Below are 207877 nucleotides of genomic sequence, written 5' to 3' on the forward strand. Positions count from 1 at the left end.
TTTTAGGCCAATTTGTATTCTGCTATTTATTTTTGGTAAAAAAATATTGATTGGTTTGCGCAAAAGTTATCGCGTCTACAAACTAGGGGAAAGATTTGTCTTTTTTATTTATTTTGCTTTTTTTTCTAGTAATGGCGGCGATCAGCGATTTTTAGCAGGACTGCGACGTTGCGGCCGGCAGGTCGGGCACCTAACTGACACTTTTGGGGGGACCAGTGACATTACTACAGTAATCAGTGCTAAAACAATGCACTGTTACTTTACTAATGACACTGGCAGGGAAGGGGTTAACACCAGGGGCGATCAAAGGGTTAAATGTCTCCCTAGGGGGTGCTTTCTAACTGTGTGTGAAATGAACTTCTGGACTGAACACAGGGACATGTGTTCCTAAATAGGAGTTAATTGCTGACAACAGCGGTCTGCTGTGTTTACAACAACAGACTGCCATTCTGTCTCCATGGGTACCTGGCGGCAATCGCGGCCGCTGGCCCCCGCAGAACGGCTTCCTCTCCGGTGAATGGGTGTGCTCCAGTGGAGCGGCGTACGATTACGTCCTTTCATGGGATCCTGCCAACTTGCCACAGTATATGTACAGTGGCTGGTCGGCATGTGGTTATTTAGGTAGTATTCTGAAAAGTTCAGGTTCTCTTTTTAAATGGGCTCTTAACCACTTGCCGACTGCGCACAGTATATTTACTGCGGCAGTCAGCCCCTCACAGGCAGAGCGGCGTTGGTCTACTTCGCTAGCCTGTGAGGCTCTGGGGAGCGAGCGCGCGCCGCCGGAGGCGCGCTCCCGCTCGGTCACGATGTCCGCCGGTCACTCTGCGATTGTCGGGGGAGAGGGAGAAAGGCAGGCGGCTAGTTTAAACAAGCCGCCTGTCATTCTCCCCTGTGTAGAAAAAAATGATCATACGGTTCTACTATGTAGGACCGTTGATCACTGTTCCTACACCTCAAGTCACAGCCAATCACAGTTAGAATCACGCCCCTAGGGACACACACAGCCCCCTCCCTCTCAAATAAAGTTAACCCCTTCACTGCCAGTGTAATTTTACAGTAACAGTGCATATGTATAGCACTGATTACTGTAGAAATGTCACTGGTAACCCCAAAAGTGTCAAAAATGTCAGTCAAGGGTCTGATCTGTCCGCCGCAGTACCGCAAAAAAAATCGCAGATCGCCGCCATTACTCGTTAAAAAAAAAAAACAACAAAAATGACAAAAATCTTTCCCTTTGTTAGTCAACGCAATAACTTTTGCGCAAACCAATCAAAATACGCTTTTTGCGATTTTTACCAAACATATGTAGCATAAAACAAATTGGCCGAAAATGTTACAAAATTTTGATTTTTACATTTTTTTGGGGGGGAATTTCATATTAAAAAATGAAATGTGAAAAATATTGCTATTTTTGCAAAATTGACACTCTTTTTTTGTTTATAGCGCATGATCAAAAAATTGCACAGGTGATCAAATACCACCAAAAGAAAGCTCTGTTTGTGGGAAAAAAAGGACATCAAATTCGTTTAGGAACAGCGTCGCACGACCGCGCAATTGTCAGTTAAATTCACGCAGTGCCGAATCGCAAAATAGTCCCTGGTCAGGAAGGGGGTAAAATCTTCCGGGGCTTAAGTGGTTAATGCATTATATTCAAATTTGTCCTCCGTGGTGTCCTCAGCTTAAGTGGTTCTTCAGTCTATTTTTAAACTTTATTCTAATAGCATTCTCTCCCCTTCTTTAAATAACAATGGATGAAAAAAAAAAAAATCTAGCTCTAAATACCTTTAATTGTTTCTCTTCACTTCCTGCTTCCCCCTTATAGGTGAATGACGTCAATACTGTACTCCTATTGATTCCTGGAATATTTTCCTCAGCAATCCCAGTCCTTACACTTTTTTTTTTTTTTTTTTGTTAAAGAGTTGGAGGAGGGGAAGGCAAGTTAAAGGAGTGCAGAGAAGAGCTGGAGGAGGGGGCGGAGGACAAGCAGAGATGGGCGGAGACAGGCAAATCACATACGGAGGCAACGTGCATTGTGCAAGCTATGTGTACTGGGCATGCAAACTCACTGAGAATTCCCCGAAAAACTGAGGGCGCTGGCTTCAGCTGCCCTCAGTTAAAGTGACCGCTATGACATTTTTGATCAGTGTGTTTACAAACTACTTTTTACACTTAAAAATGACAGATTTAGAACAACAAATTGGATAAATCGCATTATCGAGGTTTTCACATGCTGCATGTATTTTTTCTACAACTTTTAAAGTCTGACTGGAGTTCCTCTTTAGATGCATTTTTTGCTATATGTCTGCATTGGTGTGCCATTCAGAATGAATGACAATGCATATATACTAGCCTATTTTGTGTGAAGGAATGGGTAAAGGTGAAATATCAGAGGGGAAGGGCAGGAGAATACATTTATGTTGATATATAATGAATATATCTGTGAAGGTTTACATTTATCCAGGTCATGGTATATCTAGTAGTAGTTAATCACATTCAGCTATAAATGCTGGTCCTTATTAAAGCTGAACATCTTCGCCAACAGTCTTAAGTGTTATGAACATGTGTTTACCCCTCTTTCTTCCTGACAGATGGATTGGTGACCCCTTTTTTATTATCTTGACATTTCCCTCCACTTTCCATGATGAGTAAACTACCAGGTGATCTTCAGTCTGATCTGGAACGAAGTCTTCCAGCTATTGCCTCCATCAATTCATCACTAAGCCAAAGCCTGTCGCCTCAGTTTTTTCTACCCCCAGAACAGCGCAGGACCATTTCTGATGTTCGTCGGACATTCTGCCTTTTTGTCACATTTGACCTACTCTTCATTTCTCTTTTGTGGATCATTGAGCTCAATGTGAGTACCAATAACAATGTATCAGTTTTGTAAACTGCTCTGTATCAGGGCTCGACAAAACCCAGGCGCCAGTTCGCAATGGCGACTGAAAATCGCGTCCTTGTGCCTGGGTCACACCGCAGCAGTGGTGGGGCTCCTCCCATAAGGCCCACCCGTGGGTGCGCAGACTAACGTCAGGCTGGCCGATAATTAAAGCCGTGGCTTTGCGACCTGCTGAAGCGGTATACACGCTCCTATGTGCAAACCAGCGCCCTCTGGTGGACTGTGCTGTGATGAGTGCGGCTATCAGTACCACCTTGTCAGTGCTGCCTATCAGTGCATCCTATCAGTGCTCATCAGCGCAGCCTCATCAGTGTCGCCTGCCAGTGCCACCTCATCATTACCCATCAGCGCAGCCTCGCCAGTGCCACTTTTTTTTTTTTTCTATTTTAATTTTTTTTTGTCACTTGCCACCAGGCGTGAGCAATTCTTATTGCCTGACACCCCAGACATGCAGTTCTGGGCAGCGGATTTAAAAAAACTGGCTCCTAACTTTTTTAGCTGGCTCCTAGATTCTAAACAGATTTGTCAAGCCCTGCTCTATACAGTTATAATTGTGTGTGAGTGGACAATGCATTGTTTATATTACATCTTGTCTGTATAAAAGAATATGCTTGTATTAACTACAAGTCCCCTGAACCACTTCTCTGGGGCTGGATGTGAAATCAATAGTAACTTGCTTATCAAACAATAAAATTGATTCATTCTACATTTGACCATTAAATTATTATTTTTTTTTGCAATTCAAACATGCAAAATAACAATTTCTCTAAGGTCGGGAGCAGATGGTGATAACTCATCTGTCACAAAAATAATCCACTATATGGAACTCTCAGATTGCAAACTCCTTTCTGGTGTAGGAATAGGGCTCATTTATCATGTTATATGTGGGGATGGACAGATTATTGCTGTATTCTAGAGCTGTTCAATCTAGAAGTCAGGAGCATTTTTAAAGGAATACTTATTAAAATTCACCACTCATATGTATCAGTAGAATACATGTCCACACTGCAAGATAACTATTTTTGTGCTTTTTAAACGTAATGGTTCTTAGTTTATAACCCTTATACAAAGATCACTGGCTATTAGTAACTCAATCAAAAATCGAATATGTTGCAGCTTATCACCCTTTGCATGTGGTGGCTGCAATAGTTTTTTTTTTTCTTTTTTGTTTTGTTTCTTATTTTTTCACCTGGTGATCAAGCCATTAATGCACCTCTTTTTCTTAGGCCTCATTTACATGGGTATTGCCTGAATGGGATGCACAGGTGTTCCATAGATCTGCGTGCAGGCAGTTCCATTCGTGTTTACTGGCATGCAGCAACTGCATGGACATAGCCCACGATCGCACAATGTTTGGGTTCAGAGAAATGGACCAGCTGCTGTGTCTAAATAGACATGGGTGGGACTGCCTGCATGTGGATGCACAGAATACCTGTGCATCTCCAGTGGGGGTAAAATGGGCCTTAGCCGTATGTATCAGTATGCCTGGGGGAATGAGGCCTTGGGGTGGTTATGCTTAGTCCTCCACTATCTTTGGAGAAGCAACGTAGCAATCCTTATGCCCCGTACACACGTGCAGATTATCTGCAGACTTACCAAAACCATATAATATGAGGTCAAATCTAAACACTTTCAATTTGTATGCAATCCGGCAGGCCCTTGCACTACATAGAAAAGGTAAGTCTGCAGATAATCTGCACGTGTGTATGGGGCATTAGATAGCAGCATTGTTAACCTGGAGACAGGGTGCAGTTGTATGCACTAGTAGAGTTAGATGGACTTAGTTAAATAGATAGGTTGAAAAAAAAACACCAGCCCATCCAGTTCAACCTCTGGTGTTTGTGTATGCTGTTAACCGTACATTTTATACCCCTGTATGTTTTGGACTTAAAGGGTGCCCATCTAATAGTTTTTTTAAACTATCGATGCTCCCTGCTGATACCTTTGCTTGTGGAAGAGAATTCCACATCCTTACTCTTCTGACAGTAAAGAACCCTTTACGCAGTTATTATTATTATTATTATTAAGGATTTCTATAGCGCCAGCAGTTTACGCAGCGCTTTACAATATTAAAGGGAGACAGTGCATGTACAATACAATAAAATACAAGAGGATTAAGAGGGCCCTGCTCAAAAGAGCTTACAATCTAATGGGGTGTTACAAGAGGTTGTAAGAGTAGGGAATGAGCTGATGGCAGATTAGTTGGCGGTGTGATAGGCTTCCCTGAAGAGAGTTTTCAGGGATCGCCTGAAAGCAGCTAGAGTAGGGGATAGCCGTACAGGTTGAGGTAGAGCGTTCCAGAGGATGGGCGAGGCCCTGGAGAAATTCTGGAGACGAGCATGAGAGGAGGAGACAAGGGAGCTTGAGAGTAGGAGGTCTTGAGAGGAGCGGTGAGGACGGTTTGGGTGATATTTGGAGACCAGATTGGTGATGTAGCTCGGGGCAGAGTTGTGAATGGCTTTGTATGTTATGGTTAGTATTTTGATTTTTTCATTCATGATAGACTGAAGAGGGGATAGCCTATGAAGTGGTAGGCCTATTAGAAGGGAGTTGCAATAGTCGAGGCGAGAAATAACAAGGGAGTGAATGAGTAGCTTGGTGGTTTCAGTTGTTAAAAAGGGGCGAATTTTAGAGATGATGCGGAGGTGAAGTCTACAAGCTTTTGACAATGATTGGATTTGGGGCTGAAAGGACAGGTCAGTACACCTAGTACCCTGGCATGAGGGGAGGGATTGATGGTTGCATAACTAATTTTGTCATGGAGGGGGGCACAGGCGGGAGGGAATATTACCAGCTCAGTTTTAGAGAGATTTAGTGGTGTGACATCCATGTTGATATGTCAGTTAGTAAGTTAGCAATGCGAGAGGAGACTGAAGGAGTGAGGTGAGGAGTAGACAGATAGATTTGAGTGTCATTGGCGTATAGATGGTATTGGAAGCCGTGGGCGGTTATCAAGTGACCGAGGGAGCCGGTGTATATAGAGAAGAGGAGGGGTCCAAGAACAGAGCCTTGGGGAACCCCCACAGAAAGGGGCAATGGGGAGGAGGAGGTAGAGTTGTGGGTAACACTGAAGGAGCGCTGTGATTTGTAGGAGAACCAAGATAGAGCAGAATCTTGGAGGCCAAGGGAACGGAGTTTATTAAGAAGGAGCGGGTGGTCAACAGTATCAAAGGCCGCAGAAAGGTCAAGTAATAGAAGTATGGAGTTGTGGCCATTGGTTTTAGCAGTTAGATCGTTTGTGAGTTCTAGTAAGGCAGTTTCTGTAGAGTGCTGCGAAGGAAAGCCAGACTGTAAGGGATCAGGAAGGTTATTTTCACTGAGGTAGAAGCTGAGACGGTTGTAGACTAAGCGTTCTAGAAGTTTAGAAGTGAATGGGAGCAGTGAAATGGGTCTTAAGTTGTTCAGGTTGGTGGGGTCCAGTGAGGGCTTTTTAAGTATGGGAGTGATCTGTGCATGTTTTAGAGGGGAGGGGAAGGCATCACTAGAGAGGGAGAGATTGAAGATGTGAGTAAGGGAGCATAGGATAGAATAAGAGGGTGTCCGTAGTAGTTGTGAGGTAACAGGGAACAGGTGGTTAGGTGGGCATCTGAAAACAGTTTTTTAACCTCTTCAGTAGTAGCCAGTTCAAAGGAGGAGAGTGTTGACTGTGCTGTTAGGCAAGGTATGTTGAGTGGGGAAGATGTACGCACAGTGGAGGTGTCCTCACGTATTGCATCAACCTTGTCTTTGAAGTGATTGGCAATCTCTTGGGCAGTGATTGAGTTAGTGAGTAGAGGGGGTGAGGGACGAAGTAGAGAGTTAAAAGTTGAGAAGAGCCGGCGGGGACTGGATGACAGGGTAGTGATAAGTTTTAAAGTTAAACCGCTTTTCTACTAGTTTTAGTGAGTGGCCCCGTGTCTTGATTTGACTAATGAACTAGAGCCTAGCTTTACTGAACACTTATTAAGCAGTTATAGTAACAGATTTTTTCCTTTTGGGATAAAGGTTTAAACATATGAATGAAAACTGACTTAATATAATGCAATCATCCACAGCACATAACCGTGATACTCAAAAATCATCAGTTAACCTAAATCTCATTATTTCAATGCTGTAATAGTGAAAAATAAATTAAAAACATGTGTGATAAGAAATGTATAGTGCACAATATAAGTCCATATAATATTTAGTTCCCAAAAATGTTCATTTCACAGTTGCCAATCTCCATTAAAGTGCTTAGTACTCAAAACGATTATAAAAGTGCAGAATGCTCCAAGTAATCATGTGCTGTGAAGTGTTCCACACACCCCTCATGTGCCCTTACCAGAATGTATGGACCCTCAGCTGATATGCATGAGGGTCTTAAGCGCTAAATCCTGGTGAGGAGCTGGTGTAATATGATGTCTAATGGTCAGCAATACCATTGCGCATCCTAATCAAAATAGAGGTACAGACAGAGCTCATATAGTGTAGTATTTTTGGTTTATTTGATAAAACAAATGAAAATCACCCTTGCAGTAAGCCAGATAGAAACCACTTTGTATGGATACAACTTCAGTAAGGGCTTGAAGACATCTTTGATAACGCCCTGTGGGAGGGCGAAACGCAACTAAATTTCCAGTCTCTCAGTGACGTCACATGCGGAATCGCGGCGGGCCAGGAGGAAGTTCAAGCCCTTACTGGCGTTGTATCATTAAATCAAAGCAGTTTCTATCTGTATTATCATGTATATCTGCTGGGGATGCATACATTGTGGTGAATAAGGGCACATGAGGGGAATGTGGAACACTTCACAGCACATGATTACATACACATGACCTAAAGGAGTTGTTAAGTCAGAGGGTTTTTTATCTTAATGCATTCTATGCGTTAGGATAAAAAGCCTTCTGTGTGCAGCAGCCACCCCAGCACTCCCTAATAGTTTCCTGAGCCCATTCTATGTCCAGCGATGTCCACGAGTTGCTCGGCCGCCTGGGACTCTCCCTCCTGTTTGGCTGAGACACAGTCGGGGGTCAGTTAGCCAATGAGGAGAGGTGGGTGGGGCCAAACTGCAGCTCCATGTCTGGAGACATAGAGCTGCAGCTCGCCCCATAGTAAGCTGCTTGCTGTGGGGGCACTTGACAGGAGGGAGGGGCCAGGAGCAGCAAAGGTGACCCAAGAAGAGGATCCAGGCTGCTCTGTGCAAAACCAACTGCACAGGGGATGTAAGTATAACATGTTTTTTATTAAAAAAAAAAAAGACTTTACATTTATTTTAAATATTATATGGACTTATATTGTGCACTATATATATGAAAGGAGGTTGTAACGGCGCTACCTTAAAGTGAATAAGTGCTTATTGTATGTGCCAACTTAAGACAAAGTGCCAATAAAAATTGTGTCATAAAAAAACATTTAATTTAAAAATAAATAAAGTGCACTAGTGATTTGTGGTGTGACCAAGTTAGTTGGTTAATAAACTGGGCCCATAAGGTGCAACTCAGTAAAGTGCAAGTGCTGTGCTGCATATGCTAGACGAGTAAGAAATAATGGGTTCCCAATGTGCATTTATTTTATAATAACAATTGGCAGAAAATAAGTTAAATTCATAAGTGAAAAATCGCATAAAACAGTGAACATAAATTCATCCGTGCTGTGCGTGGAATTTGTAATACCACTAAAGTGAAAAAAGTGCTAAATTGAATAAGAGAAAGTGATAAATAAAATTGGGGTTGCAATTTTGTTGTACATCCACTAGATGTCGCCCCTAGATATACGACCTGTACTTAAGGAAAAAGATGGTCGGTTTCTTCCGGGGTTCTCCAGTGGGTCGAACCAGGCTTTTTAGTACCTCAGGTTAGAAGAAAGAAACCCCATGATGTAAAGTATATCTGTAGCGTGGAAGAGAGAGCATAAAGACTCACGTTTGAGGCTGTCTAGGATCAGCGGTGATGGCCGGGAAGCTTCCGCGTTCCACGGCCCAGGCTCCGAAACCGGAAGTGACGTAATGACGTTACGACTCCGCCCTACGCGTTTCGTCATGTGACGTCTGCTGGAGCGGCGTCAACGTAACAAGCTCCCGGCCTTTAAATAGCGTGTCCGTCTCCTGGCAACCAATCGGCCTCCCCCGCCGCCATATTGGTGCGCGCAAACTGAAGCCGGACGGAGGACACATTGGGCCTCCCTGCAATGCCTCTTCAGATGCCGGAGCGGAGGGACAGCTATTTTGGAACATCATTTCCTGACAGCCTATGTCTGATACCGTAGTGAGGTTAAAACATGACATTTATTAAAAATCATTAAAAAAGAGGAAAAAACTGAAAAAATGTCTTAAAAATGAAAAGAAATTTAAAAAATTAATTAAAAATTTCTTTTCATTTTTAAGACATTTTTTCAGTTTTTTCCTCTTTTTTAATGATTTTTAATAAATGTCATGTTTTAACCTCACTACGGTATCAGACATAGGCTGTCAGGAAATGATGTTCCAAAATAGCTGTCCCTCCGCTCCGGCATCTGAAGAGGCATTGCAGGGAGGCCCAATGTGTCCTCCGTCCGGCTTCAGTTTGCGCGCACCAATATGGCGGCGGGGGAGGCCGATTGGTTGCCAGGAGACGGACACGCTATTTAAAGGCCGGGAGCTTGTTACGTTGACGCCGCTCCAGCAGACGTCACATGACGAAACGCGTAGGGCGGAGTCGTAACGTCATTACGTCACTTCCGGTTTCGGAGCCTGGGCCGTGGAACGCGGAAGCTTCCCGGCCATCACCGCTGATCCTAGACAGCCTCAAACGTGAGTCTTTATGCTCTCTCTTCCACGCTACAGATATACTTTACATCATGGGGTTTCTTTCTTCTAACCTGAGGTACTAAAAAGCCTGGTTCGACCCACTGGAGAACCCCGGAAGAAACCGACCATCTTTTTCCTTAAGTACAGGTCGTATATCTAGGGGCGACATCTAGTGGATGTACAACAAAATTGCAACCCCAATTTTATTTATCACTTTCTCTTATTCAATTTAGCACTTTTTTCACTTTAGTGGTATTACAAATTCCACGCACAGCACGGATGAATTTATGTTCACTGTTTTATGCGATTTTTCACTTATGAATTTAACTTATTTTCTGCCAATTGTTATTATAAAATAAATGCACATTGGGAACCCATTATTTCTTACTCGTCTAGCATATGCAGCACAGCACTTGCACTTTACTGAGTTGCACCTTATGGGCCCAGTTTATTAACCAACTAACTTGGTCACACCACAAATCACTAGTGCACTTTATTTATTTTTAAATTAAATGTTTTTTTATGACACAATTTTTATTGGCACTTTGTCTTAAGTTGGCACATACAATAAGCACTTATTCACTTTAAGGTAGCGCCGTTACAACCTCCTTTCATATATATTTCACACTTTAACCCCTTGTGGGTTTGGTTGTTGGCAGCTTACACCTTCACTATTGTCTAAGGTCTACACTCCATAGCGCTGGTCACCCCTACCTTTCTACTATATTGTGCACTAGACCTATCTTATCACACGTTTTTAATTGATTTTTCACTATTACAGCATGAAAAAAATTTGATTAAGATTAATTGATGTATTTTGAGTATCACTGTTACGCACTGTGGATGATTGCATTATGAATTTCGCAAAAAAAAAAAATGGAACTATAGAAGCACCCCTGTCCGTGTTAGCCCCCGTTCACACTGGGGCGACATCGCCTTCCATAGAGAAGCTGCGGACCCGTTCTAATAGGAGCGACACAAGTCGCTCCGACTTAGAAAAGCTTCTTTGGGGCGACTCGGAGCGACCTGCATAGACTTTAATGTTATGAAGTCCGTGCCGGCCGCTCCGAGGTCGCGGGGAGAGCAGCGCGCCGCGACCTATGAGGTCGCCCGGCAAAGTAGCGTCGCCCCAGTGTGAACGGGGCCTTAAAGTGATTGTAAAGTCTTGTTTAAAAAAAAAATAAATAAAATAACAAACATGTTATAATTACCTCCTCTGTGCAGTGGTTTTGCACAGAGCATCCTGGATCCTCCTCTTCTCAGGTCCCTCGTTCCTGCTCCTGGCTCCTCCCTCCTATGGAGTGCCCCCACAACAAGCAGCTTGCTATGGGGGCAGCCAAGCTGCAGCTTCATGTGTCCCTTCAGACACGGAGTTGCCGTTCTGCCCCGCCCCCTCTGTCTCCTGATTGGCTCACTGACTTTGACAGCTGTGGGAGCCAATGGCGCTGCAGCTGTTTCTCAGCCAATCAGGAGGGAGAGTCCCAGGAAGGTCGAGGGGCTCATGGACATCGCTGGACAGAAAGGGGGCACAGGTAAGTATAAGGGTTGCTGGGGGGGCTGCTACACCCAGAAGGCTTTTTATCCCAATGCATAGAATGCATGAAGATTTAAAAAAAACCTTCCTGACTTTACAACTCCCTTTTAAATGGTTTGTATCATCTTTATAATGGCTACTTTTTCTGGACAGCTTAGGTAAACGAAGTGGACCAGATGACCAGGTGAAATTAAAGGAAAAAAGTATTTTAAAAGAAAACTATCGCATGCCAACACATTTTAATCTGCAATATATAACATTCTTGTTTTTGGAATTAGATAGGCTTTAACTACTTTAGCACTTTGGACATGTCTAGAATGTCTATAGCTTGGAGAGGTTAAAACAAGCTGATTGCTGCAGTAGCAGCCTTTAGCTTGTTTCTGTTTTTATCATCCGGGTCAGTGCTATTCTGTAAAAGTGATTTGGGTGGCTGTAGAGCCATCTGATTACTTTTGATTTGACTTGGTAAATGCGCCCCCTACCCCTTCAGTGGTTTCCGAGTTCTCTTGCTCCATGTCAAACTCTGAAACCACAACTGATGCTGTCAAGATTGCGAGTGAGAGAACATTGGGGAACATTCACTCCCAGATCTGTGCTGAGTGTCAACCCGGAAACTCTCAGCTCTAAGCATTTCTGGGCTGGGTATAATCAAGCCAATCGAGCACAGTTCTAGTGTCTCCATAAAAGTACCTATTGCCTGCTCAGTGCTATCATTTAGAGGGTGTATTGGCCCCAAAGTTTAGTGGCCAAGGACACTGCTGGCCATTAGATGTATAAATGCAGCCATGGGTGTTGCTGCCTCTCCCTGATGACAGGGAATGTGCACAATGTTTGCTTCTCTTTTTATTTACTGTGATGAAGGCTAGGTTCACACTCGGGCGGGCGTTTGTCGCTGCGGTGTGTGGGGGTGCCATTAATCCTACAGTTTCTCTGAGCTGGGAACTGCAGTTTCCACGTGGGCCGCATTTGCAGAAAAGGTACAGGGACCTTTTCCGTGTTTTCAAGAGGCACAGCAGCTCCTTTGAATGAATTGGCTGCCGTGCCTGCGCAAAACAAGGCCTTCAGAGCCGCGCAAGTGTGAAACTAGCCTAAAAATAACGTGATTGTGTCAACTACATATTGTTTTTGCATGTTTCAATGTTTAGTGTGTGTTGACAGTTAATTGTTTTCCACAGACTAACAATGGGATTGAGAAGAACCTGGAAAATGAAATTATCTACTACAAGTTCAGCACCTCATTCTTTGACATTTTTGTAAGTTTTTTGATGTTTTTCAGCCAGTAGCCAACATGTTCTAGTTAATTTCTTTATAAACTAATATTCTAGGCCTTTTTTGTTTGGGTATGGCATTGTTCATGTATATTTTCCTAGGTTTGTTCCCTGAGTGCCGGTTCACACTACTCCGACTTGTCAGGCGACTTGGTCACTTGACAAGTCGTGCTCCATTCTATGCAATGGGAACCGTTCTAATAGGAGCGACTCAAGTCGCTCCCACTTAGAAAAAGGTTCCTGCACTACTTTTGGCCGAAGTCGGAGCGACTTGCATTGACTTCCATTATGTGAAGTCAGTGCAAGCCGCGCTGAAGTCGCGGTGCACGGCGACTTGTTCAAGTCGCCCCGAAGTCGTGTCGCCATAGTGTGAACCGACTCTGAAGTTCAGCTTTATTTTTTATTTTCAAAGCTGTAACAGTGCTCTCTGGGGACACCCTGTTTGTCATTCACAAGGAGTAGGTGAAAACAATGGCTGGTCACAAGGAACTTTTTCTACAACTCAACCTCAATTTGACGCTCTGCTTCCTGAAGGCAGGAAAGCTTCAGGGGGTTTCTGACCGAATCTAGATGTACAGGTGCATCTCAAAAAATTTGAATCTCAGTTAAAAGTTAATTTTATTTCAGTAATTCAATTCAAAAAGTAAAACTCCCAAATATTATATAAATTCATCACACACAGTGGTATATTTCAAAATTTTTTTTTTCCTTTTAATTTTGATGATTGTGGCTTACAGCTGGTGAAAACCCAATATTCAGTATCTCAGGAAATTTGAATATTAAGAAAAAGTTTATTATTGTAGACCCATGGTGTCACACTCAGCTAATTAACTCAAACACCTGTAAAGGTTTCTTGAGCCTTTTGAATGGTCTGTCTTAGGGATGCACCGAAATTATAATTCTGGGCCGAAACCGAAAATGACTTTTTCCCCCAAATAGTTTTAAAATAGATAGAAGAGGGGCATACACCAAAAACAGCCAGCGACCTACACCTGTCGCTGCCACCCTGTCACAGTATATGTACTGTGACGGGTTGGCAAGAGGTTAATGTAATTGCCAATGGTATTTGTATTATGCAGCATGAGGGGGTTAATGTATTGCCACTGCTGGTCACTGATGCATTAGTGACCGACCAGTGGCAGTTAATTAACCCCTTTGTGCTGCATTAGTGCAACCAGTATCAGTGTTAATTAACACTGTTTGCACTGATCCTGGTTGCACTAATGTAGCACAAAGGGGTTAATTAACTGCCACTGGTCGGTCACTAATGCATCAGTGACCAGCAGTGGCAATACATTAACCCCCTCATGCTGCATAATACTAATACCAATGGTAAGCTTGCCTCAGCTTCCCCCCCCCCCCCCCTGCCTCAGCGTCCTTACTGTCAGACACTCTGCTTCTCCGTTGTCCTTCATTCAAAAGATGCGCCTCTGGCCCATTTTCAGCCGAAACTTTCGGTGGCCGAAATTTCGGTGCATCCCTAGTCTGTCTCGTTCAGTAGGTTAGACAATCATGGGGAAGACTGCTGACTTAACAGTTGTCCAGAAAACAGTCATTGACACTCTCCACAAGGAGGGTAAATAACAAAAGGTCATTGCTAAAGAAGCTGGCTGTTCAGAGTGCTGTATTCAAGCATGTTAATGGAAAGTTGCCTAGAAGAAAAAAGTGTGGTAGAAAAAGATGCACAAGCAACAGAGATATCCACAGCCTTGTGGGTATTGTAAATCAAAGACCGTTCAAGAATTTGGGGGAGATTCACAAGGACTGGACTACGGCTGGTGTCAGTGCTTCAAGAGCCATCTCACAGATGTATCCATGACATGGGCTACAACTATTGCATTCCTTGTGTCTAGCCACTCCTGAACCAGAGACAACGTCCAAAGCGTCTTACCTGGGCTAGGAGAAAAATGACTGAACTGTTGCTCAGTGGTGCAAAGTCCTCTTTTTGGGTGAAAGTAAATTTTGTATTTCATTTAGAAAACCAAGGTCTCAGTCTGGTGGTGAGGCACATAATTCCTGTTGCATAAGGTCCAGTGTGAAGTTTCCACAGCACTTCAGGCTTCCTTCTGCAGACCAGCTTTATGGAGATGCTGATTTTTCATTTTGCAGCAGGACTTGGCACCTGCACACACTGCCAAAAGTACCAATACCTGGTTTAATGATCATGGTATCACTTTGCTTGATTGGCCAGCAAACCCCGCCTGACCTAAACTCCATAGAGAATCTGTGGGGTATTGTCAAGGGGAAAAGTAGAGACACCAGACCCAACAATGCGGAGGAGCTGAAGGCCTGCTATCAAAGCAGCCTGGGCTTCCATAACTCCTCAGCAGTGCCACTGGTTGATCGCCTCCATGCCACGCCGCAGTGATCCAGTAATTCATGCAAAAGGAGCCCCGACTAAGTATTGAGTGCATACTCCACTGTACATGGACACACTTTTCAGTAAGCCAACATTTCTATATTAAAAATCCTTTTTTTATTTGTTTGTTGGCCTCCTTCTGTAGTATTCAAATTTTCTGAGATACTGAAAAGAAAGACATTCTTAAAAAATATATCCCTTAATGAATCTAATATATGAGTTTCAGTGCCGGTTCACATATATGCGATGACGGAACCCTGCGAATCCACTGCGGGTTCCCGCATCGCATTCAAATCGCAGGCAGTTCCCACTGCCATATGCAAATCGCTAGGGGTGTCAATACAAAACGACACCCCCAGATCAGTTTACATTTCGCAATGCGAACTGTCAGTTTGGACATGAGTCGGATCGCATTGGTGTGAACCACCACGTGATCTGATTCTGCTGCGGGCCTGTGCATGTTGTGTCTGAATCCGATGCAAATTCAGCCATACAATCTGTATGGCTGAATTTGCATCGCACAGACATCGCATGGGATTTTAAGAGCACTGCACTCCGAATCACATGTCTGTCATCGCTATAGCGTGAACCAGGACTTACTTTTAAAATTGAACTACTAAAATAACTTTTTGATGATATTCTAATTTTTTGAGATGCACATGTACCTTGTCACATGCTACCATGTGTCATTTTACCAGATCATATAAGTGCACTTAGCATTGTTTATATCTAATTTGCAAGCACTCCAAAAGACTATAGAGAAAAATGCAATCATTTCTGAAAAAAAAATTGCCTACAGTTTATGGAGATGCGATGCCTGTAACATGCAGGACCGGTATGATTTTATTACTTCTGTGTTTCAATCTTTTAAATAACATCCCCACACTCCTAGGATTTTCTGAATCACAGCATTAGCGAACACATTTTGAGGTAGAACCTTAAGGCAAAAAAACTTCTATTCGTGTATATTTTTCAATCGCACAAATTATAAAGAAAAAAAAAAAAAATCTATTTGTATGCACTAAATGCCTTTGAAAACGTAGTTTATTACCTTGTAAAACTAGCAGGGATATCATTGTGTTGCACGTAGCCTGTGCAGAGGTCAGAGCTGTGACTGGTACTCAGTAGATCCTCCCAATATAGGCTGTCTATAGAAAACTACTGGATGGGTGTGAATACAAGGCCAATCACCATGCACAATGTGAGAGACCAGTCTTTACTACAGGGAGATCCTGCACATGGATGAAATGTTTTACACATTAGACTACTGTACAAATCTGGATGAAATACACAAAACACCACAAGATTCATGTACAAATACACTTCCCTCTTGTATTTAGACAATATTTGCTTTTCCCTTAGTTCTGCTTAAATCATATCCACTTCAATGATGGGATGCCTGTGTTATACAGGCAGCTCATTATTGCGGTGGATGAAAAGCCAACCAACCAGAGACACTTACATGGCAGGCTGACAACATTTCTAATTGGAAGGCAATGGCATAGCATTGTTAGCCTGTAACAAAGTATGCCGTTACTGCCAGGATCTCCAGGTAAGAAACTGTAACAGTTTAAAAAAACAAAACCGGAATGTTGTTTTGTGTGCAGCCTTTCATATTGAACCATGTAGCTGAAATTTGGTTTAACTTGGTAACGTCTGCTTCAAAATGTTTTTTAACTGAACCCATTATATGTTAGGAAGCGGCAGTAAAAAAACAAATAATAATAAAAAAAAAAAATTCTTTAACCACTTGACTCCCGGAAGATTTACCCCCACCTTCATGATCAGGACATTTTTTGCGATACGGCACTGCACTATTTTAACTGACAATTGTGCGGTCATGTGACACTGTAACCAAACAAAATGTATGTAATTTTTTTCCCTACATATAGAGCTTTCTTTTGCAGGTATTTGATCACCACTGTTTTTTTTTTTTATTTCTTGTGCTATAAACCAAATGAAACCTAATTTGAAAATAAAAACAATATGTTTTATTTACTGCTATAAAACCTTTCCAATAAAAAAAAAAAAAAACATAAAAAATCGAATTTGTGTGTGTGTGTGTGTGTGTATATATATATATATATATATATATATATATATATATATATATATATATATATATATATATATATTGTGTGTGTGTATGTATGTATATGTATATATATATATATATATATATATATATATATATATAATGAGAACTACAGGCTCTGGTGAACTCCATGCCCAAAAGGGTTAAGGCAGTGCTGGAAAATAATGGTGGCCACACAAAATATTGACACTTTGGGCCCAATTTGGACATTTTTACTTAAGGGTGTACTCACTTTTGTTGCCAGAGGTTTAGACATTAATGGCTGTGTGTTTAGTCATTTTGAGGGGACACCAAATTTACACTGTTATACAAGCTGTACACTCACTACTTTACATTGTAGCAAAGTGTCATTTCTTCAGTGTGGTCACACAAAAAGATATAATAAAATGTTTACAAAAAGGTGAGGGGTGTACTCACTTTTGTGAGATACTGTGTGTGTGTGTGTGTGTGTATACAATTTTTTTTTTCTTTTTGTTTTATTAGTATTGGCGGCATGCAGAGACTTCTAGCTGGACTGCAATATTGCGAGGATTTTCGGACTCTGACACTTTTTGGCAACCAGTGACACTAATACAGTGATCAGTGCTAAAAAATATGCACTATCACTGTACTAATGACACTGGTTGGGAAGGGGTTAAACATTTAGAGCAATTAAAGTGTTAATTGTGTGCCTAGCCAGTGTTTTGGTGTACTGTGTTAGGTGCTTTTACTAGGGGAAGTAATAGATTTTCTTTCCCCACAGAGCAGGGAATGAAATCCATTACCCCGCTGACAGGATAAGCCTTGTGTGTGTGTGTGTGTGTGTGTGTGTGTATATATATATATATATATATATATATGTATATATATTATGTATGTATGTGTATATATATATATATATATGTATGTATATATATATATATAGATAGATAGATGTATATTTGTGTGTGTATGTATATATATATATATATATATATATATATATATGAGGTCCATAAATATTGGGACATCGACACAATTCTAATCTTTTTGGCTCTATACACCACCACAATAGATTTGAAATGAAACAAACAAGATGTGCTTTAACTGCAGACTTTCAGCATTAACCACTTCCCGCAAAGTGACGTAGGGGTACGTCGGCAGACTTTGTGGTGTTATACCGGGGTGATGCCTCTAGCTAGAGGCATCACCCCGGTACCATTGTTTAGAGCCGGCGGTCCGCTTTCCGGCGGTAACGACCGATGCGGCTCAGGAGCCGCTCGGTCGTTACCCCGGCGAGCGGGAGGGGACTTACCCCCACTGCCTTCCGCGGCTTTGCCGGGTCTCCCGTCCCACCATCCCACCAGTGGTGGACTCTCAGGTTTCTAGGTTAAATAAAGTCATGTTGCTACCAGCTTAATCTCTGGTCCACTATCTTTTTACTGTGGCAGGTGAAATCTTGAGCCCGGTGTTTGCCATAACCTTTGTCTCCCAGACCTTGACGGAATGGGCAAAGCTTTTACATCAGGATTTGGAAGGGGGTAAGCATCCTCCAGAGCTGCCGGACCAGTTGCTACAGGGGTTACAGTATATTTGTGATGCCTCCCTGGACGTGGCCCCTTTAGCCTGCAGGGTGTCGCTGACAGCGGTGACTCTGCACTGCATGATCTGGTTGAAATGCTGGCCTGCGGACCAGGCCTCCAAAAAGGTGCTGACGGATCTCCCCGTACCTTCTCTGGAAGTTCCAAGAGAGCCTGGGTTGGTAAGTCTAAGGCGGGCTCCGCTGGCCCTGCAGAAAAGCGCTCCTCTGCCTAAAGGGACCCCCTCACCCATACATGGGGTGGGGGGACGTCTTTGCTTCTTTCCGGACCCGTGGATTTCTTTCATTCAGGACAAATGGTTCCATGAGTTGGTCCGGTCTGGTTACAAGGTCGAGTCTCGGACCTTGCCCCGGGCAAGGTTCTTTCCTTCGAAATTGCACCTGTCCCCAGATCAGCTTCAGGGCCTTCTCGAGCGGTTCAGGATCTACTGTCACAAGGAGTCATTGTACCAGTTCCAGAGTCTGAACGTTTTCAGGGGTTTTATTCAAACCTATTTACGGTTCCCAGGAAGGATGGCAAGGTCCGTGCAATCTTGAACCTCAAGGCCCTGAACTGCTTTGTGCGGATTTAGAAATTCAGAATGGAGTCTTTTAGCGGGATAGTGGGTAGTCCATTCGCAGGGGGTTTTCTGGCCTCTATCGATATGAAAGACACTTACCTTCATGTCCCAATATATGTCGGGCCTCAGCGTTTTCTTCGCTTTGCTGTAGGCAAGGAGCACTATCAATTTGTGGCGTTACCCTTTGGTCTCGCCTCAGCTCCTCAGGTGTTCACAAAAGTGTTGGCCCCCGTGTTAGCCTTACTCAGGCAGCGGGGTATCTCAATGCTGGGGTACCTGGACCATCTTCTTTTTTCATCTGTTCTGAAGGAAGATCTGGACATCATGGTGCAAACTTCGGAATTTTCAGAAATCAGCCTGGACTCCGTCCAACAAGCTTGACTATCTGGGTCTGACTCTGAATTCAGCCTCAGCCTGGGTGTTTCTTCCAGAAACAAAACTGTTGAAATTGCAGCAGGCCATTCGGCTCCTGTTATCCAACTGCCGGTCTTGCTTGCAAATGCTGGGCCCGATGGTCTCTACCTTCTAAGTGGTTCCATTTGCTCAGTTTCATACCAGACCTCTGCAAAAAATTGTTCTAGCCAATTGGGACAAGAATCTACGGTCCCTGGACAATCAGATCCTGTTGAGCCGGGGTACGAGGGGTTCCCTGGCACTTCGGCAGGGAAAGTCTTTTCTTTCCCTGTACTGGACGGTGGCTTCCACGGACGCCAGCCTGTCCGGGTGGGGAGGTGTCTTGGGCACAGAATCAGCCCAGGGGTCTGGGGAGGAGTCCAGTCTGCCGATCAACATCCTGGAAATTTAGGCAATCAGGCTTTGCCTGTCCCAGTGGATAAATCGTCTACAGGGGTGTCCAGTAAGGATTCAATCGGACAACGCCACATCTGTGGCGTATGTCAATCATCAACGGGTCACTAAAAGTGCCCTAGCGGCCAAAGAAGTGGCTGGCATTCTAAGGTGAAGAGCGCTTTGTTACAGCCCTCTATACTGTGCACCTTGCAAGGGTAAATGTTCCCTTCACCCGGAAGTGTTTCAACAAGTGTGTCTCCAGTGAGGGACCCCTGACGTGGACCTGTTAGCCTCCCATGTCAGCCGGAAGGTTCCGAGGTTTGTGGCAAGGTCTCAAGACACTCTTGCAGACACCGCAGATGCTCTGGTCGTCCCTTGGGGCCAGTATTGCCTAGTTTATGCATTTTCTCCACTTCAGCTTCTGCCGAGACTTCTGCGCAGAATCGAGTAGAAGGGATTACAATAATTTTGGTGGCCCCAGACTGGCCTTGACGGGCTTGGTACGCAGGCCTGGTAAGACTGGTAGCCAATGCCCCTTGGCGGCTTTCTCTCAGAGAAGAGTTGTCTCAAGGGCCGATCTTCCATCCTGCTATACGGTCACTGGCTTTAACAACCTGGCTATTGAAAGCCAGGTATTGAAGGATAGGGGGTTGTCGAATTTGGTGATTCCTACGCTGTTAAAAGCTAGGAAGTCTACCTCTTGGAAGATTTACCATCAAGTTTGGAGGGTGTACATTACTTGGCGTGGGATCTTAATCTGGTACTGTCGGTTCTTCAAAAACTGGCTTCTGAAAATATTCCTGAAATTCCTATGCTTACCTTGTCGCAGAAAGTGGCTTTCTTGGTAGCTATTAATGCAGGGTCTCTGAGCTGGCTGCATTTTCCTGTCGGTTGCCCTACCTAGTGGTTCACACGGACAAAGTGGTGCTACGTCACTGTCAGTCATTCCTTCCTAAGGTTGTTTTGGGATTCCACTTAAATGAAGACGTGTTGCCTTCATTGTTTCCTAAGCCAAAACATCCAAAAGAAATTGCCCTCCCTGGATGTGGTGCGGGCCATCAGGGTGTACATGGCAGCGACTTGAGTCGATTCACAAATCTGATTCCTTGTTTATCCTTACAGATAGTTCTCGTAAGGGGCAGGCTGCATCTGCTGCGACCATTTCCAGATGGATCAGGCAGATGGTGGTGCAGGCCCATTCATATAAGGGTCAGGTTCCTCCTTTCCCTATTTAAGGCGCATTCTACAAGGGTGCTTTGTGCCTCCTGGGCCTTCCGTCATCAGGCGTCAGTGGTCCAGGTTTGCAAAGCAGCCACCTGGTAGTCTGTACATACATTCACCAAGTTTTGCAAGGTGGATGTTTTCGCATCTGCAGATGCTGCGTTTGGCCGCAAAGTTTTGGAGGCCGCTGTGGCAGAAACTTCTGCCTCCCTGAGGGTGTATTTTTCTGGTAGGTGAGCTCCAGTTGTTCCTGGTTGAGTTCCTGGTTTACCTAGTTGGCCCTTTTTTGGGGGAAATATGTTTATCGCTGTGTTTTTTCCCACCCCTCATGCTGACACTGCTTTGGGACATCCCATCGGTCGAAGAAGATAAATAATGGGTTTCATTGACAGACACAGCACCAACCCCTCTATGGAGTTGGGTTATGTTTTTTTTCTGACCCTGCTTGTTACAAAACTTAGACCCTTTAGCAGGAAGTGGGAGTATATTCCCTGGGACTGCACTATATGCGTAGCTAAGCTTTGTTAACCCTTTTCCGCCTAGTGTCCTACTCCTAAGGAGAGCAGCATAACCCATCTGTCAAAGAAGATCTGAAGCTGTGTCCGTCAATGAACATCAGAGAAAAGGATTTTACGGTAAATCAAAAATCTATTTTTTTTTTTTTTTTGTTTAAATAACAAACCTGTTATACTTACCTACTCTGTGCAAGGGTTTTGTGGACCAGTGCCCTAAAAAAGGCTTAACTGATCTTCCTTTACAAGGAGATCGCCTGTTTGGAGCTACCCTGGATGACATCATTAAGAGTCTCACTTGGGAGTAGAGTACCTTTCTTCCTTCTTCCGCAGGCTAGTAAAGGTAAAGAACCTCGTTGCAGAAGTAGCCTGTCTTTCTTGGCTCACAGGAAGTTTTTTTTCGTCCCTCTGGGTCGGCTGACAAGGGTTCAAAGCCTTTCAAGCCTCTTTGGTAGGATCCAAGCGAACTTGGTCTGGCAAGGCTCCTTCTGCTTGAAGGTGCGCCCTCACCCGTGCCTGGGGTGGGGGTAAGTCTTCGCTAATTTCCGGACCTGTGGCCCTCCTTGGTGCAAGATAAGTGGGTCCATGAAGTGATACAGTCCGGCTACAAGATTGAGTTTTGTTCTTACCCTCCAGAGAGGTTATTTCCTTCCAATGTGCATCTGTCCCTGGACCGATTGCATCAGGTCTGGCTAAGCCGAAAATCAAAAGGGTCTCTGATCTGGTGGCTTCGCTCTCCAGTTTTTCGCCAGGGCTTGTGTATCACCAGGGTGAAACAACAAGTGTATTGGCAGCTCTGGAGGTAGCCGGAATTCTTCGGTGGGCAGAATGTTTTTGTTCCGGCCCTCTCCGCTGTACACATTCCAAGGGTGGAAAATTGGCAGGCGGATTATCTCAGTCGGCAGGCGTTGGATCAAGGGGGAGTGCACCCTTCATCCGAAGGTGTTTCATTAGCTGTGTCTCCAGTGGGGCACCCTCGAGGTGGATCTATTGGCGTTTCAGCTCAACAGGAAGGTGCACAGGTTTGTGTCACGGTCACAGGATCCGCTAAAATATGCCACAGACGCGCTGGTGGCCCCCTGGGGCCAGTATTGTCTGAATTACGCTTTCTCTTCTCTCAAGCTTCTGCCAAGACTCTTGTGCAGGATCGAGGCAGAAGGAATTCCAGTCGTTCTAGTGGCCCCGAATTGGCCTCGCCGGTCTTGGTACGCTGACCTGGTGTGGCTGGTCGCCAACACCCCTTGGAGACTAACTCTCGGGAGAATCTGCTGTCCCAGGGACCAATCTTCCATCCTGCTTTGCAGTCGCTGGCTTTTATGGCTTGGCTGTTGAAAGTCAGGTGCTGAAGGATAGAGGCTTGTCTGGGTTAGCGATTTCCACACTACTGAAGGCTAGGAAGTCTAGTTCTAGGAAGATCTACCATCAAAAGTGGAAAGCGTACATTTAGTGGCTTGCTGTTCACCCTTGCTCTTTTTCGGTGTCTCGACCTTCCTTCAATGGGGGGATGAGCAGAAATTGGCCTTGAGTACCATTAAGGGTCAGGTGTCGCCCTTGGCCGTCTTTCAACGACCCTTGGCCACGCACTCTCTGGTGTGTACTTTTATTCAGGAGGTTCGACATTTGACTCCACCGTTGCCGTCTCCACTACCGCCTTGGGATCTCAACTTGGTGCTTTCATCTGTACATAAGCTTCCCTTTGCAAATATTCAGGAGATTCCCCTGCTTACGTTATCCCAGAAGGTGGCCTTTTTGGTGGCTATCACATCTACGCACAGGGTGTCAGAATTGGAGGGGTTGTCTTGTTGTTCCCCCTTATTTCTTGGTCCACAAACATGGGTGGTTCTTCGCCCTTGTCTGTAGTTCCTTCTAAAAGGTGGTCTCTGATTTCCGTCTGAATGAAGACATTGTGTTGCCTTCCCTTTGTCCCTGGACAAAAACATCCTAAGGAAATTGCATTGCATTCCCTGGATGTGATTCGGGCTATTCGGGTGTACCTGGCAGCCACGGAGTCTTTTAGGAAGTCAAACTAACTATTTGTGCTTACGGATGACCCTTCTGCGACCATTCTTAGCTGGATCAGACAGACGGTGACTCAGGCCTATTCGATTAAGGGTCAGGGTCCTCCTTTCCCTGTGAAGGTGCACTCTACACAGGCACTCAGTGCTTCTTGGGCTTTTCATCATCAGGCGTCAGTAAAGCAGGTGTGCAAGGCGGCTACTTGGTTGCCGGTGCACACTTTCACAAAAGTGGATGTATTGGCATCTGCGGATGCCTCTTTAGGCCGCAAGGTTTTGCAGGCTGCTGTTTAGGGGCTTGTTCCCTCTTTGGGGGTCTAATGTTTTTCAGGTGGGATGCAGTTGTTTTGGTTGCGCTCCTGTTAAATGGTTGGCTCCAGTTTAGCCTTGGGATATTTTTCTTGCTGTTTCCACCCCTCGTGTTTGACACTGCTTTAGGACGTCCCAATGGTCAAGAAGATCAGAAGCTGTCCGTCAATGAACAAAAGAGAAAATGGGATTTGCCGTGGGGGAAGAGCATATCAGTTTGTGATGTAACCCTTTGGTCCCGCGTCTGCTCCTCGGGTCTTCACTAAAGTGTTGGCCCTGGTGCTAGCACTTGGACGACCTCCTTCTGTGAGCGTAGTCTCGTATTTCTTGAGGGTTTTTTGGATGGATTCTGAATTTTATGAAGTCTGCTCTGGTTCTGTCTACAAAGCTGGACTGTCTGCCTCTGACTCTGGACTTGGCCTTAGCCAGAGTGCTATAGTTTATCCTTGGGAATTTATTTTCGCTGTTCCCATCCCTCATGTTTAATACTGCTTTGGGACGTCCCAATGGTTAAGAAGATCAGGAGCTGTGTCAGTCAATGAACAAAAGAAAAAAATTGGATTTTTGACTTACCGTAAAATCCATTTCTCTGATGTTCAATGGCAGACACAGCACTCACCCCTCTGTGGAGTTGTAATTCTTCTGACACTACTTGCAACAAACTGAGTACCTATAACAGAGAGAGGGAGTAAACCACCTGGGATTGCCCATAGGCATAGCCAGACTTTTTTTTTCTGCCTTGTGTCCTACTCCTGTAGGGAGCAGTATAACCCAGTCAGGAGCTGTGCCCGTCAGTGAACCTCAGCGAAACATCCTTAAAGTGGAGTTCCACCCTATTTTTATACTTACCTCCATCTTCTCGCTCCGGGTCACCTGAAAAAGAAATGGATAATCGCATATTTTTTTTTTTTTTTACTTACCTCGTAGCGATGAAAATATACTTACCTTACTTCCTTCTTCCTCCTTCCTCGGCCGCGGCCCGTCGTCACTTCCTGGCTCTGCAATGATTCCTGGGAGCTGGACGTCATAGCTCCCAGGAATCATTGCGCCTGCACCGGCCCCGACGTCAGTTCCGGGTCGCGCGCGTCATCCCCTTCTAAACAGCTTCTGGGCATGCCCAGAAGCTGTGGAGGGATGACGCGCGCGACCCGGAAGTGACGTCGGGGCCGGCGCAGAGCATCGTGGGACCAAAGAAGGCGGAAGAAGACGCCGAAGAGGACGCGCTGACTTCAAGCTGCCCACATCTGAGATGGCAGCGCTGGACAAGACGTTTGCAAGGTAAGTATTTGTCCTAACAGGTAAGTGCAACCCGGGACAGATCAGAGGCTAGCCATTGTGGAATGCACTAGCCCTGACTGTCCCGGGGGGTATTAAAAAAAAAAAAAAAAAAAAAATCCAGGGTGGAACTCCGCTTTAAGTCAAAAATCCGATTTTTTTTTTTTTTTTTTTTTACTTGCTTGATTTTAATTTACAGACACAGCACCCACCCCTCTATGGAGTTGTTGCTTCTGTCACTGCTTCGAAGATAACTGTGTACCTGTAGCAGAGAGGGGGGGAGTATACTTCCTGTACTGCCCATTGGCGTAGTCAAGTTCTTTTTCTGCTTAGTGTCCTACTCCTGTAGGGGGCAGTATAACCCAATGGTCCAGAAGATCAGGAGTTGTGTCCGTCAATGAACATCAGAGAAATAGATTTTATGGCAAGTCAAAAATCCTATTATTCCAGATGAAGAAAAAGTTTGGCTTTAATTAGTCAAGTTTGTATAAATTTACTAATGCATCTAACAGTGCCCTCTCCCCAGACTGTCAATGCTGCCTCCACGAATGACTTTGTTGCTCCTCCATGGAAAGAAACCACCCTAAGGCCCCGTTCACAGCTGGGCCATTTTCAGCTTGTAAAATTAATTACCAACTCTGAAGCTCCAGAACGCCCAACAAGCAAAATTCCAATGATTTCAATGGCCCTTGTTCACATATGAGCATTCTGTTGCCTGAAGCAAAATGCCTAAAGTTAAAAAAAAAAAAAAGTACATGAGCTTCTTTTTGGCAGATTACAAGCATTTTTTGCCCCATAGACTTCAATTGAAACGCCTGACTTGAGCAGAAAAACGCTCTTAAAACGCTCAAATAGCAGTTCTCCACCCCTAATTTCTTCTCCCTCTCCTCCCCCTAGTGCTTTCTATTGGCTAAACAAAAATGCCTAAAGCTGTAAAAGTCTTGTAATATACTTCTAAAAAAAAAAAAAAAAAAAAAAAGCTTAAAAATACACACATGTATGAATGGAGCCTTAAACAGGAAAAGTGTTACTGGCGGGATCACTAGGTGAAATCAAAGATGAAAGATAATGTACCTACCACCTTAAGAATCGGTACGTTGCAGTATGTAAATGTTTTTGGGTTTAGATGCACCTTAAATATAGCTGCACCTTCTATTTCAAAATTCTCTGTGCCCTTTTGGATAATTAAAATCAGACCTCAGATGCAGCCAAGTACCCTCTTTCCTACCAAGATTTCATGTCTCGCAGGGGCTAGGGGAAAAAAATAAAAGCAAACGCTGCTTTCCACAGCCAGGCGACTGAGCTGCATCTGAGGTAAAGTTACCGACATTTTAATGTGTTTAATAGAAAATTTTGGGAAGGGTTTTTGTAAAAACCTATAGAAGCAATCATCTTTCAAGTCTAATGTCTACTCTAACATAGTTACATAGTTAGTGAGGTTGAAAAAAGACATCAGTCCATCCAGTTCAACCTATGATGTGTGTGTGTGTTTGCTTTTAACCGTACATTGTATACCCCTGTATGTTGTGGTCTCTAAGGTGACTAACAGTTTTTTGAAACTATCAATGCTCCCTGCTACTCCAAGTTGCTGAAAGCTGGTTTTTGGTTACAACTGGTTGTTATGGTTCTGCTGTGGTATTATGCAGGTTGTAATGGGGTCTGAACAAATGTTCTCCTAAAATCTGGGCTCTAGTCCAAAAGAACACAAATCTTATAATGCTTATAAAGTATGGCTGAGTATAGTTTGAGGAACCTGTGTTTTTCTAAATCTGAAGGTTTAGGCCCCGTGCACACTGGATGTTATTAAAACGTCAGTAGAAAGCTGTAGCTGTAGAAGGAGTTTTTCAGCTTTTTTGCAGTAGCGTTTGTCAGCGTGCTTTAGATTTTTTTTTTTTTTTTTTCCCCCCACAAAAGCTTATGGCTCAACGTTAATAAATGCCGAATAGCCGCGTTTTTAAGCTTTTATCAGAGTTAGAGCGTTTTTACAGCTGAAAAATGCCCCTGCCAATAACTGCTAACAGCCTATGTGTGCATGGACATGCAGCTGTAAAAACGTCCAGTGTGCATGAGGCCTTAAACATAGAAGAGCCATTAAGCAAAATTACATTGTCTTCTCTCTAAACATTTACTCCTTTGCCTTTTCTGGGAAGAGAGGAAAAGGGAAGCACACATACAGCTCTTACAGTGGAAACATAAGTGATGGCACTTATAAACCTGTCTGAGCATATCCCTTGCGGAACTAATAGCTGTGGTTGTCTGCAATAAAATAATAATGTTGACCAAACATTGTGGTTATCAATGATGCATTATCCTTGGCATTCATGTCCAATGTTCATATCTTGGGCATACCAGTGATTCTTGCAGCAGCTCTCATTTTCCTGTAGTGCTAATGTGGTGGACACTTCTTGGCTGTAGCACAGAGGGGTCACTCCCAACTGGTTGTAGGAAGCTCCTGGCTTTACAGCCGGTTCACACTGAGGCGATCCAACTTTGGGGGGCGACCTGTAAAGTCACGTGCACCGCGACTTCGGCGCGACTTGCAGAGACTTCACATAATGGAAGTCTATGCAAGTCGCTCCCAGGTCGCCTCAAAGTAGTTCAGGACCCTTTTTCTAAGTTGGAGCGACTTGTGTCGCTCCTATTAGAATGGGTCCTGTACGACTCAATGGACTGCAACCTACCGCGGCTTGTCAGGCTGACAAGTCGCCTGACAAGTCGCGCTAGTCTGAATGGGCTCTTAGACTCTGACTTTTGTCAGTCACTGGCTCTAGTAGTGATCACATTCTGTGCCTAGTTGGAAACCATGCCATGTCAGTTCACACTCTGTGCCTGGTTGGAAACCATGCCATGTCAGTCAGTGGTCATTTGTTTTTGTTTTTAGTAGTTTCCTCCACCCTGCTGGCTTTCACAGCACACAGTAAGTTGCATGTTTCCAGCCAGCCCGAGTACAGGCTGCAGGCTTGTCATTTTCTTCTGAATGTTTGAAGATTTGTGGGCAGAAGATGCAGTTCTATAAAATGGAGCTAATAGGGGTATGAGGGACTGTTAGACACTGGGGAGTGATTATAATCTAATAATTTTATACTCCCTAAATCGACCTGCATTGGTTAGAAGTTATTTCTATGCCAATTTTTCTTGCATGGTTCCTATTTAGAGAGACAAGTCTCCTTAAAACAGTGCTTGTTTCCCTGACTCCAGGTAGAAGCATGGTAATGTTAATTAGTATCAGCTTAAAATAAGCTCCCCTATAAGTGCAACTGTGATTTTGAGGAGGATCGGGGAGATATTCACTGTTGGCAGTTAACATTCAATGTCCTGGTTTGAATCCCATTGAAATGATGTGGGGGAGTTTAAATGGGTATTTCACGCAGTTAAACCCTCAAACTTTTTATCTATAGGAATGTTGCATAGAGGAGTGGTTAAACATGTCAGGGACTGGTGGGCAGTTATGCAAAACATCTGTGAAAGGTAATTTCTCCCAAAGGAGCTATACTACCTTCTAAAGTAAAGGGTGTATTTACTTTTTACACAAGTCACCATTTCATCTATTGAAATTATGTTTTATTCATTCTAAGATATGTTTAATAAGAGTTTTACAAAAACAACAAACAGACAATATTAGGTTCCAACCGCAACCAGACTGTGCCTTCCAAGTTACATAAGGAATAAACATACCGAGGAGAAATATACAACTTTACCGTTAACCGTTCGATCAGCAGATAAGCGTCAGTAAGCATTAACTTAAAAAAAATAAATTATATGTGCGAAAGAAAATGTCAGCACAGTGTAGTCTAGTCTCCTGGGCTCGAGGACACTAAAGTAAGAGGGCTGGACACCCATCTATGCCACAATTTGTAAAAAAGATGGGGTTGTTGTCGGAGCTCAAAAGTAAGCTTGTACAGAGGTAAGCTATTATTGATTAATTGAAGCTAAGTGTTTTTAGAGCAGGGCTTGACAAATTTGCTTGGAATCTAGGAGCCAGCTAAAAAAGTTAGGAGCCTGTTTTTTTTTTTTTTTTTTAACAACAAAGCTTTATTTTCAATGACGAAAATAACCGATCTTAAATTTACACATAAAGATGAATAGAACCAAACATCATAGGCATTTAACTTGTGTAGAATATGATATGGCAGTGTTTCTCAATTGTTTTTCAGTCAAGGTACCCTTTTAAAAATTCTAGACAATCTTGAGACACCCTTTAAAAATGATGGACAGTCTCAAGGCGCCCCATTCTAAAATGTAAAAACGATTCTAATCGTTTTACATGATGCAACAACATCCACACATGTAGCACACCCAACGTTAGAGGTGATTTATTCTTCCAAAGAAAATACACTTTTGCACACTGATATTGACCAGTTTTCCAATGTTTCTCTTCTCCTTCAATTTCTCTCCATCACTCAGCTAATGTGACCCTAATGCTGATGAAAAGGGGCAGGGGAGGGTCAAACAAGGATGCTATGCAGGTGACTGACATCCTCCAAAAGGTTGTAATTGGTGCACAATGAAAACCTGTGGCTTTGTGTAACTAAAAGGCAGGCTTCATCCAGATTCCCGTTTGTTTACAAATTTTGGGCAATTTTGGGGCATTTTGCCAAGGCACCCTGGTTGAAAAAGGCTGTGATATGGTATATAAATTGTCCCAAATTTTGTTGGACAGCTTGGCCTGCATGTAAATGTGGAATAAAAAGCATGTGAAATAAGCTAAAAAAAATGCTTTTGTATACTGACAACTGTCATAAAAAAAGAGTATTGACAATACAGTAACTGGAATACAATATTTTTCATTGTAGTGGTTTTTATTTACTGACAAAGGAGAACACATTTTTGCAGAAATGCTGAAAAGCTCATATAAAGAAAACAAAAAAGGAGAGGGGATAATGTCCAAATGAATAGTCCCAATATTAAGTGCAGAGATGTGAATCCACGTGCAAAATAACTTTCTTCCAGTGACACCAGGGAAAAGTGTAGGAAGGGGACACCCTTGTGCTCAGGTATAACAAGCAGCTTACCGAAATTCCGTGGCTGCTCAATTTAATGAGACAGCCTCTCCCAGCTAGTAGTAAACCAGTAGGTCAACCGATATCAAGCTCAGGTGCTTCGAAAGACTCCAAAAGCCGAAAGCCGTTTCCGGTGTGTTGTTAAACCGATCACATTAATATGTGGCACACTTGGAACTTCTCATATACTCCATTGAACGTAAAGCCATATGTAGAAAGAAACAGAGGCCCATAGCGTAATCCCGTAAACCAATACCCAGACGCCCAGAAGAAGTCTTTCTTATGACGAAACGTTGGCGATCCCAGACATAAACGTCCACACGCCCCCCAACGAAGCCGGCCGTTTATCCATATGCTGATCTGGAGACTTGCGGGACGCCGCGGTTAGATCCATGACCGGCACATACTACATGCCTGTTTTTGTCTTTTAAATTGTAAGTAGTTTTTTTAATAAATTTACCTATTGGTTTACGGGATTACGCTATGGGCCTCTGTTTCTTTCTACATATGGCTTTACGTTCAATGGAGTATATGAGAAGTTCCAAGTGTGCCACATATTAATGTGATCGGTTTAACAACACACCGGAAACGGCTTTCGGCTTTTGGAGTCTTTCAAAGCACCTGAGCTTGATATCGGTTGACCTACTGGTTTACTACTAGCTGGGAGAGGCTGTCTCATTAAATTGAGCAGCCACGGAATTTCGGTAAGCTGCTTGTTATACCTGAGCACAAGGGTGTCCCCTTCCTACACTTTTCCCTGGTGTCACTGGAAGAAAGTTATTTTGCACGTGGATTCACATCTCTGCACTTAATATTGGGACTATTCATTTGGACATTATCCCCTCTCCTTTTTTGTTTTCTTTATATGAGCTTTTCAGCTATATAATTGTATACTGATTTCAGCGCTGCACTTTTTGGTTTTTATTGTATTTTTTGAATCACTGTTAGTTGATTTTGTGCCAGCTGCTCACTATTGTTCTTAATCATTTGGTTTTCTGTCACATCTAGCGCGGAAATTTTTCTTCTATTTATATTTTTGCAGAAATACCTAAAACTTCCATTCTTAACACATAGTCCAAAAAAGCTAAGCAACTCTATACTAAGGGCTATGACAGCAGTCATCTTACCATCTCAATCAATTTTGCTTTTATTCAGGATTTAATTTTAATATAGTTTTTCCCTGCAAGCATCCATGACAAGGGGTAGAGCAGACGGATCAGCGGAACCAGGGCGCCGGTCGGAAGCGTCACAAAAAGGCAGATGACGATGATGAAAAATAATAAATTATTTTTTTAATATTAAAAAATAAAATAAAATGACAACCACACTCCCTGCACACTTACCTTTTAAGGCATGGGTGTCCAACCTTTTGGCTTCTCTGGGCCACATTAAATGTAGAGAAATTTTCTTGGGCCGCATATAAAATATATACTATAATTAAGGTATATAAGTAATAAAATGCTGCTGCGCCCTTCCCACGCCGCCACGCCCCCGCCGCACTAATTTAACACAACTAGAGGATGATCAAATGAAATGGAATCAGTATACAGAGGTTTACTTCTTCTGAGAGATAATAAAGGAACACTAACCACCATCACCACTTCAGTGATTTAAAGTGGTCATGGAGGTAGGAGTCAGAAACACTGCACATGCTCCCCTTCTCCCCCCCCCCCCTCCTCTCTGAGGCAGCCTCTGCCTACTGTTAGTTGGCAGCTGCTGTGGCCATGCCCCCGACCTGACTTCCTTCCTCCCCAGCAAAAAAAAATTGTCAGGGGGCAGTGGGCCACATTGCCTGGGGTACCGGGCCGCAGGTTGGACATGCCTGTTTTAAGCAAAGGGTGCCAGATGAAGCCTGCAAAAACTTACATCTCTTCTCCTCTTGGGAAGGAGATGGGTGGGCATTGAGAACAGTGTAAACAGCGCCGTTTGACTGCTTGTCAAACTCCCGGCCACCACAACAGGGTGCCAGTTCCCCGTTGTAAGCGTCTCATTGAAGAAGGCGGAAAAGCCGCGGCCTCAATTATCGGACGGCGCGGTAGTTCGTGCACTCGGGGGGGCGAGGAGCGCAAAGGGACCGGACATCTCCTGCAGTGCACCCCAGGCACCAGGTCACAAATTCTAGTCGCAAACCTGGCGCCCGGGGTTTGTCGAACCCTGTTTTAGAGGGACGGGAAGTCCCCTTCTAGCTCAGGAGAAGTCTTTTTGGCATTAAAATACAGTATGCAGAGCAAATGACAGCTCACCAAAAATATCCCATCAACAACTTTTAGGATGCAAAATTTTAGGTACACCCAAGACAGATAAGAATGAATTGACTTCTGACCAGAATGAAAAAACAATTGGGCAGGACCAAAAGCAATACATGAAATCAGCTGCTATCCCGCAATCTCTAAAGCATTCAAGGTAGTGCGTAATCCCATCCTAAACACTTGAGAAGGGGTAAGGTGACTCAATATATTTTTATTTGTATAATTCTATCCCTAGAAGCTGTAACAGAACTTTTATAAGTATCTGTGAATTCAGTCCAGTCTTCATCAGTAGGCTGAATACTCAACTCGGACCAACAGGCCTGTGCAGCCACAAAAATCTAGGATTAGAATCTGCCATTGGAGTAAAGTAGTAGTCATAGATTTAATTTAGTGTTTTCTAAGTCATTTTTCCAATGGGGCCATCCGTAGCGGGAGTGAAAATGAGCCAAATTGCACTCCCAGGGCATGCCAAAGCTGAAAATAAAAATAAAAACAAACAGGAGGGAGGAAGATCAAAATCCTCTCTCTGTTGGACAAAGGACGTAGTACGTAGTATTGCCACTCCTGGGCAGGTATCTGTCTCCGGAATATGTTATGTAAAGTTTTCAAGGAGAAAACTATAGTGGCTTCAGTAATGGTACAGGCATTATGTGGAGAGAGGTGTAGCCAGTAATGCACCTCAGCCAACTGAAAGGTTAAGTAATATAAATAATAATTTGGAAAGGCCAATCCAGCCAGGTGAGATAGTAGCTTTATAATTTCTAGGGCTATTTTGGGAGCACCTGTGCATAGGAAATCAATTTGCTTGACATCTATTGAGATGTTTAATGAGTAAATGATTTGAAAATGCAAAACATCCTTTCTAATTTTCTTCAACTAGTATCAACTTATCTGTATGAACTGTTCAAAGGGAAGAATAATGTTTGTCTGTTAAAATACCTTGAAAAAGTTCTAAATTTCCATTGTGTACTTAGTAAAATGAATATTCTAGATAGATAATCCTGTGGGTTATCTAATAATAATGTATTGTAATTTTGATATAGTTTCCTAAATGTTCTGTGCTCTTTCTCCAGCTTCTAGCAGTGTTCCGGTTTTCTGTCCTCCTCATGGGTTATGCTGTGTTTCGTCTACGCCACTGGTGGGCCATTGCTGTAAGTGTTCAGTCATATTATTGTAGCTAGTATCTACGTATAAATCTAATTCTAATCACCAGTGCAGTACCGCATCATCATATAAATGGTGTAGCGGTGATCAGGGACAGTATGAAAAAATAATTACATTTTTTTTTCTTTTTAACTCTGTGACCAGAGCAATATAGTGTTACCATAGTAACATTGTACTACTCTGGGGAAGTGATGAGGATTTTTTTCTTTTTTTGATTCATTCAGTTTGTTTTGTTGTGATTAGGTGTAATTGGCCAGAGCTAATCGCATGGTACAGATGGGCTGTGATTGTCCCAGTCTGTACCATGTGATCACATTGACCAATCACAGCTAGCAACACAATTTCCTCTTTTTTTTTTTTTTTTATTATTTATTTTTATTTTTCCCCCTACTTGCTGTTAAAATAGAACCTGTTAACCCTTTCCTGTTTGCCACCTGTATACAATTTGTTCTGGCAAATGCCCAGTGCTGGGAAAACATTAATCAATGTTTAACCACCTCAGCTCTGGTAGGTTTTACCCCCTTCCTGACCAGGCCATTTTTTGCGATACGGCACTGCGTTGCTTTAACTGAAAATTACGCTGTCGTGCGACACTGTAAATAAATAAAATTGGTCTTTCTCTTTCGTTCATTGACGGACACAGCTCCTGATTCTTCCTAATCATTGGGTTATACTGCCCCCTACAGGAATAGGACACTAGGCAGGAAAAAGCTTAATTACGCCTACAGGCAGTGCCAGGGGGTATACTATACACCCACACTCGGCTATAGGCACTTTGTTTTTTTTCTGCCTATTTAGGAGTAAGGACCTAGTTCTTTGCTGGGATATCTGGTCCTGGCAATTGTTTTTCTTTTTAAATAGATTTTTTCCTATCTTAGTTATTTTGTTCCTGTGAGAATCTACTATCAACTGCTGGACTGGGCGATGGACTGGATAATCTAGATCCAGAGGGTCCCCCTAGTCTGGCCAGGGAGTGCACACAGGCCTCAGCTCCGTGCTAGGTCGGCAGCGACATAGCCCCACTGGACTCGGGCTGGCCTGCGAGCTAAACGCCTCATGAGGGTGGCTGTTGCAGCGTTCCTCCTGGCTGACAGCCACTCACATTCCGATGGAACGGTGGTCTGTCAGGAGCAGTGCCCACCAATCTGTTCCTGGTATGGTAAGTAGCTTTTCATGGTGCACAACGAGGGGTTGAGCAGGGTTCCCCTGCTATCCTGGGGGTTGGTGAGTAGGGAAGGAATGTCCTCTGGGCTCCCTGCTGTAGTTGTTGGGCTGGGGGAGTGTATGGTTTGGCATGCCAAGTCCGCCTCCACTGAGGTGGGCGGCCCCAGTGAGCCTGATGGTTTGGCATCCATGGGTCCACCCCTCAATCGGCCAGATCCAGCCCCATAATTTCGGCCGCGGCTTTGCGGCGTACTGGTCGGCAGCTATGTGGTGCGGCACCAGTGAGGGTGGCTGAAGCCACTACCCTCCATTTGGGCATCCGCCCTCCCCTTCGCTGCCCCTGGTTAGTTGGCTCCACTGAGGCTCGCAGCTGGGCAGCCGCAGAAATTTAGGCCGCAACTTGTGGCCTACTCGGCCCTACGGCCGAGTCGGCCTCCATTGGGAGGTGGACCCATTGAGCCTGGTTGGGATGAGTGCACTTGCGGCTGGGCCTTCACACAAATTGAGGCTGCAGGTTGTGGCCTACTAGGCCATGCGGCCAGCTTAGCACCTCCCTTGGAAGGGGTGGCGCTGTGGGGGCAGTTTTATTTTTGATGGCAACCATGGTGCCATTATTGTGGAGGGCACCTACCCCTTTTAGCGCTGAGGGACCATCAGGATACCCTGCCTGTGCGTCCGTGTCATGGCAGATGGCCCCTTTTAAGGGGGCTATTTCCTCTCGTGCGGGCCTCTATGGAGGGGCTCGGAGGGGGGACCCCCTTGTTTTTTTGCGGGTTCTAGTAGGTGATCCATTTGTGTACCCTGGGTCGGCGGCCCTCCCCTAATTATATTTTTCCGGGTGACCTTGGTATATAGCGTCCACCACCCTCTCCTGCCTCGTCTGTCCATCAGATCCTGAATCTGTTTCGGCCGCCGCAGATGCGAGTCACCCTACTGGGTCTACGTCCACGCAACCTGAGTACTCAGACAGTGAGGATGTTTCCTCTGCTCCTCTAACTATACATGAAAAGGCGCTGGTGGATACACTGATTGTGTCAGAGCGTGAAATTTTAAACATGGCGGAGATGCTGCGTTGGAGGCGCTGGTCCCTTTTGGCACCACAGATCCTCCACTGTAGCAGGGGTGTTCCCCTTTCCCGCTTACTTTGACAACATTGTCACATAACAGTGGGGTTTTCCAAAATGTACTCTTGTGGTCCCTAAGCATTTTGCTATGTGGTATCCTTATAAGGATTCCCTGATTAAAAAGTGGACAATCCCACCTATAGTGGACTCGCCAGTTTCCAGGTTAAATAAAGGTACCTTCATTCCGGTTGAATCCTTGGCCTTTAAAGATCCGGTTGGTAGAAGAGCGGAGGCTCTGGCTCGCCATATGTTTCACTATGGCTGGTACGGCTTAGGGCGGGACCTGGAGGGGTAGCTGCTTCCCCCTGCCTTTGCGGAGCTGGTGGACCAGTTAATCCAGGGGCTACAGTTTATCTGTGATGCCTCTTTGGATGTGGCTCCTTTGATTTTAGGCTGTCTGTATCAGCAGTGGTACTTCCGCTTCTTATCTGGCTGGCAATGCTAGTCTGCGGACCAGACTTCTAAGAGGGCCTTATATGATCTCCCCTTTGTGGGGAATCGCCTGTTTGAAGCTTTCTTGGATGACATCATTGAGGGACTCACAGGGGGGAACTGAAGGCAAGGAGCCCCGTCATAGGAGGCCTTATTCGTCCCTCAAGGGATAAAAGTCCTTCAGGGTCTCCCCCGGAGGTTCCAAAAGGACCTGGTCTGGCAAGCCACGAGGGGCTCTTCCAGACCTGCGAACAAGGCTTCCTCTGCATGAATGTATGTGGGGTGGGGGGGACGACTTTTTGCTAATTTCCGAATCCATGGACCTCTCTGGTACAGGTCAAGTGGATCCACAAAGTCATTCGGTCCAGCTACAAGATCCAGTGGGCTGATGGTTTCGGCTTCGGAATGTTTTTAGGGGTTTTACTCAAACCTGTTTACAGTTCCCTGCAAGGAAGGCAAGGTACAGAAGTTCTGAATGGAGTCAATTGCAACAATAGTGGCGTCCTTACATATGGGGTATTTTCTCGCTTCTGTCGACATTAAGGGCGCCTACCTTCACATTCCAATATGTGCCTGTCACCAGCGCTTCTTCCGCTTTGCCATGGGCAAGGCGCGTTATCAGTTTGGGGCATTTACCTTTTGGTCTCGCCTCTGCTCCTTGGGTCTTCACAAGTGTTGGCCCCGGTAATAGAATTGTTGCGTCAGCGGGAAGATCGCGGTACTTGGGTTACCTTGGCGATCTTCTGCGAGCAGAGTCTCCCACTGCTCTGATGGACACCTTGGTGATTGCTCTGCGATCTCTGAGGGAGTTTGGTTGGATTCTGAACCTTCAGAAGTCTGCTCTGGTTCTGTCCACAAAACTAGGCTATCTGGGTGGATTCGGCCTCAGCCAGAGTGTTGCTTCCTCTAGAAAAACTCCATAAATTGCAGGAGGGAATTCAGCTTCTTTTGACCAGCAGACGGTCATCCCTCCGGGCTTACATGTGGGTGCTGGGCCTTACGGTGTCTACCTTGGAGGCGGTTCCATTTGAATAGTTCCACACGAGATCTCTGCAAAAAGATTCTTGTGATATGGGACAAGAATCCACAGTCTCTAGAGGGGAATTAGTTCTAAGGCACCTCGAAAGGGAAATCCTTCTCCCCCTGTACTGGGCAGTTGTCACCACGGATGCCAGCCTGTCGGGATGGGGAGGCATCCTCGGCACAGCTCGTGCTCAGGGGGTCTGGACTCGGGAAGAGTCCAGACTGCCAATCACTGTACTGGAATTCTGAGTGATTGGACTTTGTCTGGATCATTGGCCAATTCATTTCAGGGACGTCCGGTACGAGTTCAATCGGACAGTGCCACAACCGTGGCCTATGTCAATCACCATGGGGGCACAAGAAGTGTCCTGGCGGATCGGGAAGTAGCTGGCATTCTGAGGTGGGCAGAACGATCGTTCTAGCCCTCTCTGCTGCACACATTCCATAAAAGGTATAGAGGTTTGTGGCATGGTCTCGGGATGCCATGGCAGATGCATTAGTGGCTCCTTGGCGTCCGTATCTGATTTATGCCTTTCCCCCTCTCAAACTTCTGCCAAGACTCCTGTGCAGGATCGAGGCAGCAAGGGATTACAGGTCTTTCTAGTGGCTCCAGACTGGCCTCGCCAGTCTTAGTACGTTGATCTGGTACGGCTGGTTGCCGATACTCCTTGGAGGCTTCCTCTCAGGAGAGATCTACTGTCCCAAGGACTAATCTTCCATCCTGCTTTACAGTCACTGGTTTTAACCGCTTGTCTGTTGAAAGCCAGGTGCTGCAGGATAGAGGTTTGTCTGAATCGGTGATTCCTACGCTGTTAAAGGTTAAAAATAGTATTTGGAAGACGTATGCTGCCTGGTGTGAGTCTTTTGGGGTTCTCTCTCGCTCCTTTTTGGTGGCTCGGATCTTGGCTCTTCTCCAACGGCGGGTTGAGCAGCGCCTGGCCTTGAGTACCATCAAGGGCCAGGTTTTCGGCCTTGGCGGATTTCTTTCAACATCCATTGGCCACACATTCCTTTGTGCGTACCTTTTATCCAGGGAGCTTGACACTTGGTTCCTCCAGTGCAGTCTCCATTACCGCTGTGGGTCCTCAACTTGGTGTTGTCTTGTCATTCACCTTGCATGTTGGTTTACAGAGCTAAGGTGGTTCTTCATCCCTGTCCGTTGTTCCTTCCAAAGGTCATCTCTGATTTCCATTTGAATGAAGATATTGTGTTGCCTTGCCCATGTCCCAGGCTTAGACATCCTAAGGAAATTGCTCTGCATTCCTGGATGTGGTTCGGGCAATTAGGGTGTACCTGGAAGCTACAGAGTCTTTTAGGAAGTCAGACTCACTATTTGTACTCATGTTTGGACCTCAAAAAGGGTTGGCCGCTTCTGCTGCGACCATTTCCAGATGGATCAGACAGTGATTTAGACCTATTCGATTAGGGGTCAGGTTCCTCCTTTCCCTGTTAATGCGGTAGTATACTCCGCTATTTTACTTTTACCTACAGGTAAGCCTATAATAAGGCTTACCTGTAGGTACAATTAATATGTCCTAAACCTTCATGGTTTAGGAGATTATTCGCCCTGCATGCAGCCACTGACTTCAGCGGCGCATGCGCTCTGAAGGTCCGGCGGACCTTTGGAGCTCCTTGCCGGTCCTTGCCAGAAAGTGAAACTCGCGCGCACATGCTCCACTCACAGCGCCGGAGCTGCAGAACCAGGAAGAGACGCCGAGGCAACATGACAGCTCCCTTAGCATTGTCCAGACGACCGTGTCGGGGCTTCGTTTTAAGGTGAGTATTTCATAATGAGCTAGTATGCGATGCATACTAGCTCATTATGCCTTCGTCCTGCAGGTTTTTTTTTTTTTCTGAGTATACAACCGCTTTAAGGCCCACTTTACTCGGACGCTTTGCCTCCTGGGCCTTCCATCATCGGGCATCAGTGATGCAGGTTTGCAAGGTGGCCATCTGGTCGTCTGTGCATACTTTCACAAAGTTTTAAAAAGTGGATGTGTTGGCATCTGCGGATGCTTCTTTTGGCCGCAAGTTTTTGCAGGCTGCGGTTTAGAGGACCTGGTTCTCTTTGAGGGTGTATTGTTTTTTCAGGTGAGCTCCAGTTGTTTTGATTGAGCTCCATAGCCTTGGGAATTTTTTTCTGCTTTTTTCCCACCCCTTATGTTTGACACTGCTTTGGGACATCCCAATGGTTAAGAATCAGGAGCTTTGTCCATCAATGAACGAAAAAGAAAATTGAATTTTTGACTTGCGGTAAAATACATTTCTCTGATTTTCATTGACGGACACAGCACCCACCTCCTTTTGTGGAGTTGGCTTTCTTCTGACACTGCTTGTAACAAAACTGAGTGCCTATAGCTGAGAGTGGGTGTATACCCCCTGGGACTGCCCAAAGGCATAGTCAAGCTTTTTCCTGCCTAGTGTCACTCTCCTGTAGGGGGCAATATAACCCAATGGTTAAAAATCAGGAGCTGTAACCGTCAGTGAACATCAGAGTAGTGGATTTTATGGTAAGTCAAAAATCCAATTTTTTATTTTATTTTTTTTTCGCTGCAGATAGAGCTTTCTTTTGGTGGTATTTGAATACCTTCCGCTTTTTCATTTTTTTTGTGATTTTAAAACAAAAAAAGAACCACAATTTTTTGAAGAAAAAAAAAATTATATATTTGTTTATAAAACATTTCCAATAAAAAAAAATTTAAAAATCTAATTTTTTTCATTAATTTAGGCCACTATGTATTCTGCTACATATTTCTGGTAAACAAAAATCTATTAAGTGTATATTGATTGTTTTGCGCAAAAGTTATAGCGTCTACAAACTATGGGATACATTTATGGACTTTTAATTTTTGTTTTTACTAGTAATTGCATGATCAGCGATTTTTTTTTTTTTTTTTTTTTTTTTTTTTTTTTTTTTTTTAGCGGGACTGGGACATTGCGGCAGACAAACTGACATTAGGTGACACTTTTTGGGGACCAGTGACACCAATACAGTGATCAGTGCTAAAAAAAAAAAAAATGTATGTATGCAGGCATGTTCTGGTTGACTGACGGATAAGGAGATCAGGAATCTCAGTACCAGCCTACTCCTGTTGAGCATGTAATTTTTAGCCAAAAAATATTTTATTTTTAAATACATTTTTAATATTATGTCATCCCAAGCCAGTCTGTAAAATTATAAGCATTGTTCTTTAACATTTTGAAATCTAAAATATACACACTTGATTATCGAACGAACTGTGCTGATATATCAAAACGCATATTTTGGGGTCCCTGTTCTCAGGAAAAAAAAAAATGTAATTATTGAAAATATTTGGACTATTATGAACTTCAGAACATGTTATTGCATTAAACAAACTACAATTTTTTTTTCAATTTTTGATCTTCTAATAAAAGAAATCTGAGCTGGGTATTTATTAAAAACCAAAAAAATTTTTGCAGGCAAAATAGTCAATAGGTTGTACAGTTAACCCATGCGTACGAAAATGGCTAAACGTATCTAGGTTTCCATTACCCCTGCTCGTAAAAGGGTTAATAAATCTCAGTGGGTCACGTCTAAATTTACACACAATGGGGTTGAGTTACTTAGCCACTTGGGGACTGCCTACCGCGGATATACTGTGTTCTGTCTGTGATGATAGACACATTGCTTAGTGAAAACATTGAACAGTGCACACAGTTAACCCTTTGATTGCCCCTAATTATTAACCCCTTCCCAGCCAGTGTCGTCAGTATAGTGACAGTGCATTATTTTAGCACTGATTACTGTATTCGTGTCACTGGTGATGTCAATTGGTCATTGATAGTTAGCTCTTATGTTACACTGCTAACCCAATGGAGCACAACATACAGGAAAACCCAGACAAAGTCAACAGAGAGGCCAACCAAACAATCCTTGTGGAGGAGCAGTCCCACAGCCAAACAGGCCAAGGCAGGCATACAGAGTCAAGAGATGGACTGAAGTTTAGGGTATGCGGCTGGCAAATTTAGAAGCAATTCCAAGTTGATGCCAGAAGTTACTCTGAAACATGGAATAGCCAGATAGCAGACCACCACCTTTAATCAAGCACAGTCTCAATGCACTGACCTCAGTTTAAAGTTCACCTTTACAGAAAAAAAAATAAATGCACATATTTTTTAAAAACACAAATGTGCATTTTTTTTTTTCCTGCAGAAGCCTGGAAAGCATTGCACCCATGATCGGTAGATCATGGATGCTATGTGGGTTCCTGCTAACCTGTGATCTGGCTTTTAGCCTGTATTTCTATACAGGCTTTCTTTTTGAAAGGTGGAGGACATGTCAGTGGACTACAAGAGCACTCCAGTGGACTACAAGAGCACTCCTCAGCAACCCCGCTGCCCACTGAAACTACAAGTCCATCTGCCATGTTGGACGATGGGACTTGTAGTTTACTCATTCACTAGTTCAATAATACTATGAAACATACACTATCTTGAGGTGGTGTCATGGGTGTACCCATTTGGTAAGGTGTGGCACACTCCAAATTATACTGAAATCACAATTGGACTGAAACAACATGGACTTTATAGGCACAAATAAAATAATTTCATAATTTATTAGAAATGATTAAAAAGTGTTTGTTTAAAACAATACAATACACATACTTAATACATAAACCTATAGCCACCATATGGTGGGTACAATGTATAACACACCGTATCAACACCTAGGAGACCAAACTGCATAGATCCCACACTCAACCCCCCCATTAAAGGAAGGTCAAGACCCAAGCCACAGAGAAAGAGAGCGAGGGGGAACCCTAAGGGACTCACACCACGAAATGTACGTTTTCCATGTAGGATGGTAGATCTTTCTAGAGGTAGACTTCCTGGCTTTCAACAGCGTATAAATCACCGACGCAGACAAACCCCTATCCTTCAGCACCTAACTTTCAACAGAAAATCCTTCAAAGCCAGCGACTGTAAAGCAGGATGGAAGATCGGCCCTTGGGACAGCAGATCCTCCCTAAGAGGTAGTCTCCAAGGGACGTCGGTGACCAGCCGCACAAGGTCGGCTTACCAAGACCAGCGAGGCCAGTTCAGAGCCACTAGAATGACTGGAATCCCTTCTGCCTTGATCCTGCACAGCAGTCTTGGCAGAAGTTTGAGGGGAGGAAAGGCGTAAATCACCAAGACGATACTGGCCTTATGGGGCCACCAGTGCCTATGTGGCGTCTGCCAGAGAATCCTGTGACCGTGTCACAAACCTGCACCTTTCTGTTGAGCCAAGACACCAACAGATCCACCTCGAGGGTTCCCCACCAGAGACACAGCTGATGAAACCCCTCCAGATGACGGAACCATTCCCCCTTGATCCAACGCCTGCCAACTGACATAGTCCGCCTCCAATTTTCCACACCTGGAATGTGTATGGCGGAGAGGGCTAGAACAAAACGTTCTGCCCACCGTAGAATGCTGGCTACCTCCAGAGCCGCCAAGACACTTCTTGTGCCCCCTGTGGCGTTGTCCCGTTGAATTTGCACTGGACACTCCTGAAGACGATCTGTCCAATGATCCAAACACAGTTCTTCCAGTGTCCCGACCCCCTGAGCAGTGTCCTGGCCTATGACGCCTCCCCACCTGAACAGGCTGGGGAAGGAACGCTCTGGCTAGAGCCGAGTCCAGAGTCGGCCCAGTTAGTCTAACTTTGCGGAAGGATTTACAGCAGACTTCTGAAAATTCAGAAGCCAGCCGAAATCCCTCAGAGTCCCTATAGTGATTTCCACATTGTCCACCAACGCAGTAGGGGACTCTGCTCACTCACTATCTTAGAATTCAGGGTGCATGGTCGCAGACCTAGCAGGGTGAGCCACGTCCGCGGCAGCCGAATCAGATTCAGGATCTGAGGAGACAGGTGAGGCAGGAGAAGGTGGGGGGTGCTTTTTGCTAGCCCGCCACCCAAAAACCACCTCCACCCGGGACACAAAGGACTGCGTCAGTGCATAGAGGGTTGGGACCTGGAGGGCTCCGCAGCCTCTGAGAGGGGTGGGAAAACATGCTCCAAGACTCAATAAGTCACAAGGGGGACCCCCTCAAAAAAAGTGAAAAATACTGCTAAGGGACACCCCCACCGCTCTAGCAGCACCACCCAGTTGCCAGTAACAGAGCACCAATCGATCCTACAGCAGAGAGGGAGAGGACCCTACCAGACTTACCACCCCACAGAACAAGCATCGGCAGCACCAGAATAATCTGCACTCCACGTGCAGTGTCCAGGGAGTGAAAAGACCCAGGAGTCAGCACCAGGGGATGAGGAGGGGCTCCCACAGCCGAAATCACTGCCCAGAAAGGCTCCACTGTCATAGCCACTGCTATTTCCAATGCCAGGCTACCTCAAAATGGCAACCAGACTTCACAAACATGGCCGCTGTGCATTACAAGGCAGCACCACAAAGCTCCCAGGGACCCTGGAAGGATCCCTAGGCCTCAGAAACAGGCACAGGCAAGAAGGGGGGGGGCCCTGGCAGGTGCCCCCACCAGGTACAGCCCCCCCTCCCCCCACCATGCCCACAGCTGGTCACTGGCTTTGCACTGCCATTGCCAGTACAGTACCCTGCCCCAGCCCCACCACACACCAAGTTTAGGTGGTGGAGGGCTAGGAGACCCACAGGGACCACCAGACACAGAGGGATGCCTAATGGGGAGGGGAACCCGGGGGTCAGACTGTCCCATGGAGGCGCCCACGTCCACCCCAGAACCCTCCAGGGGGCGAGGGGGGACAGCTACTTATCATACCAGAAACCCGTCAGGCACCGCACCAGACAGAACCTCCTCTCCATCCAAATGGGGGGCTGTCGGCCAGGAGGAACACTGCGGCGCTGGGCAAAAACCAGTCGTATGCGACCTCATGAGGCGTTTAACTTGCAGGGCAGCTCCCGTCTGGTGGGGCTATGCCGCGGCCGACATAGCGTGGAGCTGAGACCTCGCAGTGCTCGCTGGCCAGGCTGGAGTGACTACTGGATTTAGATTATCCAGCCCGCCGCCCAGTCCGGCAGTTGATTGTAGATCTTGTAGGAAAAAATAGAAAAAATCTATCTAAAAGGAAACAAATTGCCAGGACCAAGGATCCCAGCAAGGAACTAGGTCCTTACTCCTGACTAGGCAGAAAAAAAACACCCAAAGCAGAGGGGGATGGGGGGTACTTCCTGGGACTATGGGACCCCTGGCCCCTGGGCAACCATAGGCATAGTCAGTCTTTTTTTCTGCCTAGTGCCCTACTCCCGTAGGGGGCAGTGTAACCCAGTGGTTAAGAAGATCAGGAGCTGTGTCCGTCAATGAAGGAAAGAGAAAATATGTTTTATTACTCAAATTGGTACATTATTTATCAGTGATCATTAACCTGTCATATGCCCAACTTTTTTTGCTAATCAGCAAAATCTTCATTGTTGGTGTATGTTATCTGTGCCCCAAAACAGTTCCTCTTCTTCCATTGTAGCCCAGGAAGGTCAAAAGGTTGGACAACCTTGCTTTTAAAGCATGTTTATTTGGATCAGGTTTAAAGCTGTGCTGCAGCGCATAGAAATGTCCAGAAGGTGGCTCAAAAGAGTGTGTGGCTCCAGCAAGTATAGGCCCACCAAACGCTGCCGGAAAGGGGAAGCAGCTAGCAGTCTGCAACTAATGTTTGGCCATGAGGGGATCAAGGATCATTGCACTTTGGGTTTATTCACACATTCAGCCATGGGTGGTAAGAATAGGCAGTTAAGTCTAAGTTTTTACACTGTACTGCAAACTACAATCCTGTTATAAAATAATGTTGTCTTTCAGATTTCAACCTTGGTGACCAGTGCATTTCTTATTGCTAAAGTCATAATGTCACAGGTGAGTGTACAATGAAGAAAAAAAATGCAATACATTTATATTTTCCTAAGTTTTATGCTGCTAAAGACCCTGCAGGTACAGAAAAATACCTCTTGATCTGCCAGAAATGCACTCAGCTTCCAAGTCCTGTAGTGGGCTGACAACACACAACCTTTTTGTGGACAAAGTGGTGTCAGCTCTCTCAATAGTCTTTTGCTAAACTACTAAACCACCGCTACTCGTAGATTTGTATGACCTAAAATGTGATCATCCTGTAATCCATGATAACAGCCATGAGGGCACTTTGAGATAGCTACTAATGTGTGCAAAAGACACAGGACAGCTCTGAGTTTCTGTCATAATCTCTGATTTTGTTTTCTTTTTTTATGAATTTATCAAACAGATATAACAAAACACTTTTCTCATTTTTTGCTCAATGTACCACTGGAGCAGGAAGCAAATAGGAAAAGTTCCTTGTTTAGACCTACATACACTTCAGTCAGTTTGGGATTCAATTTAGGGATTATGTTGCAAGGTGTCACATTTGTGTCACTATAAAGCAATTGTTACATAACTTTATTAATGTCATTGGTAGGGCTTGTATTTCAGTGAAAGTGACAGTTTCCCTTTAAAATGGTTAAGTCAACACAATAAAAACATCCCATCTCCTCTGAGCCCTGACACCGTAGTCAATTTACGTGCCTATGTCATCCACAGCTCTGCCCTTCTCTGTGCTCTCCTCCCTCCCTCCCTGCCTGTCTGCTCTGTGTCAGTGCCCGCCCCCTCCCCTCCTGCTGCTATTATAACTACATTAAAAACATCCCATTCCCTCTGTAACATAACGTTATGTGACCCTGTGTCTGTGTAATAAAAATATATGGATATGTACCTATATCAGAGCATCTCCCGGCACTCACATGATGGCGTGGCTCTCTCTTCTGCCCATCTTCCCTTATAACCCTACTCCTCATTGTCAGTCCTCAGTTTTGTGCTAGTGTCCTTAGGTGGTGGACCTCTTCTCCTTCACAGGGAAATCCCTCTAAACTTAACTAGTTGTTTTATTTTGCTTTATTATTTTATCTTTTGAGTTATTCAGTCAACTCCTCACTGCCTTCTGATTCCAAAAATAGAAGCAGTGCATCCAGTTTAGTGCAGGTTTCGTAAACCCAAAGAGTCATCTCAGGACCCCATGCTGTGGGGGCAGCCTGTAATGTTGCTGTGCACTGAATCCTGCATGGGTGCTCACCATGCAACTTAGTGCAAAGCATATAGTCAGTTACAGGGTAATATACAGGTCAAGGGCCATGGTCCATCCCTTTTGGAACCCAGTACCTGAAGGCCCCTTTGGGGTATGCCCAACGAGAAGAGTGAAGCGTGGACATATATACAGTTGAACTGATCTGGTTCAGTGTCGTGGACAGGTAAGATGGGGGGTCAATCAATTTTTTTCAATTCACTGCAGTTTAACCTTTTCAAATTTGGCGCTAAAACTCAACCACTCAGAGCTTAGCTTAAGTTGGATGACCAGGTGTAACATCACACCACAGGTCGCGCTATTTACCACCACTTCTGTCTGGAACTCTTTTATGGTTCTCAGGCCCTCCACCATGAGTATTTGTTGTAGAACAGCCTACACCCAGGTTGCTGCTTTCTGGACATATTTACCCTATATTCTGCATTGTACTCCGTGAGTACCCCACATGCATGGGAATACTCTCACATGTAGCAATGGCGGAGACCAGACGCATCTTGCCCTGGAGCAGGAATTGCCTCTAACACCAGTATATGCATCCAATTCTAACTATATTTCAGGCACACAACAAGCAGCCTACCTGACAAAAATGTATTTTTCTGCATCTTTGTTACAATGCCTCAGACAAATAACCACTTAAGGCTCGGTTCACACTATTGCGATGCGGGAAGGCTGCGAATTCGCAGCCTGTTCCCGCATCGCACACGCACCCCCGGCAGTTCACACTGCCATATGCGATCCGCTGGGGGTGTCAATGTAATCTTAACGACACCCCCAGTTTGATCGCATATCGCAGTGCGATCGTGCAGTTCGCACAGGATCGGATCGCACAAGTGTGAACCGCTGTGCGATCCGATCCTGATGCGGCAGCAAAAATGCCTCCTGTGCGTCTTTGCTGCGGGTGCGGTGCGAATTTAGCCATACAAACTGTATGGCTAAACTCGCACCGCACAGCTGATCGCATGTCATGTCGGAGCAGTGCGCTCCGACATGACATGCGAACCCGGCACACGCAGAAGTGTGAACCGGGTCTCAATCTTTGCCCAATAATGCGATACCTTTGCTCCTACTCCCGTTTCTCTGCATGAGTCCGATCTTAATATGCCTGCATGAGACATGGCACACACACAGCAGGGACTGAAGAGGATTTTGAGGCAGTATTAGAGGAAACTGGAATATTTGTGTTCCCCAGATTGCTACTATATTGCAGAGGCAGCGTCACACAACATGCCTTGCTAACATTGAAAAGTTTCTGCTGTCCGCAAAAGCAGTGGCATTGTGCAACCTGATTTTCCTATGTCTCACCATGCCCCCTTGAGTACAAGGAGCCCTGCAAAATCTTTAAAGGCATTCCCTGTTCATGACCAAATAGAATATACAATTTATGATGATTTGGTCACTTCAGAAAAGATGTTCACCCCCCCCCCCCCCCCCCCAAACCCTATCCAATTGAAAAAAGAATTCACATAAAAGTGGTCTGTTCTGCTGTCTCAGTAATATCTAAATGTTCCTTTTGAAGATGTTCCTTCTTTCAAAGATTCTGCACATAGAAAATTTTAGACTTTCTTGAAGGCTCCCTTTACTTTTTCAGGCAAGTCTCACAGCAATTTCAGTATATGAAACTGCAGCTAACTGGACTAGGGCAAGGAACAACCAACATGACCTTGTTTTTCAGGCTTGTGCTTTAATTGAGCATTTACACCAATTGCCTTCTGCTCTGCTTTGTTTTGTGTGGATGCCCTTGATGATGTCGTGAGACAAATTTCCAGAACAGCTCTAATACCTATTTACGTGTGCAGATCCTTGTGGCTAAAAGCCAGGACAACTAAAACTTGTAGAAAGTGCCTTACAAGTGTGGCATTTTCAAGGAAGACATTTGTTTGGAGAGGTATTTTGACCAGTCCATAAATTATTTCACACTAGGGAAAATTTTACTTCATAAAACCTCCCTGTATAGGAGCCTCTTCCTTCCACTGCAATGCCCATCAAGTCTTTCCCCAATGCCCTCTTCCCTCGTTGAAAAGAGTGGGGGATCATCTGTTACAGCTTGCCTTTCTCTGGGTCACAGATGTCCTAGACTTATGGGTTCTGTGATTTCAGAGGGGTTTAATGTGTTCAAAACTCTCTCTAATTTCCCCTTACCATTTTCTTCTCTCAAATCAACCAAATACTGCCCAAGGACAGTCAGACTTGCAGAATTCCCTGAACAATCACTTCCCACAAAGAAGTTGTGTCAATACCTCCACAAGACTTGTTCACGGTACCAAAGCTTAGCAGGGTTGGAGGAATATTTGACCTATTCTGGAGGTAAAATCCAGCAACAAATACCTTCAAATTCCCACATCTTGCATGGAATCCAGAGGGTTGGTAATTGGTACTTTTTGAGACTTGGGAAGTACATGACATCTGTTGATATCGAAGATGGCTGTTTGTATGTTCCCATTTATTCACCTTATCAGCATTTTTTGTGCTTTCCAGTGACAATCACTTCCTATTTGTCACGCTGTCCTATGGCCTATCCTCTCCTCCAAGAGTATCCATATCACCACTTCTTGCACTTTTCAGAACTCGGGGCATTTAGGTCACCGGCTGTCCGGAAAACCCATCTAGGTCAAAGTCTATTTGGACAACCTTTTTCTAAAATACTCATGTACAGTACCTTCCAGCTGTCAGCAAACATCCACAGGACAATTCAGATGATTCAGGCTTGATTGGATTATCAATTTAAAAAAATCTCTTCAGTTTTCTCTTTGCTTGGAATGCTTGAGTATGATCCTGGACACATCCCAAGCAAAGCTTTTCCTTTCAGAAAAGAAAATTATTAGGGAATATGGTCATCTCTGGAAGCTAAGCTCCCTATCAACCTAAAGATCAGAGCAGTCCTAAGGGGTATGCAACACTGGAGATTAGTTTCCTGAGTATTTTGGCGCCAGGCCTCTGTAGGTCAGCTGTGTAAGACTGTTTACCTGCTCCTCCCGTTCATACTTTTTCAAATTCTAAAAGGTGGATGTCCAGTCTAATGTGAATGCAACTTTGAGCCACAAGATTCTTGCAGCGATTCTCTGAAATTGGGTCTGTTGACCTTGTTGTTGTTGGGCCTATTGGCTGCTGCCAAGTTGTTGCCCTTCTCATTCTCAGTCAGAGGCTCTATGAATACTTTGCCTGTGTCCTCTACTGTACTCCAAGATAAAGAATTTACAAAGAAGTAAAATTCCTCTTTTCTCTTTCGTTCATTGACTGACACAGCTCCTGATTCTTCTTAACCATTGGTTATACTGCCCCCTACAGGAGTAGGACACTAGGCAGGAAAAAGCTTGACTACGCCTATGAGTAGTCCCAGGGGGTATACACCCACACTCTATAGGCACACACAGCTATAGGCACTCTTCTGCCTAGTCAGGAGTAAGGACCTAGATCCTTGTTGGGATCTCTGGTCCTGGCAATTTTTCTTTTCTTTTTAAATGGATTTTTTCCTTTCTTTGTTATTTTGGTCCTGTGAGAATCTGTGATCAATTGCCGGACTGGGTGACAGACTAGATAGTCTAGATCTAGAGGACCCCGCCCCCCAGTCTGGCCAGTGAGCATGCGTAGGCCTCAGCTCCACGCTAGTTTGGTCACAACGTAACCCCACTGGATGGGGGCTGGCCTGCAAGTTAAAAGTCTCGCGAGGGCACATACGACCTGGCCTCGGCCTGAGTCGCAGCGTTCCTTCTGACCACCGGCCACCCACATCTCGATGGAGCTGTGGTCTGTCAGGAGCGGTGCCCACCCTGTTCCTGGTATGGTAAGTAGCTGTCCCCCCTCTACCCATGGAGGGTTTTTGGGGTGAACGTGGACCCCTCCCTGGGACAGTGGGACCCCCGAGTTCCCCCTCCCCCAGCTCTCTAAAAATTTGGTGGTTACTGTAGGTCTTCAGGCCCCCCCCCCCCTTTTACGCCGGGACCTGGAGGGGAAATGGCTTTCCCCTGTCTTTGCGGAGCTGGTGGGTCAGTTAATCCAAGGGCTACAGTTTTTCTGTGATGCCTCTTTGGATGTGGCTCTTTTGATTTTAGGCTGTCTGTATCAGCAGTGGTCCTTCGGTGTGTTATCTGGCTGGCAATGCTGGTCTGCGGACCAAACGTCTAAGAGGGCGTTATCTGATCTCCCCTTTGTGGGGGATCGCCTGTTTGGAGCTTCCTTGGATGACATCATTAAGGGTCTCACAGGGGGGAAGAATACTCTACTCTTCTTCCGCAGGCTACCGAGGTCAAGGAGCCCCGTCATAGACCTGGGCCATTCTTCTCGGCTCATAAGGGGCTTTTTTGCATCCCTCAAGGGATAAAAGTCCTACAGGGCTTCCTCTGGAGGTTCCAATAGAGCCTGGTCTGGCAAGCCACAAGGGGCTCTTCCAGACCTGTGGACAAGGCTTCCTCTGCATTAGGAGTGCTCGCACCCGTATCTGGGGTGGAGGGGACGTCTTTTTGCTGATTTCCGGATCCGTGGAATTCTGGTACAGGTCAAGTGGGTCCACAAAGTCATTTGGTCTGGCTACAAGATCGAGTTTGAGTCTTTTCCTCCGGAAAGGTTCTTCCCTTTCAACCTACCCTTGTCCCAGGATCACTTACGGGGTCATTTTGGGGCAGTGCAAGACTTGTTACTTCATGGGGGGATTGTCCCGGTTCCGGCTTCTGAATGTTTTTTCAGGGGTTTTACTCAAAACAGTTCCCTGGAAGTAAGGCAAGGTACGCCCAATTCTGGACCTCAAGGCGCTAAACTTTCTTTTGTGGGTATAGAAGTTCCAAATGGAGTCCATTAGCATGGTAGTGGCATCCCTTCATCTGGGGGATTTTCTCACTTCTATCGACCTCAAGGATGCCTAAATTCACATTCCAATATGTGCCAGTCACCAGTGCTTCCTCCCCTTCGCCGTGGGCGTGGAGCATTATCAGTTTGTGGCGCTTACCTTTGGTTTCCCCACTACTCCTCGAGACTTCACGTAGTGTTGACCCCGGTGCTAGCATTGTTGCATCAGGGAGGGATCGTGGTACTTGGGTACCTGGATGATCTTTTTCTGCGAGCAGAGTCTGACTGTTCTGATGGACACCTTGAATGCAATCTCTGAGGGAGTTTGGTTGGATTCTGAACCTTCGGAAGTCTGCTCTGGTTCCGTCCACAAAACTGGACTATCTGGGTGGATTTGGCCTCAGCCAGAGTGTTGCTTCCTGGAAAAACTCCAGAAATTGCAGGTGGGAATTCAGCTTCTGTTGACCAGCAGACGGTCATCCCTCCGGGCTTGCATGCGTGTGCTTGGCCTGATGGCGTCTACCTTCGAGGCGGTTCCGTTTGCACAGTTCCCCACAAGATCTCTGCAAAAAGAGATTCTGGTGAAATGGGACTAGAATCCACAGTCTCTAGAGGTGGCTTCGTTCTCTGGCACTTCAACAGGAAAATCCTTCTCCCCCTGTACTGGGTGGTCCTCGGCACAGCTTGTGCTCAGGGGGTCTGGACTCGGGAGTCCAGACTGCCGATCAATGTACTGGAACTTCGAGCGATCAAACTTTGTCTGGATCATTGGCCAATTCCTCTTCAGGGGTGTCTGGTATGAATTCAATCAGACAGTGCTTCGGTTGTGGCCTATGTCAATCACCATGGGGGGCTCGAGGGTCCTGGCGGAAGTAGCTGGAATTCTAAGGTGGGCAGAATAATCGTTCCAGCCCTCTCTGCTGTACACATTCCATGGAAGGTACAGAGCTTTGTGGCATGGTCTCAGGATCCTCTAGCCAACGTCGCAGATGCATTAGTGGCTCCTTGGCATCAGTATCGTCTAATTTATGCATTTTCCCCTCTCAAACTTTTGCCAAGACTCCTGTGCAGGATCGAGGCAGCAAGAGATTCCGGTCTTTCTGGTGGCTCCAAATTGGCCTCGCCGGTGTTGGTACGCCGATCTTTTACCGCTGGTCGCTGATGCTCCTTGGAGACTTCCTCTCAGGGAAGATCTGCTGTCTCAGTAACTAATCTTCCATCCTGCTTTACAGTTGCTGATTTTAATGGCCTGTCTGTTGAAAGCCAGGTGCTGAAGGATAGAGGTTTGTCTGAATCGGTGGTTCCTACACTGGTAAAGATTAGAAAATCTACCTCTAAGGGGCGTGGCCGGATGTGAGCGAGGGTAGACGTGCCGGACCGGAGCTCTCTGTTAATCCTGCAACTTACCTCCGTTTTCGGTGTGCGGTGGGGCTGCTCTCCTATACCATCTTGTGGGGGAAGCTCTCAGGTCTCCAGCGATGCCATCCTCGACCCCCAAAACCGGCCCGGCAGCCGCCACAGGACCAGCGCCAGACCCGCTCCGTCAAGAGCCAGGGCTCAGGCTCCGCCTCCGCCATCTTGGCGCCAACGTCTTCACGGAGGAGCGGCGGTACGGGTGCAGGCATGGAGTCACAGAAGCCTACGGACCCCATGCTCTCCGGCACTTTTCAGGGACAGGCTCCGGAGGTAGCTGCGGACCAGCGGGCGATCACAGCCCCCATCCTGGAAGCCATCGATGCTTGTAAAGCGGCGTTGATGGTGCGCATAGATCACCTGGCATTGGAGTGCACGCTCATCCGCCATGACCTGGACAAGTTCAGGGGGAGACTCACTGCTGCAGAGGATCGCATCTCGGAGGTGGAAGACAGCTCACACTCCCATGGCACTCAGCTGGCTGAACTACAGGACATTGTGAAATCCTTGCAACACCGAGCTGACGATGCGGAGGATAGACAGCGCCGGAATAATGTAAGGGTGGTGGGGCTTCCTGAGGGGCTGGAGGGGAAAAAGCCTGCCACATTTGCGGAGCAGTTCTTTAAACAACTGCTCTCTCTGGAGAATTTACCCCCCACGTATGTGGTGGAAAGGGCTCATAGAGTGCCAACTGGGGCCAGGCCCCCTGGAGCCCCCCCCCCCCCCCCCGTCCGTTCCTGGTGAAGTTCCTCAATAACAGGGACAGAGACATGCTCCTCTCGGAGGCGCGGAAGCACCCTGAACTTCGCTTTGAGAATGCACGTGTCATGCTATTCCCCGATTTCTCAGCGGAGACACAACGCCGCAGACGTTCCTTTACTGATGTCAGGAAGCGCCTAAGGGCCAAGGAACTTATCTATAGTATGCAATATCCTAGCAGGCTCAGAGTGCAGTACAAGGGCTCGGTGAAATTCTTTGACACTCCTCAAGAGGCTTCGGACTGGCTGGATAGCTTGTGATGGGTCCTGACTGCCAGTGCTCTCGGCTAGCTGCCCTTTGGATGTGGTCCGTTTTTTTTCTTTTTTGTTTTCCTGTTGTACGCTGCCCCTGTTGATTTTATCCTCCTGTCATACCATTCCTTCTGGATGTCTACGGCTTGTTGATGGTGTAGGGATGTCTACTTTTGGGGTCCCCTATCCTGCGATCTGGAGACTGCTTATTGGAGGAGGGGGGTGTCGTGTTGCCCTCCTTGCACACCGGGTGATCCGGTCTCATCAGAGACTCCATCGGAACTGTAAGAACATCTTCTATACCGGACTGTTGCTCACATTGGAGAACTGACATGTGTCACTGTTTTTTTGGGCAGTTTGGGATTGAAGCCGCATACCAGACTACGTTTTTCATTTTTTTTTTCTTATTTCACGTTTTGGGAAAACTCGTTTTTGTTCAGCTTTCCCTTTTTCTTTGTTTGTTGGGGGGGTTGTTCTGGTATAATGGCATGGGGAGTTCTGCACCAGCACCTGTTTTTGTTTGCTCATGTGTATTTTGAGGGGGTAATTTATGGGTCCCTTTTTTTTTTTTTCATCCTGCCCATAGCCCTTACCTGGGCTCTGTGTAATTTTTTTCTCGATTCCCATGGCTGACAATATAAGACTTCTCTCATGGAATGTGAGGGGCCTGAACAATAAGTTCAAACGCGCCAATGTCTTTCAGTATTTAAAGCTCATTAAGCCACATGTCATCCTCCTGCAGGAGACCCACCTTGATGGGAACATGATTTTAGCTCTCCGTAGGCCGTGGATACAGAGGGCATTTCATGCCACATACTCCACTTATGCTAGAGGGGTCTCCATTCTCATTAGTAAATCTATCCCATGTTCGATCCAGCGGGTGATCTCTGATCCAGGGGGCAGATATGTGGCTGTACTTTTGGATATGTACTCCGTTACCATGCTGTTGGTCGCTGTTTATGTGCCTCCACCTTTTCAGATACAACTGCTATATGATTTAACTGATAAGTTGGCTGAATATATGCATTTACCTGTGTTGTTTATGGGTGACTTTAATGCCATCCTGGATGCTACCTTGGATACTTCCAACCCCAATAGACCGCCCTCGGTGGATCTGCTCACCTGGGCTTCCACGGTGGGCTTGACTGAACTTTGGAGATGGAAGCATCCGCTCTCGAGGGAATACTCTCACCTGTCCACCGCTCATCGTTCCTCTGCTCGCATAGATCTGGCGTTTGGTACTGCCAGGATGCAATCCCTTTTGACTGCCTCGGAATACAGGGCCGGGGGAGTGTCTGATCACAACCCGCTACTCTTGACAGTGAACCTCCAATTGGGGGCTGGGGTGCGGGGTTGGCGCCTGGCTGCGGGCTGGCTCCAACAGGATCAGGTCACTTCCCACCTTGAAAAGTCGATCCAGTCATATTGGACAGAAAATGAGGACTCAGCTGATCAGAGAGTGGTGTGGGAGGCATTTAAGTCAGTGGCGAGGGGAGAGTGTATATCGGCCATTAAATCCGCTTGGAAAGATCACAATGAGGAGGTGAGGATGTTACAGGAGGAGGAGCGGAGACGTGCGGGGGAGAACGCGGCTTTGCCGTCTGATTCCAGCTATGCTGCATTGCTGGAGGCGAGACGCCTTCTCTCTCTTCACGTCTCTGATCTTGCTCATACGGAAGCTAACAATTTACGGGCTTCTATATTCGCACAGGGCGATAAGAATGGCAAGTACCTGGCACTGTTGGTGGCTGACCAGCAGCCGCCGGTTAATATCCCGCTTATCAGGGCCGCTGGGGGTGTGCTCAGGTCGGATCCTCGTGACATTTTGGAGACGTTTACTGACTATTTTGAGGCCCTGTACGCCCCGCTACCGGATAGTGACTCTGTGCACGCGGATGCCCTCCTGGAGGGCGTTGACTTGCCATCCTTGTCGGCGGAGGATAGCGCCCTCATGGATGCTCCGATAACGACTTTAGAGGTGGCAAGAGCCATTGCGGCCTTCCCACCACATAAGGCCCCGGGTCCTGACGGTTTCCCTGCTGACTTTTACAAACAATATTCGGAACATTTAGCGCCTAGACTTAGCTCTCTGTTGCAGCACTGTTTGGAGGTGGAGGAACTTCCTCCCTCCATGATGGATGCCTATATGGTGCTGCTTCAGAAACCGGGTAAGGACCCCCTGGACTGCTCCTCGTACCGCCCTATCGCCCTTTTAAATATGGACCTTAAAATCCTGACGAAGGTCCTGGCCACTCGTTTGGCTGGGGTTATTCACTCGTTGATAGACCCGGATCAAACAGGCTTTATGCCGGGTAAATCTGTGGATACTAACATTAGGAGATTGTTTACCCATCTTCAAATTCCTGGGGAGGTGTCGGGGCAGCGGGTGGTGGTCTCAATCGACTTTGAGAAGGCCTTTGATTCGGTCGACTGGGCCTTTATGCACAAGACGCTGGATCGTATGGGGTTCGGACCCAAATTCAAGACCTTGATCCGACTCCTTTACGCGAGCCCTAGAACAGCCATACGGTTGGGCTATCTAACTTCTCCATATTTCCGGGTGGGGAGGGGGACGAGGCAGGGGTGTCCCCTTTCCCCATTCCTGTTTGCCCTTACCCTTGAACCCATCGCAAACGCACTGCGCAGCTCCCCGGCCGTGGGGTAGATTAAAGTCGGCTCTATTAAAGAATGTCTGGCGTTATATGCCGATGACATGCTGTTGTTCCTGGAGGATCCGGGTCCCTCTTTGAGAGCGGCCCTGTCCATCCTGAACGATTTTGGCAAGTGCTCAGGACTTCGCGTTAACTGGAGTAAGTCCTCCATTTTGCCTCTCGATGACGGTGCTCGACCTGCTGCGGCTGGGGACCTGCCTCTTCGCTGGGTGGATGACTTCACCTACTTGGGGGTCAAGATAACTAGGCGTCCCCAGGATTATTTCTCGTTGAATCTGGCTCCTCTATTGCCTAAACTCCAACAAAATATCCAAGCTTGGAAACGTCTACAACTTTCCTTATTGGGTCGTATTAGTGTCCTTAAGATGAAATTTCTGCCTGTAGTCCTATATTTCCTCCGCAATTCTCCGCTATGGGTACCACTGTCATTTTTCCGGAAATTGGACAGCCTCGTCTGTTCATTCCTCTGGTCGCCCGGGGTTCCCAGGATTGGCCTTCGGGCCCTCCAGGAACCGTGGGGTAATGGAGGCCTGGCACTGCCCGATTGGCGCAAGTATTATTTGGCAGGACAGATGGTGTTTGCGCGGCGCTGGCTGCGGGCGGACGGGGAGGATTCGGCAACAATCCTAGAGGCGGCCCACCTGGGCTCCTTCGAAACCCTTAGGTTGGCGCTGTTTAGGGGTCTGGGCTCAGATCTCCCTTTAACGCTCTCCATGAGAGCTACTGTTAGGGCTTGGGCCCAGTCATTGAAATTGACATGCCCCAGTTATGTTGGATCCTCCCCCTCCGAGTTGTTGTGGATGAACCCTACCTTTCCCCATTTTCGTCGCTTACCTGATTTGATGTTGTTGGCGACACAGGGTATAAAAACCTTGGGTGATATAACAGCGGCGGGGGCTCTCTTACCGTTTGACCGCTTGCGGGAGAAATTCGACCTACCTAGTGGCTTTATATTCCGATACCTCCAATTGCGTCATGCCTTTCAGGCCCAATTTGCCTCATCCTCTGTAGAGCTGTCTCCTTCGGACTTAGAATGCGTGTTGACCTGTGATACCGCACTCAAAACTCTCTCCACTGTGTACAAGGATATGTTCCGACTTACACCCCCTGGCATAGTTAGATGTAGGGAAAAATGGACTGCTGAGGTGCCGGACCTACAGGGGGAGGACTGGGATGATGTATGGACGGAGCCTTTCAAATATTTAGTTGCTGCTAGGGACAAGCTAATACAATTTAAATTCCTCCACAGGATTTACTATACTCCGGCCCTTCTAGCCAGAATCTTCCCGACTTCGTCTGCGGAGTGTTGGCGTTGTTCCGCTTCCCCCGCAGATGCAACTCACATTTTTTGGGACTGTGGCCAAATTCAGCAGTTTTGGACTGCAGTGACTTCCTGTCTCGCCGAGGTGCTGCTGACTCCGATCCCGCGAACCCAGCGAGTCTGTTTACTGGGTTTGGTGGAGGAGGTGGTCCCCTCGGTGGCACACAGGACTTTGCTGAGCATTCTTCTATTCTATGCCAAAAAGGCTATTTTATTGCATTGGAAGAAGGTTTCCCCGCCATCCTTACTGTTCTGGAAAGGCCTAGTGAATGCAATGCTACCCCTCTACAAAGCCACCTATGTCTCACGAGGCTGCCCGAAAAAATTTGACAAGGTTTGGAGGGCGTGGGTGGACTCCTCAGACACTGTGGGCTGAAATGTATATTGTGTAACAGTTATGATGCTGGTGGATTGAACGCTCTATAGAAGTGTACTTATGCTATCTTGTATTCTAGTTTTGTAGTCCTGCAGGAACAGCCAGATACTGGGTCTCTTTAATGCTAAATTGACATGTTTTGATCCCGGGTAGGGGGGAGCTGTGTTGTTGTTACCATCAAGGGCCAGGTTTTCAGCCTTGGCTTTTTCCTTTCAATGTCCATTGGCCACACTTTCTTTGGTGCATACCTTTATCCAGGGAACACAACATTTGGTTCCTCCAGTGCGATCTCCATTACTGCCGTGGGTCCTAAAATTGATGATGTCACTTATCCAGGAATCTCCCTTCGAAAATATTGGCAGGTTCCCCTGCTTACGTTGTCCCAGAAGGTGGCCTTTTTGGTGGCAATTACTTCTGTTTTCGTTCACCTTAGCTGTTGGTTTTTCTGAGCTAAGGTGGTTCTTCGTCCCTGTCCGTTGTTCCTTCTAAAGGTCATCTGATTTTCATTTAAGTGAAGACATTGTGTTGCCTTCCCTATGTCCCAGCCTAAACATCCTAAGGAAATTGCTCTGCATTCCCTGGATGTGGTTTGGGCAATCAGGGTGTACCTGGCCGCTACAGAGTGTTTTAGGAAGTCAGACTCAATATTTGTATTCACGGTTGGACCCCGAAAAGAGTTGACTGTTTCTGCTGCGACCATTTCCAGATGGATCAGACAGACAGTGACTCAGACCTATTAAATTAGGGATCAGGTTCCTCCTTTCCCTGTTAAGGCGCATTCTACTGGGACGCTTAGTGCCTCCTGAGCCTTCCATCATCAGGCATCAGTAATGCAGGTTTTCAAGGTGGCCATCTGGTAGTCTGTGCACACTTTTTTACAAAAATGTTATAAGGTGGATGTGTTGGCGTCTGTGGATGCTTCTTTTGGCAACAGGTTTTTGCAGGCTGCTGTTGAGAGGACCTGGTCCTCTTTTGAGGGTGTATTGTTTTTTCAGTTGAGCTCCAGTTTTTTTGGTTGAGCTCCATGTTACCTTGTTGGCTGTGGTAAGCCCTGGGATTTTTTTTCTGCTGTTTTTTCACCCCCTCATGTTTTACACTGTTTTGTGACGTCCCAGTGGTTAAGACGAATCAGGAGCTGTATCTGCCAATGAATGAAAGAGAAAATGTGGTTTTTGACTTACTAATCCATTTCTCTGATGTTCATTGACGGACACAGCATCCACCTCTTTGTGGTGTTGGCTTTCTTCTGACACTGCTATAGCGGAGTGTGGGTGTATACACCGTGGGACTGCCTATAGGCGTAGTCAAGCTTTTTCCTGCCTAGTGTCCTACTCCTGTAGAGGGCAGTATAACCAATGGTTAAGAATCAGAAGCTGTGTACGTCAGTGAACATCAGAGAAATGGATTTTACAGTAAGTCAAAAATCCCATTTTTTTTTTTTTCTCATTTAAATGCACCTAGGGTAAATACCCTACTTGTTTATGTCCGCCTCCTGTATCCCGCTGTACAGCATCACCCAAACAGAGGGGTCAACCCTTGGAGCTAGTCAATCTCTGGTGTGCCACACAGAACATAGAGAGAGAGGAATGACCACTGTGATCACTTATCAGTGTACTACTGATCCTTCATTGTCCATTGAACAGGTTGGGGTTGTATTTTGCACATAGGCTGTATTGCCATTGCAGTGGAGAATTTACTGTGCTGTCTGGCAGAGTTGTCTGGACCGATGAACAAAACTGCAGATGTTTTGAGAGAGAAAACCAGTTCTGTATGTATGTTTGCCAGAGTTCAGTTTTATAACATTTTCTGCTTTGTATACATTTTTCTGTGCCAAAATTATACCCATCATTCTCCATTGACACTGTTTTATAAGGTTGTTTTCTTTTGGTCCCACTATATTTTTTTCAGAACTCTGAATTGGTGTCTATAATAAATAATAATGTTGGGTAGGCATATATTTGTTTTGGCACATAATGGTAAATCTAGGATTTTTTTTTTTTTTTTTTCTTTGAGTTGTAGATGGAAACTGAAAGCTCTATTGAAGTTTTACACTAAAATAGGAACCCTGAGAGTTGGTTCACACTGGGGCGACACGACTCCTTACTACTTCGGGGGCGACTTGTGCATTACAATGCACCACGACTTCAGAGCGACTTGCAGGGACTTCACATAATGGAAGTCTATGCAAGTCGCTCCGAGGTCGCCCCGAAGTAGTACAGGACCCTTTTTCTAAGTCGGAGCGACTTGTGTCGCTCCTATTAGAACGGGTCCTGTACCGGTCAATGGACCGCGACGGTGCGTGACTTGTCAGGCTGACAAGTCGCGCTAATGTGAACTGGCTCTTAATGTCCATCTAAAAGCTACATTTCAAATGTCTTACTGTTCTTTTCTTGTCTGTATCTATACCCAAAACCTATGTTGAGTTTTGAATAGAATAGGTAAAGGTTTGAAACCCTGTAAAGTTTTACTGCTGTCTAGGGCTCAATTAGAGTGACTGTCCCAGTACAGAAGGTGAGGAGAAATGTGTTTACCTGGGAGGCGGTGAAGGATTGTCTCCAACCGAGCCTCTAACAGGAGTTTTAACACTTCCCCACTCCATGCAAAAGTTTAAAAACAGTTTCTTCTATAGATTCATACAGTAGATAGGATTTTTCAATAATTCATCTAGCCCCCCTTCCAGCAGGAGGTTGTCAGACAGGATGTGTAAAATAGCTGACATGCACATCTTTTCACTGTCGGTAAGGCACACTCCCACTGAACGTAGGCTTTAATGATCACAGAGCTGTAGTCATAACTAAGCGGAAAGTGTGTGAGACCACTTTAGGGATGTTGCTGCTTCCACAGAGAGTAGTGGTCTATATCGGCAGCTTCCTGCCTGGGGTAGAGGATTGTGTACTTGTGCTGGATTTAGTTAAAGAACATAATTTGCATATTTAGCTTTTTGCTGCACATTCGCTATATCTGCCAACTTTAAAACCTAATTTGGGCTGTAAACATTAAAGCAGAACCTTCACCCTGAAAGGGAAGTTCTGCATTAACAGAACTTCTCTTTTGGAGGTTTGTTTTTTATGGGAGGGGGTGGGGGTACCTAGTTTTAGCAGGTACCCACTCCCACTTCCGCTTTGGCGTAGGCATATGGAGTGGAATTTACAGTATTTGCAGCTGCTGACTTTTTCAATTTTTTTTTTTTTTTTTTTTTTAAGACCGAAGATCCTCTTAAAGGAGATCCAACACAGGGTGTAGTAGTTCCTTTGAAGGTATTGGCTAAGATTGAATTCAGAATATTGTGTAGAACTTCATTGTTCTATTATAAGTAATAAAAAAAAAACTTACATTCTTGTTAACAGCTTCCAGTATATAAGGGTTTGGAGAATGTCATTGTGGGTGTGGCCATGAATAGCGAACATGAAACTTTGGAGGGGAGCAGAGTAATGCTTTCCATTTACACATTAAAAAAAATTCTTTCAAATTACAAATTCCATATTCTGGACATTGATTATACATAATGGGCAATTCTACAAATAGGTTTCATTAAAAAGGATTATTCTTTTGGAAAATCCAGATAAGTTAGACACCGTTGACATTTTCTTTGTGTCATGCAATTGGTTTGGCCAGCTTATAATAAAGTGATTTCTGGCTGTGAATGTGTTCAGGCTATACTGATGTATAACATACAACAGTCCAGTATGCAGTGCATCCAGAAAGTAGTCACAGCGCTTTACTTTTTCCACATTTTCTTAGGTTACAGCCTTATTCCAAAATGGATTAAACTCATTATTTTCCTCAAAATTCTACAAACAATACCCCATAATGACAACATGAAAGAAGTTTGCAATCTTTGCCAATTTATTAAAAATGAAAAAAAAAAATTCATTGTTCTGAACTAGATTAACCAGTCAAAAGCATTGTGAAGTTTAGTGTGCTGCCTCATTTATAAATCGTGCATTGTCCTTTTTTCTTTTTTTTTTCTCTTTAGCTTCTATCTAAGGGGGCATTTGGGTACTTGTTGCCCATCATGTCTTTTGTTTTAGCCTGGCTGGAGACATGGTTCCTGGATTTCAAAGTTCTTACGCAAGAGGCCGAGCAGGAGAGATGTAAGTACACATTCACTTGAGGAGAAGGTGTTTGGGGTTCACAGCCTTTTGCCTTTTCCAATGTCCTGCACTCTACTAAGTGTTAAAAGACGGAGTCACAAATTTACATCTGTAAGAATTTGAGTTTATAATAATGTATAACAACTGTACCTCTCAGAGAGAAGTGTGTGTGCCGTTAGTTGCATTTTCGTCCTGTAAAAACTGAAATGTTGGCTCAGTGTCAGGCTGGAAGCCCTGCTTGACGGTTGACCTATCTCTTGCCTGAATTTAAGGCAAATTTCTCTTTTCCAGGCAGAATTTCACTTTTCATAATAAATAGAAGCCTTTTTTGTCTTTTCTGCTCTTGCCATCCCAGTGTGACTATCTCTCACTTACCTAGTCCATGGCAGATTTGACTCTGCATCCTCTCTGTTCAAAATTTAAAAAAAATGCATTCTGAGCCCAGGTTTTTCTGTAGCATCATGTGACCATCCAGTAAACTTTATATCCCATCATGCACTGCCCTACTGCATCACATAATAGGGCATGTTTACTTTCCTGAACCATACCTCCCTTCTTACTATACCAGCTCTTTTTTTAATTCCACTCACTCTTCTGTTAAGGTGGCTATACACTGTGCAATCTCCTGTAGACCTTCCATAAACTATGCAGTGCAAGTGCCTGCCTGATTTGATTTAACTTGAATATGTTGTTCAGGTAGGTCCTCCTGTTCCATAGTTTTGGTAAATTCAAATGCAGATGTTTAGAGTTTGTACAATTTAGATTGCATGGTGTATGGCCAGCTTTATACAAATACATAGGAGGGAGTGGGCCGGAGAAAATCAGCTGTCATTGCTCTTCTAGGCCCCATTCACATGTAGTGTATTGGGAGCACATTTTTTCCACTACATGCATAGGGCAGCTAATTGATTTGAATGGACTTCCCAACACACTATAAATGTGGCAAAGTAGCTCATGGGGCATTTTGATGTGTTTATGATTTGCAAGTTTTTTTTGTTACCACGTATTTTGCCACGTTAGTTGCACTTTTTGCACATGGCAAAATGCATGTTTGATTCCATATTTGGGGCACTGTTAACAATTAATTGCACCAAAAGCAGTTCATCAAAGACTAGTTCATTTTAGGTGTATAAAGGTGGCCAAACACTATACATTCTGATTATACAATCTCCCTTGAAGGGGGGGGGGGTTTCTTTTGATCACATATACATGAGTAGGTTCTGCCACCGTCCCTGTATAAAAGTATTGGGGGTTGCTGGTGCCTCAAGCCAAAAAAGCATGGCAAGTAGATATATATACAAAGAGGTTGAGGTATAAAATTAGAATTTATTACATAATACTGGTAGTAGTAAAATTACAACAAAAAAACACTGGGTGATAAATGTGCTTGGGAGAAGAGCCCAAGTGTGAAGAAAATAAAGAAGATTCGGAAGAATCTGTGACAGTAGTGAATCTGGTGACATGAAACAAGGATTTTTCTCTATATTTCCAGTGGGTGTTCATAGGAAGATATTTTCAGAGAAGAATCCCGAATTGCTGACGCGTTTCGGCTCTATCATGAGCCTTTTTCAAAGCGTTTGGTCACACAGTCTGTGATCTATAATGGTAATATATGAATTATTGAGAATCATCTCAGAAGTAGATGAATAAAATATATCAGTAATAATTTGAAGTACATACATAGGTACAGCCTCTCTTTCTGCGCAGAAGCTCCTATGTCCATTTGCAGTCACAGCGGGAATCATGTGGTGCGTGTGGCCTAGGGTTGTATACAAAAGGAGATACAGGGTGCTTTTATTAGCAGGAAATTACTTTTATTTAGTATGTTGGCAAAGGTTCCTTCACTTACAGTTGGTATAGGCTGGTGGAGTGAGCTTTCTCCACGGTCCTGGGGATTTTTTTCCCCCCTCTCAGCCAGATTCTTTATCTGCAGTATATACAGGTGTGTTTTAATAGTGGTATCTTGTGCAGTGATTATCGTGACTTTTGTAACATAAAGTAATTCTGGTGACATGTTTCCTTTAAGCAGGAGGTGGATACTAAACGTCCACATGCACTTACATTTTGTCTGCTAAAGCATCTGTTCAAGGTAGAGGTATTCCATAGGCTGGCGCAGTGTAGGTCCGTCCTCTCCTCTCTCCATGAGAGAAGTGAGGATAGACGCTCGTTCCCCGGCCTTAAGAAGCCCTTTGCGCATGCGCTCTGTGCACTGCACGTATACGGACTTCCGATGAGCGTGACGTGGCGCCAGTGTCTGCGCCTGCGCCAAGTGAGTGCACGCGCAGGTCGCAAGCCCGTCATTGGAACGCTCCGTGGCCGCCGACACGTAAAGGAGGGGCCATCTTCTCCCATCGGGGAGTTAGTTGGTCCCAGTTAACCCCTGCAGATGCAAGGGTTTGCCGTGCCCGTCATTGGAACGCTCCGTGGCCGCCGACATGTAAAGGAGGGGCCATCTTCTCCCATCGGGGAGTTAGTTGGTCCCAGTTAACCCCTGCAGATTCAAGGGTTTGCCGTGCCGGCTGTGATTGCTTGGGCATTCAGGAAAAAAGAGCAGAAATACGGCATATACCTGTAAATTCTCATAATGCATAAAGCAATTCTAACACAATTCCAAGTGTGTAGTATAGATGCATCATTGCACATAATAATTTCAGAAGATACAAAGAAGAACAAAAACAATAATAATACTTAATAATTAACAGCAGTTATGTATAGAAACCACCACAGGTAACAGTGGATCGTGGAGGAAAATCCCGATTGCTGGACAATGCCAGAAATCGTTCCAGGGTCATGTCTGCCTGATATCAGACTTTTTATTACTGATGTGAGAATAGGGGATTGATCTGCAAACCGCAACATGGTTTTATAGCTATCAGAGCCATTAGTTTATTATTGGGCAGACCGGGAGGACTGGCAGATGCGGGGTCATGAGAGGATATTAAAAAAGTGTAAAGACATGGATAGATAATTAATCTGTTTTGCCCGATGCGAAGCCTTCAAGAAACGGGCGAAAACTCTCGTTTTCATTTAGTCCAGGTGGTTTTGTGGCCCGGAGGCGTCGAATCCACCTAATTTCCATCTGTAGCAGTCTTTTAATTCCAATCCCCCCCTCGGTGAGATATATGAATCCTTTCCAGCGCTATAAAGGTTACCTTGGGCATTCTATTTTTATGATAATGAGCTACATGCCTGCCGAGGGGTACATAGAAGTGGCATAGCTGCATACTGTTAATGTGTTGGTTTACCCGTTTGCCCAGTTCTTGTTTGGTTTTCCCTACGTAGTAGGATCCGCATTGACACCTCATGAGGTATACGACCCCTCTTGTCCTGCAATTTACAAAATGTTGGGGTTTAAAAGACTCCCCGTTAGGGAGTACTGTGTTTATACATCTCTGTATGACACTACATTGTCAGCAACTCCCACACGGAAAAGGTGCCCTTTTCTTTACATGGGTCTTTTTTGCTTTTTTTGTATTCACTGTGAGTGAGTGATTGTTTCATTGATCCTGCTTTCCGAAATGTTACTTGTGGGTTTTCTGATATAAAGGGTTTTACCACGGGGTCCTTTTTAAGGATCAGCCAATGTTTGGCAAGAATCTTTTTTATTTTTTGGTGGTCGTTCGTAAACCTCATGATTATCCGGGTTTTGTTCTCCTGTTCACTGGGTTTTTGTTTGTCCTTATTTTTAAATAGGATCTCATGTCTCTCTTGTTTTTTTACCCTGTTGAACGCTTTTCTCAAAGTCGTTTTTGTGTAGCCCCTTTGCCTTAATCTTGCCGTGAGGAGGTTTGCCTCTTTCTGGAAATCTTGTTCGGTTGTGCAGTGTCACCAGAATTACTTTATGTTACAAAAGTCACAATAATCACTGCACAAGATACCACTATTAAAACACACCTGTATATACTGCAGATAAAGAATCTGGCTGAGAGGGGGGGAAAAAATCCCCAGGACCGTGGAAAAAGCTCACTCCACAGCCTATACCAACTGTAAGTGAAGGAACCTTTGCCAACATACTAAATAAAAGTAATTTCCTGCTAATAAAAGCACCCTGTATCTCCTTTTGTATACAACCCTAGGCCATACATAGAGGCTGTACCTATGTATGTACTTCAAATTATTACTGATATATTTTATTCATCTACTTCTGAGATGATTCTCAATAATTCATATATTACCATTATAGATCACAGACTGTGTGACCAAACGCTTTGAAAAAGGCTCATGATAGAGCCGAAACGCGTCAGCAATTCGGGATTCTTCTCTGAAAATATCTTCCTATGAACACCCACTGGAAATATAGAGAAAAATCCTTGTTTCATGTCACCAGATTCACTACTGTCACAGATTCTTCCGAATCTTCTTTATTTTCTTCACACTTGGGCTCTTCTCCCAAGCACATTTATCACCCAGTGTTTTTTTGTTGTAATTTTACTACTACAGTATTATGTAATAAATTCTAATTTCATACCTCAACCTCTTTTTATATATATCTACTTGCCCGTAAAGTCCCACGCTTTTTTGGCTTGAGGCACCAGCAACCCCCAATACAATCTCCCTTGAATTTATCAAAATTATATAATAAGAGAACACAGCTATCCAATCACTCTGTATCTAATCAGGTACAGTAGGCCCTTGCACTCCAAAATTGGTAGATCTATAGATTCCACAGAATGTATGGTGAGATTTACAAACTTCCAGGGACACACTTCTGTTGTCAATACTAGAGCTCTGCTCCACATAGGCTGTTATGGGATCACTCCGCTCCTGCGCACTCTGCCAAATGAACAATCTAGGCAAGAAGGTGGTAAGTCAATTGATCAACAGAGGAAGACACCTGGCTATGTATTGAGGGAGAATGGTTCTTACTGAGAATGATTGCATTGGAAAAGCATGTACAGTAACTGCAGAGGTAGACAGAATGAATCTCCTGGAGGGGGAGAGCAGGTACAAGGTTTACTTTATTGAGGTCAGCTGGTGAAGTACTTTCGTCATTCCACTAAACGTTTTCCCACCCAAAGGGACAGGTACTAGGAAGTCATGGAGGCGTTTTCTATAAAAAGAAACTGGAGGTAAATCATGCCCTAGAATATTGAAAAAACGTTTTCTTTTCTGCAGCAGAGGCCCATTAACACTTTTGAACGGAAAGGTTTTACTCCCTTAATGACCAGGCAAATTTTTTGCAATTTGGCACTGCGTGAATTTAACTGGTAATCAGCATGCAATGCTGTATCCAAATGAAATTTATTTCCTTTTTTTTCCCCACAAATAGTGCTTTCTTTTGGTGGTATTTGATCACCTCTGTGGTTTTTATTGTTTGTGATATAAAGGAACAAAACTTTTGAGAAAAAATTCAATTTTTCTTTCGTTCACTGACACACAGCTTCAATTCTTCAGACCAGTGGGCTTTATACTGTCTCTCATTATGAGTAGGACAAGGCGGAAAACCTTTTTTGGCTACGCCCCTGCGGCAGTCCCAGCAGGTATACTTTACTTCTGCTGTAGGACCCCAGTATTGGCCTTGTTACGGCAGAAGGCGATTGCGGTACTATGTTACCTGGATGATGTGCTTCTGCATGCAGAGTCTTCCTCGGCTCTAGAAGCCGACTTGGACGTTACGGTGCAAACTCTGCAGGAGTTCGGGTGGACACTGAATTTTCAGAAATCGGCACTGTCTCTGTCCACAAAGCTGGACTACTTGGGTCTGGCCCTGGATTCAGCGTCAGCCCTAGTGTTTCTTCCTCAGGCGAAACTTCTGAAGCTGCAGGATGCTGATTGGCTGCAGTTGTCCAACCATTGATCATCGCTCAGGGCTTGCAGTGCTGAGTCTGTTGGTCTCCACCTTTTGAGGCGATTCCATTTGCGCAGTTTGACACCAGACCTTTGCAAAGGAGATTCTGATCAAATGGAACAAGGATTTGCTGTCACTAGACAATCTGATTCTGTTGAGTCCGTGTTCGACGGAGTCTCTCCTATGGTGGCTCCTCTCCCCGGCCCTACGTCTGGAAAAATCTTTTCTTCCCCTGTATTGGACTATAATTACCACAAATGCCAGTCTGTCTGGGTGGGGAGGTGTCTTGGCAGTGTGTTCAGCCCAAGGTGTCTGGACTCGAGAGGAGTCCATGTTGCTGATCAATTTCCTGGAAATTCGGGCAATCAGTCTTAGAAATTTTGATTTGCCGCCATGAATTGATCGGCATAAAAATTGTTTTGGTGCACAATAGATCTGTAAAGCACTTCCGTGAAAAACAGCTCTCAAAAACCAAGGGGAGAAAAATCAGCTGTTTCCACCTGAATTCCGGGTTGGCCAGTGAATGGGGCGGGGGGGGCGTACGGGCGCTGCAGAAGTGGTCCTGCCTGCTAACAATGCGGTTTAGTGTGCTGTGTATTGGAAGTGACAGTAATCTGCTGATTCTGCAGTTCTTGGGGGGGGGGCGCTAAACCCAGGTGCTGGCATGTGTCAGGGCTGATCCCGCTAACGCTGCATTTTGGGAACACTATACTAAGCTTTTGGGGACGCTAGTATAGTTTTGATCAGATCAAAGATATTGATCTGTTCAGACACTATACTAGTAATGGAGGTGTTTAGTGTGTGTGTGTGTAACTGGCAATCAAAGGGTTAAAATGTATTACTAAAAATGGCACGGTCAATCTGATGCTATCATGTATTATCCCTAACTAACGTTAACCACTTGCCGACCGCCGCACGACTATCTACGTCGGCGGTCAGCCCCTCACAGGCAAACTAACGTAGGGCTACGTTGCTTGCTTGTGAGGGTCTAGGGAGCGAGCGCGCGCCCCCGGGGTCACGGACCCCCCCCGCGCGTGTGACCAGCGGACCCCGATGTCAGCCGGTCACTCAGCGATCGGCGGGGGAGAGGGAGAATGTCAGGCAGCTTGTGTAAACAAACTGCCTGTCATTCTCCTCGCTGCAAAGACACTGATAAAACGGATCTGGTATGTAGATCCGTTGATCAGTGTCCTTACAGCTAGAGCCACAGCCAATCACAGTAGAAACCACGCCCCTAGGGACACACACAGCCCCTCCCTTCCAAATAAAGTTAACCCCTTCACTACCAGTGTATTTTTACAGTAACAGTGCATATGTATAGCACTGATTACTGTAGAAATGTCACTGGTAACCCCAAAAGTGTCAAAAATGTCAGTCAAGGGTCCGATCTGTCCGCCGCAATGTCGCAGTACCGCAAAAAAAATCGCAGATCGCCGCCATTACGCGTTAAAAAAAAAAACAACAAAAATGACAAAAATCTTTCCCTTTGTTAGTAAACGCGATAACTTTTGCGCAAACCAATCAAAATACGCTTTTTGCGATTTTTTTTTTACCAAACATAGGTAGCATAAAACAAATTGGCCGAAAATTTTTAAAAATTTTGATTTTTACATTTTTTTTGGGGGGAATTTCATATAAAAAAATGTGAAAAATATTGCTATTTTTGCAAAATTGACGCTCTTTTTTTGTTTATAGCGCGTGATCAAAAAATCGCACAGGTGATCAAATACCACCAAAAGAAAGCTCTGTTTGTGCGAAAAAAAGGACGTCAAATTCGTTTAGGTACAGCGTCGCACGACCGCGCAATTGTGCGTTAAATTCACGCAGTGCCGAAACGCAAAATACCCCCTGGTCGGAATGGGGGTAAAATCTTCCGGGGCTTAAGTGGTTAACGCTAACCGATGTCACCTGTGAAACTAATACAGTGATCAGAAAACAGATCTGTACACTATAATAGTGACACTGCGACAGGGCAATGAAGGGGTTAACTGGAGTGATCGAGGGTTAAATCTTTTAGGGGATATATGGTGGGTACCCCCAAACCTATCTGGGACTACCTCTAACTACCACTAATTGTCTCTCACACTAACTGAAGTCACAAGTGACATTAATACAGTGATCGGTAAATTATCTGTATACTGTATATAGTGTACACTGTGACAGGGAATGAAAGGGTAACTGGGGGGTGATCAGGGGCTTAAATGTGTGCCTATATGTACTGGTGTATAAAAGATGCGTTTTAATAGACAAATGCAGAACTCTGGCAACTGAAATTTAATGTGGATAAGTGCAAGATAATGCACCTGGGGCGTAAAAACCCAAGGGCAGAATATAGAATATTTGACACAGTCCTGACCTCAGTATCTGAGGAAAGGGATTTAGGAGTAATTATTTCAGAAGACTTAAAGGTGGGAAGACAATGTAATAGAGCAGCGCGAAATGCCAGCAGAATGCTTGGATGTATAGGGAGAGGTATAAGCAGTAGAAAGAGAGAAGTGCTTATGCCGCTGTACAGAACACTGGTGAGACCTCACTTGGAGTATTGTGCGCAGTACTGGAGGCCATATCTCCAGAAGGATATAGATACTCTTCTAGAGAGAGTTCAGAGAAGAGCTACTAAACTAGTACATGGATTGCAGGAAAAAACTTACCAGGAAAGGTTAAAGGACCTTAACATGTATAGCTTGGAAGAAAGAAGAGACAGAGGGGATATGATAGAAACTTTTAAATACATAAAGGGAATCAACTCGGTAAAGGAGGAGAGCATATTTAAAAGAAGAAAAACTACCACAAGAGGACACAGTTTTAAATTAGAGGGGCAAAGGTTTAAAAGTAATATGAGGAAGTATTACTTTACTGAGAGAGTAGTGGATGCATGGAATAACCTTCCTGCAGAAGTGGTAGCTGCAAATACAGTGAAGGAGCTTAAGCATGCATGGGATAGGCATAAGGCTATCCTTCATATAAGATAGGGCCAGGGACTATTCATAGGATTCAGATATATTGGGCAGACTAGATGGGCCAAATGGTTCTTATCTGCCGACACATTCTATGTTTCTATGCAAACTCACAGGATGGGCATGATAAACCGGCATGTAAAGGGTTCATCCACTCCAGTGGGAGGACGAGCAATGGGGATCCGGGGAACTTTCGCTGGTTCCGGCTGTGCTGGCGGCTCCCAGCACTTCCAGGTACGTGGTGTCCCTCAGAGAAGAGCCGCTGACTTCACTTCCGGGTAGAAGGTGGAGTGGGAGGTGCGCGCCTTCAAAGCATGGCCTGAGGAAGAAGCACGCATGCTTCGAACACGTGCACCTCCTACTCCACCTTCTTCCCAGAAGTGAAGTCAGCGGCTCTTCTCTGAGGGACACTGCATACCCTGAAGTGTTGGGAGCCACCAGCACAGCCGGAACCAGCGAAGATTCCTCGGATACCCGCTGCTCGTCCTCCCACAGGAGTGGATGAACCCTTTTACATGTCGGTTTATCATGCCCATCCTGAGAGTTTGCATTTGTCTTATAATAAACCCATCTTTTATAGTGCACTTAGATGGCACTGTTTTCCTTTCTTTTTTGTTGTACATTTTTACAGAGTTCCTTCTAGCTCTCATCAGAGCCTGCAGCCTTCTACAGACAGTATTTCTCCATTGTTCAGCAATGCTTGAACTTTATGGACATTTTAACCAGAACTTACTCCTGCATAGGCCCTCCTTCTCAGCCTATAGAGCGCTTTTGTTTTTGTTGTTTGTCAGTGTAGTGCTTGTCTACTTACAGTTGAGGTTTTCTCTTCTCACGCTGGAACCGAAAAGGGCTCCAGAAGAGAAGATGTCATAATTTCCTGTGCTTGTGTTTACATTACATAGGCACAGGACGTTCTGCAATTGGTCAGAGCCGATCACCAGGTCCAGGCCAAAAATCATTGACCTGGACCTGATGACTGATCAGTTCTGAACTGAATCAGAATGTCGCGGGGGCGCGCGGGTTAACGATGTACAGTTACGTAGGTTCGCACAGCCGAGCCACCTTGCCGCATTGAAACTGCGGCGGGCGGTCGGCAACTGTTTAACCACTTAAGGACCAGGCCTATTTCTGACACTTTTTGTTTACAAGTTAAAATCAGTATTTTTTGCTAGAAAATAACTTAAACCCCCCCCAAACATTATATATATTTTTTAGCAAATACTCTGGAGAATAAAATGGTGGTCGTTGCAATATTTTTTGTTACGCTGTGTTTGCGCATCAGTCTTTTAAACGCAATTTTTTTGGGGAAAAATACATTTCACAGCCTTTAAAAAAAACAAACAAACAGTAAAGTTAGCCCATTTTTTTTTTTCTTGTTTTATTTTACATTTTTTTTTTATTTTTTTTTTTTACATTGTACCTTTTTTTAGAAAAAATGTTGGACCCCTTTTTTCCTATTACAAGGAATGTAAACTTCCCTTGTAATAGAAAAGGGCAGGACAGGTCCTCTTTAATGTGGGATATGGGATCAAAAAGACCTCAGATCTCACATCTATAAAAAGCAAAAAAGAAATAAATAAAAAAGTCATATATTTATTTTTTTTATGATAGGGGGAAAAAAAGGGACCTTTAGGGCCATTGGGAGGAAGCGACATATGACGTCACCATGGCCCTCCAAGGCCACAGTCGAGTGGTGGCCAGCTTGCCCTCACTCGACTTCCCGCTTGGGACGCCATCGGACCGGATTGTTTTCCCGCTACCGACGGCTCCGGTAAGCGGGGAAAACGACCAGGAAGCTGCGGGAGGGGTCACCTCTCCCAACGCCCGTAAAATTAATCCCATGGCGAATCCGCTGCTGGGACAACTTTTTTATCTTAAAGCGGCCCACCCGCCCAGTAAAAAAAACACCAGGGTTATGGCAGCTATCTGCTGCCGTAACCTCAGTATTTAACGTCAGAGTACCGACGTATAACTGCGCCGGGCGGTCAGGAAGTGATGAATGGAATATTGATACAAAGGGAGATATGTTTATATATTTAAAAATAGGTGAACTTAGCCTTTAGGGCTGATAACTTGGAGGAGGCTAACATTTTCAACTGATAAAGCCCTCGGTTTTCTTTCAAGAAGACCTTATAGAACTTTTATCATATGATTTTTCATTGGTTTTTATCAGAACTGATCCCACACAGAAAACAGGATGGCTTTACAGCCTGACATTTCTGCTTTAGGAGAAATTGAATACAAATAAATAATCAAATATCAAATGCTTCATGGGAAGCAATGCTCTATTAATATAGCTTGGCAATGCAGTTAATTAGAGATGCATGTGACTTGTTCTCTTTAAATTTAATTTTTTTTATTTGTACAAACAGGGTATCTGGCTGCCCAGACTGCTGCCCTTCGCCCTCCTCTTCTGTACCCAGGGGCAATCTCTGATGGACAGTTTTATTCCCCACCCGAGTCCTTTGCAGGTGAGAGTATATTCTGTTTTTGAGGTTTTTTTTTGAAAGACTTGGCTGCGGATGTCTTTCCCTCTGGTGATACTGAATCAGGAATGCATTAGACTTGTCTCTTCCACCTAGGGTCAGACAATGAATATGACGATGATGATGATGACGCTGTGGGGAGGAAGGCAGTTACTGCCCAAGAACGGGACTATGTGAGGAGGGGCAAGGAGGCCATGGAAATTGTTGAGCAGATACTCGCTCAGGAAGTCAATTGGAAATATGAAAAGAGCAGTGTAAGTACCCTAGTCATGCCTTTCTTTTTTCACAGTACCTGATCATCTTTAAAGCTGGCCATTGACAGAGTGATTTTCTTTCCTGCAACTTTAGGTAGCCATTGTGTTCACCCCCCACCTCCTGGAAAACAATAGTGATTACTGCTAGCATCTATAACTGCTCCTAGTAATAATCGTATGTAAAATCCAACAGGCTGGTTGTACCCAAGTTCATTGATGGATCAACTTGGGTACGTTCAGCCTGCTCATATGGTTCGAATCCCGGTCCCTGCTGAACCGGTCGAGATTCAAACTGCCTATGGCTGGTTTAACCTGTGCGTGTGTGGTTTGTTTTCTTTTTGCTTCTGTGAATATACTAAGGCTGCTTCATAAAAATTAAGGAACACTAGGGTTTTTACTATTGCAGCCAGTCCAATGCATGTTTTTATTTTGTAGACCTTTAAATAATTAAGAATTCACATTTCTATTTGATTAATATGCAGAAAAATATTCAGATAAAAAAAGCAGAGTATGTGGAAAGATGAGCTTTGCCTCTTGTTTGTGTGGCTGGTGTTCAGTGTGTTGGCATTTAAAGCAAAACCAGTTATTTCCTTGTTTTTGTGGCGCATATAAGTGTGTCATTCTATAATTTCTTTTTCTGTATTGCAGGAAGTTGGAGACACTGTGTATACACTTGACATCCCTTTTCATGGAAAGACTTTTATCTTAAAGGTCAGAGAAACTGCAACATAAAGCTGTTGTTTGTTTGCAAATGAGAACAATATTACAGAGAAGTTCAAGTACAAATGGAAATATAGTATGTGACACTTCCTGTTGGCCTATTTTACTAGCACAAGGCCTCAGCCTGTTCTGCAAAGTCCATATTCAAAAAACTAGCTGATGTGCTGATCGCTCACAATAAAAATGCTTGGTCACTGTGGCACTTCTGCTCTCTGATAATTCCACTGGGTAATGGGAAGAGATCTGTAAGCACACATCAGCCCTAGTGTAATACAGTTTATTTACCATTTTAATACCGGGCACTTTTACTCCCTTCCTGCCCATGCCAATTTTCAGCTTTTAGCGCTGTTGCACTTTGAATGACAATTGCGCGGTCATGCAACACTGTACTTAAACTAAATTTCTCTAGCGCTCATCGACAGACGTAGTCCTCGGTGATACACCACCTTCGGGTTATGTTACCTCCGCAGGAGCAGGACTAGACAGGAAATTAAAAAGCTCTGGCCACACCCTAGGGGCAGTCCCAGAGGGTATATCCTCTCTCTCTCTGCCTCAGCAAATCAGTTATTTTCTGTCTAGTTAGGAGTAAGGACCTAGATACCTTGCTGGGATCTTAGGTCCTGGCAAGAATTTTTTTCTAAAAGGATTTTTGGACAGCTTTTTTTCTCCAGTGTTCCTGTGAGATCTTCAAGCAAGAAAGCTGAACTGGGCGACGGGCTGGATGTTGAGATCCGGTGGTCACCCCAGTTCAGCCTACGAGCGCGTGCAGGCCATAGCTCCGCGCTGGGTCGGCCGCGACAAAGTCCCATTAAAAGGACTGAACCCGCGAGTTAAACGTCTCGCTGAAACGCCAAAGACCATGAGTCACGGCGTCCGTATCGGTCGACAGCCCTCCCGCCCCGGTGGAGAGGGGTACTGTCAGGAGTTGGTGCCCGCCTGGTTCCGGTATGGTGAGTAGTATGTTCCCCCTTTTTCCCTGACGGGTTTTGTGGTGAACGCGGGCCCCTCTCTGTATGGTAAGAAAGAGTTTCTTTCTATCCTATAACATGTCACAAATCCTCCTACTTTGAGTGTGATTTTATGTGTACAAAAAGCCAGGAGGCTTGGTTTGGGAGCTAACAATCTATTGTATACATGTTTTTTAAAAATGTAATCTGTGGCATTCTGGGAATCTTATGGGTTAAGTATAAGCTACCTACCAGTCAGAAGCCATGGACATGTAGACTGCCTTCCAAGTCAGATCTCCAGCTAATAGCAGGCCTCCCGAATGGCCATGCGGTCCGCCAGGGCCGGTACCGCCAACCACGCCATATCCCCATGCAGAGAGAGTGTTGTGTGCCTGCAGCACACCGCTAGTCAGCACAGGCCGCCGCCATTTTTTTTTGCTGGATCGCACGAGCCGCCATTTTGGCGTAGCCTCGTGTCTCCAGCATGGGGGCGGCCATGTTTTAGGTGATTCTACACCTCGTGGAGCTTGGGGGAGGCGCCGGAAGGCGTGCAGAGGGGCGGAGCCGCCTCCTTTCTTCCTGGGCAGCCAGCCAAAAGACTTCCTGTTTGTCTAAGACAGCGCTGTAAGCTGTTGCAGTTCAACTCTGAACATCAAGTGGTGAGCCTGGGGGTCTATCTCTCTCTCTCTCGATCGATAGGGATCCCTAGCAGGTAACACTAAGGGGTTTTTTTTTTTGTGGCGCTGAGGGTCAAAAAAAAAAAAAAAAAAAGTTTTTTCTTTACTTTGAATTATATCATCCAGGAAGTAACTGGAGTTATTATGGACCCTGCCACACATATTCCCCCACCTGTTTCCCTCGAGGGGGCCTCGGGACCCGCCGGTGTACAGAGTATAGAGTCATTTACAGCAATGTTGGAGTCTATGGTGGCTCGGGTGGAGGCGGCCTGTCAGGGACGGGGGTCAAGGAAGCGACCCCCGCCTACCCCTATACTATCTGACACCTCTGACTCTGATTCAGAGATGGTCACTGCAGTTGCAGGTTCCTCTGCAAGGGCTGTTATCCCAGGTAAAGCCCCCTCAGACAGTGAGGAGGACGCTTCTTCTCCTGCTATAATTCAGGAAGAAGCATTGGTGGACGCACTAGTTGTGGCAGTGCAAGAAACCTTAAAACTTGAGGCTTTACCGGCAGAGGCAACTGAAACAGAGAGGCCTTTTGGGACTAATAAGCCCATCAAGACGGCGAAGGCTTTTCCTGTACCTAAATGTTTTGGAAATCAGATTAAAGGAGAATGGGAACATTCTAAACGTACCTTTACTATTTCCAAGCGTATTGCTAGACGCTATCCGTTTGAGGAATCCATCATTAAGAAATGGACGGTACCACCAGTCGTGGATCCGCCTATTTCCAGGCTGAATAAAGCCACGGTTATTCCAGTGGAGGACACTTCGTCCTTTAAGGATCCGGTGGATCGAAAGATAGAAGCGGAGTCCCGCACTATCTTTTCTCTGATAGGGTCAGCATTTAGACCAGTAATTGTTATTGGTCTAGTTTCCCAGACACTTACAGAATGGGCGAAAATGGTACGCCAAGATCTTAGGGGAAAAGATATTCCCCAGGAGACATCTGATTTGATAGAACAGATCATACAAGGGCTACGGTTTATCTGTGACGCAGCCTTGGACACTACTCCCTTGTTAGGGCATGCATCTAAGTTAGCAGTGATCCTCAGACGTGTGCTGTGGTTAAAATGCTGGTCAGCTGACCTAGGTTCCAAAAAGACTTTGACCAATCTCCCTTTCCAGGGGAATCGTCTATTTGGAGCCAACCTAGATGAAATCATTAAGGATGCCACCGGGGGCAAGAGTACTTTTTTGCCACAGGCTGCAAAAGCTAAGGAACCTCGCAACAAGCGAGGACCTTTCTTTACCGCCCATAAAGGGCGCCCGGCTGGTACTTCCGGGAAAGGCAAGACTCCTCCAGGAGGGTTCAAGAAGGGCTGGTCGGACAAGCAGAGGACCAACCCAGCCAAACCCGAAGTAAAGGAGTACACAGCCTGAAGGTGCGCCCCCACCCAATTTCAGGGTGGGGGGACGTTTTCACCGGTATTCAGGACATTAGATCGAGCATCAACCACTACTACCGGTGCGATTCTTCCCTTCCAACATTTAAGTACAGGAAGCGGTAGTTACCGTTCCCTGTATAGATCTTTTCCTTTACCTTTTCCTAAGATTAGTCCCGATACCTCACAGGAATCGGATCTGATTGACCAGATAGGCCAAGTAGCCTCTAGTCGGGTGACTTCGGTCCCTGAGGTTCAACCAGAAAAGATCACCTTTCCTGATAACTATCAGGTATCTGATAAATGTGTGGGAACAGAAAACGACCAGACTTTCTCGGATGGTCGGGGCCAGATAGCTCTAGGGACGCCTGGTTCAGATCCAATCAGCGCCAGTGGTCCTAGAAATTCTAGGCTGGCCTCTTCAAGCCGGCCTGGCCGACTTGGACATGTTAGTCGCAGACGTTCCGTGGGAACTTCGTCTCAGGGAGTGTCTGTAGTCTCAAGGACCTATTTACCTTCGTACTTTACAGTCGCTGGTTTTAATGGCCTGGCCATTGAGACCCAAGTACTGAAGGACAGAGGTTTGTCTACTTCAGTCATTCCTACCCTTATTAAAGCAAGGAAAGCGACTTCCAGCAAAGTCTATTATCACACATGGAAGACTTATATTGCGTGGTGCGAATCTTTAGGATTTCCTCCACGTACCTATTCGGTGTCTCGAATATTGGCCTTTTTGCGACAAGGGGTTGAGCAGAAGCTAGCCTTGAGCACCATCAAGGGTCAAGTTTCAGCATTAGCAATCTTCTTTCAGAAACCTTTAGCTACCAAATCCTTGGTGCGGAATTTCATCCAGGGGGTGCGGCACCTGGCTCCTCCAGTCCGCGCGCCCTTACCGCCCTGGGATCTTAATTTGGTTTTGTCGGTTCTACAGAAACCTCCCTTTGAAAACATCAGGGAGATTCCCTTGCTTACTTTATCCCAGAAGGTGGTCTTCTTGGTGGCTATTACTTCTGCTCGCAGGGTGTCAGAACTGGCTGCATTATCATGCCAGTCCCCATACCTAGTGATTCATAGGGATAAGGTAGTACTTCATCCTAAGCCATCTTTTCTTCCTAAGGTGGTTTCAGATTTTCATCTGAATGAAGATATTGTACTACCTTCCTTGTGTCCTCAGCCCAAGCATCATCGGGAACATGCGTTGCATTCCTTGGATGTGGTTCGGGCAATCAGGGTATACCTGAAAGCTACGGAATCATTCCGTAAGACGGATTCACTTTTTGTGATCACGGATGGCCCCAGAAAGGGTTTGCCTGCATCTGCCGCGACCATTGCCAAATGGATTAGACAAACGGTGGTACAGGCTTATTCTATTAAGGGTCAGAGTCCTCCGTTCCCTGTTAGGGCGCACTCCACTCGAGCGCTCAGTACTTCCTGGGCCTTTCGCCATCAGGCGTCAGTGGTCCAGGTATGTAAGGCGGCCACTTGGTCGTCGGTACATACCTTTACTAAATTCTATAAAATTGATGTGACGGCATCGGCGGATGCCTCATTTGGCCGCAAGGTTTTGCAGGCCGCAATTTGAGGAGACCGGTGGTCTACCTCGAGGGTTTTTTTCTGTTTGAAAATTTTTTTGTTGAGTCTCATCATTAAGGATGAGCATTGTAAACTTCTAGTTGGCACCGGTTGGGCCTTCTAGATTGGGATTTGATTTCCATTTTCCCACCCCTCAGTTGTGATACTGCTCTGGGACGTCCCGAAGGTGGTGTATCACCGAGGACTACGTCTGTCGATGAGCGCTAGAGAAAAATGGATTTTTGTAAAATCTTACCGTAAAATCCTTTTCTCTTAGCTCATCGACAGACGTAGTCCCCGCCCCTCTGTTTTGGAGTTGGGTTGGGTTAAATTCTCTAAGCACTGCTTTTTCACATAACTGATTTGCTGAGGCAGAGAGAGAGAGGATATACCCTCTGGGACTGCCCCTAGGGTGTGGCCAGAGCTTTTTAATTTCCTGTCTAGTCCTGCTCCTGCGGAGGTAACATAACCCGAAGGTGGTGTATCACCGAGGACTACGTCTGTCGATGAGCTAAGAGAAAAGGATTTTACGGTAAGATTTTACAAAAATCCATTTTTTTATAATTTTGTGCACACAAATAGCTTTCTTTTGGTGGTATTTAATCACCACTGGGTTTTTTAATTGTTTGCTAAATAAACAAAAAAAGACAAAAAATGTTGACAAAAAACCCATTTTTACACAGTTATATAGTCTCCAGAGAGAATAAGTTTTTCTTCGTTTCTGTTATAACAATTTACAAATAAATGTTCTTCATAAATTTAGCCCAAAATGTTTTCTGCTACATTTCTTTGGTGAAAATAACCCCAATCAGAGTATATCATTTAGTCTGTGTGCAAGTTATAAAGTCCACAATGGTATGTATCTGAAAATTGATCAACCATGATGTACTGACGGCCTCATCTTATTTCATGAGGCCCTAAAATGCAAGAATAGTAGAAAAAAAAACCAAACCACCCCTTTTTGTAAAGTAGACAGTCCAAGGTATTTAGTAGGAGGCATGGTGTTTTTTTTGAAGTTGTCATTTTTTTGTAATTTTTTGGGGAAATGAAGAAATAAAAAAAAATCACAATTAGTTTTTATTTTTTTACATACTGTCACTGGTGCAGTACAGCGTCCTATAACTGGTTTGGCGGTGTTTAGGACACTGTTGACAGTAGGAAAAAAAAGTTATCGTGTTTTTTTTTTTTTTGGTTTTGTTTTTTTTATACAACGCACTGTAACCAGAGCGATATACCAGATGGCAGAGATAACAGACATGTAATAACTGTACTCTTGGTTCACTTTGTCCTCTGTCTGCCGGGTGAGGGAGGATGAGAGAGATGGCCTGCAACTGTCTGGATTCCCTGGTGACATGGAGGAACGAGTAAGCGAGAGGCAGATGGCGGCCTAAGTTCTGGAAACCAAGCTGAAATGCACGCCGCTGACATGGCGTCAGGTAAAGGCAGTGGGCAGTAACGCATTTCGGAGCATGCACGACTCCTTTGTCAGACCTAAGCCCATGTTTGTTCAGCGGGCTTGGAGGAGAAAGAGGGGCAAATCTGGCTCCAATAATCTGGCTTATTGGATGGTGGAGAAGGGGGAGGGGAAGCTGGCTTGCTCAGTAGTGCCTATGGAACTGTATTGTCAGGAGCACACATACCCTCATGCCATGGCACTGATAATGGGAAAAAAAAAAAAAAATATATAGGGTATGCAGAAATAGAAGACAAGGGCATACGGAAATGAAGGAAAGGGGGAGGGGGCATATTCATATGTAATTGTGGAGGTTTAGTGCCTGAGGATCGTTTTAAAAACACCTGTAAGCGGGCACACACATACGGTTGTACCCTGGCAATCATATTGGAAACGGCTGTAAGCAGGCATACATATACAATCGTACCATGGTAGTGATATGGGTAACATAATAAGCAATTGTTGTGGTAACGTGCATAGTATATATGATAGGTTGTTTTATAGTGCCATTAGGTGTTCCCCGAAACGTTTACGTAGGGCACATATTGTTCTACCCACATAGTATAGGCCACAGGATTTGGATAAGCAGTAAATCACGTATTCGGTGGGGCACGTATTTTGTATGTTTCCCTTTGACTGTGAATTATTTTTGTCTGTGATGGACAAAACTGCATGTGAGGCACAAAGGTTTCCGAAACTGGTACATGCCAACAAAGGAAAATAATTTTAAAGATGAGGATTGGTGCTTGATGACCTTCAATTTACTGGGTGTTATTTTCCCTTTTTATTTTAGGGGCTTTTCTGTAGGCGAATTTGGGTTTTGAGGGTATACTATCTTTCGAATGGGAGTCTTGCAATAGTATGGGGCCAGTGTTTGTTTACTATATGCTCCATGTTTTTATGTTTGTTGTGGAACTGGGTAGTGAAAGGAATGACTTTGGATGCGTTCTTGTTCTCATTTTCGTTAACTGAGGTGTCTCAGTCTAGATATGTAGTGTATGCTTTTTCAAAGTGTGGCAGTGGGTATCCTTTTTCTAGAAATTTTTGTTTGAGTGTTTCGCTCTGACTCTGATAGTCAGATTGTTTTGTTCAATTATGTCTGAGGTGACAGATTTAGCTCTTGGGAATATTGTTGAGCCAGCGAGGATGGTGGCAGCTGTTGTAATGTAAAAAGGAGTTTCCTGCGGTGGGTTTGTTGAAATTTTTGCCGTGGATAAGGCTATTTTCTTGATATAGATCTAAATCCGAAAATGCTAAATGTGTTCTCTTTTACAGAAGTGAAGCTTAGGCTCATATTTTTGCAGTGGGAGACGTGTCTGTCATTGGTGTCTCCATCCCTGATGATGACGACGTCCTCATCGATGTAGCGACAGTAGAAGATCTTGTTGGGCAGAAAGGGGTTGTTCGCCCATATGTATTGTGACTCCCAGGGATCCATGGTCAGATTCGCACATGAGGGGACATAATTTGTACCCATAGATGTGTCATGGGTTTGAAGATAATAGTGATCTTGGAACTGAAAGTAATTATGCGTTAAACAGAATAGCCTAACGTCTAGAATGAACTGAATTTGGTTGGGATGAGTGGATATGTCTTCCATCAAGAAATGTTGTAAGGCCTGAATACCAAAATCGTGAGGGATAGAGGTGTACAAGGATTAAACATCTAGGGAAAGCCAAGAATATGAGGGTTCCCATCGATATGGGCTTAACAGCACGAGTAGATGTATTCCGTCTCTTTTATGTAGAATTGTATATTTACTACAAACGGTTGCAGGAAATGGTCCACGTATTGAGAGAACCCACTGGTAATGCTATAAATGGAGGCTACTATGGGCCTTCCCAGGGGATTTATAGTGCATTTATGTACTTTTGGCAAATGGTAGAAGTATGGTGTGTGATGATATTTTTTGACTAGGAATGACGCTTCACTTTTGGTAATGACGTGATCTGTGATTGCTTGGTTAATCAAGACAGTCGCTTCCTTGGTGAAATCCAATAATAGGTCATTAGTTAGTTTGAGATATGTGTGCGTGTCTTCCAGCATTCTTTTTGCTTTTTTGATATAGTTGCTTCTATCTTGGAGCACAATGCCGCCACCTTTGTCAGCAAGTTTTATAGTAATGGAGTAATTGGTTTGAAGGGCGTTAAGAGCTTGTCTTTCGGGCTGTATAAGGTTGTTTCTGTAATGTTGGTGTTGGCTGCTTTGGCACATCTGCAGTATGTTTGTATAGACCATGCGATGGAAGGGTTCTAGGCATGGCCCTTTGGATTGTGTTGGATAACAGTTAGATGGGGGTTGAAGGGTAGTATGCTGTACTGGGGGGGGGGGAATCAGGTGTTGGGTGAAGAGGAGGGCATCTAGTTCTGGGTCATCTGAATTGAGAAAGGGTCTTGTCCCTTCTTCGATAGAGCTTGTCTAGTATTTCCAGGGCAATTTTTTTGTCTATAATGAAATCGAACATGGGGGTGGCAATATTGGTTTCTGCAGGAGAGGATGGGAGGCCTTTTTTTTTAATGGTTTTATATATTATAAAAGTCTTTGATTGTTAGATGATGGATGAATTCATTTAAATCTTTGGACAGCTGAAAAGCGTTTCGTAGTAAGGTAGGTGTGAACATTAGGCTGTGTGTAAGTATGGCAGTCTCCTGTGGGATAAGTGTGTGGGATGACAGGTTACGGGCTTTCTGGTGTGTTGATTTGGGTTTTCCACCTCTCCCTCTGCACCCTCTCCTGTGGGTTTGGAGGAGGCTTAATCTTAAAAAAGACACCGCAGATGAGTTGTCCTTTGTAGGATTTTCTATTCTTGGAGATGGGTTATTGGTTATGGAAGGAGCGTGGATGATCTTCATGGGTTTGTTGGCAGATGGAAAGGTATGATTTTTAAGTATGTCTTGGTGGGGGTATCTGGTTTCTGATGTGTGGCTGTATGGGGGGTGTGGGGACCCATAATGGGTGATTGTGGTCTAATCTGCTGGGAATGACTAGAATCTGTATGTACGAGATTGTGGTTGAGGTTATGATTTGGAGCGGAGGTATTATTCCATTTGCTATTGGAAGGTCTATAGTTTTGTGGTTGTGTTGTGTTTTTTTTTTTTTTGTTTTTTTGTTATCATGCTGAGCTCTAGCTTAGGCCCCGTTCACACTGGGGCGATCCGACTTCCCCAGGCGACCTCCGAGGTCGCGGTGCGAGCAGACCTCGGGGTCCGAGGTCGCTCCGGGTCGCCCCAAAGAAGCTCCGGACCCTTTTTCTAAGTCGGAGCGACTTGTGTCACTCCTTTTAGAACGGGTCCGCAGCTTCCCTATGGAAGGCGACCTACGGCGACCTGTGAGGCGACCAGGTCGCCTCACAGGTCGCCCCAGTGTGAACGGGGACTAAGACTGGGTGGTTCTTATTTTGTGTGAGGTTATGGTTGGTAGGTGGTTTGGTTTTCACAGGTGGGCGTGGGGACTGGGAGGTGGTTATGACAGAGGGGGTTGATATCTAAGAGTGAGGGTTTTGTAGTGTGATTACTGTGTTTCCAGAAGAAGATTTTATTGTTATAATAGTCATGTAGGTCACATCTGATTTTCCCAACTTGGTTTCAATAAGTTTGTCTTCTAGATATTTGTTTTATTTTCTTTAAAGTAGTGAGCAATCGGTCTGGTAGGTCACCGAATACATGGTCTACTGCTTATCCTGCCCCTGCGGCCTACACTATGTGGGCAGAACACTACATTCCCTACGTAAACGTTTCAGGAAACACCACAGACTCTTTGAAGTCGGCAAAGACCAACACTGTGTCCCCTGACATTTTGCAGAATATCATCATAAATCCAACACAGGCCTAAAAGTATGGGCCATTGAATCTATCGCTGCCAGCTTCTCTGAGGCAGAGATTCCAACGTCTCTGCCAAAGAGAAACATATTGGATATATGCCTTAGATGTACTCTCACCAGGGGGTATGAATGAAGAACTGGAAATCAACACCATACTTTAAAATTGGACACCGCCTCTTACACTAGATCAACTCAGATACCATCCACTCAATCGTCTTCAAATGCATTTACATACCTTCTATTACTACTCCTAACCCAGCATTAGGTGCACTCTGATCACACATATATACGTACTACGATCTCCACATATATGTATATAATACATATCTCCACCATTCTCAACAACCTCATATTCCGTATACCTAAATCTGATCACATTTTGACCCATACTCCTAAATTATATATATTGTTTCATATTCTCTGTATATAATTTTTTCGTTTATATCTCGACATCCCTGAGATTCCATGTATCTTTAACACTCCCACCTACTGTGTCACACTATAAAACGACCTGTCATATATTCTATGCAGGGTACCACAACAATGGCTTATTGTGTTACACATATCACTACCATGGTATGATAGTATATGTATGCCTGCTTACAGTCGTTTCCAATATAATCGCCAGGGTACGACCGTATGTGTGTGCCTGCTTACAGCTGTTTTTAATATGATCCTCAGGCAATACACCTCCACAATTCTATATAAATATGTACGCTCTCCTCCCCCTTTCCTTCATTTCCATATACTATTGTCCCTTTTCTTCTATTTCCGCATACCCTATAATTTTATTTTTATTTATTTATTTTTTTTCCATTATCAGTGCAATGGTATGATCGTATGTGTGCTTCTGACAATACACTCCCATAGCCACTAACGAGCAAGACAGCTACCCTCCCCTCTTCTCCACCATCCAATCAGCTAGCTTTTCCCCTCCTTTTTCTCCTCCCCTTTTCTCTTCTAAGCCCGCTGAACAAACATGGGCTTAGGTCTGACGAAGGAGCCGTGCATGCTCCGAAATGCATTACCGCCCACCGCCTTCACCTGAGGCCATGTCAGCGGTGTGCGTTCCAGCTTGGTTCCAGAACCCAGCCCGCCATCTGCCTCTCTGCTTCCTTGTTACTCCACAGCACCAGGGAATCCAGACAGCTGCAGGACTGCTCTCTCCTTCTCCCTCACGCGGCAGACAGAGCGAACCAAAAGAGGACAGTCATTACATGCCCGTTATCTCTGCCATCTTGTAAGTTTTTTTTAATCCCTTGGACCAAATAATAAATCCTTTTAATACACTTAGAGTGGCCTTTCTTTCCTTATGATCCTATAGAGCTGCTTCTTCTCACACAAGTGCTGCCCTCAGTGCAACCTCTCCACTGCAGCAAAGGACCGGACAGCCTTCCTCACCAGAGCGCCCTCATCTCTCCTCTTCTTCAGCAACAGTTGTATACGTTGGATGGCATAAAAAAACAAAAAACATCCATTGTGTACAATTGTCATGTGACCTGCTCTGATTAGTCACGGCGGTCACACTGTACCGGCAGTGGGCTGGTACTCTGCTCAGTCATCCGCTGTGTCCTGTGGATCCACGATCCATGCTTCCTGAGAGGTCATCACTTGACGTTCACTCAGGATAACAAAACCACTGCTAGTCTATAGGCTAAGTTAACGGTTGCCATGATGCTGCGTTTCGGTGGCGTGACCTCCTTTCTTAAATGACTTGACAAATGAGGTCACGCCTCTGAAACGCACCATTGTGGCAACCGTGACCTGTCTCTCAGGCACACCGGGGATCTGCATCAGCGGCTTCTGGTTTTCCTTGGCTGTCAGCTGACCTATTCGGAGGTGATCTCTTATCCGGATCTTGAAGTGGCCATCCAGGAGGGGATTTTTTGACACACACGTGGTCATCCTTACTATGGAATAATGTGAGTGTATCGAGGGAAGTTTTTAGTGTTGCTCTTAATAAACTGTATTACACTAGGGCGGTTGTGCACTCTTTAATTTTGTGTTGTCAGCCTGTTCTGGCATTTCTCTCCCAGTCCCCCCAGTCCTATCCAAACTATTCTCTGCTCCCATTAGAGCTACAAGGTTGAATCAGCAAAACTCTTGACACTCTTGTCTGAGTAATGTTTACCTACTTTCTGAGGTTGCTTCTCAAATTGGTTACCTCATTCTGGTCCGCCCGATGATCAGTTTTATATGGCTCTGTCTTTTATGCATCACCTTTATTGCAGCTAAATTTTGTGTTTTTGTTCTGGTTGCACCAACCAAATTTGACACTTGGTACCTTGGAATTGTTTCACATGGATGTTGTCACCATTTGATCCTTCAATAAAGCTTTTATGAAACGAAAACATGGAAATATACTAATTGCCCAGTGGAGCCAGTAATTCCCCTCCTTCCCCACCCTCAAAATCCCATTGCTAAAACCCATTCAGTTAATTACCGTATATACTCGAGTATAAGCTGACCCGAATATAAGCCGAGGCACCTAATTTTACCACAAAAAAGTGGGAAAACGTACTAACTCAAGTATAAGCCTAGGGTGGGAAATGCAGCAGCTACTGGACTACCATGAGACCCAAAACAGGGGCTGCGGGCATGGTACAGGAGATGCAGGGCTTTGGGCATGGTACAGGAGATAGCACAGAAGATGACACAGGTGATGGTACGGGCATGGCACAGGTGATGGTACAGGCATGGCACAAGAGATGGTACAGGCATGGCACAGATGGTACAGGAGATGCAGTGCTGCGGGCATGGTACAGGAGAATGTCCTTTACCATGGCCGCAGCACTGCATGAGGAAATGCAGGGGCTGCGGACGAGTCTCACTTACCTGTCGGTGAGGCACCTTACATTTAAAAATGGCGCCGCCCGGCGAAACACGTCACCGCACATGACCCCGATGCTCAGGAAAGCCCGTACACGTTCGGCTATTCCCAGGCAGACGGCGCGCAATTTTTAAAAGGTAAGTGAGACCATGACTCGAGTAAAAGCCGAAAAAAAAAATGCTGAAAAAGTCGGCTTATACTCAAGTATATACGGTAAGTAATTTATTATTGTACAGTGCAATACCAGATTTTACCTGCAGTTAAATCTGCTCTCAGCAGGCTAACTAACAATTTAAAGTAACCAATAAAAATGAGAATGACCCTTTTTCTACTCTGAAATCAATAGAAAATAAAATCTTGCTGCTATTGGGTATTGCATTTACTGCAGTGCATTACTGAAAAAGCCCACGTTTTTCTTTGAATTCCCTTCTATGTGTTGACTCACATTTACCTATTCACATTCTAGTGTCCAGTGTTTGAAACCTCGAATATTTAATACTTTCAGGCTTTCATTCAATGTCCTGCAGAAGTTGTATACCAAGAGGTTATCTTACAACCTGAGAAGATGGTCTTGTGGAACAGGACTGTGGCTGTGTGTCAGGTTAGTATGAATGAATGTCTCAAAATATAATGATCAGAATTGCCTCTTATGCAGAAGGATTTTAGAGGGTCACATAGGACGTTGTGATCTTATTAGAGCAGGGGTGTCCAAACTACGGCTCTCCAGCTGTTGCGGAACTACACGTCCCATGAGGCATTGTAAATCTCTGACATTTACAGACATGACTAGGCATGATGGGAATTGTAGTTCCTGAACAGCTGGATGGCCATAGTTTGGACACCCCTGTATTGGAGAAAACAGATAACCAGGTAGTTTCATATGGCATAGAGTGCTAAAGTATTCTATCATGGAGACTGTTATATGCAATCTATTGTATTTTTTTTCAACATTTATTATTTTCAGCACTAAAATAAACTATTACTTTTTTATTAAAAACAAAAATGTAATATTTAGGTTACCAATTCTTAAATATGGGATGGCTGCAATAGTTTTTTTTTTTTATTTTCGATTGTTTTCTTCCTTTTATCTTCACCTGGGTGTTAAGCCAGTAACCCATCCTGTTTGAGGGTGGCTTCACTCTAGATGGAGGAGCAAAATACACACCTGTTGGACAATAGCATTGACAATTTTGGAAGAGGGTTTGATGCACTAGCAGATTTAGATGGACTTGACAGACAAATTAAAGGCAAATTTCTGCTAACACTTTAAAAACAGTTGTTTTTTATTTATTTACATACAACCTTTATTCAAAAAGAAAAAAAAAAAACCTAACTGTTTAACCACTTCCATACAGAGCAGTTAGACACCCTTCCTGCCCAGACCAATTTTCAGCTTTCAGCACTCTCACACTTTGAATGACAATTGCTCACACTGTAACCAAACAAAATTTTTATCATTTTTTTCACACAAATAGAGCTTTCTTTTGGTGGTATTTGATCACAACTGGGGTTTTTTTTTTTTTTTTTCGTGATATATGCAAAAAAAGAGCAAAAAGTTTGAAAAAAAACCACTTTTTTTTAGTTTCAATTATAAAATTTTGCAAAAAATTAATTTTTCTTCATACATTTGGGCCAAAATGTATACTAAATGTATAACCCAAATTAGTGTATATTATTTAGTCTGTGTGAAAGTTATTGAGTCTAGAAGCTATGGTATCAATTACTGAAAATTGATCACACCAGATGTACTGACTGCCTATCTCCTTTCTTGAGGCCCTGAAATGTCAGGACAGTACAAATACCCCCCAAATGACCCCTTTTTGTAAAGTAGACAGTCCAAGGTATTTAGTAAGAGGCATGGTGGGTTTTTTGAAGTTGTAATTTCTCTATCGCTCATTGACAGACGTAGTCCTCGGTGATACAGCACCTTCGGGTTATGTTGCCTCCACAGGAGTAGGACTAGACAGGAAATAAAATGCTCTGGCCACACCCTAGGGGCAGTCCCAGAGGGTATATCCTCTCTCTCTCTGCCTCAGCAAATCAGTTTTTTTCTGTCTAGTCAGGAGTAAGGACCTAGATACCTTGCTGGGATCTTCGGTCCTGGCAGGATTTTTTTCTTAGAAAATAATTTTTTAAGACAACTTTTTTTCTCCAGTGTTCCTGTGAGATCTTCAAGCAAGAAAGCTGAACTGGGCAACGGGCTGGATGTTGAGATCCAGTGGTCACCCCAGTTCAGCCTACGAGCGCGTGCAGGCCATAGCTCCGCGCTGGGTCGGCCGCGACATAGTCCCACTGGAAGGGGACTGACCCTGCGAGTTAAACGTCTCGCTGAAACGCCAAAGACCATGAGTCACGGCGCCCGTATTGGTCGACAGCCCTCCTACCTCGGTGGAGAGGGGTACTGTCAGGAGTTGGCACCCGCCTGGTTCCGGTATGGTGAGTAGTATGTTCCCCCTTTCCCCTTGACGGGTCTTGTGGTGAACGCGGGCCCCTCTCTGTAATGGTAAGGATGGGTTCCCCTCTATCCTACAACATGTCACAGATCCCCCTAATTGAGTGTGATTTTTGTGTACAAAAAGCCAGGAGGCTTGGTTTGGGAGCTGACAATCTAATTGTAAAGATGTGTAAATGATTGTAGTCAGTGGCAGTACTAGAACTTTACTGTGATAGTATAAGGTATCCTACCTGTCAGTAGCCACAGGGCGATGTCTATACATGTATACTGCATTCCAGATCATTCCTCCAGCTAAGCAGCGGACCGCATACGGCCCGCTAGGGTCCGGTACCTCCGACCACGCTGACCACCATGAGGGTGAAGGGTTGTGAGGCCGAGATCCTTCTGCAGACATGCCGCTATTCTGTGCAGGCCGCCGCCATTGTCTGGTAGATCGCACGAGGCCGCCATTTTGGTGTAGCCTCGTGTCTCCAGCATGGGGGCGGCCATGTTTGAGGTGACTCAAACACCTCATGGAGCCAGGGGGAGGAGCCGGCAGGCGTGTTAAGGGGCGGAGCCGCCTCTTTTACCCAGGAAATAGGGCCAAAGACTTCCTGTCTGTAACAAGACAAGCACTGAGCAAGCTGATGAAAACTTCTGTGCATCAGGGATGAGCCTTGGGGTCTGTCTCTCTCTCTGTGGGGTCCAAAAAGGCAGGTAACACTGAGGGGCGCTGTTGCGACTGGGGGACACACAAAAAAAAAAAAAAAAAAAATTTTTTTTTTTTTTTTTTTTTACTTTGTCATTTTTTTGTCGTTGGCAAGTGTCTTGTATAATCATTGACCCTGCCGCATAGGTATCCCCACCTGATCCCCTCAAGGTGGCCGCAGGACCCTCCAGTACCCCACTTGTTTTTAATGCATTATCGGCAATTTTGGAGTCTTTGGTATCCCGGGTGGAGGTGGCCTGTCAGGGACGGGGGTCAAGTAGCGACCCCCGCCTACCCCTATTGTTTATCAGATACTTCAGATACGGATTCGGAACTGGTCAATGCAGTTGCAGGTCCCTCTTAGGGGGCTGTTGTCTCAGGTAATATCTCCTCAGCAGTGAGGAGCACGTTTCTGCCTCCGCCATAGCACAAGAGTGGTGGATGCACTAGTTGTGTCCATCCGGGAAACCTTTAGTCTTGAGGTTACACCGGCAGAGGTAGCTGAGACTGAGATTCCTTTTTGGTACTTGTTAGCCTACCAAAAGGGCGAAGGATTTTCCTTTACTCAAATGGGGTCGTTTTGAAACGAACCCCTGTTATTTCCAAACGCATGGCTAGGTGCTATCCGTTTGAGGAATTCCTCTTTATAGGATAGACGGTACCACCTGCTGTCTTGCCACAGACTGTTAGGATAAAAAGACCTCGTAACTAACGAGGACCTTCCTTTTCTGCTCATATAGAGTTGTTCGTTCCGCGAGGGCGGGCGATAAGGCGAAACCCTCCAAAGCCCCTTTAGAGGGGTTTCAAAGGGCGCTGGTCGGGTAAACAAAGAGTCCGGCTCAGCCAAGCCTGAAGAATATAGCCTGATGCGCCCCTACCCATCTCTGGGGTGGGGGGGGGATGTCTTCACCGGTTTCTGGAGGACACAGGATCGAGTTTCGATCACTTCCACCGGTGCGATTCTGCCCTTCTAACATTGAACGGTTTCAGGGGTTCTATTCGAACCTATTCACAATGCCCAGGAAAGAGGGCAAGGTACGTCCAAATCTGGACTTGGGAAGAAATAGAGTCCATCCGTACAGTGGTGGCCTCCCTGCATAAAAGAGATTTCCTGGCGTCCATAGACATATAGGATGCCTATCTTTATATCCCCATCATCGCAGGACATCAGCGTTTTTTCGCTTTCCCAAAGATCATCCCTGGTTCCCACCAGGAGACTGAACTATCTGGGCCTAAGGTTGGATACATCCTGGGCAAGAGAGTTTCTCCTTGCTGGGAAACTCCAGAAGGTTCAGTCAACGATTCGGATGTTGCTGTCCGTCAATTGGCTGGGACTGATGGTGGCCTTCTTAGAGGCAGTACCGTATACCCAGTCTCATACCCGAATTCTCCTGAAGGAGATTCTTTTTTAATGGAATCAGAATTCCGATTCCCTGGACAATCGGATCCGGTTGAGCGAGCGGACCAGGAAGTCTCCGATGCTCAACCAGGGGAAGTCATTTCTTCCGATAGTATCCAGATTACCAATGAGGGTATCGGAACTGAGAGCGATCAGATTTTGTCTGATTTACTGGATCGAGCAGCTCTAGAGCAGCCCGATTCGGATCCAATCGCATATGGCCTCTTCATCCAGAGGTTTTTTCCCTAGCTGTCCCTTCATTGGGACATCCCGGATGTGGATCTGTTGGCACCTTGGCCTAACAGGAAGGTGCGGAGGTTTGTAGCTCGCGCCACGATCCTCTAGCGGACGCAGCAGAAACGCTGATCGCCCCGTGGGGGCAGTATCAGCTACAGCATGCCTTCCATCCTCTCAAGTTGCTGCGGGAACTTCTTCGCAGGATAGAGGTGGAGGGAATTCCAGTTATTCTGGAAATTCTGGATTGACCTCGTCAAGCCTGGTACGCCGACTTGGCGAGGCTAGTCGCGGATGCTCCTTGGAGACTTCCTCTCAGGGAGGATTTGCGGTCTCAGGGACCGATCTTCCATCTTGCTTTACAGTCGCTGGCTTAATGGCCTGGCCATTGAGACCCAGGTACTGAAGGACAAGGGAGTGTCAGCTTCAGTTATTCCTACCTCCAGTTAAAGCAAGGAAAGCGACTTCCAGCACATGGAAGTCTTATATTGCATGGTGTGAATCTATTGGATTTCCCCCACAGACCTATTCGGTGACCCGAATTTTGGTCTGTCTGCAACAAGGGGTTGAGCAGAAACTATCCTTGAGCACGATCAAGGGTCAGGTTTTCGGCGTTAGCAATCTTCTTTCAAGAAACCTTTGGCTAATCATTCCTTGGTGCGGAATTTCATCCAGGGGGTGCGACATCTGGCTCCGCCAGTGCGCGCACACTTACCGCCTGGTATCTTAATTTAGTGTGGTCGGTTCTTCAGAAACTTCTCTTTGAAGATATTAGGGAGATTCCCTTGCTTACATTCCCAGAAGGTGGCCTTCTTGGTGGCCATTACTTCTCTACGCAGGGTGTCAGAACTGGCCGCATTATCCTGTCGTTCCCCAGATCTGGTGGTTCATAGGGATAAGGTGGTTCTTCTTCCGAATCCATCCTTCCTTCCTAAAGTGGTTTTCGTAAGACGGACTCACTTTTTGTGATCACGGATAGCCCTTGAAGGGGGTTGCCTGTGTCTGCCGCGACCATATCTACATGGATCAGTCAGACGGTGGTACAGGCTTATTCTATTAAGGGTCGGAATCCTCCGTTCCCTGTTAGGGCGCACTTCACTCGAGCGCTCAGTACTTCCTGGGCCTTTCGCCATCAGGCGTCAGTGGTCCAGGTATGTAAAGCGGCCACCTGGTCGTCGGTACATACCTTTACAAAATTTTATAAAATTGATGTGATGGCATCGGCGGATGCCTCATTTGGCCGCAAGGTTTTGCAGGCCGCAATTTGAGGAGACCGGTGGTCTACCTCGAGGGTTTTTTTTTTTCTGTTTGAAAATTTTTTTGTTGAGTCTCATCATTAAGGATGAGCATTGTAAACTTCTAGTTGGCACCGGTTGGGCCTTCTAGATTGGGATTTGATTTCCATTTTCCCACCCCTCATTTGTGATACTGCTCTGGGACTTCCCGAAGGTGCTGTATCACCGAGGACTACGTCTGTCAATGAGCGATAGAGAAAAATGGATTTTTGTAAAATCTTACCGTAAAATCCTTTTCTCTTAGCTCATTGACAGACGTAGTACCCGCCCCTCTATTTTTTTGAGTTGGGTTGGGTTAAATTCTCTAAAGACTGCTTTTATGACATAACTGATTTGCTGAGGCAGAGAGAGAGAGGATATACCCTCTGGGACTGCCCCTAGGGTGTGGCCAGAGCATTTTATTTCCTGTCTAGTCCTACTCCTGTGGAGGCAACATAACCCGAAGGTGCTGTATCACCGAGGACTACGTCTGTCAATGAGCTAAGAGAAAAGGATTTTACGGTAAGATTTTACAAAAATCCATTTTTTTTCCCACAATTCTTGGGAAAATGAAGAACAAAATTTTTTTTTTCTTTTTTTTTTCCCCACAAAGTTGTCAATTTATAAGCTATTTCTAACACATAGCATGTACACAGCAAAAATTACACCCAAAAATACATTCTGCTACTCCTTCCGAGTATGGCGATACCACATGTGTGAGACTTTTACACAGCCTGGCCACAAAAAGATACTCCACGTCCAAGAAGCACCTTCAGGCGTTCTAGGAGCATAAATACACATAAAACTTTCTTACTACCTATCACACTTTTCAAGGCCCTAGAGCACCAATACAATGGAAAAGTCCACAAAATGACCCCATTTTGGAAAGCAAACACTCCAACGTATATTCTATGAGGCATTATGGGTCGTTTGAACATATCATTTTTTTCCACAGGTTTTTGGAAAATGTGGGAAAAAAATGAAAACTTTTTTTTTTTTACACAAAGTTGTCAATTTATAGGATATTCCTAACACATAGCATGTACACAGCAAAAATGACACCCCAAAACACATTCTGCCACTCCTCCTGAGTATGGCAATACCACATGTGTGAGACTTTTTCACAGCCTAGCCATATAGAGGGGCCCAACATCCAAGGAGCATCATCATGCATCCTAGCCACTTGCCTAGGCCTATTTTTGACATTTGGTGTTTACAAGCTAAAATCAGTTGTTTTGCTAGAAAACTGCTTAGAACCCCCAAACATTATATATTTTTTTTCGCAGAATCTGCTGCCATAACACTGGTATTTAGGTTTAAACGGAGGACGTATATAAACCTTTTTGGACTAAAGCCCCGTACACACGCACAGATCGTCGTCATACAAATGTTCGTCTTTTCTCCCCGGGATGTCGGTGTCTGTTGAAAAGTGCAAAGACAGCACAAGGACAGCACAAGAATTTTGTCCGCAGACTTCAGCTGACTGCAGAAGTGATGTCATGTAATGGTTAACTTTCCCTGTGTTTTTTATTTTCTGAGCATGCCCAGTCTTGCAAATCTGCGGTCTGTCGGCTGATTTCTGTACTGACAGGCGAACAATCGTCCATTCTGGTGTCCGCAGACAAAAATTTTCATGTTTGCAAGAAAGACTCTTGTCCGCGGATTGTGTGCAGACAGCTGTCGGAGGCACCATACTAACACGCGTACAATCGGCAGATCTTTCGTCCGCCGACGTTTGTATGACGACGATCTGTGCGTGTGTACGGGGCTATAGACATGGTGGCTGTATGAAGGGCGACAGGTACTCGGGTACTTTGTTGGGCAGGTGACAGGTACTCTGGTACTGATGAGCAGGTGGCAGGTACTCGGGTACTCCGATAGGCAGGTGACAGGTACTCGGGTACTCTGATGGGCAGGTGACAGGCAGGTGATAGGTGATACTGATACGTGATAGGTACTGATGAGTAGTGATGGGTACTGATGAGCAGGCGGCAAGTACTCGGGTACTTCAGGCGTCAGGTACTCTGATGAGCAGGTGGAAGGTACTCGGGTACTCTGATGGGTAGGTGACAGGTACTCAGGTACTCTGATGACGGGTACTCCGTTGACAGGTACTCAAAGTACCCGAGTATCCGTCATCAGAGTACCCGAGTATCCGTCATCAGAGTACCCGAGTACCCGTCATCAGAGTACCCGAGTACCCGTCATCAGAGTATCCGAGTACCCGTCATCAGAGTACCCGAGTACCTGTCATCAGAGTACCTGGGTACCTGTCATCAGAGTACCCGAGTACCTGTCATCAGAGTACCCGAGTACCTGTCATCAGAGTACCCGGGTACCTGTCATCAGAGTACCCGGGTACCTGTCATCAGAGTACCCGGGTACCTGTCATCAGAGTACCCGGGTACCTGTCATCAGAGTACCCGGGTACCTGTCATCAGAGTACCCGGGTACCTGTCATCAGAGTACCCGGGTACCTGTCATCAGAGTACCCGGGTACCTGTCATCAGAGTACCCGGGTACCTGTCATCAGAGTACCCGGGTACCTGTCATCAGAGTACCCGGGTACCTGTCATCAGAGTACCCGGGTACCTGTCATCAGAGTACCCGGGTACCTGTCATCAGAGTACCCGGGTACCTGTCATCAGAGTACCCGGGTACCTGTCATCAGAGTACCCGGGTACCTGTCATCAGAGTACCCGGGTACCTGTCATCAGAGTACCCGGGTACCTGTCATCAGAGTACCCGGGTACCTGTCATCAGAGTACCCGGGTACCTGTCATCAGAGTACCCGGGTACCTGTCATCAGAGTACCCGGGTACCTGTCATCAGAGTACTCGAGTACCTGTCATCAGAGTACTCGAGTACCTGTCATCAGAGTACTCGAGTACCTGTCATCAGAGTATCCGAGTACCTGTCATCAGAGTATCCGAGTACCTGTCATCAGAGTATCCGAGTACCTGTCATCAGAGTATCCGAGTACCTGTCATCAGAGTATCCGAGTACCTGTCATCAGAGTATCCGAGTACCTGTCATCAGAGTATCCGAGTACCTGTCATCAGAGTATCCGAGTACCCGTCATCAGAGTATCCGAGTACCCGTCATCAGAGTACCCGAGTACCCGTCATCAGAGTACCCGAGTACCCGTCATCAGAGTACCCGAGTACCCGTCATCAGAGTACCCGAGTACCCGTCATCAGAGTACCCGAGTACCCGTCATCAGAGTACCCGAGTACCCGTCATCAGAGTACCCGAGTACCCGTCATCAGAGTACCCGAGTACCTGTCATCAGAGTACCTGATGGGCTGGTGACAGGTACTCGGGTACTTTGATGGGCTAGTGACAGGTGCTCTTTATTGGGGGGGGGGGGCAATCAGTGTGTTTGGGGTGCACTGTACTTGGTAACTAGCTGTTACCACACTCTCTTCCTCACACAGGATCCGTGTGTGAGGAGGAGAACACGGTGACCGCTAGTTACCGTGTTCTCTGTTGACATTTGTGACCGGCTGTGATTGGACACAGCCGGTCACGTGGTAAAGAGCCAATTTCATTGGCTCTTTACCTAGATCGGGGATCGACTCTGTCCGAGGGACAAGCCTTGTTACATAGTTACATAGTTACATAGTAGGTGAGGTTGAATAAAGACAATAGTCCATCCAGTTCAACCTGTGTAGGCATGTGTGGCTGTAATCATCTCCCATACCCCTGAATGTTCTGATCCTTGAGATGTAAGTCTAAGAGTCTTTTGAAAGCCACCATACTACCCGCAGAAACCACCTCTTGTGGTAGAGAATTCCACAATCTTGTTGCCCTAACAGTAAAGAACCCCCCGCGTTGCCTGAGGTTAAAACGCTTCTCCTCTAATCGCATTGTATGCCCTCGAGTCCTCATGCAATCCCTTCGAATGAACAGCTTTTTTTCTAAGCTGGGATCCCCATTAAGATATTTATAAATTGCTATCATGTCCCCCCTCAGACGTCTCTTCTCCAGGGAGAATAAATCGAGCGATTGTAGACGCTCTTCATAGTCAAGGTCCTCCAATCCCCTAATTAGTTTAGTTGCCCTTCTCTGGACTCTCTCCAGCTCCAACACATCCCTCCTGAGGACTGGCGACCAGAACTGGACGGAATACTCCAGATGCGGTCGGACCAGAGTTTTATAAAGTGGAAGGATTATAGTCTTATCTCTGGAATGCATCCCTTTCTTTATGCATGCTAATATTCTGTTGGCTTTGGAAGCTGCCGCTTGACATTGCATGCTGTTTCCTAATCTATCATCAACCAATACTCCCAGATCCTTCTCCATTTTTGATTCCCCCAAGGGCTCCCCTCCTAACGTGTATTGTGATTTTATGTTTTTAGTCCCCAAGTGCAAAACCTTACACTTCTCCACGTTAAACCTCATTTGCCATGTCGTTGCCCACTCTGTTATTTTGTCCAGGTCATTCTGCAGGATATCTGCTTCATGTTGTGAAGTTATTGCCCTGCCCAATTTTGTGTCATCTGCAAAAACTGATATCGAACTACTGATCCCGACCTCAATGTTGTTTATGAATAAATTGAACAAGGTTGGTCCCAGGACTGAGCCTTGGGGGACCCCGCTTACCACCTCAGACCAGTCTGAGTATGCGCTGTTTATTACTACCCTTTGGACCCGCCTTTTTAGCCAGTTCCGTATCCAAGAGCAAACCCTGCTATCGATACCTGCAGACCTTATTTTATAAATTAAGCGCTTGTGGGGAACTGTATCAAACGCCTTAGCGAAATCTAAGTACACCACATCTACTGGTCTGCCCCTATCTAGCTCACAGCTCACCTCCTCGTAGAATGTAAGGAGATTGGTTTGACAAGAACGCCCATTTGTAAACCCGTGCTGATTACTGCTGATGATGTTGTTGTCCTTAGCAAACTCTACAATATAGTCCCTTATCATCCCCTCCAGAAGTTTACATACTACTGATGTCAAACTGACAGGCCTATAATTTCCCGGGATATGCCTCTGGCCCTTTTTGAATATTGGAATCACGTTAGCTTTCTTCCAATCCCCTGGTACATCTCCTGTCCTAATACTGTCAGCAAAGATCAGGAACAGTGGTCTCGATATAACTTTACTGAGTTCCTTGAGTACTCTCGGATGTATGCCATCCGGTCCTTTTGATTTGTTTGTGTTAAGTTTATCCAGCCTTTCCCTGATTTCCCCCTCTGTTAGCCATGGTGGCAAGTCCTGTTTATTACTACTAACCATACAGTCATGGTCAGTGTACCCCTCCTTTTCCTGTGTAAAGACTGACGAGAAAAAAGCATTTAGCACGGTTGCTTTTTCAGTGTCCTCTGTAACCATCCTCCCATCATTGTTAATTATGTGTGCAATATGCTCTGCCTTAGTTTTTTTGCTGTTGATATATTTAAAGAATTTCTTTGGGTTTTTTTTACTATCCTCCGCTATTTGTCTCTCAAAGTTGATTTTAGCCATCTTGATTTCTTGTTTACTTTTCTTATTTGCCTCCTTGTATTGCTCGAAAGCCGATACTGTGCCCTCTGATTTATACTTCTTGAAGGCCAATTTTTTCCCCCTAATAAGTTTTATGACGCTACAGTTTAGCCAGCCAGGTTTGGCTTTGTCTCTTCTAAATTTATTTCCCATAGGAATGCTCTGCAAGATGCCTTTGCCTAATATGTTCCTAAAGCATTCCCATTTTTCCTCTGTGGTCAGGGATCCCAGGGTTTGGTCCCAGTTTACCTTTTCCATCATTGAGTACAATTTTGGAAAGTTTGCCCTTCTGAAGTTTGTCCCCGATCGCTGCTCTGCGCGCCCCCGGGGGTGCACATTGCAGAGAGAACGAGCGGCTCGTGCTGGAGCCGCTCATGTGATCGGCTGTGATTGACACAGCCGATCACGTGGTAAACAGCCAATTTCTATTGGCTGTTTACCTTGATCAGGGATGGGCTATGTCCGAGGGACGAGCCTCACCCCCGATCACTGCACGCCCCCGGGGGCGCGCAGTAGCAGCTAGAGCGGGCGGACGTCATATGACGCCCGCCCGGATCCGTACAACCACCATGCCGACGTCATATTACTATGACTCGGTATGGAAGTGGTTAAATGGTTTGCCTCAGCTCCAACTGACACATTTGCTGGACAGCTGGTCTGTTAAATGTAGGTAAAAATAACAGATTTACTATCAGGGGTCACCGGTCACCAGATTATTAATATTTTTATTATTCCGGATTTATTTAGTGCCAACAGTTTGCACAGCTCTTAACAAAATTAGGGAGACAGTACAGTTACAATATAAGAGAATTAGGAGTTCATGAGTGCTTGCAATTTAAAGAGAGAGGTAAATGATTCAAAAGGTAATAACTGTAGGGGTGGAGTTGATAGAGAAAATAAAATTCCAGGTGATAGCTAAAGTTGGCTTAGGCTTTCCTAAAGAGATGAGTTTTCAAGGATCACTTGAAGGCAGGCAGAGTAGGAGCTAGCAGAATGAAATGGGTTGGGGAGTTCTGGAGGCAAGGAGAGGCTCTGGAGAAATACTGTAGACAAACATGGAAGGAGGAGAAAGGGGGTTAGAGAGCAGGAGATCTTGGGAGGAGCGAATATGGCAGTGTGGGTGATATTTTGAGATGAGTGCAGTGATGTGGCTCAGGACAGAGTTGTGGATGGCTTTGTATGATATTATTTTTAATTTTTTGCTTTAAAGCGGAGTTCCACCCTGAAAAATATTTTTTCCCTGTCCGCTTGCTCTAAATTACCTGTAAAAGGTAATTGGACAATTAAATTATTTTTTTTTTTATTCACTTCTCTTGTTTTTAAAGAAATTATACTTGCCTTACTTCCTCTTCCTCCTTCTGCGGACACGGCCGCCGCCGTCACTTCCTTCTTGCATTGACTCCTGGGAGCTGAACGTCATCGCTCCCAGGAATCAATGCGCCTGCACCGGCCCCGCTCGTCAGTTCCGGCTAAACCGCTTCTGAAGCTGTGCAGGGATGACGCACCTGCGCCGGAACTCATGAGCGGGGCCGGTGCAGGGCATTCTAGGACCAAAGAGGATGCAGAAGAGGACACGCAGGCTTCAGCTGCCCACACCTGAGATGGCAGCCCTGGACAAGAAATTTTCAAGGTAAGTATTTCTTCTAAAAGGTAAGTGAACCCGGGGACAGATCAGAGGCTATCATTGCTGAAATGCACTAGCCCTGACTGTCCCAGGGGTATTTTTATCTAAATTTTATTTTTCAGGCCGGAACTCCGCTTTAAGTGAGTGGAAGCCAATAGGGGGATTGGCAGAGAGGGTTGGAAGCCAATAGTGGGATAGGTGACTTAGTCTAGCAGCAGCATTTGTAATAGACTATGTAGAGGTAGGCCAACAAAAAAGTTGCAATAGTCGAGGCGGGAGATGACAAGTGAGGGAATTATAAGCTTTGTGGTGTCATTCGTTTTAAAAAAACATGGTGAATTTTGGAAATGTGACTGAAATAAGGGGGGGCACCATTTGGTCAGTAATTGGAAGTGTGGCTAAAAGGAGAGGTTCCGAGTCCAGGAGTAATTAATTGCAGGTATGTTGATCTAGATGGAGAAATTGGGGGAGGGGGGATGCAAGAGGGAAGAAATATGGGCCCAGTTTTTAAAAGATCCAGTTTAATGAAGTGGTGTGACCTTTAATCCGATAAGTAGATTAATAAGTGTGATGTAGCTCCAGTCGCCAATCAGTGTATTCTGACAGCGAAGACTTTTGTTGTCAGACTACAATGTCCCGGTGGGATCCCCTCTTCCTCAGAGCCAACTCAGAAGACTGCGAGCAGGCAGGTGCCTGCTCAGAGTGTTTTTTTTTTATAAGTTACCTTTAGTATTCAAGTGGAACTCCTGGCAAACAGATTAATACACCATTGAAATACACATTTGCCATTTTAGTCTGCAATTCTTGTGAAACACGTAAGGCCTCTTGCACACTGCTGTCTAAAAACGCAGAATTTTTAGACATACAGGCACATAAACATGCGCTGCGTTTAGATCAGTAAGAGAAAAAATACAGAAATCTGCATTGCCAAGGTGGTGATGATTAGAGAGGAGTAACATTGGATGCTAAACCAAAAATGTTGATTAGGAACTGTGTGTGTCATCTTTCTAGCTGTGCAGTGGGAAAATGTGGTGTAAATCATAGGAATTGACTCTGTGTATCCAAAGGTGCCTGGGGAGCTTGTGTGCACAATGTGGATTGACACAGTGGATTGACACAATGTATATTGACACAGCCCCAAATGATCCACAATGGCTCAAAAGTGACATGGTCCAGAAATATTTAGACCAAATAAAGGTGGATAAAGCACCTGGACCAGATGGCATCCACCCACGGATCCTAAAAGAATTGAACTCTGTTATTTCAAAGCCATTGTTTCTAATTTTTATGGACTTGGTAATGACTGGAATAGTACCACTGGATTGGCGTAGGGCCATTTGGTGCCTATATTTAACAAGGGATCAAAGTCTTTACTAAGTAACTATAGACCTGTTGGTTAAACTTCTATGTTTGGGAAGATACTGGAGAGTTTAATAAAAAACCACATAGATGAGTTCTTGCTGGAAAAAAATATTTTAAGCAACAGACAGCATGGATTCATGAAAGACAGAAGTTGTCAAAGAAACCTGATTTCTTTTTATGAGGAGGTAAGTAAAACCTTGGACAGAGGGGTGGCTGTGGACATAGTATATTTGGATTTTGCAAAAGCATTTGACATTTTGCAAAAGCATTCCCCACACACCATTAATGTGTAAGGTAAAGTCTACAGTGGGGATCACTAAATGGCGGACCGCATCACGTTTCCATTCGGACCGCCGCGGTACCGCTATTTAGCAGCCTTTTCTTCCCCTGCCGTCGCTCTGTAATCCATTTCTCACAGAGCAGACACCAGGAGGCAGGACAGTTCTGGATGGAGGATGGAGCTGCCTGAGTTTAACAAGCAGGTCATTGGCTGCTAGGATGAAGGGCGGTCCTAGCAACCAATCACGATCTCCACCCCTCTCCATCCAGATATGCTGTGCCTGTGCCTCCCTCCAACCTTCGATCTGTGTAAGTAAGGTAAGACAGTGCGGGAGGGGGTGAAGTCACAAGGAGTGGGGACACTAGTTTGAAAAGCTGGAAATGAGGAATGTGTGTACTGAGGACAGTGAAGTGGGAGAGCTGAGGACTGTGATGTGTGTGTGTGTTGAGAACAGTGAAGTGGGAGGACTGTGATGTGCGTGTGTGTGTTGAGGACAGAGAAGTGGGAGAACTTTAGTGTGTGTATGTTGAGGACATTATAGTGGAGGACGGAGGATTGTAATGTGGGGTGTGGGGGGGGGGGGTCTCGGGACCTGTGGTGTGTGTGTGGGGGGGGGGGGGTGAGGACATTCAAGTGGGGAGGCTGAGGACATCAGTGGGGGGGGCTAAGGACATTAAAGTGGGGGGCTAAGGACTGTAATGTGTGTGTAGGGGGGGTGGGGACATTAAATTGGGGGAGACTGAGGACTATAATGTGGGGGGGACTGATAATTGTAATGTGAAGAGAGTGGGGGACTGAGGACTGTAGTGTGTGTGTGTCATTAAATTGGGGGAGGCTGAGGACTGTAATGTGAGGGACAATAAGCACAGTAATGTGAAATGGGCTGAGGACAGTAATGCGGGGTAGCTGAGGACTGTATTGTGGGGGGGGGGGGATTGGGGGACCGAGGACAGTAATGTAGGCGGGGGGTAATGTAAATAGGGGCAGAGGATAGTACTGTCGGGGGAGGGGGGATCGATGACCAGGAAGTGTGAGAACATTACTGTGAAAGGAGTGGAGGGGGTGATGTAAAGGGGGACCTGAGGACACTCACCAAGAGGGGATCTTGATGAGAAGGGGGAGGGGACTGTAATTGTGCAGTTGGGACTGAGGGATTCTGATCTGTGCATGTGGCGCACACATTGTGGGCTGAACTACCCACGAGAAACATAGAGAAAGAAGTCCTTGAGCTTTTTTTTTCCAAAATCGCGCACAACCAAGCCGCATGGTGCTGCGGCAACATGCTGTTTGGTACATGCAAAAAGATGCCACGGGTTCCGAAATGATATTCGGACCTCTGCTAGAAGAAAATTTACTGACAGGACCTCGGTAAATTTTAATTCAATACCCCTGGTCTACAGGCTTGGAAAGATCAGTTTGTAAATGGATAGAAAACTGGCTAAAAGCTAGAATTCAGAGAGTAGTGGTTAATGATTCTTATTCTAAATGGTCTAAGGTCATCATTGGTGTACCCCAAGGTTCAGTGTTGGGACCCTTACTTTTTAATATATTTATAAATAATATAAAGTCTGAGATTAAAAGTACCATTTTAGTCTTTGCAGATAACACCAAGCTATGCAGCGGAATAACATCCTTTATAGATTGTCTTCAATTTACAAGCCGACCTTAATGCACTGTTTAATTGGGCAACTATGTAAAATTATGCACTTAAGGGGTAAAATTATGCATGCATCATACATACTAGGGGGAGTACAACTGAGGGAATCAATGGTGAAGGATCTGGGGGGGGTTTAGTAGATCCAAGCTTAACAATAGCATGCAATGCCAACCTGCGGTTTCCAAAGCAAGCAAAGTCCTTTCTTGTATTAACAGAGGCATGGACTCCAGAGAGAGAGATATCATTTTGCCCCTGTACAAATCATTAGTAAGACCTCTTCTGGAATATGCAGTTCAGTTTTGGGCACCGGTTCTTAAAAAGGATATCGGGAAACTGGAGACAGTGCAGAGAAGGGCAACCAAACTGATAAGAGACATGGAGGAGCTCAGCTATGTGGATAGATCAGAGGAACTGAATGTATTCTCTGTTGAGAAGAGGCGATAAACATGTACAAATACATAAGGGGTCCATATAGTGAACTTAGTGTTGATTTATTTACTTTAAGGTCATTGCAGAGTACAATGGGGGTACTCTTTACGTCTAGTGGAAAAGAGAATTCATCTCCAAATATGGAAAGGTTTCTTCTTCACAGTAAGAACTATGAAAATGTGGAATAGACTCCCTCCAGAGGTGGTTCTGGCCAGCTCAGAAGATTGCTTTAAAAAGGGCCTGGATTCTTTCCTAAATAGTAAAAGAAAATAAAGTGCAGCGCTATAAAATTACAAATAGTGCATAAAATCATTCACATTAAAATGTATAAAATGCACAATAAAAAGCATGTGGATCATAAATCATAAAGTCCTTAAAAGCTGATTTCCAAAGTGAAAAACAGGAATAGTTAAAACGACACTGCAAACGTGACTCCTCCACCACAGATAATACAGCCTCTCACCTCCTGTATTCGACCACTAGGGGTCACAACACTTTGTATCAGTAAGCCAGAGGCAGCCAGAAGATCTGTATATCCAGGAACCAACAGGTTCACAGAAACTCGTGTATGGCAATCCGGAAAAGATAAATAAAACGATCTAATGCTCTCCGCTTAATTAAGGACATTTATTAAAGTAATAAATAAAGCATCACTCACAAGCAAGGCACTGTCACAGTGCCAGATGAAAGCGAAAGTGCAGACATGTGTTCCAGGATCTCAGAGAGCTGCGGGTGACATCAGACTCCTTCCACCGTATGGATTACGTCAATAGGCATGACTTCCTCAGCAGGGGTAAGGAGGGAGACCGCACCCGCTCATTATAAAGGCGTCTCATAGCAACCAGAAGCCAGGTCATTACAAAACAGGAAGTGAAGGGGAATGGAAATCCTCCGCCCCCTTCAACCAAGGACCAGCCCAACTTCCTGTAGACACAGGAAATAAGAATAACAGAGCTGAACAGCAGTGGTCAGAGGATATACAACACGGATTAACCCCTGAAGCTCCGCTGCAGCTCACCATCAGTGACTAAATAAATTATGGCAATATAATTGGAAATGCCCGAATAATTCACTGCCTAACATAGACAGTCGAGCAAAATATTAAAATATCCAATTTAAAACCAATATAAAATCGGAATATGACAACAACCGCAGCTCTCCGATTGGAACATCATACAGATGGGCCCTATCCAAGTCTGAATTACCTTCTAGGCATTGTAAATTCCTGCTGGAGTGTCTCGACTTCTGCCTGCTGAAAAATTACTTCTGGTATGACCAGAGGTATTTCTTACAGACAAAGGGAGTAGCTATGGGGGCACGGTTTGCTCCCAGTGTGGCTAATATCTTTGTCACACTGGGAGGAGGAAGCCATTTTTGCTAACCGTCCCCCCCAGTTAAGCTGCTATCGTCGTTATATAGACGGTCTGGTCTTGGTATGGAAGAGTGATATGTCCAGTTTGGAATGTTTTATGCAGAGGCTTGATGCCAATACCAAAAACATTAAGTTAACATGGAATGTTAGCGACTCAAAAATCGTGTTTTTGGATCTGGAGATATTTAAGGAAAATGGAGCCCTAAAAACTCACACCTATTTCAAGCCGACGGACCGGAAATCCTACATACCCAAGAACAGCTGCCATCACCATCTGTGGCTATGTAATATCCCGAGAGGGCAATTCATGCGCATTAAGCGCAACCGCTCCTCGGAAGAGGATTTCCAGTCTCAGTCGCAAGTACTTGCTAAGAGGTTTCTTGAGAAGGGTTATGATCCGGCACTTATTGATGATGAAATAGTGAAGGTCAGCTCAGTGAATAGGGAGGTAGTTCTTGCTGGAACGCAAAGGACACCTGCCAATAATGAATTCAGTCTGGTTCTGGACTATAATGTCCAGTTTAAAAAGTTTGAGGGCATTGTAGCTAAACATTGGCCCATATTAAAAAGTGATCGTATTTTAGGCCCCGCCCTTCCAGAACGACCTAAGTTCATCTATAGGAGGGCTCCGACTCTCAGGGATCGCTTAGCACCTGGGGTTGTTGACCCCCCGTCTAGAGCTGAGAACAGGTTGTTCCCAGATTTAAAGGGGTTTTACGCTTGTGGCAGATGTGCCGCTTGCAAGACTTCTAAAGCAAATCTAAAAAGGAGAAAGGAGTTTATTGCTACTGCCACTCATGAGACCCACGTAATAAAAGATTTTGTCACCTGCACCACACGGGGTGTAGTTTATATGCTCCAGTGTGGGTTGCAATACGTGGGTAGAACTACTAGACCGCTCCATGTACGCATAGGTGAGCATATGAGTAAGATCAGGAAAGGAAAGACTAATCATAGCGTGCCGGGACACTTTAAGAAACACCACAATTGCAACCCTACCAGTTTAAAATTTTGGGGCATTGAAAAAACAGCCCATCATTGGAGGGGTGGGAATTTCGTGCGACAATTGAGTCGCAGAGAATCCTTCTGGATTTATCGGACCCATGTGCTGTCAGCAGGAGGTTTAAATGCCGATTTTGATTTGAATTGTTTTATCTTCAATAGTTAGGCCCCGTTCACACTGGGGCGATCCGACTTGGGGGGGCGACCTCTGAGGTCGCTGTGCGAGCAGCGTGCCGCGACCTCGGAGCGGCCGCCACGGACTTCATAACATTGAAGTCTATGGCGGTCGCCTCCGGGTCGCCCCAAAGAAGCTCCGGACCCTTTTTCTAAGTCAGAGCGACTTGTGTCGCTCCTATTGGAACGGGTCCGCAGCTTCCCTATGGAAGGCGACCTGTGAGGCGACCAGGTCGCCTTAGTGTGAACGGGGACTTAATAGATCTGTTTTTATTTTTCAGTTTTTCTTTTGGAATTTTATTGCATGTATCATGTAGGTCATGCATATTGTATGTTTTATATTTATACATATATGTATTTCTCTATGCGCAGGTTTTATATGTATATGTTTTTAATCTGTATGATGTTCCAATCGGAGAGCTGCGGTTGTTGTCATATTCCGATTTTATATTGGTTTTAAATTGGATATTTATTTTAATATTTAATATTTTGCTCGACTGTCTATGTTAGGCAGTGAATTATTCTGGCATTTCCAATTATATTGCCATAATTTATTTAGTCACTGATGGTGAGCTGCAGCGGAGCTTCAGGGGTTAATCCGTGTTGTATATCCTCTGACCACTGCTGTTCAGCTCTGTTATTCTTATTTCCTGTGTCTACAGGAAGTTGGGCTGGTCCTTGGTTGAAGGGGGCGGAGGATTTCCATTCCCCTTCACTTCCTGTTTTGTAATGACCTGGCTTCTGGTTGCTATGAGACGCCTTTATAATGAGCGGGTGCGGTCTCCCTCCTTACCCCTGCTGAGGAAGTCATGCCTATTGACGTAATGCATACGGGGGAAGGAGTCTGATGTCACCCGCAGCTCTCTGAGATCCTGGAACACATGTCTGCACTTTCGCTTTCATCTGGCACTGTGACAGTGCCTTGCTTGTGAGTGATGCTTTATTTATTACTTTAATAAATGTCCTTAATTAAGCGGAGAGCATTAGATCGTTTTATTTATCTTTTCCGGATTGCCATACACGAGTTTCTGTGAACCTGTTGGTTCCTGGATATACAGATCTTCTGGCTGCCTCTGGCTTACTGATACAAAGTGTTGTGACCCCTAGTGGTCGAATACAGGAGGTGAGAGGCTGTATTATCTGTGGTGGAGAAGTCACGTTTGCAGTGTCGTTTTAAATATTCCTGTTTTTCACTTTGGAAATCAGCTTTTAAGGACTATATGATTTATGATCCACATGCTTTTTATTGTGCATTTTATACATTTTAATGTGAATGATTTTATGCACTATTTGTAATTTTATAGCGCTGCACTTTATTTTCTTTTACTGCATATTATAGGTTTTGGTAGGTTTGACCTATCATGGTGTACAGCTGCTTACCCATCCATTTGATTTTAAGCGCTGAATTTTTATTTTTATTGTATTTCTTTCCTAAATAAACAGAAGATAACTGGGTACTCCCATTTATAGGTAAAGTTGATCCAGGGAATATCTAGCTCTCGGGGGATCAGGAAGGAATTGTTTCCCTTGCAGGAGCAAATTGGATCATGCTTTGCCTGGGGTTTTTCGCCTTCCTCTGGATCAACTGTGGGTATAGGATCAGGGGTACTCAAACTATGGCCCCCCAGTTGTTCAGGAACTACAATTCCCATCATGCCTAGTCATGTCTGTGAATATCAAAGTTTTACAATGCCTCATGGGATGTGTAGTTCCGCAACAGCTGGAGGGCCGTAGTTTGAGGATCCCTGTTCGAGAGAGTTTGTGAGGTTGAACAAAGACATCAGTCCATCCAGTTCAACCTATGATGTGTGTGTTTGCTGTTAACCGTACATTGTATATCCCTGTATGTTGTGGTCTTTAAGGTGCCCATCTAATAGTTTTTTGAAACTTATTGATACTGCCTGCTGATACCACTGCTTGAGGAAGAGAATTCCACATCCTTACTGCTCTGACAGTAAAGAACCCCTTACGTATTTTAAGGTTAAACCGTTTTTCCTCTAGTTTTAGTGAGTGGCCACGTATCTTATTGTATTCCCTTTCTCTGAAAAGTTTGTTCCTTATACTAGGGTCATCACCAGTACAGTATATGTACATTGATATCATATCCCCCCTCAACGTCTCTTCTCCAGAGAGAATACGTTCAGTGCTTGTAGTCTTGCCTCATAGCTGATGTCCTCCATTCCCCTAATTATTTTTGTTGCCCTTCTCTGGACTCTTTCCAGTTCCAGCCCATCCTTTCTGAGGACCGATGCCCAGAACTGGACGGAATACTCCAGATGTGGCCGGACCAGAGTCTTGTAGAGTGGTAGAATAATCTCTTTATTTCTGAAGTGAATCCCCTTTTTTATACATCCCAGTATTCTGTTGGCTTTGCTTGCGGCGGCTTGGCATTGCATGCCACTGCCAAGCCTGTTGTCCACTAGGACCCCCGGGTCCTTTTCCATCTTAGATTCACCCAGAGGTTCCCCCTCTAGTGAGTAGCTTGCTTTCGTGTTTCTGACGCCCAAGTGCATTACTTTACATTGTTCAACATTAAACCTCATCTGTCATGTAGATGCCCACCCCATTATTTTTTGTTCAACTAAATGGACGTTTTTTTCTGCAGCCAATAAACGCCCCAGCATGTTATCCTATGTGTCCATGCACACATAGGCTGTTTTCAGCAGCTTTTGACAGGGGCGTTTTCTGGCTGTAAAAAAAAAAAAAAAAAACGAAAATTAGTTGGTTTTGAGTGGTGTTTTTCAGCTGTAAAAAAGTTCTAACATCGATAAACGCCAAAAAAACACCAGTTAGCAGCATTTTTGATTCCATTGCTTTTTTTAAGCCTTGGTTCTGTTTCAAGGTGTCGTTCATGGAACATAGCCTTGGTTCACACCCATGCTGAACACCACATGGGATTTGCACCAAAAACGCACCGCATTCCTGTGCACATCACATATGATGTCTGTGTGATATGATTTGAGCCATATATTTTGTATGGCTCAAATTGCATCACATTTGCACCAAAATGTTGTAGGACCCTTTTTTTTTTTTTTTTCTCCACACCTAAGCGCATTGCATGGGTGTGAACACCCATGCGATGCGATTCTGGCAAGCGTACTGCGTTTTGCAATCTGTTTCAGGGTATCGTTAATGGAACATGAAGCCCTATTGACATTGTGCCAATTTGGCATGGGATTTGTCTTGTCGATTCGCATGTCAAATCTGAGCCTATTGCCGGCAACGGCACCGATTCACACTGAGGGCGGGTTTGAAATCATTCAGCTGAAGGTGCACAATTTCAAACTTGCATGTCAGTGCGACTTCAGGGCGATTTGACAGACTGCTGTATGGGTTCATGCACAGATTTCTATTAAAATCGCCAAAAATAGTGCAGAAACGACTTTTACATAGTTACATAGTTACATAGTTAGTGAGGCTGAAAAAAGACACAAGTCCATCCAGTTCAACCTATGATGTGTGTGTGTGTTTGCTAACCGTACATTGTATACCCCTGTATGTTGTGGTCTTTAAGGTGTCCATCCAATAGTTTTTTGAAACTATCAAGGCTCCCCGCTGATACGACTGCTTGCGGAAGAGAATTCCACATCCTTACTACTCTTACAGTGAAGAACCCCTTACGCACTTTAAGGTTAAACCGCCTTTCCTCAAGTTTTAGTGAGTGGCCACGTGTCTTATTGTATTCCCTTACTCTGAATAGTTTGTTCCTTATGCTAGGGTCGCCAGTACAGTATTTGTACATTGATATCATATCCCCCCTCAATCGTCTCTTCTCCAGAGAGAATAAGTTCAGTGCTTGTAGTCTTTCCTCATAGCTGATGTCCTCCATTCCCCTAATTATTTTTGTTGCCCTTCTCTGGACTTTCTCCAGTTCCAGCACATCCTTCCTGAGGACCGGTGCCCAGAACTGGACAGCATACTCCAGATGTGGCCGGACCAGAGTTTTGTAGAGTGGAAGAATAATCTCTTTATTTCTGGAGTGAATCCCCTTTTTTATACAACCCAGTATTCTGTTGGCTTTGCTTGCAGCGGCTTGGCATTGCATGCCACTTCCAAGCCTGTTGTCTACCAGTACCCCCAGGTCCCTTTCCATCCTAGACTCACCCAGAGGTTCCCCCCCTAGTGAGTAGCTTGCTTTCTGGTTACTGGCCCCCAAGTGCATTACTTTACATTTTTCTACATTAAACCTCATCTGCCATGTAGTTGCCCACCCCGTTATTTTGTTCAGGTCTGCTTGCAAGATTTCCACATCCTGCATAGAAGATATTGGCATGCCTAATTTAGTATCATCTGCAAATACTGAGATTGTACTAGATATCCCCTCCTCTAGATCATTTATGAATAAATTAAACAGGATTGGTCCCAGGACAGAACCCTGGGGGACCCCACTTTCCACACCCGCCCACTCAGAGTACTCCCCATTAATCACCACCCTCTGGACTCTCCCCTGGAGCCAGTTCTCTATCCAGGTACTCACCTTATGGTCCATACCTACCTTCCTTAGTTTGTACAGTAAGCGTTTGTGGGGAACGGTGTCAAAGGCCTTTGCAAAGTCCAGATACACCACATCCACAGGCTTACCTTTATCTAAGTGGCAGCTCACTTCATCGTAGAAGGTTAATAGATTGGTTTGGCATGAACGATTTTTCATGAATCCATGCTGATTACTACTTATAATACCGTTTTCATTACTAAAGTCTTGTATGTGGTCCCTTATCATCCCCTCCAAAATTTTGCAGACTACTGATGTTAGGCTGACCGGCCTATAGTTACCCGGGATATATCTCGGCCCCTTTTTAAATATTGGTACCACGTTGGCTTTTTTCCAATCAGCTGGCACCATACCTGTCTGTAAACTATCCTTAAAGATCAAGAATAATGGTCTGGCAATCACCTGGCTGAGCTCATTAAGAACCCTTGGGTGCAAGCCATCCGGTCCCGGGGATTTATTTATGTTAAGTTTCTCTAGTTTAGCTCTAAGTCTATCCTCTGTTAGCCATGGCGGCACTTCCTGAGGTGTATTATTTAGTTCGGCCTTACAAGCTGGGTTCGTGTAGCCCCCCGATTCTTTTGTGAAGACTGAAGAGAAGAAATTATTTAACACTTCCGCCTTTTCTCTGTCCTCTGTGGCCATTTTTCCTTTATCATCTTTTATGGGGCCAATGTGTTCTGGCCTCGCTTTCTTACTGTTTATATACTTAAAGAACTTCTTGGGGTTCTTTTTACTCTCCTCCGCTATATGTCTCTCGTGTTCTATTTTAGCCGCCCTGATTTCATCTTTACATTTCTTATTACACTCTTTGTAGTGCTTAAATGCTGCCAATGACCCCTCAGTCTTGTATTTTTTGAAGGCCTTTTCTTTAGCTCTAATATACATTTTTATGTTGGAGTTTAGCCACCCAGGGTTTAGTTTTGCTCTTTTAAATTTATTTCCCTGTGGAATGCACTGGCCCACCCCCTTAAGTATGCTCTTGAAGCACTCCCATTTTTCCTCCGTGTTCTTTGTTCCCAGGGTTCTATCCCATTTGATATTTTCTAGCAGCGAGCGCAGTTTAGGGAAATTGTTCAGGTCTGGGAATCAGTGCAGCACTGCAAAGTCAGGATTGCATCAATTCGGACAGTGATGCTGCCGACAATAGGCTTTCATCTGACATGCGATTTGACATGTCAAATCTCATGTCAAATCTGCCCGATGTGAACAGGGGCTTAATGTTCCATGAACGACACCCTGAAACAGATTGCAAAATGCAGTGAGCTTGACAGAATCGCTTTGCATGGGTGTTCACACCCATGCTATGCAATTTTGAACTGGGGAAAAAAGGGTACACATTTGCACCAAAATGTTGTAGGATCCTTTTTTCCCCGCACCTATCGTGAACACCCGTGCGATACAATTCTGGCAAGCATTGCATTGTGGGAGTTACTAAAATAGCAGAGAGGTGATTTATTAGCTGAAAAACTACAAAGCTCCTGGCGTTTTTAGAACGTCCAGTGTGCATGAGGCCTTATTTACCATCTGAGTTGGACTGACCAGTACCTAAACTCAACATCAACTTGTCCACTTGATATATACTTGCCCTAAAAAGGCTCTATATCTTGAGTGGACTAGTTGTTTTACACTCTTTGCTAGTACATTGGCATTGGCTTGGAAATGAGTCCTGCCACATTATACAAGCTTGTGCTGTTTGCTGTGGAAGTCTCAGAATTGTCCCAGCAATGTTGCTTTATTACATAACTGATTCTTGCTTGCAATCTATTCCTCAGGTCCTCCAACGTGTAGATGATAACACACTTGTATCATATGATGTATCGGCAGGAGCAGCAGGTGGGGTGGTATCCCCTAGGTTAGTACCTTGCTTTTTGGATTCTTACTACTATTCATATAGACAATGGCAAGCCAACTTTTACTAATTCTTATCTCTCATACCAGGGATTTTGTGAATATACGACGCATTGAAAGAAGAAAAGATCGATACATATCAGCGGGCATTGGAGGAACTCATCCTTCCAGACCTCAACTTACAAAATATGTTAGGTAAAGTGCTTGTTTGTATATTTTTAATAGAATTTTGGGAATGGAGACAGCGTTCCCTGTCCCAATGCATCCTGACATGTCTGGGTTTATTAATGACATTCTGTGGATTTTGATACACCTGACTGGCATGCTGTTGGCCAGAAAGTGTTTTCTGAGATCAGATATGATGAGACTAGAAGCACATAAACATATGGAAATGCCCTGTGAAAAATGTATATGTTTATGTATGTAAGGGCCTGTGTGAACGGACTTAGGTTTTTGTGTTGATGACATCAGCTTGACTTGCTTCTGAGATCATTCAGAATTTAATGACAGGTGTATTTGACCTGCAGTGGATCTCCCCTCCTTCTGCCTACATTTGACCCGTTTCAAGCAGGTTTTGCATTTCTATATACCTGAATGTTATTACAAAACCCTCTTAAAGGGAACAGAAGCCAGTTGAAACAGGCCCTTACAAGATACTTAAACATTTAATTTCTCCTTCTTTTCTGATCTAGTGTGTCCACTTGGTGGCACTGCAACCAATGTAATTTACAGAATGGTTTGTGAAAATAGAAAACATTACATTCAAACCTGTACTTCTGGGAAAATGAATCCAAACAGTTTGATTCAGTGTACAAAGTTGTGATAACGGCGGATTCAAAACAGCAGCAAAAACGTTTATGGTTTGTTTGTTCATTTTAACATTTTGTAGCTTGTAAACAAGCCTTGCAAGGTTAACAGTGCATTAAGTGCCGGTTCACACTTCTGCGATGCGGGAACGCTGCGAATATGCAGCGTGTTCCCGCATCGCATCCGCACATCTGGCAGTTAACACTGCCGATACGCAGGGGGTGTCAATTAAAAGTTAACGACACCCCCAGTTGCGATCGCATATCGCAGTGCGATCTGCAAGTACGCACAGATTCCGATCGCACTAGTGTGAACCACTGTGCGATCCGATTCTACTGCGGCTCAAAAAAAGCCTCATGTGCGTGTTTGGTGCTGATACAGTGCGAATTCAGCCATACAAAGTGTATGGCTGAACTCGCATCCGCACATCAGATCGCATGTGATTAGGAGCAGTGCGCTCCGAATTACATGCGATCTCCGCAAACGCGGAAGTGTGAACCGGCACTTACAGAGAAACGTTAGTTCAGTTTGATGTAACCTTTTTTTGTTGTCATTGTCATGCACCACACGTCATAGCATTGAAAGAGTTAAACCAAGTTCAACATTTTATCTATAGCCATCATTTACACCGAACTCTAAAGTGATGCCTTTGTAATATTTGGGGTATTGTTATTGTAGTTTGTCTGCATTTTGTGGGTGCACACAGTTTTCAGGCTCAAAATATTTGGTATATAGGTTCTCCTTTTACAAACAAGATTATATTGTGTTTGTGTTAACAAAAATAAGTTGAATGTTTGTTTTTCTTTAATTGAAAGTATAGTTTTTATACACCACTAATAAATGGTGAGTACTTGGAATGATCTGGTGTGGAAAGTGGGGTCCCCCAAGGATCTGTCCTTGGACAAATCCTGTTTAATTTATTTATAAACTTTCTAGAGGATGGGATAAACAGCTCAATCTTCGTATTTGCGGATAATACTAAACTAAGCAGGGCAATAACTCCTATACAGGATGTGGAAACCTTACAAGAAGACCTGAACAAAATAATGGGGTGGGCAACTACATGGCAGATGAGGTTTAATGTTGGAAAATGTAAGGTAATGTATTTGGGTTCCAGAAATACGAACGCAAGTTACTCACTAGGGGGAGAACCTCTGGGGGAATTTAAGATGGAAAAGGACCTGGGGGTCCTAGAAGATAACAAGCTCAGAAATGACATGCAATGCCAAGCTGCTGCAAGCAAAGCCAACAGAATATTGGCATATATAAAAAAGGGGATTCACTCCAGAGATAAAGTTCTGGCCATCGGTCATCTGGAAGGATTTGCTGGAACTGGAGAGAGTCCAGAGGAGGGCAACAAAGCTAATAAAGGGAATGGAGGACTTCAGCTATGAGGAAAGACTACAAGCACTGAACTACTTCTCTCTGGAGAGGAGACGATTGAGAGGGGATATGATAGCAATATACAAATACAGTACTGGGAACCCTAGCATAGGAAACAAACTTTTCAGCAAAGGGGAATATAAAAGGAGACACGGCCATTCACTAAAATTAGAAGAGAAGCGGTTTAATCACTTAAGGAACGGAAGGTTTTACCCCCCTTAATGACTATGCCTTTTTTTTTTTTTTTTTTGCAATTTGGCACTGCGTGATTTTAACTATTAATTGTGCAGTCATGCATTGCTTTACCCAAACAAAATGTAAGTCCTTCCCCCCCCCCCCCCCCCACACACAAATAGAGCTTTTTTTTGGTGGTATTTGATCACCTCCTGCATTTTTTTTTTGCGATATAAACATTAAAAAACTGAATATTTTAAGAAAAAAAATCTAATTTTCTACTATCCAATAGACTAAATTTTTGTCATACATTTAGGCCAAAATGTATTTCTCTGTCGCTCATTGACAGACGTAGTCCTCCTTGATTAATATCAACTCGGGTTATACTGCCCTCTACAGGAGTAGGACTAGACAGGAAAGAAAACGTTCCGGCCACACCCTAGGGGCAGTCCCAGAGGGTATATCCTCTCACCTCCTGCTACAGCAAATCAGTTTTTTTCTGTCTAGTTAGGAGTAAGGACCTAGATTCCTTGCTAGGATCTTCGGTCCTGGCAAGATTTTTTTTTAGAAATACTTTTTTAGACAGCTTTTTTTCTCCAGTGTTCCTGTGAGATCTTCAAGCAAGTATGCTGAAACTGGGCGACGGGCTGGATGTTGAGATCCAGTGGTCGCCCCAGTTCAGCCTACGAGCGCGTGCAGGCCATAGCTCCGCGCTGGGTCGGCCGCGACATAGTCCCACTGGACGGGGACTGACCCTGCGAGTTAAACGTCTCGCCTGGACGCCAATGACCAACAGAGTCACGGCGTCCATATTGGTCGACAGCCCCCCCACCCTGGTGGAGAGGGGTTCTGTCAGGAGTTGGCGCCCGCCTGGTTCTGGTATGGTGAGTAGAATGTTCCCCCTCTCCCCCTGTCGGGTTTGTTGGTGGACGCGTCCCCTCTCTGGGATGGTCGGACACTCGGTTTTCTGGGTCTCCCCTCTATCCTATAACAGGTCACAGATCCCCCAATTTGAGTGTGATTTTTGTGAATAGAAACCAGGAGGCTTGGTTTGGGAGCTGACTATCTAAAGTCACTATATGACTAAGGGTGACTGAAGTCAGTGGCAGACTACTAAAAGGCATTACTATTGAGGTATAGAGGTATCCTACCTATCTAGTGTGTACACAGGCCGATGCCTATGCCTGAGTTACTGCAGCCACAGATCGCCATCCCTCCAGAAAGCCGGTCACTTCCACAGGCCACACAGCCTCCCGCAGGCCGAGGACACCTCCCGCAGGCCGAGGCACTTCCACAGGCCGCACAGGCCGAATGCACACATCCCGCAGGCCGCTGCTAGCTTGCAAGCCGCCGCTATCCTACACAGGCCACTGCCATTTTCCTGCAGATCGCACAAGGCCGCCATATTGGGGTAGCCTTGTGTCTCCAGCATGGGGGCGGCCATGTTTGAGGTGACCAAACACCTCGTGGAGTAATTGGGAGGCGCCGGAAGGCGTGTAAAGGGGCGGAGCCGCCTCCTTGGCCCAGGGAAAGCAAGCCAAAGACTTCCTGTCTGTAACAGACAGTGCTGGAAGCAGGTTGATAAGAAACTTCTGTGCATCAGGTTAGCCTTGGGGTCTCTCTCTCTCTCTCTCTCTCTTTCTGAGGGGTCCAAGCAGGTAGACTGAGGGGCGCTACTGCGCTGGGGGACTAAGTTAAAAAAAAAAAATGTTTTTTTCTTGCAATTAATTTTTTTGTGTTTTCTGGCAAGTGTCTTGTTACATGAACCCTGCCACTCATGTATCCCCACCTGATCCCCTCGGGGTGGCTGCAGGACCCTCCAGTACCCCACTTGTGATGATGCATTATCAGCAGTTTTGGAGTCTTTGGTATCCCGGGTGGAGGTAGCCTGTCAGGGACGGGGGTCAAGAAGAGCGACCCCCGCCTACCGCCTACTGTCATCTGATACTTCAGATATGGATTCTGAGCTTGTCATTGCCGGGAAACCTTAAATCTTGAGGTTACACCGGCAGAGGTAGCTGAGACTCATATTCCTTTTTTGGTACTAGCAAGACTACCAAAATGGTGAAGGGTTTCCCTTGCCCAAATGGGGTCTTCCATAAACGAGCCCCTGCTATTTCCAAACGCATTGCTAGGCGCTATCATTTTGAGGAATCCCATATTACAAAGATGGACGGTACCACCAATAGTGGACTCACCGATTTCCAGACTAAATAAAGCCACTGTTATCTCGTTGGATTGACAGAATGGGCCCCACCCATCTCTAGAGTGGGGGGACGTCTTCACCGGCTTCCGGATCCAGGGCTTTCCAGAATCCCGGATAAAGGGGTTCGCAAGGTCATATGGTCGGGATACAAGATCGAGTTTCGATCACTTCCACTGGTGCGATTCTTCCCTTCCAATATTCGACATCCCCGGGTCGCTTAAAAAGCTTTGCAGGGAACAGCTTGATGCAACAAGCAGTGGTAGTTCCCATTCCTTGGAGGAGTTCTAGTCGAACCTGTTCACAATGCCCAGGAAAAAGGGCTAGGTGCGTCCAATTCTGGTCTTGGAAGAGATGGAGTCCATCCATATAGTGGTGGCCTCCCTGCATCAGGGGGATTTCCTGGCGTCCATAGACATTTAGGATGCCTATCTTCATATCCCCATCTTCGCAGGACATCAGCGTTTTCTTTGCTTTTTCTCAAAGATCATCCCTGGTTCCCACCAGGAGACTGAACTATCTGGGCCTTATTTTGGATACATCCTTGGCAAGAGTGTTTCTCCAGGCGGACAAACTCCAGAAGATTCAGTCAATGATTCGGATGTTGCTGTCCGTCAACTGGCTGGGATTGATGGTCGCCTCCTTAGAGGCAGTACCGTTTGCCCAGTCTCATACCCGAATTCTCCAAAAAGGAGATTCTTCTCATATGGAATCGGAATCCCGATTCCCTGGACAATCGGATCCGATTGAGCGAGCAGACCAGGGAGGCTCTGGTCTGGTGGCTTCGGTCTCCGATGCTCAGCCAGGGGAAGTAATTTCTTCTGATAAATTCCAGGTTACCGATAAAGGTGTTGGAACTGAGAGCGATCAGACTTTGTCTGATTTACTGGACCGAGCAGCTCCAGGGCAGTCCAGTTCGGATCCAATCGGACTATGCCACGGTCATGACTTATGTCAATCACCAAGGGGCACCAAGAGTGCCCTGGCGGCCATAGAAGTGGCCAACATTCTTTATTGGGGGAACAGTTGTTCCAGTTCTCTCCGCGATATTTATCACGGGGGTGGACAGGCAGATTATTTCAGCCGTCAGATTCTGGATCAAGAGGAATAGTCTCTTCATCCAGAGGTATTTCACCAGCTGTCCCTTCATTGGGGCACCCCGGATATGGATCTGTTGGCAGGTTGGCTCAACAGGGCTCGCGCCCGCGATCCTCTAGCGGACGCAGCAGACGCGCTGAGCGCCCCGTAGGGGAAGTATCAGCTACTGTATGTCTTCCCCCCTCTCAAGTACTGCTGAGATTTCTCCGCAGGATAGAGGTGGAGGGAACTCCAGTTATCCTGGTAATTCCGGGCTGGCCTCGTCAAGCCGGGTACGCCGACTTTGGCAGGCTAGTCGCAGACGCTCCTTGGAGACTTCTTCTCAGGGAGGATCTGCGGTCTCAAGGACCGATCTTCCTTCGTGCTTTACAGTCGCTGGTTTTAACGGCCTGGCCATTGAGACCCAGGTACTGAAGGACAGGGGATTGTCAGCTTCAGTTATTCCTACTCTAATTAAAGCAAGGAAAGCGACTTCTAGCAAAGTCTATTATCGCACATGGAAGACTTATATTGCGTGGTGTGAATCGTTGGGATTCCCCCACGTACCTATTTAGTGACCCGAATTTTGGCTTTTCTGCAAAAGGGGGTTGAGCAGAAACTATCCTTGAGCACTATCAAGGGTCAGGTTTTCATCGTTAGCAATCTTCTTTCAGAAGCCGCTGGCTACTCATTCCTTGGTGCGGAATTTCATCCAGTGCGCGCGCCCTTACCGCCCTGGGATCTTAATTTGGTTTTGTCGGTTCTGCAGAAACCTCCCTTTTAAAATAGCAGGGAGATTCCCTTGCTTACATTATCCCAGAAGGTGGCCTTCTTGGTAGCTATCACTTCTGCACGCAGGGTGTCAGAACTGGCTGCATTATCATGCCATTCCCCATATCTTGTGGTTGATAGGGATAAGGTAGTTCTTCATCCGAACCCATCCTTTCTTCCTAAGGTGGTTTCAGACTTTCATCTGAATGAAGATATTGTGCTACCTTCCTTGTGTCCTCAGCCCAATCATCCTCGGGAATATGCGTTGCATTCCTTGGATGTGGTTCGGGCAATCAGGGTATAGCTGAAGGCTACGGAATCGTTCCGTAAGACGGATTCACTTTTTGTGATCACGGATGGCCCCAGAAAGGGGTTGCCTGCATCTGCCGCGACTATCTCCAAATGGATCAGACAGACGGTGGTACAGGCTTATTCGATTAGGGGACAGAATCCTCCGTTCCCTGTTAAGGCGCACTCCACTCGAGCGCTCAGTACTTCCTGGGCCTACCGCCATCAGGCGTCAGTGGTCCAGGTGTGCAAGGCGGCTACCTGGTCGTCGGTTCATACCTTTACAAAATTTTATAAAGTTGATGTGATGGCATCGGCGGATGCCTCATTTGGCCGCAAGGTTTTGCAGGCCGCAATTTGAGGAGACCGGTGGTCTACCTCGAGGGTTTTTTTCCGTTGGAATTTCAGTTGAGTCTCATCGTGTGATTGATGAGCCTTTAAAACTTCTAGTTGGCACCGGTTGGGCCTTCTAGATTGGATTTTGATTTCCATTTTCCCACCCCTCATTTGTGGCACTGCTTTGGGACGTCCCGAGTTGATATTAATCAAGGAGGACTACGTCTGTCAATGAGCGACTGAGAAAAATGGATTTTTGTAAAATCTTACCGTAAAATCCTTTTCTCTTAAGCTCATTGACAGACGTAGTACCCGCCCCTCTGTTTGTTTTTGAGTTGGGTTGGGTTAAAATTCTCTCAACACTGCTTTGTGACATAACTGATTTGCTGTAGCAGGAGGTGAGAGGATATACCCTCTGGGACTGCCCCTAGGGTGTGGCCAGAACGTTTTCTTTCCTGTCTAGTCCTACTCCTGTAGAGGGCAGTATAACCCGAGTTGATATTAATCAAGGAGGACTACGTCTTTCAATGAGCTTAAGAGAAAAGGATTTTACGGTAAGATTTTACAAAAATCAATTTTTAGCTACATGTCTTTGATGAAAAAAAATCTCAAGCGTATATTTATTGGGTTGCACAAAAGTTATAGCGTCTACAAACTATGGTGTGTATATTCTGGAATGTACGCAGCTTTTACTTTCTAACTGCCTATCTAATTTCTTGAAGTGCTAAAATGGCAGGGCAGTACAACCCATTTATATGTGTGCAATTATACCCCAAAATAAATTCTGCTGCTTCTCCTGAGTATGGGGATACCCCGTATGCGAGACTTGCCGTGTACAGAACCCCGAAAACCAATAACTGCCTTCAGGCTTTCTAAGGGTGTAAATTGTTGATTTCACACCTCACTACCTATCAGTTTCAGAGGCCATGAAATGCCAAGACCGCACAAAACCCCCCAAAATTACCCCTTTTCGGAAAGTACACATCCTAAGCTATTTGCTGAGAGACATGTCGAGTCCATGGAATATTTTATATTTTGCCACAAGCTTTGGGAAAATGCAAAAAAAAAAATGTCTCTTTCGTTCACTGACGGACACAGCTCCATGTCTTCTAGACCATTGGGTATTATGCTGCTCTCTCTTCAGGAGTAGGACTAGGCGGAAACAATTTTGGGTACGCCCCTGAGGCAGTCCCACAGGGTATACCATCACTTCCTGCTATAGGACTTCAGTTTTTTTCTGCCTAGTCAGGAGTAGGGACCTGGCTCTCTGCTGGGATCTGCGGTCCTGGCATTCTTTCCTTTTTATGTGGCATTTTTTACCTTTTTTCTTTTATTATTTTTGTTCCTGTGTGAACTACAATAAACAGCCGGACCAGGCGACGCACTGGATATCCTAGATTCTTATTGCCTTCCCAGTCTGGCCTGCGAGTGTGACCCAACTATTAGCTCTGCCCTAGGTTGGCCGCGACATAGCCCCACTGGACGGGGGCTGGCCGGCAAGTGAAGCAAGGTCGCATAGCCCTTGTCATGACAGCAGTCACGATCAGAGTTGCAGCATACCTCAGGCCGCAGCACTCCCATTCCAAGATGGTGCAGTGGACTGCTGGGAGTAGCGCCTGCCTGGTGCCATGGTGTGGTGAATAGTGTCCCCCCTCCTTTCTTTCAGAATTGCTGGGGGGGTCGTGGGCCCTCCCTGGGGATGGTAGGCCCCCCTCCTGTGTCCTCCCTCCCCCTCATGTTTTTCCCATGAGGTTCCCCCTGCGTAGGTTGCCCTCACCTTTCCCCTGTCTTCCCCCCTTAGCCCCTTTTGAGGGCACGGGTGCATTTGGTTCGGGGGGCTTGTCTGGTTTTGGGCCAGAGAGTGATGGGTGGGTGCCACTGTCGGTCCCCCTTTTAGGTGGTGCCTGTACCTTGGTGCTGCAGGGGGGTCCCCTCCTGATGGAAGCCTCTTCCTCGGAGTCCTGGGTCCTGTACAGCGCCATGTGGCACCACTTTGCCGTGAATGCTGCACTCCTGGCTTTGGCGGCCATGTTTTGGGTTTCCCATAGAGACTAACGATGGCTATTTTCTTGTAGTCTGAGTGCGGTGATGTGCTGCGGTGGCCTCTAGTGTTAATGTCAGCCTGTCCTCTTCAATCGCAGTGTGGCAGGCTGTTTGGCACTCTCCAGCTCTGGGGTGGTGAGTCTCTGTGGGTATACGACTCTTCATCTGCTATGGCTTGGAAAGATCAGTTTGTAAATGGATAGGAAATTGGCTAAAAGATAGAATTCAGAGAGTAGTGGTTATTGATTCTTACTCTGAATGGTCTAAGGTTATCATTGGTGTACCCCATGGTTCAGTGTTGGGACCCTTACTTTTTAATATCTTTATAAATGATATAGGGTCTGGGATTAAAACAACCATTTTAGTCTTTGCAGATGACACCAAGCTTTGCAGTGGAATAAGTTCCTTACAGGATGTCTTCAACTTACAAGCTGACCTCAATGCACTTCATTGGGCAACTATGTGGCAAATGAGGTTTAATGTTGATAAATGTAAAGTTATGCACATTGGGGCTAAGAATATTCATGCATCATACATACTGTACATACATACATACATACAAACTAGAGGGAGTAGAACCGGGGTAATCCATAGCGGAGAAGGATCTGGGTGTTGTGGTAGATCTTAAGCTTAATAATAGCATGCAATGCCAAGCTGCAATTTCCAAAGCAAGCAAAGTCTTTCTTAACAGGGCATGGACTCCAGAGAGAGAGATATAATTTTGCCCCTGTACAAATCTTTAGTAAGACCTCCTCTGGAATATGCAGTTCAGTTTTGGGCACCAGTTCTCTAAAAAGGACATCTGGGAACTGGAGAAAGTGTAGAGAAGGGCAACCAAACTGTAAAGAGGCATGGACTAGCTCAGCTATGAGAAAAGATTAGAGGAACTGAATTTGTTCTTTCTTGAGAAGAGGAGATTAAGGGGGATATGATCAACATGTATAAATACATAAGGGGTCCATATAGTGAACTTGGTGTTGAGTTATTCACTTTAAGGTCAACACAGAGGACAAGGGGGCACTCTTTACGTTAAGAGGAAAACCGATTTCGTCTCCAAATACAGAAAGGTTTTTTCACAGTAAGAGCTGTGAAAATGTGGAATAGACTCCCTCCAAAGGTTGTTCTGGCTAGCTCACTAGATTGCTTTAAAAAAGGCCTGGATTCTTTCCTGGGTGTACATCATATAACTGGGTACTAATATTTATAGGTAAAGTTGATCCAGGGAATATTCGATTGCCTCTCGGGGGATCAGGAAGGAATTTTGTCCCCTGCTGTAGCAAATTGGATCATGCTTTGCTGAGATTTTTTTCTCCTTCCTCTGGATCAACTCCGGGTATAGGATTGTGTATATGGGATTGTATGGTTGGTTTTTCTTTATTGGTTTTTGTTTTTTTAATGGTTGAGCCAAATGGACTTGTCTTTTTTTCAACCAAACTATTTAACTATGTATACAGCGATACGGGTGTGCTGATTCTTGTGGTGCTCCAGGTGTGCGGGGGGGTTCCCCTTTTTTGCAAAAAAAAAAAAAGATTTTCTCTGTTCTGTACGGCGTGGCACCGATTAACCCCTTGTTGTCAATGTTACATATATAGTAGTTACATATATAGTAGGTGAGGTTGAATAAAGACAATAGTCCATCCAGTTCAACCTGTGTAGGTGTGTGTGACTGTAATCATCTAACATAGCCCTTTATCTCCTGATCCTTGAGATGTAAGTCTAAGAGTCTTTTGAAAGTCACCATACTACCCGCAGAAACCACCTCTTGTGGTAGACAATTCCACAATCTTGTAGCCCTAACAGTAAAGAACCCCCCACGTTGCCTGAGGTTAAAACGCTTCTCCTCTAATCGCATTGTATGTCCTCGAGTCCTCATGCACTTCCTTCGAATGAACAGCTTTTTTTCTAAGCTGAGATCCCCATTAAGATATTTATAAATTGCTATCATGTCCCCTCTCAGACGTCTCTTCTCCAGGGAAAATAAATCGAGCGATTGCAGCCGCTCTTCATAGGTAAGGTCCTCCAATCCCCTAATTAGTTTAGTTGCCCTTCTCTGGACTCTCTCCAGCTCCAACACATCCCTCCTGAGGACTGGCAACCAGAACTGGACAGAATACTCCAGATGCGGTCGGACCAGAGTTTTATAAAGTGGAAGGATTATAGTCTTATCTCTGGAATACATCCCTTTCTTTATGCATGCTAATATTCTGTTGGCTTTGGAAGCTGCCGCTTGGCATTGCATGCTGTTGCCTAATCTATCATCAACCAAGACTCCCAGATCTTTCTCCATTTTTGAGTCCCCCAAGGGTTCCCCTCCTAACATGTATTGTGTTTTTATGTTTTTGGTCCCCAAGTGCAAAACCTTACACTTATCCACATTAAACCTCATTTGCCATGTCGTTGCCCACTCCGTAATTTTGTCCAGGTCATTCTGTAGGATATCTGCTTCATGCTGTGCAGTTATTGCCCTGGCCAATTTTGTGTCATCTGCAAAAATTGATAACGAACTACTGATCCCGTCCTCAATGCTGTTTATGAATAAATTGAACAAAGTTGGTCCCAGGACTGAGCCCTGGGGCACCCCGTTTACTACCTCAGCCCAGTCTGAGTATGCGCTGTTTATTACCACCCTTTGGACACGGCCTTTTAGCCAGTTCCGTATCCAAGAGCAAACCCTGCTGTCGATACCTGCAGACCTTATTTTATAAATTAAGCGCTTGTGGGAAACTGTATCAAACGCCTTAGCGAAATCCAAGTACACCACATCCACTGGTCTGCCCCTATCTAGCTCACAGCTCACTTCCTCGTAGAATGCTAAGAGATTGGTTTGACAAGAACGCCCATTTGTAAACCCGTGTTGGTTACTACTGATGATGTTGTTGTCTTTAGCATACTCTACGATATAGTCCCTTATCATCCCCTCCAGAAGTTTACATACTATTGATGTCAAACTGACAGGCCTATAATTTCCCGGGATATGTCTCTGGCCCTTTTTGAATATCGGAATCACGTTAGCCTTCCTCCAATCCCCTGGTACATCTCCTGTCCTAATACTGTCAGCAAAGATTAGGAACAGTGGTCTAGATATAACCATACTGAGTTCCTTGAGCACTCTCGGATGTACGCCATCCGGGCCTGGTGATTTGTTTGTGTTAAGTTTATCCAGTCTTTCCCTGATTTCCCCCTCTGTTAGCCATAGTGGCAAGTCCTGTGTATTACTACTAACCATACAGTCATGGTCAGTGTACCCCTCCTTTTCCTGCGTAAAGACTGACGAGAAAAAAGCATTCAGCACGGTTGCTTTTTCAGTGTCCTCTGTAACCATCCTCCCATCATCGTTAATTATGTGTGAAATATGCTCTGCCCTAGTTTTTTTGCTGTTGATATATTTAAAGAATTTCTTTGGGTTTTTTTTTACTATCCTCCGCTATTTGTCTCTCAAAGTTGATTTTAGCCATCTTGATTTCGTGTTTACACTTCTTATTTTCCTCCTTGTATTGCTGGAAGGCCGATACTGTGCCCTCTGATTTATATTTCTTGAAGGCCAATTTTTTTCCCCTAATAAGTTTTTTAACGCTACGGTTTAGCCAGCCAGGTTTGGCTTTGTCTCTTCTAAATGTATTCCCCATAGGAATGCACTGCAAGATGCCTTTGCCTAATATGTTCCTAAAGCATTCCCATTTTTCCTCCGTGGTCAGGGATCCCAGGGTTTGGTCCCAGTTTACCCTTTCCATCATTGAGTACAATTTTGGAAAGTCTGCCCTTCTGAAGTTTAGGGTTCTTATGTTCCCCACTTGCCTTTTTATATTGTTATTTATACTAAATGTGATCATCCTGTGATCGCTAGAGCCCAGATTGTCCTGGACTCCTACCTCCGAGATTATGTCTGGGTCATTAGTGATCAATAGATCCAGGATTGCATTCTCTCTAGTAGGGGAATCCACCAACTGTGACATGTAGTTATCCTGTAAGGTTTCCGTGAATAGACGGGCCTTATGCGAGTGTGCAGTCCCCTCTTCCCAGTCAATGTCGGGATAATTGAAGTCCCCCAATATGATGACTGATCCCAGTTTTGCCGCTTTACCTATTAGTGCTAAAAATTCCAGCTCTACCTCCTCCCCTTGGTTAGGTGGCCTATAGCAAACCCCCACAACTACTTTTCCCTTATCTTCTTCCCTATCGAGTTCAACCCACACAGATTCTAAATCCATGCTCATCCCATCCGTAATGTCACTCCTTTCTAGCACCTTTATATTGTTCTTGACATAGAGACATACCCCTCCCCCTCTTTTTCCTACCCTGTCCTTCCGGTACACAGAATACCCTTGGATATTTGCCAGCCAGTCATGTGAGGGGTCGAACCAAGTTTCTGTTATTCCCACAAGGTCTATGTCCTCCTCATGTACTAACATGTCCAACTCATCCATCTTATTAGCTAGGAGTCTAAGGAGTATGTTTCATCACCTGACCCACTCCTGGAAGCTCCGGGACCCTCTGGGTCTCAGTCTGCCTTGGCAGCCATGACGGCAGCCCTGCAGTCACTAGTGTCTAAGGTAGATTTGGCCCTGCAAAGGAGGCCTAGCAAGAAAAGCCCCCGGCCTTCACTGGCATCCTCTGCCTCCTCAGAGTCTGAGGTGGATTTGGCCACCGCAGACGAGAGTCAGCCCACTGGGTCTGTGTCTATGCATGCTGAGTGCTCTAACAGTGAAGACGAGGACAAGTCGTCCTCCGCAGTCGCACATGAAAAAGCACTGGTGGAGGCCCGAATTGTGTCAGTGTGGCAAACTTGAAAGTTGTAGGCTCAGCTTATGCTGAGTTGGCCACGCCAGTGCAGTTTGGCACCTGCAGATCTTCCAAGGTGACAAAAGTGTTCCACTTTCCTGCCTATTTTGAAGAGATTGTCACTAGTCAGTGGGTTTCCCCGGAACTCATGGTTGGAAGATCTCTTTGAGGAGTCTGTCCTGAAGAAACTTGCGGTTCCAGTGTCAGTAGACTATCAGGTTTCCAGGTTAAATAAGGCTATGCTTTTGCTGGTGGAGGATTCTCCATCCTTTAAGGATCTCGTGGACTAGAGAGCTGAGGCTCTGGTCTGGTATCTTTTCACTGTGGCTGGTTCAATGTTGAAGCCGGTGTTTGCTATCACCTTGGTATCCCAGATCTTAATAGAATGGGCAAAAGTTTTACGCCAGGATCTGGAAGGGAGTCAACACCCTCCTAAGGTGGCGGATCAGTTGATCCAGGGGTTACAGTACATTTGTGATACATCTTTGGATGTGGACTCCTTGGCCGGCAGGGTATCTGTGACAGCGGTGATTCTTCGCCGCATGAGATCGTTGAAGTACGGCTGACCAGGCTTCTAAAAGGGTGCTGACCAATCTACCTTTTGTAGGTGACCGTTTGTTCGGTGCCTCTATAAAAGAGATGGGTGCACGAGTTGATTCAGTTCGGTTACAAGATCAAGTATTGGTCCTGCCTCTGGTAAGGTTCTTTTCTTCCAACTTGCGCCTGTCTCACGATCAGCTACAGGGCAGCGTAGGACCTGTTAGTGCAAGAAGTCATTGTGCCAGTTTCAGACTCGGAACGTTTTCAAGGTTTTTATTCAAATCTGTTTACAGTTCCCAGGAAGGAAGGCAAGGTTCGTCCATTCTTGGATCTCAAGGCTCTGAACCACTTTGTACGGGTTCAGAAATTTTGGTTGGAGTCCATCCGCACGGTAGTAGCTTTCCTTCATCAAGGGGATCTTCTGGCTTCTATCGATCTTAAGGACGATTACCTTCATATTCCAATATATGTCGGGCATCAGCGTTTTCTTTTCTTTTGCCGTGGGCGAGGAGCTCTATCAATTTGTGATGTTACGTTACCTTTTTTTGGTCTCGCCTCAGCTCCTTGGATGTTCACCAAGGTTTTGGCCCCAGTTTTGGCCTTGCTACGGCAGAAAGGGATCACGGTACTGGGTTACCTGGACGATCTGCTTCTGCGTGCAGAGTCTGCCTCGGCTCTAGAAACCGACTTGGACATTGCTGGGCGAACTCTACAGGAGTTTGGATAAACACAAAATTTCCAGAAATCGCCGTTGGCTCCGTCCACCAAGCTGGACTACTTGGGGTCTGACGCCGGACTCAGTGTCAGCCCAAGTGTTTTTTCCTCAGACGAAACTTCTGAAGCTACAGGATGCGATTCGGCTCCTGTTGTCCAACCCTCAGTCGTCGCTCAGGTCTTGCATACAAGTGCTGGGCCTGATGGTTTCCACCTTCGAGGTGGTTCCGTTTGCTCAGTTCCATACCAAACCTCTGCAAAGGGAGACTCTGCCCAAATGGAACAAGGATTCGCTGTCACTGGACATTCTGATCCTGTTGAGTCTGGGTTCGAGGGAGTCTCTGTTATTGTGCCTCTGCTCCCCGACCCTTTGTCTGGGAAAATCCCTTGTATTGGACTGTAATCACCACGGATGCCAGTCTGACCGGGTGGGGAGGTGTCTTGGGAGTGTACTCGGCCCAATTTGTTTGGACTCGAGGAGTCCAGGCTACCGATCAGCATCCTGGAGATTCGGGCAATCAGGCTTTGTCTGTCTCGATGAAAGGATCGTCTGCAGGGATGCCCTGTGAGAATACAATCAGACAATGCTACAGCTGTGGCATATGTCAATCATCAGGGGGACACAAGGAGTGCCATGGCTTCCCGGAAGTGGCAGGTATCTTGAGATGGGCACAACTATATGTTCCGGCCCTCTCTGCTGTGCACATTCTGGGGGTAGAGAATTGGCAAGTGAACTATCTCAGTCGGCAGATGTTGGATCCGGGAGAATGGTCTCTTCACTCGGAGGTGTTTCATCAACTATGCCTTCGATGGGGGTCCCCCGATGTGGATCTGTTAGCCTCTCGTCTCAACAGAAAGGTGCAGCAGTTCGTGTCAGGGTCTCTGGATCCTCTGGCTGATGCCGCAGATGCCCTGTTGGCCCCTTAGGGTCAATCTCATCTGATTTACGCCTTTCCTCCAATACAACTTCTGTGAAGACTGCAACGCAAAATCGAGGTAGAAGGGATTCCAGTGATTCTGGTGGCACCAGACTGGCCTCGCCGGTCTTGATACGCAGGCCTGGTAAGGCTGGTAGCAGACTTCCCTTGGAAACTTCCTCTCAGGGAAGATCTTCGGTCTCAGGGACCAATCTTCCACCCTGCTTTAAAGTTGCTGGCTTTAACGGCTTGGCTATTGAAAGCCAGGTGCTGAAGGACAGGGGGTTGTCTGAGTCGGTGATTCCTTATTTGTTAAAAGCTAGGAAATCTACTTCCAGGAAAGTTTATCATAGAGTTTGGAAGGCGTCAATTACTTGGTGTGAGTCTCGGGGGATTTCTCCCCGTTCCTTTTCTGTCTCGCCTGTTGGGAGTTTCTATAACTGGGTGTAGATCAACTTTTGGCTCTGGGCACCATCAAGGGCCAGATTTCCACTTTGGCTATATTTTTCCAAAGGCTGTTGGCAGCGAAGTCCTTGGTTCACACTTTTGTGCAAGGCGTTCGCCATCTGGCTCATCCGTTGTGATCCCTGTGCCTCCGTGGGATCTTAATTTGGTTCTGTCAGTGCTTCAAAAGCCTCCCTTTGAAAATATTCAAGCACTTCCTCTGCTTACTCTGTTGCAGAAGCTGGCCTTTTTAGTCGTTATTACTTCCGCACGTAGGGTGTTTGAGTTGGCTGCGTTGTCCTGTCGGTCGCCTTACCTGGTGATTCCCAGGGACAAAGTGGTGTTGCGACCCTGTCAGGAGTTCCTTCCTAAGGTTGTCTCTGGGTTTCATTTGAATGAAGATATTGTGTTACCTTCCTTATGTCCTAAACTGAAACAGCTTAAGGAAATTGCTTTACATTCGTTGAATGTGGTCAGGGTGATTCGGGTGTACCTGGTGGTGACTGAGCCGATTAAAAAAAAAACGATTCTTTATTCTTAAGCATGGACTTCGTAAGGGGCAGGCCACGTCTACTGCGACCATTTCCAAGTGGTAGGCAGACGGAGGTGCAGGCCTATTCTATTAAGGGTCAGGTTCCTCCTTTCCCTGTTAAGGCCCATTCTACGAGGGCGCTCAGTGCCTCCTGGGCCTTCTGTCATCAGGTGTCACTGGGCCTTCTGTCATCAGGCGTCAGTGGTACAGGTGTGCAAGGTGGTTACGTGGTCATCTTTACACACATTCACAAAATTTTATAAGGTGGATGTACTTGCATCTTCGGATGCAACGTTTGGCCGCAAAGTTTTGCTGGCTGCGGTTGCAGAGGCTTCCGCTTCTTGAGGGTGTAATTTTTTCCTGCTGGTGAGTTCCAGTTGTTCCTGGTTGAGCTCCTGTTGCTACTTGGTTGGCTATGTTTAGCCTTGTTGGGAATTCTAGGTATTGCTGTGTTTTTCCCACCCCTCATGTTGACACTGCTTGTGGACTTCCTAATGGTCTAGAGGACATGGAGCTGTGTCCGTCGATGAACGAAAGAGAAAACAACTGGATTTTTTTCTTCCCATAAAATCCTTTTCTCTGAGGTTCACTGACGGACACAGCACCCGCCCCTCTGTTGGGTTGCGTTATTGTGTTCTTCTGACACTGTTACAAGCTGAAGTCCTGTAGCAGGAAGTGATGGTATACCCTCTGGGCTTAAGGGCGTAAATTGTTAATTTCTTTCCACACTACCTTTCACGGTTTTGGAGGCAATGAAATGCCAAGATGGCACAAAACACCCCAAAAAGCTGTTTGCTGAGAGTCATGTTGAGTATTTTGCAGATCACGCTTTTTGTCACAACGTTTTGAAAAAATTAGTTTTTCCTTTCCTTTCTTCATTTTCCAAAACAAATGAAAGGTGCAAACTACTCACCATGCCTCTTAGCAAATACCTTGGGGTGTCTACTTTCTGAAAAGGAGTCATTTGCGGGGGGGGGGTTCTGTGCTATGTTGGTATTTCATGGCCTCCGAAACTGTGATAGGTAGTGAGGAGTGAAAACAACCATTTACGCCCTTTGAAAGACTGAAGGCAGGGATTGGTTTTCAGGGTCCTGTATGTGGCAAGACTGCCAAAAAGTCTCACACGTGGTATCCCCATACTCAAGAGAAGCAGCAGAATGGATTTTTTAAGTGACAAAAAAAAAAAGACTTGAAGACCAAGCCTTTTCGGACACTTTTTGTTTGCATTAAAACATTTTTGTTTTTTTACTAGAAAATTACTTTGAACCCCCAAACATTACATATTTATTTTTTAAAGCAGAGGCTCTACTACGGAATAAAATGGTGGGTGTTGCAATTTTTTTTTTTTTGTCTCACGGTATTTGCGCAGACAAAAAACACTTATTTAATGCTCAAACACACTATATATTGCCCAATCGTTTCGTAAAATATAAAAGATGATCTTATGCCAAGTACATAGATACCAAACATGACCTGCATTAAACTTGTGCACGCCCATGCAGTGGCGACTAACTACGTATATTTTACAAAGCAATTACAGGAATTACTGTCCTCGATCTGATGTTCATGGCGATACCTCACATGCATGGTGCAATGGTTGTTTTCTATTCAAACCTATTTGCGGTTCCCAGGAAGAAGGGTAAGGTGCGTCCAATTCTGGATCTTAAGGAGCTGTACTGCTTTGTGCGGGTACAGAAGTTTTGAATGGAGTCCATTCGCACGGTGGTAGCATCCCTACATCATGTTGACTTTCTCGCATCCATCAACATCAAGGATGCTTACCTTCACATTCCCATTTGTATTGCTCATCAGCGATTCCTCTGCTTTGCCGTGGGCGAGGAGCATTATCAACTTGTGGCATTACCCTTTGGTCTCGCCTCAGCTCCTCGGGTCTTCACAAAAGTGTTGGCCCCGGTTCTAGCATTATTGCATCAGTGGAGATCGTGATACTGAGATACCTGGACGATCTGCTACTGCCCTGTTGGCCAGCTTGGAGATCACTCTGCAAACTCTGAGTGAGTTTGGCTGGATTCTGAATCTTCAGAAATCTGCTCTGGTCCCATCCATGAGCCTGGAATATTTGGGACTGACTCTGCCTCTGGCAAAACTTCAGAAATTGCAGGAGGCAATTTGGCTTCTGCTCTCCAGCAGACGGTCATCTCTTCGGACTTGTATGGGAGTGCTGTGTCTCATGGTGTCTACCTGCGAGGCGGTTCGGTTTGCACAGTTCCACACGAGATCTCTGCAAAAGGAGGTTCAGGTGAAGTGGAACAAGGATCCTCAGTGTCTGGACAATCTCATCATTTTGAACCGGAGAACAAGGGGGTCCCTGGTTTGGTGGCTTCAATCTCTGGCACTTCTTCAGGGAAAATTCTTTCTTTCCCTGTACTGGACGGTTGTCACGCCAGCCTATCCAGGTGGGCAAGATGCTTGATGATCAAGTTGAAGTACTGATCAGCTGACCAGGCTTTCAAAAAGGTATTGACTGATCTCCCTTTTTGTTGGAGACTGTTTGTTGATCATTAATGGTCTTACGGGAGGTAAGTGAACTTTGATTCCACAGGTTGCTAAGGGCAAGGAACCTCGTCGTAAAAGTAGCCCTTTTTTTTTTTTTTTCTCGCTCACAAGCGGCCCTTTCGTCCAACTGGATGGCAAGACAAGGGTTCAAGATCCATCTGTACCTTCGCGACCCTGAACTGGTAAGTCCAAAGCTGGCTCTGTTGGTTCCGCAGACAAGCCCTACTCAGCCTGAAGACCGCCCTCACCCGTATCTGGGGTGGCGTGACATCTTTGTTTCTCATTCTTCGACTCGTAGACCTTGCTCATTAAGGATAAATGGGTCCATGAGTTGATTCAGTCCAGTTAAAAGATTGAGTTTCGGTCCTTGCCTCCCAGCAAGGTTCTTTCCTTCCAACCTACACCTGTCTCGCGATCGGCTGCAGGGCCTTTACAGGGCTGTGCAGAACAACCGGCACAAGGAGTCATTGTGCTGGTTCCAGAGGCAGAACGTTTTCAAGGCTTTTATTTAAATCTGTTGACTGTTCCCAGGAAGGAATGCAAGGTCCCCCCAGATCTTGGACGTTAAGGCTCTGAACCACTTTGTGCGGGTTCAGAATTTTCGGATGGAGTCTATTCGTACAGTAGTGGCATTCCTTTATCAGGGGGACTTTCTGGCCTCTATCGATATCAAGGACGCTTACCTTCATATCCCAATATACACCCTGTTCCAAATTATTATGCAAATTATATTTTTCTCATTTACCTAAATAACAGTCAGCATAATTCACATGTTATCAACTATTAAGAGTGCAATTCAAATTTTATTGAACAAACCTCCTAATGATAACCGTATTTCTTTTTTAAACATAAAAAACTTACAATGCACTGTTCCAAATTATTACGCACAGTAAGTTTCAATTTTTTTGCTGTGGAGGCTGGTGGCACTGCCGGAGGACAGTGTGTCATGAGGTGGTCTCTCCCTCTCTGTGGGGGTCTGTTAGCATGCGTCTGACTTTTGGGGGGGGGCTGTGGGGCCGCTTTAAAAAAAAAATTTTTGTCTTTTTTTTTTTTTTTAAGTTGCTGGCGGGTTTCTGAGGTTCAGTATGGACCCTGCAGGCCATTTGTTCCCACCTGACCCCCTCACAGAGGCCACACGGCCTTCCAGATCTCCACTGTCTGTTGATGCCTTTTCGGCAGTTGGGGAAGCATTTGGGCCTGGGTGAAGGTGGTAGGTGCGCTGAGACGTTTCTCCGCCTACCCCTGCCTTATCTGATGTCTTGGAGTCTGAGTCTGGCTCAGCCGCCGCAGACGTGGTACCTCCCTGTCTCCTCGCACCCTGTCTCCTAGGATAATGAGGATGAAATTTCTACCTCCCCTGCTGCGACAGGCTGGTGGATGCACTGGCTGTTTCGGTGCGTAAAACCCTGCAATTTGGGGGTCACAGCGGCGGCTGTGCCTTGGGCACAGGTGGCATCTGCCACTCGCATGCCATCTGGAGCTGCTCTTTTTGCTGGCTGCTCATGTATTATGGGACTGTCCTGAGACGTTCCCCTGGTGGGCGTCCACCGCCTTTGGTGGACGTACGGTCTCTAGCTGAATGGGACAACCGTTTGTTCCAGTGGAGGAATCCCCATCCTTTAAGGACTTGGGGGATAGGATGGCACAGGCTGTGGCCTGCGATCTGTACTCCCTGGCATTGTCTGCACTGGCAAGTGTTTGTTTTCCCTTGCCACGCAGACTCTGCCTGATGGGCAGAGTTCCACCGCCGTGACATGTGGTGGGGCATGTCCCTCTTGCTCTGGGGGAGCTGTTGGACCAGCTGACGCAGGGGCTGCAATTTGTTTGCGATGCCGTACTGGTCGAGGCTCCCTTGTAGGGGTTACCTTGTCGTTTTCGGCTGTGGTTGTCCAGCGTCTACTTGACCATAGTGTTGGTCTGCAGATCAAACTTCTACAACGGTCTTAATGGATCTCCCCGTTCAGGGGGATCGCCTGTTTGGCGCTGCCCTGGATGACATCATATAAGGGTCTCACAGGGGGAAGAGTGTTTTCTTCCACAGGGTAACAAGGGTAAGGGCCTTCGTCGCAGTCAGGGTTCTTTCCTTTCGGCTCGCAAACAGTTTCTTCGTCCTCCGGGATGGTTGATGTGGCGAAGTCCTTCCAGACTTCTGCGTGTGGTTCCAAATGACTCTGGTCTGGAAAACATGAGATTGTTTTTTTCCAGACCTGCGGACTAGGCCTACTCGGTCTGAAGGTGCTTCCTCACCCGTCTAGGGGGTGGGGGGAGGTCCTTGCCGGTCGAGGACATGCGGCTGGCCCGGATCCCAGGCTGCTGGGTTCAGGAAGTCATGCGGTCCGGTTGCAAGATCGAGTCCCAATCTGTTTATTTCTGTTAAGGTTTTTTCCCTTCCAATGTACAGCTGTCCCCCGAACGCTTACTAGCGCTCTGTGGGGCAGTTCAGGCTCTGGTTCAACAAGCTGGACCAACTGATCCTTTGACGGTTCCGTGCAAATCAAAAATCCAAGTTGGTATCGGTTCGCACAGTGGTAACTTCCCTGCATCAGGGGGATTCCTGGCCTCCATAGACATCCTGTTATGTTCGGGAAGGATCTCTATCGGTTTGTGGCGTTGCCCTTCGGTCTCGCTTATGCTACTAGGGTCTTCACAAAGGTGTGGCTCCGGTCCTGGCGCTGTTGCGGCAGCAGGGCGTTTCGGTCCGGGGTTGCTGCCGATCTGCTTCTCTGTGTGGATTCTCCTACGGTGCTGACAAATGAATTTGGAAGTCACCACGAGAACTCTGGAGGAGTTCAGGTGGATTCTGGACCTTCAGAAGTCATCCATGAGACTGGACTATCTGGGCCTTACTTTGGACTCACCCTCAGTCAGGGTGTTTTCTCCCTCCGGGAGAAAAAATTTCTTGGAACTTCAGACTGCGGTTCATGTCCCGCACATGGTCGTCCCTTCAGACCTGTATGCGAGTTCTGGGACTGATGGTGCCGTCTTTCGAGACTATCCCTTTTGCTCAATCCCTCTCAGGGATCCCCCAGAAGGCGATCCTTCTCTAATGGGACTAGAATCCAAACTCTCTGGACTTTCGGATTTGGCTGAGCTGGCTGATCAGGGAGTCTTGAGCTGGAATCCTTCCTCCCCTTTTTCCTGAACACTTATCACCGCGCATGCAAGCCTGTCTGGGTGGAAAGGAGTCCTCGGCAGGTTCTCTGCTTCGGGAGTATGGTCCCTGCCGATTAATGTCCTAGGGCTGAGCGCGATCCGGCTTTGCCTGGTTCACTGAACCGGGCACCTGCAGCTGCACGGTGCACGTTCAATCGACTATGCCATGACCGTGGCTTATGTCATTCACCAAGGGGGCACCAAGGGTGTCCTTGTGGCCTTGCATGTGTCAATTCTTCGTTGGGCAGTGCGCCTTGTTTCAGCTCTTCCGCTGTTCCCTTTTCAGGTGTGGAAACCTTGGAGGGCGGATTGCCTCAGTTGACAGGCCTTGGATGCAGGGGAGGTGTTTCTGCAGTTGTGTCTTCGTTGGGGGCACTCAAGACGTGGACCTGTTGGCATTGCATCTACAGGTTAGTGCTGTGGGCCTGCTCCTGGGACCCTCTGGCGGGTGCAATGGTGGCACCATGGGTTCTGTCATGGGCAAGAACATTCGCTAGGTTCAACTTGACCGATGCCGTGGAGTTTAGCATGGTCACTTGCGCACGGCTGCCGCCAGCATGGTCGTGTGTGCGTGCTCACCGATAAGCCAAGGTCAGTCTCAGCTGCGGTCTGCCTTTCCTCCTCCCAAGTTGCTGCCAAGAATCTTTTGCAGGATCGAGGCAGAAGGGATTCCAGTCTTTCTCGTGGCTCCGGACGGGTCTCGCCGAGCTTGGTACGCCGGCCTGGTCAGGCTGGCTGCAGACGCTCCTTGGAGAATTCCTCTCAGGGAGGAGTTATTGTCTCCAGGGCACATCTCCCGTCCGACTTTGCGGTCGCTGACTTTGCCGACTTGAATGCCAGGTGCTGAAGAATGGGGGTTTGGCTGCTTCAGTGATTCCCACCCTGCTTAGGGTTATTTTTGTTCATCCTACAAGACAGTCGTATATTGTGTGGGCTCCCCTCGCTCTTACTTGGTGGCCCTGATCTTGGCTTCCTTCAATGGGGAGTTGATCACAAGTTGGCCTTCAGTACTGTCAAGGGTCGGGTTTCGGTTTTCTTCTGAAGGCCATTGGCCGCCGTGCCCTGGTGCGAGACTTCTTCCAGGGGGTGTGACACTTGGTGCATCCGGTGCGACCTCCGTCATCCACTGGGGACCTTCATTTGGTGCAGTCGGTTCTTTTAGACCCTCTGTTTGTGAGTATTCGAGGGTATCCCCTGACTACCTTATTACAGAAGGTGGCCTTCTTGGTTGCTGTCACTCTGCGTGCAGGTGTCGGCACTGGTAACATTGTCCTGTTGTTCTCCCTAAATGTTGATCATGGGGCCAAGTGGTACTTCGTCTGGATCCGTCCTTCCCTCCGAAGGTGGTTTCAGGTGTTCACTTGCACGGGGACATTGTATTCCCGTATTTGTGTCCTGAGCCCTTACATCCTAAGGAATGTGCATTGCTTACTCTGTTTAGAGTGCGGCCACTCAAGGTGTACTTGGCGACTACTGAGTCTTTTCGTGAGTCAGGCTTGCTCTCTGTACTTAGATGGCCCTAGAACAGGACTGCCTGCGTCTGCTGCGTCTATTCCCGAATGTATCGGACAGATGGTGGTGCATGTTTATTCAATTAAGGGTTAGGTCCTACCTTTCCCTGTTTCAGCGCATTCTTCTTGGACGCCTAGTGCTTCCTGGGCTTTTAACCTTGTAAGCATCTGTGCTCCAGGTTGCAAGTCGGCTACCTGGTAGTCTGTTCACACCTTTACCATGTTTTATAAGGTGGATGTGCTGGCATCTGCAAATGCCGCTTTTCGGCCACAAGGTTTTCTGCTAACTGCTGTTTGGAGGGCTTTTGGCCTTCCTTGAGGGTGTTTACTGTTTGTTTTCAGGAAGGCCTCATCTTTTGTGCTGATGAGTCCTATGTTGCCTGGTCGGCTATGTTTGGCCTTGGGAACTTGTTCTTTTCTGCTGTTCCCACCCCTCATTTTTTGGCACTGCTTTGGGACGTGACGTCCCTACTGATATGGATCAGAGAGAACTGCGTCAGTCAATGAACAATAGAGAAAACTGGATTTTTGACTTACTGTAAAATCCTTTTCTCTTAAGTTCATTGACGGACGCAGTACCCGTCCCTCTATTTTGAGTTGGGTTGGTGTTTCTTTTCTGACACTACTTTGATACAAAACTGGCATCCTATGCAGGAAGAGAGAGGGTGTACCCTCCGGGACTGCCCATAGGCATAGCCAGAACTTTTTTCTGCCTAGTGTCCTACTCCTGTAGGGGGCAGTATTACCCTACTGATATGGATCAGAGAGAACTTCGTCCGTCAATGAACTTAAGAGAAAAGGATTTTACGGTAAGTCAAAAATCCCGTTTTTTTTACAACCATAAAATCCATTTCTCTGATGGTTATTGATGGACAAAGCACCCCGCCCCTCTTTGGAGTTGGGTTTTTTTCTTCTGACACTGCTTGTTACAAAACTGAATACCTATAGCAGGAAGTGGGAGTACACCCCCAGGGACTGCCCCATAGGCGTGCTCAAGCTTTTCTCTGCCTAGTGTCCTACTCCTGTAGGGGGCAGCATAACCCTACGGTCATGAAGATGAGGAGCTGTGTCCGTCAATGAACATCCGAGAAATTGATTTTACGGTAAGTCAAAAATACCATTTTAGCCAATTGTATCTACTAAAATAATTGTTTTTCCATGTTCTGTGTACTGTGGGAGACCAGATATAGTTGAAAACAAAGGGTCCTGGGTTTAATAACACTTTAAGGTTAAAATGCACAAAAAAAAAATTAGAAAATTTGGTCTGGCCGTGAAAAGTTACATTTTTATAATCCCTTTATCTGTTCAGGGGAGAGAATGGACCAGGTGGCTTTGTCGTTCTAAAGAGCTCCCGGAACCCATCCGTCTGCACTTTTATCTGGATCCTCAACACTGATTTGAAGGTGAGCTTACAGGAAAACACAAAGGAATTGTTTCTTGGCTGTGACATGCTGAATGAACAAATTTAAATTTATGTCCCTAGCTTTACTACATTTTTACAGTCTTGTAGACTACAATGTATTCCTGAATTACTTTGGAGGAGGGAGAAACACACATATGCATACTATATGATCTTAGAACAGCTGACACAAGTTTGGTCTCTACTTTTTACCCTCTGTATGACTTTCTTGTTTTCACAAACTGCAGTAGATGTCAGTTGCAAAAAAATGCATCATTGCAAAACATATTCTGCTGTCTTGAAAACATACTTTAGTAATATTATGCATCAACATTGAAGGAACATGTCCCGAGAAAAACCTGTTGACTTGTTGCTTGGATAATTGGAATTCTTACCCTAAAAAATTATACAAAATTAGGACTTTTCTCCCATATTTTTTTATTTTATTTTTTTCAGCCTTCAGTTGTTATCCCTTTGGGTATTTTTTATTGGGCTGATTCTCCTGTGTTGACATGTACCTGGCCCTATGCTTTGGACGTCGCTTGGTTGCTTAAAGAATAATTGTATGTTATACATAGTTACATTGGTCTAGTTTGGACCATTGTAACTATGTATATACCATACCTGGCCGATGTTACTTCAGTGATCTCAACTTTTTTCCAGGTCTTGTGCTGAGTGGCTGCTCTCCTGCATTGTGAACACAGGAGATCAGCCACTCAGCATGGCCATCATTTTGAGAATGCATTGCATTTTCTGAATTAATACAAAGCATTCTCTGATTGGAAGAGTTGGAGTGTCTGACTGCCCTGCTTCTCCACCTCTTCCAATTAGAGAATGTTTGCAATAATTCAGAAAATGCAGAGCATTCTCTAAATGGCGCTTGTGCCGAGCAATTAATCTCCTGCGTTCAGTAAGCTGAGGTGCATCGCCTCAGTACGGGACCTAGAAATTAGTGGAGATCACAGCGGTGTCTACTTCAGTGATTTCCAGCTTCCAGGGGCATCAGGCAGGTATGGTATATACATAGTTACATTGGTCCAAGTGGTACCAAAGTAAATATGTATAACATACCGATGTCTGGAACTATTGTGTCCCTCATTGGACAATGGAGAAATCTTCTGGCTTTCATACACAACTTTTTCACCCTCTGCCCTTTACAAAATGCATGGGATAAAATATTATTTGCCAAATCTTTGTATTGGTCACTGAAAATTTTAATTTCTCTTACGTCCTCTGACAGTCGCCGCCCCTCATATAGTCTTCCCCAATGGGTATTGACCTCTTATCCACAGGAGTAAGCTAGGCAGAAGACTTTGTTAAAAACACAAAAGTTTGCATAGACACACCTACAGGGGGCTGTCCCTCTGGTCCAATACCCCCGGCTAGCTTCATTCCCAATTCAGTTTGTCTTTTGCCTAGATAGGAGTAGGCAGGCTTCCCTGTGCTGGGGCTACAGTCTCAGCCTTTTCTCTGTTTTATTACATTTTATTTTCTGCTAAGTGTATTTTTCTTTGCACTAATAGCTTTTTATTTGTTCCTGCGCTTAGTTAGTCAGACTTCGGAAGACTAAAGCGTTTGCGGAGCTGGGAGTCGGACTGGTTGTACTAGAGCCTTGCGGAATCCCAGCCCGCCATCGAGCGTTTAGCAGGCTATGCGTACGCCCTTGCCTCGCAAACGACCTGTCCCTGTCCTCAGGGACAAAGCCCACGAAGTGGTCACTTCGCTAGGATACGCCGTGTGTGGCAAACATCCTGTTTTTGGCTGACGGCACCCCCACCACCCGGGGTGGGAGGCTTCCCGTCGCAACTGAAGCTCTGGCTTCAGTTCAGGGCAGTCAGCAGCCATTTTCTAGTGTAATTCACGCCCTTCGGGCGCCATTTGCTTGTGGCACTGTGTTTTATGCAGGTCTCGGCGGCCATTTTCCCGAAGTCTCCCCATTACTTTATATTGGCGGTCACTTTTGGTTAGTTCAGGCCGCTGTTGGGCCTCTAGCGGCAGACATCATTTCTTTCATCCTGACGATCCGATCGTGCTGGGAGTGCAGTAACACTTCTGGGGGGCTTGTGTGCTGTTTTTTTGGGGGTATTACCCTGCTTGCAGCGTTGTATAGGTGCCTTAGCACTATAGACTTGTCATTATCGCGGTGCATTGCGGTGGAACCACTGCTGGCACTTGTATTAAAGGGCCAGCGCCATACACATTTTTTATCAGTGGGTATGGAGTCCCACGGCAGCAAATTCCCCCCAGCTCTGGTGGAGGGATCAGGTACGCCTGAATCCTCTGCCATGGGCTCCTTTACTGTGCACTTGCGACTTTGGCTTCTAAGTGGATCTGTTGATGTCGGAGCGGACCGATAGAACACGGCCCAGACTGTCTCAGTCTTCTGATTCTGAGCTAGATATGGTTGCCATGGACTGCGCGCCCCCTGCAGGGTCTCAGTCCTCTCATTCAGAAGGGGGGTGGAGGAGGCCGATGAGGGGGATGATTCCCCCGCTGGTTCGGCCAAAGAAAGAGCTGCTATGTCTGCACTTCTTAGTGCTGTTAAGGATATGTTACACTTAGAGGATGAGCCCCATCCGCCGGGTAAGCGGTCATCTTTTGGGACCCGCAGAACCCAGAAAGCGGCTCAGGTATTTCCCTGTCCCACTGAGTTTCACGAAACGGGGAACGAACTATGGCGCAATTTCACGCGCACCTTTGTGGTACCGAAGCGGTTTCCGTACCGTTGTCCCTTTGCGTCTCCAACAGATTCGCACTGGATTGTGACCCCTAAGGTGGACCACACGGTATCCAGATTACACAAGGCCACTCTGATGCCCATGGAGGCTTATCCGGTGCTTAGAGGTCCGGCGGAGAGGCAGGTGGAATCTCTTGCCCGCCACTCCTATGTGGTGGCAGGTTCCTTGCTGAAGCCCGTTTTCGCCTCAGTGATGGTCTCTCAGACTGTGGTGGAGTGGATTAAGATGCTCAGACGCACCCTTGTGGCTGATTCTGCCTCTCCTGCTACTTTGGAGATGGTGGACCAAATTGTTCAGGCGGTTTTTAATGCCTGTGTGATGCGGCCTTGGATGAGGCCCCTTTAGCCTTACTCTTATTTGCTGTCGCAGTGCTAGTCCGTCGCCTTGTGTGGCTGTAGAGCTGGTCGGCCGACCAGACTTCCAGAATCGCCTTTTTGGGGACTCCCCGGACGGGTGGGTGAAGGGGGTCACTGGGGGTAAAAGCACTCTGCTGCCCCATGTGTCCAAGGGTACGTTTTTTCCGCGGTAAGTGGGACCCTTCCTTTAAACCTAACCAGGGGTCCTTTCGTGCCTTTAACCACTTAAGCCCCAGCCCTATTTCGGACACTTTTTGTTCACAAGTTAAAACCAGTATTTTTTCCTAGAAAACTACTTAGAACCCCCAAACATTATATATATTTCTCTGTCGCTCATTGACAGACGTAGTCCTCTTTGATTCACATCAATTGGGTTATGTTGTCTCCGCAGGAGTAGGACTAGGCAGAAAGAAAAAACGTTCTGGCTCCACCCTAGGGGCAGTCCCAGAGGGTATATCCTCCCTCTCTCTGCTACAGGAAATCAGTTTTTTTCTGTCTAGTCAGGAGTAAGGACCTAAGTTCCTTGCTGGGATCTCTGGTCCTGGCAAGATTTTTTTTTAGAAAAAATATTTTTTTTAGGTAGTTTCTCCAGTGTTTTTTCCTGTGAGATCTTCAAGCAAATTACGCCGGATCTGGGCGACACTTGTGGTCACCCCAGCCGGCCTACAAGCGCGCGCAGACCATTGCATCGCGCTTGGTCGGCCGCGACACATTCAAGTAAGTATGCGGGGCCGGGCGACGGGCTGGATGTTGAGATCCAGTGGTCACCCCGGTTCTGCTTACGAGCGCGTGCAGACCAGAGCTCCGCGCTGGGTCGGCTGCGACAGAGTCCCATTGGAGGGACTGACCTTGCGAGTTAAAAGTCTCGCTTGGACGCCAGGAACCAGAGAGTCGAGGTGTCCGGAGTGGTCAACAACCCCCCACTCCGGTGGAGAGGGTATTGTGAAGAGAGGGTGCCTGTCGGTTCGGTATGGTGAGTAAATGTTTCCTTTTCCTCGTTATGAGGCATTTTGGAATATGGGCCCCTCCATACATGGTCAGTATCTTTCTGACACTAAAAGTCCCCCTTGTAAATACAGCATGTGTTTGGTGGGCAAGTGGACTTGGTTTGGGAGCTAACACTCTACCCAGCAGACTGCAGTATTACAGCAGACATAGGAGGTACAATCCTACCTTGACTGTAGTGGACCTCCTGCAGAGCGATAAACCGCCATTAGCGTGGTATGCAGGTGGATGTGCTGGGAAGACGATACTTCGGCAATCCGCCGCCATTTTGCTGTAGACCAGGTACACGTATGTCCGCAGGTCACGCCGGCCGCCATTTTTTTGGAGTCTATTGTCTCCCGTATGGGGGCGGCCATGTTTGAAGAGCCCAGCTAACCTCGAGGAGAGCTGGGAACGCCGGAAGGCGTACACAGGGGGCGGAGCCACTTCCTTCTACCCGGGAAAACGAACACAGTTCTTCCCAGTCTGTAAGAGACAAACGCTGACTGCAGTTAGGAAACTTCTCTGCATCGGGTGGTGAGCCTTGAGGGTCCCTCTCTCTCTCTCTCTCTCTCTGTGGGGGTCAAGAAGCAGGTACACTGAGGGGTGCTATTGCGCTAGGGGGATACATATATAAAAAAAAAAAATAAATAAAGTTTTTTTTCTGGCAAAGTGTCCTGGGTTAACATGGACCCTGCCACTCATGTATCTCCACCGGATCCCCTCGAGGTGTCTGCAGGATCCTCCAGCACCCCGCTTACGATTGAATCATTGTCAGCTATTATGGAGACCTTTGTGTCCCGGGTGGAAGTGGCTTGTCAGGGACAGGGCGCAAGGAAGCGACCCCCGCCTAACCCCATGTTATCTGAAACTTCGGATTCAGAATCTGAGCCTATTTCTGCAGTTGCAGGTACCTCATCTGGGTCTCGGGTACTGTCTCTTCAGACAGTGAGGAGGATGTTTCGGCATCAGCCATAGCCCGAGAGGAAGCGTTGGTAAACGCGCTAATTGTATCTGTTCAAGAAACCTTAAGATTACAGGGTTTTCCGTCGGAAGTAGCTGAGACTGAGATCCCCTTTGGGACTAAAAAACGCATCAAAGTGGCGAAGGTTTTTCCATTGCCCAAATGTTTTGACAATCCGATCAAAGAAGAATGGAATCTGCCAAAACGCACTTCTGCTATTTCTAAACGCATTAACAGGCGTTATCCGTTTGAGGAAACCCTCATTAAGAAATGGACAGAACCACCTGTGGTGGATTCACCAATTGCTAGATTGAATAAAGCCACGGTTATTCCATTATAAGACGCTCCGTCTTTTAAGGATCCGGTGGATCGCAAGATAGAAGCTATGTCTTGCACCATGTTTTCCTTGATTGGATCAGCTTTCAGACCAATAATTGCTATTGGGCTGGTTTCACAGACTGTAACTGAATGGACCAAATGGTTACGCCGGGACTTAGAAGAGGTCCCTCAGGCGGTATCAGATTTGTTGGAACAGATGATACAGGGGTTACAGTTTGTGTGTGATGCGGCGTTAGACGCCACTCCATTATTGGCGCGAGCATCAGTTTCAGCAGTGGTTCTCAGACGTACACTGTGGCTAAAAGGTTGGTTAGCCGACCAAGGTTCCAAAAAAGCATCGGCTAATATCCCCTTTTCAGGAGAGCGTTTATTTGGAGCCAACTTAGATGAGATCATTAAGGATCTCACGGGAGGAAAGAGCACCTTTTTACCGCAAAATGCTAAGGGTAAAGGACCTCGTCAAAGACGAGGGCCTTCTTTTTCTGCTCACAAAAAATGTTTTCGTCCCGCGGGTGAAAAAATTAAGTCCTCCAAAACTCCTTCAGGAGGCTTCAGGGGACGTTGGTCGGGCAAGCAAAAGCCCGCCCCTTCCAGACCTGAAGATAAGTCTACTAAACCCTGAAGGTGCGCCCCCACCCATAACTGGGGTGGGGGGACGTCTTCGCCGGTTCCCGGATCCATGGCTCTCCAGAATCCCGGACAAGTGGGTTTGCGAAGTCATAAGGTCAGGGTACAAGATCGAGTTTTGATCTCTCCCACCGGCGCGATTCTTCCCTTCCAATATCCGACTATCCCCGGATCGTTTAGAAGATCTGCGGAGAGCAGTCACGGATTTACTACAACAAGGAGTGGTAGTCCACGTTCCTTGGACAGAACGTTTTCAAGGGTTTTATTCAAACCTATTTACAATACCCAGGAAAGAGGGCAAAGTGCGTCCAATTCTGGACTTAAGGGTACTCAATTCCTTTGTCAACATAAGAAAATTCAAAATGGAATCTATTCGCACAGTAGCAGCCTTCCTGCATTCAGGGGATGTCCTAGCGTCCATAGATATCAAGGACGCCTATCTTCACATTCCCATTTACGCAGGACATCAGCGGTTTCTACGTTTTTCCGTAGAAGAGAACCACTATCAGTTTGTGGCGTTACCTTTCGGTCTTGCCACGGCTCCTCGGGTCTTCACGAAGGTGTTGGCCCCAATGTTGGCACTACTGCGCCAAAGAGGCATATCGATTCTAGGTTACCTAGACGATCTCCTGCTTCATGCAGAGTCTCCACAGACCCTGCTACAAAACATAGAAATTACTATAATTTCTTTACAGGAATTCGGGTGGCTGGTGAACCAGCAGAAGTCATTTCTGGTAACCACCCAGAGGCTCGAATACCTGGGTCTAATTCTAGACACATTCAGGACAAGAGTTTTCCTTCCGGTAGGGAAACTCCGGAAGATTCAATCGGCAGTCCAGTTGCTACTATCCAACAGCTGGTCTTCCCTTCGGACTTGCATGAGGGTTCTGGGGTTGATGGTGGCTTCCTTCGAAGCAGTCCCATTTGCCCAGTCCCATACCCGAATTCTTCAGCAAGAAATTCTTCTCAGATGGAATCGGAATCCGGAATCCCTGGACTATCGGATCCGATTGAGCAAACAGACCAGAGAGTCTCTGGTCTGGTGGCTTCGGTCTCCGATGCTCAGCCAGGGAAAGTCATTTCTGCCAATATATTGGACGATAGTGACCACGGATGCCAGCCTATCCGGATGGGGAGGAATTCTTGGTCAGTTATCCGTTCAGGGACTTTGGTCCCCTGAAGAATCCAGGTTACCGATAAATGTATTGGAACTGAGAGCGATCAGACTTTGTCTGATTCACTGGACCGAGCAGCTCCAGGGCAGCCCGGTTCGGATCCAGTCGGACAACGCCACGGCTGTGGCTTATGTCAATCACCAGGGGGGCACCAAGAGTGTCCGGGCGGCCAAGGAAGTGGCTTGCATTCTTCACTGGGCGGAACGGTTTGTTCCAGCTATCTCTGCGGTGTTCATTCCGGGGGTGGAGAATTGGCAGGCAGATTATCTCAGCCGTCAGACTCTGGATCAGGGGGAATGGTCCCTCCATCCAGAAGTTTTCCACCAGTTGTGCCTACGTTGAGGCACCCCGGATGTGGATCTGTTGGCATCACGATTCAACAGAAAAGTACAGAGATTTGTGGCTCGCTCCCGCGATCCTCTAGCAGAGACCGCAGAGGCGCTGGTCGCCCCGTGGGGGCAATACCAGCTAATGTATGCCTTCCCTCCTCTCGGGTTACTGCCAAGACTTCTTCGCAGGATAGAGGAGGAAGGAATTCCAGTAATCCTGGTAGCTCCGGACTGGCCTCGCCGAGCTTGGTACGCCGACTTGGTCAGACTGGTGGCGGACGTCCCAGGGAGGACCTACTGTCTCAGGGACCGATCTTCCATCCTGCTTTACGATCGCTGGCTTTAACGGCCTGGCTATTGAGACCCAGGTGCTGAAGGACAAGAGTTTGTCAGCTTCAGTTATTCCTACTCTAGTTAAAGCAAGGAAAGCGACTTCCAGAAAGATTTATCATCGCACATGGAAGTCCTACATTGCATGGTGTGAACCCCTGGGGTTCCACCCAAGACCTTATTCGGTTAGTCGAATATTAGCTTTTCTGCAACAAGGGGTTGAGCAGAAACTGGCCTTGAGCACTATCAAGGGTCAGGTCTCAGCATTAGCTATCTTCTTTCAGAAGCCTTTGGCTACTCATTCCTTGGTGCGGAATTTCATCCAGGGGGTGCGACATCTGGCTCCGCCAGTGCGCGCGCCGTTACCACCCTGGGATCTTAATTTTGTATTGTCGGTTCTTCAGAAACCTCCCTTTGAAGATATTAGGGAGATTCCTCTACCTACGTTGTCCCAGAAGGTGGCCTTCTTGGTGGCTATCACTTCTGCACGCAGGGTGTCAGAACTGGCTGCATTATCTTGTCGTTCCCCATATCTGGTGGTTCATAGAGATAAGGTGGTTCTTCGTCCGAATCCATCCTTCCTACCAAAAGTGGTTTCAGAATTTCATCTGAATGAAGAAATTGTATTACCTTCCCTGTGTCCTAAGCCCAGTCATCCTCGGGAGTTTGCTTTACACTCCTTGGATGTGGTCCGGGCGATCAGGGTATACTTGAAAACGACAGACTCGTTTCGCAAGACGGATTCACTTTTTGTGGTCCCGGATGGACCCAAAAAGGGGTTGCCTGCATCTGCCGCGACTATTTCCAAATGGATCAGGCAGACGGTGGTACAGGCTTATTCTATTAAGGGTCGGGAGCCCCCGTTCCCTTTTAAGGCGCACTCCACTCGGGCACTTAGTGCGTCATGGGCCTTTTGCCATCAGGCGTCAGTGGTCCAGGTGTGCAAGGCGGCTACCTGGTCGTCGGTGCATACCTTTACAAAACATTATAAAGTTGATGTAATGGCATCGTCGGATGCCTCGTTTGGCCGCAAGGTTTTGCAGGCCGCAATTTGAGGAGACCAGTGGTCTACCTCGAGGGTTTTTTCCGTTGGAAATTTTTATTTGAGTCTCATTCTTTGTTTATAATGAGCCTTTAAAACTTATAGTTGGCACCGGTTGGGCCTTCTAGATTGGATTTTGATTTCTGTCAATCCCACCCCTCATTTGTGGCACTGCTTCTGGATGTCCCAATTGATGTGAATCAAAGAGGACTACGTCTGTCAATGAGCGACAGAGAAAATCGGATTTTTGTAAGATCTTACCATAAAATCCTTTTCTCTTACGTCCTCCGACAGTCGCCGCCTCTTCATATTCGTCACATATGGGGTATTAGACTTTGCTCCGAAGGAGTAGCTAGGCAACAGAATATGTTAACATTAAAGCTTTTAACATATCCCACCCTCAAGGGGTGGTCCCCTCAGTCAATACCCTCCTACTTCCTGCAACCATATCTCAGTTTTAATGTCTAGCTTGTCAGGAGTGGCTGGCTTTTCCTGTGCTGGGGCTTTCTGCCCCAGACTCTTTCTTCTTTTTGAAATTTTGTTTGAGTTTTCTCTCTACCTTTACTTAGCTGTTATTTTTGTCAGCGTTAGTTAGTTCTTCTGATGAAGAGGATCATGAGGGCTGGGTCTCGGGCTGATCCCCCTGGTCGCAGGTCGTGGGTCAGTGGCTTCCCAGCCTGCCATCGAGCGTTCAGCCAGGTAACGCTCCTGGCACAGTGAACGACCCATCCCTGTTCGGTGCAGGGATGATTGGTGAGGTGGCTACCTCACTGGACGCCGTGCGGTTTCTTAACCCCCATTTTGTGCGTCTTGAATTGCGACTCTCCCTGCCTCATGTGCAGCGGCTTGTTCGCCTGTGCGGGTCCACCACGCCATTGAGAGGTAAGTGTATCTATGTGGGGACCTGTCTGTCTGGGGGGGTGTCAGTCTGGGACTGTGTAACCTGCCTCTATTCACACTGCTTGTCTCCCTATCTCTCGGCTGCATGCTGTGGGCTGCAAGGGGGGGGGGGGAGCTGTGTGACACTGTGTGTGTCAGCCTGGTCAGTGTGAAAAGCTGTGTGCTGTGGGGCATGTTTTTTTGGCATGTTTGGGCATATACAGCGATCGCTGCGGCGATCTGACATGTGTCCTTATACATGGATGACATGTGTGCATTACTGCACTGTGGAGCGGCGGTTTCGGCGCCATACGGCGCCATTTTGCCTACACTCGCTCCGGCCGCATGTTTTACATGCATGGCGGCCATTTTCTTGTAGCCTCCATAGGCTTTCATAGAGCGCCCTGGCAGCATCACTTCCTCTTTCCAGGAACAACCGATCGAGGCAGCAGCAGCGGCGAGGGTCTCCTCAGGTTTTATCCTTCTGTTCTTGCTATCCATTGCCTGTGTTCAGTTTGCATATTCCCTGTGGGGGTCTCATTGTGCTTGAGTGTGGTGCGGTGGGCTGCGCTTGCCGCGCTTGCTTAAAGGGGCAGTTAACCCTTTATTGTCTGGTATTACAGGGGCAATGGATTCTCAGGAGGGCAAATTTCCTACCGCCTTGGTGGAAAGCCAGGGGACCGCTGTTTCCCCCCCAGGGGGGATTTAGCCACTATTGTGGCTGGCCTTGCTGCTCAGGTGCAGATGCTGGTGGCTGCTCAATCTACTAAAAGACCCAGAATTGCTCTTTCCTCTGATTCTGAGGGTGAAGGTGATGGGGTTGTTATGGCGGGGGCCTCCTTATCGGGGTCCCGCTCCTCCCTAGATCTAGTGGGGTCCGAAGTGGAGGCTGAAGTTGAGGGGGTTGATAATTCTCCCCCTGGCTCGCCTGAAGAGCTTGCAATCATGGATGAATTGATTGCTTCCATAAAGCAAACATTGCGTTTGCAGGATGAAGTGTGTCCCCCCGCTGCCTTGGCGGCCTATGGGACGCAGAGAAAACGAAGGACACCGCAAGTTTTTCCCTGCAATGATGATTTTCAGCGCGCTGTTAAGGAACAATGGCGCAATCTGCGCAAACCTTTTGCTGTGCCAAGTAGGTTCAAGCTGCGTTATCCTTTCTCGCCTTCCACTGATGAAAGGTGGTGTGTGCCTCCCCCAGTGGATCACGCAATTGCGGTTTTAAACAAGGCCACTGCGATTCCTGCAGAGGATTCCCCTGTGTTCCGTGATGCCACGGATAGGAGATTGGAGTCTCTTGCCCGTCATACTTATTCTGTTACGGGTTCTATGCTTAAAGCTCTGTTTGCTTCTCTCATGGCGGCCCAGGCGATCGCAAGTTGGACGCAGATGCTTAGGCGCGTCCTAGTGGCCGACTCGGCCTCGCCGGCGACCCTGGATATGGTGGATCAAATCCACCAGGGTGTCATGTATCTGTGTGATGCGGACCTGGACCTGGTTCCATTGGCTGCACGTGTGCACAGCGTGGCGGTGTTATCTCGCCGCCTGGTTTGGTTAAAATGTTGGTCGGTGGACCAATCTTCGCGTAAGACCTTGAAGAAAAAGACAGGCGCCACTGTAGTTAGCCAGAAAAGTTTATTGCACAATATACATAATAACTTACACATAGGTAAGCTCCAGTCCGTATGGCAGCTTCTCCAGCGCACGATCCGGCCGTCCACCGGCCCGGAGGTGACGTCACAGGAAGCTGGTCGAAGAACTTGGTTACACCGGAAGCCGCAAGTGGAACGCAGGCTCCCGGAAATGACGCAACGCGTTTCGGAGCATGCGCACTCGGCTCCTTCCTCAAGCGTAAATGACTGCCACCTGGTGCCAGGTTTAAATACAGCAGTCTACAATCAATTAACATGGAAATCAATACGAGGGGCGGCGCAATACTCTACAGGACCAGCTACACCGCCAGCACTTCTGGAGAGTACGCACAATACTTTTTGAATGATACAATGGATTTCGTACTGGGGCTTATTCATGTACAACAACTTTAAACAAACAATATACACTAAAAATATTGAAACTATTAAAAAGTCCTCAACGATAGATACATTGAAACATGACTTACACGCCACAAAACTAGAAGGGAAAATAAAATACACATATATCTCTCTGTACCCAGGTACAAAGGAAAAACGGCTTACCTTATAATAAGGAAAACCGTAGGCTCCGAGGATCATGTACTCCCAAAAGGAATTCATTTTCCATGATCCATACTACATTATAAAAATATATAAGCACCTAAATGTGCCGGATAGCTAAAAGACAAAAGACAAAATTCTAAGAACTATAAAATTACTATAAAAATACTTTAAAATACATGCACACATGTATGCATGTGTGTACACACGCACAGTGCATTGTTATGCACACACGCACACATATATACATGTATGTACCCATATGGTACCTACAAAAAGGAATGACTAGGAAGGGAAAAGGTGATAAGGAATAAGAGGGGAGGGGAGAGAAGAAAGGGAAGGGGGGAAAAAGAGGAAAAAGAAGAAGGGAGGGAGGGAGAGTAAAGGGAAGAGGGGGGGGAGGGAAAGGAAAAGAAAAAGAAAAAGGGGAAGGGGGGGGGGGGAGAGGGAGGAAAAAAGAAAAATTAGAATAATAACAATGCACTGACTCACAAAATAGTATTAATATCCAGCTCCTCGTTCAGTCCCCCGGGAGCTAGAACATTCAGGGCGTATATCCAGTAAGTTTCCCTACTGCACAGACGCCTGAACCTCTCGGCCTCAGAGGTGCCTTTTGGAATTGCCTCAATTACCCAGACATATAATCCCTCAGTGGACTTATTATGGTGTTGAAGGAAGTGCCTGGGGACGCTATGGTGGTCTTTACCCTCCTGAATATAGCGTCGGTGCTGACCAAACCGTGCTCTGAGAGTCCGTATGGTCCTGCCAACATAGTGCAGGCCACACGGACATACCAGGCAATATACCACGAATTCAGACGAACAGGTGTGGAATTCATTAATTCCATACCTGTTGCCTCCAATCACGAAGTCCTTCTGTCCATGCTTAACATATTCGCATGTTAAGCATTGTATTTTACGACACTGGTACATACCAGTGACGTTAAAAAAGGTCAGGGACGGAGAAGCATATTTTTTAGATTTGAGTTTACTAGGTGCGATTTTTGTTTTTATGTTGGGGGCCTTTCTGTATGAGAAACGGGGTTTGTCCGGAAGTACTGCTTTTAGATGAGGATCTTGGAGCAGGAGTGGCCAATGTTTCTTTACCACTCGCTCCATTTGTCGGTGGTGATTATGAAATTGAGTTGTGAATCTCATCTGTGTGCCATCAGACCCAGTCTTGACACGCTTAACGGTCTGTGGCGCTATATATTGGATGAACGCCTGCTCAACAATGGTATCTGGGTACCCTTTTTCCAGAAATTTTTGTTTAAGGGCCGTGCCTTGCACTTTATAGTCCGAGGTCTTGGTGCAATTATGTCTGAGTCTACAGAATTGGCTTTTCGGGATATTATCTAACCAACGGGGATGATGACAACTATGGTAATGCAGCAGGGAATTGCCTGCAGTTGGTTTTATGTAGTTCTTGGCCAATATTAGCTGGTTATCATGGTGTAGATCCAGATCAAGGAAAGCCAAATGGTCAGGATCAATCACAGAGGTGAACTTCAGTCCCATGTCGTTGTTGTTACAATGGGAAACGAAGTTCAAAACCTCTGCGGCCTCTCCATCCCAGATGATGACGATATCGTCAATATATCGTCCGAAAAACACTATATGTGGAGTGTAGGGATTATTATTCAACACATATCGAGTTTCCCAATGTCCCATGGTGAGGTTGGCATACGATGGAGCGAAATTGGCTCCCATCGCCGTGCCCGTGATCTGTAGGTAGTAGTCGTCATTAAACAAAAAGTAATTGTGTGAAAGACAAAACAGAGTGGCTTGCATTATGAAGTCAGCCTGTTTGGGGTGAATGGTATCATCCTGACTGAGATAAAACTCTAGGGCCCTCATGCCAACTGCATGTGGGATAGATGTGTACAGAGACTGTACATCTAACGAGACCCACAAGTATGTCGGCTCCCATGTATACGGAGTAATCGGTTCTTTCTGGACCAATACCTAGCAGCCAATATTACTCCTAGGGGACTCAGGATTATGAAGGAGTGTTCCTTCCTGGATACCCCACATACCAAGGAATGGCAAGCCATCTCGGAGTTCTGTACAAACAAATGGATAAAAATAATTATGGAACAGAGAACTGCCAAATATGACCAAATGGTCCACAAAATACAGATCCTAAGTAACGAGATTATGGATCTCACTACAATATTACCGAATAGATGGCTCCGTACCCTAAAACAGAATACCAAAAGAAATGAAGATAGCCTAGTCTGTACCAAATTAGGAAAATTTCGGCGTGATTTGGATGACTACAATAGTAATATTGTCTTCTCCTGGAATAACAAACACAAAAATCAGAAACAACGTACTGATCATTCCATGGTATCTACTGACTCCACCCCTTCTCCCCCCCTTTCGTCCCTTCCTGCCCTTCCTTCACTCCTTACTATGCACTGCCCACCTCCTCCATACCATGTACCTTATATGTTTAATAAGAGGGCAGACATAGGTCATCCCTCTCAATTTTCATACAAAAAACCTAAGCTCTGCCCGCAAAATAAAAATAAGAGAATGGATGCTGTACACGCTTATAATGCGATCAATAATAATAATACCACTAATAAGAAAAAAAGCTATCCCTCTACTAAACCCAGTAATACCACATATATCCAGAAAACTGCTACAAACACATCAACAGCTTCTAGAGGGCTTCCTTCCTCATTTAATAAGACATGTCCTACACTTAGTGTAGTGCTATCAGAACCTTCTAGTAATTGCCTCAGTGTCCCGGTAGGTACCGACACACGAGAAAATGCCCTTACCCCAGCTGGTTCTGCTGATGGAGGTATCCCTATATTGACACCAACACCTATGCCTCAGGTCCCCCTTTCTGGGCATTCACCTGTAGAATGTCCATCTACAGACGGTATGCCAACTAATAAAACTGCGGTCCCTTTTTTAGTGTCAGGACCTCTCCCCAAGCGTCTAAAGAAAAGAAAACACGGCGCAGAGGACATAGGGGAAGAGGAAATAGATCAAAATGCCCGAGTCAGGAAAATGAGATGCCAACAGTGAGGATCTTTAATTTATCTACTTGCGAACTCACCGCCAATGATCGGGCTATACTTAGCCGTGGCCTCACCTTTGCCCCTACTACTAAACCCAATCCGTTTCAAATATTTAAGGATTTGAACAAATTCATTCGCAACCTGACGTTAAAGAGGCATTTCTCTTTAAAATCAGCTAAGGCACCTACATACAATGATACTGAGTGCGCCTTGAGCACCCAGTTATCAGACCAGACATCTGGTGTAGACACGGAAGTAGCTTTAGCCATGTTAGAGGAGTTGTATATGGAAGGTAATGCACCCTGGGAGGGACAGAGTGAGATTGATGTTGAGGAAGTTTTACTTAGCCAGCATCTTCCCATCTCCCCTCCCATGAGACATACACAATTAAAACCCAAGTCCAATTTTTACCCTACACACTCAAAAGGCCCGTGTATAGAAACTTTTTACCGCATTGTATATTCGGACCTCTTAGATATGTGCAAAAAAGCTAAGAAAAGTAATAACGGCAAATATGGTTGCAATTTAAGTAAGGTGGAGAAAGTGGCCCTTAAAACACTAATGTCTAACACTAATATTATCATTAAGCCTGCGGACAAAGGCGGTAGTGTCGTCGTACAGAACAAAAGTGATTATGTGAAAGAGGCCAATCGGCTGCTATCCGATGGTAACACATATATGAAACTTAATAAAGATCCACTACCCGAATACACAGTTGAGGCAAAGGTTTTAGCTACCACTGCCTTGAGGAATGGCATCATCTCTAAAACCGAGATGTCTTTTCTTTTTAAGGATTATTTTCATACTCCATATTTTTATCATTTACCTAAAGTGCATAAGTGCACAACTAATCCCCCCGGTAGGCCTATTGTTGCTGCGATGGATAGCATCACAAGTGGCTTCTCGCAGTATATTGACATATTCTTACAGCCCATAGTTCAAGAGCTCCCCTCCTACATCAGGGATGGTATACATTTATTAGAGCTCCTTACTCCGTATACATGGGAGCCGACATACTTGTGGGTCTCGTTAGATGTACAGTCTCTGTACACATCTATCCCACATGCAGTTGGCATGAGGGCCCTAGAGTTTTATCTCAGTCAGGATGATACCATTCACCCCAAACAGGCTGACTTCATAATGCAAGCCACTCTGTTTTGTCTTTCACACAATTACTTTTTGTTTAATGACGACTACTACCTACAGATCACGGGCACGGCGATGGGAGCCAATTTCGCTCCATCGTATGCCAACCTCACCATGGGACATTGGGAAACTCGATATGTGTTGAATAATAATCCCTACACTCCACATATAGTGTTTTTCGGACGATATATTGACGATATCGTCATCATCTGGGATGGAGAGGCCGCAGAGGTTTTGAACTTCGTTTCCCATTGTAACAACAACGACATGGGACTGAAGTTCACCTCTGTGATTGATCCTGACCATTTGGCTTTCCTTGATCTGGATCTACACCATGATAACCAGCTAATATTGGCCAAGAACTACATAAAACCAACTGCAGGCAATTCCCTGCTGCATTACCATAGTTGTCATCATCCCCGTTGGTTAGATAATATCCCGAAAAGCCAATTCTGTAGACTCAGACATAATTGCACCAAGACCTCGGACTATAAAGTGCAAGGCACGGCCCTTAAACAAAAATTTCTGGAAAAAGGGTACCCAGATACCATTGTTGAGCAGGCGTTCATCCAATATATAGCGCCACAGACCGTTAAGCGTGTCAAGACTGGGTCTGATGGCACACAGATGAGATTCACAACTCAATTTCATAATCACCACCGACAAATGGAGCGAGTGGTAAAGAAACATTGGCCACTCCTGCTCCAAGATCCTCATCTAAAAGCAGTACTTCCGGACAAACCCCGTTTCTCATACAGAAAGGCCCCCAACATAAAAACAAAAATCGCACCTAGTAAACTCAAATCTAAAAAATATGCTTCTCCGTCCCTGACCTTTTTTAACGTCACTGGTATGTACCAGTGTCGTAAAATACAATGCTTAACATGCGAATATGTTAAGCATGGACAGAAGGACTTCGTGATTGGAGGCAACAGGTATGGAATTAATGAATTCCACACCTGTTCGTCTGAATTCGTGGTATATTGCCTGGTATGTCCGTGTGGCCTGCACTATGTTGGCAGGACCATACGGACTCTCAGAGCACGGTTTGGTCAGCACCGACGCTATATTCAGGAGGGTAAAGACCACCATAGCGTCCCCAGGCACTTCCTTCAACACCATAATAAGTCCACTGAGGGATTATATGTCTGGGTAATTGAGGCAATTCCAAAAGGCACCTCTGAGGCCGAGAGGTTCAGGCGTCTGTGCAGTAGGGAAACTTACTGGATATACGCCCTGAATGTTCTAGCTCCCGGGGGACTGAACGAGGAGCTGGATATTAATACTATTTTGTGAGTCAGTGCATTGTTATTATTCTAATTTTTCTTTTTTCCTCCCTCTCCCCCCCCCCCCCCTTCCCCTTTTTCTTTTTCTTTTCCTTTCCCTCCCCCCCCTCTTCCCTTTACTCTCCCTCCCTCCCTTCTTCTTTTTCCTCTTTTTCCCCCCTTCCCTTTCTTCTCTCCCCTCCCCTCTTATTCCTTATCACCTTTTCCCTTCCTAGTCATTCCTTTTTGTAGGTACCATATGGGTACATACATGTATATATGTGTGCGTGTGTGCATAACAATGCACTGTGCGTGTGTACACACATGCATACATGTGTGCATGTATTTTAAAGTATTTTTATAGTAATTTTATAGTTCTTAGAATTTTGTCTTTTGTCTTTTAGCTATCCGGCACATTTAGGTGCTTATATATTTTTATAATGTAGTATGGATCATGGAAAATGAATTCCTTTTGGGAGTACATGATCCTCGGAGCCTACGGTTTTCCTTATTATAAGGTAAGCCGTTTTTCCTTTGTACCTGGGTACAGAGAGATATATGTGTATTTTATTTTCCCTTCTAGTTTTGTGGCGTGTAAGTCATGTTTCAATGTATCTATCGTTGAGGACTTTTTAATAGTTTCAATATTTTTAGTGTATATTGTTTGTTTAAAGTTGTTGTACATGAATAAGCCCCAGTACGAAATCCATTGTATCATTCAAAAAGTATTGTGCGTACTCTCCAGAAGTGCTGGCGGTGTAGCTGGTCCTGTAGAGTATTGCGCCGCCCCTCGTATTGATTTCCATGTTAATTGATTGTAGACTGCTGTATTTAAACCTGGCACCAGGTGGCAGTCATTTACGCTTGAGGAAGGAGCCGAGTGCGCATGCTCCGAAACGCGTTGCGTCATTTCCGGGAGCCTGCGTTCCACTTGCGGCTTCCGGTGTAACCAAGTTCTTCGACCAGCTTCCTGTGACGTCACCTCCGGGCCGGTGGACGGCCGGATCGTGCGCTGGAGAAGCTGCCATACGGACTGGAGCTTACCTATGTGTAAGTTATTATGTATATTGTGCAATAAACTTTTCTGGCTAACTACAGTGGCGCCTGTCTTTTTCTTCACTTCTGCCAGCGGATTCTTCGGAGTTTTCCTGTCAGTGCTGCCTTGTATCCAGCCATTTGGGACAGTCCCGAAACAAGAATCTGGAGCATCCCCCGCGCCCCTTCTACAGTGGTGGACTCCTTTCCTTCTTGCCTGGTCAGAAGCGCCCAACAAACATTTTTTCTGAACTTCGCGTAAGACCTTAGCCAATCTACCTTATGATGGGTCTCGCCTTTTTGGGGAGTCCTTGGATGTGTTGATTAAGGGGATCACCGGGGGTAAGAGCACTCTCTTGCCCCATTTCCCCAAGGCTAAGGGGGCTTCTGGGAAGAAGCATGCTAATTTTCGGCCCCCTCAGGGGTCCTTTCGTGCCTTTCGGCCGCACTACAAGGGCAAGCCGTTCAAAGGTCAAGGCTCTCAGAAGAAGCCCTGGTCTGGGAAACAGAAGTCCGGCCAATCCGGATCTGCAGCCCATAACAGTTCGGCCTGAAGGGGCGCTGTGCTGCCACGCAGCTTTAACTGTCTAGCAGTTGTTATTACATGTTACGTTATGCTATGATATTGGTATCTTCCTAGCACCCCTGCTGTTTCTGGCTAGATGGTTTCTCCCATCTCCATTTTCCTGCTGTAACTGCCATTTTGTTTAGTTGTTATGAGGAGACTGCAGAGTGTGGAAGCTGTGTAACTTCATTGTAAATTTACCTATGGAAAAGCCTCTATGTTTATGTCTTTGCTAACTTGAAGCATAAAGAAGCATTGGAGAACACCTCTGGAGTCTTTATTCATTGAGTAAACTATCTGTTAAAGCCATCATTCAACCTGCTGCACACACTTACAGACTGGGTATCTACAAGAGGGTCACAGGTACAATCGATGCTGAGACAGAACAGTAAATTTACAGGAGTACACAGCTTCAAAAAGTAAATTTACAGGAGTACACAGCTTCAAAAAGTAAATTTACAGGAGTACACAGCTTCAAAAAGTAAATTTCCAGGAATACACAGCTTCAGAGAGTACAGTTCCAAAAAGTACTTGAAGTAAATGTCCATGGTAATATACAGCTTCAGAACTGTGAGTACCAAACTTGTCTGTGAGTCACCAGAAGCATTACTCTGCATATGAAACCAGCCACCTATTACTGCTTCATTACTGTTACAGCCTTCTGAGGTGATCCAGTTTGAACTAGTTGCAGCACTAGCCACTATTGTAACAAAAAATACCTCAGCCAGCCTGCTTAATAACAGAAGTCACTACTTACAGAGCTGAGCTCTGGCAGATTTCTAACAAGACACCAGAAATACAGTACTTATTATGTCTGACAGAGATCTCACAGAGTTACCTGCATTTAGTCAAGATAAAGCAGACTCCTTACTTCATTCTGCTCGTCCTGTCAGAGCCCCTCACCCATCCTTGAAGGCAAGGGAGGTTTATGAAGCAAGTAAGGAAGAAACATCTAGTAACCTGACTGCATTATGGGAAAAGACTTTAAGTTGTATAACAGCCACTAATGAAACTAGCAACAACTCTGAGCAATTGAACACTGCTCTCTCAAGGGTTAAGAAGGCATTTGAGAATTATAAAAGACTTTCAGAGAAGTACTATTCCCTATTGTCACATTCCAACATAGAGGAAGCTGCATTGGAATTAAAGGACTTTACTTCTAATGACCAGCAGAGGCATAGCACATATCTTGAAGCAAAGGCACAGATAGAAGGGAGATTGGCACAGCTATATGAGACTATATCCTGTAACTCTGCTTCTTCAAGACACTCAGGAAAATCTTCTAGGTCTGCCCGCTCATATCATAAATCTTCTTCTAAGTCATTGCGGTCCTGCTCTATAAGGTCAATACTGAGCGACCAAATTCTCAAAGCTCGCCAAAAGGTTGCAGTAGCCCAGGTTCAAGCCGCCTGCTCTGAAAAAGAAGCAGCCATCAAGGCAGAAGCTAAATGCAAGGAAGCAGAAGCTAAATGCAAGGAAGCAGAAGCTAAACGCATTCAGGCAAGAATACAAGCAGAAACAGAGGCTCAGCTAGAAATTCTTCAGAAGAATAGAGAAAAGGAAGTAGCTTTAGCAGAGTTATCTGTCTTGGAACAAGCCCTATTGGAAGAAGAAGGAGCAGCTTGTACCAGCTTAGCTGCTTGTCAAGACCCTGTTGAAAGGACCCTACAGTATGTCCTAACTCAGAACCACGACAATACAGTCCCACCTACAGTTGGAGATTCTTCTCATAATCATCCAGCAAGTGGATCAGAAGGCAATGTGTCGCCAAAGCAAGCTGGTCAACTAGACGCACCTACTAACAGAGACCCTCCACAACTACCGCACGTCACAAAATCAAGTGAATCAACCTACGCAGCTCATGTGCCACCACAACCCTATGTGCATAGAGATTACAAGGGCACAGCAGAAGACTACAGAATGAACTCTATACCCCCTTTGATACAGCTCTCTTTGACTTCAAATGCTCAGAGACCTTCAGTCAACAGACCCTTACCTAAATTAAATCCATCTGCAACACCTTTCTCTCTACCTACCAGCCAACATCAGATACCAACCATGGTCCAAGACGGCACACCATCAGTAGACCCTGTGGCTATAAAAACTGAAAGCACTGACATTGCAGAGTTCAGCAAGTATATGATTCGACGAGAGTTGATTACAACTGGACTGTCTGGATTTGATGACCGCCCAGAGAACTACAGGAGTTGGAGATCTACATTTAAGGCGGTAACCAAGAACTTGGACATTGAACCTCAAGCAGAACTTGACTTACTAATAAAGTGGTTGGGGCGTCAATCTTCAGAACAAGTAAAGAGACTTAAATCTGTCTACATTTATAACTTTAAAGCAGGCCTTGATGCTGCCTGGGAACGTCTAGAACAAGACTATGGGAGCCCCGAAGTCATTGAATCTGCCTTATTCCAGAGACTAAACGACTTTCCTAAAATCTCTGTTAAGGACAATCATAAGCTTAGAGAGTTAGGTGACCTCCTTCATGAACTTGAAATTGCTAAGTTAGATCCTAGTTTACCAGGTCTTAGCTATTTAGACACTGCTCAGGGCGTAAATCCTATTGTAGCAAAGTTGCCTAGTCATCTTCAGGGAAAGTGGACTAGTGTAGGATCAAAGTATAAGTATGAGCATTGTGTTTCCTTCCCTCCCTTTTCTTATTTTTCAGAGTTCGTGCGGAAGGTTGCAAGATCCAAGAATGACCCAAGCTTCTTCTATCCAGATACAACCACCATTCCTTTAAGTACTTCAAGGGGTATTGCCACCAACAGTAAATTCAAGGATTTAAGGCATCCTATTGCCGTGAGGAAGACTTCAATAGCATCCAGCGTCTTAGCTACAGACATTAAAGCTAGCAATCTTAATCAACAGTGTCCTATTCATAATGCGCCACACTCTCTCTCCAAATGTCGTGCATTTAAGGACAAGCCTATTGAAGAACGCAAGTAATTTCTCAAAGAGCATAATATCTGTTTTAAGTGTTGTGCATCCTCCGATCATTTAGCTAGAGACTGTAAGATCGCCATCAGATGTTCTCTCTGCAACAGTGCCAAACATGTGGACGCTCTTCATTCAGACCTGTTCAAAAGGAAACCTTCACCCGGCAGCAACCCCAAGACTACATCAGATGATGGCGGGGAGAGAACTGAGCAATATGCCGACCCCGTAACCACAAGGTGTACAGAGGTATGTGGAGAAGGGCTTCATAGCAAGTCTTGTAGCAAGATATGTCTTGTAAGAGTGTTTCCTGAAGGATGTCCACAAAAATCCATAAAAATGTACGCCATACTCGATGATCAGAGCAATCGCTCATTGGCCAGTACAGAATTCTTTGACCTATTCAACATTCAAGGAGAGGCCTGGTCCTATACCTTGCAGACATGTGCAGGAAAGGTCAATACTTCTGGAAGAAGAGCCCATGGCTTCATAGTCGCATCAGAATATGAGGACACAGAGTTTTCTCTTCCAACGCTAATTGAATGTGATCAGCTACCGAACAACAGAGAAGAAATCCCCACACCAGAGGTTGCACATCATCACCCTCATTTGAGCCACATTGCTAACTACATTCCACCACTTAACAAGGATGTTAAGATTTTGATTCTACTAGGGAGAGACATTCCTAGAGTTCATAAAATAAGAGAGTTATGTAACGGTCCAGATGATGCTCCTCAGGCCCAGAAACTCGATCTTGGATGGGTGATAATAGGAGAAGTCTGCTTAGACCAATCTCACAAGCTCTTGGATGTAGCTTCCTACAAAACTAATGTTACCTGTCAATTGATGAAATGTCCATCGCACTATTATGTGAAGGAAAGACTTGATTTTAAGAACGAAGTTCCATATCAAGCACTCCAAAGCATTAACTGCAAGCTCACTTCTCAAAAGGACTTTGGTGATTCAGTGTACCAGACTACTTGTGATGACAACAAGATTGCTCCTTCAGTCGAAGACAAGGAGCTCATTAAGATTACGGATGAAGAGTTCTTCAAGGACAATTCCAACAATTGGGTAGCTCCAGTACCCTTCCGAGTACCAAGGCTTACTCTCCCTAACAATCGAGAACAAGCTTTAACCAGATTTGCTGCACTGAAGAAAACTCTCCGTAACAAACCTGAGAAGCGAGAGCACTTTCTAGCATTCATGCAGAAGATTTTAGTGCCAGCAGTTGTCCTCACACAAACCATTTGGTTTTCAGAACCCAAGTTTTTAATGGACCAGTCTTCTACAAACTCAGAAGAAGATATCGATTTCCACCTGGAGGATCCAGATACTGATCCGGAAATCCAGCCTGAAGTTGTAGCATTGAGTTCCAACATCTGCTCAAGAAGAAATTTGGAGAATGAAGATGACTCCACAGTTATGGGGGATGGAGCTGATGAATGGATGCAGGCCAAGACTCTGGTTAAGCCTCCGGACCAGCTGGAACTCAGCGAGGCTGAACTTAAGGAGGAATTCACTCGTATCCTGACTGCAAACAACCCTCATGCCCCCCAGAACATTGTGAGGTACAGTTTTAAGGAACTGGCCTACAAACCCATTAGCATCGTGGACCAGCTGGCCGTACACTTCTCCCTGGATGGAAACATGTTAAACGAAGACTCTGATAAAGCGCGACGACAGATGGCGAAGTTGGGAGTCATTGAAGAGACTCAGACCAACGACTCCACAGAGCCGGGAGACAAAGATACAGATGGGAAGTCTGACGCTCAGGCTAGTGAAGAATGGACAGAAGGAGAGGAAATACCATCCAGGAACAAGAAGGAGAGCAAACTGACCAACCAGTTCAATTATAGCGAGAGAGCATCCCAGAGCATTAACAAACCCCTGCGGGAGCGAGCTTCTCAGACAGAGCCACCTCCAAGGGCCACCTTCTCCGCCACTGCAAACCAGTGGAAATTCAACCCACCACACGCTTCACACATGGGCGGAGCATGGGAACGTATGATTGGGATAGCAAGGCGCATACTGGATTCTATGTTGCTTGATGTGAGTTCTTCACGTCTTACCCATGAAGTACTTACTAAATTCCTTGCTGAGGTCGCAGCAATAATCAACTCAAGACCGCTGACAGCTGTATCCACAGACCCAGAATGTCCAACTGTTTTAACTCCAGCTGCATTATTGAGCCGGAACATTGGACAGATCCCAGCGCCAAAGAGCATCTTTGATGAAAAGGACATATATAAACGTCAATGGAGATATGCTCAATACCTTGCAGATTGTTTCTGGAACAGATGGAGGAGGGAATACCTCACACTTCTTCAAGGACGTAAAAAGTGGCAAACCCAGAAGCCTAACTTAAAGGAAGGAGACCTGGTTCTTCTAAAAGAAAAGCAAACCAATCGGATCCAGTGGCCAGTTGGAGTTATTACAAAGGCCATTGCTAGTGATGATGGAAAGGTCCGAAGTGTGGAAGTCAGGATTGTAAAGGACAGGAGCCCAAAAACCTTCCTGAGACCAGTCACTGAGACAGTCCTAATTATGCCTGCTTCCAAAAAATTCTGATTCAGTGTTATGTGAAGGAGTCACTTAGATCTCTAGCATAGTTAGCTTAGAGGAGAGGGCTACATAGCATTCTACTGTATGCAATGTTAATTGTATGTTTATGGAAAATAATTGTGTAGTGGTATCTCACGATACCAGGCGGGGAGTGTGCTGCCACGCAGCTTTAACTGTCTAGCAGTTGTTATTACATGTTACGTTATGCTATGATATTGGTATCTTCCTAGCACCCCTGCTGTTTCTGGCTAGATGGTTTCTCCCATCTCCATTTTCCTGCTGTAACTGCCATTTTGTTTAGTTGTTATGAGGAGACTGCAGAGTGTGGAAGCTGTGTAACTTCATTGTAAATTTACCTATGGAAAAGCCTCTATGTTTATGTCTTTGCTAACTTGAAGCATAAAGAAGCATTGGAGAACACCTCTGGAGTCTTTATTCATTGAGTAAACTATCTGTTAAAGCCATCATTCAACCTGCTGCACACACTTACAGACTGGGTATCTACAAGAGGGTCACAGGTACAATCGATGCTGAGACAGAACAGGCGCCCTCACCCAGTTTTGGGGTGGGGGGACGCTTGCTCGGTTTTCTTCAACCCTGGTTGGCCCGTGTGCGGGACAGATGGGTTCAGGAGATCGTTCGATCTGGTTACAAGATCGAGTTTCTCTCTCGGCCGGAGAGCAGATTTTTTCCCTCAAATCTTCAACTGTCTCCAGAGCGTTTATGGGACCTGCACCTGGCGGTGCGAGACCTGAGGGCTCAGGGAGTGGTGGTTCCGGTGCCTCATCGGGACAGATTTCGGGGGTTTTATTCCAATCTGTTCACCGTGCCCAGAAAGGAGGGCAAGGTTCGTCCAATTCTGGACTTGAAGGCTCTGAACCGCTTTGTGCGGGTTCGCAAGTTCCGCATGGAATCCCTGCGGTCGGTGGTGGCTGCCCTGGTTCCGGGGGAATTCATGGCCTCCATCGATTTGAAGGATGCGTATCTTCACATCCTCATTTTCGAGGGTCACCAGAGGTTCCTTCGATTTGCCATTGCGGAGGATCACTACCAGTTCGTGGCATTGCCTTTTGGTCTCGCCTCGGCTCCGCGGGTCTTCACCAAGGTGCTTGCACCGGTTCTGGCATTATTGAGGGCCCAGGGAATTTCTGTCCTGGGGTATCTGGACGACATTCTGGTTCGGTCTGCGACCAGCCAGGGTCTGGAGAAGGACCTGTCTGTCACGATGCAAACTCTGCAGGAGTTTGGTTGGACGATAAATTTTCCAAAGTCGACACTGAGTCCGTCGGTTCGTCTTCCCTACCTGGGAATGATTCTGGACTCGGTGCAGGCGATGGTCTTCCTGCCGGAAGACAAACTCAGAACTCTTCAGGAGGAAGTCAGGTCCCTCAGGGACGTTCCACACTCGTCTCTGCGGACGCTGGATCTTCAAATCTCGTTGAGTCATCGCACCAGAAGAAAGCTTCTGTGGTGGCTCCAGTCCCCGATGGTGTCCGGGGGCAAGTCGTTTCGTCCTGTCTTGTGGACGGTGATCACCACGGATGCCAGCCTGTCGGGCTGGGGTGGTGTTCTGGGCGTTCTATCCGCCCAGGGAACTTGGTCGGAGGGGGAGTCTTCCCTTCCGATCAACATTCTGGAATTGCGTGCGATAAATCTCTGTCTTCATTGCTGGACGGACCGGCTGCAGGGCTGCCCGGTTCGGGTGCAGACGGACACTGCCACGGCGGTGGCCTACATCAATCACCAAGGGGGCACCAGGTGTGCCCGAGCGGCTCGAGAAGTGGCCGACATTCTGTCTTGGGCCGAGACTCATGTCCCGGCGATAACGGCGGTTCACATTCCGGGAGTGGAGAATTGGCAGGCGGACTATCTGAGTCGCCAGACCCTGGATGAGGGGGAATGGTCTCTCCACCCGGCTGTCTTCCAGATGTTGTGTGCGAAGTGGGGTCTTCCAGATGTGGACCTGTTCGCGTCTCGTCTCAACAACAAGGTGAAAAGGTTCGTGGCAAGGACGCGCGACCCTCGGGCAGACGCGTCGGACGCGTTAGTGGCCCCGTGGCATCAGTACAGGCTGATGTACGCGTTTCCACCGATTCAGTTGCTGTCCAGGTTCCTTCGCAGGTTACACTCGGAACGCAGCACGGTGATTCTTGTGGCACCGGACTGGCCTCGCCGGTCCTGGTACGCAGACCTCGTGAATCTGGCGGTCGACGCCCCGTGGCGTCTGCCTCTTCGAGACGATCTACTGTCTCAAGGGCCGATATACCATCCTGCTTTACAGGCGCTGGCTTTGACGGCCTGGCTGTTGAGACCGAGGTCCTGAAGGAGAAGGGTCTCTCTCCAGAGGTCGTTCATACTTTGATCAACGCGAGGAAGTCTTCCTCGGGGAAGGTTTATTACCGAACTTGGAAGGCCTATTTTGCCTGGTGTGAGTCCAGGGGGTTTTCACCCCGCACGTACTCGGTTTCCCGTGTGCTGTCTTTCCTTCAAACGGGTGTTGATCAGCGTTTGGCGCTGGCTACGATAAAGGGTCAGGTGTCTGCACTGGCCGTTCTGTTTCAACGTCCCGTGGCTTCCAACTCCTTGGTTGGCACTTTTGTTCAGGGTGTGCGGCATTTGGTTCCTCCTAGGAGGGATCCTTTGCCCCCTTGGGACTTGAATCTCGTTCTGTCTGTGTTGCAACGTGCTCCTTTTGAACAGATCAGGGAGATCTCGTTGTCTATGTTGTCCAAAAAGGTCGCCTTTTTGGTGGCGATCACTTCGGCTCGCAGAGTGTCGGAGCTGGCAGCTTTGTCCTGCAAGTCTCCGTACCTGGTTGTTCATTTGGATAAGGTGGTCTTGCGACCTAATCCTTCTTTTCTTCCGAAACGAGTTTCGGAATTCCATCTTAATGAGGATATTGTCTTACCTTTGCTGTGCGCGAAGCCTAAACATCCAAAGGAGGTGAGATTGCATTCTCTGGATGTTGTTCGGGCGATAAGGGTTTACCTTAAATCGACTGAGTCTTTTCGAAAGACGGACTCCTTGTTTGTTCTTCCAGAGGGTCCTCGGAAGGGCATGGCGGCTTCGGCCTCTACCATCGCCAAATGGATCAGGCAGACCATTGAACAGGCCTATGCTTTGCAGGGGAAGGTTCCCCCTGTGCCTGTGAAGGCGCACTCTACTAGATCTTTGAGTACGTCTTGGGCCTGTCGTCATGGGGCTTCTGTAGCCCAGGTGTGTAAGGCAGCGACCTGGTCGACCGTACACACGTTCACAAGATTCTACAAAGTAGATGTTCAGGCATCGGCGGATGCTTCCTTTGGCCGCAAGGTTCTTAGTGCGGCAATTCCCTAGGGTCCCTTGTTGGGGACCTCTGGCTGTTGGGATAAGTTTTGTATCCCCTGTTTTTTTGTCTTTTCCTGGGTTGTTGCTCCTGTTGAGCACTTGTTTTTTTTTTTTCTGTTGCCCAGCTGGTTTCCTTCCTTTGGTAAGGTTCCTTTCTTTGATGCGGAGACTGCGTTGCCTTTCGGCGCGGATGCCTTTCCCACCCCTCATGTTTGCACTGCTTTGGGACGTCCCCATATGTGACGAATATGAAGAGGCGGCGACTGTCGGAGGACGTAAGAGAAAACGGAATTTTTGTAAAATCTTACCTGTAAAATTCCTTTCTCTGAGTCCTCCGACAGTCGCCGCCCCCACCCCTCTTTTGGGGTTTGGTTGTATACTCTACTGCTATCCCACTAAAACTGAGATATGGTTGCAGGAAGTAGGAGGGTATTGACTGAGGGGACCACCCCTTGAGGGTGGGATATGTTAAAAGCTTTAATGTTAACATATTCTGTTGCCTAGCTACTCCTTCGGAGCAAAGTCTAATACCCCATATGTGACGAATATGAAGAGGCGGCGACTGTCGGAGGACTCAGAGAAAGGAATTTTACAGGTAAGATTTTACAAAAATTCCGTTTTCTCTTAGCTCATTGACAGACGTAGTACCCGCCCCTCTATCATTGAGTTGGGTTTGGTTAAATTCTCTGTTACTGCTTTACAACAGAACTGATTTCCTGTAGCAGAGAGAGGGAGGATATACCCTCTGGGACTGCCCCTAGGGTGGAGCCAGAACGTTTTTTCTTTCTGCCTAGTCCTACTCCTGCGGAGACAACATAACCCAATTGATGTGAATCAAAGAGGACTACGTCTGTCAATGAGCTAAGAGAAAAGGATTTTACAGTAAGATCTTACAAAAATCCGATTTTTTTTTAGCAAAGACTCTGGAGAATAAAATGTCGGTCATTGCAATATTTTTTGCCACGCGGTATTTGCGCAGCGGTCTTTAAAACGCCATTTTTTGGGAAAAATTTTGAAAAATCACATTTCACTGCATTTAAAAAATACTAAACAGTAAAGTTAGCCCATTTTTTTTGTATATTGTGAAAGAACATGTCACGCCGAGTAAATAGATACCCAACATGTTACGGTTTAAAATTGCGCCCCCCGTGGGATGGCGACAAACTACGGTCAATAGAGATCTCAATAGGCGACGCTTTAAATTGATTTAATGGTTACCAGTTTAGAGTTAGAGTGTAGCTCTTTTTTTTTATTTATTGCTCACGCTCTGGCGATCGCGGTGATACCTCACATGTGTGGTTTGAACAGCGATTTCATTTGCGGCTCGACTTCCGTATACGTTTTTTTTGTGCGCAAGCTAACGGTGACGGGGGCGGCTAAATTTTTATTTTTTTTTTTCCCATTTATTTTATTTTTTTAACTTTATTACAGTTTTTAAAAAAAAATAAAAATCTGATCACTTTTATTGCTGTCACAAGCAATGTAAACATCCCTTGTGACACCAATATGTAGTGACAGGTACACTTTATGGAGGGATCGAGGGTCTAAAAGACCCTAGACCCCTCCACTACACTTCCCTGTATGCAAAACGCCGAAAACTGCATTTTTGCATACAGACGTTTTTCAAATTTGCCGCCTTTTGCAGCACAGTAACCCGGAAGTGACGTCATGGACGCCGCCTCTGGGTTACGTCATCGGAGACCCGATCAAAGCCGTTTCCGGCATTGATCGGGACTCCATCCAGCCGGCGGACGTGCCGGCTGGGTGCTCAGGGCTCCCGGTGGGACGGGAGCCCCGGTAAAAGCCACGGAAGGCTGCAGGAGGGGGGGGGGACGTCCCCTCCCGCCCCCCCGGGTACCGATCGAGCGGCTCCCGAGCCGCATCGGTCGGTACCGACAGCCAACCGTCGGCTCTAAACCACGGTACCGGGATGATGCCTCTAGATCATTTCCAAGATCTCCAACGGGCGGCTCAGGTTCTCCTCGCCCAGGGGGTGATCGTCCCCGTGTCACATCGGGACAGGTTTTCGGGGGTTTTTACTCTAATCTGTTTGCGGTGCCCTGAAAGGAGGGCAAGGTGTGTCCGCTTCTGGACCTAGAGTTTCTAAACCGCTTTGTGCGGGTTCAAGAATTCCGTATGGAATCCCTCTGGTTGGTGGTGGCCTATCTGAGCCCGGGAGATTCCTGGCTTTAATCGACCTCAAGGCTGCGTTTCTACACATCCTTGTATTCGAGGTACCTCCTATTCGCAATCGCGGAGGAGCGCTATCAGTTCGTGGCGTTACCTTTCGGTCTCGCTTCGGCTCCAAGGGTGTTTACCAAAGCTTTGGCTCCTGTTCTGGCCCTGTTGTGGGCGCGGGGGATCGCTATCCTTGAATATCTGGACGATCTCCTGTTAAAGTCGAGTTCCAGTTCAACTCTGTTGCGCGATCTGTCAACCACGGTTCAGACGCTCCAGGAGTTCGGGTGGGCCATCCACTTTCAGAAGTCGACATTGCTCCTTTCTGTTCATCTCCCTTATCTGGGAATGGTCCTGGACTCCGCCTATGCGAGAGTTTTCCTGCCATAGGACATACTCCGGACTCTGCTGAACGAGGTCAGGTCCCTCAGGGACAACGAATCCTCATCACTCAGGCCCCGCATGCGGTCCCTAGGATGATGGTGTCAGCCTTCGAGGCGATCCCATTTGCACAGTCCCACACGCGATCTCTGCAAGCGGAGATCTTAGCCAGGTGGGATAGGCATCCTCAGTCCTTGGACAGGAGGATATCTTTGAGTCACTGGGTCAGAGCGGACCTTCTGTGGTGGCTCCAGTCTCCGACTCTGACGGAAGGGAAATCCTTCCAGCCGTTGTTTTGAAAGGTGCTCACCACGGACGCCAGCCTGTCGGGCTGGGGTGGCATTCTGGGCAAATTGTCTGCCCAGGGCACTTGGTTGGAGGAGGAATCCTCCCTACCGATACATGCCTGGGAACTGAGAACGATCAGACTCTGTTTGCTCCGTTGGAGGGATCGTCTTCAGGGCCACCCTGTGCGGGTGCAGGCGGACTGCACCACTGCGGTGGCATACATCAATCACCAGAGGGGCAACAGGAGTGCCTGGGCGGCCAAGGAAGTGGCCGAGATTTTGCCTTGGGCCGAGACGCGGGTCTCGGTGCTTTCAGCAGTTCACATTCCGGGTGTGGAACACTGGCAGGCCGACTATCGTAGTCGCCAGACCCCTGACCCGGGGGGAATGGTCCCTATACCCGGAGGTGTTTTCAGATACTGTGTGCGCGATGGCGCGCCTCCTCTAAACAACAAGGTGGGAAGGCTCGTGGCAGGAACACGCGATCCTCTGGCAGCCTCCTCGGACGCGCTGGTGGTGCCTGGGAATCAGTATCGCCTGATTTATGTGTTCCCCCCCCCCCCCCCCCCGATCCAGTTGTTGTCACGGTTCCTTCGCAGGTTGGTCTCGGAACCGAGGTTGGTGGTCCTGGGGGCCCGGACTGGCTGCGCCGGTCTTGATAAGCGGACGTCAGGCAAATGGTCGTCGAGCCTCCCTGGCTGCTCCCCTTACGAGACGATCTGTTGTCTCAGGGGCTGTTCTTCCATCCTGCTTTACAGTCGCTGACCTTGACGGCGTGACTGTTAAAAGCCAGATCTTGAGAGATCGGGGTCTCTCGTCGGAGGACACTCCTACCTTGCTTAGAGCTAAGGAGGCCTTGTCCGGTAAGATTTATTATCGTACCTGGAAGGCTTGCTTCGCCTAGTGCGAATCGCGGGGTTTCCATCCTCACTACTCTTTGGTGGCAAGTGTGTTAGCCTTCCTACAATCCGGTGTGGACCTACGTCTTGCACTACCCACATTTGAGGGTCAGTTATCTGCGCTGATCATTCTTTCCAGCGCCCTTTGGCGTCAAGTTCCTTGATCCGCACCTTTATTCAAAGGGTGCGTCATTTGGCCCCCTCGGTGGGCGCCCATAACCCCTTGGGACTTTAATTTGGTTCTGTCGTTTTTCAACGTCCTACTTTTTGAGAACATCCGGGAGATTTCTCTGCTTGCACGGTCACGGATAGTTGCCTTTCTGGTAGCGATCACATCTGCTTGCAGTGTGTCGGAGTTGGCGGTCCTATCTTGCCGCTCCCCCTACCACCTGGTGGTTCATAGGGTTAAGGTGGTCTTGCCACCTCATCAATCCTTCTTTCCGAAGGTGGTGTCTGATGTCCATCTCCATGAGGACATTGTTTTGCTTTCGCTGTGTGCGAATCCTACGCATCCTATGGAGTTTTGCTTGCATCCCTTGGATGTTGTCAGGGCGATCTGAGTTACCTGTCGTCTACTGAATCCTTTAGAAAGGTCGTATTCTCTTTTTTTGTCCTTCCTGAGGGTCTCGGAAGGGTATGGCTGCGTCTGCGGCAACCGTTCCTGTCTGGTTCAGACGGACGATTGTACAGGCTATTCGCCTAGGGATCGGGTTCCGCCCTTCCCTGTCACGGTGCACTCTTCTGAGCGGAGGGTGCGTTTTGGGCCTTTCGCCATCAGGCGTCGGTGTCCCGGATGTGCAATGCGGCGACCTGGTCGTCCCTGCATGCCTTTACAGAGTTTACTAACTTGATGTTTCGGCATTGGCAGATGCCTCATTTGGCTGCTAAGTTCTGTGTGCGGCAGTACTTTGGGGGAGACATGGCGTTTTTAGCCTGTCCCCTCCTGTGGGGGTTTTTTTCCCCCTTGGTTATTTTACCTTCCTGGGTTTGTTCGCTCCTGTTGAGTTTTCCTGTTACCCAGTGGGTTACATTTCTGGTTCAGATAAGGTTCTTTTATCTGCCTTGGTTGCTTTGTTACCTTGAGACGGTTGCATTTCCCACCCCTCATGTCTACACTGCTTTGGGACATCCCATTGGTGAAGACTATATGAGGGGCGGAGACTGTCAGAGGACGTAGGAGAAAACTGAATTTTTGTAAAATCTTACCGTAAAATTCCTTTCTCTGAGTCCTCTGACAGTCGCCGCCCCTCTTTTGGGGTTCGTGGACTATCTACTGCTTGCTACCAAACTGAATTGGGAATGAGGCTAGCCGGGGGTATTGGACCAGAGGGACAGCCCCCTGTAGGTGTGTCTATGTAAACTTTTGTGTTTTTAACAAAGTCTTCTGCCTAGCTTAATCCTGTGGATAAGAGGTCAATACCCATTGGTGAAGACTATATGAGGGGCGGCGACTGTCAGAGGACTCCGAGAAAAGAATTTTACGGTAAGATTTTACAAAAATTCAGTTTTCTCTTTTGTTCATTGATGGACATGGCTCCTGATCGTCATAACCATTGGGTTATTCTGCCCCCTATACTAGTAGGACACTAGGCAGAAAAGTAATCTGGCTACACCTCTGAGCAGTCCCAGCAAGTATACTCCCTCTCTCTGGTATAGTTACTCAGTTTTTTTTCTGCCTAGTCAGGAGTAAGGACCTAGTTCCAACTGCCGGATTGGGTGACGGACATGATAGTCTAGATCCAGTGGTCATTGCTTTGGTGTTGCAAACTCTGACCGAGTGGGATAAGCTTACGCCGCGACCTGGAGGGAGAACCGCTCCCCCTGCCTTTGCTGAGCTGGCAGACAAGCTGACCAAAAAATAGACCAAAAATATGTAGCAGAATACGAATTGGCCTAAAAGGATGAAAATTTTAGATTTTTTGAATTTTTCTTTTTTTTTCTTTTTGGAAATGTTCTATAGCAGAAAGTGAAAAATATATTTTTTTTTTTCAGAAATGTTGCTCTTTTTTTGTTTATAGCGCAAAAAATAAAAATCGCACAGGTGAACAAATTCCACGAAAAGAAAGCTGTATTTGTGGAAAAGAGGACATAAAATAGTTCGTTAAAGTAACGCAGCGCCAAATCGCAAAAAATGGCCTGGTCATTTAGGGGCAAATTCTTCCAGTCCAGAAGTGGTTAAAAACTGTTAATTTACACTGTATTACATGTTGTTCATACTCATTCACTATGGGATTTGTTTTCTGCATTCTGCAAAAAACCTGATTGATCCTGCTGTTCTCTATTCCTCCCTTCTGTCCATGTCCCCACTGCAGCAGGGGATTCTGCAGAGCAGCCATTGTCAGCTAGTACACATGCTAAGTTCTTAGTGTATTTCTATGCTGAGCATTTCCTACTTGATCACATCTGAGCAGCCCATGTAACTAAAGAGTCTAACTTGTGGGCGTGGTAAATGACAGCCCACTCCCTCCTTCCTCCTCCATGTCCCCTAACCAGCTAAACACAATAGGGTGGGATATTACAACCTGTGTGATGGAGGCTTGACCTCCCTCTTATTCTAAGCACATACACACAATAGGCACAGGCTGGAGGGGTATGACACAGCCTGTGATTGGCAGAAATCCACTCACACTAGGTTATTGGCAAAAAAAAAAAAAAGATTTGATTTCAAGTATGTATTTGTATGACACTTTAAAATTGTTTATTGATATAAATTATTTTCACTCCGTATTCCAAAGGCTGTTTTTATATATATATATATATATATATATATATATATATATATATATATATATATATATATGTGTGTGTGTGTTTGTGTGTGTGTGTGACCAGCAATAGAGGATTAGAAGCTCCTTCTGCCACTGTTTCCCTGCAGACAGGCAGGATAGAGCTGGGTCACATGACAGCTGTATATTGATTAGGAAACAAGATACTTACCCTGTTTCCCTGAAAATAAGCCCTACCCTGAAAATAAGACCTAGCGTTAATTTTGGGGATGGATGCAATATAAGCCCTACCCCAAAAATAAGCCCTAGTTAAAGTCCGTTCTAAAAACATTTAATCCATTTTGTAAAAAGATTATATAATGTGCAATGTGTCTCCTTTTGTAACTTTATTGTGGAAAATAGATCATTTATAGCGCGCTGGGCGCTCATATGACCTGAGGTAGTTCTCCTCTCCTCGCGGTTTACGTCAGTGGCCCCTCACTCTGCAGTGCTGAAAGCGGGGAAGAAGAGCTCCGGTGGATGTGAGCACCCAATGGCACTGTAAATAAGGTATTTTCTACTATAAAGTTACAAAAAGAGACACACTGCACACTCTATAATCTTTTTACAAAACAGATTATATAATTTTATAATGCCTTTAAGGTTTATTTTTGAAATTACTGAATGTCCTAATGCTGACTCCTGAGAAGACAGGGGACGCAGGAACTTTTTAAAAAACATTTTATTGTTTTATTCCAGGTTTTTTAGAGCAAAGAGAGGGGTAAATGACACAATACAAGCACTGTGCTGTCTGTCATGCCTTAAAGAATCAGGATTTTGTTTTTTTTGTTAGGGTTGCAACCACTTTAAGATCGTCATGGTGACATGACTGTTTTTGAATAAATGTAAATTATTGTACATGCCGTAAATAAATAGGACATCCCCTGAAAATAAGCCCTAGTGTGTTTTTTGTAGCCAAAATTAATATAAGACCCGGTCTTATTTTCGGGGAAACACGGTAGATGTTTTTTTTTTAAAAAAAAAGTACAGTGCATCATCCACATACAGAAAGAAAAGGGATACTGTAAATTAAACAGTGTGTGCTTCTTATTACTTTTAATATTTCTTTTTAATGCAGGGTCGGCTACCTCGCTACCTCATTAACCAAAGCCTGGCTGCTACCATGTTTGAGTTCTGCAGCCATTTACGCAAGAGAGTCAATGAAGTTTACAGCGGGCCATTATAGGATCTCTTCCAAAAAGGAGACCGAATCTGCGCTGCCTCCCATTTGCTCGATGAAGCACTGACAGCAGCTAATCTTTTGTTATATTTAACCGGATGAAGAACTGTCCCATCCAGCATACTAAAGTATCCCCTGTGTCTTCTGAAATCTAATGCTCGCCTTTCCAGTGCATGTCACCACTAGAAGAAAGAGTTTGGTTTCTAATGTCCATTAAGGCATCTTTGGGGAATTCTTGATGTACCATATTGAATTGGTGAAGTTGGGGTGCTGATGGTTGGCACACCCGTTCCTGCAATGTTGGTCGCTGCGTTCTTGGAAAAGACCTGCATATGCAAGTGAACTGAGCCAGTAATCAATTCAAATTTTGTGTTTCCTTTTAACTGACTGACAGGGCTTCCTGCTTGATTTGAGAATGTTTACCCCATGCTGGACATGGTGGGTTAACCTTTCAGAAGACTTTTTAATGGTTTGCAATGGTCCGGTTTACAAGTGACTATGCTCACAATACATTTCTAACCCTCTTTCAGCTGTAATGTTTGAGAAGGTGGACACTTTAGGCAAGTAACTAGAGTGAATGCACTGAACATTGGGGAGACGGTACCCATTTATTCACAAGATTTTTTTTTTTTTGTTTTTTTTTTTTTTAACGCCTCTTTTTCCAAAAAATACAGTTACCCAGGCGTTAACATAAACACATGATAACATTGTATTTTGCTAGAAGCACAGAAGTTATTGATCACACTTTATTTTGCTTTTTTTTTAATGTGAAAACCAGTCAGTGCCTACTACTCAGATGGAAGTGACTCATGCAACGGATAAATATTTACTTCAGAGGTGAATTTGCAGTGTGACTTGACGAATATAGTCTTTGTACCACCTTTAGCAGCCATGGCTGTCTATGGACAACACCAGTGATCTAGTGCCACATCCCATGAACGTGTGTAGTTCCACTACACTTTTTTGTACCAGTTTAGCAAAAATGATAAATAGGGCATTCGAGTGAAATAATCACTTTTGTAAACAACAATCTTTTCTCTTTCGTTCATTGACAGACACAGCTCCAGATTCTTATTGACCATTAAGTTATGCTGCCCGCTACAGGAGTAGGGCACTAGGCAGAAAAAAGCTTTACCACACCTATGGAGCAGTCCAAGGGGATATACTCCCAATTCCTGCCATAGGCACAGTTACCCTTTGGTCGCCACAGCTCCTCAGATATTTACAAACGTGTTGGCCCTGGTGTTGGCATTGTAGCGGCAGCGGGGGATTGCGGTACTGGGTACCTGGACTATCTTTTTCTGCGAGCAGACTCTCTAACTGCTCTAAAGGACAACCTGGACATAACTGAGTGGACACTGTAGGAGTTCGATTGGAAATTGTACTTCCAAAAATCTGCTCTTGTTCCATCCAACAAGTTGGACTATCTGGGTCTGACTCTTAATCACCTACAGCCAGGGTGTTTTTTTCCAGGGTAATTTGTCTGGCTTGTTGGTCTTTCAGGAGTGCCAGGTAAGGATCTATGGGACAATGCCACGGCGTATGGCGTATCACCAACAGGGCACAAGAAGTGTCCTGGTGTCTCGGGAGGTAGCCAGCTTTCTAAGGTTCAGCTGTGTCTCCGGTGGGGAACTCCCGAGGTGGACCTGTTGGCCTTTTATCTCAACTGGAAGGTACAGAGAATTGTGGCAAGGTCTCAGGATCCTCTGGCCGACGTCAGACGCACTGAAGCTTTTTCCTCGCTAAAACTTCTGCCGAGTCTTCTGTGAAGGATCGAGGCAGAAGGGACCTGGTCATCCTGGTGACTCCAGACTGGCCTCGCCGGTCTTAGTATGCCAATCTGGTACAGCTGGTCGCCGATGCCGCTTGGAGACTTTCTCTGAGAAGATTTATTGGTCAAGGGGCCAATCTTCCATGCTGCTTTACAGTCGCTGGCTTTAATGGCTTGGCTGTTGAAGGCCAGATGTTGCAGGGCAGGGGGTTGCCTGAATTTGTGATTCCCACGTTGTAAAAGACTAAAAAAAAAAATCTGAAAAATAAAGGTGTACTGCACTATGGATATATAATGTGCTATACCTAAATGCAGCTGTTCAAAAAATATGGTAATAACCAAATTTCCTCGAAAGTGCAGTGCTAAATTACAGCGCAACAAGGTATTAAATAATGAATAAATATATAAAATTACCATAAATGAATGGCTAATAAAGTGCAAAGTGCAGTTCATATACAGAAAAACATGTGGTGCCCCCACTCCGGGGTTACTAAAATAATACAATAAGTGAAACTACAATAAATATAAAAATATAAAAATTGGCACTCAAGCACTTTTTGGGACTTCTTTGGACTTCTGATGATATTATTTATTTATTTGAATATTACTACATTGGACTGGCACTATTTTTATATTTATTGTAGTTTCACCTATTGGATTATTTTAGTAACCCCGGAGTGGGGGCACCACATGTTTTTTTGTATATGAACTGCACTTTGCACTTTATTAGCCATTAATTTATGGTAATTTTATATATTTATTCATTATTTAATACCTTGTTGCACTGTAATTTAGCACTGCGCTTAAAAAAAAAAATCTACCTCCTAGGAAGGTTTTACCATCGTGCTGGAAGGCGTACATTGTGTGGTGCGAGTCTCTTGGGGTTCATGCCCGTTCCATTTCATTGGCTCGGATTTTGGCATTCCTCCAATGAGGTGTTGAGTAGCGCCTGGCCTTGGGTACCTTCAAGGGCCAGGTTTTTTGGCCTTGGCGGTCATCTTTTGCCATCCTTTGGCTACACATTTTTTGGTTCTCACCTTTATTCAGGGGGTTTGCCACTGGGCTCCCTAGTACAGTCTCCGTTGCCTCAGTGGGATCTCAATTTGGTGCTGTCGGTTCTCTGGTACTCGCCTTTCGGAAATATTTGCGAGGTTCCTCTGCTTACGTTGGCCCAGAAAGTAGCCTTCTTGGTGGCTATTATTTCTGCAGGCAGGGTTTCGGAGCTGGCGACGTTGTCTTGTCCACCTCACCTGGTGGTTCACAGAGATAAGTTAGTGCTTCACCCTTGTCAGTCGTTCCTTCCTAAGGTTGTTTCTGGTTTCCATCTGAATAATGACATTGTGTTGCCTTCCTTGTGTTCTAAGCCTGGACATCTTGAGGAGATTGCCTTGCACTCTCTGGATGTGGGTCGGGCGATCAGGGTGTTTTCGCAGCAACCGAGTCGTTTAAGAAATCAGACTTACTATTAGTCCTTACGGATGGACCTCGCAAAGGGTTGGTCACATCTACCTTGACCATTTCCAGATGGGCGGTGGTGCAGGCCTATTCCATCAAGGGTCAGGTTCCTCCGTTCCCTGTTAAGGTGCTCTCTACATGGGCGCTTAGTGCCTTTTGGGCCTTCCACCATCAGGCGTCAGTGGTGCGGGTCGGCAAAGGCGGCCACTTGGTCGTCTGTGCACTCTTTTACAAAATTTTATACAACAGATGTGCTGGTCTGCAGATGCTGCTTTTGGCCGCAAGGTTTTGCAGGCCGCTGTTTGAGAGGCTTAGTCCTCTTTGAGGGTATATTTTTTTCAGGTGAACTCCAGTTGTTCCAGGTTGAGCTCCACGTTACTGGTTGGCTAGGTTTATCTTTTTTGGGAAAAATTTTCTGCGGAGTGTTTTCCCCACCCCTCATGTTTGACACTGCTTTGGGAGGTCCCAATGGTCAAGAAGATTCTGGAGCTGTCCACCAATGAAGGAAAGAGAAAAGTGGATTTTTTTCTTACCATAAAATACTTTTCTCTGATGTTCACTGAAGGACACAGCACCCACCCCTCTATTAAGTTGGGTTATTTTTTCTTCTGACACTGCTTGCAACTAAACTGAGTGCCTATATGGGACTGCCCCATAGGCGTGGTAAAGCCTTTTCCTGCCTAGTGTCCCACTCCTGTAGGGGGCAGCATAACCCAATGGTCAAGAAGACTCTGGAGCTGTGTCCTTCAATGAACATCAGACAGAAGTATTTTATGGTAAGACAAAAATCCAATTATTTCATGCGTGTTACTCTTTCATGTATCTGTAAAGTCTTCTGTGCCAAAAAGAAATGTTAAATTTTGCTTGCTGCTTTGTAGAATTTATAGGTATGCGGAGTGCTGTAACAATGTGAACATTCCCATGTCAATTACTGCATGCAGAAAACAATGGCTACTAGCCAAATTTGACCAGATCCTATTCGGCACAAATAGTACATCAAAAGCCCATATAGGCATAGTGAAACATCATAATTTAGTGAATGTTATTTCCAAAATCTTTTGTTTCCCTGTCTTGTCTCACAATATGAATTCTGTCAGAAAAAATGCGTTTCTTTTAATGTTTATAATTTGGAACATCGCTTGTACAGATGATCCTAGGTGATAGCAGCATAGAATCTCAATTATGGACCTCCTGATCTAGCATGAAGCAATCATGCTTGCTGTCTTGGCTTTTGGGGTCCACTTTAGTGGCAGGTTCTACAGGCAGTATAGTTGTACATGGTTCACTTTATTCTGAATTCACTAGACTCAATTCTCAAAGCCAACACACCATGATAATTATACTTATTTCTTTTTAAAAAGTTATTTTTAGTTAAGTACAATGAAATTTGAAAATTGCAGTCATATGGCTAAAATAAAGATACTTATTGTGTTGATGCTTTGTGAATTAAACCGATGAACTCTAATGAAAACAAATCTGCTGATTGATTCACTCATGTTTGATACCAACCTTCTTGTGTTGTATTGTTGTACTACAGCTTCCACCATACTCTAAATCTAATATTGTAGGTCATAAGGAGGTTATTAGAGCCTGTGTTACATTAGCCACTCGCAGGTGGTAAAGGATTTATGCAAATCATTCCCTGATGTGAAATCTGCCATTATTGAAAACATCACTGATCAATGTCATGTTTGTTTTTTGATTTAAATAAGATGCATATTGGATGTGTGTTTCTTTTCTAACAAATACTGATTCCTACTTTATCAATCTTTTTTGGAAAAATATCTTGATAAAAATAAATAAATTCTGTTGATTTTTATTTTTTATTTTTTTAGAACCAAAAGTAATTGAAAAATTAGACTTATAGGAAATATATACTGTTTTTAGCGTATATGTTTCAGGTGTTCTGTTTATGGGAAAATAAGTTATTTTTATATTTTGATGGTATAGTACAGGACTGAATATTCATAGACAGTTGATTACAGGCTAGTACCTTCATGCGACTGGACACCGAAAAAAATTGCATTTGTAGGTGGTCAGTCTGCGGCAATAGAGCCAGCTACTCACCAGACTTTCAAAATTCTACCCCCCTCCCAATATGTCAAGGTTGTAATGTCTGAATAATAAATTACACCACACACACAAAAGGCACAAGAAAGCATTGGTCTGCACACAGACTTGTAAAGTAGAAGAGGGGAGAGTGTGTGTGAGTGAGTGTGTGTGTGTGTGTGTGTGTGTGTGTGTGTGTGTGTGTGTGTGTGTGTGTGTGTGTGTGTATATATATATATATATATATATATATATATATATATATATATATATATATATATAATATTTCTCTTACGTCCTCTGACTGTCGCAGCCAAGTCCAATCAGCCTTCACTATTGGGCAATGGCAACCTCCGCAGGAGTAGCTAGGCAGTGAAAAAGTTAAGACAACAAGACTTTTACACTTGACACACCCCTAAGGGCTGTCCCCCATACATTACCCTGCTCACCTCATCCCATGCTCTCAGTTTTTTGCTGCCTAGCTCCAGGAGTAGATCTAGGTTACCCAGCTGAGACCCATGTCTCAGTTTTTTTTAATTTTTTCTTTGCAAAAGTGTTTTAATTTCCCTCTTTCACTCACTATTGCCAGTCAGGGGGATCCCTGGAGGACTACAAGCGACAGCAGAGCTGGGACTCGCACTGGGTAATATAGATCCTTATGGTGTCCCAGCCTGCCACCGAGCGTTGCAAGTTTACGGTGCGCCCAGGCCTCGCCACGACTGTGCCACTCTGGATGGGGAGGAGCCTGCGAAGATTCTTCGCTGGGATGTCTCAACTTTGGTATGCCCTGTGTTGCTAGCATCCCTTCCTGGCTGACGGCACCCCCACTTATGGTGGGAGGTGTTTCCTGTCTTGTAGAGCAGCCCGCAAATCGTGGTATGGTGAGTGATGCTACCCCCTTGTCCTGGGACAGTCTGCGGAGGGTGTCATGTGGGCCCACTCCTAGGGGATGGCAGAAATTAAGGCCTCTGTAATATCCCCATGCCTGGCTGTTTTCTGAACTGGCCCCGCTGGGGGCCCTATACGCACTGCTTGGAAAACTGTGTTGGGGGGAGTGTGGGGGCTTGCCTCATGTCTTGGGGGTCCCTGGAAGCTATCCCCGTGGTGGTCAGTGACTTTGTACGGTCAGAAGTTGGCGCCTGAACTTTCGGCCGCCATTTTGGGTAAGGGCAGGCTTCTAGCCTCACTGTGTGGGCATCGGCCATTTTTTTCTGCCCTTTGGCGCCGTTGGGGTGCCATCTTGGATTTGGGCAGCTGCCTTGTGAGGGCAGCGGCCATCTTTTACTCTCTCCTGTACTGATAGGCAGATAGGGCTGGGGCAGCCTCAGTGCATTACATCGCTTCCCTCTCTTTACTGCACTGCAGCGCGTGGAGGTCTGGTACAGTATACTGTGACACTGGGGGCTGATTTTTGCTGTTTTCTCTGGCATTTTCCCTGCAAAACTTTACTTTATCTGCTCTAGTTCAGTTTAAAGAGGGTCTCTATCAGCAGTGTAGATTTGCAGTGGGAACTGCAGGAACCACCGATTTAAAGGGCCAGTGTCCAAAAACAATTTTTTGTGTGCGCATGGACTCACAGGACAGCAAATTCCCTTGAGACCTGGTTGGGGCTTCAGGGACGCCTGAATCTTCTTCCATGGCCTCCTTATGTCCTCGCCTCGCATTCAGATGGGGTAGAGGTGGAGTCTCCCTCCAACACGGCGCGGAAACGCGCTATGATGGATGCATGCATTACCTCTGTCGGAGAGACTTTAAATATTGTAGAAGAACCCACTCAATCTGGTATGCGGGTTTCTTTTGGGTCCCGCAAGGCTCAGATGTCGGGTCAGGTTTTCCCCTGTCCCGAGGTGTTTCACGTAACCGTGAACGAACAATGGCGTCGCATAAAACATATGCGGACAGTACCCAAGCGCTTCCAGTACTGTTATCCCTTTGCGGATATAGTTGACTACCGCTGGACAGTGCCGCCTAAGGTGGGCCAGAAGGGTTTCTTAGTTGCACTAGTCCACACTAATGCCCATGGGGGACTCTCCGGTTTTTGAGGACCCGGTGGACAGGCGCAAGGAAACGCTTTCACGCCTTATATTTTTGGTTAGCGGGTTCCCTACTCAAACCGTTTTTTTGTTTCTGTGATGGTGTCTCGTGCGGTCACCGAATGGCTCAAGGAGCTTATGCGCATCCTGGTGGCGGAATCGACTTTTTGGGGTTACCTGACTGGTGAGTATCTTTGCGACTGGTGAGTATCTTTGCGACTGGTGAGTATCTTTGCGACTGGTGAGTATCTTTGCGACTGGTGAGTATCTTTGCGACTGGTGAGTATCCTTGCGACTGGTGAGTATCTTTGCGTCTGTTGGATCTTTGCGACTGGTGAGTATCTTACCGTCTGTTGGATCTTGGTGACTGGTGAGTATCTTAGCGACTGGTGAGGACCCCAGGTTTAGTACCAGGGGAGACAGAGGTAGTGTAGGTAAGGAAGAGCAGGTCGTTAATATATCCCCATAGAGTAGTGGGTAATAATGTCCGACAGGATTGCGGATGCCACTCAGTGCACTTCTTGCTGCATGTATGCGTTCCTTGATGAACCAATCGAGGGCGAATACTGCTGTGCAAGATGTGAGCGACTTGTTGCTCTGGTAGACCAGATCCTGGACCTACAGAACACAGTGGCAACACTGCGTGGCATCAACAACCTGGAAAGGAGCTTGGACATTACCTATCAGGCGCTGGCAGGGGCCAGCATAGAGGAGGGAGGAATGGAGGAGACGCAAGCAGCAGAGGTACGCAGCTGGGTGACTGTTTGGAAGGGTAGAGGGAGGAGTGCCAGGGAGGCCAATCCTGAGTTGATAGACCCTAACAAATATGCCGAGTTGCAGGTTGAGGGGGATATCAAATCAGGGGTGGCAGAGCTGGAGCATGCACCCTCCCCCAGCTGCCAGGGGAGGGACGGCTCCAGGAAGAAGGGGGGCCGTAACTCAGGAAAGGTTAGAAAGGTTGTGGTAGTTGGGGACTCAATTATCAAGAGGACAGAGAGGGCAATCTGTAAAAAAGATCTCGTGAACCGAACAGTTTGTTGTTTACCGGGCGCCCGCGTTCGGCACATCGCAGATCTGGCAGACAGATTGATGTGGGGGGCTGGGGATGACCCAGTGGTCATGGTGCATGTGGGCACTAATGACAAAGTTAAAGGTAGGTGGAGGATCCTTAAGAACGATTTCAGGGACTTAGGTAATAGATTGAGGAAAAGGACCTCCAAGGTGGTTTTCTCTGAAATACTGCCTGTACCTCGAGCCACACAGGAGAGGCAGAAGGAGATTAGGGAAGTTAACAAGTGGCTGAGGAATTGGTGTAGGAAGGAGGGGTTTGGGTTCCTGGAGAACTGGGCTGACTTCTCAGTCATCTACCGGCTCTTTAGTAAGGATGGGCTGCACCTTAATGGGGACGGTACAGCTCTTTTGGGGAGAAAGATGGCCACCAAGTTGGAGGGGCTTTTAAACTAGGAGACGGGGGGGAGGGCTCAGAAGTAGATTCAGTCAGGAGGGAGCAGAGGACTGAAGGCAGTTGTAGGGTCAGCAGCGACAGTAGGTCCACAACGTCAATCGGTAGGTCTGTGCGGGAAAACCTCAGACCAAACAGGAATAAACTTAACCGCCAATTGCGCTCAACTTCCGTAAAACTAAGAGGGGTATATGCTAATGCCAGGAGCCTAGCTAATAAAATGGATGAGTTGGAAATATTAGTACATGAGGAGGACATAGACCTTGTGGGAATAACAGAGACTTGGTTCGACCCCTCACCTGACTGGCTGGCCAATATCCAAGGGTATTCGGTGTACCGAAAGGACAGGGTAGGAAAAAGAGGGGGAGGGGTATGTCTCTATGTCAAGAACAATATAAAGGTGCTAGAAAGGAGTGACATTACGGATGGGATGAGCATGGATTTAGAATCTGTGTGGGTTGAACTCGATAGGGAAGAAGATAAGGGAAAAGTAGTTGTGGGGGTTTGCTATAGGCCACCTAACCAAGGGGAGGAGGTAGAGCTGGAATTTTTAGCACTAATAGGTAAAGCGGCAAAACTAGGATCAGTCATCATATTGGGGGACTTCAATTATCCCGACATTGACTGGGAAGAGGGGACTGCACACTCGCATAAGGCCCGGCTATTCACGGAAACCTTACAGGATAACTACATGTCGCAGTTGGTGGATTCCCCTACTAGAGAGAATGCTATCCTGGATCTATTGATCACTAATGACCCAGACATAATCTCGGAGGTAGGAGTCCAGGACAACCTGGGCTCTAGCGATCACAGGATGATCACATTTAGTATAAATAACAATATAAAAAGGCAAGTGGGGAACATAAGAACCCTAAACTTCAGAAGGGCAGACTTTCCAAAATTGTACTCATTGATGGAAAGGGTAAACTGGGACCAAACCCTGGGATCACTGACCACAGAGGAAAAATGGGAATGCTTTAGAACAATATTAAGCAAAGGCATCTTGCAGTGCATTCCTATGGGGAATAAATTTAGAAGAGACAAAGCCAAACCTGGCTGGCTAAACCGTAGCGTTAAAAAACTTATTAGGGGAAAAAAATTGGCCTTCAAGAAATATAAATCAGAGGGCACAGTATCGGCCTTCCAGCAATACAAGGAGGAAAATAAGAAGTGTAAACACGAAATCAAGATGGCTAAAATCAACTTTGAGAGACAAATAGCGGAGGATAGTAAAAAAAAACCCAAAGAAATTCTTTAAATATATCAACAGCAAAAAAACTAGGGCAGAGCATATTGCACACATAATTAACGATGATGGGAGGATGGTTACAGAGGACACTGAAAAAGCAACCGTGCTGAATTCTTTTTTCTCGTCAGTCTTTACGCAGGAAAAGGAAGGGTACACTGACCATGACTGTATGGCTAGTAGTAATACACAGGACTTGCCACTATGGCTAACAGAGGGGGAAATCAGGGAAAGACTGGATAAACTTAACACAAACAAATCACCAGGCCCGGATGGCGTACATCCGAGAGTGCTCAAGGAACTCAGTATGGTTATATCTAGACCACTGTTCCTGATCTTTGCTGACAGTATTAGGACAGGAGATGTACCAGGGGATTGGAGGAAGGCTAACGTGATTCCGATATTCAAAAAGGGCCAGAGACATATCCCGGGAAATTATAGGCCTGTCAGTCTGACATCAATAATATGTAAACTTTTGGAGGGGATGATAAGGGACTATATCGTAGAGTATGCTAAAGACAACAACATCATCAGTAGTAACCAGCACGGGTTTACAAATGGGCGTTCTTGTCAAACCAATCTCTTGGCATTCTACGAGGAAGTGAGCTGTGAGCTAGATAGGGGGAGACCAGTGGATGTGGTGTACTTGGATTTCGCTAAGGCGTTTGATACAGTTCCCCACAAGCGCTTAATTTATAAAATAAGGTCTGCAGGTATCGACAGCAGGGTTTGCTCTTGGATACGGAATTGGCTAAAAGGCCGTGTCCAAAGGGTAGTAATAAACAGCGCATACTCAGACTGGTCTGAGGTAGTAAGCGGGGTGCCCCAGGGCTCAGTCCTGGGACCAACCTTGTTCAATTTATTCATAAACAGCATTGAGGAAGGGATCAGTAGTTCGTTATCAGTTTTTGCAGATGACACAAAATTGGCCAGGGCAATAACTGCACAGCATGAAGCAGATATCCTACAGAATGACCTGGACAAAATTACGGAGTGGGCAACGACATGGCAAATGAGGTTTAATGTGGAGAAGTGTAAGGTTTTGCACTTGGGGACTAAAAACATAAAAACACAATACACGTTAGGAGGGGAACCCTTGGGGGAATCAAAAATGGAGAAAGATCTGGGAGTCTTAGTTGATGATAGATTAGGCAACAGCATGCAATGCCAAGCGGCAGCTTCCAAAGCCAACAGAATATTAGCATGCATAAAGAAAGGGATGTATTCCAGAGATAAGAGTATAATCCTTCCACTTTATAAAACTCTGGTCCGACCGCATCTGGAGTATTCTGTCCAGTTCTGGTCGCCAGTCCTCAGGAGGGATGTGTTGGAGCTGGAGAAAGTCCAGAGAAGGGCAACTAAACTGATTAGGGGGTTGGAGGACCTTACCTATGAAGAGCGGCTGCAATCGCTCGATTTATTTTCCCTGGAGAAAAGACGTCTGAGAGGGGACATGATAGCAATTTATAAATATCTTAATGGGGATCTCAGCTTAGAAGAAAAGCTGTTCATTCGAAGGAATTGCATGAGGACTCGAGGACATACAATGCGATTAGAGGAGAAGCGTTTTAACCTCAGGCAACGTGGGGGGTTCTTTACTGTTAGGGCTACAAGATTGTGGAATTGTCTACCACAAGAGGTGGTTTCTGCGGGTAGTATGGTGACTTTCAAAAGACTCTTAGACTTACATCTCAAGGATCAGGAGATTGAGGGCTATGTTAGATGATTACAGTCACACACACCTACACAGGTTGAACTGGATGGACTATTGTCTTTATTCAACCTCACCTACTATGTAACTATGTAAGAACAATATAAAGGTGATAGAAAGGAGTGACATTACGGAAGGGATGAGTATGGAGTTAGAATCTGTGTGGGTTGAACTCCATAGGGAAGGAGAAAAGGGGAAAGTAATTGTGGGGGTTTGCTATAGGCCACCTAACCAAGGGGAGGAGGTAGAGCTGGAATCCTTAGCACTAATGAGTAAAGTGGCAAAATTGGGATCAGTCATCATATTGGGGGACTTCAATTATCCCGACATTGACTGGGAAGAGGGGACTGCACACTCACAGAAGGCCCGCCTATTCACAGAAACCTTACTGGATAATTACATGTCACAGTTGGTGGATTCTCCGACTAGAGAAAATGCAGTCCTGGATCTATTGATCACTAATGACCCAGACATAATCTCGGAGGTAGGAGTTCAGGACAACCTGGGCTCTAGCGATCACAGGATGATCACATTTAGTATAAATAACAATATAACAAGGCAAGTGGGGAACATAAGAACCCTAAACTTCAGAAGGGCAAAATTTCCAAAATTGTACTCATTGATGGAAAGGGTAAACTGGGACCAAACCCTGGGATCCCTGACCACAGAGGAAAAATGGGAATGCTTTAGGAACATATTAGGCAAAGGCATCTTGCAGTGCATTCCTATGGGAAATAAATTTAGAAGAGACAAAGCCAAACCTGGCTGGCTAAACCGTAGCGTTAAAAAACTTATTAGGGGAAAAAAATTGGCCTTCAAGAAATATAAATCAGAGGGCACTGTATTGGCTTTCGAGCAATACAAGGAGGCAAATAAGAAAAGTAAACACGAAATCAAAATGGCTAAAATCAACTTTGAGAGACAAATAGCGGAGGATAGTAAAAAAAACCCAAAGAAATTCTTTAAATATATCAACAAATCAGGGAAAGGCTGGATAAACTTAACACAAACAAATCACCAGGCCCGGATGGCGTACATCCAAGAGTACTCAAGGAACTCAGTAAGGTTATATCCAGACCACTGTTCCTGATCTTTGCTGACAGTATTAGGACAGGAGATGTACCAGGGGATTGGAAGAAAGCTAACGTGATTCCGATATTCAAAAAGGGCCAGAGGCATATCCCGGGAAATTATAGGCCTGTCAGTTTGACATCAATAGTATGTAAACTTCTGGAGGGGATGATAAGGGACTATATCGTAGAGTTTGCTAAAGACAACAACATCATCAGCAGTAATCAGCACGGGTTTACAAATGGGCGTTCTTGTAAAACCAATCTCTTAGCATTCTACGAGGAGGTAAGCTGTGAGCTAGATAGGGGGAGACCAGTGGATGTGGTGTACTTGGATTTCGCTAAGGCGTTTGATACAGTTCCCCACAAGCGCTTAATTTATAAAATAAGGTCTGCAGGTATCGACAGCAGAGTTTGCTCTTGGATACGGAATTGGCTTAAAGGGCGTGTCCAAAGGGTGGTAATAAACAGCGCATACTCAGACTGGTCTGAGGTTGTAAGCGGGGTGCCCCAGGGCTCAGTCCTGGGACCAACCTTGTTCAATTTATTCATAAACAGCATTGAGGACGGGATCAGTAGTGCGTTATCAGTTTTTGCAGATGACACAAAATTGGCCAGGGCAATAAATGCACAGCATGAAGCAGATATCCTACAGAATGACCTGGACAAAATTACAGAGTGGGCAACGACATGGCAAATGAGGTTTAACGTGGAGAAGTGTAAGGTTTTGCACTTGGGGACTAAAAACATTAAAGCACAATACACGTTAGGAGGGGAACCCTTGGGGGAATCAAAAATGGAGAAGGATCTGGGAGTCTTGGTTGATGATAGATTAGGCAACAGCATGCAATGTCAAGCGGCAGCTGCCAAAGCCAGCAAAATATTAGCATGCATAAAGAAAGGGATGTATTCCAGAGATAAGACTATAATCCTTCCACTTTATATAACTCTGGTCCGACCGCATCTGGAGTATTCTGTCCAGTTCTGGTCGCCAGTCCTCAGGAGGGATGTGTTGGAGCTGGAGAGAGTCCAGAGAAGGGCAACTAAACTAATTAGGGGATTGGAGGACCTTGACTATGAAGAGCGTCTACAATCGCTCGATTTATTCTCCCTGGAGAAGAGACATCTGAGGGGGGACATGATAGCAATTTATAAATATCTTAATGGGGATCCCAGCTTAGAAAAAAAGCTGTTCATTCGAAGGGATTGCATGAGGACTCGAGGGCATACAATGCGATTAGAGGAGAAGCGTTTTAACCACAGGCAACGTGGGGGGTTCTTTACTGTTAGGGCTACAAGATTGTGGAATTCTCTACCACAAGAGGTGGTTTCTGCGGGTAGTATGGTGGCTTTCAAAAGACTCTTAGACTTACATCTCAAGGATCAGAACATTCAGGGGTATGTGAGATGAGTACAGCCACACACACCTACACAGGTTGAACTGGATGGACTATTGTCTTTATTCAACCTCACCTACTATGTAACTATGTAACTATATGTAACCTTAGATGACTTGATCAAGGGTCTTACGGGTGGCAAGAGTACCCTACTGCCCCAAAATTCTGGGGGTATACAGCCCCGCCCTCGGAGGGGTCCTTCCTTCAAGGCTTATCGGGGGTCCTTTCGTGCCTCAGGGTCACAAGACAAAGGGAAATCCTTCAAGACCCCCGGGAGGACTTAAGAAGTCCTAGTCTGGTAAGTCCAAGACGGGTCAGTCCGGCTCGGCGGCCCAGTCCTCCTCCGCCTGAAGGGACGCCCTCACCCATTGTAGGGGTGGGGGGACGTCTGCGTTACTTTCAGGTACCATGGTTGTCCAAGAAGTCCCTCAGCGGGACAGATTCCACTGGTTTTATTCCAACCTGTTCAGGGTTCCCCCGAAAAGAGGGCAAGGTGCGTCCGATTCTGGACCTCAAGTCCCTGAACCGATTTGTGCGGGTTCAGGATGGAGTCCATCCGATTGGTGGTGGCATCCTTGAGTCCAGGAGCCTTCATGCCCTCCGTCGACCTAAAGGATGCATATCTGCACATCCCTATCTTCGAAGGTCCTCTGCGGTATCTCTGCTTCGATGTGGCAGAGGAGCACTTTCGGTTCCACCGGCCGTTTTGAATATAAATTAGAGTGGCCTGGGGGACAATTGCCACCCTGCCCCCCGGCCCAGCCCGCCCCTGGTCTTGAGTTCCGCGGCCAGTGGGCTGCATTGCCTGCGGTCCTGGGCTGCATGTTGGACATGCCTGATGTAGAGCAACAATTCTTCAGTGTTCTTTGCCATGAGGTGCCCTGGTGAACTTCCAGTGACCAGTATGAGAGTCACTACTTTACATTGTAGCACATTGTTGTCACATGAAAAGATGTAATAAAATATTTACAAAAATGTGAGGGTGTACTCACTTTTGTGAGATACTGTATGTCTGGGTTATGGGGTAGAGTGGCAAGATGGAAGCCTTTTCTTACGAAGAAAAACATCCAAACCTGGCTAAATTTTGCAAAAACACATTTGAAGTCTCCCAAAGTATATGGGAAAATGTGGTATGGTCTGATGAAACCAAGGTTAAAATTTTTGGCCATAATTCCAAAAAAATATGTTTGGCGCAAAAACAAAACTAAACATCACCAAAAGAGCGCCATACCCACAGCGAAGTATGGTGGTGGCAGCATCGTGCTTTGGGGCCTTAATCAAGGTAGAGGGAATTATGAAAAGTTCCAAATACCAGTCAATATTGGCACAAAACCTTCAGGCTTCAGCTAGAAAGCTGAACATGAAGAGGAACTTCAGCATGACAACGACTTAAAAGCATACATCCAGATAAACAAAGGAATTGCTTTACCAGCAGAATTAATAAAATTTTGGAATGGCCTGCCAGAGCCTAGACCCGAATCCGATGTAAAATCTGTGGAGTAATCTGAAAAGGGCTGTGCACAGGAGATGCCTTCACAATCTAACAGATTTGGAGTGTTTTTGCAAAGAAGAGTGGGCAGATTAGTGTCAAGTAAAGATGTGCCATGCTGATAAGACTCATATCCAAAAAGACTGAGTGCTCTAATAAAATCAATGGGTGCTTCAACAAAATATTAGTTTACGGGTGTGCACACTTATACAACCATATTATTTTAGTTTTTTATTTTCTCTATCGTTCATCGACAGACGCAGCTCCATATCTTCATTACCATTGGTTATGCTCCTCCAATCAGGAGTAGGCACTAGGCAGAAAAAGAATTTACCACGCCCATGGGGCTGTCCCTGCGGGCATCACCCCACACACTCTGCTTCAGATTGCAGTTTGTTTCTGACTAGTTTAGGAATAGGACCTAGCTCCCTGCTGGGACTTCAGTCTTAGCTGTAAATAGTGAATCCTTATTATTTTGTGATTTTTTTATTTTTCACTAGTTAGTTCCTGGAGAACTACAAGCAACAGCTGGCTGTGGTTTCGGACTGGATAGTTTGTGGCAACGCAAATGCTCCAAGAAAGACAGTGAAGTGACCAAGACTCTTCATATGGATTATGAGATGTATTCTGCTGTCAGGAAGTGGAAAGCAGGAGACAAGTGTGTCAGGATGCATGAATGCAGCAACTGTATGTCTAGCAAGTGACATACTCCGCTTTGCAGCTACTTTCCAAGTGTTTGCAGCGCAGCAGCATGGCAGGAGAAAAGTTACAGCGACATGACCAGAACTGGCCAAAGGGAGGAGTCACTGCCCAAAATGGTGAATGGGTGGAGGTAGCGGGAATTTCTGGCCAATTTGGAGCGACCCAGGGGACTCTAATTTAGATCCTTAAGGTCTCCCAGCCTGGCTAGCGAGCAATTAGCAGGTTATAGTCCAGAACTAGGCCTAGCCACGATAGTGCCCGTTGGATGGGGACGAGCCTGAGAGTGAACCATCTTGCTGGGACATGATCGATCTGGAATGCCCTGAGTCGCGGCGTGCCCCCTGGCCATCCCGGGTGGGAGGTGATCTCTTTCGGAGTGGCGTCCATCCCATCTGGTATCATGGTATGGTGAGTAATTGTCCCCCCAAAACCTCTAGTGGTCTCGGAGCGGACGTGGGCCCTATCCCTGGAATGGTCGGACCCTCTTGGTTCCCCTGGCCTCTCGGGATGTCTAGGCCCAAACCCCTCCATTTTTTCCCCTACCCTGTGCAGATTCCTACCTTGGGGGAGCGGAAATATTGCGACCGCTGTTGCCCCTTTTTTTGATGGGGGGTGGTTGGTCCTGGTGGGGGTCCCTTCCTAGGAGACATCCGATGCCTGATGTTCTGGGACTCCTTTTGAGGGTCTTGGAGACCGACATTTTGCTGTGGATCAATGTGTTCTTTTTCCCATTGTATTGAGTCATTTTCTGTTAGTTCCCCATAGGAATGCATGGGGCGGCCATTTTCCCGTGGTCCACGATCGCGGGACAGGCGAGCGGCATGGCACTTTAATTCTAGCAAGATACAGGCTGTTCCTTTCTTTTCCTGTGCAGATTAGTTTCACTTTAATTTTCACTGAGCATGCTGGCAGTCTCGTGATCGGTTCGGTAAATTTTTTCTGGGGTTCCCTGTGGGTTTTCCTTGTACACTCTGCTATTAGATTGCACTAGCCTGGGGTTCGGTAGCCCACTCAGATAGCGGTGAGAACGAGATTTGACGACTCTTAAAGGGACAGTGCACATTTTTTCTTACCAGTGTAAAATGGAGAATCATCTACAGTACATAATATCATCCAAAGATTCAGAGAATCTGGAACAAAATCTGTGCGTAAGGGTCAAGGTCGGAAAACCATACTGAATGCCCATGATCTTCGGGCCCTTAGACGGCACTGCATCACATACAGGAATGCTACTGTAATGGAAATCACAACATGGGCTCTGAAATAATTCCAGAAAACATTGTCGGTGAACACAATCCACCGCGCCATTCGCCGTTGCCATCTAAAACTCGATAGGCCAAAAAAGAAGCCATATCTAAACATGATCAAGAAGCACAGGCGTTTTCTCTGGGCCAAGGCTCATTTAAAATGGTCTGTGGCAAAGTGGAAAACTGTTCTGTGGTCAGAAGAATCAAAATTTGAAGTTCTTTTTGGAAAACTGAGACGCCATGTCATCCGGACTAAAGAGGACAAGGACAACCCAAGTTGTTATCAGCGCTCAGTTAAGAAGCCTGCATCTCTGATGGTATGGGGTTGCATGAGTGCGTGTGGCATGGGCAGCTTACACATCTGGAAAGGCACCATCAATGCTGAAAGGTATATCCACGTTCTAGAACAACATATGCTCCCATCCAGACGTCGTCTCTTTCAGGGAAGACCTTGCATTTTCCAACATGACAATATAGACCACATACTGCATCAATTGCAACATCATGGCTGCGTAGAAGAAGGTCCTGGGTACTGAAATGGCCAGCCTGCAGTCCAGATCTTTCAACAATAGAAAACATTTGGCGCATCATAAAGAGGAAGATGTGACAAAGAAGACCTAAGACAGTTGAGCAACTGGAAGCCTGTATTAGACAAGAATGGGACAAAATTCCTATTCCTAAACGTGAGCAACTTGTCTCCTCAGTCCCCAGATGTTTGCAGACTGTTATAAAAATAAGAGGGGATGCCACACAGTGGTAAACATGGCCTTGTCCCAACTTTTTTGAGATGTGTTGATGCCATGAAATTTTAAATCAACTTATTTTTCCCTTAAAATGATATATTTTCTCAGTTTAAACATTTGATATGTCATCTATGTTGTATTCTGAATAAAATATTGAAATTTGAGACTTCCACATCATTGCATTCTGTTTTTATTCACAATTTGTACAGTGTCCCAACTTTTTTGGAATCGGGTTTGTACTAGGTGGACTGTACCACCGAAGGTGGATCACCCAGTTTCCAGGCTAAATAAGTCTACTGTTGTTCTGGTGGACCCCGTGGATAGACAGATGGAGTCCCTATCCCGCCATTTACACGTGATAGTGGGTTCCATTTTGAAAACTACATTTGTGAACATTCTGGTGTCAAAGGTCTCACTGGCGGAAAGATCCTTTAAGGGTAAGGCGCCACTTTATAAGCGGGTCATAAGCGGCTTTTTTGTGCCTCCGGGTCACAAGAGAAAGGTAAAAACCGTTCACGTCTTCTGGGGGTTCCAAGAAGCCTTGGTTGGGAAAATCAAAGGCAGGTCTGTCTGGATCTGCAGACAAATCTTCATCTGCATGAAGGGGCGCCCTCACCCATTTCTGGGGTGAGGGACGTCTTCGCTTCTTTCCGGAACCATGGACCTCTTTGATTCAGAACAAATGGGTTCACAAACTGATCTACTCCGGGGTACAAGATCGAATTCTGGTCTCGACCGTCGGACAGGTTTTTTCCCATCCAATCTTAGACTATCTCCAGATTGGTTAAGGGACTTGTGAGGGGCGGTACACGATTTGCTGTCGCAAAGAGTGATTGTGCCAGATCCCTCTCAGGAATGCTTTGGAGGGCTTTATTCAAACCTGTTCACCGTACCCAGAAAGGAGGGCAAGGTGCGTCCCATCCTGGACCTCAAGGCCCTGAACCGCTTTGTGCGGGTACAGAAGTTTTGGATGGAATCTATCCGCTCGGTAGTGGCGTCACTACACCAGGGAGATTTTTTGGCCTCAATAGATATCAAGGACGCATATCTGCACATACCTATCTACGCTGGACACCAGCGGTTTCTTCGCTTTGCAGTAGCGGAAGAGCATTATCAATTTGTGGCGTTACCCTTTGGGCTCGTCTCCGCCCACAGGCTTTTTACCAAGGTACTGGCCCCAGTGTTGGCATTGCTGCGCCAACAAGGGATTGCATTACTGGGGTACTTAGATAATCTCCTATGAGAGCGGACTCTCAGCCCTGATGGATGACCTCACGATCACTGTCCAAACCCTGCAGGAGTTCGGGGGGACCATCAATTTCAAGAAATCCGCTCTGATCCTTCCTTGAGACTGGATTATCTGGGCCTGACTCTGGACTCTGCCTTGGCGAGGGTCTTTTTTCCCCTGGGCAAGCTGCTAAAGTTACAGGAGGTGATTCGGTTACTGTTGGGGACCGATCTGCCCTCTCTGAGAACCTACATGTGGGTATTGGGTCTGATGGAATCAACCTTCGAGGCGGTTCTGTTTGCTCAGTTCCATACCAGATCTTTACAAAAGGAGATTCTTGTCAAGTGGAACAAAGATCCAAAGTCCTTGGACACTGTAATTCGGTTGAGCCACAACACACAATCTGCTCTGTTGTGGTGGCTTCAGTCAGCCAGCACTATGCCAGGACAAGTCCTTTGTTTTGGATGGTGGTAACCATGGACGCCAGCCTGTTAGGCTGGGGCGGTGGGTGCTGGGAATGCTCTGTCCCAGGAATCTGGACAGCAGAGGAGTCCAAACTGTCGATTAAATGTTTTGGAGCTCAGAGAAATAAAGCTTTGTCTGTGACAATGGACTAATCGTCTTCAAGATTGTCTGGTTTGGATTCAATCGGACAATGCCATGGCTGTGGCTTACATCAATAACCAGAGGGCACCAAGAGTGTCTTGGTGGCCAAGAAGGTGGCTGAGATTCTGGCCTGGGCGGAACAGTTTGTTCCAGCTCTTTCTGCAGTGCACATCCCAGGTGTTGAAACTGGCAAGCGGATTACCTGAGTCTTCAGGTGTTGGACCAAGGGGAGTGGTCCCTACACCTGGAGCGGTTTCATCTTCTGTGTGTTTGGTGGGGGACACACAAGGTCAATCTGTTTGCTTCTTGCCTCAACAAGAAGGTGCAGAGGTTCGTAGACAGTTCTCGAGATCCTGTGGCCGACGCCATGGACGCACTGTGGCTCCTTGGGGTTAGTATCGGCTGATTTATGCTTTCTCTCTGTTAACACTTCTGCCATGGCTTCTGCGCAGGGTGGAGATGAAAAGGTTTCCGGTCATTCTGGTGGCCCAGACTGGCCTCGCCGGTCTTGGTACGCAGATCTGGTAAGGTTGTTTGCCAATGCTCCTTGGAGACTTCCTCTCAGGGAAGATCTGCGTTCTCAAGGCCCGATCTTCCATCCTGCTTTACAGTTGCTGGCTTTAATGGCATGGCTGTTGAAAGACAGGTGTTGAGAGATAGAGGTCTTTCTGACTCTGTGATTCCTATGCTGTTGAAGGCTAGGAAGTCGACCTCCAGGAAGATATATATTCGTACATGGAACTCGTACATTTCATGGTGTGAATCGCTGAAGGTGCACCCTCGCTTGTTTTCCATTGCTAGGGTTTTGGCCTTTCTACAGAAAGGGGTTGAACAGCGGTTGGCTTGAGGCACTATCAAAGGCCAAGGGTCGGCTTTGGCTATAAATTTCCAACGCCTGTTAGCCACGCATGGCTTGATTCGTACTTTTATGCAGGGAGTGCATCATATGGCTCCTCCAAGATGGTCCGCTGTATCTCCGTGGGATCTCAGTTTGGTATTATCTGTTCTTCAAATGCCTCCTTTTGAGTACATTCGGGAGATTTCTCTGCTTTTATTGTCTCAGAAGGTTGCCTTTTTGGTGGCTATCCCTTCTGCTCGCAGAGTATCTGAGTTGGCGGCGTTGTCTTGCCCACTCACCTTATCTGGTGGTCCACAGAGATAAAGTGGTACTTCGACCTAATCAGTCTTTTCTTCCTAAGGTGGTTTCTGATTTTCATTTGAATGAAGATATTGTGTTGCCTTCACTCTGTCCCAAGTCTAAGCATTCTAAAGAAATTGCTTTGCATTCTTAGGATGTGGTTCGGGCGATCAGGGTTTACCTGGAGGCCACTGAGTCTTAGAAAATCAGACACTTTTTTTTGTCCTTACCGAGGACCTCATAAAGGATCGGCTGCATCAGCTGCGAACATATCCAGATGGATCAGGCAGACGGCGGTTCAGGCTTATTCACTGAAGGGTTAGGTTCCTCCTTTCCCTGTGAAAGTGCATTTTACTTCACCATCAAGCATCTGTGATGCAAGTTTGCAAGGCGGCAACTTGGTCGTCCGTGCATACTTTTACAAAGTTCTACAAAATAAATGTGTTGGCATCTTCGGATGCCTCTTTTGGCCACAAGGTTTTGCTGGCTGCTGTTTAACAAGATCCTTTTTTGTTCTCTTTGAGGGTGTATGTTTGTTTTTTTGGGGGTGAGCTCCTTTTTACCTGGTTGGCTAAGTTTAGCCTTTGGGGATTACATTCTTCTTTGCGTTGTTCTCCCACCCCTCATGTCAATACTGCTTTGGGACATCCCAATGGTAATGAAGATATGGAGCTGTGTCTGTCGATGAACAATAGAGAAAATTGGATTTTTGTAAGAAGTTCATCGACAGACGCAGCACCCGCCCCTCTACTTTTGAGTGTATGGGGTGTGTTTTCTAAACACTGCTTGCAACAAAACTGCAATCTGAAGCAAAGTGTGTGGGGTTATGCCTGCAGGGACAGCCACATGGACGTGGTAAAGTTTTTTTCCTGCCTAGTGCCTATTCCTAATTGGAGGATCATAACCAATGGTAATGAAGATATGGTGCTGTGTCTGTCGATGAACTTCAGAGAAAAGGATTTTACGGTGAGTTCTTACAAAAATCCAATTTTTACCTCCCTCCACCTAAAAGATTTCAGTTTGTTGTTCAACTGAGTTGTACAGTTTATAGGTCACATTAAGTTAGAGAAAGTTGTAAATTGATTTATCTTTGTCCCATTTTTTTTTTTTAATGTCACAGAAACCTGACATTTTAACAGGGGTGTGTAGACTTTTTATATTGTGTGTTTAATATATACATACACTGCATGCAGAAAGTATTCACAGCACTTCACTTTTTCCACATTTTATTATGTTACAGCCCTATTCCAAAATGGATTAATAAATTCTACAAACAATACCCCACAATGACAATGTAAAAAGTTTGTTTGAAATCTTTGCAAAGGTATTAAAAATGAAAAATCACATGTACATAAGTATTCACAGCCTTTGCTCAATACTTTGTTGAAGCACCTTTGGCACCAACTACAGCCTCAAGTGTTTTTGAGTATGGTGCTACAAGCTGGGCACCTATTATTTTTGGGCAGTTTATCTCATTCTTCTTTGAAGGACCTCTCAAGCTCCATCAGGTTGGATGGGTAGCGTCAGTGCATAGCCATTTTCAGATCTCTCCAGAAATGTTCAATCTGGTTCCAGTCTGGGCTACTCAAGGACATTCACAGAGTTGTCCAGTAGCCATTTCTTTATTGTCTTGGCTGTGTGCTTAGGGTCGTTGTCCTGTTGGAAGATGAACCTTCACCACAGTCTGAGGTCCTCAGCGCTCTGGAGCAGGTTTTCATCAAGGATGTCTCTGTACATCACTGCATTCATCTTTCCCTTGATCTTGACTAGTCTCCCAGTTCCTGCCACTGAAAAACATCCCCACAGCATGATGCTGCCACCACCATGCTTCACTGTATGGATGGTATTGGCCAGGCAGTGCCTGGTTTCCTCCAGACATGACACTTGCCATTCAGGCCAAAGAGTTCAATCTTTGGCCATGAGAAGCAAAAATTCTTTGTTTTGATGAAACAGAGTCCTTCAGGTGCCTTTTGGCAAGCTCCATGTGAGCTGTCATGTGCCTTTTTACTGGGAAAATGGCTTCCGTCTGGCCTCCTCACCATACAGGCCTGAATGGTGGAATGCTGCAGAGATGGTTGTTCTTCTGGTAGGTTCTCCTCTGTCCACAGTGAAACGCTGGAGCTCTGTCAGAGTGACCATTGGGTTCTTGGTCACTTCCCTGACTAAGGCTTTTCTCCCCGATTGCTCAGTTTGGCCAGGTGGCCCCCTCTAGAAAGAGTCCTGGTGGTTCCAAACAACTTCCCTTCACAGATGAAGGCAATTTTGCTCATTGGGACCTTCAATGCTGCAGACATTTTTCTGTACCCTTCCCCAGATCTGTGGTTTAACCACTTCCACCCTGCCCACCGCACATTTACTGCGGCAGTCAGGCGCTCCTGGGCAAAGTGACGTAGTACTACTTTTGAGAATGCTCTGATTGGCAGAATGAAACGCGTCAAGCCGTCAACCTCACGCAGCACGTCACTTCTGGATAGCACGGGTGGAACGCACAGACATGTTTGGCGTCCCGGCTGAAGAATAATTTTTCTCGCTTGTTTTCATGCTGAAATTGTAAGTGTAATTGTATTTGAATTTTAATAAAGTTTGTTGGACATACTGCACGATGAGGATTCTCTTTGTCTAATAAACCTACATGGGGAAGTCGATCTTGGACGCCTATAGCTGAATGCTGCTTTAATACGGATTAATTGAGAGGAAGTAGCGATGTGTGGTGCTGCAGTCTGCCGTTGGTGATCAGTGGAAAATAATATTGTTTTAAAGCGATTGACCATTGATTGTATGGTGAGTAGGGGCCTGAGAGGGGAGCACCCGATCGCACCAGCAACCACTAGCACTTTGGAAATCTTCAGTTTTCACAGACAAGCACTGAGCACTTGTTAAGGATGAAGTTTGAACATTTTTATTTCATTTATTAAGCACAAAGTTATTATTCATGATCAAGAAACATATTTTATTTGTTGTCACCATAGCACCGGACGCTTTATGATATATTGTATTTATTTATGATCAATTCACACTATACTGTTATAAATATTTATTCATTTATATATATGAGTAGCACTAGTTGGCACCTCATTTGAATAGAACCTTATTTGAATAGCACTTTTTATATAATTTATTTATTCTGTGATAAGTTTTGCACTATTTTTTGCACATATTTATTTGGCAGCGCTGATACCCATTTATGTAGTACTACGTCACTCGCTCAGGAGACTCTAGGGGGCGAGCGTGCGCCGCCAGCAGCACGCCCCCGCTCGTTAGTTGGAGAGCCAGCACGTGTGACTGGTGGCTCCGATGGCCGCCGGCCACTCGCGATTTCCGCAGCAGAGAAAGAAGGACAGACGGCTGATGTAAACACAGCGGTCTGTCATTCTCCCTGAAGTGATCACAGAGGCTATGTGATACTGCTATATAGGATCGCATGTCTCTGTGATTACTTCACAAGTCACGCCCCCTGACAGAATCACGCCCCTAGGCACACATTTAACCCCTTGATCACCAGTACAGTAAACCCCTTCCCTGTCAGTGTAATTTTTACAGTAACAGTGCATATTTTTAGCACTGATACCCCCAAAAGTGTCAAAAATGTCAGCGGTCTGATCTGTCTGCCGCAATGTCGCAGTCCCGCATAATAAAATCACAGATCGCCGCCATACTAGTAAAAAAAACAATAAAAATGACATAAATCTTTCCCGTAGTTAGTAAATGCAATAACTTTTGTGCAAACCAATCAAAATATGCTTATTGCACATTTTTTTTTTTTTTTTTACCAAAAATATGTAACAGAAATTAAATTGGCCTAAAATGTTAAAAAATTTAGATTTTTACATTTTTGTTTTTGAGAATTTCATATAAAAAATGTGAAAAATATAATTTTTTCAAAATTGTCGCTCTTTTTTTTTTTGTTTTTAGCGCAAAAAATAAAAATCGCACAGGTGATCAAATACCACCAAAAGAAAGCTCTGTTTGTGGGAAAAAAAGGACGTCAATTTTGTTTGGGTACAGCGTCGCACAACCGCGCAATTGTCCGTTAAAATCGCGCAGTGCCGAATCGCAAAATAGGGCCTGGTTATTGAGCAGCAAAATCCCCTGGGGCTAAAGTGGTTAATACAATCCTGTCTCGGAGGTCTAAAGACAATTCCTTGGACTTTCATGGCTTGGCTTGTGCTCCGACATGCACTGTTAACTGTGGGACCTTATATAGACGGGTGTATGCCTTTCAAAACCATGTCCAATCAACTGAATTTACCACTGGTAAATCCATCTTGGAATATTGAAATAAGGCTGTAACATAACAACAAAATGTAGAAAAAGTGAAGCACTGTGAAAATCTCTCTCCCTCTCTCTCTCTCTCTCTCTCTCTCTCTCTCTTTTTATATATATATATATATATATATATATATATATATATATATATATAAAAGTAGAAGTAAACCCATCCATTTAACCGTTTCAAAGTACAGTAAATTATTATTATACAGGATTTATATAGTGCCGACAGTTTGCGCAGCGCTTTACAAAATAAGAATGTTATGTTTTAATCACTTCCAGCCCAAGCCAAACCTGGCATTCCTCTCCTACATGTAAAAATCATCTTTTTTTTTTTTTTTTGCTAAAAAATTACTCAGAACCCCCAAACATTTTATATATATATATATATATATACAGTGGGTACGGAAAGTATTCAGACCCCCTTAAATTTTTTCACTCTTTGTTATATTGCAGCCATTTGCTAAAATCATTTAAGTTCATTCTTCTTCCTCATGAATGTACACATAGCACCCCATACTGACAGAAAAACACAGAATTGTTGACATTGTTGCAGATTTAGTAAAAAAGAAAAACTGAAATATCACATGGTCCTAAGTATTCAGACCCTTTGCTCAGTATTTAGTAGAAGCCCCCTTTTGATCTAATACAGCCAGGAGTCTTTTTGGGAAAGATGCAACAAGTCTTTCACACCTGGATTTGGGGATCCTCTGCCATTCCTCCTTGCAGATCCTCTCCAGTTCTGTCAGGTTGGATGGTAAACGTTGGTGGACAGCCATTTTTAGGTCTCTCCAGAGATGCTCAATTGGGTTTAAGTCAGGGCTCTGGCTGGGCCATTCAAGAACAGTCACGGAGTTGTTGTGAAGCCACTCCTTCGTTATTTTAGCTGTTTGCTTAGGGTCATTGTCTTGTTGGAAGGTAAACCTTCGGCCCAGTCTGAGGTCCAGAGCACTCTGGAGAAGGTTTTTGTCCAGGATATCCCTGTACTTGGCCGCATTCATCTTTCCCTCGATTGCAACCAGTCGTCCTGTCCCTGCAGCTGAAAAACACCCCCACAGCATGATGCTGCCACCACCATGCTTCACTGTTGGGACTGTATTGGACAGGTGATGAGCAGTGCCTGGTTTTCTCCACACATACCGCTTAGAATTAAGGCCAAAAAGTTATATTTTGGTCTCATCAGACCAGAGAATCTTATTTCTCACCATCTTGGAGTCCTTCAGGTGTTTTTTTAGCAAACTCCATGCGGGCTTTCATGTGTCTTACACTGAGGAGAGGCTTCCGTCGGGCCACTCTGCCATAAATCCCCGACTGGTGGAGGGCTGCAGTGATGGTTGACTTTCTACAACTTTCTCCCATCTCCTGACTGCATCTCTGGAGCTCAGCCACAGTGATCTTTGGGTTCTTCTTTACCTCTCTCACCAAGGCTCTTCTCCCCCGATAGCTCAGTTTGGCCGGACGGCCAGCTCTAGGAAGGGTTCTGGTCGTCCCAAACGTCTTCCATTTGAGGATTATGGAGGCCACTGTGCTCTTAGGAACCTTAAGTGCAGCAGAAATCTTTTTGTAACTTTGGCCAGATCTGTGCCTTGCCACAATTCTGTCTCTGAGCTCTTCAGGCAGTTCCTTTGACCTCATGATTCTCATTTGCTCTGACATGCATTGTGATCTGGAAGGTCTTATATAGACAGGTGTGTGGCTTTCCTAATCAAGTCCAATCAGTATAATCAAACACAGCTGGACTCAAATGAAGGTGTAGAACCATCTCAAGGATGATCAGAAGAAATGGAAAGCACCTGAGTTAAATAAATAAGTGTCACAGCAAAGGATCTGAATACTTAGGACCATGTGATATTTCAGTTTTTCTTTTTTAATAAATCTGCAACAATGTCAACAATTCTGTGTTTTTCTGTCAGTATGGGGTGCCATGTGTACATTCATGAGGAAGAAGAATGAACTTAAATGATTTTAGCAAATGGCTGCAATATAACAAAAGAGTGAAAAATCTAAGGGGGTCTGAATACTTTCCGTACCCACTGTATGTATATGTATATATATATATATATATATATATATACACACTCGTGAAATGGCGCCAAAGTTCGGTACTTAAAAATCGTCATAGGCAACACTTAAACATTTTTTACAGGTTACCAGTTTAGAGTTACAGAGGAGGGCTTGTGCTAGAATTCTTGCTCTCGCTTGAGCGTTCTGGGCAATATCTCACGTGTGGTTTGAACACCATTTACATATGTGGGCCCGACCTGCCTATGCGTTCGCTTCTGCGTGCGGGCACAAGGGGATGGCGGCACTTTAAATTTATTTTTTTTTTTTACATTTTCCATTTTAATTTTGTATTTTTTGATCACTTTTATTCCTATTACAAGGAATGTAAACATCCCCTGTAATAGGAATAGGGCATGCTAGGTCCTCCCTACGGAGAGTTCTGGGGTCTAAGTTCCAACATCTTTCCTCTATGCTGGAAAGCCTAAGATCAAAAAAAAAAAAAAAAATAGATCTCAGACTTTCCAGCAAAAAAAAAAAAAAAAACGGCAGTGTTTACATCTGCCAGAGATAGGGTAAACTGCCGCTGCGATTCATTCTCTGACTCCCTGATCGCATGGGAGACTGGAGAAGCACCAGTGGGTGGCGGAAGGGGATGTCCCTCCCTTAAACAGCTGCTATAATGGCTTTTACATGTGACAGAATCCCTGGCTGAAAAAAAAGCTGCAGGTATTATTCAGATATCTCCCCTCAGTCTCACATGACGTCCACCTAAGGAGAAGTGGTTAAATATTTTTACATGACTATACATTAACTATAGCTTACTAAGGACTTTGATGTCCTCATGAGCTACCTAAAGTGGTTGTAAACCCTATACACATCCCCCCTTTGGGGCTATACTCTGGTGGTACACAGATAAAACAAATCCTCCTACATAAGTTGTATCTGGCAATCTGCAGTCTTCTCTACATCTTTTCAAAGTGCTGAACGTATAAGCTTGTCTGAGAGTTCTGAAAAAAGGGGGCAGAGAGCTGAACACTGCAGAGCTCAGTGAGGAGAGCTGATGCTGTCAATCCGCTGTCGGTCCTTCCCTTTTCACCATTTTATACTTGATGTCAGGAGTAATTGTTAGTAGTGAGTCATACTCATGGTAGAGGAACAAGGCAGCAGACAGAAATTACACTTTAATTGAGACAAATACACACTATAGAGGGATATGATTTGTTCAGATTTCATGTCTGAGGTTTACAACCACTTTACCCCACCAGCATGTATTTGGACTGTAGAAAAAAAACAGTACCCAGAGGAAACCTATGTCGGCACGGGAAGAACATGCAAACTCCATTTTCCTTCACTGGCTGCATGTGGTTCAGGATCTGAGAATCGATCAGACACTGCTTTTTTCAGAAAGAATAATTCCTGTTTGTCATCCAGGATGGACTCAAAAAGGTAAATGGGCTTCTCATTTTACTATTGCTGGCGGCTGAGGCAGATGGTCTCAAGCTTTGGGTTTCACTCTTTCCTTTCAAGGCGCACACTACTAGATCTGAGTGCTTCTTGGCATCGGCAACTGTTTCTCAAATTTGCAAGGCTGTCACCTTGTCTTCTGTTCACATGTTCTCTTAAAGAGGAACTAGTCTGCTCACATTTGTAATAAAACATCTTTGCCATTCTGAAGCTTCCCTCCAACCACTTTGCATATTATTTTATATATATACTGTAAGTCTGTACTTGCCAAATATGCTGCAGCAATCTCCATTCGCGAAGTCTGGTTGCCATCATTTTAACTGTGGCAACTGCTGCCTGTTCACTTCCTGGATTTACACACACACACACACACATATATATACGCACAGACACACACACACACACATACATATATATACACGCACACAGACACACTCGCACCACTGCTTGCCTGCACATTTCTCCTCTCATGATGAATACTCATGGATCTCTGCAGTCCCCAGTTATCTTTGCTCTTATCCACCCGCCCACCCCCCCCTCCCTTGCTGGCAAACTCTCATGAAAGGGAGAGATGATGTCATTAGCTTAGGTTAATTACCAGACAAGAAAGAGGAAGTGGGCTGTATTAGGTATTTACTGGCAGAAAAAAAATGTTTTTTTTACTATCCAAAGTTAAAACATCAAGGACAGAGGATTTAATAGATGGCAAAATGAAAAAATGACTGAAGAGCAGCTTTATGTTCTAGGTGGACATTTTGGCTTCCTCAGATGCCACCTTTGGGTGTCCTTCAGGCAGACCTTTGAGTTGAAGGCAGTCTGTAATCTGTTGTTTTTACTTTGGGTCTGTTACCATTGAATTGCTGTGTTACCCACCCCCCAGTTGGGATGCTTTTGAATGTTCTAAAGATTTAACCACTTGAGTCCCCAGGCCTTTTTTTTCCTTTAAATCGTCGAGTCCGAGACTGCTTTTTTGTTTCATTGATGTCTCTCCACATTATACCCTTTACCGATTGTGTAGTCTACCCCAAAATGCTATATATTTATTTTTATGGACAGGGTTTTAATTTGGATATTTACAGATTAGCCACATTATGACCATTGAAAGGTAATATGAATGAAAATTATTATCTTGTTTTAATGGCATTTGAAAGTGCATGGGATATATTGGGAAGCAAGTGAACATGCTGCCCCTGACGTTGATGTATTGAAAGCAGAAAAAATTGATTAGTGTAAGGATTTGAGCAACTTTGACAAGGGCCAAATAGTAATGGCTAGACAAGTGGGTCAGAGCATTACAAAACCGCAGTTCTTGTGGGATGTTCTACAGTGGTCAGAAACTAGCAAAAGTGGTCCAAGGAAGGAAAACCAGTGACAGGGTCATGAGCAGCCAAAGCTCATTGATGGAGAGCAAAGGCTGGCCCATGTGATCATGTGAGCAATTGAAGAATGTGGCCTGGTCTGTTGAACTCAAGAATGGTTTAAAGAAAACAAGTTTGAGGTGTTGATTTGGTCTCCAAACTGTCCAGATCTAAATTCAATCAAGCATCTGTGGGATGTAAAAAAAAACAAGTCTGATTCACAGAGGCCCTATCCTGCAATTTACAGTACTTAAAGTGGATCAAAAGGTATAAGGTTTGCACATTCTCTGCATTAAGGTATAAAATCATCTGTGTGCAGCTCCCTACCCCTTTATACTTACCCATGCTTGATCCTGTTCTGTGCTAGAGAGCAGCAGCTCTCTCTCTCCTTACTGGAGACTAAACATGGGTGGGGCAGAGCTGTGGTGTGTGTGTCAGTGGACCCACACAACCCGGCTTAGATTGAGCCCTCATGCATGCCATATGTGCCCAAACTGTTTGCTATTAGGGCACTTAGAGTGGAAGGGTGAACCAGGAGCTCCACAGAGATGGTAAGTATGTGTTTATTATTAACCGCTTGCCAACTGCCCGCCGCATACATACTGCGGCAGGCTGGCTCGGCTGCGCAAATCGCTGTATGGGTATGTCGGTTTGCAGGAGCAGTGCTGGGAGTGAGCTCCAGCCCCCACTAGGCAGCGGGGATGCCGATCCATGGGGCCGGAGGCCGGGATTGCCACCGGGCACCCACGATCGATCCCCGCAGAGAGAGGACGACGGTCAGCTGTTGTAAACACAGCTGACCGTTGTTCTCTCTGAAATGATCTAGAGTGCCTGTGATTCTATAAAGGATCACAGCTCTCTGTGGTCATTTCACAAGTCCCTCCCCCATACAGTTAGAAAACACTCCCCTAGGCTCACACTTAACCCTTTGATCACCACTATGTTAACACCTTCGCTGCCAGTGTCGTTATTACAGTAACAGTGCATATTTTTAGCACTGATTATTGTAGTAATGTCACTGGTCCCCCCAAAATTGTCAGAAATGTCAGTTAGGGGTCTGATCTGTCGGCCTCAATGTCACAGTCCCGCTAAAAGTCGCAGATCGCCGCCATTACTAGTAAAAATAAATTAAAATGACATCTTTCCCCTTGACGTAATAACTTTTGCACAAACCAATCAAAATATGCATATTGCATTTTTTTTTTACCAAAAATATGTAGTAGAATACAAATTAGCCTAAAAGGAATTACATTTTTTTGGGGGAATGTTATATAGCAGAATGTGAAAAATACAATTTTTTTTTCAGAATCGTCGCTTTTTTTGTTTATAGCACAAAAAATAAAAATCGCTAAGGTTATCAAATACCACCAAAAGAAAGCTCTATTTGTGGGGAAAAAAAGCACATCAATTTTTTTTGGGTACAGCGTCGCATGACTGCGCATTTGTCCATTAAAAAAAAAGAAATATCTGTGACACATTAGGCCATCAACCATAATTGTATAACCAAAGACAAGAAAAATAAATAATTGGACTTTTTAGGCTGCAAAGGAGGGATAATCAAAGTTGTGTAAAATACATATTTTTTATTGTTTCCAAAAAAGTTTTAAAATCATTACATAGAAACAAACCAGTATCCAATACAGATTAAAAATAATTCCTATTTAGGAATATAAATGAATGCAGTAGATCCTATTATGTAGCATTAAAGACCTGCGCTACATAATAGGATCTATTGCATCAATTTATATTCCTAAATAGGAATTATTTTTAATCTGTATTGGATACTGGTTTGATTCTATGTAATGATCTTAAAACGTTTTTGGATACAATAAAAAATCTGTATTTTACACAACTTTCATTATCCCTCCTTTGCAGCCTAAAAAGTCCAATTATTTCTTTCTATTCTTTTTGTGGTTATGCCCGTTAAATTAACGCAATTCCCGAATCGCAAAAAATGGCCTGGTCATTAAGGGGGCAAATCCTTCCGTTCCAGAAATGGTTAAAAAAAAAAAAAAAGTTTCTCTTTAGAATTACTTCAATGGGATCTTTGAGCCAGATACCCCAGCTTACCTTCAGAGGTCTAGTAGAGTCCATACCCCAAAAGGTTATGGTGGATGGTTATAAATTTATAGCTGATTGGGGTGTGTGTGTGTGTATATATACAGTATATATATATATATATATATATACTGCATATTTATTAAATTTTTTTAAGCTTTTTGTAAACGAACAGGATGGGCCATGACATTGTTTGTTATGTCACTTCACTCAAAATTGAATGGCATTATGGAAGCATTGGGTTTACATTCCATACTAATCATTTAAGCTCCTTAAGCTTAGCACTGGGTTCTGGGCATGCTGTCATTGACAGTTGGAAATTTCAGAACTCTTGTCAAGTGGGGACCTGCAAGAGCTGTTAGGTCCAGGTGCTGTTTTAAAATGGTCCTGGGATCACTGGCCCCTTGGATTTGGTTAGGAATTTGTGTCCTTCAATAGAAGAGAGAGAAAATTGTATTTTTATATTCTCCATAAAAACCTTCCATTGCAGTGAGGGACACGTCCTCTGTGTTTATGATCATGCTCATGGTACTGCTTTGCTACAAAACTGAGGCATGCATGTAGTAGTTATCCTGGACTAGCCTACAGTTTTTGTTGACTGCAAACATACATACACTATATTACCAATGGACGCCTGCCTTTACAAGCACATGAACTTTAATGGCATCCCAGTCTTAAGCTGGATACCCGCTATCCAACTTTTGCTGTTAGATTTCCTGCCAGATTGCATACAAATTGAAAGTGTTTAGGTTTGACCTCATATTATATGGTTTTGGTAAATCTAAAGGAAAAAGTCTTCAGAAAATCTTATAGTGTGTATGGCCCATTAGTCTATTGGGTTCAATATTGAGTTGGCCCACCCTTTGCAGCTATAACAGCTTCAACTCTTCTGGGAAGGCTGTCCACTGGGTTTAGGAGTGTGTCTATAGAAATGCTTGACCATTCTTCCAGAATCGCATTTGTGAGGTTGAGCACTGATGTGGACGAGAAGGCCTGGTTCGCAGTCTCCGCTCTAATTCATCCCAACGGTGTTCTATCAGGTTGAGGTCAGGACTCTGTGCAGGCCAGTCAAGTTCCTCCACCCCAAACTCACTCATCCATGTCTTTATGGACCTTGCTTTGTGCACTGGTCCAAATCATTTGGTGGAGGGGGGAATTATAGTGTCTGATTGTTTTTTAGTGGTTGGGCTTGGCCCCTTAGTTGAAGTGAAAAGAACTCTTAAGGCAGGCGTTGGCATACCAAGACATTTTGGACAATTTCATGCTCTCAACTTTGTGGGAACAGATTGGGGATGACCCCTTCCTGTTCCAACATAATTGCGCACCAGTGCACAAAGCAAGGTCTATAAAGACATGGATAAGCGAGTTTGGGATGGAGGAACTTGACTGGCCTTCACAGAGTCCTAAACTCACCCCGATAAAACACCTTTGAGATGAATTGGAGCAGACTGCGAGCCAGGACTTCTTGTCTACATCACTGTCCACCTCACAAATGCGCTTTGGCAAGAAAGGTCAAATATTCCTGTAGACACACTCCTAAACCTTGTGGACAGCCTTCC

General features: G+C 45.6%; 2 protein-coding genes across 3 annotated transcripts; both read left to right on the top strand.

Moving 5' to 3' along the window:
* The first annotated feature begins 2594 nt into the window (after positions 1-2594).
* On the top strand, positions 2595-174404 carry STARD3 (StAR related lipid transfer domain containing 3). Of its 2 annotated transcripts, none has more exons than XM_082271203.1 (13): positions 2595-2854; positions 12351-12428; positions 33459-33536; positions 45078-45131; positions 61913-62030; positions 73148-73252; positions 73358-73515; positions 74164-74226; positions 87425-87520; positions 112624-112703; positions 112790-112894; positions 138198-138291; positions 173717-174404. In XM_082271203.1, exons 1-13 carry the CDS (start codon positions 2639-2641, stop codon positions 173822-173824), a joined length of 1353 nt encoding a protein of 450 aa, XP_082127329.1. In that variant the 5' UTR covers positions 2595-2638; the 3' UTR covers positions 173825-174404. The 2 variants fall into 2 exon arrangements, with proteins under 2 accessions (XP_082127329.1, XP_082127330.1); XM_082271204.1 differs by having other exon boundaries at positions 73148-73246.
* LOC309566897 (uncharacterized protein) lies at positions 158098-169753 on the top strand (the record flags this gene model as incomplete). Its single annotated transcript, XM_082272240.1, has 3 exons — positions 158098-158730; positions 158818-159852; positions 169733-169753. The coding sequence occupies 3 exons, from the start codon at positions 158098-158100 to the stop codon at positions 169751-169753; spliced, it is 1689 nt and encodes a 562-aa protein (XP_082128366.1).
* Positions 174405-207877: the final 33473 nt, after the last annotated feature.

This window comes from Pelophylax lessonae, assembly GCF_965119305.1.
Source record: "Pelophylax lessonae genome assembly, chromosome: 11".
Classification (NCBI taxonomy): domain Eukaryota; kingdom Metazoa; phylum Chordata; class Amphibia; order Anura; family Ranidae; genus Pelophylax; species Pelophylax lessonae.

What these genes read in the sequence shown, in the direction of transcription:
- STARD3 (XM_082271203.1), top strand. Translation starts at nt 2,639, where the DNA reads ATGATGAGTAAACTACCAGGTGATCTTCAGTCTGATCTGGAACGAAGT. An exon ending in GGAAATATGAAAAGAGCAGT is followed by an intron (nt 73,516 to 74,163) that starts GTAAGTACCCTA and finishes TCTGTATTGCAG; the next exon opens with GAAGTTGGAGACACTGTGTA. An exon ending in GGTGGGGTGGTATCCCCTAG is followed by an intron (nt 112,704 to 112,789) that starts GTTAGTACCTTG and finishes CTCTCATACCAG; the next exon opens with GGATTTTGTGAATATACGAC.